The sequence below is a fragment of the Tauraco erythrolophus genome, chromosome 5 (assembly GCF_009769465.1).
Source record: "Tauraco erythrolophus isolate bTauEry1 chromosome 5, bTauEry1.pri, whole genome shotgun sequence".
Lineage (NCBI taxonomy): Eukaryota > Metazoa > Chordata > Aves > Musophagiformes > Musophagidae > Tauraco > Tauraco erythrolophus.
In genome coordinates, this window is record NC_141469.1 from 27,566,677 (window position 1) to 27,855,034 (window position 288,358).

The following is a 288,358-nucleotide window of genomic DNA, read 5'->3' on the forward strand; positions in this document are numbered from 1 at the left end:
CCCGAGCTCCCAGGCACATGTCCCAGCCTTCTATAGCTCTGTGCAAAAAGCCGGAGGCATTTGAGAAGCATCTCTCTTGCACAGTAATTCCATCAGCTTGCAGAGATACCAGGTTTAGTGTTGGTATTGCTCATCTGGGAGGGAAGAGGACACAGGTAGATGGAGATGCCGCTGCCTCACTGCTATGAGCTATTAAAATGCCATAGGAGCAATGCAATCATTGACATCCCTGGAGACTCTAATAACCCCTTCAAATCTGAGGACAGTAACATTGTCTGGGAGATACTGTAGCTCACACTTCCACAAGGAAATTGCCAGCAGTGTACTCCATCCGTTGGGATTATTTATAGACTTGTCCGTGTAAGCACGATTAATATTTTTTTGTGCTTAGTTAACCATGAACTTGTGTACGTCTGAGGAAACACAGCCTGTGTCTACTGCTGGCTTTCGACACACGCCCTTTGAGCACTTCTCTACTCCATGGCTTTTTGTCTCAAGACAAGCTCTTTGCACGTGCTGTGACAGGCTGGCTGGCAGTGTTTTTGCTTTGAAGCTGGTGCTGTTTATAGAGCTGAAGGTCACGGGCCACAGAGATGACAAAAAGACACAAACTAGAAGATCAGGTGCTTTCCACGGCAAAACTAGGCGATTTGCAGAATTTGACTAGTTGAAGTACCACCAGCAGCTGCTTTTGGAGAGTTGCAGCTCTGGGAAGACTTTGTTTTTTGATCCACGCTCCGTCACACGATGTTTATACTGCTGTCACATACACAGAACCCCCCCTGTGATCAGAGTGGTTGCACAGACAACATGAGGGGCTCTGAACAACAAGCCCTGCTGTAAAGCACTTCTGCTGAGCATGGAAAAACTCCTCCAAATTTGGCCAAGTGGTGGCATAATGTGCCAGGTTACCATAAGGCTCCAGATAACCGTAACATAAATCTATATGATGCAGGGCTGAGAAGCTGAAGTGATGTTTTTTTCCTTCATGGTCTTAGGCAAATTAAAAAAGCTGCCTACAAAGCTTGGTGGATCTTGTCTATAAGGCATCAAGGATGATCTTGCATCCTTAAAATGATGGATGAAAGGAAAAGAGTTCATTCCCTTTGCCTCCCCTCCTTCCCAAAATGAGCACTGTAAGACTTAGGTTGGTGAATTAGCAGAGAGGGGAATGAAATCTCTTTTAATCTAATGAAATTCTCCAAATTGGTCATTTTTCCTGCTGCCTTGGGAAATGGTGCTAATTTGCAAACAAGATATCTATTGCTACTTGGGTTCGAATCCCACATTTTTGCCCTGTGTGCTTGTGTGACCTTGTGTGACGATGTTGGGCTGTGGAGGGAGGAGAGCCAGGGCTGTGAGGGAAAAGGGGCTGTCGGTGAAGGAGAAGCAGCAATTACTGCAAATGCTTTTCCTCATGCCAATGTATAGATGGAGAAAACTTCCTTTCCTCCGTCTTTAGCGGTTTGTCAGATCTTGGTGCATCCCAAATTTTTTTTTTTTTATATGGAGCATCACACTGAACTCTTTGAGCCTCTTCTTGGGTCCTGCACAGGGCAGCTGCTCTTGAAGTGGAACAGAGATACCTGCAGAAAGGCAACTGCTGAAGGCTGAGACTCCTCGTGGGGCAGAAAGCTCGCAGCAGGAGCCAGCTCAACATCATTTATAACTGCCCGTTCCTGCTTCCTCTCGATTTAATTTCTTCCTGGCTTAATTCACTGGTGCCCCGTTCATAACCTCGCTTTTCCTCGGTGTCATTTCTCTGTGCTCGATGCTCCGGCTGCATCTCCTCCGTTGTTTTCTGTGGACCCGTGGAACGAGTTTCACAAGTTTGCGGCTGCGTAACGTTGATGTGCCAAAGTGATTCGGTTCCCACGTATCGATATCGGTGTTGCAAGCGGTGGGGTCATGGGGTGTTTTTTTCCTTTGGGACTCTCTTGTACCGGTTCTTTGGCTCTCCTCTTAAATTTCTGCCCTTTGTGAACATTGTTTTAGTAATACCTATCTGTAGCACTTCTTGATGTAATAATATTTGTGTGTCTTTGGTTAAAGTCCTTCTTAGGGCTTAAAAACCAGCACCAAAAAATTCTTCACAGCTGAAATGTTCCTTTTTGAGAAGAGGGTTTATCATGCCTTCCTTTTACTGTGCATTTTCCCCGAGATACGGCAGGTGATTCATATAACCTCTTTTATCCTTTTTTTTTTTTCTCCTTCTTTTCTTAAAAATTGAAAAAAGAGCCAGTATTTCTTCAGCTCAATTGCACAACGGAGGAAGGCGTTACCAGCATCTCGTTTGGCTGCCAGCACTCAGAACATTGTGCAAAGCCCCAGTGGGCTCTGTGTGATGCACATCTTTAACATCTGATTACTGGGGTTTGGTAACAAATGCACCCACATGTCCCTGTTGAATAGCACGTAAATAAGAGCCATTGATATTCTCTAAAGGAATACTTTCCTTAAAGCCTTTTCCTGCCTGTCTGTTCTGGGGCTGAACATCTTTCCAGCAGTGGGAGAAATGGAGCTTGGTATTTCAGCCTGCTGCTCTGAAGAAATCAAACTGTATGGGAATCATATTTGCCCTGAAATACTTCTCTCAGCCTTTGTGAACTTTTCTTTGAGCTGCAGTGCTTGAGAATAGACAACTCTCTGAAATGAGCTTCCTGCCCTCAAAACCCTGCATTTCTGCTGTGAAGATGCAGAATTGAGGATGCTAATGGTGACAAGGAGCACTTCTGCAAATCTGTTTCTATGTATGGTCTGCTGCTCTGCAGCAAATCAGAAAGAAACAATTTTTACCTGATTTGACTGGGAAAATGCAATCACCTTTGCATCTTTGCCGGTAGGTTGAGATGAGGAGCTTGTTGGGGGCCATGCTGGTCTTGAGCTGGTGATGTATGGAGAGGATGAAGGGATCAAGGGAGCTTGGGGAGGAAAGTTTCATAAAGATCTATGGTGCTTGGCAGGCTCATGAGTGTGTTGGCCAGCACAAGGATGGCAATTAACTGCACAGAAGTAATGAGGTTATTTTTAAATATATAGGCTATAGCAAACGTATACGCTTGGAGGAAGATTCTGCAAATGCTCCTAAGCTCTGTAATTCCTTATAATTTTTAGGAACCGGTTATCCTCCCCTTGCAAACAGCCTACAGAATTGGCCACTACCTTTCCTACTGGAAAAATAAGCATTTGGTATAGTAATAAAAGACTTTTTAAACAGGAGAGAGGGAGCTCACCATGCTTCATGAGAAAGTGTGGCCAGACCCTCTTTTCAGAAATCCCTCAAAAATTACGAGCTTGATTTTTCCTTTTTTCCAGATCTCATGTTTAAGCCAAACAATTTCAACATTTGAGCTTTATAGATCACTTGCATCAATCTGTATCTGTCAATATGAGAGTTATCAATCAACAGGCTCTATAATCTGTACATACAATGTATCTATATATGACATCCATCAAGACTATTTCCTGTAGGTGGATGCTTGAAAGCTTGCTTTATTTTATCAAGAAGTGAGTTTGTAGCAAAAGTATCCAACTCCTGGAGTCCTAGAGAGAGCACCAAGTTTATACAGCCTGTGTCTTCATGTTGCAGCGAGCTGTCATGCCTCTGCAATGCTGTAGCCTATAACACTATAGCATACATCACCTTCTGTCCTGTGACTATCTTAACAGCTGCATAATGTGACTATAATTGTTACTTTTCCTATATTTTTTCTTTCTTTGCTGCTCATCTCCCTCGCAGGCTCCTGCTTGCTCTCTCATGCTGGGGGATGTATGTCCAACACTGAAGGTGCTACCAAGGAGTAAGGCATCACATGTTGGAGACCCTGTTTTGCTTGGCTGTCCTTTGGGGGTCTAAGACCTCTCTCTCTCTCGTTGAGTGGGGAAAATGCCATTTCCCTGCTGTGAAGAGTGTTAGAAGAAGTCTTGTCATTGAAGAGTTGTGAGCTAAAGGGCCACGCAGCAGTGCCCAGAGCAGGAGCTCTCCCTTGCTGTCTCAAACCCTTTGCTCGGCTCTTCAGTTTTGAGGAATGCCTCAAGGTTCACAGAAGGTTTCATGGAAAACAGTTTAGAAGAAAACTTTTGCAGTCTTGAAAAATAAATGAGTGCTTTTGTATGAGGCTTTCCATGCCTCATAGATGGGGATTGATATCTTGTTCATGTCTAAGGAAAGCTAGAGAAAAATGTAGCTTCAACCTAGATCAAACCACAATGCTTTTGGCTTGATGGCCAAACTGGCAGATTAATTATTCTCAGTTCTACTTGTGCACTGCAAACAGATTTATTTTTTCCCCTGTAAAATAAACCATGTTACTGAGAGATGTGTGTGTTTTCCAAGAGCCAAATGGCCTGATTGCACATATTCTATGTGCGAGCTGTGGTCAGCTGAATGAGACCCGTGGTTTTTCTCATGATCACAGCTGGTACGTGTTCTTGCATGTAGCAATTTCAAAATTCAGTTCCTACAAAAACTTGTGCAAGACACTGTTCGCAGTATATTACACAGACACAGTTTGCAATAATAATTAAAAAAAAAAAAGCTCACCAGGGAATTAAGCATTATATGCAGATTGTTCACTGGATGTGACTAACTGGCCTGATGATCCCTCTCCTTTGGGCCAGAACCTCACTGTCTGAATAGAGGCATTGCAGGATATGGCAATATTGGGAGCAACAGCTGGAGAAGAGAAGGATACTGATCAGGGAATGTAGTTCAAGTTTTCAAAAGCTTCATGGCAATGGATAAGCTGAATGTGATACTATTTTTCACCAAATCTCCTAACATTAAAACTAGAGGGCAAAACTAGTAGAAAACCAGTTTAAAATAGGCATTAGAAAGAGCTACTTAGGGTTGAGGCAGCAAACGGTGGGACCATGGTGCCACAGGGGGTTGTGGCGACAGTGTCAGCAGGTCCAAGGAGGAGCTGGACAAATTCACTGACAGTAAAAGGATTTGGTCCTTGCTGATGTGCAAGGTGACAAGCACTGGCTGGAAACTTGGAATGTATTTCCTCTAAGTATTTGTACAGCTAAAGCTTGAATGTTTGTGGAGCAGGAATGTCAAACAAAGGTGAGTTTGCCCGAGCTGAATTAATTCACAGATTTCGAGGAAAATGCATATGGAAAACCTGTTGGAGCTGATGCACCCCTCAGCCAACACTCTGCAAATGGGATCTTCATCCTGCCTGTGGCCCCAGTGCAGCCCACTGTGCTGCAGCCACGTCCGTTGGGACTTGCCTGTGTTGGATGCAGCCTCCAAGCTTGCCGCGGTGAAGCATCGTGGTTGCCGGGGTCTTGGCTGGTCAATCCTGTCCCTGCTTGGGGTGGAAAAAGGGGCTTGCAGAGCATGGCATGGGGAAGCGGTATAACGTAACTGGGTGCTGCTGGGGTTTGTTCCTGCTCTTGCTAACCTGCGCTGTAGGGTACGTGCTGTGGAAAGACTGTCCTTCCTCTTGCCTGTCAAACTCCACCACCAGTGCCGTGGGAGAAACTACAGAGCCTATTTTTCATCTGACTGGAGTTATTTTGCTGCGGCACGGTGCTCCATTGTGCTCCCCCGAGCGCTGCCTAGGCATGTGCGAGTGAGCTACGGGGTGAAGCTGGGGTGAATAGACCCGAGCCTGTTCTTGAATAGTTGCAGAAAATTCCTTTGGAGGTGTTATGTGTACACAGAGGCTCTTGCAGGCTTCCTGAGGGCTGTTACACCTTCCCTTCTTGATGAATCCATGGGGTTTCGCACACTGGATTATTACAGGGTGCCCTTTTAGCCCCTTCTAACACGACACCATTTGCATTTGTTCTCCCTCTGGAGAACAGAAGGGAAAGAACAGTAAGATAGTCAGGGACTTAAAACCCCTGCACTTAACAAAAATGAAATGGGATCTCATGCCAACTGTGTGATTCGCACTCTCCTCGCTTTGTGCACAACTTCGGGGCTCTCCCCCTGCTCTCTTTTAGGTGATTAATTCCACCTCCTGCTAAATGGATTCACAATTAAAATGGGCCTATTTGTAGCAGCCACTGAATTTTCACTCTGGTTTTTTTTTTTTTCCACATATATAATTGAAAACACACCCAAACTCAAGCCGCCTGTAAGTATTAATTTTCATTTCCACAGAATGCTCTGTCTCCAGGGCAAGGAAGGAAATTCCAGAGAGTTAGCCAAGACAATCAGGGTTAATGTGCTCTTTGAAAAGTGTGGTGCAAGCAGGACCCTCACTTTCTCATCCAAAGGTCAGGCCTTGCTGCTGGGACAATGGTCTGGGGAGGGAGAGAGCACGGGTCTGGCCCCGTGTGCGTTTTGCCCAGGACGTGGTTTGGGAGACCACAGTCCGTGTGCAGCAACCAGGGGAATGGCGATGTGATTTTTCAGAAAAGCTGCGGGTCACTTGAGGGGAACACTGCTCCTTCGCAGAGGAACAAAGGCCATTTTCAGTTGAGGGGGTGTGACTGACTGCATAGCACGAGTGATGCTGTACAACCATGAGTGTAGTAAAACACTTGTGGGGCTTGTGCTTTTTGGTTGCCCCTGCCTTGACATGTAAAAGAACACGTGTAGACCATTTGAGTGAAAGCTCATTCAGCCCAGCTTGAGCCACTTCAGCATGGGAAACAGAAATGAAGACAGTGATAAATGAGACAGCATGGCCTTACCACCTCGCTCATCTGGACAATGGTCAAGATCACCCAATGGACACGATTACCAGTGACCAAGGGCATTTCTGCAGCCTGAACACTGGCAGGGCTGACTTTATGGTTCTTCATTCTATCATGCACATGGGTTCATCTTGCTTCGGTACCAAGATGTCTAAAAAGCTTATCCATGTACACTACAGACTTCCCTCTGCAAATCTGCTCTTGCAATATCCTGTGTATGATCAATGCCAATTCCCTCCATCCCTATCATGCCAATAAGCTGTGATCTCCTCTCCACCTGCAGACCACACTGCCAAAACTGTTTTGAAGAGCACTAGAGCTTTTTTAAAATAAAATTTCAATAAATATTTTTAATGAAAAGACCACCCCTTTTCCCTCCCACAACTACTTTAGGCTTGGAAGCCTAAACAGAAATATGTTTTTGTGCATTGGTATAAAACCCTCAAAGTGAGACTAACTTACTGTTCTTCCACCTCTTCAGTTAATCAAATTTGGTTTCTGTGGTTTTTAGGTCTCGCTCTGTTTCACGACTGGCTTCCCTCTCCCCCTTTGGAAACAGGCAGGAACATTGAGTTCTTCTTGCATGATAAGTTTCATGGTCGTTCACCCAAATTCCTCTCCTCCTCCTGGTCCCAATAGCTGAACTGCAGAGGAGTGCCAGGGCTTTAAGAACACTTTCAGCTTCACTGCAAGTATTCAAGCCAGCAGGACAAGGTCTGTGCCGGAGCAATAAGGGTCATCTTTGCCTCCCTGCCCTCTGCCTCCTGTTAGCAATGAGGATAAGAAATGGGTTTGGGCAGTATACTAAATATTTTCTCCTGATGAAAAAGCTGAAATAATATTTAGTTTGAGATTCTAATCAAAACTGCTCTTACCCCATAGCCCTCCATGGTATGGGGTAGCAGCATTTTGGAAAGTGCACTCTGCATTGGCAGCAACACACAGGACAGCACCCTCAGCAAGTTTGCTGATGACACCAAGCTGTGTGGTGTTGTGGACACCCTGGAGGGAAGGGATGCCGTCCAGAGGGACCTTGACAGGCTGGAGAGGTGGGCCTGTGAGAACCTCACAAAGTCAACAAGGCCAAGTGCAAGGTCCTACATGTGGGTGGGGGCAATCCCCAGGAGCAGTTCCAGAGAAGGGCCACAAAGATGCTTTGAGGGCTGGAGCACCTCTCCTATGAAGACAGGCTGAGAGAGTTGGAGTTGTTCAGCCTGGAGAAAAGAAGGCTTCCGGGAGACCTTCTAGCAGCCTTCCAGTACCTAAAGGGGCCTACAAAGCTGGAGAGGGACTTTTTACAAGCGCATGTTGTGATAGGATGATGAATAATGGCTCTAAACTGAAAGGGAATAGATTTTGATTAGAGATAAGGAAGAAATTCTTCACTCTGAGGGTGATGAGGCACTGGAAGAAATTGCCCAGAGAATTTCTGGATGCCCCATCCCTGCAAGTGTTCAAGGCCAGGTTGGATGAGGCTTGGATGTCCTCCAATGCTCCTGTGTCCTCTGGACAAAAAGTAGCTTTAGTGAAGGGAGACTTTTTCAGAGACATACTGCTAAGAAAGCCTTCCAAAATATTTTTCTTCTCATTGTAATCTGGCTTTTGGAAAAGACCGTGGACCCAGAAATGCAATGCCTTAGCTAAGCTGTAGCTCATGGGCATGTTGCTCCATTAATCTTAAATGCCATCTTCTGCACAAAGATTAAGTCAGACCCTGCATGTCAGAGTGTTGCACTTAGTCTAGCTGGGCAAACTCTCCTTACATGTGAAATGGGGACAACATGCATGAGGCTGGTCAGAAATAAAAGGGACATCTCCTTTCATTTAAAAGGAGAAGTTGGAGAGGTGAGGTGAAAGCAACAGACTGTTGCTATTCAGCAGACTCGTGCAATATCTGCTTTCCTGTAAGCTTTCTGGAGGTGCTATTGCTATCGATATAACTGGTAAAGCTGGTTTTATGCAGTTGCTGTGAGACTGATCTAGTGGCTTGATAATTAATAATCTAATTTAGAAACATTTCATGTCACTTGGAGAATTGAGAAAGAACAGCAGCGTGGCAGGTTGGGCATCCGTTTATTTCTATGGTCTTCAAAAAGAGAAATTCCTAAGAGATCTAGACACTGGTGTCTTGACCTCAAATATCTTATGCACAAAGATAAAATTAGACTCTGTTTCTATATGGAAATGCAAATGGAAGCATCTAAATCACTAATGTATCTGAAAAAATCTTGTTCCTCAGTGCTTACTTTTCCTTGAAATGCTCCAGGTAGTTTGCACTGATAGCATGTTGTTTGTGTGAGATCTTAAGAACGTGTACATCTTTGACAAAAAAAAAAAAGTATAGAAATTAAGATGACAATGAGTAGGTTTTTTGGTTTTTTTTTGATACTCCAAAACATATAAACACTAGCATGATTTTATTTTTATTTTCTATCTCTAAGGATAGGCAGATTTCATTATTCATTAATGAAATTCAGAGATTCTACTGGTGGCAAAGGAAAGAACAGACCTGCACACAACCATTGAGAAACAGGGGCTAGGGGGATCTGTGGAGATCCAATATCTTGCCCAGAGCTCAAAGCATCAGCATCAAACTTGTCAAGATAAGACTGACTGCTTAACGGGCCTGTTGCTGCTGTTAAGTATCTGAACACTGCTGATACTGAATTTTTCCCAAATTTAGCTGTTGTCCATTTGAGAATGTTTAAATTTGCCATGAGGACCATCAATGTTGATATGTGTGGATATGACATGGCTGCAGTTTTGGGCAGTTTGTGGTTCTCTAATTCTGCATTCCTGCCTTCTCAACCTATCTACCTTGAAATGGTTGTGCTCTTTCTCCGACAACATTGCGATCTAACAAAGGTGCCTGTGCACCTTGTGATGCCCCTTGGGGGAAAATGCTGTGCCATCAAGAAAATTACTTTATGACTTAGGAAAAAATCTATCAATCAAGTCCCTACACAGCACAGAAAAACTCAGTTTCATGGCGTCAGAGCGGTGGCTCCAGGCAAGTTAATCATAGCAGGATTATTGTTTTTTCTACCTTTGCAGCAGCAGATGTGATTAGGAGTCTGGGGTATTGCTTTGACAATGGTGGACAGTAGAACTTTATTCCTTTCAGGTCTTTACACTGACCTAATCAATCTCACAAAATGCATATTTATATAGTGTGCCAAAAAGTGATTATGTCTAATACTGAACTTTTTGTGTCCAAAAGAAAAATCCAGGTTAGAAAAAGAGCAGCTCAACTTTATAATAAAGTTGTTACTTATACAGAGCTATGTCAAGAAACTGTGCTACGGGACAAGCCAAACTATATAGGACTCCAAAAAAAGGAAAAATGCAGTTAGTGTCCTTGTTCTGGTTCCCTTTGTACTAAGCTCAGTTTGAGGGTGCATCTTCTTTTAAACCCTTTATCCTCATGACTGCAGCCAAGTCTTAGTGGACCAGCGTTAACAAATCTGACACAGACCTTTTAAAAGGTCCGTTTGTGTTTGGTCAGTCTGTAGTTTCATTCTGTTCAGATTCCAACTGTGCAAATCTTGCCATGCAAAAAGGCCTCCCTGTGAGAAGTGACATTCACCACCGTGAGAGCCCTCCTGTTCAGAAATCCCCTTCAGCTGACTGGCAAAAAAAAACCCAACCAACTCTTTCCTTCAAAACACTAAAAATTGATGCAAATAACCCAAACCCTTTGCCTGTAATCCTTAGAGAAGAGATTTAACAAACTGCTCTAAGAGCTTCATGACAGCTGAATTTTGCAAAAAGTGTTATCACTGTTCATGTTCTAGGGGTATAGATCAAGAGCAGTGTGTGCTGGAACCATCTCACAGAGCTGGTGTGCTGGTCAAGGAGAAACATATTTACGTGTAATCCTTAAAATACAAATCAAGGTATTGCCCAGTAACCGACCTGGCTTTGCACAGAACATGCGTTTCTATCCTCACACCGTGGCTCTGCTAGTTGAAGGCTGTAAACCGGATAAAGTTCACAAGGAACGGCTGCATCTTTTATTTTCCAAACTGATACGGTCGCAGCAAGAAAAAAGAAGCTTTTTCGAAGTGTCCCAAACAGCTCCCAAGGTTGAGGAGAGGCTGGGGGAGCTGGTCCCAGGGTTGGATTCGTGGGGCCGGATCCAGCGAGCCTCGGCAGGGGTGCGCGACAATCGGTGAGGGACAGCTGTAAGTCTCCACGCTCTGCTGTCCCCCATGGCTGCAGCTGTTGAAGGAGGAAACGATCCGGGGTCGGTGGAGGGGGCTGGGTAGATGAATTAAACCTTCCCTGCCCAGCACAGGGGCTGGGGGCTGCCACCTCCCCCTCGCTTGCTTGGTATAAAATATTTGTGGCCATTTGTTATCCTCCTGTTGCATGCTTGCCTGTCGGTCGTTACAATTGGGACTGTCTGTGGTCCCAGCCCCCTTCACCAAAGGCATCACTCGATGGCATGTGTGATCCAACTGATGGTGACAGCATGGCCAGGATCTGCCCATCCACGTAAGAATGGGGCAATTTTGTCTCTTCAATCTCTTTGCATCATGGCCTCTATTTTTCTGGAAGGTCTTGACATTTGCAGACTCAGAAACTTTCAGTGCGGCTTCAACAGCCTCCTGTACCCAGGAATATTGCAGAAATAATCACCGGGCTTATGTTATTATTTTAAACTGGTCTGAATGAACTGCCCAGGAAAGGTGGAACACTACTCGCTTGAAAAGAGAATAAGGCTAATGGAGAAGGAAGGGAGAACCTTCAACGTCAGCTTTCCCATCTTGCCCTATGCTGTCTGGAGAAGAAATGCAAAGATGTAAACTGAACTAAAATTAAACTGTTGCAGTGGGTTGACCTTGACTGGATGCCAGGTGCCCACCAAGCCTTCTGGTCATAGGGGAATCCTTACTCTGCTGGACAGAGAAGGAGAAAATATGCTGGAAAAAAAGCTCGTGGGTCAAGATAAAGGCGGTTTAATACAGCAAAAGCAAAGGCCGTGCATGGAAGTCAAGGAAAACAAAAGATTTATTCTCTACTTCCCATCAGCCCATAATGTCCAGCCACTTCCCAGAAAGTAGAGCTTCAGTACGGATAGCGATTGCTCCAGAAGACAAATGTCTTAATAATTCATGCCCCCCCCTAACCTCCTTTCTCTTAGTTTTTATTACTGAGCAGACATCATACAGTATGGAATATCCCTTTGATCAGTTTGAGTCAGCTGTCCTGGCTATGTCCCCTCCCAAGATCTTGGAGAAATGTTGGAGAGACAGCCCTGGTGCTGTGTGAGCACTGCTCAGCAGTAGCCAAAGCACTGGTGTGTTATCAACATCTTTCTGGCTTCCAACACATAGCACAGCACTATGGGGGCTGCTACAGGGAAAATTAACTCCATCTCAGCAAGAACCAATACAACTGTATTGGTCTGTTCACTCCTTCATTGCAAAACTGATGCTAAAATTTAGCAAAAGTTTTTCAAGCTTTTTTTTTCTCTTTTTAACAAGAGGGAAATGAGGTCTTGACTAAAAGTAAATGTGCCGTTAAAGACACGATTATTTCCATCTTTCCTAAAAAACACAAATTGCTGTAAAGAAACTATATGGGCTTTGAGACTTGGGGACTTTCTTTATGGAGCAAGGTGATTGGGAAAAACTCACTTTTTCAGTTGACACAGTTGGTAAAACTAATTTTCAGTTGGTAAAACTAATTTTCTTCTTAGATTACGAGTCCTCATAATCTAATAAATAACTAAGATTATTTCCTTCTTAGGTGATGAGTCCTCCAAGCGCTGGGCTGAAGCTGTCACACTCCATCCATCAAAACCAAGCCACAGGCAGACCTTTACGTTGCTGTGGGTCTGGACTCTCCCTCTGTCTGGGTCAAAATAGCGAAAGCCTCATCATCCCTTTAGCAACCCTCCAGCCTTTCCTTCCAAGACAGCTTTCCTCAGGGAGGGCTTCCTACAGGGCTTTTCATACCAGGGAATTTTTTCTTTCCCTGTCCAGTTTGCTGACTTTGCTCTCTGCATGGGCATGGTGCAGCCCATCGGCCGCTGTGTCTTCCCTGCTCTTGTTCACACCACTTCTCCCTCTGTGCTGGATCGAACCATCCTCTTCGCCATCAGAGCTGGTGGGTTTGGCATGGGTTGCATTGAAGGCATGGCCTGTGACTCTGGCCATAGCCTTCCCCTTCTTCACCTTAGGCTGAGACCTCTTCAACTACCTCATTTAGTACCTCATCGTGTCACCTTCGCTGTTTTCCCTGGCCCCTGGCCACATTGCAGCCAATGAGGTATGTGTTGGTTTAACTGCCTTCTCACAGAGATTGCTGTCATTGTGCCTGCTCAGATCCTAGTTGTGCTGGCAAGGGGTGGAGTATAACGCACATGCCAAAACTGTGTCTTTCTAGAAACCAAGCTGTGGACATTGGTCCATAAATTGTCTTCTCTAGAATGCTTCTGTTCCTGTCTTTCATCTCAGCAAAGTCTTCCTTCTCTTTTCATCTCCTCACTTGATTCAGCTTCCTGCTGCTTTGGATCTTTTTAGTGTGCAGATGAAGGTCCACCTTTAGCTTTCCAGGCTTGAAGCCATGGTAGCTTCAGGGAGAATGAAGATGATCAGCTGGAAATTGCTCTGGTGTAGCCAAGCCATTGTGTCACTGTGCATCGATTTGGCTTCATTTACCTCTTGACCACTTTCTGAGCACATTTGTCCAGATGTATGTTAGAAATAATTTCCCCAAAATGTCACTAGTGTAAAACTGATGTCATGATAACATATTTTTGCTCCAGCCTTCAATGTAACCTTGGCTCCTTTGTTATTTTTCCCTGTGGTACTGTAGTAGTTTTGGATTTGGTCTCTCTTTGCTACAGTATATGACTAGTAGATTTTCTGTGGGATCTAAAACTATACACGATCTTCACCTGGTTTTCTGTTGACAGCTCCTTTTAAGATTTGACCAGCTCCAAGCAGTTTGCTGATGGTTTTCTGTAGGAGCAGAATGTGGCTTTCTAGCAAATTAATTCCAAGGGCATGAATCCATAAAAACCCGGAGTCAGACACAGACTTTCTTTTTGAGGTCTATGGAAAATAAAAATATCCTTACACCTCTTACCATGTTTCTGGGTTCAATGTGCCAGCATCACCCCAAGGAAAGTTGTTCGTGTGGCAACCTGGGAAATTTTGAAATCAGTACATATGCAGTCTTGAGAAGGGCTGAAATGCTGAGTTAAGGCTTTATGGTCCTCAAAACTTTCTGGGATTTCTCATCTCCATTCTGGGGCATTCTCATGGCAATCCTACAGTTTTAATGACATCAGCATGTTCTTACTGGAAGATGGCTGGTCTTCGGTTTGGATTCCGTAGATAAAGCCCTCCATAAGGAAAACCCAGAGGTCTGAACAATCATGAGATTTCATCTGAACCAGTCCCAAAGTTATAGGTGAAGTTTCTGATGGGCATATTCCCTTTTCATGATGTAAAGAAGCAGCCACAGACTACAAAGAATCACACCAAAATCTCCTTTCTCTCTGAAACAAAGATCAGATGATTGCATGGGCTGCATCAAATCTCTGGATCAACAATTCCTTCTTTCCTGTTGTCCTTTCCCAGCCCTTCAGACCAGCAGGTGAGTGGATGGCTCCCCCAACGATTGCAAAATGAGCACATCCAAGTCCCTGAGTACACCGTTGTTTTGTGGGTTTTTTTTCGTTTTATTGAGCCCCTGGGGACATCTGGGTAAACAGTTCAGTGTTTGGCTGGGGCTGACAAAGATTTCTGTGTTGCTGATATAGGAGAGAGCAATTTCAATTAAGCTAATAAAATATACATATTACCTGTCATTTGTAAGGAAACTTCCCAGGGTTTCTAAATTTTTAGGCCACGTTTTAAATGGATTCTCAGGGTAAACTGGAGCAAAGAGGGGGAATACAATTAACAGCTGTAGTGTATTTTCCTCTAAAGTGTAATGCAAAATGAAGTGTCCTGGGAATGGGGCAAGACAGAACAACCTCCTCCCTCTCCTCCTTGTCCTGGCTGTGGCTGCTGCATGCTCCACGGCTCTCCTCCTCATTCCTGCAGCCATGCAGAGATCCAGACTCAAGGTGTGGAGGGGGAATGCAGCTGTGTTGCTGCGTTGTAGTTCCCCCACGCTGATGCAGGGGGACATCTTGCACTGCATCAGCAAATGTTGCAGCTGTAGGACCCTGACTCGAGAGGTGGATGCCTTCTCCCATCATTTCTTCCTTGGAAGGAGACTTGAGACTCTCACCTAGGGATGAAAGAGTTGCAATGCTAATTGAGCACCTAAACTTGAGAAAGGGCTGGCAATGCACTGTGTCCCTGTGCATGGTCTTAACTTAAGCTTAGAAACCAGCAGATTCTTACTAGTAGCATATGGCCTATTTATCTCCCCCGACTTTAGGGAGGACACTCCACTTCCAAACCCTGAGCGAGCTGGTTGAGGCAAGTGCATATGTCATAGCTGGAACATCTAGTAGTGATGGTCTGAATTTCACCTGATGTCCATCTAAATCAAAATGCCAATCGCATCGTTTCCCAGATCTCTGAAATCAAATCTCTGAAGGTCTGCAATGCCCAGAAGTTCTTCAGCCTGCAAATGTCTTCACTGGGAGGACTGAGAGGGCTGGGAGGTGGGACTGGGTTTGCGTAGAGCACGCTAGACGTAGTGCGGTGAAACCCAGCTCTTTTAACACCTGATTTGAGCCTGTACTTGGACCTTAGTGGGGCTTGTAGCTCTGAAACTGCTGCACCACAAGCACAGTCCTTACCAGTCTGAGCTTGTGGCGCAAAAATCAATGACGTTGATTCCTTTAGCAAAGGGCAGCAGGGGACGAACGTGTAGGTACACGTATATGAACACGTGCATTTACACTCATGTTCTTTACAACCAGAAAACGAATGAAATGCCAAGGCCATCCCATTGGAAGGAATTGCTATTGGCACCCACAGCTCTGTGCTCTGCAAGTCTTCCCATAGCAGCGTTAGTGTCTGCCAACACGTCAAATCACATGTGGTCCTCCTAAAACCTGCTCTTGGTTGCTTAAAAGTCTGCTCTCAATATTTGAACTCTTATAGTTTCTCTTCCCTTGGCTCTTTGCTCCATGCTCTGACACCCGCTGTGGCTGAAGGATGGCAGCAGAGGTGAAGGTCAGCAGCCCTGAGGAGTGAAACAGGAGGCTGAGTGGGAGGACGAAGCAAAACTTCAAAATTAAGGGGCATTTGGAAACAATTTCCTTAGCACTTTGCTACGTGGCAGAGGGAAGGGGATTCCCCGTCGCTGTACACCACCCGCCGAGCACCTGCTGAGCTCTGCAGAGGTCCCGAGGAGTGGGACTCGCTTTATCACAAAGTCAAACTGAAGGAGCTGCTGTGCTTGGGGCACTGACAAAGAAGGTAGTGTCACCGGCACCCGTAAACTTGCCAGCTTCAGCAGAAAAGCTTATTAGAGCCTTATCTTAAACAAAGCTGCAGTTTAGTGATCTGAAATCATTAATCAGGCTAATTGCAGCTCATATTTATTGGCCCGTAGCTGCTGCGTAGCCACGAACAGCTGAACACACTGAACTTATCAGTTGAGTAATTGTCTCTGATAAATGAATTGCCTTCAAAAGAAAACAAGTGATGCCAGCAATCCATCAGCAAAATGTCTGAGGGAAACCACTGGACGTGCTCAGTTCATACAGGCGCAATCCTGCTCGGCGTTAAATAAAGAGCGAGGGCAAATTCCTACAAGGCCCTAAATCCTGGGCTACGCCCTGAGGTCATGCAGCTTCTGGTGCGTATGATGAATCCCTTCCCAAAACGGGCAAATACATATATATTTTCTGTATATGTACGTATCTCTGACAGTGCCCTTGTCATCTGCTTTCTTTTCTTAATGCTTTTCTCACCGTATCTTCAATGCTGCAGACCAGAGGGGCTACAGGGCTTTGGCCATGGCAAGCAAACTCATAGGATGAGAGCGCTGGATTTAGGGAGGTGATAGCACAGCTTTCCCAGCTCTCTCCCCTTACTTCACAGTGATTTCTCCTGGATGTTGAATTCAGCCCCAGAATTGTCCCAAAAAGCAACGGGAATTTTGCAGCTGTAAATTCTGGCTGTCACTAAGAGCATAAGCAAATTTCTTGAGTAATAAAACATGATACTGCAGGCAAATGTTAGGGAAAGATATGAATAGGACTCAGAAGAATGGAAAAAAAGGTGATGCTGTTGCCTCCCAAAACAGGAGAGTTCAAACCCAAAAAATCCTCCATCCCAGTCCCATAAAACTGCAACAGGACTTGTAGCAACGCTGCTAATAGGAAAGATCGAGGGGGCTGGGCTGTGTTTTCTTTGCAAATGGCCACATGAACCACGTGTTTGAGAAAAGGAATAACTGGAAAAAGAAGGCACGCATACCTGCCTGCAAAGAAAAGGCTGTTTGTGCTGCTAGCACACTGGAGGAAATTGTTGAAGAACAGTTCACCCATGTTAAAATATGACCTGCACGAGGCTGCCAAAGGCTAGTTAGAGCTGAGCGGATTGGTCTTCTAAATGCAGGTCAGACAAATTATTGGTGCCTAGGGGCAGCTTTCAGTTACGCACACCATTTTTCCCCTCCATAATTTATAAAACTTACGGACAGCAGGATACAGGCAAATGGCTCATTGGGGTCCCAGTTGCTCCTTCCCCTTCCAAATTCCTTGGGCTCCTTATGGAAATGCCCTTGCTACGGCTGTGTTTATCTTTAGACTTGGAGCAGTTCCACGTGCATATCCTGGGCTGGGCTGGAGGAAGAGTCCTTTTCTGCAAGAGAAATCACGTTTAAATTCCCTTTTCTGGCTCTTTGGTAATAGAGAGAAGAAACGGTAACTTGTTCTGGTGGTTTAATGCATTTAGCTAGCAGGAAGGCGTCATAGATTTGTCAGACTGTTTTGAACTGATGCTTCAATGATCTGCTCTGACTTCCTAGATAACACAGAGCATACTTCTGCAACAAGCCCGTAACTCATGCGAGCACAATAGGTTCTTTAAATGTGACCGCGATGTAAGAATTTCAAAAGGCAGCAAGCCCCACAAAACTTCCACACAGTCCATTTCAAACCAACATCCCAAGCTCTAAGATGAGGAATCAAAACTTTTCTTGCCGTCCTAATTGTAAGGCAGCTCGAGTGAAAGGAAAAGCTGTGCTGCCACCCTTCTGCTTGCTCAGTTTCTGGTTTATATAGAAAAATAGTTTACAGCCACGGGTTAAGAGTCAGGACTCCTGGGTTCTTTTCCCAACTTAGCTACTGACTCATATTACGTTTGGCAAGTCATTTAACATCTTTGCTTGGCTTTCTCTTCCATACAAGAGATGTAATAATACTTCAGTAGCTTAATTAACTAAACCTTGTAAAGTACTTTGAGATCTTTGGGTGAAATTCTTCTAAATGGTGCTAGAATATTGTAATGGTAGACACAGTGTGATAGTGAAGCGCAGCGTTGACCACGCAGTATGGCAAGAAGAGTCCACCACGCAGGGAAGGTGCTGAGGATGCTGGGGAGGAAGAAGCATGAGATGTCCACCTGTCTCGCCAAGGAATTCTTGCCTTGATGGGTGACGGATGTCACATTTTTGGAGACGGGGGAGAGGTACTTTTTGAATAGAAGACATCTTGGAAGAGCAAGGCTGAGCTGCAAGCCCTTCAACTCAGGTTCAATAGCAAGAAAAATCCACCCCGTAGCGCAAGAGTAGGGCAAATCTGTGTGCTTTGGCTGTTCCTTATCCAATGAAGCCTTTGGGATAAGCTACTGTCCTTCTCCATTTTGCAACTCTCCTGAAGTCAGTGGAGCAGCTCATGCATAACTAACAGCTCCCTGTCTCCGCAGAGAGTCCCAACAGTTTCAGCATCCTCCAAACAAAGATGCTGGATGGAAACAAGGGTGCTGGGGTTCCTGTGCAGTTCAGGACTAGACCATAAACCATCCTCGCCCTGTTTCGTTAGTTGGCAGGATGGAGAAGTTAACAAATGGGCTGTATCTCCTCGGCTCTTTGGCCGGGTCTGTGGGTGATTGATCGCAGATGTAGCAGCTCCTCCCAAGACACTCAAAGACTTACCCTGCGTGCTGCAAGAGACACTCCAAAGTTAACACGATTTCAAGGGAGCAACCCGTGCCATGTTGCTCTCCAGTATTCATATTGCCTTGGACCTTAAAGAAAAAAAAGAATCCATGGAGTCTTTTAGTGCTTATGAGAAGTCCCACCACTTCCAGGCAGGATCAGGGCCCTACCAGATGGGCAGCAGGGGAAGCCGAGTGCGTGCCTCCCATGGCTTAATTTGTAATTTTGACAAGCGATCTGGCTTGCAGCAAGGAGGGAGTGAAACGAGGAGGAGGGAAGAGTGGGGAGAGAGTAGAAACTGGGAGGCATGTGGTTTCATGGGCTCACCGGGTGCACAGCCACGGGGTGTTGAAATGTTTAAAGGGATTCAAGATAAATAAATCTCGCCCAGGCCCTGTCTCAGCAATGCCTGTTAGCATAACAGTGTCTGAGCAGAAAGTAACCTGCTCTTTATAAGGAGAGTGACTCGAAACGGGTTAATCCATCACTCACTTCTCCCCCCTTGCCCTCGCCCTGCTCCGTCTGGGATAATTTCTAATCAGTGCCTGGGTCCAGACATCGTCTCAGCAGCTGGCCCTGACGCAATGGCACAGCAACCCCTCCACCCCCTCCAAATGCAGACCCTGTCCATGCTTTAGTTACATCAGGAGCCAGCCTTGGCCTCTGTGTGCCCACCCTGCACCCGTGTGGGGCTGCGCTCATCCGCTGCCCATCCCTGGGACCACCAGGTAACCTGTCCCTCTTGCTTTTCCTGATGCCCACCAGCAGCAAGGAGCTGCAGCCTGACCCAGTGCCCCGTTGCTGGTGCGCTGATTTCATTTTAGCAGTCAGACACACTCGGTGCTGGCAGTGAGCAGAGGGGTGAGGGGTGTTTTATTCTCCCATTCCATGCTCGTTTTGGCAGTGTCAAGTGTCGCATAAGCACAGGTATGTATTCTATAAAAGTTTCAAGGCAAAACTGTCTCTTTGGGTATGATTTCTCCAGAACTTGCCCATTTTCTCCTAAAATTCACATGGTCTCTCCTGGCTCCCAAGGCACCATTGCCTCCTGCGAGATGGATTGGGTTGGAGGAGAGGATGTATTGCATATATAGGAGGATGGGGCTTTTATGGACAAAGATATGCACAAAAGGAGAGGAGCAGAGATATAACAAGGAGCCACTGGTTTTACAACAGTTTTCCATCTCCCCCTACTTGACTCTGTCCTTTGGACAGAGGACAGGAAACGAGGTACAGCTTGTTCCCATGTGATTTGTTAAGCAGCAAGAAGTGCAAAAGACAAGCCACTTGGGTTCCATCAATGGGAGGTTTGTTATGGCTGAAGTCATGGATATTTGGGGAAACAAAGGGGATGTATTCTTCCCCTTGTGCAGCCCACTTTCAAGGGTTCATTGAGTGCATCTCCCAAAATTATCATTAGAGCAGATCTGGGTGTCTCCAACACAGATATTGCATGGATCACAGTGCATCTCCATGCAATGGGGAGAGAATACAACTCTAACAAATTTTCCTCCTCTGACTGAGGAAGGACTGTCTTGGCCCTTTTCTTGAATTTCCCCATTGATTTCTGCAATTTAGGAAGAAATTCCACAGAAAACTCCAAACTCAATTCAGGTTGCCACCAAACAGCCCTCATCTATTTCCTAATGATCTGGTTCATCTTTGAACCACCCATCTCCTCTGAGTCTCCCAGTCCATGGCAGATCAGATGTCTATCACTTGTCTCTTCATGGCAATGCCGTCTCTGCCTTAGGACAGGGATGCCTCTCTCCACTCTTCACATACCCATTGCTCTGCTCCATCATCCTGATGTGCTGCAAGGCCCTTTTCCTACTGGTCTGTCCTCCCTTGGAAGTAAACCTCTGTGCTTTTGAATCATTAGTCACCTCCCAGTCCTGCCCTCCCCTCACTCCGAATGACACGACATGAGTCATTCCTCAGTTTTCTTGGCAGACAGACCCCCAAGGCCGCGTTACTGCCGAGTGCGTCATATAATTGAAACAGTGTTAAGAGACTCTCTACATGTCAGAAAAGGAGAAACAGCCTTTCCCAGTGGACGTTCTGCTTCATTAGTGCCTTCCCTTCATGGACGGTTTGATGACAGGACTGGACTTCTTCCAGCACCCATACCGGTTGGACATGGGCTTTAGCAGGGGATAACACTGTTAGATCTGGCTCCAGAAGGTAGCCAGACAGGGTGAGCACCCCTGAAGTGTCATTTCTCCTCTGCCCTGCTGGGAAACAGTGTCCCAGGAGAAGAACTTTTCCTCCCTCTGCAGAGTACTTGGCAAAGCCACAGGCTTTTCATGGTCTGAGCTCAGTGATGGACTTGACTCCTGTGGGATTGCATTGGACTGTCAGCACTTTGGGCACATCCATAGCCCTACGTTTACCGTATGGAGATGTCAATTTGTCCACTTCTGGTGACATGTGGAAAGTAACAAAAGTTTGTCTCTCAAACAGTCCAACATTTCTTTCAGGTGTGTCATCATGCACTCACAACATCATTTGCTCAGAGCTAACATCTCTGTAAACCTGGAGTGGAAGAGGATGGTGGGCCAACTAGGGGGCTCACATCTGGCACAGCCCTCCCTGGGATGATACAGGTCAGAGCCTGTGTGAACCACTAGCTGGAAATTTCAGTTTACACCATGTTTATTAGGCAAAAGCCTGGGACGGACCAGTTTGTCACTAACCCGAAGAACAAAAGTCAGGCTGGCTGAAGTGTGGTGGCTCATGGTGGCAACCGGACGACTTCTTACATGCGGAAATCACAGAGGTCCTGGAGGTTTCATGACATGACATCTCTTTCTTCCTTTTTTTTTTTTCTGATCGGTTATGTTAACTAAAAGATGAAGACGGAGCCCGTAACACAAGGCTGATGTGCATGCTTCTAAATATGCATGTGTGTCCCCACCCCGCCCTGGTACGTTTATGTTTTGTGCGTAAAGGAAAGTAATCAGCACAACAGGCAAGCAAAGCAAATCTTGAGTGACAATTCCCAGCAAGGCAGGAGGGAGAAGGGGATGCCCCAACCCAGGGCTAATCTGTGCTGTAGGTGGGGAGAGAGGTTGGGGCAGATTCACCTCTGTCTGACACTGGAGGGGTTTGCACTGTGCAGGGAAGACTCAGCTTAGCCCTCTGGTTGACCTTTATTGGGTTGGATAAGGGGACTAAGGAGGAATGAGTTCAAGGCATGGCATGGGAGATCTCTTCTGCCATACAGTCAGTGACCTTATGGAGACTAAACTGTTGTTTTCTGTGTATTGTTTGTTTGCAGCATCTGAGGGTTTGACTTAGTGACCAAGAGGGATTTATAACCTTTCACAAAGAACATACTCAGGATTTTTTGTTTTTTGTTTCAATCCAACCTCAAGGAATGGTATTAAAAGAGGAAGGTAGGTAAATTTGGCAAAGGAAGGGGAAGGGGAAGACCCAAGAAGTGTCTTGCAAGGCCAGGGCTTGAAATGAAGCCCCATGCTCAGTGCTGTACACTGGGAATCATCCTTCTTGCCTCACTGGAGTTCATGAAATACAGTTTTTAACCAAAAGCCTCTAACTTTACGTGCTGGGAAGAGTCCTGCTGCTTTTAAAGGGAAGTTTGCAGAAAATGAGAGCCACTCAGTGTTTGATGTCCAGCCAAGGTATCTCCCCACAGGATCATTGCCTATGTTTGTAAATTAAACCTGCAAGACATGGAAGGGTTAGTGCTCTGCTCTTTGTCTGACCTCTCATGGGCATAGGGTCAGTGCTAATTGTAAATAACTTTTATCCCACGAGCAGAGTTTACTTTTTGTTGGGTCCTACAGTAATATTATTTTAAGAAATATCTCAGCTTTCTTGCACTTTCTCTTGTTGTTCACACAGATCAGATCCAGGTTGGCTTTAGGAAGCTGAATTTTTATAAGATAAGGAGGTTTGTTTTGGCCTAATCTCTGTCCCCACTTATCACTTCGTTTGAACACAGACTGTTGTTTCTGAAGTGAGAAGCACATTTCAATAACGACATGACCATTGTGTCTTCAGTCGCCTTTTCTTTTTGCACTTGGGTGTTTTTGTTTCTCTACCAAGGCAAATTAACCTTTTCTCACATAAATCAACAGATGAAATGCACCCAGGGGAGGTGAAAAAAGCCAGGGCCCTGTCCTCTAGCCCTTGATCAGCCCAAATTCTCTCTGCTGTCAATGGGAATAGGACAACATGAGAGGATCAGGCATCTAGTGAGAAAACAACCTGCCAGTTGTTTGGAGGTTGTTAATTAAATGAAAATTAATCTCCAGGTCAGAGGTATCTGAACACTGGCAGCAAACAAATATGATACCTGTCCTTAAGAAAACCATGAAATCAGGTCTCGACATCTTCTGTGTTATTAGCTTGCCTGTTTTGGGGAAGTGTCCAGACTTCACACTGTGTTGAGGCAGTTTGTGTAACAACATTTGGCAGAAAAGCATCCAATAGCCAGCAACCAACATGGGTGTATTAAAAATAGATCATGCCAAAGAAATGTATAATTGCCTTCCGGATTTAGTAGATGCAGCGAATCCAGCGCAGCTATAGCGTATTTGGGATTCAGAAGGGTATTCGATATTGTGCTGTGCAAGAAACTGGATAAAAATACTAAGCGGATAAAAATACACTTGCTCAGACTATATATTATCCAGGAGCGGAGTGCCGTTGCTATTGGTGAGCTCCCCAGGGTGAAGCAGGGTGCCAAGGAGGTCAGTAGTGGAGGTGACTCTTATTTCATGCCTTCAAGACCAGCCCAGTTCCCGGTCATTTGGGGACTTGTGCTTTCCCTCAGTCCCAGAGGCCATTAGGAAGATTTGTGGGCTGTGGGCACCATCTGTGATGCTTACAGCAAGAGCCAGCTGCCGGCCTCTCCGGACACAGGAATGCCAAGAGTGGACGGCACTGCCAGGGATGGAGAACGGGAGTCTGGTGGCAGGGACCGCCCTGCGGTGAAATGCTGGAGTGTTGCAGGTGAGAAGCAGCGAAAGAGAAAAGGGAGGGATGGGTCAAAAACTCCTGCCATGACCAAAGCAGGGATAGGAGATGGGATGAGTGAGATTGTCCTCCAGGAAGGGCGAGCGAGGCCACTGGTTATGGGATCCTGAAAAATATACTAAGGGCGGGTGTGTTGATCAGTGCTGATGACTTGACAGAAAACCTTAATTTAACTGTCAGCTTGTGACGCTGAAAGTGGAGGAGGACAGGGCCAAACTGGAGTGGAGAGGAAGAAAACTGTGGCAGCAATGAATGAACAGCAACCCAGATGCAGGTCTTGGGGAAAAAAATGAGTTCAAATAAAATTTGAAAGTTGCAGTAAATAATGAAATAAATACAAGTTCAGATTGCTACTCTTGGAAGCCCACAACCCCACAGCCCTGAAAGACCTCATACTGAACATTTTAAACAGTATTGGCCTGTACAATCTAAGAAATGTAGGCATAGAAATGGCCAAAAGAAAAATGCTGCAAGGTTTAAAAGCTGGTGTATAAGGAGGACTGATATTTGGTATGCTTACAGGCAGGAAAAGCACTTCATATTTTATTACTAACGTGTTCAAGTAATGATGCAACTGTAGGGAGGGACTTACTCATTCTTGGGAGATGACTAGATAACAGCAGTGGTCAGATACTAGCAAAGCTTATGCCTTGCCATGAGATGGTTTTATGCTTCAGTTCTCGTTTCAACCCACTGAGCCTCCAACTTGAGGTCCAAAATCCTTCTTCTGCTGTTGGTGATCCTGATGTAAGTGTAAGGGCAAACTTAGTGTCAGTAAGCGTATTCCCGCTCTCCACGTAATGCACAGAGACACCATAGAATCACAGAATGGTTTGAGTTGGAAGGGACCTTAAAGACCATCTAGTTCCAATCCCTCTGCCATGGGCAGGGACACCTTCCCCTAGATCAGTTTACTTAAAGCCTCATCCAACCTGGCCTTGAATCATGCACCACTGGACTGCAGCATGGTGCAATCCAAGCTCCTGATTTCTCATCTGCCAAATCATCGAGGGTACAGACCTGCCGTATTACTTCAAAACTTGGACATGTTCCCATATGTCCTCCTGATGACAGACTTGAGCAAGGAGATACCCAGCATGTTAGGAAGTGTAGGCAGACTATAAATGGGCAGATGAGGCTGAAGTCATCCAAATCTTGTAAAACTCTCTGTCTCTGCTTCTCCTGCTTTAGTTAAGCTAAGAACGAAATGGTACAACAACAGCGCCAGCTCATACCTGTGTGTAACATCATCAGGCTGCTTTCATAATGATCCTGATTTATGTAAAATTTCAGAGCACTTAAAAAAGACATTTTGAGACTAAACACATTTGCAGAGCTCATTACAGCCCAATAATTAAATATTAGTAGGACAGCAAACACTTGCAGCCACCAGCCTGCCAGGCCCCATACTCCGCAGTGTCCGAAATGCAGTGACTACTTCCCCTTCCTTGGAACAGGAGGTGATTTCACCCTTTCATGCTGTTTCCTGTAGCAACATCGTTACGTGCCAGCTTTTCGGTGGGGACTGCTGTGCACCTAATTCATCCACCTCACACTAGTACTGCTGATGACAACCCCTAGCACGGATCTTCCCTGAAGCTGTGTTTGCTTAACCAGTATTTAGTGAAGTCGTTGTTTCTAATTTGTCTGTCTAATCTGTGCCTAATTAGCTCCTTTTGAACTCATCATCCTCTGCACCTACTTCTGTGAAATGATCCTGGTAGGTGGAGAAATGTTGCTGTCGAAATCGAGTCAGCTATGTTGGTGCAAGCGAGCTCGGAGTTGGGCGTGATGTGGCAGTGCTAGAAACTGCTTTACTTTCAGGGGTCATGTTTTAAAACTTGGATTATAAACTGTACTGCTGAAAAATGAGAGGATTTGTCAGTCAATTTTTTTGCTTCAAGTCTAGACTTGCACATTCAGACCAGTTATTTCTCCACGAAGAGCTCTTTCCAAGATCACATATCCCTTCACAGTTGTGTGTCTTCATTTTGCTACAGCAAAGGGTGGGTTGGGAACATCTAGTTCCCCATATTCATGATCCAGATGAGTAATTGGCAGCTGCTCTGAACATGTGTCCTCATGCATTTATGGATATTTATGATCTTTCTTAGTAGAGAGATGAACATGTTTTGTCTCCAAGGACCCTACTGAGCCTACTTTTTTTCACTTTTCTGTGTCTTTGCTCATCACCCACAGGTGGTTCATAGCTGCACAGCTGGCCAAATGGATGTAGGAGTATCTCAATGTCACGTTGAAGAGATAGGCTGAAGCGTCATTTCTCCTGGAGACAAGAAGAGCAGGCTTGACAGACCAGGGCTGTGTTTGGCAGCTCCTACGTCCCCGTGATCCCCACAAACTCTGCCTTGTGCTTGTGGTTTGTTTCTGCAGGTAATGCTGTTACACTACAACAGCTGAGCTGCCCAGACATCTCCAGAGCTCACTTCTTGGAGGCATAAGAAAAAGGCTTTTCTTCTGTGCCGGAGTTAAGCAGGATTCTCGGAGAGGAAGTCCACAGCCTTTAACCAGAAGATGGCACAATGTAACCGTCGTATGAACCTGGCTATTCTGGCGGCCCATCAGGGACCTCTCCTTAAATAAAAGAGCGGAGAGTTGCTAAGAGGAGAGCTAAAATGCCAGACATTTTCCAAGGAGCATATGGTGGCTCCAAGGTGCTCAGTTCTGGCTTGCAGATGACGCATCTCTCTTCCCGGGGTCTTCTCCTGCTTCTGCAAAGGCATCTGAGCCGGGGTCCGCACTCGCCTCTTCCCTCTCCCCCGTGCGTTTGCGTGCACGCAGAGGTGAGGACGTTGCATATACATCCACACGCCTGCACGATTTCCGTAGGGTTACACCCACTTCCAGCAGGCCTGAATTTGGCAAGCGTGCTGGACGGCCAGCAGCCCACCTGCTTAATTATCCCCTCGGCCCCCGGCAAATCTCAAACCCTCCAACAGATGCACGTGAGACCCGAAGAACTAATGTATTAGGGACCCTGAGCTGTCATCACGGGCTCACGGTCGCGGTCCCCCCGCCTGTGTGGTGCACACCTGGGCTTGCTGGCAGTGTGGGGTCCCAGGTGCTCCCCGTGCTGCATTCCACTGCTCTCCTTCCTCTGAGCTTTGGGGACTTTCTGCCCGCGTTCGCACGACTCCTGTGGACTCTCAGCCTAACTGTGGCCTCTACGCCTTGTAACAAAACTGTCTGTCTTGTGTTTGTACCGAAAGGGTTGGCAAGGAGCTTCAGGAGTCAGGGAATGGCTCGAGAAGGACTCAGAAGGCGATGAAGGGGGCTCAGAAAGCAATGAAGGAGACTCAACCTGTCTCCACTGCTGTAGACAACTCATTTGCTCTAGAGAGGTCCCAAGGCTGGTGTCACCCTGCCCTTGGGAAGACTGAAAGTCTGAAGCTCCTTTTACAAATGGGTAACTGAGGCTCATAACAAAATATGAGACCAGGCTGCAGGGAATGAACGCAGCCAAGAGCTGGACTCCTCCCTCTGTTCCTTAAGCAGCCTTGGCTGTGGCCATAGGCAAGTGTGTAGCTTTCTTGTGACAAACACAGCTACCCCTGTTGTGCCTCTGACCAAATTCTCGGGCACATTGTATTGCTTAAGCAGTTGGGACATGTAAAGCCCTCTGAGAGTCTTGTATGAACAGGCCCGTAGGAGTGCTAAGTGTTGTGGTGCTGAGGATGGATTATTTTAAAGGCAGGGCCCAATTAATGTTGTTGATGATGATGGTATGACAGGCAGTAGCTTAACAACAGATCCTGGAGACATAGCTGCACCGGGGTGGATAAGTAAGCAAAGGCCGGATACTCCTGTAACTTTCTTAATTTTTTAGCTCAGAACTGGCATCAAAGTTGCACCACTGGGTATCACCGTAAGAGACATGTCCCAGAGGTTTTGTGTCTTTCTCCAAGGACAGAACTAATTCCCAAGGTTTCTTTGATTGCCACTGGTATTTTTCATTTCACTTTTGCCCCCTACTCAAGCACAAACCCTTTGCCTATCTAGGAAGACACAAGTCTGAGAAAACTCTGGTGCCAAAGAAAGCTTAAAAAAATAAAATTACTTGCTTGTGTTGTTTCTTGTCTCAGTGAAATTTGCTCTTTGGTGTGCCTGATAATATTTGCATTAAATTATCCTCCTCTGAACAAAAATTGTTGGGACTAATTCAGGTTTCAGGGCATAAATCCAGCCTCAGAAGACTATAATAACATGGCAGCTCTTTGCCATTGAATTACATGTTAAGTATCTTACAGTGAACTGTAATTACATGCTCACTCCAAGCATTGACAAGTAAACAGGATTATAACAATTTCTGGAACCGACGTTTGCATGAATTCTTCAAGAGAAAAGAGAGACTTGAGGACACATATGGGGTTTATTTTCTGGCTGAAAGCATATCATTGTTATTTATTATTTACACACTACTGCTATACATGGCAAAACAGAGGCTGTGCAGCACTTACCAGCTGAGAGGGATACATGGATAAGAAGAGAAGAATTGAAAGCTAATGTTGGCATTTTCAATGTTTCCTTTATCTGTGAAGGAGAGGCGGGGAGATAATCAGATGTTGACAAACATTGAGGTAGCTCTGGAATGCTCTGGGAGTACAATGGAGTTGTGTCTGCACAGCATCTGCACTGAACTATATGGGCCTTCCAGTGACAATCAATACCCATCTTAGCACATCTGGAAGACTATGCAGAGCTTCTTAGCTGTTTTTTCTTTAGCTCCCTAGCACTTGTGGGTCTCAGAGGACTTATCCTCATGTGGGATCTTGCCAATGACTTTTTACCTGGCCCTGGAAATCATAGAATTCCGTTTGTATGGTGTCAGATGTAAGGAGAAAAGTGGTGGCAAGCTGCATCTGCTGGAGCTCAGATGGATGTCTCTGCATCACCAGGAGGGTTTAGCAGCAAAGGGATAAACCACCTATCTGTTATTCACCTATAACTGAGACTTGGCAGCATTTGTTTCTCCCTTTCTCTTTTATCTTAAAGCTGGGATGAGGAAGGGATTAGCAAAGGGTAGTTCCTACAGCCCAGACAAACGTAGCATCTTAGGCTATCTTCAGGACAAGTTGGGATAAGGAGATAAATTCCTGGCAAAGCTGAGTATAAGTATCTGCAAAGCTTCCCTAAACATGATACTAATTCAGGTGAGTTGATGAGAACATGTCAGGACAATGGGAAGGGAAGAGGAAGATGCTGGGAGTGCTGTGCACTCATGTAGGTATTTGGATCAAGCACTAGAAACCAAAGCAGCACGTCTCACAGTGTCTTTATGAGAACTTCTGTCTCCAACAAGCTGAACAACAGTTCCAGACCCAAATGGTCCTGAGCTTTGGAAAAAATCGGACTCAGAGATGAATTCTGTGGCTGCGACTCATCTCTGACCAGTATTTTGTCAACCTGAGCCCACGTGCTCACGTTTGCTTTTTGTACAAACTCCTCTTGTTAGGGGATGACGGTGTCAGCCACTTGCCCTACACCTACTGCATCATTAAGAGACGCTTTCACACCATGTGTCCTGCGCTCTGTGGTGGCATCCAGGGCTTCACACAGGCATTCTCACTTCCAGCTCGCAAGAGTGATGGCATGACTTGCTATAAATCAGGAGTCTGCATGCGATGGACAGTTGAACTGGCAGTGAGAGGAAAAGGGCTGGTATCTGGCTTATGCATGCTCTGTGCCAAAGCTTTGGTGGCAAACCCTCCTCCGGTGCAAGCCCTTCAGCCCTGGGACCGTGAGGTCTCTCCTTCAGTATGCGTGTTGCTGGCAGACTTGTTCTCACACCTTACATATTGCTCTTTTTTGAAATTAGAAATGTCCGTAATGAAGCTCTAAGGTTTATTAGGAAGGACTGGGAGTTTGGGCTCCAGAGCTGCAGCTGACTAGGGGAGCTCAGCCAAGTGACTGAACTTGTCAGTGCATCTTGCTTCTTCATCAAATGGAGGTACTCGCAGATCAGTGGAGCAGGAGGCTTCACTGAGGTTTGATTTGTGAATCCTAGGGAAATGCTTAGAGATGTATGAGTGAACAGACTAGTGTATATCTATGTGGCTTCTTACAGAAGCCTAAGAACTGATGACTGGGTTATTGGCTATACCAGTGTCCTGATGCGTCCAAAGGTGACCCTAGGTCTGCGCAGGAAACACACATGTTAGGCTGGAGACATTACAACATTACACGTGGTATTTCAGCTTGCAGCTCCAAGCATCTCAATTTCCTTGTGTCTTTATAAATTTTCCCAGAATAAGGAGCTGTTGATTTGGATGCCTTTTGCACACCTGAGATTATTTTAAGAACATCTTGATTGGGAAAACAGAGCTAAACTTCCAGAGTATGATGTGGTTTATTCCTAGAAGCTTTTGAGCCATGTCAGCATTCAAGTTTGTGTTTAACTCTGAAGCAATTTGGCATCTAGTTTTGTCAGGGCTATAATATCACATCGTCCAACTTATCCAAGCACATGGTTCACTGTTCTGACGCATGGGACTCCAGTGACACCAGTTAGAAAACCAATTTGAGACTCTGCTGTGCCCTAGATGGATTCCTGCAGAATCACACCTGCAAACTGTTCTCCAGCACAGCCATGATGTGTCTTCCTGCATAATGCAGTGGGGCCTTTTCTTCCAATTAAATTCACAGTGTCAATGTGAAGAGTGTTACCAAAGGGGCCAAAAGTGATGGGAACAACGTAGCACCTCCTTCAAGAATCTGCACTGTCTTTCTCCCAGGGTTGTGACTTACACTCTTATTCTGCTTTCTGAAGGAAACACAAAGACAGAAGCGGCAAACCAACCTGCCAAGAGTTGAATGTTGGAAGGTATCAGTTTCTTTGAGTGCCAATGTCAGACAGATAAAAAGATGTTGCTCACCAGCCTGGGCTGCGGCACCAAGGACGCTGTTGCATCCTCCGCAGCCAGGAGGAAATGGCCTGCCTCTTGTAGGCAGGATAGGTACCTTGAGTTGATTAGTAATTAGTAGTTCATTATCTCAACTCAGTCCAGCTGGGTAAGAATGATTGGTGCCATAAAAAGATGCAAGGTCAATGTACACATTCTCATCCCTGAGTGAAGAAAAGAGCTCAAAAGCCCTTAGTAGATGGCAAAAGTCTTAGCCTAATAATTAAATGCTCATCTCCAGGCCTGTCGAAGGACTGCTCTGTTGGATTTCATTAATATAATAAACTGCACTCTGCCTTCAAAGGGACTTGTCAGAAATGGCACTAGGCTAATCTCCACTCCACCTTGAGTTTTGTGGCACTTCTGAGTGACCCACGAGGCTTTGTTTAGATCCAATAAACATGTTTTGATTATTTAGCCCCAACACACCTCTGAGAGCTGTGCAAAAAGTAACTACTAATAACTAAGATGTTCTTGCACATGCCATATTAGGCTTTTCAGGTTGTATCTTCAGAAGACCATGGATCTATGTTTAACAAAAGTAATTATACAAGGATATAGATGCTAGCAATAATGTTTCTTTACTCAAAAAGAAGGGTCTTCTTATTTTCTTCTTATAGACACCAGCTCAAATGCCATCTTGTTCCACATTCTCTTGACAAGCCATTTTTTCATGGCCAAAGCTTTGTGTTTGTGCTGAAGGATGCTGATCTTTCCTGGCCTCCTACATTTCAAACCATGCAGTCCTACTTCATGTGCTCAAATTTCTACCAGCTCATCTTGACGCACCTTCCAGAGGGCTTCTCATGAGGCATAGCTTGTTGTGTTGCTTGGGGATGTTGTAAATGTCTGCAACTTTGCTGGGAAAACGCACTTTGGGAGTAAATCTTGCCCAGATGTGACCAGTGTGACTTTAGGACTGGTTTCCTGTGAGGAGGCTGTAAGGCTGGTCAGGAACCCTTAGCTGGTGAAAGCAGAGTGCCCTGATTGTCTTCCACTAATGCCCATCTGCCCTGTGCACTGGGACTCATAGAGCTGTGTGCCCTGCCAGAGCCAGCTAATCAGCATGGCTCTCCCCACCCGGAGTCATGATCAGTGATTTGGAAATGTGAACCTGCAGTTTTAATTATCTTTTTGAATCTTTTCTGAAGCAGAGCCCTGGGGAGCTTTTCCTGCAAATGACTTTGGTGTCTGTCACCCAAGTTCCTCACCTTGGTACTGGATCACACAACAGAGTCACACTCCACTTTCATAGAATCACAGAATGGCATAGGCTGGAAGGGACCTCAGAGATCATCTAATCCAACCTCCCTGTCATGGGCAGGGACGCCTCTCAACTAGACCAGGCTACTCAAGGCTCCTTCCAACCTGGCCTTGAACACCTCCAGGGAGGGGGCATCCAGAACCTCTCTGGGCAATTTATTCCAAAGTCTTACCACCCTCATAATGAAGAATTTCTTCCTAAGATCTAATCTAAATCTGTTCTCCTTCAACTTAAACCCATTTCCTCTTGTCCTATCAGTGGACACTCTTGTAAAAAGTCCCTCCCCAGCCTTCCTGTAGGTTCCTTTCAGGTATTGGAAGGCAGCTATTAGGTCCCCCCGAAGTCTTCTCTTTTCAAGGCTGAACAATCCCAGCTCCCACAACCTGTCCTCGTAACAGAGGTGTTCCAGCCCCTGGATCATCTTTGTGGCCCTCCTCTGAACACGCTCCAACAAATCTGTGTCTCTCTTATGGTGTGGACACCAGAACTGGACGCAGTATTCGAGGCGGGGTCTCACAAGAGCAGAGTAGAGGGAGAGAATCCCCTCTCTTGACCTGCTGACCACGCTTCTCTTGATACGTCCCAGGATGTGGTTGGCCTTCTGGGCCGCATGAGCACACTGCCGGCTCATGTTGAGCTTCTCATCTATAAACACCCCCAAATCCTTCTCTTCAGGGCTACTCTCAACCTACTCTGTGCCCAGTTTGTATTTGTGCCTAGGATTGGCCCAACCCAGGTGAAGGACCTTGCATTTTGACTTGTTGAAGCTCATGCAGTTAGCACTGGCCCATTTCTCAAGCCTATCAAGGTCCCTCTGGATGGCATCTCTTCCCTCAAGTGAGTCCATGGCACCACACAACTTGGTGTCATCGGCAAACTTACTGAGGGTGCACTCAATGCCGTCATCCATGTTGCTGACAAAGATGTTGAACAGCACTGGACCCAGAACAGACCCCTGAGGGACACCGCTTGACACTGGTCTCCATGTAGACATTGAGCCATTGACCACAACTCTTTGAGTGTGACTATCCAGCCAGTTCTTTATCCACCAAGTGGGCCATCTGTCAAATCCGTGTCTCTCCGTTTTAGAGACAAGGATGTCATGTAGGACAGTGTCAAACGCCTTGCACAAGTCCAGGAAAACAACATCCGTTGCTTTACCCACGTCAACCAGAGCTGTAGCTTTGTCATAGAAGGCCACTAAATTAGTCAGGCACGACTTGCCCCTAGTGAAGCCATGTTGCCTGTCACCAAGCACTTGGTTATTTTTAATGTGCCTTAGTACAGCTACCAGTAGAATCTGTTCCATGATTTTACCTGGCACAGAGGTAAGGCTGACTGGTCTGTAGTTTCCCGGGTTGTCCTTGGTCCCTTTCTTAAAGATGGGGGTTATGTTTGCCCTTTTCCAATCTGTTGGAACCTCACCAGACTGCCAGGACTTTGTTGGAAAATACAGCTGAGCTTATGCACCATGGATTTTTCAGATTGATCTTCCTCATAATTCTGCCTGGCCTTGAAATGCATTATTTTTTTCCACAATGCCTGGCCTGGATTTCCTTGTCTAAGGCTCAGGATGTGGTATTCCTTGAAGAATTCTTTTGCACCGTATAACTTTACAATATGTATAACTCCTTCCCTCCATTTATTCACTTCAAGTGCTGTGCTCAAGCAGGAGTTGTTGTGTCTGTAATCTGGATATCTCAATTAATGGTCACTTCAGGGCCCCAAAATATTCAAAAACTCTTATCCTTTTCATATCAGCAAATGATTTATGAAGAAGACGTTTGGCGTCTGGTTAGGAAAATGACTGTATAAAATCGCATATATTTCCTCTTTCTGCACTTGTATGTCTGTTTTCAAGTGAAATGACAATCCCTATTCCCTTGTTAGCAGAGAGGAGGTAATACATCCGTAAAGCTGAGCCAACATCTAACAATATGCTATATATTGTCAAAGCTCTTCATTGAAGCCCTGACACTAGAGTCACTGTAGAAGGAAGGAAAAGAAGACAACTTCATATTTGGCTCCCAGACTCCCTGTCCCATTTTCCCATGGGGAGGACACTCACACCTTGCAAGCGCAGATAATTTCCTCTGCAACTGATGGGAAACAAACATCTCTCACTCATTCATGATGCACTTTTCTTCTAATGCCACTGCATGAAAATGAGGATGTCAGCTCTGAAAAGTGACTCCACATACGCTTTACTCCACCTGGGTATTTACTGCTCATATATTCAGATGAGAGTTGATATTAAAGTCTTTTCACCTACTCTCTGTGGGCCGACCCAGCAGTGGGATGGATACAGACCAGGATCCACCTTGGATTACACAGGTATGAACACAACCAGAATCAGACCCTGTCCTTCCTTGCAATAAAACTTTGCTTCCTGCTTTGGTCCCAGAGAGATGAGTGCCCCGTTTCTCTTGCAGGGCTCCTGGGGGTGCAAAGCATTGGTGTGAGCTTTGTATCATCTGCTTCTCAACTTTTTACTGGGAGTACAGCCACCTGTGGAGGAAGACAAATCCATTGACTTTACAGCTGGGCTGATTTATGCCATTAGCTCACCATTCCCAAAGTGGGAATCTGCATGCTGAGGCTGCCAGGGAGCATCAAACCCTCCCAGCCTCTCCTGCCCTGGGACATCGTGCTACTGGCCTGGACAGAAGCTCCTGGCTACTCTTGTAGGATCCCCTGTGCTAGGAAAATCCCATTACTGCCTTCAAACATGCTCTTGACTTCACTGGAGCAGCATAAAAGGAAAAGGGAAGGTGCAGCTGAGGACTTGACCCACCAGTCCAGGTTGAACTGCAGGTCTGGAAGGAAGAAAAATGATATTATTTTTGTTGCTAAACAGATTTGGTCTGGAATCAGAGAGGAACTACCCGGAGCTAACCCGGCTTTCTCTGCGCTCCTCTTAGGAAACGCGCGCAGATCATTCAGAAATTGGGCTTCTTCCCCAGTGCAAACCTGGCTGTTACAGAGATCTTGCCTCTTTTTTTTTTTTTTTTTTTTTTCTTTAATACTTACTTTTTTTTTTTTTTGGTACTGTTTCTAGTGTGGATTTGTGGACACCTCCAGAGCATCCTCTGCTCCCCCCGGGCTTTCAATGGGTTCTCTTTCTTGCAGAGGCAAACATCCGTGCTCAGATTTTAGCAAGGGCATGATATTCTCTTTCATTTAGCACAGTCAGGAGTTATTCCATTATACCCAGACTTGTCTATTTACTCTTTAAAGCATGTTCCTTCTATTTACTCCTCCAGAGCTGCCTGTTTAATCCAATCTCTTTTCCACTGAATTACACTAGCACAATAACACAGGCCAAACAGGTTCAGCCTGGGTCATGGGTGGCAGAGGAAGGGGCTATATTCTCATCAGATAATAACTCTAGCATTAAAAAAAAAGTAGTATTTACTAGGACTGGTGAGTTTTACAGCTAAAAGGGAGTTGCTATGCCCAGTCAGCATTTGCAAAGGTCTTGCAGCACCTATCCTTGCATAAACTAAGCAAATGACCTGAAAATGAGGGTGGAGTCTCGCTCGTTTTTGCAGGTAGTGCCTGGTCAGTCAGACATGGGACCTCTTAGAGGATGGTAGGTCCCAAATTCACAGTCATCGCTCAGTGCCACACCAAAACCCTGGGATGACATTCACCTGTTTGAGCTGCCCGTCGTGCACAAAGTGAACAAAAGAACCCCGGTGAGCAGAGCCAGCGCGGCGGTGGGGGCTGCCCCTTGTATTGCCGGCATCTTTCTTCTCTCTGGCCTTGGGTTACAAACCATGTGGCAGCTGAGGACACCCTCCTGTGTATTTATGGCACATTTCTGCTCTTTCACTATTTTATTACACCTGCCTCACATTGCGAGGTTTTTATATTCCTTGTTATTCTTGTTGAGTAGCAGATTGTTTTGTTCTTCATCACTAACATTATATCTTAATCGTTCTCTTAAGTACACAGACACCTGTGCTTTACAGAAACATGAGAAGATATGTTCTCTGGCCCGCAGAGGTTAAGTTCTTATTTATTTCTATGATACAAGATTTACTCTCCAGCCATTTTTCTAGTGAGATACGTTGTCACCTTCTAGCTGCCCTGTATATATCTGCTGCTCCTCAGGACACCAGCCAGCCCATCTCTGCTCCTGTTATTTTGGAAACCTGGAGCTGTGAGTTTCATAAAGGCTGGGTTAAGTAAGCAACAGATTTATCTCAGTCTAAAGATAAAAGTGTTTGGCAGCAAACGTTGGCAGCTCCTTGCATATTTCCAGGGCTCTTTAATGTGCTCTCTGCTTTTTCCTTCAGTGGGAATGGTTTTGGGTGCAGCTGCCCAACCAAAGGGGCTGTCTTGTAGCACCCTAGCCTAAGTAGACCTGGTGTGCTTAATATTTAACCCTGCCAGTGCCTGAGGAGGGTGGGATGGAGGCTCTGATATGTAGTCTCTGCTGCATCACATCCTGGTGGATTTTGTAGCCCTCTTCCTTGGGTTGTGGGCAAGCAGGCAGAGTTCCTCAGGTCCATCAAGGCTTGTCCTCCTCGGGTAAGTGTCCTCTCCCCTAGCCTTGCCCTGTGCCCATAGCCACCCTGCCAGCACTGCTGGATGAAGCCATGGGCACACCACCTGGACAAGTTAGCAAATGTGACCAGGTAGGTTATGGAGCAGATCATCCTGAGTGCCATCACGTGGCATGTACAGGACAACCAGGGGATCAGTATGGGCCTATGAAAGGCAGGTCCTACTTGACTAACCTGATCTCCTTCTCTGGCAAGGTGGGTGACAGAAAGGCTGTGGATGTTGTCTATGTAGACTTTAGTGAAGCCTTTGACACCATTTCCTACAGCATTCTCCTGGAGAAACTGGCTGCTCATGGCTCAGATGGGTGTACTCTTCACTGGATAAAAAACTGGCTGGATGGTCGGGCCCACAGAGTTGTGGTGAATGGAGTTAAATTCAGTTGGTGGCTGGTCACAAGTGGCCAACAGGCCCACAAGTGATCCCAGGGCTCAATATTGGGGCCAGTTTTGTTTAATATCTTTATCAAAGATCTGGATGAGGGGATCGAGGGCACCTTCAGTAAGTTTCAGACGACACTAAGTTAGGCAGGAGTGTTGATCTGCTTGAGAGTAGAAAGGCTCTACAGAGAGATCTGGACAGGCTGGATCAATGTAGGAGGCCAATGGTATGAGGTTCAACAAGGTGAAGAGCTGAGTCCTCCACTTGGGTCACAACAATCCCATGCAATGCTACAAGCTTGGAGAAGAGTACCTGGAAAGCTGCCCAGTGGAAAAGGACCTGGGGATGTTGGTTGACAGACGTCTGAATATGAGCCAACAGTGTGCCCAGGTGGTCAAGAAAGCCAATAGTATCCTGGCTTGTATCAGAAATGATGTGGCCAGCAGGACTACAGAAGTGATTGTCCTCCTGTACTTGGTACTGATAAGACCGCGCCTTGAATACTGTGATCAGTTTGGGCCTCTCACTACAAGAAAGACATTGAGGTGCTGGAGCATGTCCAAAGAAGGGCAACAAAGCTGGTGAAGGGTCTAGAGCACAAGTCTTATGAGGAGCAGCTGAGGGAACTGGGGTTGTTTAGCCTGGAGAAAAGGAGGCTGAGGGGAAACCTTATTGCTCGCTACAACTACCTGAAAGGAGGTTGTAGCAAGGTGGGTGTTGGTCTCTTCTCCCAAGTAACAAGCGATAAGGCAAGAGGAAACGGCCTCACATTGTGCCCGAGGAGATTTAGATTGGATATTAGGAAAAATATCTTCACCAGAAGGGTTATCAAGCATTGGAACAGGCTGCCCAGGGAAGTAGTGGAGTCACCATCCCTGGAGGTATTTAAAAAGCATGTAGACGTGGTGCTTAGAGACATAGTTTGGTGGTGGACTTGGCGGTGCTACATTAACAGTTGGACTCCATGATGTTAAAGGTCTTTTTCAACCTGAACAATTCTATGATTCTATGACAAGGAAAGTTTGATGAACATTTGAGCAGCTGAAGGTTTGAGAGGTCCCCCCTGAGCTTAAGAGAAACCTCTCCAGAGACGCCTCCCTTGTTGTAGACCCCACGCCCTCTACCCATGGGAACCCATCTCTGGAGCCAGCCAATGTCCCTGGGCAGCTCCTCCCCTGGCACGAGTAACACTAAGGCCGAGCTGGCGTGGCGTGGCGGTTGCAAGGGCTGAGAGCTGTGCATAAGGCAGCACCCTGCCTGTGGGATCTGCTTCAGGAAAAATACGTCTCCAAGAGGAATGTCTTAGAGGGAAAGCATTGAGGAGATGGATACATCTTCCCTGCAAACCTTATTGCTGTACCAGAGCAGCCCGACCTGGCTGGATCTGCACTTGGAGGAGTCAAGGAGAGTTTCTCAGCAAATTCTGGGCAAAATGAAGCTCCTGCCAGTCCAGGCAGGATGGAGCAAGAGCCTCCCCAGCACCCAGAGCTCCTCTGTAAAGGCACAGGGTAGTGCTGAGCAACCTCTGCCACACTCGGGAGATGGATCCTCACCCACAGATGGCTGACTCCATTCTGCTGCTCCATGGGGAGTGGGCAGCAAAGTCCTCCCACTCCATTTCTCAGCGAGCATCCCATTCCAGCCTCTCCTATTATTTTTATTTGCATATAGATAGAGAAAAAGAGAAGAGATTTCCTAGAAGGATTGTTTCCGTATGGTTTTACACAGAAGTAAACAAGGCATAGCTGTCGACTATATATAGTTAACATATTTTTGGTTGTGTTCCCATCAGAACAGAAAATGCAGCTGCATTATATTCCTGATAAAGTGGAACTAACGTTTGGCTTCAGCAAGAATGTTGATAAATGAAAGACATTTCAAACAACACTGATTGAAGCGAAGTGTCATTCCCCCTGCAGCTCCCCCAAAAGACTTTATTTTTCCCCAAAGAGTTGCAAAAACTCTGATGCCTGACCTGGAAATTGGCAAATTTCTGCTCCTGGTTTCACCCCTGTGAATCTGAAACAGCTTTATCAGTTTCAGTGGGTTTTTCTGGACGGGCACCTTGGTCTCCGACAGCAGGGACGATGCTTTTGCTTGCACCCTGCTTGATTACAGGTTCTTCCTTCAGATAATCTGTTGTCTCTTCGTTACGGAGATCCAGCCAGACAAGGGGAGGTTGTGCTCGTGCCACCTCAGCTTCGCCAGTGCCCCTGACATGATGCATGTGGCTATTGCCTAATATCCTATTGCTGACAATTAAAACACAAACATATAGTCATATTTTTGGATGAAACTGTACAAACATTTCAAAACAGTTTATGCATGCAGATTTGTATGTTATCAGAGAGCGCCACACATGCACATGGAATTTATGGAAAACGCTGAGAGATTTGAAAGGAAATAGTTTGGGAAGTTGTCTTATTTTTTTGAACATAAATCCCCAAACAGTTTCTCTTAACATTCCCCACGTCTGTGCAGCAATTAATACTTGACATTTCTGGTTTTCACTCTGTCTGTTGATCTTGGGCTTTTTTTTTTTTTTAATTTTCCCTGGTTATTTTTCGCATCTCTCCTTTCATGTTTCCTACATCTGCTGGCTAAACCCAGCATCAATACGCACAGCCAAATTTCCTTGCACAGGAGGACAATGGGAGGGAGAAGTGAGAGGAGATTTAGGCCTTCAAAACTGGGTCACCTCCCCAAATGAGATATTTAGATTCGGGGATGCATATTAAGAGTCTTCAGCTCAGACTACCTGGAATGAAGAGTTGCTACACAGATGAATCTGTTGGCTTGATAATTTTTTTTTTCTCACTTACAATGATTCCAATGGCTCCAGTGGGATTATTCCAGATGTAGAAGGAAAGCAAAATCAAATCCTTCATACATCAGTGTCAGACTGACTCCAAGAAACCAGTGTTGAGTGATATAAAGGATAAGGGGCCTGAGGAAGGATGTGTTTATGGACAACATTTGGAAATTTTAACTACTTGTAGTTTGAGCAAATGCTGACTAAGGGATCTGCCTGCAAACATTTAAGAGTGGAAGAAAGGACAGAGCATAAGCAAATTGCTTGAGGTGAACGAAGAATGCGATATAATTAAATCAGAGGGAGTATAGCTCTTCCGAACCAACAGCACCCTGGTCTGCCATAGGCATATTCTTCATCCAGGTATCTAAGCACCTTCTGGGAGCGTGGAAATGGTGTGCTGAGCATCAGATGGGGTTTATGCCTGCTCTAGCCATCACGGTGGTGTGGTTGTTGGCTAGAAGGGAAGCAAATTTTGTCGGGAGAGGTAATATCTTTTCTTAGATCTACTAAGAGAAGTCAGAGAAAAAGCAGATGAGGTCTGGGACTTGTGCGTCCAAAACCTCCTCTGTGTCCTTCCACCTGTATTGCTTGATCTAAACCTCTTCCTTCTGCATACTTTTTCTGCAAGAAAGGAGACTTTTGTATGGATTGTAGTGTTTTTTATACTAGGACCTTCTTATATGCACTTTTGGAGCAGGGAAGGCTGTTTGAAGCTGTTAGTCAGGGAACATTGGTCTGTACTTCCCGGGGCTGCCCTGGGATGTTCTGGCTCTCCAGCACAAATGAGCTCTGCCTTCAAGAGGAGAGTTCAGCTTAGCCTGGGGAAAGGTGTTGTCCTCTGCTATAACCTATCTTGGAGATCTGAACTAAGCTGCTGAACAGCATGTCCGAGTCACCAAGACCTTGAACTTTGTTTGGCAGACCCTGGGAAGGCAGCGTGAGGGACTCGCGCTGCCGATGAGATGTGTCCTCCTGGGCTGGGCTGGGCTGGCTGGCATTCCCCGAGTGCTGCCCGCACCCTGCTCAGGGCTGTCACGTTTCCTCGGTGCCAGGGAGCGCTGACACAGCGTGCCTAACCTGGCCAAGAGAGATAGGGTCTCCCGGCCAACTGAGGATGGTGGAAAGCATTTCCTGCAGATGCCGTCATGTGCAAATTTAGCATCAATGAGAAATCCAAGCACATTCTCCAGGCACAGTGAGACTGGGCAGCGTGTGCAACCAGTCCTCAGCAGAAAGGCTGGGAATCCTCTCCTGGTGGTACTTCAGACCAAGATAAAGACCACAAGGAAGCAGAGGGATCATTTATGCCTGCAAAAAGCCTTGACAGCCTCAACGCAAGGGCCATGGGGCAGTGGGACCTCCCAGCATCCTGCACAGGACCAAAGGTTTGGTTAACAGGACATTTAAACCCGTCACCATCTTCTCTTCTCTGCCTGACAATGGCATTCAAGCTTCATGTATAAAAGTTAACCTCATGCGTATAACGAACCATTTGTTTCTTTGCAACACAGCTTAGAGCAAAGCAGAGTCTAAGGGACTAAGTGTATATGTGAGGAGAAGAAATGTCATTTTCTATTAAGGAAAAATACAGATTTCAGGACCTTATCACCCTGCTTCATCTCTTTGTCTGCCCATACCTCCTCTCTGAATATTACCTGGGTTATAGGTCTCATTACGACAGGTAATGAGGTCTAGGTCTCAATTAAGGTCTAGTAATGAGGCCAGGTCTCACCAGAGATAGGGGAGATGGTGATTCAGCTCTCAGAAAACACCGCTTTCTCTGAAAAACACAGTTTCAGTCTTAATTATAAACCCAAACGGATCAGCACAGTGACGCCGGTGGTGTGCGAATGGCAAGATGTGCTTTGGGCTCCATGTCTGCCCACTTCTGACATTTCCTATGCTGTCCTGTCACACCCCAAGTGCTTCTCCAGAGCTGATCCACCCAGGGAAAGCCATCCCATTAATCATGTTACTTACCTTTCCCCACGTCCAGAGCGATGCCCTTGGCCAGGCATCCTGGACAGATGCTGGGGCTGACCCCGTGTGGCTGCTCCCCCTGTAACCTGAGGAGGACTGCCCAAATGGGGTTTCAGGCAGAGGGAATGTGCCTAATCCTGGCCATGCCCTTCCATCACCTTCACGTGCTCCGTCAGCTGCATCCAGCCGCGCCATCCCGCACACCCTCCGCCCCAATGGTATGTCCCTGTGGAGCTGTGCCACGGGGCCTCGTGCTCCTGCAAGGTGTTGTTGCCAGCCCAAGCTGCTTGGATGGCCCCAGGCTCCTGGGGTGCTGGGTGTGATGGGGAAATTGAAGCATGTGGCCACCACCTGCGGTTTGAGAAAATCATTGGAGCAGGTTAGGAATTACAGGCTGGAGGTTTTGTGTCTCCCAAATCATCCGTAGGGGAAATGGAAAGGCAAAGCAATCAAGATGGAAGGGAGAAAATGGGGAAAAATGGAGTTCTGTGATGATGGAGGTGAGCAGCTCCTGGGAGAAAAGAGGTAAGAAAGCTGGAAAAAAGCCAAGCCGTGGTTTCGGAGACACGAGGAAAGTCGTTCTGGGGATGGACGTTCACTAGACCATCACAGCTATGCATAATCTGGAAAGCCACGGTCTGGAAACAGGGCTTTGGGGACAACTGGGATACAAATGGACTGTTAGGCTGCTTCTCAGACCACGCGGAGACACGTACTTCGTTGCTTGGCATTCGGTTTTGTTTGTCAGCTCCAGAAAGCTGTTTTCCCACAGCCTTGTCTCAGGACCGTGGGGTGCAGAAGCAAACTGGGGCTGTTGACTTTCAGACTACTCAATCATCCTGCAAATTACAGTCAGCCCAGAAAAAACACAGCTTGGCATGTTTCCTTATTTAGGTAGAAGTGTTGGGAAAACAGCATGAGATTTTATTCCTGATAAACTAGGAGCTGTTTCAGGAATATTAATTATTTTTGTTGTATCAATGTTTTACATTTATTCATCCTCTGCCGTATTGGGAATGAGATGGATGAAGTCTACAGCATGGTTTCAGGCTGTCTTTCAGGCACTCCCAAGCCCCTGCGAAAAAAACCCAAAACAATTGTGCAGACATTTTGGAGTCTGTAGGGGTTGTTTTCTGATTATTTTAGCCTGGGGTGTGGAAGCTGTGCGCTCTGTTCCCTGCCCCATGTAATCCCTTTGCAACATCACTTGGAGTCAGATTCTCAAAAAGCTTCTCGATGCCTAAAGACAGAGGCTTAAGGGGGATCCGAAGGTGTTTAGGCACCTGGATGCTTTTGAAAATCTTATGTACTGCCTCTGTAATCCTCCATCTCCCACAACTTCCCACTGCTGGAAAGGCTGCAGGAGGGATTTTGCTGCTTTATAGGTGTATTGGGAGGAGGAATATCCACAGCCTGGGAGATGTTGGAGCCGACAAAGGCACATGTGGGATTTTTTTTGTAAGAAAGTGAGGATGGAAGAAGCAGATCCATCAGAGGATTTTTTTCTTCTGTGTCCAGCCTGAGCTGGATGCACATTGCTGGGCTTGGGCACAACCTGGGTTGGAAGAAGGTCCCTTCTTCCAGATTGGAGCTGATTCAGATCCAGACAGAGTTCATCCATGTCTCTAGGCAGGCTGTGATGAGAAGGCCATGGTGCAGCTGTGAACTAAACCTCAGACTCACTGCATGATCCAGAAATACAAGATGATAAGTAGGAGCTCCCACATGGTAGGAAAGTAGGCTTTCCACATGGTAGGAAACCCACCCATGATGGGCAGATGTCCCACGTCTGAGCCAGAACTGAGGCTGCTTTGGACTTCAATCTGAATGGGGATAGAAGGTCACGTAAATAGTTTTGGGCTGGATATTAGATGGTGATGTCCTTGGGACAAAGACCTTGACTCCTTTGTGGTGAAAAGGCAGGGAAATGTTACAAAGAGATGTTTTACACACCATCCCTCCAGATGTAGCCTGTGTTTGAGCTCTCGCTTTGCTGCAAGTTGGAGTGATTTTATCATAATCCATGGCATGAATATGACCATGTAGGTCCAGTCCTGAAGGTTTCCCTCAGTCAACACTGTCTTTGAAGTCAATAAGGCTGAAGTTACTGCCTGATAGGAGGAGTAGTCCATCTGGGATTTCTCAGAAGAATGAACTTTAATAACAAAAATGATGATATAAATATGTAAAATTTAAAAACAATATTGTCAGCTGCTTTGTTTGTTTCTGGTTCAAGGGGTTTATATGTTTAATCTCAAATGTTTTTCACATGATTTTGTATATCAGGATTTAATACTGTCAGGAACCACTGAGAAAAATATTTGGTAATAATAATAATAGTATGATTTCATAATCCTAACAAACTAGATAAGACGGATGTTCAAACTACTTCTTGGCTTGGGTCTAGGGGTTCTCCTGGTGCCTACCACATTGCATTAGTACTGAGACAGCTTCATTTTCCAGGAGGCCTTCATGCTGGAGCATCTCAAACGAGAGATCTAATAAACAATAACATCAAGAGTAACAATGTTTCTCTACGGATATAAAAGTATAGCTATTGAGGCAGCTTTTTTTTTTTCTTGTCATTTGTTTAGTCTATTTGGGGAATTCTGCCAGGTTGATTTTTATTATTTGTGCGGAGAGTAATTTGCTGTAAAGGCAGATGCATCAGCCGAGTCGGCTTTGAAAGTAAATAATAAATAAATGTAACAGTTAATCTGAGGAACAGACATCTCCACAGTTTATTTTCCAGTCGGTTTAGTTCAGTTCGGTCTCTTTCTGACATGATTTACAGCCAAGCCGAGAGATCGAAACGGCATAGCCAGGGTGGGATCTCGCCCACTGGAATGCATCCCCGTGGCATGTCCCCTGCACCGCCCGGCTCTAAGGAGCCCAGCCTTCCCCTCTCTGCCTCCAGGGTGGGTTTTCCACAGATGGGGCTCCCTCCTCGCCTTGGGAAGAGGGGTGGTGTGGCAGCGACGGGTTGTGGGGTGCATGGGGCGGCTGCGGGGTGCACGGAGGAGCTGCGAGGCTGGGGGTCTCCACCGCCGCTGGGCTTACGGGGACTGCGTGGGCTCCAGAGGGTGCACGGGGGGGGATGCTCCGGGGCACAGTGGGGCCCAGGGCCGGCACCGCTGCCCCGGGGGGCTGCGAGGCGCCGGAGGGGTGGCGGGGGGGGACACTCCAGAGCGCTCCGGGGCTCCACCGCCGTGGGGTGCGGAGGGAGCAGGGGGCCGATGGCGGGCTCCGCCGCTCCGAGGCGCACACGCAGCTCGACGGGCGCCCACTCCTTCCCTCCGCCGCCCTCGCAAAGGGTTAAGGGGAGCGACGGCGAGGAGCGGGCCGGCGGGGAGGGCGGGGGCTCCCGGGGATTGGTGCGAAGTTTGGAGCGGGGCGGCCCCGTCCCGCCCTCCTCGGCGGCTCTGCCCCCACAGCCACAAAGCCCTGCAGGGAAAGTTGCTTTATCGCTTGTTTCTCTCGCCCCGGCTCTTCCCCCCCCCTACCCCCCCCCCCCGCCTCCCCTACCCCTCCCCTCCCCTTTCCCCAGCCCCTTTCCCCTCCTCCCCTCGCTCCTTAAACGGGATTCCGGCTGGGCGAGCCGCGGGACGGCATCACCGGGCATCCCGCGGCTGCGGAGCCCCGGCGGATCTGTCAGGTCCCCGCTGTCCCTCCCCGCACACACACCCTCAGCCCGACCCGGAAAGCAGGAAAAATAATTTACGAGGTTTCCCCCCTTTTTCCTTAGCTCCTCGCCCGTGGCTCCCTAGTGGAAAAATCGCCCCCGGGGCGAGGGGGAGGGGTCGGTAAAAAGCCGGTAGTGAAGGGAGAGAGCAGCTCGGTGGGGAGGGTACCCCTCCGAGGCAACCGGCACCCCCACCCGCCCCCGGGGGGGGATGAGGTAGAGGCCGGCGGCGGAGCGCCCCGCCGGGCGCCGTGGCCGCGGAGGGCATGAGGCGGCGAGCGGCGGGGATGGGCGCCAGCGCACGGTGCTAGAGCCCCGGCAGCAGCCAAGGTAAGTGCCCCCACACCACCCACCCCTCCCCCGGCCGGGAGACCCCCGCCTGGGTCAGCGCTGGGTCGGGGAGACACTAAGGCACAGCTGGGAGCCGCCGGGGTTGCCCCGAAGCCGGGGGTAGCACCAGGTGGCATCGCGCCGGGTGTTCCCCGTCCCCCTGTCCCCCCCCACGAAGCCTTCCTCGACCCGGATTCCCTGCTGCGAATATCCCGTTACCGGCCGCAGCCCCGCGGGACCCCGGGTCCTGCCCCGGGGGGAGCCCTCTCCGCCCGCCCGGCCGCCCACCGCCCCCGGCGCCCGCCCGGCCTCCCTCCCTCCCTCCCTCCTTCCCTCCCTCCCAGCTCCCCGCTGCAAATTGGGAAGCTAATGGCAAGGCGTCCGTGTTTGCTTTGCTGGATGCTGTACCCGGGTTGTTGTGTGTCCTGGGGGCACGGAGTGTTTAAAGCAGGGAGTTTACAAGGGTGAGGAATTCAGACAGTGTTTAGAGAGTGAGAGTTTTAGGAGGGAGAACAGGGTGTAATTAATGTAAACCTGATCTATCCCCGGGTTTGCGTACGGCAGCGAAAGCATCTTCAAGAATCTGGATAATTAAGTGCGGTTTTGCTTTGGGAAGCACCTCTGGAGCACACGGGAACAAGTGGGGCTTGGCGAGGGGGGGGAGAGGAAAGGCAAAATCGGTGCAGTTCAGAGGAGTCGCGGAGCCGAGGAAGGCGCGTCCCCAGAGCCGAGCCTGGCTGAGGGGCACTGGAGCAGCAACACAAAAGTTTTTCTGGGCTCCTCGATGGGAGAGGTAGCATTCCTCCTCCCCCTTCCCCAAGTTCCTCCACAAATTGTTAACCTGAAATCTTGGTTTATGGCCACTTGCTAATGTTTTGTTTGCCTTCCAGACTGGTTCTGTACAGGATACCAAAGAATTATGCATTAACTGTAAACTTAGAGGAGCTTGCTGGCCTCAGTGGGTTCTTGATTTATATCAGGCTAAAGGCAGAGAGGAGGGCAAAGTTTTACTTGCCGAGCGCCAAGGAATGAATTACAAGTATGTTGCTCTTTCATTTGCTGCTTCTGCTCTTGTGCCTTCGCAATAGGTTTTAAAACTCAACGAAGTTGCATGGGTTTTTTTTGTTTGTTTGTTTTGTTTTTTTTTCTGCAGTAATTATTTTCCTCTCCTTTTTCCTGCCTGCAGGTTTGAGAGGACGGCAGCCTGTACTGTACGGAGGGATTTGGTTTTCAAAATGGAATTGCAACTTGCCCTCCTTTTCGCTGGGATAATTGCGTTTTCGGACTCGGCGAGAGGTAAGGAGACTGCGCTTTGCTGCAAAGGCTCTGTGACTTGCACCCTTCCCTCTGCTCTGCTGGGTTCGTGCTCCACGAACGCCCACGGTACCCTTGGAGGGACCCCGTAAGGGAGTTGCTGTCGGCTCGGACTTGTCCCCTGCCCGTTGCTTCTTTGCGCAGGGGCGCAGGCTGCTGCACACGTGTGCTGCCTCCTCACCTGCGTGTTTCGGGGCCATCGGTTTGGATGGAGCGTGGTGGCTCCAGGTTTGCTGAGGTCTCTCAGGCGCAGGTGAGCTTCCAGGGGCTTTTCTCGTGCGTGTGTAAAAAATACACAGACAATTTTAAAGAAAAACAACTGCATTCCTCTGTGGATCAAAAATACCTCTCCCCTCCTGTAATCCCTCCAGTCTCTGCCCTGTATATTCCCACTAGTGGACTAAACAAACACATCCATTAACTTCCTCGGTGACAGACAAATGACAGTTCCCAACAGCGAGAGCGTATTTTAACGCTGGGACTCCAGCAGTTGATCAGATTTCAATAAACAGGTTATCCTACTGGAGACTAATTGAAATATGTTGACCTGGGAGTGATGGGAGGGGTGGGCAAAAAAAAAAATTTCTTTATAGGAAGGTGCTTTAAGTGAAATTCTGGGATCAGAGCAGACGGAGTGGTGGTTTTTCCTCTGCTCTCGCCTGTGTTGTACCTTGGTGGGTGCTGTCCCTGGAAAGCCTGAGTGAGAAACCATGCTTTCAGCTCCTCCGTCTCTGGTCACAAAGGAGGGGCTGCATTGTTCCAGGAGAATGGGAGTATGGCTTTAGGATGCAGATCGCTCCAGCTGCAATTCCCAACAGTATCGGAGTTGCATGAATTGTTCAAAGACCTTTAAATCACCCAGTGCCATGGAGTCGTGAATTAAAAGGTTTAAACTTGCCCTTCGCTTGGGCCGTAACTCGACAAAAATAAACCTTGGGGGTGAGGGTGTGAAAAGAGAGGGGGGAGCGTTACTCTAAAAACCCAAGGTTTGGTTAGCGCTGCTTTTTTTCCTTCTTGGCATTGGCTGCTGAGCAAATATTTTATGGAGGCAAAAGCACTATAAAATGATTCGGCTGGAAGCTGAATGAAAAAGAAAACAGTATACAGGCTGTAAGTCCTGTGAGTCTGAATTCCAGGCGAGGTTTACAATGGAGACTCAGTTTAAGTTGTAGGCAATGGGCAGCAGTGTATGAATTAAGATGACCTCATGGATGTATATTATTGCAATGGACCTGAGAAGTTGGTGGAGTTCCGGAAAAGATCTGAAGTGGGCAGGAGAAGACAAAAAGTTTTTTGTCTCTGTTGTGAGCTGAGTGTCGGTTGCTTTACTGACTGACTCTGTTTAAATTTGGTTTGCACTTGTCTTGCTTGTACTCTTTTATTGCCCCTGGAAAATGAAGTGCTGTGGGCTGTTGTAGTGTGAAGAAGCGACAGAAAATTAACAGTGCTAATTTCAGAACATCATTGTTTTTCCCATGAAAAGGTCTTTTTAATGTGACTGTGAGAGGCTCATGTTGGTGATTGGGGTATTTGAACTCTTCGCAGAGCTGGAAAAATCTGTCCTGCAAGTGGATGGAGAGATGGTGGTGGTTATTTAAAATGATGCAGAAATAGAGTTTAAAAACCAGGGCTAAACCCATTAAAAATATTGTTTGTTCATGTGTTGATATCAAGAGACAGGAAGTGAAGAAGAAAAAGGTGTCATCGCTGTAAAAGTATAGACAAAATCTTAACATTTAAATCCTGCTTTGGACCTCCTTAAGGTTGAGAGTATTTTTAATAGCAGAGGACATAGATGGAAGATCAAAATTGCAAGTGAGCAGAGGTGAGACGCTCTCCAGCATGTTGCAACCTTATTTGTGCTGTCGAATATCCCCAGTTATTAGATGTTTACATTTGGATAGCTTCAGATTCTCGGAAAAATGTGCCCGGTTGTTGACATGCCTGCAGAGTTTTTCCAAATGTATCATGTGGTGGGTTTGGCTGCTGGAGATGTATAAATGTTACCTGTTTCAGGCGCTCGGGTTTTATGGACAGTCCATCGGCCGAATCTCAGCCTGAGGTTGCGAGGCTTTAGTCCGGAGGAAGAAGGGCTCTTTGTTTCGGCCAAACAACATTTAATATCTGTATCCTGATCTCAAACTAGACATGTGTGGCCCAAAGTGTGCCGTTGCCTCCTCGCCTGAGGCATCAGAAGCTCAATAGGTGCTCTCTGGTTTACAATCGAGTGAGGAAGGGGGCTGAGAACGTTCTCCATGAAAGTGCTGGTCCTTCTTTTCTACTCGTATTAGGCAAAAGTAGGTTATGCCGGAATTAGAATATTAATTTGGAGCCGTCTGATTGCGGGCCGGTGTTTGGGGAAGGACTGTGCCGTAGAGCATTTGCACAAGGGGGCAGAGCTCAGTTGCCCACGCGCTCCGGCTTCGATATTTCCTGAGCGTTGAGTGCTCAGCTGCAATCTTGAGTTAAATGTTACGTTGTATTATTTTTACATCTTCATTTAGGTGACGCCTTTTAAGGCGAAGGGCCCTGCAGGAATGACTGATTGGGTTAATGTGGCAACTCCCCCCCCCCGGCTAATTTTTCCAGGGCATTTTTCCAGGTCAGAGCTGTGCCTACTAGCTCTCTCCTTTCTTGTGCCCCAATGTGTCACATCATCGATGTACAAAGCAGTGCAAAAAAGGGAATATCTTAGGAAACCAAGATGAAACTCTTAAGAAAGGGGCAATACGTTCAAAGTATCCACATAAAGCAGAGAACAGGTATGATTTTAGAGGTCCAGGTGCAGAACTGTCTGGAGGGATGAAGGGTGCGGTAGGGCTGGCTTAGTTTGAACCAATGCTTTTGGGGCTGAAATTCAAGGACTTTGGCCGTGGGCTTGTCTACACCTGGAAATGCACTGAAATAACCCTTCCGAAAAACTTGATCTGGAATAACTCCCCCAGTCACCAATCTTATTCCAGGCTAAGGATATCCCGGAGGGAGCCTGTACCAAAAGAGTCTTCCTCGGGAGCTATTTTGGTTGATATCCAAGCCCTGTCTTTCCCTTGTGGGTGAAGACAAGAACTTCTGTGTGCACAAAATCCACTATTTGAGAACAAAACCTGTGTGCTGTGGTTTTCTGAGTGGGACTATGCCTTCCGGCTGACAGCCAAGCCGTAGGGTGGTAGCTTCAGCCCTGTTGCCAACTGCACCCGATAGCGTCAGCCCCGAACTCGGGATAATAACGCGGGTCTGGTGGCTCATCCCTCGTGTCACTCCATTCCTGTTCTCTCCAAGCAGCCCTATACTGGGCATAAAAGTCCTCAGAGTCCTGCCCTGGCCCTCCTCCGTGGGGACGAATGCCACCTTGGGTCACTAACTTTAGTGACTACGTCCTGCAGCAATGTAGCTCCTACCACTCCACACCTCCGGTCAGATACAGGTAATACAATCTGGTATTTTCCTGCCTATGTTATCTCAGTGACACACAACGCAATATTTGTTCCAAATCTGTCAAGTTGCCATCGTATTCGCTTTGGTGACCATATACGGTAACGTTGGGATGTGCTCGGCTTGGTCCCGTGGCTTAAACAAGATTTCATATGGTATGTTTAGAAGTTTTTGGTAAGAGCAGTAACGACCCTCCTGTTAGCAAGTAAACTGATATTCTACTGGAAACTAATTAGTTTGGATGTTGATTTCATTTTCGGTGCATTGCGTAGGGAGGGGAAGAACGGGACCTTAATTGCTTTCTGCTCTGGCACTTCTCTGTGCGACACTTGGCTTGCAAGCCTGGTTGATGCCAGCTTTACAGGGAATTTGCTGATGGAGCCACCTCAACATGCAACAGTTTTATGTAGAAATAACACTATGTACTATTTTTGTTTGTCTGAATATTGGAGAAAAGAGAATAAGACACCAGAAGGGTTTTTTTTATTTCTTGGGAGATGAGTTCTTCATTCTGGTGAACGTATTTACCGTTCTGTAAAACTTTGAGTTTTTTAAGAGTGAACAGTAGTAAATGTGGAAAAGATAAATAATGATAGTATAAGAGAGTTGGTTGCTTGCTTCTATTTTACTCCGTTATTCTTGTCAAATGGTTGTTACCAGATATAACAATTAGGTAATTTCTTAATTGGGAAAGAGAAGCATGTTGAGATCAAACAGCCTGACCAGATTTTATGTAAGTCCCCGCGCGTATTCTGGTTAAGTTTGGGGCATTTTTTTTGATCGTGCTCTTGGGGAACTTGCTCATGAATAATCTGTCGGCATGACTTGTACCTAGAGTCAACATGACGATCTGAGAAAATCCTGGTTATTTTTTTAAACCCTGGTTCCTCCCTTCTTCTGAGGCTGTCGGCCGCTTTAAATTGCGGCTGAGTTTAAACATAAAATAGAGTGTGCGTCATACTGGAAAATTAGGGTTGATTTTATTTTATTTTATTAGGAATATTACAAAACTCGGCAAATTGCTCAAATACATTTAGATTTTCCTTAAAGTTTTTATAACTTTGTTTTCCAAGTCCATATGTTTCTTTGACCTTCATTAAAAGACGCAAGCAGCAAATTGAAATACGTCTTTTCTGTGATGAACTTGTACGCAGCAAAGGCTAAACTCCAGAGTATGTTTTTTTTATCCACAGAAGAAACTTGTGCCATGAGGTGGTACTTGAGAAATTACAGGAAAATGGTTCTTTCAGGAAAAAGATGGCATGCAAAAGCAAAAAAGCAAAAATGACACTTGCTAGCAAGTAAGAACCTGCTTTTCAAGGGTTGAGATCATTGGTACTAATTTATTAATTAAAGATGAAGTTCGTTGTCTGGCATGAATTGGCTGACAGAGCTGATCCTTTCCAATGACCCATCTGATAATTCCTTTTTGAGCGTCTGTCTCGCCACGAGAGATGCTGGTACATCTGGGTGGCTGTGTATTTTTGGATTAATTATTAGAAGTGATAAAAATTTCCACTGAAAGGAGAAAATAATAATGCAGAAGTCCTCTGACGCCTAGTTTGAATTAAAAAGAAAACAACAACAACTTTTTTGTCATAGCTTGCTTTATTCAGTGGGAGTAGAACCAGTGCAGCTTTCTGATTTTCCTGAGATGTGAAGCTCTTACTTGTTTCTGCAGTGACTTGTAAAATCATGCTGTTCAAAGGGTCCGTGCAAGTGTATCCCAGCACTACAAGAGTTGGTGGAAATACTCCTTTTTTTTCCCTTTCTTTCATTAACCTGTTCACTTTGTCTTGCTTCAAGGAGCTTGTCTTTCATCTGACCTCTTCGTGTGTTTTCTGGTGGGCTGCTCAAGCTGAAATGCATTTGATCTTGTTTTGAACGTTGAATTTGGATTTCTCTTCCTTTTCTTGGTCTTTGTAATCAGCTTTGATTTGTAGCTTTCTCTAATAATAATGCCTACATACATATTTAGCTACATTGACCTGTCCTAATCTTTTGCACCAAGGTGGAACATTTTGGTCATATAAGGGACTTTTTATAAGAGTAGAGCCAGTGTGAATATAGAATCACCAGGGAGGTGATTCTGTCCGTCTACTCTGCTCTCTTGAGCCCCCACCTGCTGTACTGCCTTCAGCTCTGGGGCCACCAACACAAGAAGGACATGGAGCTGTTGGAGCAGGTCCAGAGGAGGCCACAAAGACGATCTGAGGGCTGGAGCACCTCTCCTATGAGGACAGGCTGAGAAAGTTGAGGTTGTTCAGCCTGGAGAAGAGAAGGCTCCGGGTTGATCTTATGGCAGCCTTCCAGTACCTGAAGGAGGCTTACAAGAAAGCTGGAGAGGGACTTTTTACATGGCCATGTAGTGATAGGACAAGGGGCAATGGCTTTAAACTGAAGGAGGGGAATAGATTTCAATTAGATCTAAGGAAGAAATTTTTTACAATGAGGGTGGTGAAGCACTGGAATAGGTTGCCCAGAGAAGTTGTGGCTGCCCCATCCCTGGAGATGTTCAAGGCCAGGTTGGATGAGGCTTTGAGCAATCTGGTCTAGTGGAGGGTGTCCTTGCCCATGGCAGGGGGGTTGGAACTAGATGATCTTTGAGGTGTCTTCCAAACCAAACCTTTCTATGATTCTAAGTTGCAAAGACCACTGTCTGATGCAAGCCTGTGGAGTATTAATAAGTACTAAAAGAAGAATATTTCCAAAAGTAAGATTGAATAATCTGATCCTGCTGCCCCAATGTTGTATGAGATAGGCAGATACAGCCCATGCCAGTTTTAACAAGTTAGGACCTGATTCTGAGCCTGTGAGTGTTGGTGCCATGACTCCTACTCACTCCCATGGGCTTTGGATCCATCCCTGAAGGATGACTTACACAGATTATCTGTGATATCGACCTTGCATACGACAGCAGAAGAGATGTGGGCTGAGCCTGGTATTTTGGATCATGCCATTCGCCTTCTTAACCAGACAGCTTGGACTCTTTTTTTTTTTTTTTTTTTTTTTTTTTTTTTCATTCTAGAAACACATTGCTTCTGCCTGCTGTGAGCTCTTGGAAGTTAATTGTTTTAACTTTGGGTCGCCGCAGAGCGGTTTATCCCCAAAGAAAGGGTGCCGTTCTACGGACGGTGTTGCTAGCTGTGGAGGGGCTGAAGAGTGGCCCAAGAGTTGTTTAACAAGTTAATATATGCTGTTCGCTGCTGAATCCGTTCACTTCTCTGTTTTATTTATTTATTTTCCCCCTCCCGAGTCAAATAAACATGGGCTGCATGAAGTTTGGTTGGTTGCCCTGATTACACAGTCTCCCCATTGTATCACAGTAGAAACACAATATCCAGCAGTGCTGTGAATAACCTAACATTTTTATTTCATCCCAACTGCTTCAATTTTCAGGAAGAAATTCAGCCAGTAACTCCAGGCTACTTCTTCCATTAAGTGTTCAAACTTAATTTTGAGCTTCACTAAGGGAAGAAAAATGTAAATTGGGAACAGAGGCTTCTCAGAGCAGGTTAATGTTCCTCAGAACTGCTGCACCTCTATTCTCAGCCTCTCTACGAGTGGCTTCTAGCTTGATGGGACCCAAAATCATTTCTCCTTATATCTGATAAATTTATTTCCTGAAAGGTTTACACAATCTTGGGTATCCTGTCAAGTGATAGGAAAGCGAGCAACGCAAGAGATGTCATACCCTAGATGCCACTTGGGTGGTGTTGACTTTGGTGGGTATTTTAGGAGCTGTCAGTATTTGTGCATGTTAGATAAAAACACAGGAACAGCAGACAAATGCAGAAATATGGACTTAATCTGTACAATAGGCATTTAAAAAAAATTCATATTCTCCTTGCTGGGTTTGCTCGTGCTTGCCCAGTGAACTGATGACTAAGTTTGGTACTGGCGTTGTGCAAGCTCTTCGTGGCAATTGTGGGCTTGCTAGTTCTGCCCAGAACAAGAAATTTGGGAGAGGGAAAAAGTGGGAGGAGGACGTGGAGGGAAATGTAAGCATTAGCCAACCTCCAAGAGAAAACTTTATCCAGATTAGTGTACTGCTGCTGTTGAGGCCTGGTGCAGCCAACCTTGGGAGAGGATCTCGAGTGGGCAGTGTGTGTGCTCTGAAGAGGATGTTGGGATGCGGCTTTTCCAAACCTGGGCTGTATTTCTCTTTTCACCTGTGTCCTCCCAGGTGCCCCCACGTCATTAGGTATAGGTGTGATGCTGAATTGGCTTTTGGCCAACGTGTGCCTCTGAGTAGAAGCCTTCTATTGTAAAAGGGGATATTTCATTGTGGTAGCTGGTATTTTGCTACTGCCTTGTATGGCAATAAATCTTCCTTTTTCTAGACAGAAGTGGATGGGCTGAGGCCAAATCAACCCCAAAGGAGGGAGAAGGGACAGTCGCTCAGCCCCATCAGCTTCCCAAAGCCAAACAAGCCAAACTACTGGAGTTAGGCTGCTATAGATGCTGGAGCACTGTGAACTGCTTGCTTTTCGTCCTCCTTCTTCTTGACTAATAGATTTATGTGAGTTGGAGTAATTGAGGAAGCTGTTTTTCTCAGAGGTTTTTCTCACCTAAACAGACTGGTTACCACTGGTTAAGCAATGACAGGTGTCAGACGAGTCACAAATGTACGAACTGCATGTCAAGGATGGAAGGGTTAATGAATAACAGGGTAAACCTCTGGACGTTGTGGACTATCTCCCCAGGGATATTGCAGGCTGTCTGTGGAAGGAAGAACACTTGTTTAGCATCAACCAGCCGAGGTAAAACTGGTGGGTAAAACTCCTTCAGAGTGAGGATACCTCTCTGAAAGAGGATGTTATGAGCCATCTCACTTGTCTTCTGGGTGGATCAAAATCTTTCAAGTTCTTCTGCAGATTAACACAACAGTTTGGTGGCAATCGCAGTGTCTCTAGCCAGTCAAGTAATATTAGGAAGCATTTAATGTATTTTTGGACAGTTTAAATGGGAGAAGAGTTGCCAGTTTACTCCCAAATGAGTAAACTGGGAGAAGAGTTGCCAGCTTTACCAGCATATGGAGATCAGACTCTGTGCTCTGATAAGTCTTTTTATATTTTAATATGCAGGGTCAGATACTGCTCTCCATTATACAGGTGATAGTCTCTTTAGGTTCAGTGAGTTGTGGCTGAGTAGCTGTAAGTAGGATATAGATTTATAATCCTACCCGAGAGCAGAAATTGAGGCCTCGTAAAAACAGATTGTGATTCAGCCCTGTACAGTCTGGCACCAACCACCGAGGTTCATCGTGGTCTGCAACAGTTAATATAAAACCAGATTAACAGATCAGAGTTGATGAGTATCTTTCCTCCTCCTGGTATTCACGACCAATCAGAAATGCAGTATTCCCAGGGTTAATATCGTTAAGGGCTAATGAGAGTGGAGCTTTCAACTTAATCCTGGCCAGGGACAGGTGTTTACTTTTCTGTGACAGGTTTGATGGACAAGGAATCGTAAACCTATTAGGGAGATATTTGCATATGTGGGGGAACTGGCTTTGGACAGTTGATTCTAATTGCTGGATTTGTTATCCGAAAAAGTTTGCCGCTGCTCTCCGCACACAGCTGTTGTTTCTGGGGTACAAACAGAGGCAGAGAAGTGGTAGAGGCTAGTCAGAGTGTTTTGCTCAGGGGCTGGAGAAACCATAAGGTAGGGATGGGTCAGTGTTTTATCTACACCAGAGCGAGGTCCTGCTTGTATCACGGCTATTTCCTGATTCCCTGCTTGCTCTGGCTAGACCAGAGGATTTGAAGGATTTCAAGTAGTGTTTTGTGATAGTGGTGTATACGGGATTATTCCTGTCATTTGAAGTTCATTGGAAACATCAGACTAGTCCTTCTTTGCAATTGGCAATGTAGCCTCGTGACATTTAATTTGAAGTTCAATTCAGGGCTCTTCTGCCCATGAGTATTCCTGTTGGGAGGAGGATTGTAGATTCACATGGATGGGAATCTGTCCGTTTTCCCCAGGTTTTTCTACAAATCCCAAGGAAGAAAACAACAAGGTGCTGCTCAAAAGTAGTCACAGCAATAGAACTGTATATTTATAATAATTATTACTATGTACTCAAAGTTTCTGTGGAAGGAAAAAAAAAAAACCCTCAAAAAGCACTCAGCACAGGCAGCGTTCCCCTTCGAGATAGCATTGGGAGAAAAAGCTTGTCTTTCTGAAGACCACAGACTAGCTAAGTGGAGTTTGAGGCTTATTTTTTCTTTTATCCTAGAAAATCCAATAAATCCAGTAAATTCTTTCAGTGTGGTCTTCCAAGAGTTTTTCAACTTCATCTGACTCACAGATTATTTGAGTGCCATTACAGACTAGGGGTCAAGCAAGTTAATTCCCAGAACAGTACGCTGCCCTGTTTTCAAACTGTGCTAATCAGGGGTTTGAGTCAAAGCATGGTAGTTTGCTTAGTGAAATTATTTTCCTGTTAGAAAATTACAAATAGGGTCTGACTATTCGTATTTGCTTCAGCCACCAGAGCGCTCACATCACATGCGGAGCAAAGCCCCCGGGGATGTACTCGCCGTGGATCGACGCATTGGGGAGGGCTCGTTTCCCACCTCCTAAGATTTGAACTCGTGAAAACAGGCTACAACCTTATCAAAAAAGAAAATAAAGAAATTGTTACGGTCACATTTATACTGCCAGCAGGACGGAGGGAGGGCTGTGTGAAGCCCATCCAAGGAGACCTTTGGTGGAGTTCTTCAGTTACCTCTCCCCCTCACCTTCTTGTAATTGACTCTCGTTTACTTTTTCCTCCTCCTTTCCCGAAGTTTATTACCGCTGTTTAGTCAGAGGAAATGAATTAACATAATTTACTGTGTTTTTTTTAGAGCAAGACACATTCCCTGCATGTACGTATAGGCACGCTTGCAGTCGCCCTCTCGGTGCCGTGCAGAGGAGCGTGTTTGCAGAGTCTGGGTCCGTTTAGGGAGAACAATACCCTGATTATGGAGGGCAGCCTTTTATTCCCAGAAACCAGAAGGAACCATTCGCTTTGAGCAGCTACTGCCCCTTGAAAGGTACAGGCGGGCTGGAAGGGGAGAATAAATCTGTTGTGGACACAAACCAGCAGCATTGTTCTCTGCGGAAGTTGATTTAGGGGTGGGGGTGAGAAACAATCTCAGGATAAACCAAGCGCCAAGTTTAAGATCTCTCAGCATGCGGAGAGATGTTGTGACTTCCAGTTTAATTTCTCATTAATAACTGTGAGACTTCAGGGGAATTATTTGAGCTGGCAAGGTGCTGGGGAGGTTGGGTGGGAAGAAGATGGTAACTGAGCCTCCAAGTGTTCTGTAGATGGGCTGAGTTGAGTTGAAAGGTGCTGTTATGTACGAAATGCCAGTCATTTCTAATTGCGGTCATGCACCTGTGCCTGGTAGATAATGCTGGAGCCATGTCATATGGAGCATTTGCTTCACATGATGTTGGGAAAGGTCAAGCATGTGATTTCTGTCCTGCTAAGTTGGGGCATTGGCGGCACAAATAAGACCCCTCCTTCCTCTGTCTGACCGCAGCCACTCAGGTACTGGCAGTAAATGCTTCTCAGGTGTGATCTCTTGGCAGCTGAAGCTGACTTCACCGCTGTCTTATCCTTGTCCTGCTCCAATTCCAGCCTTGTAACTCCCTTATGCTAATGTGAGAGCTCTTCTGACCTTTCTGTTGGGTGTTTCAGGGGGCTAACCTGGGCAGGAACACAACCTGGAAAAAGTATGAGTTAAATTCTTATAGGAGCATGACCTGAGCTTGTGGGATATCGCAGTGTGACTGCAGGCAGCAAGTCCTTTCCGTTCTCACTTGTGGCAGGAAGGCTCAGTGCTTTGGAAGAATGAGCGTTTATGTGAACATTTATAAAATGCCTCTTTGGGAATGTAAAATGCAGCAGGGTCCACACTGCAAAACGTAGCATTGCCTGGGAGCAGTGAATGTGAAACCCAGAAAAAACAGATTTGGATCCTGGGTCCTCACTTGGTGGATCCCATCAGAAAAAGTGTGTATTACTCTGGTAGAAACTTCTCATCCAGAATGAGATCTGGGCCATTCTAGACAGGCAGTAATTATTTGTTGTCTTTTGCTCTTGGTTCACCTCAGTCAGAGGGTAGTGCATCGCTGACCCTTCTGCATTGGAGATTCCAGCTTTCACGCTCTATTTCATGACAATTTTCTGTTTGTCTCAGTGTTCCCTTGAAATTTGGAGTGTTTTATGGGGAAATGGGAATCTTCTTTCCACTGTCCTCTGCTTTTGGCTCCTGAGGGAGAAGGATGGTTTTGGGGAGCTGGGAAATGACAAGTTAACGCCAGAATTTGCTGGCCCTCCTACGGCATTGCCTGCTGCAAGGACGGAGCTGCTCCATCAGGAGCACAGCCAGCAGCAAACCCATCGAGTTCCCTCTGGTCCAAGCACAGTGTGCATCTACTCTGATACCAAGGTGACATGTCACCCAGGCCTGGGAGGGAGCCAGGTGCCCCCTGCGACCTTGGCTTCGTCTCTATGTGAATTTCTGGCTACTGGCAGGGCTTCAGGGGGTTGCAAAAATAAGGCAGAGAAAACAACTTGTGCAAAATACTCCCCGTGGGTGAAAATATTTTTCCAGGGGAACAGAGCCAGTAGGCAAAACAGGTAAAGCCGCAGGACTGCAATAACAAGGCTTTTAGGGGTTTTCTAGAGGGGGGGTGTTTATGTTGGCCTGCCAGGCACAGTGGGTGAATTCTGGCCAGGGATGATTGACGTGTGTCTAATGTGATGAGCGGTGACCCTGCACCCCGGAGAAACTGTGGCTTTCGCTTGCCCGTTGATCCAATTATTTTGTAGAGAGGGGAAGATGGTGGTGCGTGTCCCAGCACCCATGTGGAGGCTGCTGGGCTTCCTCGATGTTGGAAGGCTAAACTCTGGCACATTCAGGAAGATCAGAACTAGATGCTAAATAATTATAATTATCTCAAGGTAGCAGGGGTGTGGTTTTTAAAATATCCTTTAAAATCTGCCGGACCTTTCTCAGGCCTGGACGATGTGAGAAGGGCAAGTGCTGGTTCCCGTGCCGGCTCACAGACCACAATATGGGCAACAAGAACCAGGGCAATAAGAACCACTCCAGAGTCCATCCCCACATCTGTGTCGCCGCGACGGCTTTCAGCTGCAAGTGAGAGGGTGTGCGGTGATCTGTGGAAAAATGTGAATCTTGGCAGCAGTCCCTGGTTCAAAATATCTGGGAAACGCTGAGCCAGGAGGTTGAAAATACATCTCTGGGGTTTCTCCAAAAAAGAGAACTAATGTCCACCTTCCAATGAGACAAGCGTTTGAAAGAAAAAAATAAAGTGCAATGTTGTATTAAAAGAGAACAGCTTAGTTATCAGCTGCTAATTGAAATAACAGCAGAGAGGAACCAGCCTGAATGAATTTACTAGCCTCTGGATTTGGATCTTTTTGTTCGTGTACTTGTAGGCACTTTCCCTTTTACCTCTGCAAGAGTAACGCAGACGTTATGCTATGTGCTAAAAAAACCCCAACCAGCAATGGGTTTCATCTCAAAGGGAGATGAAAAATGCACCCAAGTAATTGAATGAGCTTTCTGCTGTGAGTAACCCAGCTGTCAAACCGGAGCAGGGCCTTCTTTCCGTGGCATGTGTCGGAGGGTATTTGTGGAGATATTAAGGCAGGTATGGAGGAGGACTGCAAGGTCTGAAATATTGAATATTGCTCTTGGAGAGCAGGTCAGCAGAGGAGCAACAGTTTTGGTTGATGGAATGAACATAGTGTACGGCAAAGTTGTTGTTATAGCTGATGTGATTTTTTTTTTAGTATTGGGGTTAGTGCCTGGAAGTCCTCGTTGTACCAGAGCCTTGTTGTTGTGTTAGGGGCTGTCAAACCCAGAAAGAGAAAGACAGCTACAGTCTTATCTGCAAGGTACTAACAGCTCTTTGTATACAGACTATGCTTTACTCTGACAGAGGCTCCTTGTGAAAACTGGACCCATCGACCAGCCGAGTTTTGTTTTACCCGCGTAAACCTGAGAAAGGTTAGATCCCCTATTTGCCTACGCTGCCCTGTGCAAAGCAAACATTGCCCTGATAAGGATTTCTCGCTGCTGCTATAATACTGCTATAATCTTGTGTCTAAACCCTGGGCAAGAGGCCAAGGTGAAACAGGTGCAAAGGTATCGTTCGTGCATGGGCTGAAGAGCTTGCACCGCACACCCAACGTGGTTTGCATGTGTGAATCACAAGCCCCGTCATCCCCTCTCTGCTGGGTACAAACTTCATCATTGACTTTAGGGAGAGCTAGGCATTACACTGAGTTTATTTTTGATGGAGACAACACTCAAAAGTCCTCGAATGGAGTGGGAAAAAAAAAAGAGATTATTCAAGCATTGTTATTATAGGCAACGCAATAGGTCAAGGCAATCCCAAGCAAAATACATACTGGGCAGAGAAAGGATTGGGAACAGCCTGAGGAGAAGGACTTGGGGGCATTGATTGATGAGAAGCTCAACGTGAGCCAGCAATGTGCGCTTGCAGCCCAGAAAGCCAACCGTATACTGGGCTGCATCCTAAGAAGTGTGGCCAGCAGGTTGCGGGAGGGGATTCTGCCCCTCTACTCTGCTCTTGTGAGACCCCACATGGAATACTGCGTTCAGCTATGGAGTCCTCAACATAAGAAGGACATGGAGCTGTTGGAGTGGGTCCAGAGGAGGGCCACAAAGATGATTCGAGGGCTGGAGCACCTCTCCTATGAAGACAGTTGGGGCTGTTCAGCCTGGAGAAGGCTCTGGGGAAACCTTCTAGTAGCCTTCCGGTACCTAAAGCAGCCCTGCATTAAAGCTGGAGAGGGACTTTTTAGAAGGGCGTTGTCATGGTTTGATATGGAGGGGGGGGTTGGTTCTGGTGGCAGGAGAGGGGTTTTGCTCCTGCGACCTCCCCGGTTTTGGAACCGGGTTAGGCTTAGTTCTGGGCACCAGATCAGACTGCCATCCCCCTCGGGGTTGAGCCAATAGGGCGCCTCTGTGAATTGCCCTATTTAAGTCGGGACAAAGGAACTGGAAAAGGTGCTTTGCTCAGGATCGAGGAGAGAAGGGAGGAGGGCACTGCCCCCGCTCCCTGGCTCCCGGCCGGGCAGCTGCCTGCGTCGGGCCGGCGCCGCCCACGGGGAATGGTGGTGGCGGAGCCAGCTGGGGAACTCGGGGGCACCCCTCTCCCGGGGTGCCCACTGGGCTGAGTTCACCTGGAGAGGACTGAGATCTGAGAGAAACAGCCGCATCGACAGCAGGTCAGTGAGGATGGAGCGGGAGGAGGTGTGCCGGAGCCGAGTTTCCCCTGCGGCTGATGGTGAGATGGCAGGCGGCCCCCCTGCAACCAGGACGGCCTCGGTGGAGCAGAGACCCACTCGCAGCCCGTGGGGAGAAGATGCCTGAGCCTGAGGATGGTCGTGTTGGGGTGCACGACAAGGCAGAGAGGCATCTGGAGTCTGCGTGACGACCCACGCCGGAGCGAGTGGCTACAGCTCCCTAAGTACCCGAGACTGTGGTAAAGCCCACACCGGAGCAATCTGTGGGGAAGGATTGCACCCTGTGGGCTGGACTCACGCTGGAGAAGTTTGTGGATTTTTCCTCGTGGGTAGGGGATCCATTGGAGCAGGGGAAAAGGGTGTAAGGACGCCTCCTCCTTTAAGAAAGAAGCAGCAGTAACAGCACGGAATGAACTGACCTGCACTCCCCCAGTCCCTGCCCCCTGTGCTGCTGGGGGGAGGAGGTAGAGCCGGAAGGAAAAGGAAAGGAGGGGGGAAGGTGTCGGTTTTAAGATCTGGTTTTGTTTCTTTCTGTCCTCTCGAGTAATTGGTTTTTCGTTTCCCTTTGTCCTTCTAAGTAATCATTAATAAACTGTTTAGCTTTGAGAAAGCCCTGTCTGTTTTGCCCAGGACCATGGTTGGTGGGTGCTCCCTCTGTTCTTGTCTCAACCCTCAGTCCCTTTGTTTTTTTTTTTCTCTCCTCTCTACTTTACTGGAGAAGGAGAGACTGTGTGAGTTTTAGTTGCTGGATCAGCCTAAAACCACGACAGGCGTGTAGTGATAGGACAAGGGGCAATGGCTTTAAACTGAAAGAGAGTAGATTTTGATTGGATGTAGGGAAGAAATTCTTTACTGTGAGGGTGGTGAGGCACTGAAAGAGGTCACCCAGAGAAGTTGTGGCTGCCTCATCTCTGGAAGTGTTCAAGGCCAGATTGGATGAGGCTTTGAGGAACCTGGTCTGGTGGACCTTGCCCATGGCAGGGGGGTTGGAACTAGATGGTTAGATGATCTTTAAGGTTCGTTCCAACCCAAACCATTCCATCATTCTATGATTATTATTATCAAACTCTTTTCATATGTGCTAATAACAAGGTCTGCCTTCTCCCAAGCGTTGTTCCACATTTCACTGGACTCCACCATGGGTTTCTGTTCCATCCTGGAAAAGTGCAAAGAAAAGCCAACCTAAAATCTGGGGGAGACGAAGAGAAAGGCAAATTTTCACACAGGCACAGAAACAGAGGTTCTTCCAAAGGAAATCGTTTTGCTTGGAAAGCCTTACAGTGATTGTTGAAAGGGCATTTCAGTGGAAAAGGCCAAGCAGCCCTAGGCAGAACCAACATCCTCAATTGAGAAAGAGTTTTTTTTTCAAACAGCAGTACTGTTAAGAAATAATCAAAGTCAAAACAAGGAAAATAGTGGATGATGCATCTCTTTGAATTCATCCTGGTTTGAATCCACTGAAACCCATGTAGCACGATGCTGGAGACATGCAAAGGGAAGTAGAGACCCAAGGATTTCAATGCCCTTTTGCAACTACAGAAGTTTCTGATCTCAGACACTGTTTTTATCAATTATTAAGCACCTACTTACTTTTAAGCACCTGAGGATTATTGTATTCATAGAAACACTTGCTGAGGACCCATTACACAGTTTGTCACGCTTTCTTGAAATACAGAGGACCTAAGCACAGGCTGAAGTGGTAATGATTCTTTCACGAGGATTGCGACACTGGGGTTTTTCCCTTTAAAATTATTTTTCTGGGCTCATGGAAATTGGGAAATAACTCGGCTTTTGGTTGAAAAAAAAGAGAAACTGTGGGTTTCACAACATTTCAGCCTTGATTTTGAAGGATAGATAGAAAACGTGAGTTACGTGCGCTGACCTTGCTGTCTGACTTAGACACCAGAAGGGAAATAAAGAAAGAACTGAAGCGAGTTTTCCATGACTCCTCTAAACCAGCTCCATCATTCTGGAGCTTGCTTTATGATTTTTGGGACCTTGGGATAGGCAGTGCCCCGGAGCATGCTGTCACTTCAGGGCCAGAGCCTGTTCATGCAAACACCCTCCACGCTTGCAGTTCCCTTTATTTGTCCCTCTGCCTCCCTGCAATGCCATCTTGGGCAAAACTTGAAAATGAAAAAAAGAAAAGGGGAGGAAAAGAAAAAAAGAAAGAAAAAAGGACATTTTGGGAGGCCCAGCTGTGTCACTTCAATTTTTGCTAGCTGTTGAGGAAGATTTGTGAGGACTCTCTGGGGGACAAAGGGTCGGGTCAGAGGTAGAAAGTCACTCACCCTCTACTAGAAGCATTTATAATGCCAGGGCAGCTCCCTGTGGAGCGTCTGTCTCTCCGACCTTCCCTCTGGGGTTGACAAGAGGCAGACAGCCTCCCTCCAGCTGTTCCCTCTGCCATATTACAAATGAGACACTGAAAAGCAGCCCTTGGCCTTGAGACAGCTCTTCTCTCTCTAGCTCGTTCTACCTATCAATTAATGTCAAGCAAAGGTGGTTTATAACTATTTTATAACTTTTCCAAGAGTGGGACCCTCACGCTCTTCCAAAGGGCAAGTCCAGCTCTCATGTGGCGTGGCTGCCAAAATCCGTGTGCGGCAAGTTAACGTGTGGGAGCAAAAAGGACTTTTGGTTTTTTTTGTGAAAAAAAAATGCTCCTTAACATTCAAATTCTTCCATGGAGACTTTATCCCAAAAGAACATCTTTGTCATAAGTGCCAGTGGGGAAAAAAACCCCATCTTTATCCTTCCCCATCAGGGAAGGTGGTACTTAGTGTCAGCGTTGGACGTGATCTTCACTCTTCTTCTGTTTCTGATGTGCTTTTGAACCCGGGACCAAGAGCTGGTGGCTTTTCTTGGACTCCATTAGTCCCTGCGGAGAGCAAGCGACATGTCGAGTAATTGTTCACCCTTGTAGCTCTTGGCTTGTGCAATGGGTGTGAAGTGTAAGGAGTGAATTATGAAAAAAATGAAATTAATTAAAAATCATACGTGGCAGCGTATTTCCTGACAGAGAACAGCGAGATGATGGTGGAGATTTTTCAGGCTGTCTCTCACCCGCTCACCCTCTTCTTTTGTACCGACTTCCAGCAATTCGGCTGCGTGTTTTCTTAGGAAACACCTTCCACTGACAGGCTACTGAATTTTTCTTAAATGCTGATTTCTGTCAGAGCTGATAAGGCAGCAGCCAGCCTGCAAAGATAACGCAGGGCACTGAGGCTTCTTGGTTTCGTCTTTGTTTGGATTTTTTTAGCAAGTGTTTGACATATGCTGAGAGCTGTCTGGAGACTTTGGGTTTAGTGGGTGTCTCCCCCTCCTTTCTCTTTGTCTTTGGTCTCAAAGTGCTTTTAGGGTGGTTTGGGAGAGGAAAAAAAAAAGGGTGCTAATGGAACTGGTGAATTAGCAGTGTTTGCTGAAGGGAGTGGGGAAGACGGGCAGTGGGACTGGATGCCGAGAGTGGCTCTGGGCCCTGCACTTTTGGTGGCTCCACTTGGAAAATATTGCCCCTAACCAGGGCTTAAAGGGGGTGAGCAGCAACACAGAGTCACCCTAAATGCCCGGTCACTGGCAAAAATGCCTCACAGTGTAGGAAAGCTTGTGGTTAACTGTCTTTTCAATCCTCCATCCTGACTCCAGCTCCCCTTTTCTTGCAGTGGTGTCCCTGTTTGGGCTGCTGGCTTCTGTTAACCTGCGAGTGAGTGTTCACGCTTGGCTTATGTCAACCAGAAAGGAAACTTTACCAGCCAAAGATTGATTTACCTGTTGATGCTAAGGGCTTCGTTACAGGGAGCCTGGTGAGCAAGCCAAACGTGGGTAGAAAATGTAGCCCGTGCCCTCACACAAAGATGTCTTCTGTCACCCTTAGAGTATGAATTTAGGATCTGTTTTCAGCCCGAGCAAGCCCTTAGCAATATAAGGTGTCCCCCCCATGCTCACGTCTTTGCTGTGACCCTGTGGCGTCCCCAGCTTGCCCTCTGTCTGATGCAACTCTGTGGACGGTTGCATCGTGGGTCAGATTATGGACAGGACAGAGATCTGGCTGGAAATCCCACAAAAAAAAAAAAAAAAAGTGAAAAAAAAAAGTCATGGCACAGCCGTGTAGCACTGGATTTTATATACCTGGCTGTTGCTTGTGGCACCCCTCAGGTGGCTTGTACAAAGTGTGCTGCTGTTCACTGATACTTAATATTCGGTGTTTTTTCAGTGGTGTTTCACCATGGCTGGAATTACGATGCCAAACAGCACGTCCCGTTTTCAAGTTTCAATGTAATTTGTGGGCATGTCTTAATTAAACTTCACAGCACTGCGTAGAGGAACGTATTTTATGCCTACAGTGTCATGCCATCAACCTCATACAGAGGGTCAGGAGCAGTACAGTGGTTTTGTTACGTGCTTCTGCCCAGCAAATCTTTCTTACTCTTTAACCTGTCACATATGAAATTAATTTCAAAGATACATTTGCTCAGAAAGTAGCGTTCTTTGCACCAGAAATCCATAACAGTAGAAGAAACCACTGCCAGATGTCTGCATTTGTAGAAAACTGGCAGGTTCTGTCTGGCGATGACAGAATATTTCAGTGTATTTATGAAGTGCTCATGTTTTTAGAAATATAGAAATCCAGTTGATATCAGTAGAACTATTCATCAGGCATCCTGCTTTTTCTTATTTTAACCAGCAGAATGTATTTCTTTAGTTCATGCAGTTTCTCTACCCCTCTGCCGCTGCTGCATTTTTTTTTCCAGCTTCACAAACCTCTTCATTTTTGAGGGGCATCTCTGGGTTTAAAACAAACATCACTAGAATCTCATGTAACTTTGGCTCTGCATTTCTACATCAGGCATTTTTACTCAAGGGACAACTGTTCACAGAATTATAGAATTGTTTGGGGTGAAAGGGACCTTCAAGATCGTCTAGTTCCAACCCCTCTGCCATGGGCAGGGACACTTGCCACTAGACCAGGTTGCTCAAAGCCTCATCCAACCTGGCCTTGAGCGCTTCCAGAGATGGGGCATCCACAACTTCTCTGGGCAGCCTCTTCCAGTGTTTCACCATTATTTTTTTTTTCCACATAAAGCTGAAAGGACGATTTTCACTCTAGAAGTGTATCCTGCAACATTTTACAATTTTCAGAATAAGTTTGGTGTTGGTTTTTTTTTTTTTTTTGCTAAGATGCCTCTTGTTTGGGTTGTTACCACGCGAAGAGTCTCACATTTGGATCTTTTCACATTGGAAGTTAAATTTGGATCAAGTCAGGGATGTTGGAGGATGCAGGAGCCGCAGCACTGCTGGTGGTTGAAGTTTGAAGCCCATCAGAAATGGTGTCCTCAAGACAGTTCAGTTCTGTTCCAAAATTTTTTTTTTAAGAGCTAAATTGAGCCTCTTGATGTCTCAGTGCCAATGTTTTTGCTTATATACCTGACACAGACATCAGAGAGTTTTCAGAATTAAAATTTGCAGAGATCTGGGCAGTTCTTTGTCAGAAGATGCAGTTAGAGGCCAGGGATGTGTACCCAGCAGTACGTAAATTTAAGGGATTTAGGTAGGTGCCCGTATGTATTGTGGTAACAAATGAGGAGCTGTACAGAAACATCAACGAAAGGGGCTCCTTGTGGGATTTACTATTGGAACACGATTGCTAATCTGCGCAATCTACAAATCAAGTTAATTGGGTTTGCTCAGGCTGTTGCTCCCAGGATTGCTAAGCACAGTAGCTTGAAGGCAATGGGGGTTTGGCCTCCCAATCTTTGCCGCGTATTTGTTTTTACAGAAAATGCCTTTGATATATGTAAGCTATATTTCTGTGCATTACAAATGATAGATTCCTCCCCCATATCCTGTGACAGCCTTCCCTGGAGACAGACAGTCTGTGTTGTTTTAGCGAGATGAAGAAAGATTAACGGGAAAGGTTTTGCTAGTGTTTGCAAAGACTTTGAGCGAAAGGGAAAGGTTTGGATTGAGGATTTAGTGAGAATGAAAAAGCGCTTCTGAAAACTGCTGCCTGCACATGGAGCTCCCCTCTCAAGCGGGCAGCAGTCTGCAAGGAACACCAGGACAGCCCCAATGAACCCCGAGGCTGCGGGCTTGACATGCCCTTGGCTCCCTCCGTGTGCTGCTGCTCAGGTAGGACTGATCCTCCTTGCATTTGCACATCTGCAATTATTTTCCGAACCAGCTGCGCTGGTGCATTTGAGTCTCTGGGTGAGTAAAGAGCCTCTGCACCACTGGGGAGTGTGAGAAGGTGGGTACATGTGGAGAAGGTGCCCCAGGGGACCCCTTCATCCCTTCCATGGGGGCTCACCCCACCAGGCATGGGAACACTGTCCTGCAGCATGATGCTCAGGCACCACGAGAGGTGTTCAGCTCACAGATTGAGTCATCCATGTGTCGGTGTCTCAGCTGCCCTTGAAGTTGACAGAGATGTTAGTAAGTGGGTCATTGAGCTAGTATTGACCAGATCTAGTTAGACACCTAGATTTAGGTCAATCCAAGAGTTAAGTCTTGGCCATATTTATGTTCCTGAGATAATTAATAGTGATTCTGTATATGCTTACTGCTCATCCATCTACATGCAGTGCCATAAATTAAAGCCTCTGGGTAATTCACTGGCAAGTCCCCATTGAGGTTTTTTTTTTGCTAAGTTTGAGCCTGGATGGGCTCTAGCTCCCTTGTCAGCTACCTAATATCCTCAGCCAAGGTCAGGCCACCCTTACCCAGAGTCCCCAAGTGCTCCCCATCAGGTGCCGGTGCCTGAGGACACATCGCAGTTCACACTGTCTGGACAAACATCCAAGGCCAGACTCGGGGTACATTTTGGTCACTATCAGCAAAATAGCTACATCTGGGAGCTTCACATGCAGGCTAATTGCTCCTGAGTGTGTAATATTATATGTATTTGAGGGAAGGGATGGTTTTCCTCCCTCCTGGTGATCGTTTTATACCCCAGAGTGGGAAGGATTAATAGCCCTTTGGGCTTTCTCTTCACCATGCAAGCAATTAGCATCCTAAGCAGGAGTGGCTCAAAGGTCTGACCTGCAACCTTGCATGGTGTTTTCTTTGTGAAGCACGGACAGGATGTACAGTAAATCAGTAAATCAGGTTCAGGCAGTTCTGTTTGCTGAAAACAACATCATTTCACAGTGACCCTGAACACATTACTTTTTTTTTTTTTTTTTTTTTTTTTTTCCCCAAAAGCGTCCTAGCAGAGGGCTTGTAGTTGCATCCAGGAGGAGTTATAAGTGGTGGATCAAGAGCTGGAAGCAAAACTTTCCTCTCTGAGTTGGTGCTGCAAATCCTGCCCTTGCTGACAAGGCTGGTGATGATTGCAGAGGACTTGGTGGCCTTCACCATGGCTAGATATAGGGTCAATACAGCAGCTCCTGCTTTGGCTGAACAGGAAAAGGTGGATGTGATGGCCTGGAGCCCCACTGCCGTGAAAGTGAGCATCACGCCATGGCAGCAGTTGGAAAAAGCCACCAACAAAAATGCTCTGGGCAGAACCTCGACAGTCCCTCTGACAGTATGAAGGAGAGAAGCTTCTCCAGCCCCTGGTATGCTGCAGAACAGGATTTGTTTGGCCAAATCTGTTTACCTGCATCATGCCCTAAAAGCACTTTTTCCTCCTCAGTGGCTGGAAAGGGAGGTGGGTGAGGGAACCCCTATGTGCCTACACTGTAGATGTCTGAAGTTAGAGGTGAAGGAGTCCTGATGAGGTCTGTTTTAGAGCATGTCCTGGTATAAGTCAAGAATGGCTGCTTTGAAGTGGAAAAGGAAAGGCTAATTTAAAGCCAATAAACGTGAATTCACCCTCAGGCTTCAGTGAGTGTTAGGAGGATTAATATGTGAGTCAGCCCTTTTCCTTACACAGGCAAAACTTTTCCTTATGGCATGAAATCAGCTCAGTGCAGAGGGCTCCGGTACCACCAAACCCGTCTCTTAAAGGGCTTGCATGGGAGGCCAGAGGTTCGTAGACATTATGCTGCCTGTCTGTCTGCACACAGAGAAGTGTCATGGTAAATTAATCCATTACCCAGGACTGTTGATTTAACACCTTGCTTCTACCTCTGGAAGAAGCTTTCTTCCAGGTCTTAAATCTGTGTTATCTTCAGCTGCCCCAGTGTAATTGGGGATTTGCAGATTAGAGGATGGGAGCCAACATCACCGCTGCTTTTCTGCATTTTTGGAATGCGAGGGAAGATGCTGGGGGTGGAAGAGTTCCCGTATGTGCAGTTTATTGGTGTGTCTTTGGTAGAGTTTTATTGCTTTGTTAAAAGACGTTGAGCTGTATGATTTATTAGCACTGCCACGGAGACTGTATTAATGATTAGTTCACATTCCAGGAGATCTTAGTGGGTCCTGCCCATGGTAAGGTCAAAATGAAGGGGCATTTGACATAGTACTGCTTTCCTTACAATAACAACTGATAACGAGCCTAGAAAATAAGTAAGTCTCTGTGACTGCAGGGTGCGTTATCTTGCAGCAGATATCAACACAGCCTTCCAGAGAGAACTGTTGACCCTTTGCTTCATGTTGTCAGATCTCTAAGAAGTGCCCTGGCAAATCTGCATGCACGCACACACTCCAAAGTGCTTTTACTTGCTTAAGGAACGGCCATCCTAACCTTAGTGATTATTCCTGGCAAATGCAGTACTGTCTGCTAACCATGCAGGATCCGTGGGGTTTGGTTGGGAACAACCAGGCCCAGCTGGCATGAAAAAGAGCTTGCAAACATTTGCTTTTCTTTTTCAGAGGTACCCTCTAGTAAAAAGTCAACACGACCCACTTGGTGCCTTCCAGAGCAATGGGTCAAGTCCCCAGGCCAGGGCTGGTTAGTCTCTGATTCATACCTGCAGTGGTTTGTGGTTCTTTGACTATTTCTGCTGCATATTCATGGTTCTCTAAAAAGAGTGTTTTTGACTGCAACATTCACATTGCTGCAATGCTACAGCAGCTGAAGCTTTAAGAAAATCGATGATTATCACAACTCTCTTCATAATTAAAAAAAAGCATCTATTGAGCAAAGATGTCTGTTTTGGGTGGTTGCCATCCAGCCTGGTAGACCAGGTCCCTAAGTCTGCATTTCACCTTGCAGATTTGGTTAGGCCAGCTTGGAGCAACCAGCCATCCGCTGCTCAGCCTTGCCTTTGCAACATCTGTGCTGGTAGAGATAAGACAGCAACCGCGTCCTCTGCTAGCTCTCCCCTCGCTTCCAAAGTGGATTTGACAATGTTTTGTTAATTTTTGACAGGCTACTACTGGCCAAGCGGTGACATTCCTTGTCTGTTATTCATGGAGAGAAATGCTTGATCAGGGCTTCTCTTCCTGGAAACCTCAGCGAAGCCGATGCCTTGGATCCTCTTCTGCAGATAAGATTAAGAGCATTGAAATCGGCACGCTTCTGGCAGTGGTGCAGTGGTTTTGACTGGCTTAGGGTGGTAATTGCAGAGAGGCCGTTTTCCACGATGACGAGATATTTCTCAGAAGTTTTCCCGTACCGTTTGTCAAGCGCTGATCACTGGTGGGTGCTGGGGGCAGAGAACTCACTTAATTGAGATGGATTTTCTTTTTTCCCCCACGTTGTTTCTTTCACTGGCAGTGGTTGTGAGGGTTGCTGCTGTGAAGGGAATGAGTCACTCGTTTGTTTGAAGCCGTGAAGAAAGGTTCTGCGTGTTCCCATTGATATTAAACACGAAGCTGTGATGTTGGTGGTTTCCTTTTCTCTTGCTTTCAGCATATTTGGTTTTCATATCAGGGAGGTCAGGAATTTATGTTTGCTGCCTTCAAGGAGGAAGGAATCATGTAGTCTGTAGCTCTTTTTGGCTGCCCGTCCCAAACTGCTGTCACCGAAGCACTGTGGAGCCTGTCGGCTCAGTTGTCGTTCTCATGGGGAACCTGCCTGAGCTTTCAGCCTCACGGATCTATTTTACTTCACTTACTTTTATTAAAGTTGCCAACCAGTGCAACCCTGGAAGGCAGCCAGGCTTGATTTCATGTCATTACAGCCTGAAGGATGCGAAGATCAGTGGGTACCATCGGAGTGGCTGCTCTGTCCTGCCTGACACAGAGCTGGGAGCTTCGTCTACTTTGTCTCTTATGGGGCACAAACCTGTGTTTGATTAAACCCATTCTAGCAACTCTCTATATGTTTTTTTTTTATTCACTGCAGGCAAGTAAAGGATAGAGGTGAGGCTCCACCATCCCATAGTCTCCTTTCAATAACAAGGAAGCCTAATTTCCCATTTTTTTTTCATATGAAATCCCGCTAGCTTTAGCTCAGTGGCTTTTGCCTCTTTAGTGTCTCTTACATAGCAAAATGCTGAAGTGTAGAACTGGTCCATGAGAAAGCTGCTTTTTCCTGTCTCCCCACTGATGTGACAGACGGCATCCTCCTTTGTTTCACTCCCCGCAGGTAAATTTTCTGCGGAGCAGTCACTTGGGGACTTATGTGTGCATATTTAAGACAAGAGATAAAATCCAGCTAGCATCTTGTAAGCGCTTCTGTTGCCTGCTGGTCCTGCTAAGAGCTGGAAGAGCAGATTTCACTCTCCAAATAAAATCTGACACCCAAGGGGCACATCTCCACCTGACATCAGCCGCTCCCCATGGTTCCCCCATCGTTTTTATTTTCGTTGGATCTGTAATTAAAAAAGCAAAACCATCCCGACCTCACCCCCATGGACACCGTATGCGAAACCGAGTCACTACAGTTGATGCAAACCCAGCTTTTTAGAGCAGAAAACGTGCCTGAAAATACATTGAAAGCGATGTGAAAGCCGCGCTCTTCAAAGAAAAACGTCAGCCCGTTTTGCCCTCATGGGTCTGGAAGGGATTTTATCTTGTACAAAATGTGGTTGCCCCTCGGCCCCCTCCCCTCACCCGGAGCTGTAAGTCCGCTTTTGTTAAGCTGGTGTTGCCGAGCTAAATCCTGGAAACGTAATTTATTCAAAGTGTTCCGCACACATGTAAATGGGCAAAACTTATTGACAGCTGAGTTAAAGTATCTCTTTCTTCTGCGTAACAAGGCACTTCTGCTGAATCTTTCAACCGCTGGCTTTGTTCCTCGGCCGGGTGAAACGAGCTCACGGGGCTGGGGGGGGACGGGACTCAGACGGGCAGGGAAAATGCCTTTAGTCTGTGTTGTATGTCCGCACAGTCGCAAAGTTGCACCCGTCCAGCGCGGCAGCACCTCTCCCCACGCGTACATCCCCGGCCCCGTGGGAAGGTGTACGCGGGGCGCACAAATCTGGGTGTATATTTGGTATAAGAAGAGCTGGTGCAGCTGCACGCGTGGGCACGCTGCCTGGGGACGTGGTCCTTTGACAAGCTCCAAGTGGCCCTGTGTCTGTGCCTACCTTTAACTCTGTAAAATAGCAGTCCCCGAAAGGAGCTTGGAATTCATGTATTAAATTCCAAGCACACAGCACGTTTAGCTGAACTTTCTGCTGCTTAAGCACAACCCTTTCCTCCTCCATACCAGGCCTTGGATTAGCTAATTAAAATCTAGCGGAGAGAGGGAAGGGGCTGCAATGTAGTGAACTCACCAGATTTCTGAGGTCGTTGCTGGTACACAGTTCCCTCACTCTGTCCCATGAAAAGATTTTTAAGTATTCATTGGAAATCTCCCATGGATTTAACTTCTTCCTTTGTTTTGCTTTGCAGTAAAAGCTTGATTGAAAGTGGCTGTGGCAGCAGTAATGCCTGGCTGAGTTTGGAGAAAACACGCTCTAGACCCATTTAGATGTTTCATTTGAAAGCAGCTTCCATTATCTCCTATTAGGGGCTGTGGTTAGTAAGTAGGAGGGTGAATGTGTGTGTGTGTTCATCTATTATGACTTCTTTATCAATTTTATATTTGTTTATATTGTTTTTAGGAAGAGGTGGGATTATTTTTTTTTTGTATAGTGATTACTATCTGATAAACCTGAATTCGATTTTCCAGGGATAAGCTTTGATGGAGGATCCTTGGAGTATTAAGTCAATTGATTCCAGAGTTAAAGTACAATTTATTCTATCCATCCATCTTTTAGTATTTCTTCAGCGTCTCATGAAAGAAAACTGAAGAAAATTTGGCTTTTTTCCCCCCTCTTGCATTTTGAGGGAGACAGAGTTTTTAAAACTAGAACTACATGCTGGAATTTAAAGTATCAATTAGCATAACCTGATGAAAGCTACCTCATGTTTTATTAAAAATGTCTTATTTTCTGAGCCGCAGTTAACACAGATGACACTTTGAGGAAAGGAGCCCTGCTGATTTCGGTGGTACTGGATGAAGATTTGGAGGTTGGCTCAGTAAAAGTAGAATAGCTCGATACATGAAATGGAATACATATTTAAGGACACAACTGGAAATGGTTTTGTCTTAACCTCGGAGCAGATAGGGGATGTGGAGGCAGCACGAGCTTCTGCAGCATCTCTCTGCTGAGCAGGGAATTGCATGAGCCTTCCCATGCTCTCTGTGCTGGGACAAAGAACTATTTGTCAGCAGAGGCTGTTTCATATACAAATCATATTTTCAGGTGAATTTCATTTTGAAGGCCCTTCTTTCCCCACATCCTCTCCTGCTGCTGGCTGCCTGCTGCCTTCTCACCCTTCTCTGGCTGCACTGGGCCGGTCGGTCTGAAAACTAACGCAGCAAAACATTTTCTGCTGGATTAATGACCTGAATCTTCCTTCTTACCGCAACGGTACCGAGGGAGTGACTGCCCTCTGAGGAGAGGAAAGAGTTGGTTCAATTTTTGCTTTAGCATTGCTTCCAACTTAGATCTCTCCAAGTTCCTGGATCCAAACACCTTCCTGGTGCCCGTACTGATGGGGATCACTTGGTTTCGTCTTTGTGATTTGAGCCTAAGTTTAGAAGAACTTAGTTTTAGGTCTTGGAGCTCTCCATGGGAGTGAGAGGTCTGGTTCTGCGGTGCCTGGTGCTTTCTATTTTTGCTGGGCTAATGATAGGAAAATGCCATTTGCTCTTCAGATTGATAGGAGAGAAACAGCTCCTAAAAATACCCTTTTTGTGAGGGTTTTCCCTGGCTGCTGGAGGACTGTCGGGGAGGCTCTGTGCTGGGACAAGGGCTATGCTAGAAGCAAACCAAAGTGTGGGGGGAAATGCAGTCAGTCTGTGTTCCACTTCCAGAGTCTCTCCAAGGTGGTGGGAAGAACTAAGATTAATCCTCTGAACCCCAAGCCAGTTTCAGTCCACCGTTGTAGGTTCTCCTCCTGGGTCATCCATGTCTCAAGCAGAGAGGGGGGAGTTGGAGCTGCAATGGACTTTGTTCATCACTCACACAACGTGTCCTCAAGCTGGAGGCTGCCTTTGAAGTGGGTGGGCTCTCAGGTATGGATTTCAGGATGCTGGATGAAGCAGGGAGCGTTGGGAAGGGGCAAGGAACAGGCAGGAAGGACCTCTGAACTCTATGGGATGGGTGTTAGCCCTGCCCCATGATGAGGAAGAAGATGGCTGACATGTCCCATAAGTCTGTCTTGTGGCCTCTTTCAAGAGTGTGACACCGGGGCTGACCAAGCAACGTGCTCTGAGGATTAATTTTAAATTAGCCCAAACCAAACTACTTAGTGAAGCCCCACTTCTCATGGGGAAGCGTTGGTGCTGTCGGACTCAGACAGGGCCTCCCTGTGCCTGCAGACTCCTGTCGGCTTTATGAGTGTGGCTGTCAAATTAATCATTTAACATGTAATGACTTTTTATTTTATTTAATCTTCTGAAAATGCTATTTATGCAAAAGCATGAGGAGTGCTGGGGTTTCTAAGGCTGCGTTTCTTTGGTCTGTTTCCTGCCCAGCTGTTGTCCTCTCCAGCCCCCTGTCATAGAATCGTAGAATGGTTTGGGTTGGAAGAGACCTCAAAGATCGTCTAGTTCCAACCCCCCTGCCATGGGCAAGGACACCCTCCACTAGACTAGATTGCTCAAAACCTCATTCAACCTGGCCTTGAACACTTCGAGGGATGGGGCAGCCACAACTTCTATGGGCAATCTGTTCCAGTGCCTCACCACCCTCAGAGGGAAGAATTTCTTCCTTATATCTAATCTAAATCTCCCCTCTTTCAGTTTAAAGCCATTACCCCTTGTCCTATCACTATATACCCTTGCAAAAAGTCCCTCCCCAGCTTTCTTGTAGGCCCCTTTAGGTACTGGAAGGCTGCAATCAGATCTCCCCGGAGCCTTCTCTTCTCCAGGCTGAACAGCCCCAACTCTCTCAGCCTGTCTTCATAGGAGAGGTGCTCCAGCCCTCAGATCATCTTTGTGGCCCTCTTCTGGACGCGCTCCAGCAGGTCCATGTCCTTCTTGTGTTGGGGACTCCTGAGCTGTCCCCTGTCTAGGCGGCAATGTGGTCTATGGCTGTGCGGAGGTCACACCTGCGGCTTCACGGTGACCACCTGAGCCCTCTCTGCTCCTCAGGGAACTGGGGCCAACCATAGCCTGTGGCCGTCCAGCCTCTGGCTTGCTTCAGCCGTCATTCCCAGCCTTGGCCCAGCTGCTATCGTGGCCATCAGGAGCTTTATCTCCGGACTTGATGTCTGATGAGGCCATCACGGGACAGGAGCACTTACTGGGAAATGATTTATACTAATTAGATGGTTTGAAGGTTTCTTATGGCACAGTAGGAGGGAAGACACAGAGGTCAGTTGTCTTTATTCTCCAAAAAGCCATCATCACCTGATAAAGATTCAACGGCCGTAGGTTTTGAAGAGGATGTTTCATGCTGCTTCAGCCAAAGCTGGGAGTGAAGACTTCAATCTTGTGACCTTTGTTCTCTAAAGAGCGTGTCGAGTTTTGGCTGTGCTGCTGGCCTTGACTTTTAATTGTTGAAGAGGATGTGAGATCAGCCCCAAGCCTTTGTGCTGTAGCTTACCCGGTGAGAGAGGGGAAGTGCCGTGCTTCTCTGCGCACCGCTGCCACAATTTAATTTGGAAAAAAAAACATAACCAGCCTCCCTAAAAATGAGCTACCTCTTAACAGTGAAAAATTAAAACAAAATAAGAAAAAGAGGACTGTTAGAGATGGGAAACCCGATGATATCGATAGCTGTGTTTTCATGCAGATTGTTACACTGCAAAGCAATAGTGGTTTGCTCTTAATTTGGATTGTTTTCAGTATAAATTTTGTCCCTACTGGATGGGCCAAAACCTGATTGGCTTCCTCAGTGATGGCATGTGCTTGTGAGGTGTCAGAATTTGGCCTGACAAAACTGCCTAATCCCCCTGATGTCTCAGACCCCGTTCTTATCCAAGCTGATGCAGCGGGTGCTGCAGAGGGAGAACACAGCAATGTGGATTTGTGAAGGACGAGCAAGGCTAAGCCTGCCAGGATTTGGGGAAAAGAACCTTGTTCTGTGGGTAGATCAGTACTGAGCTCTGAGCGGCATTTCCCTACCTTGCTGCCTGCCCATCATGTGTTGTTCTGATTGGGGAGCGAGACCCATGGTGGTTTGCAATCTCCTTTAGAAGTATGTCTACTAATGAGATGCCCTGTGGACTATATAAGGCCATAGGCTATTGCTCTGTGCCCCTTACAAGTGCCATGCTCTGATTATCTGGCATCCTCCTCCTGACTCTTGTGCTGGTGTTTGCAAGGAGGTCCTTGGAAGGTAACTACCTGTGCTCTATTGTCTTTTTTAGACAGCATAAATGATTTAGGGACCTTTTATGCCTCTTTGGCCCTTTTGCTTGACATAAAAGTGCTGGAGTATGACTCAAAATTTCTGTGCCTCTCTGCAGAAAAGAGCCGGGTCTAGGAGGTGCTTTCTCCTTCCCCCCCCCTGCATGGCAGCCCTCTCACTCGTGGTGGTGGGCAGTCATTTCTTGGCTGACCTCGCCAAGGATAGTCCCCAAAGTGTTGACTAGTCATTATCTTGGTTTCAGGGCTGGCTATTGAGATATGTCCTACGAGGAATGGCACTCAGGAACTATCTTTTTTCTTGACAAATGTCTCCTTACAACCTTGCTGCTCATGTGGGTTATGTGATTTCCAAGCTGGCCTGGAGCCTAGAAGTGAACTCATGGGCTTCAAGGAGCAATAAGTGCTGCAGTGTTTTAACCAGCCCAGCCAAACTCTATGTGTGTGTGTATGTGTGTGTGAAAGCACTTTCCAGCAGACCAGCTATCTGGAATGATAACCCACCTGGCCTAGCTCTATTCAATAGTGATATCAGCTGCAATTATCTGGTCCTGTCAAAAAACCCAAGCCAAATAAAGATATTTCCTCCCGAAAATAACTTGTTTTAAATGGCACAATTGTCGCCTGTAGGTATGTGTGAGTAGAACAAGTCTGTCTTGAGTTAAGCTTTGTGTAACGAGTGAAGGAACTGCTGGGAGAGATGAGGTCCGAGCTGGTCTCTTTGCATGAGTGAGGTGTGTCACAGGTAATCGATCTGTCTCTGAAATCAGCTCCCCTCATTCCTCTTCCAGGTGCTGTCACCTTTGCGAGGTTCATGGCAAGGGGATTTGGAGACAGCAAATATGCTTGTGATGAATTTGGAGGTTCTCTAAGCAAAGACTCTGTAACCTGTGGGTTGGAAACAGAGTCTGTTTTTTTTATACTTAGAATCATGGAATGGTTTGGGTTGGAAGGGACCTCAAAGATCATCTAGTTCCAATCCCTCTGCCATGGCCAGGGACACCTTCCACTAGACCAGGTTGCTCAAATCCTCATCCAACCTGGCCTTGAACGCCTCCAGTGATGGGGCATCCACAACTTCTCTGGGCAACCTGTTCCTGTGTTTCACCACTCTCATTATAAAAAATTTCCTCCTTATATCTAATCAAAATCTCCTCTCTTTCAGTTTAAAGCCATTGCCCCTTGTCCTATCACTATATCCCCTTATGAAAAGTCCCTCCTCAGCATTCTTGTAGGCCCCCTAAAAATTTTTTTTAAAAAGCCTTGCATTGCGCTTTCCTGTTATCAGCTCTGGAGATGCTGGGCTGGCTCCTTTGAGAAACCAAAGAGCTTGTAAAGGTGTTGAATGGTTCTAGTATGAGCGGAAAGGAGCCATGAGTGCTTCATAAGCCCGTTAGGAGAGGAAAGCCTGTCTTACGGTACCAAAGCAGTTTCGTGTCTGGCTAGAGCCCAAGGACAAGGTGGGAGAGAAAGGCAAGTTTATGCATTTGCATTTCCCAAAGGTCTCTTCAGATCATAGGGTTGATGAAGGCTTTGATTTGGGGCTATCCTTATTTTACAGTCCCTGCGTTCGTTGCTCTATCGCTGTCTGAAGAGCCTGTCAAACCGAGTCTTTGTGGAGAGTATGCTGGGCTATGGGCTAAGAGACCTGCGATGGGAATCATCTGACCTGGTTTAAGTGCCTGCATTATCAGGATATGAACAAAGTCTTTATGCTCATGGTACAGGAAGCTGAAGGGAACTAGCTTGGATGTAGGCAGCTGCATTGTGGAAATCTGGGCTATTATTTGGTTTCTCAAACACAGATAACTGGGACATGGAGGCGCTTACCCAAGGCTCTGCTACCCTTCAAGAATATAGACATCCCATAGGTTCAGTGTCCTACCTGCCAGCTCCATATGGATGACCTGAGGCATCTTGTGCTACTCTGGGCACCTATTTTAGAGTGACTCAAGGCTGTAAAGTCAGGAGAGCTGTCTCTCATCCCTGTGTCTACCCAGGGCTCTGCCACTGGTTTATCCTGGCATGGTGGCAATTCCCTTTGTAATTACTGTGGACCTTAGAATATTTCCTGATTTTATGACTGTTTGAAAAACCAATGAAATTGGATTAGATGAAAATCCCTGATTTCATATTTTTAAGTATTCTTTTTAGTCCTAAACCAAAGAGTTTCTCCGAAAAAGCTTTATAAGCTTGCAAGAGTACATTCAACAACCCCAAAACCTGGCAGAAGACAGTATTGGGAAAAATCATGTGGTTAAAACTGATCTAATGAGTTTTAGACTGTTGTAAAGTAGCAGAACGCAGCTGTGGCTTTAATGCGCTGCTTCTGTAGCCGTGATCCTGGTTTTCTTGGTCACACAATGTGGCAAGGCAGAGCACCTCCAAGTCCTGGGCATCTCTTGCAGAGCTGTCAGAAGCAAAAGCCACTTCTGAAGACCTTTGTGCACAACCTCCCTGAGCCTCTGATTTCTATCCACCTCCTCAATGGGATACAGTTGAAAAATACAGTTAAAAGGTTGGAAAACATTGTTGTTGAATAGACTTCCAGAATTTCCTATTGACCAGGACCGGTCTGCCCTGACAATCCCTTGAGCTGTCGTGACTTTTCTCTCCTGACTTCCTGATGGAGGGTGCATACCGTTTCCCAGAGAGACGTCTGCCAGTGCCAGAAAAGGAGACAGTGTTGCTTTGCTCAGAGTTGTCCTTGTGCTTTTTCCTCCCTGTTGTTACTGAGATAAGGAGTCCGTGAAAGACTGTGCAAAGCACCATGTCAGTTTAATCAGCGTATGAGGGAGAAACCAGATATGCCCTGTTAGTGCAGTCGCAGGCCAAGCATGAAATTACGTGGAGGTGGGGGTGGATGCGACGGAGAGAAAGGCTGTCCATCTCTCAGGCACGTAGCTGAGAGCCTACAGAAAGTGGGGATTGAGTGAGCGCCCTTGCAGAAAGCCTCTTGGAGCCTGGCAGACCAGGGCTGCTGTGTCTTGCAATTATTGCGGGTAAGAACCCAAAGTGGGTCACGCTGCGGTTTTGTGTGACGGTATTAAATGGCACTTTGGGAGAGCGTGCGTGCTGATTACAGCTGGGGAGGAACGCCACCACTTTGAGAGGGGTGGAAAAGAAGAAGTGAGAATGAAAAGATTTTCTTTGTGCCTGAAGGAATGTGAGGATAGCGTTTTCCCTGTCACCCCAGCCATCAGTGGAGACTTACACTTGCTCAATCCAAACATCAGAGCCAGAGGCTGCATGTTGACATGGGATTTAACACAACCTGTCTGCTTAAACGCTCCTCAAAACCATGGGGCTGTGTGGTGATGAATACTTCCTAGCCTGAGTTACTGCAAAACGGTGCTGTGTGCTACCAGGTGGTTTCTGTCCTTCAGCCCAGAGCGGGCAGTGTGATTGCATGTCTAACACTGGTACTTTCAGCCTTCACGAGCTGGTAAAACTGCTGAGAGATGTGGTCCTGTCTGCCTGCCTGACCACCCACCAGCCCTGCTCTCCCCGTCCCTTAGTGCTGCTGTAGACAGTTGTAATAAACTGCCCAACTTGCAACCAACTTCAGCCACGCTGTTGATTTCAGCCAATGTAAGCTGTGCAACATAAGAAGGACATGGAGCTGTTGGAGCGGGTCCAGAGGAGGACCACGAAGATGATCCGAGGTCTGGAGCACCTCTCGTATGAAGACAGGCTGAGAGAGTTGGGGCTGTTCAGCCTGGAGAAGAGAAGGCTCCAGGAAGATCTTCTAGCAGCCTTCCAGTATCTAATGGGGCCTACAAGAAAGTTGGAGAGGGCCTTTTTGTAAGGGCATGTAGAGATAGGACATGGGGTAATGGCTTTAAACTGAAAGAGGGGGGATTTTGATTAGATCTAAGGAAGAAATTCTTCACTCTGACGGTGGTGAGGCACTGGAACAGATTGCCCATAGAAGTTGTGGCTGCCCCATCGCTGGAAGTGCTCAAGGCCAGGCTGGATGAAGCTTTGAGCAACCTGGTCTAGTGGAAGGTGTCCCTGCCCGTGGCAGGGGAGTTGGAACAGATGATCTTTGAGGTTCCTTCCAACGCAAACCAGTCTATGATTTTACGATTCTATTTGATCAAGTCAGAATAAGTGCAGTAGCCACATGATTTCATACAGTTTACAGAAAGCTCCTTCCCACAGCAGCAGTAAGCTGTCCAATCTGAACTGAAGCACTTGGAGAAGTAACAAGAATAATTCCAACTCTCTCAGCCTGTCTTCATAGCAGAGGTGCTCCAGCCCTCAGATCATCTTTGTGGCCCTCCTCTGGACCTGCTCTAACAGCTCCATGTCCTTCTTGCGTTGGGGACCCCAGAGCTGAATGCAGCACTGCAGGTGGGGTCTCATGAGAGCAGAGTAGAGGGGCAGAATCCCCTCCCTCAACCTGCTGGCCACACTTCTTCCGGTTAGACCCTCTGCTTTTCAGTCTGGCTCTAGTTTGAAGCCAGACAGGTTGGAAAGGCTGAGAAAGCAACATATATTTTGGATGTAGCCCTTGCTGCTGCTTTCTCCATTTGGGTACACCGTCTCCTCGCCGTGCAGTAGCTCAGTCCCTAGCAGGGGGGCATCGACCCTGAGCAGCATCACCCAAGTTGCTTTGCTCTGAAGCAACACTCAGATCCCTGCTTTCCATCCAGATGGCTGATCTCCACCCTTCTCCAGCCCGGTTCCCCAAATTCCCCACCACCTCCCCTGCCCAGACCCTTTGCACGTAACGTGGTGGTGAGCCGTGGTGCCCCTGCCAGATGCTCGGGCGCCCTGCCAGCTGCCCCGCTCCCTCGGGCTGACAAAGGCTGGGGCTGCTGCCGGAGGAAGCGCGTGCAGCTCCCAAGGGGAAAAAGGAGAGCGAGCACTTTGTATCACTTGACAGGAAGGCCTCCGCTTGACAAAAGAGCGCTGCTGACAAGTTCCAAAAAGCAGCCCCAGGGGCTTATATTTCCTGAGCCAGCAAGATGTCGTGAGCCTTAGTGCAGAGGGGTTAAACAGATGGGAGGGAGAGCGGGATCCTCAGGTCTTGCAGACCTTGGCAGGTGGATTGATGACCCGTGTAAGGCTTCTGCTTCCCGAAAGGTGAATTTTCCACCCATCCCTTCCAGCCCTTGGGTTCTGTGCAGCAGCTGGGGCATCGGGGATGCCAGCAGCTCGGGAAGCGCTCTCTAGATTTTTCACATCCCCGTCTGCTCCCCCCTCCCAAGGCTCGCACAGCAGTGAAGTAATCTGTGACATTCAGACAGCGGGAAGGGGAAGCCGCTGCAAAATAAAATAACAGCGTCAGGAAGCGGCGCCGTGCTCTTTCCCCGCTCCCAGCTGGGAAATGACAACACTTCATTCAGCTGCTCAAAGCCTGTCGCTGGTTCAGCCCTTGCCGAAGCTGGTGCTGGCTAATAACTTCCCCGGCTGCTCCCGCTCGCCACTGCCTGCCCAGTGGGCTCAGGGCTACTGGGAAGATGAGACAGACGAGGTGCCGGCAAAGAGTCTCTCTAACAGCAGGCGCCGCTCAATAACACCTGGCAAAACAGTTGCTTGGCTTTATAGCTTCTGCGAAGACCCTGGAGGGTGTTTCTTTTACGTTTTAATTCCTGCTAGTTACATTTTGCAGGAAACCCGGCATCTCCCCGCTTCCTTTTATGGTGGCTGTTACTTTTACAGACCTGTTGCAACCCACCGTTTCACAGCCCGAATCCAGCATGTAAGGTGTCGAAGGGAGGCCGCCCGAGGCATGCTGACCACTCGGACAGGTGGGGTGTGTGTTCGGAGAGAGGTTTTTCTCTCCTCTTCCCCTTCTTGTTACGAATCAAGCCCCGGGTGCAAGGCACGGCCTCTCTAGGCGGGTGTCTGGGTGCAGGAGGCTGGTCCTGCATTTCATCCGTGGTTTCTGCTTAACGTGCGTGAAAGTCGATGAGCTCTTCTTTTGTCATCTGCCCGAAGCGACAGCCGCCAACCAGTCGCGCCGTAGCTCCCAAGCAAAGGATGCAGTTTCTTCCTGGGGTAATATAATTCTAGAATGAGAGACGCTTAGTTTTGTGGATGCTCAGGTTTGTTAGCATGGACCTGACAGTGGGAGGACGTGGAAGAGAGCGCGTGAGAAAGCGGGGGGATCATGTGACTGTAGGCACCTAATTTGGGTATCTAAGTGAGGGCTCAGAGTGGTGTCTACTCTGTCCGTTAGCTACACAGGAGGGTAAAGATAGGCAGTGTAAATAGCTTCAGACATTTGAGCTTCCAGGACAGCCTCTGGAGGGAAACAGTGCTGAAAATGCCCTTGCATTAATGGTCAGAACTGGGCTGGACAGTGCACCAGCGAAGAGCTTGTGCGCTGCTGAAACGCAAGGGCTTGTAGCAAAAAATCTCCTCTGTCATTACCCAACCCTGCTAATCTGAACCAGAAATGTTTCCCTGCCTTCCCTAAAAGCAAGCAGTTCTTCAAAAACAACCTCCTTTTTCCTTTCTACCTCCCTTTATAAAACATTAGGGGGGGAGGAAATCAGCCTGGCACATCACACTGGCCAAGCACCTTGACATTGACAGCAAGATCCACAGACTTTAAATCCTCAAAAGCAGATTATATTCTTTGTTGATGTAAGACTGGAATGTAAAAATAAGCAAGGCAAACCCTCCCTTGTTAACTGGAGTCCTAAACCCCAGATCTGCTGTGGGTTTAATGCCTGTTCTCCTCATCTGAATCTGAATGGACACAAAGGAGTCAGCGCCTGGTGATGGGCTTGAGGTTCCGGGAGAATTTCTGTCTGCTCTTTGGGGAGCCCATAGTTTCAGCTCTGGTGGGCCTGGCTGTGACTGTTCACAAACTCTTTGTGAACTTGTGGTTCCTTTCTAACGTGAGCCCCTAAAAAATTCTTTCAGAAATCACCAAGCAGAAATGATCGCAAATAAACGCACGGGCTGCACATGTGTCTGTGCTGCCTGGGGTGGGCGGCCTGGCTGCCACCCTCTGAACCAGCCACCTCGAGACCCTGTGCTGGCCTGAGTTGAAGCTGGCAGAGCTTCCTTATGGTCCTTGTGCAGCTGGGTGGGCAGTGGTGGGAGGTTGGAGGATGCCATGTGAGTGGCTGGTCTGAAGCCTGCTCTTGGAGGATGGTGTGGATGACGTTGCTGTTTGACAGGGTATTTTAAAAAGATAGAGGCTTGATTGGCAGCAAAATGTTGTCCATCAAGTACCCACCAAGTTGGCTTTTTAGCCCAGGATGCACCTTGTCTTCTAGGGATCCTAGATTAGATTTTCTACGGACTTCAACCACACAACTCTCAGAGTTAGAATGCAATTCCTGTTCTTTTCTAATCAGATCTCTTCCATAGCAGCAACTTTTTTTAGCATGCACCAACAGCCTTAGGAGGTAACAAAGTTCATGGAGCCCCACAAGTTGCCCCTCCAGCTTCCAGCCCCTCTCTTTGCATGCCCTGACTTGATGGCATTACCCAAGAGATGATGTCATCTCATCGCTGCGCTACCATTGCTGGACATGTGGAAAGGAGCATACATTCCATGGCGTGTAGGGTACAGCACGGCCGTGTAAAATATCAAGCTGGTCCTACAAATTGCTGAGAGGTTACACCTGCTGTAACTGAGGCTCTTCCCATCACTGGCTTTGGGGATTGTCACTTCAGCCCTTCAGATGGTTACAGCCTGGGCAGTTATCCCATCTGCATGGAGCTGCTTTGTGCTTGTACAAGGATGACATAAATGTCTGTCCATGTTCCTGTGGGGTTTTTTTTGAGTTGCTTCTGAAAGTTAAAGCCAGTTTGTGTTTTGCACCTGGTTTTTATCACTCAGGCTCCACCACTGTCAATCCTCTTGGAGTTGCTTATGTTAATCCTCTCGCTGGCTATTTCTTTTCCTCTGCTCAGCATTGGTCTCCCCAGGCTTCTCACCCTGCAGTGCAGCTAAATCCTGAGAGTGCTGGGCTCTTCACCTGCATCCCAAATCAATGCAAAATGTTGGCATTTTTTCTTGGCCAGGTGCACTAAGCAAGCAAAGGTATATTAAATGATGTCACCGTCTACTGACGATGCTGTTTTGGTCCCAGTTTGCCACAGAAAGCAAGAGTGCAGTTGTGAGCTGTGAAGAGGAGGCCCCTAGCACGTACGTGTGGACTGATTGTGCCTCAAAGCCATGCTTCCATATGCAATGAATCATAGAATGGTTTGGGTTGGAAGGGACCTTAAAGATCATCTAGTTCCAACCCCCCTGCCATGGGCAGGGACACCTTCCACTAGATCAGGTTGTGCAAAGCCTCATTCAACCTGGCCTTGAACACTTCCAGGGATGGGGCATCCGCAAGGAGTCTGATTTTAAAGTGTCTGCTTACTTATGGTTGTGCAAACCTGTGGGGGGGTGGTGTGACCCCTTGAGATGATTCCTGCCTCTGTTATCAACCTGCTGTGGGACCTTGGCCAATTTATTTCATGGCACTGTTCATTCTCCTGCTTTCTATCTGGTCGCTCCATTTAGATGTGCGCTCTCGTTACGCGTTTGCACCGTACCTCATTCGATCAGAGCTTCGATCCTGATTGGGACCTTGGGGAAGTGCTGTAATAGTTGTGAAGTAAAACCCCACTGTGTCGATTTGATAGGGCTTTAACTCATTTTGCATCACTGTAAATGACTGCCCTGAGTGTAGCAGATCGGATAAGTACGCATTCTCCCTTTTCTTTGCATGTAATTACATTAGCTCTGATATATATAGGAAAAAAAAAAACTGGGAAAAGAACTGTTTCCCATCAGAAATTGCAATCCTGTCCCGTTGAAATGAAAACACCTCGCAGAGCGGCATGGGCTTTGCCAAACTTCAGACCTAAACAGTCCTCTTGAAAATAAAGGTTTCCTTCTAAGACAATTTCTACGCTTCAGGTGTTGCTGCTGCTCTACGTCAATCTGGATTTCAAAATATCTGAAATTGTATGTAAAACAAAATACCCACCTTCTGCCTACTGCTGGATCGCAGGAGCCTTTCAAAACACTGTCCTGTGGTCTGGCCAGGACATGGGCTTCAGATGGAGTGGGCTGGGAAGAGGGACACAACACAGGAACCCAAATGATCTCGGTCGTGTTGTCTGCCTCTGTACAGGCTCCACATTCAGCCCCAGTCCATGAGCCGTGTCTGCAGATAAAGAGCTATTCTGGTAAAGTGCGCTGAGAGGGGAAGTGTAAATGCAATAAAACCTTAACTTTACGCAATATATACCCATGACTAAGCCTCCTCTCCCTTGGAATTGGAGCTTCTAATCTGTTTTAGGAAGTGGTCTTCCTTAAATTAAAAAATAAGACAAAGCCACAAGTGAATAAATGGACTGCTCTGACGTGGAGGCAGCAGCAGGTCTGTTGTGGAGGGACCCGGTGCTTTGCAGCTTGCTAATGACTCCAGCTCGTTAATCTGAAACTGCTGTATGCTGGTTTTGGGACAGTTTTTAAATAGCGAGTCAAGAGGGAAGCCACATTTGTCTGGGGGCTCAGGAGGGAGCCAAGCCTGAGATAGTGCTGCTTGCCGGAGCATTTGGACGGCATGGACGGAAAGGGCCCCTCTTCCCATCATCCAGCCCCCACATGGGTTTTGGCTTTAAAGGTGACTTTTTTTCAGATAAATGCCTGCTGGTGTGGAGGTTGGGGGAGGAGAAATTGGCAGCTGAGGCAGAGAAGGGCCTGTGCTTCGTTCTCTCTGCTGAGGTAGTGGTCCGGAACAGCTGCTACGGCTGCCATGGGAGCTGGGTTGGGTGGTGTGGTGGGTCAGGCGTGACATGGCGGGTAGGGCATGACATGGTGGATGTCGCGTGACATGTCAGGTAGGGCATGACAGCAGTAAACTGCTGAGATGGCCAGCAAACCTGGTCTGTGTGGAGAGAGCCGGTGCTGGGATGGTCCACTCTGGCTGCCCCATCCCTGGTCCACTTCCAGGGATGGGGCAGCCACAGCTTCTCTGGGCAACCTGGTCCAGTGCTTCACCACCCTCAGAGTGAAGAAGTTCTTCCTTAGATCTGTTCTAAATCTCCCCTTTTTCAGTTTAAAGCCATCACCCCTTGTCCTATCACTACACGCCCTTGTAAAAAGTCCTTCTCCAGCTTTCTTGCAGGTCTCCTTTAGGTACTAGAAGGCTGCTAGAAGGTCTCCTTGGAGCCTTCTCTTCTCCAAGTCCTTGAAATTGCTTTTCCTTAGCCTACTCAGTGGCCAGTTTCACCCTTTGAAGGTTCCCTCCCTTGTCCTGGGGATTAATTGGGACATGCAGGTAAGGCTAAGGTGGATGCCGGAGCCTGATACCTATCTCAACATGAAGGGATGTGGTGGTGGGTCTGCTGTGTGACTGGGGTGCCTGCACGCCCTGCTCTGGCTGCAGTCTCACTTGCATCCTCTGAGACATGACCTGTATCATTTGAAGTACATATCCACTTCCGTGTACCTATTTGGACGACCAAGCAGATCAGACGAAAACCTTCAGCTAAGAGTGCTCTTCTCATGTATTAGAGCCTTGACAAATTAAATAGAGGTAGATATAAAATATGAATGGAGCTTATGTTGGAAAGATTGACCTTAGAGACATTAAAGAAAAGGGAGTTAAGTCAACAGGAATGTCTCCTGACTAATAGGAGGAAAATCCAAGTTGAGGTTGGTGCTGTTGGTGTCCCAATTCCCTTGCCGAGGAAAGATGCTGGGAGAAGGACACGTGAAAGGTGTCTGGCAGATATGGCATCGCCCTGCTCAGGGGGGAGCTGCAGCCACGGATAAGCAGCATCATTTTAAACTTTCTAACAAGTTTCTCTTTCTGAAAAAACAAACAATAAAAGCTGTCCACTTTTGCAACTTATGTGCAATGCAATTAGTGGATCCTTTCCAAGTGCTGACAGATTTCATCTGTCTGTCTGTCTGTCTGTAGTTATTAATCACTTAGGCTGCTAAACACAAGTTTCTCAGTTGTTATCTTTATTTATCATCAAAACTTGTCTGATGATATGCATAGCTGTCAGATTGAGCTAAGTATTACCAATTCCTGGCAGATTTGTGTGTTATTTGCATGAGAATAGCTTTCTGCTGCCTGTTTAAATTAGAGTGAATGTGCAGTCGTGTTGATGACAAGATCAGGGTGACTTCAGCTTTGTATCAGCATAACAGCAAAATTTGGACTACAAGCTATTTTTTGCCATTGCATAGGAGGGGTGTTTTTTTGAGTAATTGATAGTCTTTTTTGTTGCTTTTTCTAAAGCATTTACTGAAAAAGTGAATGCTGTTCTAAGGCTATTTCTTTAGCAAGGAAGTATGTTCTAAAAAGAAGTCAAAAGTTCTTTGTTCCAAGAAAGCGCTGTAGATCTGGATCACATCTGCTGGCTTCTGCAGAGTCACACCAGGTTGACACAACACACACATTGCAGCTGGACTCGTGTTGTGTACGCTTCAGAGTTAAGTCACCACTAGAGGTAATAGGAATGTTTTTTTGTGAAATGAAGCTTTCCTGAAATTGCTTTTGTATTTTTGTTGAAACCAGCATACTTATGAAGAGGTCGAATTTTCGAAGAAAATATAATCAGGAATATCCTGAGAGAGAGGCCAAGCCAGAGGAAGAGCAAGGCAGTGTGGTGCTCCTCATCTTGAGATCAGGTTGTTGACTCAGGATATGGAGCTCCAAGTTCAAACCCCGGATCTGGATGAAGTGTACCTTTGAAAGGGGGAGGGTGAGAGACACTTCACTCTGCACCTCTGACATTCAGTGTCAAAACAGAACCTCATTCCTGAATAAAAGCTGAAATAAGAGTAAAAGGAAGAGAGAGAAGAAGGAGGCTCCATATTTGGCACTAGCTGGTGTAGTACATACCTGTGCATTGCCTGTTGTGATTGTGGAGCTGTACAGCCTTCCCTCCGGTATCTCTTGTGGCAGTCTTCGTCATTTCGACAGCTTTCATAGTCATCTGTGACTTGAAGGTAGAACAGCTATTAGGCAGTCTTAGTATCTAACGAGTTTATTCATGAGCTGTAAAGCCAGAGTATTTGCATACTCTCCATACACTCTGTGAGAACTTAACAGAATCACAGAATAGCTGAGGTGGGAAGAGACCTCTGGAGACCATCTAGTCCAAATGCCCCGCTCAAAACAGGGGCAGCTGGAGCAGGTTGCTCAGGGCCATGTTCAGTCTAGTTTTTAGTATCTCCAGAATGGACATATCTCCAGCCTGTCCTGATGCATGGTTCCTCCTCAACTGTAGGACTTTGCATATTACCTTGTTGAACTCTATGAGGTTTCGGTTTGCCCATTTCTCCAGCCCCTTGAGATCCCTCTGAATGGCAGCATGACCATCTGAGACAACAACCACTTCTCCCAGTTTTATACGCTCTGCAAACTTGTTGAGAGTGCACTCAGTCACGTTATCCGGGTCATCGATGAACATGTCAAACAGTATCAGCCTCCGTATTCACCCCTGCCTAGTGACTGGCCTCCAGTTGGAGTTCGTGCTGCTGGCACAACCTCTTATGTCCAGCAGTTCAGTGGGTTTTCAGTCCACCTTGCTGTCTATTTGTCTGGAATCATAGAATCATAGAATTCTATGAAGTCCACACTTAATCATTTTTTCAATGAGGATGTCATGGGAGACAATGCCAGAAGCCTTGCTGAGTTCAAGATAGACAACATCCACTAATCTCCCCATCTCCACTGTGGTAGGCTAGAGAGAAGGCTATCCAGTTGGTCTGGCGTGATTTCCCCCTTTGTAAATCCATGCTGACTACTGTGAGTCGCGTTCTTGTCTGTAATGTGTTTGGCTTCCAGGTTTGTTTGCTCTATCAGTTTCCCAGGGATCAAGGTAAGGCTGACTGGCTTTCACATCTTACATACTTCTGTTTTATGACTGAATTCAGCCAGGAGCATCTTGTTCATCCACACAAGCCTCCCTGTTACCTTTACTTTACTTCCTGCTTATGTGGACGGATCATTCTTGAACTTTGAGGAGGTGATCCATGAAAATCAGCCAGCTTTGCTAGACCTGTCCTCTCTCCAGGACCCTCCTCCCAAGGGACTCTTCCAAGCAGATTGCTAAACAGGCTGAATTCTGGTCTCTTGAAGTCCAGAGTTGCAATCCTGTTTTGCCCTGCTCCTTCCTCTCAGGATCCCGAACTCCACCATTCATGGTCACTGCAGCCACGGCTGTCTCTAACCTTCACACCTCTGACCAGTTCTTCCTTGTTCATATGTATCAGGTCCAGCAGGGTGTCTTGCCTTATCATTTCCTTGGTCACCTGTGTCAGGAAGTTATCATCAATGCATTCCAGAAGCCTCCTGGACCGCTTATGCCCTGCTGCCCTTCCAGCAGATATAGGGATGGTGCAAGTACCCCTTGATGACAAGGTCCTGTGAATGTGGGAATTCTTCTAGTTGTCTGAAGGCTTCATCTACTTCTTCCTGAGCAGATGATCTGTTAGAGACACCCATTACAATGTTGATCACAGTGGTCTGTTCTCGAATCCTCACCAATAACCTCTCAGCTGACTTGTCATCCATCCCTAGCCCCTAGCAGAGCCGCATTCGTTCCTTTTGCCTTCTCACATGAAGAGAGACCACCTGCAGTTGTCTTGCAAACCACTGGCCTGTATGACAAATATGGCCCAACAATACATATAGTAAGACTTTTGTTTATGGCATATTATTTCACAAGGAATGGGCACCAGTTGAAGGCTTTGTCTGTTATATCTACATGCTAATTTTTATGTGGAGGAAAGGCTTCTGTTTTAACAGTTTTTGGTTTTGGATTTGGATTGCATGACCAAAGAGGTCTGGTATCTGAATTTGGTCCCATTTAGCATGGGGATGAGGAAAACAGGAATGACGTTACAGCCATATGTGGTGGGGTTTGGGAGCCTTTTTGTGCTTCTCCAGATGGTATGAATCTGATCAGAACACCTGTGATGATTCCAACATCACAGAAATGAGTTCTCCAACCCAATTATGATTAGATCCTCAAATCCTAAAACCTGAGCAAACCATGTCTGGACTGAGATGCAAGCACTTCTGCTTAGATTAGAGAGCTCAGAGTGGTTTTAGGGCTGTAAGATGCTTGCACAGATCTTTGGCAGAATAGCAATCTAATGCATCATGACCATTTCCAACATTGGATAACTGAGATGCTTCCAGACTGATTTCAACACCAAGTAAAGCCATGTCCCTGAGTGCTGTGAGTTACATTTTGCATTGGGTAATACAGTATTCAGAGGCACGTGGCAGCTGTGACAGAGGATGGAGAAGTATGTCACGGTTTTTGGGGGCAGTGAACTTATGTTGTTTCATAACTCTCATGGACATATGTGGTCATCATGGATGTTGCTTTGTTGACGTGCAAGTCACAAAGCGCTTCAATCTAATTCAAAAACCTCTGTCTTGTTCCTGGACATTAGACGTTTTTCATGCATCTGCAGATCATAACCCAAAATCGCCTCGTCACGGGAGAAGACAACATAAAAGACAAACCTTATAGCCAAATATTGTCAGCAGAGCTAGACGTCAGAATTTTCCTTTACTCCTTTTTAAGGATTAAAGATTATTCTCTGTCCAGCATGAACAGCATGAGGTTCCCAAATAACTGATACTTTCCTGTTTGGTTTACAACAAACACTTAAACAACGTCACGTTTATGGTGAACTTAGTGCTGCATTCAGGGGCAGGACGACTTACGTCAGTCCCAGAGCCCACAGGGCTTGGTGTGTAGCTCTTCCATCACCAGAACTGGCTTCTCAGTTACCAAATTATAGAAAGGCAGGAGGATCTCATCCTTCTAGGTTGAAGCACGGCAGAACTGGGCTTTGCCGCAGGTCCCCTGTGTTGCTTTGGGAGATACCAATATCCTTCAGGGTATTTTTTTTAGGCAGTGTCCATCCTCCTATCTTCTCATCCCCAGTCATCTGTTCCTGTGCCACGCTGTGCTGCTCTGCCAACTGTGCTGATCAGGTTGTTCGTGTCTTTGCTTGGCAAACAGGATCAGTCAAATGAACCAGTTTTTTGACTTTCGTTTTTTGATTTTTTAAAAAAAGCAAGCCCAAAAAAGGAGAGCAGCAAGAAACTCCTTGAGAGTTGATAATGCTTCCTCTCCACTGTTGCTTTTTATGTGCAAATTTTAAGCATGGTGAGGCAGGGGCTGTCTCTCTCTGGAGCACAGAGAGCCTCTGATCTCACTGGCATCCTTGAGGAAATGTGTTATAAACAGGAAGGAAAGAGGGAAGAGCCCAGGTCTTGCCGACAGAGAGCATAGCGACTATTTTTGTGGGCAGGAGACTGCCCATCCCCAATAGTTTGGAACCTGGACATGCTCCTGAGAGGTGGCCAACCTTTCCTAGAAGTAACCTTTTGCACTCTTGCGGTTGAAATCCCCATACTGACATCCTAACCCTGCTAGAGTACAGCCTTTTCATTGCTCGGATGTGCCAGCAAGCTTTTTTTTTCTTTCTTCACCCCTCCAGTCAGTCTATTCAGTCCCTCTCAGAATAGGCCGTCCTTCTGGGACGTTGCAGTGCAATTAGATATTAGGTGTCAGGAGCAGATAACGGGCAAAGGCGTATCAGGGGAGATGGCACTTAGCTAATCACTGCTTCTCTTTATCTGACAGGCTATTTTAGGGGGAAACAACAACAACAATGCAAGAAAGCTCCCACTGTAGCAGCTGTGGCTGAGATTGGCTGCTGTTACTTTGGGGTTGTGTCGGCATTTCTGTTCTGGCTTTATGCGATGCTTTCCCAGTGGCCTCGTTTTCATAGTTGTCCCTCGACCGGGCAGGAGCTGAGTGGTGAATGAACGTAGCCAACAACTCTTGCAAGACCTCATTGTTGGCGCATCTGTCTTCTGCTGGATCACTTTGTGTTGTCTTGTTTGTTTCCCCTGGCAAACCAAGAACCTAGGTATGGGGGTGTATGGGAAAAGGAGATGAGCTATTAGGATAATTAACATCATCTGTGAATCTTCCAGATTTTATACGCCTGTTACATCAGAAGCATTTAGGGTTGTTGAAGGTACATCTTCAAGCATCATAGTACATTTAAACACTTGGTTCTCTGAATCTCCAGCATCTGCCTAGTTTAGGTGGCTTACTTAACCTTTCTGGGATCTATTTCAGCAGCAAAGAAAAAAAAAATTCAAACAAAACCTAGGATGGCTGACCTCCAACACCTAGATTCTTTTTCAAGAATTCTTTGCCTTAAACTAATTACTTCATCCTAATTAGCCCTTTCAAAGTGGAGAATTGTTGGGGATGCAGCTGTGGATGTTGTCGGTCAGGCTCCGAAGTCTAGCTCCTGGTGAAAGGAGAGCCCAGTTGAGCCTCTCCAGTTGACATGAGGGTTGTTACTCTGAGGGCTTGCCCCGAGTACCCCAGCTGGTTGAAACTGGAGAAAAAACAGGAGGAGCTGTGTATGTGTGACAGTTTTGGGAAAAAGACTTTAAAGAGAAATGAAAACTCCATCTTCCTGCTTGCTGCTGTCCCATATTAAAAAGAAATCTTGCCATGTAACTCCTGAATTGCAGAAATTCCTGGAGCCACAGCAAACCCTGTCTAATCTCTCCCAGTCCCGTATGTATCGCCTCTGAATGTTTTCAGTGAGTTCCCAGACCTCGTGCTTTCTTGCTCCTGATAACTAGCCATTGCTGGGATGCCAGAACCACTGCATTGCATAGTTCAGCTATCAACAAAAATATAGTGAGATAAAGAGGCTGGTTAATACCAGAGTGTCTGTGGTAATGCAGATGTCGGAGATACTCAACTGGCTTTCCCGGAGAAGTTCTTTAAGTGGGTCAAGTTACTTCGGGAAAATAATATCTAGCCCTTTTGACAGTGTGAACATCCATAAGAACATCATGCAAACGTTTCGTCCTGTTGAAGAGTCAGGCAGCCATCAAATATACCCTTAGTACTTCAGAGTCTTGGCAAAGTAATACCACCTCGTCTGGGACTTTCCGAAGATAGCTGCTTGGGTGCTGAGCGTGTTTGGAAAGCTCAGAGTTGCAATTGAAGATGAAAAGCTGGCCTGACTGCTGGGCAGTGAGTTCTTTTGAGAATTAAGCCCATAAAAAAAATGAAATCTGATAGAGGAGATGAAGTATTTATTGAAATGACTGAACAATTGTAGGATCACAGATGTCAAAGAGGAAGAATAGGACTATTGGGTCTTCCTGCCAGGTCAGGACTGTTCCCTATGGTGTCTAGTCTAGCAACCCGTTCAGTTGTTTTGAATGATAGTTTCCATTGCTTCCCTTCTGAGATCATTGTATTTCCTGATAGGAAAACTTAGTAACAACGAGATCTAACTGCCAGGCTAAACTTTTCCTCTGTCTAATTGCTGGCTAATATTCTTATTCATTTTAATGGGAAATACATACTCAAAACAGAGAGAAGGCATCCCATGGGGTCCCTTAAATGACATGTCGTTGTCCATGTTATTTTGACAAGAGTGTCACTGGAGAGACTACATCTTGGCACTGATGTGTTTGTGTCTGTCCATATGCAGTGGGTGTGATGATCTGGTAGCTCAGACAGTTTATACGGCTTGTTGTGGCGAACTATACAAAGCTCGTTTTGCATTAAGGTCGGTGGCCTGTGAAGTTCAGTAATGCAGGACTGGCAGTCTTGGTGTTGAAACCAGTTTCTGGGAACCAGATTGGGTAGAGTCTCTGCTTTGCTGATAGCTTGGGCAAACATCTTTAAGCCTCGGTGAACTGGTGAGTGAAATGAGGGTTTGTCCCTTCTTCTGATCCTCATCAGGGAGATGCTCTGGCACTTTGTGGCCCAAATAACACTGTGTAAGACACTACTGCATGTGTCAGAGCAAACGTGCTCTTGGCGTGTAGAAAGTGCAGGGCACAGCATGTCCACTTAGTTTCTAATGGAAGACATTTGAGCTAAGGCATTTGCATTTGAGATGGATGCAGAGCGCTATTGCGCTCTAAGCAGTGGTGGCTTGGTCATATTTGGGAGTTTATAGCTGCTATGAACAAGGCCCAGAGAATGATTGGAGATCCTTGTGCTTTTACAAGGGCACATAGTGATAGGACAAGGGACAATGGCTTTAAAATGAAAGAGGGGAGATTTAGATTAGATCTAAGGAAGAAATTCTTCACTCTGAGGGTGGTGAGGCACTGGCACAAGTTGCCCAGAGAAGTTGTGGTTGCCCCATCCCTGGAAATGTTCAAGACCGGGTTGGATGAGGCTTTGAGCAACCTGATCCAGTGGAAGGTGTCCCTGTCTATGGCAGGGAGGTTGGAACTAGATGATCTTTAAGGTCCCTTCCAACCCAAACCATTCTATGATTCTATGAAGAAGCTTTGGAGAAGTGCAAAAGACAATGATTACACTAGTTCAGGATTTTAACTATGGGTTTCTGGCTCAGCGTGGGTCTCATATGCCTTTGTGCTGAGTAGGGGAGGGAGAAGCAGGAAAGAAGAGCCTGCAGTCACCTCCTGCACTTGTGGAGATGCTACGCTTCACCATTTATGGAGGGGGATTGGCCTCAGCTGTGAAGGCAGCTGCCAGTCTGCCCCTCCTGATGGTTATTTAATGCTTGTTAAATGAACACAACCTTTAGTTTAGGTTCAGCGTTTCACTTGATAGCTCTCTGTGCAGTCACCGGGGCTGGGAAAAGGGGGAGAAGAGGAATCCCAAGAGCAGAAGCAAGCCAGAGGAGAATAGTAAGGGAAGGGAAAAAAATATAAAGACATTGTTTCTAACAGCACTTAGTGGCCTAGATTTTCCTTTCACAGCTATTTCAAAAGTCTGCTTTATTGTAGATCCATTCAGCTTTTATTGGTATGTAGTACACTGTGTAGTAGCAGCCACTGTTGTCTGCGCAGCTCTTAACATGATACTCTGCCAGATGGCAAGAACATAAACCTGCGTCTGTACTCTGGGATTGATCAAAGTCGTTTTTATTTTTTTTGCTGTTGTCACCCCTGTAACGTTGTCACAGATGTAAGGTTACTACACCCTGGCTCTCATCCCTGCAACTTCCCCGTGTATAAATTCAGTCCAGTGCCCCTTTTCGTAGCAATATAGTGCCCACATTCCTTAAATCCCAAGAGTAGCCCCGTGCAGGGGAGGACGCACTGCGAGGTTTCGCCAGGAGTTTTTTAGACAAGGCTTGTGCATGGGTGAGCATAGGGAGTAAAGCTGGCTGGGAGGAGGGTAGATCTCTAGTAGATGTAAATCAGCAGCCTGGTTAGTGTAACTAGGCTGATTTACTCCAGAGGAGAACTCAGCTTGAGATCTCAGCAGGAATCTCCCAAAGGAAAGGCATTTGGGAGTGATTAGAAAAATACTGAAGGCGATGATTATTCAGTGGTTTTGGATGAACAACACCTTGCAGAGGAGAGAAGCTGTTTTGGAAGGGGGTGTGGGACTGAGCATCTCCATGGAGTAAAGAGAAATCTCACCCTGTGTGAGGAGGAGATGCAGAGGTATGACATGGGGGTCCTACTCTCTGCAGGTAGTTTACGCAGGACAATTTAATTCATCTTTACTTTCCTATCTGCTTCTTCCCATCCTTCCCTGGCTTTCACTCCCTATCCCAACATCCTTTTTCTTGCCGAGGGCATGTGTGTACCAACATGCTCCTGCAAAGAGCTCTAGTAGTCTTGGATGGCTGCACCATGGGCTGGACTCGGCTCCTTTCCCTGTAGTAGAAGAGCTATGGCGTCATGATCAATCTCTCTGGTTGCCGTGGAGGGACCTTTTACATGACAGCATGAAAATCCTGGAGTATGGTCTTTGCTCCAAGGGAAGGAGGGTGTCCTGTGGCCAAAGAGGTTGCATGTCCCAACCAGACAGAGGAAGCAGAAAAGAAGAGAGAACGTCATAAGCAATTTTCTTTCCCTGCCCTCTGACGAAACAACATGCAATTTGGAGGAGGGGGAACAGGGAAAACGATGTCCAGAAGTTTGTAGGGCTGGGTTCTTAATATGAAATGAAAGAAGTCTGGCGAATTTAAGCAGATGCCAATACCCAGCCTGTGGTGGTAGAGGTTTGGGAACACTGCTCTAGCCTGTTGCTTCAGGTGGTTTTTACAAGACTGCGCTGGTGTAATCCCAACTCATGCTGCTGGACCAGGGCCTGGTTGTGTGGCAAGGGGAGATGATCCCCTTCAAGGTGCCACTGTGTGTGACTCACCTCTGGGAAACCGCTGCTGCTACATGTTGTAAAAAAGGCAAAAACTGCCAGTTTTGCCCTCCTGACATTTCACAAAACTGGTAACTTTCTCTCCTAGGGTTTTTCTCATCTTGATGGGGAGGAGGGGAGAAGCTGCCTGGTTTGGGATGATTTATGGCTCCAGGGATGGCCAACTTTTTGGCGAACCTTGGAGGAAGAGCCCCCGGAGCATGCCAGCTGTAATCGGCCGAGCTTTCGAGAGATACACTGAGAGAGATAACGTTTTATTTATCCTTGCGCAAACAGGTTGTTGGAAAACATGCACGTCCCAGGCAAGGGAATTCTCCCTCCTCCCTCTGCCCCCTCGCCCCAGTTCGGGCTCCCCGGGAGCAGCTGGTCTCTTTTACTCCTGCAATCCCCAACAGCTTCAAATTCACTTCCCTCAGCGCCTTCAAAGGAGGTTTTGATAAATGCGTTACACTTTACAGCCAGCCAGGGCTCTAATTGCCAGGAGGATTACGATAAGCTTTTTTCTTGTTGTTTCAAAACAATCTGGAGGACGACATGCCCTCCCGGTGCACAGCCCTCCCCAGCCCAGCTGCAGCCAGGCAGAGAGGAGGCAGCGAGGTGCCATATTCACCCCGATCATTGCGTTCAACTGGGGGTTATTTGGTTATAATCCAGCTGACGCTGGCTGCAGACCTGATGGTGACCCGCGCTTGACGTGAGGCTTGTGCCAAGGTGGCTTCCATCAGCCACCAAGTGCCCTGGCACCTCCGGGGTCCTGGGAGTCCCAGCACCAGACCTGCCTCGTGGGCCGGCAAAGTGGAAACTCAAGAGGTCTGTCAGCTCTTGGGAGTGATTCCTTTCTCCAGCCATCTAGTTCTTCCGTGTGTATGGTGTTATTTTTTTTATTTAAAGGACGTTCTTGCTCCTTTGCTGCTAAGTTTGATGATCATGGTCTGGTTCAAAAATAAGGCAGGGAGAAAAGCAGAGCTGCCTTGAGTCGTGATCTAAAAATAGGGAAACCTACGCCATTAAATTGAGAGGATTTAGAAGCATAACCATAAAGCTGAGAAGAGTTTGCCAGGAGCTATCGAGTGACACAGTTTTTCCCTGCTTCTAGTTTTCTTCTTTTAAAGGTGAACGGAACAAGCTTAGGTTACTATTTTGCTGCTTTTGTCTACAAAGAGAGCTCAAGGGGTTCCCACTCTGACAGTTATCAGTGGAGTTTCCTTTACAATTTTTATTGATTTTATTTGTAATATATTTCTAACTCTTTACCATCAGCAGAGAAAATGCTTTGTAAGCCCTGCTTAACCCTTAAATACCACAATATGGAATTGTCGTACCTGAGATCTGTTCCAGGAGAGGAAGTCAAGGACTTGTGACCTAGAGGGCAGAAAGACTGGTTTAGTGGTTATGGTTCTTGGCTGGAACTTAATAACTATGGCTTAAATCTTTGTGCATCAGCAGTCTTCCTGACTGACCTGAGAGAATCATAGAATCATAGAATGGTTTGAATTGGAAGGGACCTTAAAGATCACCTAGTTCCAACCCCCATGCAACAGTCAGGGGAACAGTCTTCCACTAGATATGGAGTCAAGGAGGACCTCGTTTGCCTTTTTTTCTAGACAGTGTCTTTGAATCAGCTGGGATCTGTTTCTCGGATGCCTTGGCTATGAAAGAGCTGTCCAGTAAGCCAAAGACAGCATGACGGACAAACAAGGAAATATTCAGGGAACTCTGAAGGTGATGAAAAGCAAAGTTATTCTAGATAAGCTCTGGAACACACTGCCGTGAGATAATACCAAGGCCACGTGCTGGTTGGGATTAAAAAATATGTAGATATGTTGATAATGAGAATATCTGCTCTCATATTACCCAGTTTTTCTTTTTTAAGGGATGTTAATCCTGATGCTTTAAAGGCGTATGCTGAATACTGAGGATACAGTTATTTAAGGAGTGCTTTACTGGTGTACAATGGTATGCTATGCAGTTAGTGGCTTCCTAGTGTGAATATAGCTGCTCCAACAGAGCCATGCTTTGGCCCACACAGCTAAAACATCTCTGAAAACTTCAGAAGCTATGGTTTTCTCATATATATTGTCTACACTGGAGCCTCCTGAGTAAGTCTGGGATCACTCTTACACAGCCTCATCATTACAGTGATAACACCCTTTAGGATGGCCCCTTTCCCCACCTCCCCAGCCCTGTCCAAAACTTACAGTTTACTCCTGGCTTTTTGGAGGCAGAAGTGCATGTTGTCTCATCCAGTCACCGGCTTTCAGAATTAGTGTCTAGATAACAGTCTAGCTGGCAAGATGTTCAAATCAGGAAGGCTGTAGATGTGACACCATACCTGCCTGGCTGGTCCATCAAGGTGCCGAGCTTCTTCAGCAAAGTGCCGAGCATCCTCACACTCACTAAGAGTGAGTGAACTTTACTTAGCATGTCCCTGGCAAATGCCTGGAGGGAGGCATGGCCACAGTATGGTGATGCTGTGCAGGTCACCAGCCTGGAGACCAGCCCTAAAGTCCAAAGTGTGATATAGAATCATAGAATCATTAAGGTTGGAAAGGAGCTCTAAGGTCATCAAGTCCAACTGTCAACTTGATACTGCCATGTCCTCTAAACCATGTCCTGAAGTGCTACATCTACACGTTTTTTGAACACTTCCAGGCATGGTGATTCCACCACTTCCCTGGGCAACCTGTTCCAATGTTTGACCACTCTTTCAGTAAAGAAATTTTTCCTAATATCCAATCCTGGCACAACTTGAGGCCATTTCCTCTTGTCCTATCGCTAGCTACCTGAGAGAAGAGACCAACACTGACCTCGTTATGACTTTCTTTCAGGTAATTGTAAAGAGCAATAAGGTCTCCCCTGAGCCTTCTTTTCTCCAGGCTAAACTACCCCAGTTCCCTCAGCTGCTCCTCATAAGACTTGTGCTCCAGACTCCTCACCAGCTTCATTGCCCTTCTTTGGACACGCTTCAGCACCTCAACGTCTTTCTTGTAGTGAGATAGTCAGGCACCTCCTGTATCAGGGAGGAACTGTGATGGCTTGTGAAATGCTGTGGTTGCTGGTAGTGAGGGGCTGAACCATGATGTGTTGGAATGACCATCAGCTTTGAGAACACCTTTCTAGCCTCCATGCTTGCAGATGGCTGCTGTTGAGTTTAACTTGATTTTAGCTAGCAGGAGAAACAGATACTGCTATCTTAGATATAAGCTGCTGCCTTCCTGAAACACGCTATATGACCAAAGCCACTACAACATTCATGGGTGAAATATATGTGTGACTCAGCTGGGTATTCTGAAAAGTGCTCAGTCTGAGTTGGAAACACTACCTTTGGACAGGTATGTTTTGCATGCTTCGAAACTGGATCAGAGGTGTCAGAAAAAAGGCTTTCTGTTGATTCAAAGGGAATTGCATCCGTGTTCTGACCCACCACAGTGTCCCTAGAGCTCCTTTAGCTGTTCTCTCATTTCAGAACTATCCCATTTGTTTTCAACCCCCTCTCGCTGTCCCCATCACCCTGTCACTCCAGTTTATTTCACAAATGTTGGCCCAAACTTTTGAAGCAAGGGTAAACAGAGCTAAGGTCAATCTGAGAAACTCAGCACCCCAGGAGAGCTGCTGCTTTTCACTGCTGCTGGTGAGCCTGTATCCAACCGGAATCGGAGGGAATCTGAAAAGGCATTGGTAGGATTAGTCTCTGTGAGGATAGCAGGGTTTATATATTAAAAAAAATCACACAGAACAAAGGTGTGCAACCTTAACATGAACTGGGTAAAGCTATACTCTTCTCATGTTTCCTCCCTTTGAAGACCTTTCGTTTTGTATTCACAGCCATTACCATATGAATCAATGATTAAAAAAAACCCCAAACCCAACATCTTGATAAGACTCCAACTACACTTTACCAGCCCATCCTATAAGGTAACCAGAGCGAGTTCCTTTCACTCCAGCCATTGTTGGCAATGCAGATTATGTTCTTCAAAGACTGTCTGTCTCGTTCACACACAAGGTCCATATCTTGGCTGAACATTAATGTTACCTGATAGGCCCTATGTCCAGCTCCACCTTGCCCTTCCCGGCGAATCAGGCTTTATATCAGAGTCACAACATGAGCAAAGTGAATAAAGAGCCTTTGTGCTCTTGCTGGATCCATCCCCTGAAGCTGATCAGGCACCAGGATTGATTACCAGGCAGGTAAAGACCTGATAACCTATGAATCGATATGAAGACCCCTTTCTGACAAACTCTTCCTCTTCTGATTTTGCATTTCAGGTCTCCGTCTCAGTTTAGAAATGATTTTATCTGTCTTTCAGTACAGTGCAAACTGGAGGAGGTTCACATGAGAAGAGGCAGCAGGGAGTGTGTAAGCTTGAAGGCCACTCTTCACGTACCATACAAATAGAAATTAAGGCCACAATCTGTTGTTTAATGTGCAGCAATGATTAGTTTCACTCCCCTGCTTCACGAGTACTAGGAATTAGCATTCACTTGCAACTCATTAAACATATTTACAAATACAGAAAATTTCCTCAAACACATTATTAAGGTTACAAAACAAAGAATTGAAGAAACTGTCCTTTTCTGCCTTAATTTGGCTCATGTGTGCATATGCCAAATCATAGGATTTCTAATTAGATGTTCTCCTACTATTTTTCTTATAAGAATGTAGTTACATGTCCCAAGCACAAGAAAGTCTTAGCCCAAACAATTCTGTTTGGGAAAATTATGAGCAATTGAACTTTTGTCTTCATCAGTTTTAACAACCTGTTGATTCTCACCATAACCACAGAGACTTGTGGTAGCTATTCTGTACGGAAGTCTCATATGTAACTCTTCGGTTTCTTTTATTTGGGATAGCAATAGTTCTCGAAGAAATGTTGTCTTGAAAGAGTGGAGTTTCTTGAAAATTCTGTTTCTTTTTAAAAACACTGCTTAATTTTAAAAATATTGTTTCTTTTATGGAAGTCGTGGCAGATAGCAATGACATTTGTTCAGTGCCTCTTCTCTCTGCTCTGCTGGTGCATGGTAGCTCCTAGAAACGGCTACGGTTTGTGCAAAAGGCTGTGAAAGTGGGACTGTCCTCCACGCTCTTTGTGTCCGTGGCTGCTGGAGGATGCTTGCCGAAATACGTGAAATACTCTATGAAATTTTCTCTTCTCTTCTCTCTTTGGGAAATGACCCACCAGGCCCCAAAGCTCTTCTTGCTGCATTACAGGATCTGTGAGGAGAGGTGAAGCTTCTCTCCCCTAAATCCAGCAATTATAAACAAGCCACTTACTTAGCCAAAACATAAAAGATGGTATAAATGGAAGTATGCCTTCCCTTAGGGTTTTCCATCAGAGGGTCTGTTTCCCTGACATCCAGCCCTGGGGAATAGCCTGCTCTTTTGTGAGCGATTCCTACGGGAGGTCTGAGGAATTTTGAAGCTGTCAGGCTGTAATACCCTGGGTTTAGCTTTTTCGAGAAAGCACACTCTTTTCCAGAGAGCGAAGCCAGATTGCCGGTTTAAAGCTGCTACATATCACCAAAAGAATGCTGATTATTTCACAGTCATGCGAGCGCCTGACCGGTAAAACGTGTGGGCAGTCCGTCCACTTTTTTCTTTTTTTTTTTTCCCCTGTTTTTTCACCGATTTGGCTTCTTACTACAATGCCTGAAGATCTTTTGAAAGAGCCAGAAAAATCTGCTGACGGCTCACGCAGCTGATTTGACCCAGAGCGCCTGCTTGGCTGAGCAGAAAGATGACACTGCAGCAAAAATGTTACTTTAAGGGAAAAGAAAACACACGCAATGCTCCTGCCATTGTTCGGGGCCTCTGTTCTGGTGCCAAGCTCTGCACTTAGGAAAACACAGAGGTACCAGGTTTTAACCTTTCGCCTGCTTCCCGCAGGTGTTATCTTTTGCTCTGAATAGGCAGGATGAGGTCCGCAAATTGCATTCGAGACTCTGGCAGCCCCACCAGCTATGAAGAGACAACTATTTGTGGGTTTCGTAGGGAGGAGCTTAATGAGATTTTCAGCAAAAAGAGTCATTTGCTCAATTTTATTCTTTCTAGCGTTTCAGTGTAATATTGAGTGAAGCCGCTGGCGCCTTGTGTCGGAGGGATGAAAAACAATGGAGGTGGTTGAGTGTTGGGATATCCAGACTATGCTGAATAAGTACTATGGAGCAAGCAGGTCTCTCTGATTTTATGATTTAACTGTATTTTATCATTGACAGAGGATTAAAAAAAAAAACCCAAAAAACCCAAATCTGAAATGACTTTGGTGAAGCTCCCATTTTTAAATAGTTATTGTTTTGAGTGTAAATGGTTTGTGGAAGGAGAGCAAAGGGCTCCGACTTCAAAGCTTGTCATTGTAAAGAAATCTGATGGCGAGTGGTCATGCATACCTGAACATCACTCCTACTACAGCAAAGCCAAAAGTACTGGCAAGGCGCCTGGTCATGTTCCCGTTAAAGTCGGGGTGAGAGCTCCTCAGCTGGTGTAAATCACGATAGCTCTGTTTAAGTTGGAGATTATGTTTTTTTAAATGTATTGTCTGCACTGGGGGCTGGATCGAGCCCCTTGCGAGCTCATGAGAGCTTCTTAAAACCTCCTGATCCTGTTATTTGTTTAAATCTTAGAGAAATCCTTTGAGCCCAAGAAAATTTGGTACAAGTACGAACAAGACTTACTGTATTTTTTCAAGTTTTCCAGGCTGCCTTGCTCTCCTATTGCACTTAACATTGATAATTGCCAGGTGGACTGTGCGTGTCCCTCATATCTGCAGCGAGAAATCGAAACTGCTCCTTTAGCCCTGCTGAAGGGTCATTTTTTTGGAAGACCTACCATGCCACATTTCTATAGCTCAGCTGGGTGCCATCCTGCACCGTTGAGACAGGGTGCTCAGAGTTCGGCAACATGTCTCCCTGTAATATCTGCACAGTCTTGGTGTTCAGCTTGAAATATGCAGGCCATGAACTATTTTTCTCCCCAGTATATACACACGCAAGGTAACAGGCGTGCACTCTCCCACCCTGCAGATCAAGTAGCTCCATCGGGCAAGGATGATGCATTTTGCAAGGATAATGCCGCAGTGATGACAAATGGGTGCCTCTAAGTATTTAGAGGGTGCCTGGAAGGCAGACAGATTATCTCCGAAGCACCTCAAGCTAATCCTGCTCAAGAAAACCAGTTTTACTTAGCCTCTAATCTACCTGCTGAAACTAGGGTGGATTTGGTGCACCTTTTTTTGGAAGAAGAGAAATAGGATGACATGCAAACCAGCAATTCAAGTCTGTAGATTGCTTGTTTGTCTTTGGGTGTGGAAAAATGGAAAGATGTTTAATATTTGTTGACGACTAGTCATTTTTAGTGTATTTGTGAATATCAAGGCCAGGTTGGATGAGGCTTTGAGCAACCTGGTGTAGTGGATGGTGTCCCTGCCCACAGCAGGGGAGCTGGAAGTAGATGATCTTTGAGGTCCCTTCCAACCCAAACCATTCTGTGATTTTATGATCCTCCTGTGCTCTTGGAAGTGATAGGTGTTAATGAAAATCAATTGTCACAATTGCTGCTTAGGGCTTTTGTCAGTGAGGGAACTGTGTATTAATCTCCTCTGGTCATGCTTTCTGAGAAGTTTGAAACAATTCAAATTTTTCTGCTTGGTCTCTGTTTTGAACACAGTGTCGACAGAACTGCTAGAAGCGGTGCACATGCAACTGGGAAGGTGTTACAGGAGGAGACTGTGATTACAGCTGTCCAAAGGATCGCAGATCTGTCTCTCGTTGCTTTTTTTGAGATGAAGAAAACTACTGTTCTGCACTGGAACAAGCCCAAAATGTTTCACTTTTTTTTTTTTTTTTTTGCCCACAAGATGGAATGTCAACAAAATGTCTCTTTTAGACTGAAAATCTTGAGCTTTTCCATTCCTCCTGGCCACTGTACGAGTTCACTGAAACATAAAGTTACTTATCCCTGCTTCTTCAGGAACAATGACACATGGCCATCCTGGCAGTAGAAGGTTCCGCTACACCCGTGCAATGTTGCCTAGACCCCACTAACTGTCCTCTATTGACAGCAATGCTTTCCTGGCTGAAATTGTAGCCCAGCTTTTGCCAGAATTCTCCTCGTTTGTGGATGTATTTATTAACCCTCACTTAAACCCTGAATCTGCAAATCATACTTTAAGTAAACATCAAGTTATTTCCTCTCTGTCCCCTAAAATATATCTTCTAGGCACGCTAGCTGGCTCGTTCAGGGTTGTTGTTTTTGTCGTTGCTGGGTTTGTTGTCAGGTCATGCTAACCTGACCATGGATGTATGTTTTAGTTGAAGGAAACATAGGGCTGATTCTTCAGCTAAGGTTCATGGCTGAGTTACAATTGCTTAGCTACACCAATTTACCTTAAATAAGCATCTGTGACTTTTTAAATCGACCCAATCCCTAAGGAAACGGTTTCATGAAACACGGGTTCTAAGACAAGCCTGGACCAACCTGTTGGGGAGGGGTGAATAGAAAAGAAAAGGAGAAGAGACACAAAGCTGTAACCTGTGCTCTCGCAGGGCTCTCTGGTAATGATGCTACCTAAGACTGTTCTGGTCCTTTCCCTTAGTGACGATCTAACCACTTTATTTAAAAAAAAAAAAAAGACAATTGCACCGTCTCCATTATATAGATGGGGAAATGAGGCAGAGAAAGATGAAAGGACTTTGGCCTATTCATCCCACCAGGAAAATAACAACATCCAGGTCAGCCAAGTCCCAGCCTTTACGCTTTAGTCCTCAGGCCATGGCTTTCTAACTACCTTGCACCTGTGTAAATAGGGAGGCAGGTGCCAAGCCCCGGCGTGCTGAGCCACGGAGAGCAGCCTGCCACGGCAGCCGTCCATCAGGAAGACGTGGAGGCAAAGAGATGTCATCAGAGGGTAGTCGAACGATGTAAGTGTATCCTTCCTTAACTCTGCTGCCTGGCCCAGACGGTATGGTTTGTGTCCTCCCCGGAGAAGGCATTGCTCTTGCAGTGTGAAAGCATGTAGTCAACGCGGGAGATTTCATGCTCTGTCTCTTGAAATCCAATATGAAGCAGTTGCCTTCTCTCCATCCCACAGGCTCATTACACAGCTCCGTGTGTGGCCTCTCCCCGTAATTAACCTGAGGGGGTTACTTTCCTTTTCTAATTTGTAGGAAGTGGCTCATGACATCTGTTGCAGCCCTGAGGCTCCTTCCTGCAAACTTTAGCTGGTTTTTCACTGAAAGAAAAGGCAACACAAAGAGGTGTAACAGTTAACTGACTTCAGTCCTGGCTTTGAAAATAGCATCTTCCAATTGCTCAATAAAAACCTGTTGAGAGCGGAGGAGGGTGAATATACCTTTTTCAAGGGAATCGTGGACTTAAACCTTGTGACTAAATATCTTCATTTCTCTTCTTGTTAACACTTCAGGGAAAAACAAACAAACAACAAAAAGCCAACAACCTAGGAAGAGTTTTAATGTGTTTTGCTTTATTTATTCTCTTTGTTTCATGGTGCAAATTTATATAAGCCTCTTCCTGTCTCATCTCATCTCCTTTGCAGATTTGTGCTTACTTGTTGCATCTTACCTTCACTGAGACTTGACACTGCAGAGAGCTCCCCTCTGAAAACCACTACAGAGTTTGATCCTAAAACTTGAGCCTTTTGGAAGCGAGAAACATCTTTCCTAGACTTGAAAGGCAAAAGGGATCATTTGGATTTCCTTATAATAAATAGACTTTTCAGTTTTTCCGTTATATTTTGGAGTTAGGTGGTGTTCTGGCAAAGAAAAAACCTCAAAGTGCACCAACCTATTCTATGGGAGGGCAATCACTGGAGCAGGTGGGAAGGTAGTTCTTAGAGGATTAGCTAGTTTGAGGTGGTTCTCTCCCAGTCTTACTTCTTGGAACTCTTTATTTTTATAAAGTCAGTATTCCTCAGGCCAGAGACAGAAGAAAGCTTTTAGAGGTGCATCTGTGTGTGCTCTAGAGCTGTGATAGATTATGAAAGTCTCGTTCTCACTGATTTATTACAGGGTTTGAACTGAGATTTTTTGTAATCTAAGCTGTGGCTGTTCTGAGAAACATAAATTTCCATCCTGGACCTAAGAGGTTTTTTACAGTATATCAATTCAGATATACTTTCATCCCAAATCTGCACTTTTCTTCAAATTGTTGTCTTCTGACTGAAATGCAGGCAGCGGAAAATGGTCGTGCTGTAATCTCATCCGACCTCTTGCATAACGCGCTTCACAAAATCTCACAGGGTAATTTCTGCATTGTTTCCGTCGGGCACAGAACGCACGTTGTATATAGATAAAAAAACCCAAACCTTTTAAAAGTTGTCTACTTCGTGTTTGCAGCAGGCGGTTGTAGCGTGAGTCAGGCAGCTTTGACCCCCGCCAAGGCTCGTGATACCTTAACAGCAGTTGTGTGTGTGTGTGTGCGCGCGTACTGCGGTAACGGCAACTGAATGGAAAAGGCTTTGAAGTTCCTTGGCTGGCTGAGGAGCAAAAGTCCCTTCATCTTTCAACACTAGTCGTGCTTGCCAGGCCATCCGGCACTACCGAAAATCCCCCTCCCTGTTCCTGATTGTGAACGTAGTAAAGATGACTGATAATCAAAGTGCTGTTTGCCTCCTGCTCTACACAAACAGTCAATGTAGCCTGGTGGGTCCTGCTGAGATCCGTACCCGCGTAAAGGCTTTTTAGGTTTGTGATTACTACTGGGGACTTTTATGGGAAAGGAATCTCTTCCTTCATGAACTGAACTACTGTCGTGTGAGGGCTTGCAGATGACTAATGGCTGAAATTTTGAGTTTTGTGGAGCACTGTGTGCCAGCTTGGTCAAATTATGGCACTTCCTCCGGAGCAGTTTCACAGCCAATGACAGGGACTCTACAGAGCAGAGTGTGATGTCTCCTGCAAAATCCAAAGACTAGTGTGACAAATCCAGGTCTAAACCCCTGTTGTCTCATGATTGTTGGCTGAACGGAATGGAATGTGTCCTGCCACATCCAGGCCATTGGGTTGTCCTCTCGAGAACAGACCTGTGCCCTCACCTTGCTCCCTGTGCGTTGGGGTAATAGCAGCAATGTCACCGCCTGGCCCTTGGCTCCTCGTCAATTAGGACTGTTGCTGTACAAAGAGTACAATATAGACCAGGGAAGAAACATTCCTCTGCACAACACTGCACAATGACAAGGGCCCTTTTAGTTTTAACGCTATGTATTTGAGAGATTTACTTGGCAAAGTGAACAGCCCCATGATCTGTACAAAGGAGAAACATATTTGGCAGGAAATATGTAGCTCCGTTAATAAATAACAAGGTATATGTGTGTATTGTATAGGGGGCTGCAGGAGGACCAGGCTGTGAGGCCGCAGAGTTGAGGGCTCTGTTCAAAGAGACGGGAGGCTTTTGTGTGGCATGGTGATATGGGGGTGTAACAAAGTGCATAAGGTCCTGGTTAAAAGCTGATGGTCATGGGGGTTGCTGAGCTGACTCTCCTGGAGAGCGATGGTAGTGCTTACATCACTTGGAGCCGTGGGAGCCTGCGGTCTGCAGATACGTGTGTGAAAAGGATCAGGGAGGAAAGTGAATCCCTGCTGTGTCCCTCAGCACGTGTCAAACTTTGCTTCGTGAACATCAGAAAATTGTTCTGTGAGTTCCTCCAGAAGTGCCATTTGCTTATGTTTTGGGAGGAGAGGGTGGGGATGGGATGGTCAGGAGACAGTAAGAAGTACAGTTGACATGTTATCTGCGGGTGACCTGTGACAACTTTAGCCACTGAAGCCCTGACCTGCCCAAGTGCCCGTTTATTGATCTCAGATTCACACTGCAGTGACTGTGTCAGTAGAGTTGGCCTCTTGCTAGAGGAGTTGTACAAGGAGGCCTGCCTAGGAATTGCTGAAGAATATTGGTCAAGCCTCCCCTGCTCTTCTTACATTAACTCGGTGTGTCCCTAATACAAAATACTCCTTCCAGAGCTTGCCCTTGTTGACTGTTAGTTATCACACTGGCATTGCCCATCTCATTCAATCTCAGTTTACTCTACAGGCACTAGAATACCCTCATGATGCTGTGGTGAGACGGAAATGTAGATTTAGACCTACTTCACAGGGAAGAAATAACACTAAGAAGTCAAGGCTCAAGTCTTCAAACTCACATATTTAATGATAGATGCTTAAGTCCACTTTGATGCCTAACTGTTGCCTTGTCCTGATCCATGAAGACTGTTAAGCACTTGTAATTCTATTGATTTAATGCCAATTTAACAGGCAGGGATCCCCTGCTACTTCCTGAGGACCCTTCTCTCCACAGAAGAGACAGAGGCCCAAAATTCTTACAGAAAACCTCTGATTTCATCCTAGTCAAGCCCTGCAGCAGACAATAAAGATGTAATGTTGCCCTTCCCAGAACCATGACTCAGTCTCCAGCAGTCACGAGGATATTGTAAGGTATTTTAAAATTCCCATTTGGGCACTTGTTACTTGTTTCCTGGCTGAGGGTTCAAATTCTCAAGCTTTCCACAAGCTTGTCACCCCAACAGATAAAAATTCCTGAAGTTTCATTCTTTTGTGTTATCCCATGACTCCAGAAGCTGGGACTTCATGAAAACATACTAAATGTAATTAACTCAGGATGAAAAGAGCACAGTTGGCATCTCAGAGAGTTTTACACAAGCAATAACATTTACTAGCCTGGCTCTGCTCTGAGAAACGATGGGCTACAAGTGGCACCTTCTCGTTCAGTTGACTTTTTTCAGGAGTCTTGTAAAGTCAGCACAGCCGAGGGAGGGTGAGGTCACTTCTCACCCGCCTTGTGCCTCATCAACAATAAAAGTGTATAAGCATTGATTGCAGATTTTTCTTTAATTGAGTGAGATGGTTTGAGAGAACCAGCTGTTATTCTCCTCCCCAGGGAAGCTTTTGGGCTGACATAACCCAGCAGCGAGGAAAGTGGAGAGACGTGGGAGGGAGGTGGTAAGGGAGGGCAGGCGTTGGGTCTCACGCCTTCCCAAACCAAATTACACGTCTGTCACTATCAGGTCTTGAAGCGGATGGCTCAGAAGGCAGTTGACATAGGTTAAGCACTACAAGAGCAGCAGAAGCACCGTGGCAGGGCACGTCACAGCTGGGATGCTGTGACAGCTGCCCCGTTTGCGTGAGTTCAATCCGATGTCACCGTGGGAGCTGTTTTCTTGCTCCTCGTTGGACTTGTATCACACTCCTCAAGGCTCGTCTGTGGTAGTGAATGGACCTTTATCATCCTGAAATCAAATCGTGGCTGTGCAATAACCACAGAGCTTGGCCCCGGCTAAGCCCTCGGTGGTTGGTAATGAAATTCAGGGAATTCCAGACAGGAGTGCTTCTTCATCTCCCTCTGCTTTTATCTGAATGACCGAAGTAATTTGTGCAGAGGAATGGAAGATCTTGAAGGCCATGCCAGATAGCTCTCTGTGCAGGGCAGCCTCCCAGATGCTTTCGGAGAGTAGGTCACTTTGCAAGAGTTTCTCTTGCCCTGGCAGGGAATGGAGAAATAGGGACATAGCAGAGGGAAGGGGATGCCATTAACCATGTGTTCATCCCTCATTGCACGTGAACGAAACGATAAGATGCATCTGGCGTGAGGTCTTGGTGCGTTTCTGCCTCGCTCGCTGACGTGGAGAGCTAGTGTGCTGCTCTGTGTTATGGCTCATTGGCTCCGCATGTGAAAGAATTCGATTCATTCCATCTTTCAATGGCATTGCCATGTTACTTTTGCTTTTTAAAGTCCAATGCCCATGAAATGTTACGTATTCTGTGTTTAAGAAGAGGAGCTGGCGGCTGTGCCAATACACAGCTGCAGAAGCACCATGGAATAACATTAACACCCATGAACTGCTGCAAGGCATGGAAATTTAAGATGCTTCTATACCATCATGGGGTCTAGCTGAGAATTTTTGGAGGTAACATTTTTTTGGGGTGAAAAATGCTAGCTCATCATAACTGAAATTCTGAAGAAAAGATTGATTTTGGTCATTCATCATGTTCATTAAAAAAACCAATCCAACACACTGCTGTTATAATCGGTTTCACAACTGTGCCTGGGGGACTTTATCTTGGATCAGGACAGGCTAATTGTTGTACAAATAAAGAATGGTAGGAATGAAATTGTCTCTCACCCAGGGAGGTTGTGATTGCAGTTTACTTTCTTCAAATGAAAACTAACATTTTCTGATTTGGAATGGTTTGGTCTTGATCCGCGAGTTAGGTGACTTTTTACCAAAAAAGCTTGAAAAGATTAAAAATGAAGAGAAACTGCCAGGATTGAAATGAAACACTCCCAAACAGCTGATACAACATCTGACCAGATAAGAAAATGTTCTTAGATTAACATTTTGAGAAAACACTGAGGTTCTTACTTTTCATTATTATTCGTTACCCCCCTGTGGAATAGAATTTTCCTTTTGAAATTTCAGAAAAATCTCCGGGGGCAGGAAAACCATTTCCCCCTTGTTTTCCTTGCAGCCACTGCAATTAGGCTATTGTTAAGAGGGGGATGTCAGGGTGTGGAAGTTTTTCTCAATGTTTTTTCTATGCCCACTCTAAGCGGAGTTGGATGATCCGATAGTAAAAACGGCTGGTCTTGCCTTAGAGCACTGCTGTTGCTGCTGCTGGCTGAACCGCACTTTTTTTTTTTTTAATTATGGGGCCAGTTTTTGCAGTGCAGACAAGGCCGTAATTATTCTCTGAGCGTGGGGCGGGTGATGTCATGCTGTTGGAGAAAGTAGGCTCTGCGTGCGGTCAAATAGCCATGTATTTCAAGATAGAGAGAGTGAGAGCCCTCCTGGCTGTGGAGTAGCATCATACGTTTCATTAATAGAATGCTGTCCCAATTCCACTTTCATCAACTCTATGGCAATATACACACGTGCATTTTTTTGTATGTAGGGTGATGTCATGTCCTGATCTGCAGAGCTGTGTGCTAAAATTCATGTGTTTTCACATGTAGGTCACGTGCTGTTCATGTGTGCATGTGTATATACATATACGAAGAGACCAATTATAAGCTGCTAAGTTTTGCAAAAAATCTTTCTTTTTGATGTAGAAAAATAGGTTTTAAATACTTTTTAATGTCTTCAGTCACTCGTTGCACTCTTTAAACATTCCCTTTCCCCACTGCCCTTTCCATCTTGCCTCCATTCCTCATTTTTTTCTGTACCAGCAATAGCTTGCTGGGCATGTCCCGTGCTCGAGGAGTTTAGCGAGGAGGTCAGCAGGAACACTCAGGCTGTGCAAGGAGCAGCCATGCTGTTGCTGCATGGATGTATCAGCAAAGATGTATCAGCACCAGCAACAGCCAGAGCACAGAGGACCATCCTAAAGATACCAGGAGAGTGGGAGAGAGGGGTTATTCTTTCTGCCAGGCCTGGTTTTTTACTTTGGACACCAGCCAGAGGTCCTCCAAGGCACACATTTTGGTCACTAACCTGTGCAGAAGCCCTCACCACCATGCTTTCCCGGGTGTCTGTCTCACTGCTCAGTTTAAAGCTCGCAGACAGATGGTTTTTTGGGCGATGCGCAGCCTTGCACTGCGATTTGAAGTCTGACGTTGCAAATATTCACCATCCGCAAGGTTTCGAAGCTGGGTGTGTTTAATGTCCCAGGCTTGCAGGATGACACAGGCTTACTCACGATGAACAGCATGTTCACACAGAAGCAGAGGAACGGAGTCATTTCTCTATGAAATCCCGAATCCCATGGGTTATGCAGGCTCCTTCGCCTTAAGGTTGCAGCACAGAGTTGCTTCCAGCTCAGCCTGCTGCCCATTAGTCCCATCTGGCTGTTGCTCAGAAAAAGTGAAAATAGAGGGTTTCTTGTTCCAAAACGGCAGCCGAGGTGGTGGCCCCAGTCCAAGACACCTCCCAAACCGCCCTGGAGGAGTTGGCACAACAAGAACCTACTTTCCTTACCTCTTTTGCCACAATATGTCCCACAGCCTTCCTTTGCGCTACTGCGAGGGTCTGGAGCTCTGCTGTCCTGCAGAGCTGCGTGTCGTGAGACCCTGGCCTGAACAGGGCTCACCTCTCTGCGTCCTCCTCCTATGTCATACCTGAGGACGGTTTCCCCGTCACGACAAGGGAATGCACAATCCCTGTATAGCTGCTTCTTCTTCCCTGCTGTCAGCTATATGAGTTCTGTGAGTACTGAAAAAACCCTCAAACACGTATAAATAAGAGACTAGGCTTAACTCTTGGCAGTTTGTAGAGCCACTGGAAGTTTTACACAGCATGCAACTTACACAGCACGCAACTCCTTCCTTCCTCTTTGCTCATCTCTCAAGACTTGAGTATTTTCCTTTTGCTCTTTCCCATTCCCTTTCCCTCCAGGGAAAATGTAGTGCCGTACCTGGAGGCTGTAGGGCCACAGGGTCAGCCCCTTCCTCCTCCTGGTACATGATTATCTGCCTGAGGGGTTTCATTTAAATCACAGAGGATTAGGTGTGTGAACAACTGCTCCCTAGTGAAAGAAAGGTTCATAGTCCAGTCCTGGGGGGATAAAAAAACACAAAACAAAAAAGCAGCTTCATATTATTTTAAAAGTCACTCCAAAGGAATCCCTTCCACTTGTATAACGATTTCTTCTCCTGGGACATCTCTCTGCGATAGCTGTCCTCTTCTTTTAAGTGGTTACATATTGAGGATGTGATATCCTGCCAGAAGAGCCTTGATTGCTCTGCTTCAGGCTAAATGAACTGAAAAAAGAAAGCAGCTTTATAAGATTGGTGCTTTCTGCTAATTGTTCTGCAAAGAGGCTTCCCCTACCTCTTTAAGTCTTTGTGCCAGGTAAAAAGCTCTCACTGCACAGTTGTATTTCTTCTGTACTGGGGAGATGTTTGCAGTAATGACAAGACTGCTGCTCTTCTCATGTGTGTCTTTGTGAATCAGAAGGATCACTGACATTTTTAGAGGAGAGCAGCTGTAAATCTTGCAAGGCGAAAAAAATAATCATAGAATCATAGAACAGTTTGGGTTGGAAAGGACCTTTAAGATCATTTAGTTGCAACACCCCTGCCATGGGCAGGGACACCTGCCACTAGATAAGATTGCTCAAAGCCCCATCCAACCTGGCCTTGAACACTTCCAGGGATGGGGCAGCCAGGACTTCTCTGGGCAACCTGTTCCAGTGCCTCACCACTCTCAGAGGGAAGAATTTCTTTCCTATATCTAATCAAAATCTCCCCTCGTTCAGTTTAAAACCATTGCCCTGTGTCTTATCACTACACACACTTGTAAAAAGGTGTTTAACTTGTAATTTAACTTAAATGTGGCATTTTGCATTGATCAAACTTACAGATGTGGCTACATAAGCACATCCACAGGCTGAACTCGTCATGCTGAGATAGTCCCACTCCTTGCTGTAACCTGTAGAGTTGAAGCTGGTGCCTCCCCACATGACTTTGTGCTGTGTCACTCTGTCTCTAGCTTCTTAAAATAATGGATTTTCTCTGTTTCACCATGATCTTCCATGCTGCTGCTTCACAAACCAGCGCTTTTGTTTTCCTTCTTCCACAAAAGCTTCTCACTGGCAATTTCTTGGCCACCAATTGACATAAGAATTGAAAACCTCGGGGTTTGCTCAGCTCCTCATGCATGGTCAAGGTTTCAGAGGGTGCAGTGTGTCCTGGAGAGGGAAACCAACACCTGCTCATCGCAGTGGAGCACGGAGGGTCAAAACTGAATACCTGACTCGCAGGGTAAGGGTATCGACTTGGGCAAGTCGATCTCTGTCTCCATACTGAGCTGCATTACATTTCCAATGCATGTAACATGAAATGGGGCAGAGATGCCAGCAGGGATCCTGGCAGCACTTGATGTGATCCCTTGTATGATGTAGATAGACCAAACATCTCCTTCTCTGTGAAGTGCATGAGATTACCAGTCACAGCATTTTGAAGTCTTTAACTCGTAAAGTATCCTGTGTTATCCTTATGTTAACAGGCAACAATGCAAAGTATTATTAGTTCTGATTCTTGTCTTCCTGAAGGAAATAGTAAGCAAGAACATCATCTAGAGAATTTCCCATGCACAAATGAAGTGGACAGAATGAAACTATTCACCTTCAAGATGGCGTATCACTTTCTGCCCTAAATTTTGATTTTTGGATGGTTTAAACCAGCACTTTTTTATTGTTTTGCCTTAACTTTTATATTTAAACCACTGGAGTATTATACCTCCTCTGTGCTGGATGTGCTCCAGTCTAAACAATCTCCATTCTGTATGCCTGAATTCCCTTCTATAGTTTCAGCTGAATGCGAAATTCTTTTCTGCTCCTCCGTCTAAATTGCCGTGTGCCGTTCCTCAGGGCTGTGGGACAGCTCATGTGTTCCTCTCTGGAAGTGGCAGCATCTCGGTAGTGTGTGAAGCAGGGTCTGTGTAATCCTTTGGGATCTTTCAGGATAAAAAGCTACTCTATAAATACTCTATCGTTTTCATTGTCAGTCTGGATTCAGGAGTGAAATGATCCCACTTAGTTAAAGCAGGATGAAGTGTCTATTTTCATATTTGTTTAATTGAACCACTCAGCGTGTCTGATAGTAATGGCTTTATTTGAAGCATGTGGTTCTTATGAGCTGTTAAGATACCAATAGCATTTGGATTAGTCTTTCTGCCAGGAAAGCCAGGTCAATTCTTCAGGAAAATAAAAAAAACGAAGGCAAACTTTATTTTAACAGTGTCTTGAGTTTCACTTTAGGTTCCATAAATATTTGTCAGTGTTCCTTTTGTAAGACCCATGCGAGCCCTTGGCAAGACATGAGGTCTATCTCCAGAACACGGAATATACATAAATTCCCCAAACTGTGCTGGAGAATTGAAGGTAACTTTAGCCTATGCGAGAGACCTGAAGCCAAGCAACGGGTTGATCGTGCCTCTTGAATTACTATTTGTATAGAGGAGAGGGAATGGGGGGGAAAAAAGGAAAAACACAGAGAGAGGAAAATATAAACATTTGTAGAAGGTATGTGGGAGCCCCCACCATCCTGTGCAGAAACGTGGAGGTCATTTACCAAGGCAATGACAGAAACGTGACTTCTGCTTGGCTTCCAGTTGCTGTCTGCTCCTAAGGCTTCTAGAAAAGTTAACAATATTTTCTCATGCCTTAGATGATAAGAGAGGAAATTTCACGTTCTTGATGAGGACTGGTAATGCCATCTACTTCAGAGGATCAGGCCAAAAAAGCACTGTGGAACCATGCTATGTGTCCCCTTCCCCCAATTTCCTCTCAATACCTTTGATATTCCTGATAATTTGGTTTATTTCTGTGGTTTTCAGAGCTATATCTAAGGAAAAAAAAAAAAAAGCCCATGATGATTTCAAAGACTTGCCTATAGTTAAGTACTTAACCAGAGGTTTAGGGTGCAGGGCTTTTGATTTAAGAGCAAGCCCTGTTCTGTGCAGTTGTGGGGGGAAATAGCTGAAATTTTATCCCACCCCTGACCACAGATTGAGATTACCAAAGCGGTACAAAAGCAGGGAGTCCGAATGAAGGAGGTGTATTGAAGGAAGCGGGACCTTGGCTTCTAGCAACGCGCTCTGGTTGCTGGCTCAGCTCCAATAAAAATTTAAATTCAGACAAGCTGAATGCCTTATTTGTCTGGTTAAGGGGGAGGAAAGTGGGGATGAGTGAAGTTTTTCCTTTACCTCTGGATGTTAAAATAATGGTAGTGGGATGTGAAAAGTACATATTCCTGAAGAATGTACTGTTCTAATATCAGATAGTTAGCAACTGTTTTGTGGTTTTTTTTCTTCTTTATGTGCATAAGCTGAAAAATTGCAAAGCGTGGATAAAGAGAGACATGAGAGGGGTTTGCTGGAGGAGAACCCTTTTTACAGTGAGATGGGAGCCTACCTCTCCCTAAATTTAGAATTTCCTACAAAAGGCTGGACTTCTTTGATCTGCCTTTAAATTAATGGGAATTGAGTGCTGCCCACACTTCATAAGATCAGGCTGTCTCTTTGCAGGCAGAATTTCCAGCAGTGATCAATGATCTCCATGCCAGTCCCCAGTTGTCTGCAAGTACTAAAAGAAAAATAGAAAAGAACCATTAACCCCGTGTTTTCTGCTTTCACAGACAGCTGGCTGGGGCCCTGTAGTGGTTGATACTTTATAGCTTTCTATTCCTGCCACGCTCTTCTTCTGTATGGTTTTGGAAACGGTGCCTGAGGTTTGCTAACAGTTCCTTAATCTGGCTACTATGGACATTGAGGAAAAAAAAATCAGGTAACAACCTCCAGCTGCAAAACTACTTCTGGTTTTGTGACTGGACTTAATACACAGTGACCATAGTCAGATCATTTTTAATTTAAAAATACCCTCTCTCCCTCACCAAAACAGGAAGCATCTTTCCAGGAATGCTTGGGAAAGGGTTTGACTTTTATGTCACTGACATAACTGGAGAAAGTTTTAAACAACTTTAAAGCTAGCAAAGGTTTAGCCAGACAGAAATACTTATTGAACTGTACAGACATCAGAGCTGTCTCGACCTTCTTTCTAATGTGGGACTGTTCTCTTCTCAGTGTCTGTGTGTGTATCTGTCCATGGCTACATGAACAATTATAGAAACATAGAATCATAGAACGGTTTGGGTTGGAAAGGACCTTAAAGATCACCTAGTTCCAACCCCCCTGCCACGGGCAGGGACACCTGCCACTAGATCAGGTTGCTCAAAGCCCCGTCCAACCTGGACTTGAACACTTCCAGGGATGGGGCAGCCAGGACTTCTCTGGGCAACCTGTTCCAGTGCCTCACCACCCTCAGAAGGAAGAATTTCTTCCTTATATCTAATCAAAATCTCCCCTCTTTCAGTTTAAAAACATTGCCCCTTGTCCTATCACTACATGCCCTTGTAAAAAGTCCCTCTCCAGCTTTCTTGTAGGCCTCCTTTAGATACTGGAAGGCTGCTAGAAGGTCTCCCCAGAGCCTTCTCTTCTCCAGACTGAACAACTTCAACTCTCTCAGGCTGTTTTCATAGATGAGGTGCTCCAGCCCTCCGATCATCTTTGTGGTCCTCCTCTGGACCTGCTCCAAAGATGATTGGATCATAAATGATGGTTGAAATGCGGAGTATGTCCCTGCTTGGAAGCAAGTACCTGAGAACATGTCCTGATCCCGTTGTGTAGGCACCACAGATTGTCCTGGTCTCTCTGGGGTACCATACCTCATCCCTAATCATGGGTAGCAGTGTACACAAAATTGAGTTGAAGGCTTCTAGAGTGTTGTAAACTCATCACCTACCTTTGCTCATTCTTTCTTATTCTTAAGATATAACGTTTTTCTTTCCAGGAGTTTCAGTTATCCTTTGAAGCTTCATAAAACTTGCTAAAAAAAAATGCTTTGCAGCCCATTTCTTAATCCTGTTCCATTATATAGCTCATGCAAATGGTACCGTTTGGTGACTTGCTGTTTACCTTTCTGCACAATGTCCAAAAAAGTTCAGGAGGGGCAGAGTCCCAGTCAGTGTGCGCTGGTGGGGCGTACACGGGCGTCTCTGCCTGCGGGCCAAGGAGCTGCAGTACTTAAGAGACTGCGCAGCATTTACAGGAGCTGCTGCCGAGCGCAGGCTCCCGGCTAACGAAGGAGGAAGGGAGCGACGCTCGCCTTGCTCCTGCACCAAGGGCTACGGTTTACACAGCTTCTTTGTATTGCACAGGGCTTTCCTGCCCTGCAGCTTGACTTACTCCGTGACAAATTATTCCTTAATTGCTGGATGGCAGAAGAAAAGCTTTACAGCCCTGAGGTTATTCCTAACAAATAGGTTACAGAAGCCTTGAAAATTATATTGAGCAGAAAAGAAGCACCCTGAGGTTTCCTTGGGTGCTTGGGCTGTGTTAAGCTTGACTAAGGCAATGCACTAATGAAGCTTGTTAAAATGCAATTATACTTTAGTGCTGTGGATGCAGAAATGAGGATAATCAGCGGAGAGGTGCTAGTGAAGCTGTTGTGATTAGGGTGATTCGTGTGCATGCCACGGCTGTGCTCAGGGCCTTCACCCACTGTGCAAGGTGTTGTCTGAACACAAGAAGCTGGCTGTGCCCAAAGCGCTGCCTGGGGATGCGAGATGAAGGACGATGGCAGGAAGATGGAGAGATGGATGGAGCAAAGCGGCAGTGAGATCATGTTGACCATGAGGAACAGGAGAGATGTTAGGTTAGCTACTGACCAGCAATGGTGAGTGTCCGGTGCAGGAGAGCTTTAAGGAGGGATGTGTGGGGAGAGAGCTGAGCGCCTCAGCCAATGCTGGTGGGGAGCTGCTCCTAAACAAGGCAGGCAGCTTGGCAGAAAACACCTATGATTTTCATAGAATCATAGAATGGTTTGAGTTGGAAGGGATCTTCAAGATCATCTAGTTCCAACCCCCCTGCCATGGGCAGGGACACCCTTCCCCAGAACAGGTTGCTCAAAGCCTCATCTAACCTGGCCTTGAACACCTCCAGAGATGGGGCAGCTACAACTTCTCTGGACAACCTGTTACAGTGCTTCACCACCCTCAGAGTGAAGAATTTCTTGCTTAGATCTAACAGAAATCTTTCATGGAGTCTTCTCTTCTCCAGGCTGAACAACTCCAACTCTCAGCCCGTTTTCGTAGGAGAGGTGCTCCAGACCCTGGGTTATCTTTGTGGCCCTCCTCCATTGCAACAGGTCTATGCCCTTCTTATCTTGGGGACTCCAGAGCTGAACGCAGTACTGCAGGTGAGGGTCTCACGAGAGCAGAGTAGAGGGGCAGAATCACCTCCCTCGACCTTCTGGCCACACTTCTTTGAATGCAGCCCAGGATACGGTTGGCTTTCTGGGCTGCCAGTGCACATTGCCGGCTCATGTTGAGCTTCTCCTCAACCAACCCCCCGAAGTCCGTCTCCTCAGGGCTGCTCTCAATCCATTCTCTGCCCAGCCTGTATTTGTGTTTGGGATTGCCCTGACCCATGTGCAGGACCTTGCACTTGGCCTTGTTGAACTTCATGATGTTCAACAATTTTCTTTGAAAACTGTAAAAAAGGAGGAGACAGCCTGGACTTCTGGGCCAGTTGGAAGAGAGGGGACTTCTGATAGGGAAGAGGTGATAGCAACAGTGGGGAGAGGCCAGGAGGAGCCTTGACAAGTGAAGAAAAGTAGTGGCCATTTGATGTGGCAGGGAAAGGGAGAGCTAGATATGAAGAGAAGCAGATGTGGCCAGAGCGGTGCCTAGAAAAAAATGAATAAGAGTGAGGCAAGAGTGTATTTTGTCAAGGTTGGAGCAGAGGAGTTGTGATGAAATATGATGGGAGCCTGGATGCAAACTGCAAGTGAGGGGATGGACAGCCAAGGCTGGGGCTTATCGATGAGCTGCAGAAGGACTCTGTGGCTCACGGTCCGAGTAGGGATGTGGAGAGCTAGAGGGAGAGCAAAATGAAAAATAACACTCGTGCTGTGGGCCTGAGCAACAGTCAAGACGGTAGCGGTGTCTGGAGCAATTAAGGAAAGAGATGGGGAGGGGGAGAAAGATTAAGAGCTCTGATCTTGAGCTGACAGCTCGACATCCATGAGATGTCAGGGAGACAGGCAAGGTTTTCGTCTGGACAGAGAGAGACAGGCCCAGATGATTGGATCAGACAACTGGGGGGACTGATTTATGTGAAAAGATTAAAAGAGCTGCTTGTAAATATATGTATAGCTTGGCTAAGTGACACCTGAGGGGACAATAACTGTCTACATGTGTATGAAGGGATTGGATACTGGAGCCAGGAGAAGGGGGAGGGAAGGGTTTAGGAGCATAGATGAGGATTTTGACTAGAGGACTGGAACAATGTGAAGGGAGCTGTATTGCCTGTGAAGGGAAAACATTCCTCTGCAAGACTGGGAAGACCCCTAAGTGAGATTTCTTGCTCATTTAAAAGAAACCTGCTTATCCATCTTGGTACCCATCTGCACCCCCCTTATCACAGGGTGCCTGGCAATCTGATGTTTGTCCTCACAGCACCCCAGGGAGGGACAGTTGTGACCCCTCGGTACCATGGGTGACCCTTGCTGTCTGACTTGAATCCAGGACTTAAGAAAGTATCTTACCCAGTATGTGCTCTTTCTTTTTACTTGTCTCTGTTTTAAAGGGTTGGTCCTGCTGATAGTATGGTGAGATGGTTGGGAAGAAGATCCAACGGGGCTCCTCCAGCCTACAATTTGTGTGATCTTCTCTACATATTCCTTATGATTTTTTACTCCATGTAAAGTTTGACTTCTCTCTGAAGCCAAGGGAAGAAGAAGCAAGTATTACTTTGTTGCTTGTTCCTACATGAGCTCCTCCCATCAGTGCAAGGGAGCACGTTTGGGAGGGAACCACTGGAAGTGGCGTGTTCAGATGCAGAGTTAAGACTGAAGCAACTTTGCCCTAAACTCACCTTGAACTGATCCGCGCCCTGGATAGCAGTGGGAATAAGGTCCATGTACAGTTGAACTACATTGCTAGTTCCTGCCTGGTCGCAGCTATAGTAGCTGTCAGCTGTGTGGTTTATTTTCCTAAGGCAAATGACAGACTGGTCTGATTCAGACCAAACGGCTCCATTTCTTCTCCAAAAGTGCTATTGTGGGAGCCATCAGCTAAGGATCTTAAAACATATATGCAGTGCGTTTCAAAAAATCATAAAATCACAGAACTGTTTGGGTTGTAAGGGACCTTAAAGATCATCTAGTTCCAACCCCCCTGCCATGATCAGTTTGCTCAAAGTCTCATCCAGCCTGGCCTTGAACACTTCCAGGGATGGGACATCCACAACTTCTCTGGGCAACCTGTTCCAGTTTCCTAGCTGGTGAAATAGAGGTGATCTGAGTTCAGAAAGAAAGCATGTGGGAGATGGAGGAGTAGTATATATCATGCATTTTGAATCTCAGCCCGGTGCTTGGCTCATCTGTGAGCTGTGCAGACCATTGCCTTGTCTCTGCCCACAGCATTTTCAGGTATCTCAGAAGGAAATGCGGGGTATTTTGCAGGAGACAGCTCCAGAATGAGCTGTCTGTTGGTGGACTTGTTTTCCTAACACCGCTTACAGACTGCCTCATATTTTGCACAACCTGGGTTTCTATTTCTTCTGAGCAACTCTGTATTCTGGAAAACTTTAACATAAGCCTCAAGAAAAGTGGAAGATATCAGAAAAAAAGTGGAACCACTCCAACTTTTGTGATCTTGATTTTCTGGTGAAGGTTTTGCTGTGATACCAGATGGGGGCTATACCTTCAGATAAAACTTTCAGAGAACTCTACTTCAAAAGTTAAATGAGTAACCAGCTGCCTCTGTCTGAGTGCCCTTCCTGTACCTATCCATGTCTGGCTGGTCTTTAGGTTGGTGTCCTAAGGAGGTGAGATCCATGTGGCAACATTTTTTGAGGGTTGTTGCATCTCCATCCCTTCCAATAGCTTTTGAGCCTATTAGCCAATTTCAGACATATCTGTTTCAAGAGTGTTGTAGCAGATAGTAAGTTCTTAGACACTTCATGAAAATGGGACGGGAGTGATTGTAATAGTGCTTCATCCCACTACCACCATGCTTGAGGTGAAAGCCATTGCATGGCTTCAGCCTTTTCTAAATATTAAAGAGATTAATGCAGCAGCAACGAACAAGCAAATAAATAAATGAAAGTGTCAACAGGTTCGTGCTCATTAATAGGCACTTGGAAATCCAGCTGCAGAATCTAGCCAGACTAAGCGTTGCTAGTCCTGCTGCATTTTTGGTAACTGCAAAACCATCTCTGGTTGGGAGTCCCCAGCAGTGAGTGTGAAAGAGTGACTATGTATGGTGAATAAATGGCCCACCATCGCAGATGGCTGCAGCCCCAGAATGGGGTTGTATGGCCATCAATGGGAGACAGCAAGAAGATGTGAATTGCTGATGGCTTTTGCTCCTCTTTCTGTGTGAGGTGCACGAGGTGCCAACCCTTACCAGTGCCAAACCAAGTACCCCAGTCTCACTGTGCATTAGCAATAAAAACAACAGGTGAGACCCAAATACTGCAGAACCAAAATCATCTTTTGTGGCTCTTCTTGCAGACTTTAGCTGCGTTTTGGTGATGTAGCACTTCAGCAGAGACCATAGGTCTACTTCTTTATTCCTGCAAGGAGTTCGTTTTTGACCTCAGCAGTCGCAGTTAAAAGCAGAGCGCTCTGCTGAGTTTCTCTTCTGTTTCAGCAGGACCAAAATCTGTGGGGCCTTTCCGAATATTTCCCTCCTCACCCAATATTGCTGAAAATGAGCCTGAAGTGCTGACAGACAGCAGCACACTCAGTGTGTAGGAATCCAACATAAACAGACTTGCTGGTTGTGTACTTGGACATGTTAAACGAGGTCCCTGCTTTGATCTTCCTGCACTATCCTAAAGCCCAGCAAGCAAAGGCTAAGTAAACAGACCTTTGATTTCAGGGCTCTTTGGAGCAGAGGTCTTGTAAAACTTTTATCAATGGCAGAGCCGAGCTACTGAAGCCCCTCTTGGACTGTAGGTGCTGCAAGAGTAGCAGCATGGTTTTATTGACCCTAACGTCCTTCTTTTTCGCCCCTGCTTCCCATAATGACAAACATCTGGGGATATGAGCCAGCTTCCAGCTGATTGTAGCATACCAGTTTCTTTAGGAGAGACACCTGCTTATAGTCTCCTCTATGGTGAATGGAGCATAAGCTATATTAGATCCTACAGCTATTGGATCCCCACAGCCAGTGTAGCTTTTTGTTAATGTTAGTCATAAAGATGCTTAAATAAATCACATGGGATACATCCGTGGGAAACACTCACGTACTAATCCTGCGTGTTCAACACGCCTGGGTCAGACTCCAGAAAACCAGTACTCTGGCTTAAAGAGTATGAATGTTACAACAAATTGGATTTTATTTATTTGCTTCCCGTTTTTAGAGCATTTAGTGATTCCTCACGATCATAAAGGTCACAAATTTCCTTTCATGTTCAAATAAACAGGAGGTTCTCCTTCAGGATTATGTCTTCAGAAAAGAGACGTTAAGAAACAAGCACCTAATATCACAAGATTTAAAAAATAAAATTGTGAATGCTGTCAAATTCCCCTCAATGGATGAAACACCGGAGTTAGGTTGGCCTCTGCTTTCTTTTAGTTTAATATTTTTATCTTCTGATGGGTTACATGAAGAAGGCTTTGGCTTCTCTTCTGCCCACTGTAGAAAAGTGATATGAGAACGAGATCCTGCCAAGATACTCTATTTTTATAAGTGTTATCTGTTCCGTTGTTTTCAAAACTAAGAACCACCATGCTTAGCAATGATGGAATGTAGGCTGCTCCCGGTGGGCCAGAGCTGTGGGCCCTACTGCTGGGGCCATTTCAGCCCAAAGCTGATTGAGCTTAGGATCAGAAACTGGGGCATTTTTCTCGGCCCGATCAATGATTATTGCTTCTTATTGTGATAAATACCAAATGAACAAATTCATTGACCAACTGCTCCATGCCAACACTGCTTCTGCTGTACCTTCTGGAGGTAAAGCTGAGATTGTTGGCTGAGTCTAAGCTCCTGACAATCAATTCTGAACCCAGTGCATCTGGTTTGTCTTGTCTTTTGCCCTTGCACTTTTGTAGCATGGCCTTAAATGATGACCTTTCTTATGCTGCCTCTTCTGCCTTAGTCACTAACTAATCCTTTACTGTATGCAAACCAACACCCTGGTTCTGCCTTCAGAAGAGAATTTTGTCTTTTGTCAAATAGTTAAATCCACTATTAGATAAAAAAATGTTTTTAACAGCCCTTTATTTGTTGGTATTCGATGGCGGTTCTTTAATCCCTGAAGTGTTGTGCAGCTCTGTTTGTGATACATAGCAAATTGATTTTACACGTTTCCATCTTTTATCAATGAGTCTTCCAATGGGGTTTCACTGTAATCAGATTGGAGATTACCCCGGCACTGCCTTTGGGAAGGAATTGGAATTTACATGCAATAAAGATTAGGGGATTAGTGACTGATTAGGCAAGTGCTGATTTATCCAGGCACAGGTACAGCAAGCGGTCTGGCGTGTCTGCTTTCTTCTGACCTTGGGTTTTGACCTCTTGACTCCTCACTTGGAAATGCCAGCGTGCAGCACAGAAGTGATTTCTAATGTGGCTTCTCTCAAGAACAAGTTCAAGTCTTTGCAACAGTAAAACCTCCTGTTTCTGTGAAAGGAGAAGCGCAGAAATCTTTCTGCGAGTGGACGCTTGCTCTAACGTGCGTCGGCCGGGACAGACTGAGCAGACAGACTGTGGCAACGCTTTAATCTGCACTCAGGAATTCCCGCTGACAGCTGATGCGATGTGCGTGCGCTGGTACCCACACGTGCACGATGGGGGATAACGCAGCTATGTAATCACGCGGCGAGACAATATTTCTCCATGCACAGCTTTTCCTAGATAGCTCTTACGCTCTCCAGGTTTCTCCTCCCCCTGTGCACACTTGCAGGAGGGGAGCTGGAACCGAACATTACCAGACTGTGAGGTAATAGGAGCGCCCATTAATTGTAATTCCAGCATAGCTCTATCTACCTGATGGATACGACGTTATATACCAGTGCGCAGCCCGCCACTGGAATGACATCATTTGAAATTACAAAGCAATCGATGTCAGCAAAATTCCCATATGCTCTGTAGCTGCTGAAGCTTGGGCAGCTCGAGTAAAGCAACTGCACTGACAGTCGCAGGCTGTGCTAACAACGGCGTTGGTAGCTTACTTGTGTATCAGATAATAATTAGCACCATCTTTCTGCTTATGCAGATTTATAGAGGTAAAAGGCAGACGATATGGAATCTTCAGCAAAGGAGAAGTATTTCCAGATCCTTTGGATAGTTTGTGAAATTTAAATGGATTTATATTTTAAATATTTTATGTTAGTGTTTCAATTAAGGGAGAATATACCCACTGTTAGGTGCTGGTTTGGTAATACGTGCCACACTGGTGTGTGATAGAGGTATCACCTTCCTCCAGATGAAATGAAGCAGCTTTTGAGCAGCTTCGGACATACCAGATTAAATGCACTGGTTTTGTCTGATCTTAGAAGCTGAACAGTCCTGGGAGTGTCCAGACCTGGCAATCCTAGGCACAAACCACGGAGGTGCAATCAGATATAGTGAGCATAACAGAACAAGTCTTTACTGTCTCCTGCTAGGAAAACTAATGAAGACCACTTAAGGGTGCACTATCCCTGTTGTCGTGAGCAACCTGGCATGTAGAGAGGAAGGAGCAGAGGAAGTGGATCTGTCTGGAGCTGTCCCAGCTGCAGGCAGGCTGCAGAAATCTGGTCTAACCTCTGCCCAAGGCACCAACAGAGCCCTCAGACTATGCCAGTGGTAACTCAAGTTTTCACAGCCAGAAGGTCACTTGTGCAGGCGTCGTCACATGTTCTAACACTGTGCTGTGGCACCAGACTAGCGTCGATCCAGTTGAAGAAAACGTTGCCTGCTTTCCTTCGAGTATGGCCTGGAGCTGAGGCTGTTTCCTCTATGAGATCTGACAATACAATATTCTCCAGGTATGAAAGCTTCATGCATTAAGAAGTCCTGGCTTCTGCCAGTGCCATCAAGCATTGTGTGCTTATACATCAGGTAGTGTGTGCTTCTGTGTCTGGGGAGCAGGAACCAGATGTGAATGCTATAGGAATTCATTGATGGTTTCCTTGTTTTCATATGCGGGAGACAGGGCGTCTCCTGAGTTTAAATATGTGTTTCCACTGAATCAACCTATGTGAACACTTTCTTTTAAATTACATTTAAGTATTTTCTCTTCTTGGAAGAGATGTACAAGTGTATCTAAGTTAGCTTGTAGAATGGCATGACAGGAACAAATCTTTAAAGTGAAATATTTGGTGCTGAGGAGGTGATGTTCACACCATAGGCATTTTGGGAGTTTATTCTGGATTAACTCCATTCTGGTCGTGTAGATTGAGCACTCATTACTGGAAATTCAAGAGCATAGCTTCTCCTTTTGTTTCACCAAGGACCCAGCTAGCAATCGCTGGCTGCATTGGCAGCTGGTGGGGATTGATAAGATTGGATATGTAAAGCAAAGCATTTGGTGCTGAGGACCTGACACCCCCATTTCAGAGGGATGTTTCGCTTCAGAATAGCCCTAATCTGGTTTTATGAACTAAATGCCCATCTGAGCTGGAGCACACTGTGCAGCTCCGTTTCATAGAAAAGCAACTTGGTTCACGTGCGCCAAAACTGTTTCCTGATGTGAAGCAAAGTATAATTGGTGAGGATGATCAAAATATTCACCTTAGAGCATGTCCCTGGTCCAAACTAAAACGCTAATGTAGGCACATGTAAGGTAGACCCTTATGATGACAGTTTAATTTGGAGAGAGCTGCACAGAGCACTTCCATCACACCTACCTGAACTGAAGGTTTTGGCAGGGCAATGGGGAATGGTTTCAGGAAGAATTTTAAAATGCTGCTGATTTAGAAAGTCAGCTCTGGTTTGCATTTTTCTTTTGGAGCAAGATGAGTTTGATTTTTTTATTTATTTTTCTTTTAGAGCAAGACAAGTGATTTTTTATGTATATTTAGATATTTGCCCTGGTGATTTTTAAACACATTTTAATTTATTCCTGTCCCAAATCAAAACTGTTTTCATGTTTTAGTGATACAGCAAACCATTAAGAAAAGATTACCATTGCTTAAACAATATACTTTTAAAATCCTGACTTTTTTGCTTGTATGTGTTTCATTTTAAGTTGCCAAAATTGTGATGCAAAAGATTTGTCAAACTGAAAAAGGGAATATTGAATGAGAAAACCGGATGAAGTCTCGGTTCTTGACAAAAATGTCATTTTCTGATAGAAAACCATTTCTACAAAGCATTCTATACCAGGTCCCCTCTGCAGCCATTCAGCTAGAAGTGCTTTCTGTTTTAGAGAAGCCTCTGAAAATATCTTCAGTTCTTAAATACCACGATGTTTATCTCTTTGTGATCATCAACAAACAGTTGTTACCGTGTTTTTGTGGTGACCAAACTTGGAAGCCCCCAGTGACGAGGGCATAGCAAAGAGAGGGCTGAGAGCAGCCTGGCCATGTAGGGCACTGCTGCTGATTTCCCATCAGCAAAAGGCTTATGGATATTTTAGAAGTCTCCTGTTGGAGAGTGAGTGTTCAAAATACTCTTTTTTTTTGAACCCTTAATGGCTTAATCATACCTTTTCCATCTTGAGTATTGGGAAAAGCCAGTAGAAACCGGCATTGGATGGAAGAGTGTAAAGTCTCCAATTTCATCCCTTAGGGTGAAATTTGTTAAAAAAGACTTTAAAGAATATTTTGAGGAAAACCAAATTCTTAGATATGAATGAGGAAGGCCCCTGTGTCGGTGTATGGCCAAAGACTTGCCACTGTGGACTAGCAGGAAGGCAAACCGACTATTTAAAGATCTTTGCTCATGTTGTTCCTCAGTATGGCATGGAGTCAACCATCGTGGTTTCTGTTTCCCTGCAGACATAAACAATGACACTTAAAATTTCCTGCTTGTGCAGCTCACACACAAACGTCTGTCTATAAGGGAAATGGCTAATTACTTATTAAACCTTGTACTGTGCTTAGACTGGGTTAAATATTGACTGTGAAAGTTCAAGGGGAACCCATGTCACTAAACGTGAACTTGGGCATCCTATTTTCTAGGAGCTGTTCAAATAAGACGATTAGGTGACAGGGTGCTGCACGTAGGCAGGGGGACAAAGAAGGGGACAAAAAAGGGAGCAGATTGGCTCAGAAGTAAATGCCTGTCTTTGAAGCCTTGGATTTTGGAACGTGATTGCAACTGGTGGCTTGAAGGGGAGTTTTGTTACAAAATAAGTGAATTAAACTGAGATATGCAGAGTGTCTGGTTTGTTTTGCTGAAAGGCTTGGAGATGGTGGACGATTTGGCTGGGAAACCCACTGGGCTCATGAAGCAGGATTTGCATAGTTGGGAAGCAGTTGGAAGGGCAGAGTACAATAGCATTTATGTTCAAATTGGGGTAGATTAACCCCAGAAGCTATTTCAGGGCTGCCTGACTGGATTGTATCCCTGAGATTACGGGAAGCAAACAGATGCCTTACGTTGGCAGGAATGGTCCCTGTGTGACTTGTGGTGGAGGTGCTGCGGTTTTGGGTTCAGTTTGGTGAGAGCAGGTTAGGACTAGGAGCACGATTTTCAGTTGGGTTCTGGATCCTCTTAAGTCCCTCAAGCCAGAGGATTACTAGCTTTCTGCCAGAATCAGGCAGTTTGACCTTACAGGAAACAGGAGGGGGAAAAAAAAAGCCTTTTAGTTTCAGAACCTTGAAAATATGCTTTAATGCCTTTCCTTTTGAAAAAGCAAATTAGGAATGCCACTATTAAGATGGGCTTGCCTTCTTGAATGGGAAAGAAAAAGGTAGATTATGTGGGTACGTGTGCCAACACACCTTTGTTGTACTTATCTCTTCTCTAAATAAAGTTTTCTGGTTATCCATTGAACTGCATACCTGAACTGCACTGTTGGTATCATTTTAGCCTTAGAGTTGAAATATTAGTCCTCTCTTTTGGCCCACGCTAAGCCCACTGGCAGCACTTAAGAAACAATAAATAGTATCTTTTCTTCCACACTAGAAGAGAAACCTTCTAGCATATGAAGTCTGTTTCTTCAAAAATAACTTGAAGTAATCCTAACTCTCCTCCGCGTTTGCTACCTCAAAACCTAAGGGATAAAGTTACTATTTTTTGCTGCTGAAAAAATATTCAGCAACACTTAAAACTGAATATCACCCATGCACATTTAATTTAATAAGATGGTAATTTCATGTTAAATAAATACCAACCGATTATTGAAAACATATGCTCAAAGGATTTAAAAACCATGTAAGAGATACACATCTCATCTACTGTTGTTGAACTGCAATAAATCTATGCAATAATCAAGTGCCAATTGTTTAACATACAATAACTATTTTATTAAATCTCAGTGAAATGTATATGCGGGGCACTTAATTAAATCGAACATGTTCCGAAATATTCTATTTTTCTTATTTTTGGAACATCTAGAGTAGAAAATTTACTGGCAGCCTTCACCCAAGGGGCTAGTTATTACTCATGTAAAAATATGGCAAGCACTTCTTGTGCTGTCAATAAACATCCATTTCATCAGGAAAGCAGCTCCTACCAGAGAGGTAGGGAAGAAAGAGAAAATATGTCACTTTACTTGCTGTAAAATGAATCCACAAAGCTGTTTTCTCCATCACGTTGTCGGGCTCAGCTGCGCAGTCAAAGCCTAGAACTTGCTCCTGCAAACAAGTCCGCTATTCCCAAAGCTAAGCCTGACCAGTCATCGGGGCTGGTCAGCAAATACTTGTGGTGGTTTTGTGTTCCTCTCTAAGAGTCTTTGTTCTGCAGAGATGCTGTTGTTTTTTTCTTTAATCTTCTGATTGTTTTTGATAAGCATTGTTTTTGTCTGTGGGTGCCTATGTTTTCAAGCCAAGAAGGACCCATTAGCTCATCTAATCTGATCTCCTCATGTCACATACCAAAGCATTTGGCCCAGTTACCCCTACGCTGACCCCTACTTTACTTGGCTAATGCGTACCTTTTGGAAATGCAGACTGTTTTGTTTTGAAAATATGAAAAGATGTTGGAATCACCAGTCCTTTGAACTGCTTCTTCCAATACCTAATGGTATACATGGGCAAGACATTCATCCTTTTATCTCTGTCAAAACCATTTTTATCAGTTCTGCTCTCCATGCAATGGCTTCCCACTGTGCAGAGAGACAAGAGTTCCTGTCTTTGAGGAACACCTACTCACATTAATTGAAACTCTTGCCATCATTGCTTTGTAAGCCCTTCCCTGTGGGAATTGTTCTTTGGTAGGTGTTTGTCCAGCCCTCAGGATAGCAAGGTCTCTATCCATTGATTTGTCATCATTACAGTTTGAATGCCAACACAAATAATGGTAATAATGATGTGCAGAGAGTGTAAGTGTATAATCCTCATGTTAGTCTTGCAGAGAGGGTTAAACTATTGTAGTAAGGGTTAAACTCCTACTGTGAGCAGGAGTTGTCCAGCCCAGCTTTCTGGCAACAGATATCCCAAGTTAACCAACTCTGGCATCAAGTTGGAAACATGGCTTTTAGATGGTCCTTTCCAGCCATCCATGTTCATTCTAAAGCATGGGAGAGGTGAAAGAACTCAACTTTGGTGTGAACCAGCCTTGTACTAAGGACTCTGGAGGATCAGATTTTACAGTGATGAGTATGGTGAAGGCCAAATGTTGCCTCAAGTGTTGGTGTAGGAGATCATGTTCACACGGAATGAGTAGCTTCATTAGCGGCCGTTGTCCAACTCCTTCATCTCCCTGTCATAATGAAAGATTTCTCTGCTTTGCTGTATTCTCCTCGTAGGACACACGCTGTCTGTTATACCCCAGTCCCTGATGTTAATTCCTTGCATGCATTGATGGGTTGTTTGGGTGCTTCATGCTAAATGACTTTGCTAATTTGCTAACACAGCACTTCAAAAGAAATCTTATCTTCATGGACAGTGAATGTGTTTGGTATTAAATAATAAAATATACATAACCCGTGGGGCTCTTAAAACTTATTTAACTTCTTTATAAACTTTACAATACAGTATGTGGATATTATAAATTACTTTCTATTCCAAGAAACTGTCCGGGCTGGTTGACCTTCCTTGGAATTTCCTCTTTGTAATTATGTTTAATGTGTTAATAAAGTTCACTTTGAACTGTATTATGGCAAATGGTCTCACAGGACGTGGGTCAGTGCTGGTGTGTTCACCATATGTGAAGCTTGACGTTAGCGTGCAGTTTAGTTGAAGGAATAACAAAGCTAAGTCCAAACAATTGTAGAAGCAGTATCTCCTCCCCAGGTTAGCAGTAAAAGGGGTTCATGGAAAGTTAGGAATGTGGAGTGGGAAATCATTTAGCTTTCACTGCTAGGTGTTACTAAATTATAGCTCTATGTTCGAGTCACTATCAAAACACCATATATCTAGAGGGTTTTCGCACAGAGCTATAAATCATGTTTACTACATGTGTGAGTTGAACGAGTGCACGAACTTTGCGATGCAGTCCAGGAAAACATAATTACATGTGTGTGTGTTTTTGACTGTGAGAAACAGGGACAGGGAGCTCCAGGCTATTCCACTCTTGTGTCTTAAATACATCACTAGAAATTGTTTTTGCTGTTTCCCGGAAATAGCAATTTGCTATAGCAAAGAGCGTTTCTTGAGCTTTACATAACTCCTTTTGCCAAGAAGTGGCAACCACCAGCCCTTCCGAGGCTCTGGGGGGTAGAACAGGAATGCTTGTAAAGCACAGTCAGCAGCAGAGCAGCAAGTGGGGCTTTTCTGCGGTATAGGATAGTGGACAGCAGTATCGCAGGATATAAATTGAAAATTGCCCAGCTGTTCAGTAAGACAGGTGTAGGATCTGTCTTTTATATAATGGAACAGAATGGAGATTCCAGTTGCTTGTATTCGTAAATGAGGCAAATAAATCTGCACACTTGTCTGCATGTGTATGAGCAGAAATATTTAAAACAAATGAGGTGATCACAGCATTTCCTTGTTAATGTTTGACTGGACTTATATGATCTTCAACAGAAAACTTGGCATCTGGCTGGGGATTGTTGGTTTCTCTCTGGGTGTACTTATATGTATTTGCAGATGAGGAAACTACAAGCAAGAGAATGAGTTGGTGGAAAATGTAGGGTCTGGATTGTTTAAATTATATTTTAAGCCTGATTGCACCCTGGCCCTTGGAACTCCAGGCATGATCCCTTCTAGTAACTAAAATGATTTGAATGTTATGGGGCAAAGTTATATTTAGTTTGTATTTGGAGAAAGAATAACAACCAGGCGCGGGGGAGGCAGCTGCATTCTCGTCACTTCTTCCCGAGTCACATCCATGGATGTCAAACCTCACCCTTCCCCCTCAGCTGAAATATTAAGAAATGATTCTCTCAAATTATTGGGTTGAGGACAAGGGGGCTGAAGAAAACCTGCCCCACTGGGTTTGTGTTGAGGTAGGGCTTAATTGATGGTAACAGCTCCTTCTGTTCCCACAGGCTGTGGGGTCAGCTGCGCCCTCTCCAGCGTGGTGTGGCTTAAATGGCTGCTCCTCAGCAGTGCTCCATGGCCATAGAGAGCTGCCTTTGCCTAATGGAAAATTGCGGAAGTGGAAGCAAGAAATGGTGGTTGTTTTCTCTACCCACCACTTCCCCCTTCTCAACTATAAAAATACGTAAAATTCTTTGTCACCAGTTTTGGTGGAATATCTACCTTGGGCCTTGGTTTTGGCCCTGTCTCCTATATCTGATGGCAAAATGCTGTGGGAATTTGTCTCTGTCTCCAGGAGCATCAGAGGTTGCAGGTTCTCAGCACTTACAAAGGCTGCTTTTTTCAAGAACCACTGCCTAACAGCTAAGAAATCAGGGGGACTATAGTGTAGGGACACCTCCCCCAGGATTTACACCCAGGGCCAGAGAGCACTGCTCCCTCCTGCTGTGTCTTGAGAGGACCCAGTCTGGAGCTTCGGCCCATGGATGCAGGCACATGGCAATTCACGGGAAACTCCCTCCTTAGCCAGAAAGATGGTATACATTGGCATTAAAAAATTTGTGTCGGCAGATATATGAATTCATGATTTTGACAATCTAGTTTAACAAAACGATTTCAGGTTTCCAAACAATCCCTTATGGTGTTGCTATGCAACTCTTGTGGTGTTGCCCTAATATATAACCCACAAACAAGGCAAGAGCAGCACTATGGCGAACAGCTATAGGATATTGCTCTCAAAATACGTTAGATCATTTCTGCTCACATACAATACAAAGCTGAAGTCTAGGATGGCTGAAATGGTGACACTGGCTGCCTGAGGAGTAATTGCATCTGCTTTTTAATGCTGCATTAGACCACAGGGCAGAAGCTGGCAGCGGCAAGGTATGGGAAGCTGGCAGCAGCCAGGGTTTGTAGAATCATAGAATGGTTTGGGTTGGAAAGGACCTTAAAGATCATCTACTTCCAAGCCCCCTGCCATGGGCAGGGACACCTGCCTAGATCAGGTTGCTCAAAGCCTCATCCAACCTGGCCTTGAACACTTCCAGGGATGGGACAGCCACAACTTCTCTGGGCAACCTCTTCCAATGTTTCACCACCCTCACAGTGAAGAATTTCTTCCTTAGATCTAGTCTAAATCTACACTCTTTCAGTTTAAAGCCATTGCCCTTTATCCTATCACTACATACCCTTGTAAAAAGTCCCTCTTCAGCTTTCCTGTAGGCCCCCTTTAGGTACTGGAAGGCTGCTATAAGATCTCCCTGGAGCCTTCTCCAGGCTGAACAGCCCCAACTCTTTCAGCCTGTCTTCATAGGAGAGGTGCTCCAGCCCTCGAATCATCTTCGTGGCCCTCCTCTGGACTTGCTCCAACAGGTCTATGTCCTTCTTATGTTGGAGTTCAGCCTGGTTTTACCTCGCTGGCAGCTGTAGGTGAAGCAGCAGGTGCTTTCCTGAGATTTCGCCTCTCTAAGCAGCTGTGGAAATGTATCCAGCCTGCAGAGCCAGGGGCTGTGCCCTGGGCTCTGCGCCCACCCTGCCGTGCTCAGCTGTGAGCTCACGCGTATCCTGGCCCCGGAGGAGGCAGCCGCCGAGGGACACCCCCATATCAATGCCTTGGGAGAGCGGGCAGCTATTGGGAACTCTGCTTTCATGGCCACTCCTCTGGGATATTATGGGCCGGTTCTGCAAGGTGAGGAGCTCCCTTCAGTACCAGTGGTGCACCTGAGAAATTGGGGTGCTCAGCATCTTTTTACTACATGTTTTTGCTCTGTTCATATAGCAGAAGATAGAACTGCCATAGTGAAGCCCTGGAGATTAAACTTCAGGGGAACCTGAGGGCTTCTGGGCAGCTTAATGTGTGGATTCAGAGGTTTCTGTCTGGGATAGTGTGGGATTTCCGCGGTACGTTGTGCGAGGCAGCTCTGTCAGCAGCACCCACTGCCCAGGGGATGGGCTTTTTTGAAAAAAGAAAACAACCCATGCTTTCCCCTCTCCACCGCCTCCCCTCCAAATACTGACAGCGCAGAGTGGCGAGATGTGCCAAAGTGTATCTTGACTTGAAAAGAATTCATCCATCACCGTTACAGCCCCAAGGCAGGGCTGTACAGATACATAGTGAAATAAGATTCAGTAGATGCCTGTACATTGGGAAGAGAGAAAGAGATCCATGATGATATCAACATTTTATTCTTGCTGTAGCCATCTACAAGAGGTCCAGCTACTGCCAGGGCCTCCGAAGCCTCTGGCATTTGCGAAGGCACTGATTCCAGAGAAAGAGTCCTGCTTCCGCAGAAAGTTATTAACACAAAGATGACAGGTAATAAAATGGGAATATTTACAGCACCACATGAACAGAAGCAAGATTTTAACGTCTCTGTCCTGAGGCTGTACCTCGCTGAGAAGTGCAGCTGTATCCGGCAAAATTCAGAGCAGGAAAAAGAGTGGGGGGAAATTTTTATTCCTCGTCCTGAGAAAGTCACTGGAGGAGTGAATGAAGGGCTGCAGAGGACCGTGCTAGTGTTTTTCTTCTGAGGCAGAAAGGCTTCAAGAAACGCACCCTTTTCTAAATGTCATCAAGGTCTGCGAATAGATCCTGTGACAGAGAGTGATCCAACAATTCCTCAGAACGAAAGGTCAATCAAAGGAAAATGGCATTTAGGAGGACGAAGCTTACTGCTGACCCAAACATGTGACAGATCCAGAAGCAACTCTGGTGCCATCAGGAAAGCCGCTTGTGCAGTCTGCCCCAACGAGGCACATGACGTGATTGGGAAACTATCTGATTCCTCCAGGTCTCAAAATTCATCAGGAGTCAACCTGAATGTCGGAAGGAAAGGGATTTTGAAGGAGCTACAGCAGATATCCAAGTTGGGAGGAGGGCGCTCTCTCTCCACTGTCCCTGCTTGCCCTGCACCGAGCATTTTTTCCCAGCACTAATTATAGAACTGTTTCTGCCATTTGAATATGCATGGAGTAGTATCCTGGCTCACAAGTAGATTGCAATGAAGTTACCCTTAAAGTTTGACTTGGTTTGGTAGAGCTCTAGATCAGTTAGGACCTCTCCAAGGGCCAGTTCAGAATTTCAACACGGCTGTGGACTTATCTGGACATTTCTGCTCTTTTACACTGAGTGAGAGGCTGCACCATGTAGGGAAACGTAGCAGAATTTAGAGCTGGCTCCTCACCCAATGTTGGTGAATTCGGTTTTATCAAAGCCAACACACAGAAGCCCTCCTGATGGGTGGATTTCCTCTTTAAAAGATTCAGAAGGTGGCTTATGTCACATCAGTATTCAAAAGATGTTGAGATTATCTCTCCATCCACAGAGTGGCTGGAGATCTCCCAAGATGATGAGTATTAACAGTGTGGTTTGTAGTGCTTAAAAAGACCTAGACAGACAGGATTTCTCACGGTGTTTTGCAATGGCCATACAACCTTGGAGTATGGGAGGGCATCATCACCTCCGAGATGTTGTCCCACAGGTCTCCACAGAAGGTGTGCAGGGGTGGGTTCTATGTTTGCCAGGGCCTGACTTTTTCATAGTAAGTACTTTCAGGATCCTCACTTTGAGTCTTCATCAGTTCATCAGAATCTGAGTGTTCTTAGTTAAACTAATTAGTGAGTTTCAAGCTAGTTCACGACTCTCCTCAGCTTGAGCAGCGCTTCTGTACACCAGCAAAGCTGCGAAATTTGTGGGTGCGAGTCAAATTGAGTAACTGCACCAGCAGCTCTGTAGTCATTCGTGAGCTGGACTGTATGTACTGCCTTAGTCATGCTGCGGAAAATTCAGGCAGACATTGGAATACTAGGAATTAGTCATGAGGAAGTGCAAATATGAGCTCTGTAGCTTATCCCATGTGGGTGCAATCCTGCAAAAATGCTAAGAACAGGAATAAAATATGAGGGAACAATTCCAAATCCCACAAACATCTTGTGGGTTTTGGGTGCAACTCAGCATCAGCAATCCTTAGCAAAACATTTTGTCCTTATGCAAGAGCAGGGCACTTATTATCACACCCATTAATAGCCTGTTCTGGGAAGAGCATTGCTATTGCAGCTTGTATGGGGAACTTGTGCAATTAATGAAAAGGCAGATGCAGGAAAATACTCTCTGCGTCGACTTTTCAGAGCCTTGGGAAGAAATTCTGGTTTGAATTCAGCTATGGGACTGTTCTCACTGTTGGAGTCTTTATCACTTCTGTTTTTCTGAATGTTGGCCTGTCCAAGTGCATCCTGTTATCATATGGCAAACAGTGTGTTCGCTCTGTGGCATTCCAGGGACTCTCTGTTTCGGATGAAATTATCACCTTTTACAAAGAACACGTATTTGTCAGTCGGGTCAAACCAGCGGGGTTGCCAAGGCAATTTATAAAAATATCCTCTTTTGGACTATCAGCAATGTTCAGATGTCAGGCTATACTGTAGCTTTCGGTGAAGTGCTACCCAACGAATGCTTTATGTCCAACAACTGCAGGCTTACGCATCTCAGATAAAGCCCATCTGGTGACTATTAAAGGGAATTACTGTACATACAACATGAAAGGATTTTAACATTTTGTGGGGGGCAGTGTTTTGTTTTAAGTACCAGTGCTGTTACTGATTTTGCCTTCAGGATAGGTGTTTAGTTTAAAACAACTTTACCAAATACAGCTGAACAGTTTGTGTATTGGACTCCTCCTTGCTATAGGATGGAGGTGCTCTGGAAAAGCGAGAGAGACTCAAAACTGGGCTTCCCTGGTGGGTTATCATGAGTTGCTGATGATGGCAAGGCTTCAGCTTCAGGTCTTACAGAAACCAGTATCTCTGTTGTTGTACCTATCTGTAAATGCCTGCATTTTTTAGCATTGGTGATAAGTGATTTTTGGTAAACACCTTTCGCTACATCTCTGTATAGCAGTCAATGTAATGCCCTGATTGATGACTGGTCTTTAAGTCAGTGTTATATCACTGGCAAAAGCAATAATAGCTCTTCCCCTCTCTGTTCTTTCTTAGGTCCCCCAAGGATCGCCGATAAAGTGATTCACCGACAGTCCGTGAGGCTAGGGAGGACCATCAAGCTTCCATGCCCAGTGGAGGGTGACCCCCCACCTCTCACCATGTGGATGAAAGATGGACGCACTATCCACAGCGGCTGGACGAGGTTTCGAATCCTTCAGCAAGGGCTGAAAATCAAGGAGGTGGAAAGCGAAGACGCGGGAACCTACATTTGCAAAGCCACCAATGGCTTCGGCAGCACCAACGTGAACTACACGCTCATCGTCATTGGTGAGTAGAGCTGGAGAAAAGCCATGCCTCACCTGCTTTGGGGGGAGAGAGCGAGCTGATTTCTGTGTAGCTGTCAGTGATTGCAGATTTGCTTCGCTAATCATTTACTGACCTCCACTCTTAACTGGCCTTTCCAGTGTTTGAGGATTGCCAGAGCTGGCTACGTTGCTGCACATCTTCTGCTGCAGCCGGCTGCAGGCAGATAAGATTACGCAGTGCCAAAGGTTACAAATAAACAGAAATGATGCAATAGTCGCTAGAGTCCAGATCACAATGAATTCCACACAGGAAAGGCTGTGCGATAAGGAGAGGTCACGCCGATCTTTATGTTTGCTGTTGGAACAGGATAGTTCTCAAAACAAACGTTAAGGCACCCATATAAAAATGCACAGCTGGAAGATCCATGGACCGAGCTTTTGCGAAGCATAGTACCTTCAGGAATAATAATATTTAGGTTGACACAAAGCTCAGAGCTGGCATATGACGCAGGGATGCTCGGCTCCTGAGAAATTCCCTTGCTGGAGGCAGGATTAAAAATGCTTCAGAATCTGTCTTGGAGACCATGGCTTCACTGTCTGTGCTTTTGACCAGCTTCAAAGGGCTTACTTGGCCTGACAATGGGATTTTGGGGTCACCTACTAGGCTGAGCATTCCTGAAGATCCCCAAAGACAATTCTCTGGATAATCAGAGATTGCTCTGCGGTGGCTGCCACAAAAGTATGCTCATTGATCCTTGTCTGTGAGGAGGGAAAGAGCTAGATGAAATTTGACATGCTGGAGGATGTTGGGGGAGCAAAGGGGAGGGTTACAAAGCAAGGGATGAGATCAGGTATCTCACTCACCCTATTGCCTTGTCAGCATCCCAAGTATCTGGTCTACAAGGCTCTGTCTCAGACAGTGGAAGTGAGGACAGAGTTTAAGGCCATTTCCAGCTGCCTGCTGGTTGGCACTTGGCCTGTTTTTGTTCTATTTCGTCTTCTTCCCCTTCTCAGTAGGAGGGCTGCTGTGCACTCAGAGCATGTAGCAAACACTTGGTGCTGCTTGGTGGAGGATTATCACCCGATAACAGGGTGATTCTTGGAGAATGCACTTGGCTGCAGAGCCAGTATGGGAGAGAGACCAGATCCTAAACGTCTTATCAGGAAAGAGATGCTTAGGTGAGGGAAACCCTCTTGCTATATGACTCCTGTAGCATCAGTGGGATAAAGCCGCAAAAGCCATCTTATAGTTTACATAGATTGTGGATTTGGTTTTCCTTGTTTCCGTCTTTCCTAGCTGCGTTCATCCATCTTTCTTTGCTACATTGAGTGAAAAAGGGTCAAGTAGAAGTAAACAATCATACCTATACAGACTCTTTTTGGATGTGCTTTCCAGGCTGTTTGGTGTGGAGAAAGGAGTGCTATAGGAGCCTGCTTTAGTCCTGCTTGGACTTTTGCAGTATGTGCAGGTTGCCAAGGTCTTTGATCTTCTGTGTCATCCGGTATCTTCTATAAAGCTCAGGGCCCAAGCCAGCTCCTATTATTCCAAGGCAAAGAGGCATCGAGGCACCTGTGAGTCAAAGAAGGCTCTTGACTTTTCTTGGTAGCACAACAGAAACAAATGAAAGGGAAAAGCCAGGAGGCACAGGATAAAAGTTGGACTAGAATTCAGGAAAGATTGAGGCAAAAACTCCAATTCAGTTGCTCAGGGAAATTGGATTATCAAATTTAATTGTGTTAAGAACAATAGTGTTCATTATATTTGGCACTGAAAAGCCCTGGGCACAAACACTGCTTATTTGGATCCTCATCGGGCAGCTATGGAAGGAAATGGCAAGCTCCCACTGGCCTCTGTGGGTGTGAGATTGAGCCCTATGCAAACAAATATTGATCACCAAGTGCCAAGAAAAGGGTAACCTTAAACTAAATGTGTGGCAGACATACGGGCTGAGTTATCGTTCATCTCCGTGTGTCCTTGTTCTAATGCTGGCTAAACCCAGTATTTTGTAGACTCTTTGCACCTTCCTTCCTCGTCTCACTGTGTACCCTTGTGCGTTGTTGTTGCTCTGACCGTTTTTGACGGATTACTTCTGTCCCTCGTCTCCAGTGGGACAGATATGTTCACATAATGTTTCAAGCCAAATGCTTTTTGCTAGAACAATTTCCCCTGAAAACAAATGTTCCCCTAGTGTCTTTCTTGCCAAGATCTGCAAGTAAACACAAGATACCACTGACTTATTCTTTCAAAGGATCCAAACGTTTAATGCATTGGCCAGATGCTTGTGTTCGTCTTGGTGAAAATGCTTTTGGTTGAGAGCAAATCAATCCTTTGTTGATTTTTGAGAAGGAGGCAGTGTTTTAAGACCATCTGCATGTCAGTTTTGAGGGTGAAGATCAAATTGATGGAGCTGTTTTGTTTGTGCTCCAAACTTTGTGCACAAACTTCATTAGGCATAGTGGCCTTTTGAACCATATGGCCTCTCTATTCTCCCATGCCTTCAAAGGAGAAGCAGCCCTCTTATTCCAGCTTCACTGCTGACACCAAACATGCAAACCCACACAGGTGTCAGACATGGGAAAGGTGGTTAAGATATTAAATCTAGAATAGCATCAAATGATTCATTAAACGCTGGCACTTGAAAAAATAAGATCAATTTTGACATGAAAACATTCAGGGAATTTAATCAGTAATATCTGGAATCTATACAGTAGCTTATTAAAAGATTTTGGAGTTATGCAATTTGCTTTTAGCTGAGCTCTGCCACACCACTGGCAATTGAGCAACTGTCACGCCTGTGTTGTATACGTGTGCACTGCAGCAGGATAAGGTGATGGTTTACCCAAGGTCCTACAGGGAGCTGAGACTAAAATCCAGCTGTCTTGAACCTCTCTGTCTGCACTCAGTGCCATATAACTTTTATTAATCTTAACTCTTATTAGTCTCTATATTCCATGGGAGTATAGAGAACCAACAAAAATCTGTGACATTGTACAAAGGAATAAAAAAAGGCAGCAGGTCCGCCAACACCAGTGGGTGCCGGCACACATGGCAGAGGTGAGCTCCCTGGTCTACGTTGCAGGTTGGTCTCTGTGAGTTGTAATAATTTTGGTATAAACCTGTTTGAATGTCGCTTTGTGGCTTTCATGACAGATCTTGCTTGCAAGCAGCCAGCTCAGTGCGCGAGCAGAGCAAACTTAGGTCTGCCCTACACGTCTGGGAGACATACCTACACATTGCTTGGCTAGAGGACTTCTCAGCCTGTAAGTGCGGATGAGACGGATTACTGTGATTTTACAGATGGTAACCAAGGCAAAGAGAGACCAGGTGATTACTCCAAGACCACATAAAATATGAGCTGTGGCTCAGAATTGAGTCTAAACCTCTTAAATCTCACCCTAAAAGACTAGTCTTCCTTCATAACACTTGGAAAAATCTTTTCTTCCTAATTTAGCATCTTCCTGCTGCTGTGTTGGAAGAGAGTCTTCTCTTGTTCTAGGTTTTTGATCTTGCTTCTCAGACAAAGGTTTTGCCAACCCAGATGGTAGCAATTGGTTTCTGCCCTTTTTATTTCCCCATCTTCTCAGACTGCAGGGCCCAGATCCCAAAGATTCAAGGAATCCTTCCCTAATACACTCCTGCGTGAAACAAAAGCCAGTAAAAGCAGATAACCAATATAAGTCAAAACTACAATTTCCTTTCCTAGCCAGACTTAATAGTTTTTGTGGCTTACCACAAGATTTGGGATGCCAATTACACTGCAGACAGATTTACAAATGCTGAAAGAGCAACTTCTCTTTAATCAGTATTAAATCAGCTTTGCAGTTATTAAGCAGAATAGTTCCTTATTGTGGAGAATTATCTGTAGCTCATCAAAATAAACGTGCTGTACCTTCCCAAAAATTTATTTGTACAATGATGCTCGTGAAAATCTGATCTTTAAGGTTTTTGCCAGCTGAATCAATTCAGAAGAGCTGATTTATAACCTATAGGTGTGAAAAATAACTTTTATTTTGTTTTTAGATGCTTAGTGGAAACCTGCGGTTTCTTTACTGCAGAATAAAACTTCCTTGCCAGTGTGCTCTAAAAGGAAGTCTAAGGCCAAAGAGGAAGGAAAAAATATGTTGAATAGCTGCTCATTATTTGAAAACCATCCACCTTGTGCGCTGAATGGAGGTATGTTCTGCAGAAAAAAAAAAAAAAAAAAAGGCATGTGATGGTGTAACTGAAGTCTGTATCAAGCTGTGGCCAGCCTGGAGAAACTGTGAGGTTGCACACATGGAGCCATCGCATGATCGAGCCGTCAGGCCCTCACTGGGAAGTCTTAGCCCAAATAGGTGAGATTTGCCTGACTTATAAATAATGGAAAAGAAAGTATTCTAACAAGGAAGTGCTGGACAACCTCCATTACCATCTCTTTCTGCAATAATAAACAGTGTCATTTGTTCCAGAAGTCTGGTCATTCTCTGAAGGGAAAATTGTTGGTGAACAGCTGTAGGAAGGACTACTAGTAAATATTTATGCTGTAGCATAATGACCTCTTTCACTAACGCACAACACAGAGGACTTTTCACTTGCAGAAGTGTTATGGGCCAAATCCTACAAGGTGTGCCAGCATTGCAACATGCGGGGCTATTGCTACAGGTGCTGCCGGTAAATACTTCATCTTGCATCAGTTGCTCAACCACGCGATGAAAGATCAAACTGTTTCTATTTTTCGCATCTCTGTGCATGTTTCTTATTACCTTCTGCAGCAAAGAAAAAGGAAGCAGCAGCAAGAGTGGGGTTTAGGATTGTCTCTGCACTGTAGATTTCTTATTTCACTTGGAGTTTGTAGATTGCTGAAGACTTATCTTGCTTGGGTGCATCCCAGCACACCATCAAAAAAGATCAACATTTCACTCCAAGGAACAGCTGCTCCAGTGTTTCTCTTTCTTGTCTCATATCTCTGACTGCTGTGATTGTTTTTTCTCTTCTTTGGGTTTATCTGGAAGAAGATTTTGGTGAAGAATCTATCATCCATCAGTTTGTACACCCCTCTGGTGCCTGGCCCTCTGAGTGACACAGCCACTTGGCCCCATTTGAGCTGTGGAGAATTAAAATCTTGGTGCAGAGAGCAGGAGGAAGAGTGCAGCTTGTTGTCCTAAATGTCTGATGGGCTGTTTGATCTACATCTCATTTTCAAAGAAATCAAATATACTCTTAAATGTCTGCTGTCTGTCTGCTGCAATTGGTTGCTTTGAGAATCTTCCCTGACATCAGAAGATTTATCTTTAAAGTAGCTTTTTCCTGCTGAGCCAGCTGCTATTTTATGCTTTTTTACAGCTTGTCCAAATACAGCTCTCTTTGATAACAGGCATGTGTGAAAAATTTTCATTAAAATAACTTTTTTTTAAGCAGTCAGCATAAGTATCCCGAAAAAAACCATGGCAATGTCTGAATGGATATTTATTCTAATGTGCTTTTTTCTGCTCGTAGTAGTAGAAAATACTGTGTGAAAAAAAAAAATCAAGTACAGTAAAATATGGTTTGCATTACAGTTCTCCAATGAAGTCATCAATCTGTGTCTTAGAACTCATTTATAGTACAAAAGCTGAGAAAACATTTGTAGCCCAGAGTCAGGTGCCACCAGCCATTTTGGGAAAGCATGACAAATTCATTTATGTTTGGGTTTTGGCCTCTTAATAAACTCTGGGGACCAGAGAGAGATGTGCTCAGCAAGAAGATGTGAATCAACATTGAGTCAGCAATGTGTGCACCAAGGGACTGCTAATGCTAAGCAAAAACTGGAATGAGTCAACACTGGAAAAAAAAGAAATAAAAGATGCAGTGTTTGCATTTGAGAACAAGGTGGTGTGGCTTGTGCTGGTCGTGATATGGAGTTAGCCATCTGTCTTTAGCCAATTTACTCCAACACAAAGTGTGAAAGGCAGCTCATCCAGCGTAGGACCGTTAACACAATCACAGGGCATATAATCATGACTAATGAAGATTAGTCAGTTGTTATATGGAAATGAAGAATTCCTTGTGATAGTAAACAGTTACAAAGTTCTCGTGTTTAGTTTGTTAAGACCTCAATCCAGCAGCTGGATCTACGTTGGTGGCCTCCTGTGCATAGGCAGCGTGATTAACACCAGATGAGGATCTGGCCATAGTCACCGATGCTTAGTAATGGTTATGTTGCTAATTAAAGATCAGATTGTTTTTGGCCTTTGGGAGCTGAGCAGCAAAGAGGAACCTTAGTTTACCACTCGAGACCTAGCAGTTCTGATCATTGCACAAGGACTTCTTCTCAGCATATGGCATGGTGTCACTGGGCCACGGTAACCCCTCTGTGGAGATGCAGGTAGGGCTTTGGTTCATAACAAGACCTATCTATCTTATTGGTGCTGCCAAGGGAGGGAGTCCCGCATGTCAGCCTGTGGGAAGAGACTGTCGTGAACTGATCCCATTGACTAGAGGAGTCAATGAAATGCTCGGTACATAAAATGTGAGTATTTTCATGTTTTGGTACAAACTCGTAGCTGAAAGCTGTTCACTTGGAAATGAAGCTCCTTTTCCACTGGAAGTGACTCATCATTGACTAATGATGCCCTCACCCAAGCAAGGGCTCTTCCTTCAGAGTGTTTATTAGCGTAGGCATAAAGACACACCCCTGACCAAACTTGGTGTTGCTCAGGGACAACATAAGCATGTTAGAAGAAATCTAAAAGCAATCAGGTATTCCTATCCACTGAATTTTTGTGGTGCTTCATTGCCTCCTCATTTGAGGAATCCCGCTCGGAGCCCAACAAATTCCCTGTCCCCACAGGCAGCATGTTGAGTCCTCGAAAAGGTTCACTGTCCTGTGAGAGAGGAGGAGGAGAAATACTTCGAAATGAAAAGGTGACTATTCCTGGATTGCTGCAGAAAAACGATGTCACTAGTTGTAGTCATTTTGCTGAGTGCTACACTAGATCGATGTCACAACAGTTCATAATAATTTGTTCTTGAAAAGCTCTGTCTCCATAAAGAGGTGATGATGTGAGTGCCAGTATTAGCTGTGACTGTCCCAAAAATGACTGATCAGAAGTGTAGCACCGAGTGATGTGACTGATGACGCTCAGTGAACGGTTGTAAAAGGCTGGAATTATATCACAACCGGGCAGCAGTCTTTTTTCTCCCCGGTCCAGATCTATAATGTAACTCAGTGCTAATGCTGTATAATGTCCACAGTTTTTACAAGATATTTGTTAGGTTTTATTAGTTTCATTTGATTTTATAACAAACTTTACAGTATGCTTATCAACACATCATGTTCTGGCTAACAAAAGCCTCCCTGTTTCAGCAAGATTTCTTTTTTCCCTTCGTGAAGCTGTAACATAGAAGCCAAGTTAAGAAGGTGACAACACCTGTTCACAATTTAAAGGAAATGAAAAGATTTTTTTCCATGGATGTAAGCATGAAATTCATACATATATGTATGGATATATCATTTCCCCCGTACTCCATCCCGTGGTAGACTGTGGCAAACCAGAGCTGCAGCCAGTGCAAATTTGAGGCATGCAGGACATATGGATGCATTTAGCCCACAATCCTTTGCAGATGCTTTGGAGTGTGTAGCTGCTGCTTCACCCCTGCAAATAGCAAACTGCAGCTCTGTTTGCTGCACAAATATTGTTTGGGAATGAAAGCAATACACAATGCCAGGCAGGCTGACAATAAAAGTGTGTTTGATCCGAGCAATTTATGGCTTCCTTCTGTTAAACGATATTGATAGAATTAGCCTCTGATCCCAACGAGTTTGTGGTGAACATGCTGGGTTTTTCTCGTCAGTATGTCTGAGGCTAAAAACATCTTTTGCCTCTGACTTTGTGAATCAGAGTTGTCGTTGTTACAGTCCTCCGTACAGTTAACGGACAGAATTTCAGCCCGTGTTGACAGGGCGATGCTGATGTGCACAGTCACTGATTCATCCACCTTTAGGGATCTGTAATGCTTAGAAATAGCTGCATTTGTGAGTAAAACCAGGGCAGTCCCTGGTCCAAGCAGGTGCTATGTATGTGTATGGAAAGCAGACATGCAGAAGGTTCTCTAGATTACCAGTCAAGGTCTGCTGTGACTGCAGAATAGTAGTTAAGAGTCTTTTAATTAACTTTGCCTCAAGTAATGAGAAGCCATCACGCTAACTGCAGACGTGATCATTAGCAGTTTTGAGATATCTACCATCTTGCCAACCATCCAAGATGACCATCTTACCCAAGCAGCAGGATCTTCATGTTAACTTTCCTACAACTACTACTGTCCTCCCCTTTTGCTGACAGTGTTTCCTTGGCACCTGTGCTCCACCCCTCTTCTTCTTGCCAAAGGCTGGGAGTGAAGGACTTAGCATGGCCTCATTGGACTCAGAGGATCACTGAAGCTGAGTTGAGCTTCATGGGCACAGTGTCTCCAGCAGGTCTCGGCCAGAGAGCATCGTGCCCCATTCGCTAGTGCCATCATAGAGCTCTGCTGTCCTCAGTTTGCCCAGTAGATACCACTGATAGTTTTTTTTTTAGCCAAATTTTAAACCCTTTGATACCAATTAACTCAGAAATGCCCAAAACACACACTTGTAAATTAAGGCAGTGTATAATATTAGTTACAGAAAGAACAGCACCAAGTTGGGCTAGTTTATAAGGTGTAGCTTGAATGTTGATTTTGGAGACTCTCTCTTTATGTGTAAGTACACATGCACACCATCGATCGCTCACGTGCGGCTTCTTGATCCATACATGTAGGTATGTTGCTTGTTAAAACATACAGTTGTTGAGGAGGTGTATTTTTACATTCCTTTAGGGAATGGTTCTCTACCTTTCCTGTGCTGTCTTTGGCAACCACATTAAGAAAAAGATGAAGAAAAGAAAAAAAAAAAACCCACAAAATAACAAAACTGCGGGCAATTAGTGTATAAACCTATTTTTAAATCCAGTTTATTTTTGTTTGATGAGAGTAAGAACATATTCTGTATTGTGCTTGATGAATAATATCATTGTGCCAGAAAGCTTTGATTCTTCTTACTTTATAATAACGTGAGTTTCATAGTCAGAAGACCTGAGTGTTTACATTGTACACTTTTGGCAATAAATTTGGAAAAGAAGAGAAAAAAAGTGCACTAATCTCGGGAGTTCAGAAACCTACACTCCGTCTTAAATGTACCCTGTTAAAGACATTAAGTCCCTTGCAAACATCCATCTATCAGCAGCTGAGAGTTTGTAAAAGGCGTACTTTGTTCTGAACTCCCTGCCCTACTGATTATGCACAGTTCTTTTATTTGTGAATAGGATGACGACCCCTTAGCCTGGTAATGATGACAGATTTATGTATTTTAACACCCAGCCGCTGCTGTATTTGTTAAGGGCTGCCAGATTCCAGCAGTGCTGCAACCGTAGTTTATTTTCATTGTCAGTTTGTGCTGCTTTCTAAGGTGTTCTGCAGCCCCTGGAAGCGGTGCTGCTGCTGCTCTCCGAGGCTGAGATGTCAGGATGTTAAGAGCATAAGCCACCATCCTTGGACTGTTTCCACTCATAAAATGTCAGTTTTACTCTGGTCGCGCTGACGGGGTGGAACCTGCTCCTCGCCCCGAAGCCAAAGCAAAGAGGGGAGAAATAAAACCCCTCCGAGCAGTCAAAGGAATCAGATAACAGAGAATTTATCCCTTCACTTTCTACTCCCGTGATGTATTTTGCAGCTCTCAAGTTAATGTTTTAAAGAGAACCTTCTCCTAATGTGCAGGAAGAGCGAAGAACATAAACCTACCTTGCAAGCTAAGCTGTTAAAGCACTGTATGGGTCAACACATCTGTCCTCTACTCGACACATCTGTCCGTGATTTCTTCTGGGTTGTTTTAAATTACTGCAAGTGGCAGAACAATAGAGAGACAAACAGTACGAACAATGCTGCTGTTTAATAACAAGTTAAATTATTAACAGGCCTGTGCAGACATTGTTTCATGTGAATTAAAGGGAAGCAAATTATTTTATTTTCCATTGCGATGATCCAGTGCAACAAAGGCAGTTGATGTCTTTCTTTTTTTCTTCTTTTCTTTCATCTTGCTACAGATACGTGTGTCCCTGCGTGCATATGTAATTTTCTTACAGACACACTACAAAGTTTACAGGGCAAAAAATGCAGAACAGGGATGCTTTTCTGATCTCTTCATGCCAACCAAGCCAATAAATCTGAGCTTATCACACAATCCAAATGATGCATAGCACTTTTATTACCTTTTTTTTTATTATTTCCTATTCACTCTTTCCCTGAAAAATGTTGTCACGTCAGTTGAACTATTGAGTTGAGTCAGTTTTCTGCTTGATTGTAAACAAAGGGCTTTGAAATATTTGGGATAGAATCCTCCATCGCAAAACTATTTGATTTGGAAGAAGCATGACCGCCAAATTTTTCATTGAGTTTTCTTTCTCTTCTTAAAGAGAAACCATATGAGTTGGCATGTTGGTTTTGCATTGGGTTTTTTTTCAAGCTAGAATAAATTATGATGACCTTTCTGCTGTAGTACACGAGGATCTTCATCTCACCTTTGTTGAACGTGAAGTCGGCAGGAGGGAGAAGAGCTGGTGACAGTCATCCTTGTTCACTGGCAGGGAATTTGGGAAGGGAGCTGGATCCACTTCAGATGCAGGCTGGGATTCCCAGACCTGCCTGCTGCTCTCTCCAGAGCAATCCCAGGAATCTTGTGGAGGAGAGGGATGGCGCCACCCCAATCACCAGCACAGCCCAGTGTTTGTGCTCTGTTTGCAGCGTCTCCTGACAACTGCAAGCCCACTGAAGTTTCTCCCGGTAGCCCTGGCGTGTGCTTTGGCAGGAGAAACTCCAACTCAGGAGAAAGTTGTGGGAATTTGACATCGAGAGGGTTGTTTCAGCCAAGGTCTCTTGTGAGCTGCTTTGGTTTGAGTGTGGTTTTGTTAATCCCTTTCCTTCAAGGAGGCTTGGAAGATGCAGCAGCCTTTACTTGTGGGAAGTGAGTAATACTGAGGGTGACTTTTGAGAAGCTGGTCTGTGCCTTTGGCTTGAAATGCAAGCAAGGTGCTAGACGTGCTCCTCCTGTCCTGACAGACATGCTCCTGAGATGTGAGCCATTTCCTGCTCACATTGGCAGATCAGTTGGCTTCATCTGTGGGGACTCTATTAGCCCCTTTCCTCTGGGATGGTTTTCAGAGCCTACAGGGAGGTGTCTGAGAAACTGTAATCATGGCCACTGTAAAAACATGTCTATGTGACCTTCAAATAAAAGCAGTTGTTCTCTGGGTGCTCCGTCCTTGGGTAATTATGGAGAATTTTGTGGTGGCCCCTTGAAACCTTGCCACAATAAACAGGCAAAAGGGCAACAGCTTTCAGGGATAGGTGGTGGAATTGCATCAGAAGGGAATTCAGCCACCCAACATCCTCAGTACCGTCACTGCTCGTGTGTATCTCCAATCCCTTTGCCAGGAATGATTTGGATACGTTTTACCCTTGTTCTAGGCAAAACCTGAGTCATGGACATACTCAACTATAAATCAACCTTAAATACTGAAGTTATGCCTTATATGTGGTTATTGCTATTTGTTTGTTTGACCTAGGTTAGCTCTTCTCAGGAATCTTTGTCCCTTCTTCTGTTGGAAGCTCCATGCTTCACAGGAGGACCGGCTGCACACTGGGCTGCTCACAGGTGCCACCATTCAGCCTCTACAGTGAGGGAGGGAATATTGCAGTGTTGTCCTGTGACAATGTCCTCGTTCCTCTAAGGCCACATTGCCATGTCCTGAAGGACAAACTCTTTAGAAGTTTCCTTCCCACCTGGTATTTGGAGAAAGCACTCTTCTGTGTTTGGAGCCAAATCTATTCATCTTCACTTGTGTGCAGAAATAGTTTCAAACATAGGGAATAAAAATTAACAAGTTTCCTGCACGTTGTTCTTCTACATCCTGTTTTTCCAGTATTTTACTGTTTTGCCTATTGACAGTTACCTCCTAGGAGCCCTGTACCAGCTTTTTTGACTCTTAGCTCGGGGATCCTGTTTGCTATGGGCAAATGACCATTGTCCCAAACCCTTACAGAGTTCTGAGCTGCCTTTTTATCTTTCAGATGTGGCATGATACCTGGTGCCACCCCAGCTCTGCAGGATGCACAGTGATAATGATATAACTTATTGGGATGGCGTTGGTTTTGCGCCTTGCTTAGACATGATCCCATGGACTTGGAAGGTATTTTCAAGCCCGCTCACTTCATCCTGCCTATTTTGGGGAATTTGCTATTGTAATGCAGTGAGATTTCTTCTCCAGTCTCAAACCACTGCTAAGCTGAGATGACACAGCCAGTTCTTTTCTGCTACTTTATTCTCTGCTCAGAGTGTGAAGTAATGGGTGGATTTTTAGCCACTGCTTTTCTCAAACTTCTCTTCCAATATGCCATGACTCGGCCATGAGTGACAAGTTTTTCAGGTTCTTAGTGAGCGAAGAAGTGGACGCCACTTAGAGGTCTGTAATTTTAAAGGAGGATGTTGAACTGAACTTACAGCACTATATCTCTGGGGCCATCAAAGATGGAAGATAAAGGGGAGTTTTTCAAAAGCAGTCAGCCGAGGCTGAGTCAACCCATTTTGAGGAATTCCCATGAACTTCCATGGGATGAGTATTGCTGATGCTGAAAGCTTTTGAAACCTTAACCTAACCATCCAGTGACACCTTTTGAAAAATGTGTGTACTAAGCACACATTCCTGGGAAAATGTAAGTAGGGTTCACATGTGTTGAATACTGAGGTGCTTTCTCAGAAGCAGGTGTTTTGAAAGGAAATTGAGAAAACGGATTTCTAAAGCAATTTTAATGAGCTATAGTGTCTGCCCTAGCCAGCAGGGACATAGCACTTAAGCTGAAGCTATTTTTTAACATAGTTATAGTTTTCTCTCCACTAAGCAAGGCTTGACGAAAGAGTTGGCTGTTGCAATCAGCAATCCCTCTAAGTCCAGTCCAACACATTCAGCTGTTGTGTGAAGTCACGCTGAGCACAAAACAATTGCAAGGTTTGCAAGCGTCTAACTCGGAGCTTGTATGATGCTTGGGGATTCAAACCATGAAAGGCATTTCTGTACCACCTCTAGATATGAGCTGTGACTGCTGTAACAGTTAAATATAAATTAATAAAAACATGGGAGCTGAGACCTGAGACAGTCCCAAGGTTGCAGTAATCAATTTTTATTTCTTTTTCCTCTTTAAGAAAACTCCAGGCTCAAATATCAGGAACACTGTTGTTGGATGTAGTCCATGTATGCAATTGCTGTTGGCTGTGATGGGAAATCGGTGGAGTTATTCATAAGGAACGTATGTGAACGATGAGCAGGGTGCTCTACCCATGCTGCAGGGTGGCATCCTGATACCTGCCCTTGTTAGCTTTAGGACTGCTAAAATTCATTGTACTCATCTGAAGGGAGTAGCTTGTCTTGTAGTTCTTAGGGAGGAAATGAAAGAGAGAAGGAGCAAAAGGAGAAAAACATCAGGGGAGGGATTTTTAAAAAATCTTTCCTTCCTTTTGCATTGCAGACACATTAAGTACTTAATATTTTAAGAGCATCTTCTTACTTAGAAAAGCTGGCAAAGATGGGATTCAGTATTACTCTGCCAGATTGATTTACAAATCGGCCTTACAAACTCCTGCTGCTTAAACATACCAGAATGCGACAATTAAAGCCAACATCTGGAATTCATTCGTGGAGCAGATCCTAGATAAACATTAAATGAATGTCCATTTCCTTAGCATTGGATTTCCTCTGGCTACCACAGCTTAAGTAGTGTCATCCTATCAAATAGAGCTGAGGATGAGCAGAGCAAATGTCAAAGTCATGAGCCAGATCTATTTGCTCCATCTTCTAGCACTGAAACTAGGACTAAAGCTGGGCTGAAGAGACACTGGCTATTTTTTTCAACTAGACTGTGGGGACGGGATCCTCATGTAACTAACCTGAGCTAAGCTGGTCGTGCGGCTCCCTCTCTCTCCCATGAAGATGGAATACTTCAGATTAAGTGAGGTTAATCTCACTTGAGGAACTTTGTCTCAATAGAGTTTCTCCTCTCTCTGTTTCCCCCAAACCTGTCAAGGTTACTGCAGTCTCCCTCCATTCTCCCAAGCCAGGGAGGGATTCTCTTTGTTCATTTGTTAGGAACAGAGAAAACTGGCTAATGAATTTGGGACTAACTCCCAAGTTACGTAGGTGGAAGCCAGTCACAACAAATACCCATCTGCCTTCCTTTGCAACAGATCTCTTCCTCGAGGCTTGTCTGAAGTGGAGAATGCTGTCCATGTCCGTGGTGGGTGAGATGGAAAGCCCTGGGGAATGGTTTTTCTCAGGGCCAAGAAGAGCTGGCTTACCCTGGCAAGATTCATATTTCTTTGTGCAATCTAACCTGTCATCATGGAGGAAGTATAAAGCACCTTTTGGCTTTCAGTTGTGCTCATATTATCCTGTAGGCTCTGAGCTCCTTGATCGCTGGAGGAGCAAAAATGTGATGGTGTCTAGGTGGTTCTGTTTGCAAGACCATTGTGTCCCCCCTCTGAAGCTGCTCAGTCCTGGATCACTGAAATGCAGGTGAGGAGAGGTGTTTCCATGTGGGCAGACACTCTGGACCCAAACAACCTGAGGAGAAAAATGTCCCTTTCATGGAAAACCATGACTGCTTTTAGAGATGTAGCCTTCCACTAAGGCCCATGAAAACACATTTGCTCAGGTCTACGCTCAGGACATCATTCTTGCCTCTGATCGCAGAGAAACTGGATGAGGTTTGGGGTCTTTAGGAACTTTCTTAGATGCCAGGGCATATGTAGGAGTGTCTGATTTCACATGTCTAAGGCATGAGGTTTTACTCGCAAGCAAACAGATAATGGATTTTGCATAAAGCTCTTTGAAACAGTCACTTTATGCTCTGTACCATGCGGGAGCTATATTGAAAGAAGTAAACACATTGCTGGTGCGGTGGTCCTCCTTCCAACCTTGAGGTGTCCTCCAAAATCTCTGTTAGTGCCTCTCTGAGTCTCCAGGTCACCTCTGCTGGGTTTCCTTTCTGCAGCTCCCAGCTTCTGCTTGAAGCACGGTCTCTCTCTCCCTTGGGACCGCAGTATGCGGCTTCTTCCCACTCTCACCAATCTGACAATCAGAAAGCCCTCCTTCCCACCTCTTGCCAAGTCATCCAGCTTTATAAAAGCATTAGCTCAGCACCGTGATTTCTTTGGGGAAAATTGCACAAATCTTTTCCTTTCCTGCTTTCACACCCTGCCTCCCCCACACTTTGTGAAGAAGCTGAATACGTATGGATCTTCTCGGCTCGGGACGCAGCTCCTGGGAGGTACCCAGGTGCCTTTTGGGAGGTGTTTGGGTTTCCAATCTCTCATCCCTGATCCAGCAAGGAGCAGCAGAGCCATGAGGGCCGTGTTTGACATACCTCAGAGCGCTCAGTGACACAGTGATATCTCAAGGGCCAGTGCGTTTCAGAAACAGAGCACAGATAGGTTCCCCGAATCATCCTACCGGATCAGCAGGACTTTCCGCGCAGAGCAGGCGCCCTTCTCTCCTCTGAACGCCCCCAACCTGGCTTAGCCGGAGGGAGCCGGCGACCCCGCGTGCAGCGCGGAGCAGGCTCAGCACGGCGAGGCAGAGGAGCGGCAAGCGAGACCCGTACGGCCCTTGTGCTTTGCATTCTGATAGTATAGAGTTGCCTGCTCGGGGTAGGCTCGAAGAGGCAGAAGTGGTTTTCGTGCTGGTTGGCGCTTTTTCCCTCGTGGCTGTACGAGCAAGCTGAAACCGTAAGGTGAAAGAGCTCCACAGAGAGGAAAGATTCAGGTAAGTTTACAGTTAAGTTATTTTGCTTTGCTGGTCACTTCTATCTGGTGGGTTTTCCAAAGCAGCCAAGAAGTATTTTTCTCTCTGTTACGGTGCCGACAGTAACCTCAAGTCCCAATTTCCTCCTATGGAAGATAGACCTTCGAGGTCTATAAAATTTATACAGTATACTTTCTGATTTTTATTAGCCTAGTAAAAAAGATCATATTTTGTGTGCTTCTGTATCTCTGGAAATTATGACTGGGGAATTATTCTGCAATAAGCTGAATGCTGTGGTTGAAAATACTGATTTATCTGAGCTGTGAAAGCAGTAGACTGAGCAGATAACGAAAGTCCTTGAAATGCTTCAGACATGCACAGCCATTTTAGAATGTCCCACAAGGGGGCTATGGGTTACGTTGTCATTTAGCTTTTAATCGTTGCTAATTAGTTCCACCTAAATACTGATTTCCCCAGCCCATTTCTCGTCTCTCAATTGTAACACCCCAAAGAGTGAATTTTCTTTGCTTTTCCTGTGTTTGAAAACAGTTTTGTGGCAACTGGTCTGTTTGTGGATGTGCAGTGAATCTAAATACCTTTAAAAATATAATGATTGTTAATAAACATGTGCTTCTAGGCCCAACTATGAATGAGAAGAGTAGGGCACAGCAGAAAGTAAGTCCCAGACTTTATAGTCTAAACAGAAGCAGTTGATCAAGGACTGGCAGAGTAACAGAGGTAGAAAAAGATACAAGGAGTTTCTAAACCTCGTGCAGAACATTGGTGGCATAAGTGGCCTCTTTATGCTCCTTATTAATTTCTTTTCTGCTTTTTCTTATCTGGGCAGCTAAAAAAAAGAAGCAAAGTATTGGCTAGTAAAGCACATATTGTTTAATAGCCTCTGTTTCTATTCAAATAGAAATTTGTACCAAGACTGGGTAAATAACTCTGCCTGGGACAGAGCAGGGCTGGAATGGAGCCACCGTTTAGGTACATGTAACTTCTCCCTGCGACATCAGCCGTGACTTTCACCTTGATAATAAGGAAAATGGCTTTCTTCCAATGAAGGAGAAAAAAATGGTAGAAATACATAGGGAAGAAGGAATAAGAGGTTTTTTCCATTGTTTGGCTTAGACTGGAATATTTTTAGGCATACATATTTTGCCAAAAATCCTTTGTTTGCTAGTAAGAAAGCCTTCGGAATGACCTTATGTCAACACACCAACAGAAGTGGGAGTGGAAGGGATTGGTAGTATCACTTGGGTGGGATGTTAAGAGGGACAGTCCCCACTGGGGACTCCTCTTCTGCCCTTCAGTAAAACGATGGCTGGTCCACAGCCTAGACACAACCTAGAATTTACCTCTGTTGTTTTGTGCCTCTTACAGCTGAAGGGCAGCTGAGCACAGAGGTGAGGAGGCTTTGGGGCTGCGTTATCCCTGCACAGTCCCGGAGGTGCTGTTGGAGGGAGATGCCACATCCTCCTGGCCTCCTCCTTCCATGCAGAATTCCACTAAATAGCTGGGTCTTTGCCACAAACATAGGTTCCACCACGTGGAAGAAATGACCGAACTCTTTGGCCTTTTGTTCAGTAAAGGGCAGTGGAAGGTAAATCTGAGGTGACTCTGTTGCCTTCTGCATCGTTTTTCTGACTTAAAAATAACACTGCAGCCCCTGCGGTTGCCATTAAGGTTATTTAGTGCTTCAGCCTCCTTTTTTTTCCCCTTCCCTTTCCAGAACACTAGCGCTGCTGAGCAGAAGAACTGCCCCATTGTGCGAGCCCAAAGGAAACACTGTATAGAAAATGCGAGGAATTTTTAGGCCATGATATGTTTGGACTAGGAAGCAGGGGACTCGGAGGAATGCGGAGTACGGTTCCAAAAATATGCCTTGCAATAGCGCTCTTGGTCAGTAACAGTTATTTTTGTTGGCCCGCCAGCCCCCTCGAGCAGAGGTGATGTCATTCCCCGGCACGGTGGAGGTGGAAATACAGAGAGTGCCCTGTGGTTTTGCAAGGCTGAGAGCGGACAGCTGAACTGAATGCCTTCTCCTGTCTCAAATGCTCTTTCTGTTGTCGAAAAAAAAAAGGAAAAAAAATAGCATATCGTGGGGGATGGTGTGGATGGCTTTAAAATAATTAACAGCACCGTAGAAACATTTTCTGTAGTCATAGTCTTTTCCTCCCATGTGAGCTCCCTTACTGATAGCTCTTCTGCTTTTTCTCCTTATAGCAATGTGCATGCTTTGGGGGTGCTTTTTGGGTTGTGTTTATAATTTTATACTTCCTTAGTTATTAAAACTGATCAAATCATAACATGTAGTGGTCTCGGTGTCCTTAGCACCTCTGGCTAGCACATGGGCATGTGTATGTCTTCACAGTGATTAAAATGGCTGTTATGCCCTAGGACACCTCTGAAGAAGAAAGCCAGCACTTTTTCAGTAATAAACGAGATGGAGCGGTAAAATATTGGGACCTTTTTCCATACTGATGACTCTCAATGTTCATTGTGGTCTTGGTGATGCTGATTTGACTTTTAAGTGCATAGGAGAGAGAGATCAAGAGAGGAGCTGTGATTTTTTTAAAAAGTTTAGCTAGACTGATTAGATAATAAGAGATGTGTGCATCCATGTGTGATATGAACCCAGCAAGATCGTAACTTCATCTCAGTCCTCCCAACCCTAAATTACATTTAGCACAGGCAACTAAGCCAAATTTCTACTTCACCATAGAGACAGGTGCCACAGAGTATTGAATGTGAGGCAAAGAGTTAAGAAACCTAGATTTTCTTCCTGGTTCTGATATTAGCTACTGGGTACCACGGGGCATTGCATTCCTACTTGGGTCATATATATGCCACTTGTGTACTCCCAGAGGGACAGTGTTCATCCTTGTGGGGCTCTAATTTTTGCTGTGGCATCTGGATTCAACTGCATGGCAAGTAGTAGCCATGCTGATAATGTTTACCCCTTCACCAGTGCTTGGGAAAGTTGTGTCTTGTGATGTGACATGAAGGGCAATAGATTTGAGATATTTTGGACCATGGGAGTGATTCAAAACTCCCCTGTTCAGATCCTTATTGCATGATGTTTCATGGGGGAAGGAAGAATCTGTAAAAAACACAGCACTGCCCTTCTCAGTATTCCTCAGGCAGGTATTTTGGGGCTGCAAAGGAAAGAAAACTGTATAAAAACAACTCAAAAGGATATGAATGCAAGGTTTCCTAACTTTGAAACTTAACTTTTAGGTTGATAAAATCCATGAAACGCTGACAGTTATACAGTGGCAGGAAATTGTTAAAAGTGTCAGGTTTTCCATTTTAATTTTGGGAACACTCTGGCAGTAGATTTCCTTGAAAATGTTGTTGAAAAGGTCCCACTTTCTAAATTGGAAAGATTTACAATTTGCCTTTTCTGTTAACCTGTTGTTCCTCAAAAGGTTAAGTAAGGGAAATTCCTTTTTAACACTGGTAGCTATATGACAGGGTTTCCTTAGCGCTGGGTAACAATGGATTTTTCAGCAAATGCGCCCATGTAATGGTGAAAGAAACACTTACTTGCAAGTTATCTACAGAGGCCTTAGAAAAATGTTTATGTCACATAATTCATATACCCCATTTAATATTCACTATCGCTTAATATACCCTACTAAAACTTAAACACTTGCACAAGTGTCTGACCTCTTCAAGGTGTTACACAATTTAGAGTGAATTAATCCTCAAATAACCCAGGAGCGAATCAAGTAAGCATGTTTTTGATGGCAAGATGAGCTTGGGATATCAGCACAGCCAATTTATGCAGGAGAAATCTACTTTGTTTGAGGGCAAGCAGGTGCATTTGGAATTGCTGTTGAAATCTGAGTTCCTTTAGGATAACTGTAAAGCAGAGTGAGGTCTGGTAGATTTGGAGTCAACATGTTCAGTTTCACCTATGATGAGTACGTCTTTCCTCAAACTTTGCTAGAGAAAAGATGGAGCTTTGCTAAGAAGACAGGCTGAGAGAGTTGGGGTTGTTCAGCCTGGAGAAGAGAGGGCTCTGAGGAGACTTTCTTGCAGCCTTCCAGTGCCTAAAGAGGCTACAGGAAAGCTGGAGAAGGACTTCTTTCAAGGTTGTGTAATGATAGGACAAGGGGCAATGACTTTAAACTGAAAGAGGGGAGATTTCGATTAGATCTAAGGAAGAAATTCTTCACGCTGAGGACGGTGAAGCACTAGAACAAGTTGCCCATAGAAGTTGTGGCTGCCCCATCCCCGGAAGTGTTCAAGGCCAGATTGGATGAGGCTTTGAGCAACCTGATCTGGGGGAAATTGTCCCTGCCCATGGCAGGGGGTTTGGAACTAGATGATCTTTAAGGTCCTTTCCAACCTAAACCATTCTATGATTCTGTGATTCTAATGTGAGATAGAGGCAATGGAGGCCGCTACTTCAGGTGCAGGGTGGTTGCTGAGTGTCGGAATTGGAGTGCAGGAGAAGGAAAGGATGCTGCAATGTGCTTTGGAGGTGTTATCCCAGTCTATTGGGAGAGGAAGACTGGGGCAGTACTGGGACATGTAGGAGTACTGGGACAAGGAGATGGGAGCTAATTTGGATTAAAACTAGAGCCGCTATGGGGAAAACTGCAAAGGTGGTATCTCTCTGGAAAGAAAAAGTCTATGGAGCTCTTGGAGAGTCTGGAAAGGGCTCAGATAGTCTTAAGGGACAATTCTCCCATGGCTAATCCATGTCTCCGGATTTCAGTCTGTAACAGCAAAATAAGCAGCTGCTGCTTCTCTGTCTGGATCTTAATATGGTTGGGGCAGGTTTGAAAAATTAGTTGCATTTGGGGTTTCATCAGGACTTCTTGGTGTAATGCTGACTGTGGAGAAGGCGTGAAAGGCTACAGGCAGAGTATGGGCTGGGGAATATGTCAGGATTAATAGGCCAGCCAGTCCCTTGATTAGCTCCACTCTGGCAGCTGCCTAGTAGCCAGCTTCCAGTATAAATAGTCTTATAAGTCTGGGGTTGATATTCCAAAGCTGAAAATATGAAGGCCATACTGTGCTCTTTCTCAATACTATGACCTTAATAGATTTCCAGTAAGAGCTGTAAAAATTGTCCCTGCTCCCACTCTGCTTTGTGACTTGAAAACATCTGTGCAACAGTGCATGGCTTGCTGTCTTGGGCAGGACTGAACAAAACCCATTGCTGAATTGGAGAAGAAAGGTCTTTGATGTGCCCCAGATTAAACACATCTAATGGTGTCTCTAATTAATCACTGAAGTAGATTTTGTAGTTCTGAAGTAAATTGTATTAGAAACACTAATGGTCGTGGCTATTTTTGTTTCCATTCTTCAGATAGTCAGGTAAACTTCAATAAGATGACTGGGTGTATTGGCCTGTTGGGATATATACTAAAGGAGACAAACAGGACAAAGGAAACTGCAGCACATTCTACTGCACTAGGAAGAGTGGATAGAGAAGAGGGTTTGTAGAGAGTGATGGTCAAAAGGTCCCCTTGTTTTGAGGAACTCAGTGGGGCAGGTTATGGACACTTTATGCTGAAACCTAAAGCATCAGGTTTTTATTGATGCATACTGCTGTGGTACCCATCGGTTAGTTCCCAAATGCCATCAAAATTGAAGCAAGGTTGTACAGAGGCAGTTTCATGCAGCTGGCAGGAGCATCAAGAGAACATAAGTGACCTTTGGACTTAAGGGGTCCTGGCCCTGGTGAAGAAGATGGTGAAGTGGGGAATGGGGACTGCCAACAATTTCCTGGAGGGAGAATTCCCATTTGTCTCCTAGAGCCTTGCTACGCTATTGATATGGGTTATTGAAACAAGGTGTTTCCATAGTCACTTCCTCACATTGGCATTGCAACACCCTCCGCCAGTGAAATTCCTGCCTTAACCTCAGTTATTAGCAGAGTCCCAGTTTTCACCCAGCTGTTTCCCCATGGGTTGCTCTGCAGGGCAGGTCATTTGCTGCCAGGACCCTCTAAAGAAGATTTCTTTATCTGGATTGTACCGTGTAGCAAAGCCAGCAGCGAACACTGGATTCATTTTCTGTGTTATTGTTAGAGTGAGCTCTTTATAACCATTCAATTTTCTTTTAAATAAATCCCATTTGGAAAAACAAATCCTGCCCGTAAAAGCAGCTCTCTGTGCTGGGTTAGTTTTCAGCATACTGTACACAGCTGTATGTTTGGGTTTATGTCTCCAGGCTAAACTCTCATTCCTGTGTGCAACCAGCGTATTCATGCCAGAGTAATGGCAAAGCTGTTTCTAGGAGCTCTTGGGGTTTCATTTGGCCTAATGGCATTAGAGAAGATGGAAGAGAATAAGGTGGGAAGATGAATAAGCCAGGTGGTTTGTCCCAGGGTCTCTTGTGTGAAAGGGCCCAAGTTCATGCCTGTCAAGTCTAAGGTGGTAGAGATTGCTATGTCAGCTTTTCCTCAGCCTCTTGAGCATCACATGTATCCTGCTAGTCTGGCTCCCAGGTTTGGACTCATTTATCCACACTCCGTCTTCTTCCATCATGCTGTCCCAACTCCCTTGTACACTATGGAGGTAAAGCTTCACCTCTGACCACATGCAGAGGTAGGAGGGACATCTACCAGAGTGGCCTCCATCCAGAGCAGAAGTGGGACTTTTCTGTGCCCACAGAGGATGCTGGGAGGGCTGAGACTGATTATGAATAAATGCAGTTTTGTGGCACCTAGGACTGCATTAGAAACTTCCTGAGAGCATCGTCTAATTTTGGTTTTGATCTCAAATAAAAGTCTGTGACCAGAATATTCATGTTTCCAAGGAGGACAGTCCTACAACATGGCAATAGAGATCCCAGGTCCCTTGCCTTGGGGACCTTAGATATGTTCAACAAGTTGCAAACGCTATGGGAGAAAACATAAAAAGACTATCATTTTTGCCAAATTAAGAAAAATCATTTACTGTTTGAGTTCACTTGTAGCAAACCTCTGTTCCTCAAAGTTTCCAAAGGGTCAACTGCAGGTAAGTGGCTTAGATCACCTTCTGTTCATTAAAAGTAATTTACCGTACTTCACTGCATGATTGTCCATGTTGCAAGTAGCCTAGGTCTACATAGAAAGGCAGTGAAAAGACAGGGGGTTGTTTGTCCCCTTGCCTAGCATGCCAGGAAGAAAATGGAGCTCCCTGTCCAAGCCACTCCAGGGCTGCACACTGTTTTCTCCATGTTTAATAGTTCAACATCAAGGATGCTCTCATCAGGCTCTGAGCTCTACTGGGGGTGGCAACAGATGCCTTATGAGTCTCCTAATTGCCGAGTCAATGATCTTCCAACCTGACCATCTCAGTCCACCAGCCCTTCCTGCACACACCCGTGGGCTAGGGAGGACCGAGGGAAGTTGTGTGAGTGTGTGTGTCACTAAGAACCCTGTGATACAGGTCCGTTGCCCTTGAGTTCTCCTTCAGGTGGCATGGTAAAGAACCTAGGAGATGAGGTGTGCTGCATCTCTCCCATTCCTCAAGCCTTCCACTTCACAGCTTCATGCTCTCTGAAAACGTGCAGCTTATGGTTTAAGCTTCACTGCTTCATGCAGACTGTCTCTTTAAATTCATTTTTTCCTTTTTTTCTCTCCTCTCCAAGAGGGAGATGAGAAGAAGCAATTGTCCCACAATTGTTGCCAATTCTTTGCTGGCTGACTCTTAAATATAAGGAAAAGTCAGCAAAATATAGAATCTGTGAAGGCAGAGAGAGATCTCGAAAGAAACCATGGGAATTGGAGCTTGTTTGAAACAAAAGCACTATTATTCATCGTGGGCTTCATCTTAGCGATTCCAGGGTGTAAGGCACTGGGAACCTCCACTGTTGGGACACCGAGTGGGAAATTTCAGCTACAGCAAAAGGGTCAACCAAAGATATAGTTGTGAAGGAGTGTGAGGCACCCTCTTATTTCCATCCTCATTACATCTGGAATTATTTCACGTTTTTATTTAATAACGCTGTAACAATAATACTTTGCAGTTCTTTGATAAGGTTTCACATAAGGCCTCAGAACATCGTTAGTGGAGCGTCACACTTAAATTACGTAAGACTATTTTAAAGTATTTTTTCTTTTCATTTCTATGTGTAATTCTTGAGACAGAGCAGTTGATTTCTGCTTCTGTCTGTTCTGGATGTGAGAGAATTCAAAAACTTATTTCTGGTTATTGTCTTTGCAGATAGCTTGGGACTTGTTTTTTTTTTCAGTGAGCTTTGAGGAGTGGAAGGATGCCTGGTTTAATGCTTTAGCCAGACCAGAGCACAGGATGAAATATTTTAAAGCAGTTTTTCCTTGCTGTAGGGCCACATTGAGGAGGTGGGGCAGGGTTTTTAGACACTGCAAAGAAACCATATTGTTCTATACAGTGCAGAGTGAATTCCTAGTGAGACTTCCTAGTCCTCAACACACAAAGTTGGCCAAAGGCTCCTGCTCCTGCATTGCTTTTGACCTCCTGTTCATCGTTCCTTGTGTAAAACAATGCAACAGTCACGGGAGAAAAGTTCTTCAGTTCCTGCGGATCTTCACAGCTTGCAAAAGGTTCAGCATTTGCGTAGCTTCTGCTAAAACAATTTCCTTTGCAAAAATAATCGAAGTTGAAAAATAGCCCCTTTCTTTCAAGTGGCAGATCTCGGGCTCAGGAAAAAGCCGCTGAGCTCAGGTTTTCATTATGATTCTCCTATCTTAGGAATTAAATGGAATTTGGGTTCTGATAATTGGAAAGGTTAGCAAGGAGTGGCTGAATCAGAAGACACAGAGAGAGAAGTGATTTTCAGACTCGTCTTGGGTACTGCTGGAAAGCCACAGCTCAAGGTTGCATTTAGGTTGGATGCTCAGCATCATTTCTTCAGCAGTTCGTGCCACACCAGCAACTCTTTGCTTTTCCTCAAGTAGATGTTTTACTAGCTGTGTTCATGTCCTTGGGGAAAAATAACAAATGCATGTGATTAGGAAAGTGATTTGATATGACTGAAAAGGAAAATAGCTCAGGTTTTTAAACTGAGGTAAATATTTAGTGCTTATGTCAGTTGTGCATACAACATTTGATTTCCTTAGTGGGTTAATTCTCCTCCCTGTCTCTCCGCTTTCCTCTCTCTGTCACTTACATTTTTGTATGACATGGAAGTACCCGGTAGAGGTTTATAAAGTGGAGACTATTGCAGACCTTTAATTTGAAGTGTGCTGATGTGATGGCCAGAAGTGCACTGCCAAAAAGCAGGATGCTGCCTGTGCAGTCCCTTGGGCTTCAGTCTAGTCCGAGTTGTCCATTTGCTTGGGAATATGCCAAGCGTGAATTTGATTCTCCAGTTTTGAAATCTGCTTTCTGTCTGAGGGAAAATCTTGCATATATTTTTCAGAATCCAAGATTTATTGTGGCATTATCTTCTCTATGGCATTATCTTCTCTTGAACACTTCCCTGGAAGAGAAGTGTTCAAGGCCAGGTTGGATGAGGCTTCGAGCAACCTGGTCTAGGGGAAGGTGTCCCTGCCCAAGGCAGGGGGGGTTGGAACTAAATGATCTTTAAGGTCCTTTCCAACCTAAACCATTCTATGATTCTATGTCCTTTCATACCTCTCCTGTGGTGGCTAGCAGCAGAGGAAACACCAGCAGATAAATGCATCCATTGGGTGAAGGGGCAGGTGATATGATGGACCCTTGGTGAGGGGTTGTGGAAAGGTTATCAGCCAGACTAGAAGGTGTGGTTGGTGCATCAAAGTCACCTGAGGCGCCATATTCTGGAGGGCAGAGCAGGAGCTGGCGACAGAGACCCCAGCAGCATCTCAGCGTGGTTTAAGGCAGAAACCATAGAAGAGGAGCAGCCCAGCAGGAATCCAGAGCTGCTGTCTGCTCCCACCCTGCTGTCCTGCATATTGAGGCAGTAACATCCGTCTGCCTGTCCTGCTCGTTCCCAGCTATGAACTCTGCCTGTCCCACTCCAGAACCAGTCTCTTCTTTTTTGAACAGTGTCATTGGCTTCCTGATTTACACCATTTTATTACAAGAAACATGTTTTTTTAATTATTATTGTTTTGTCCCTCTCAGCCTATTTTTCTTTTTTTTTTTTGTCCCAAGCAGTTTTAAATACATTGGGGTTACTTCTTATTTGTATGATAGTGCTCAGAGGTGCAAATAGAAAGCAAAGCCGTGTTGTGCTGGGCATTTTTCTAACATGGAGTAAGAAATAGATCTCACCCCTGTGATCTTATGGGCTAAGTCAAATACACAGGCAAATGATGAGTGACAGCCCTTGTCCCATTTTACTGAGTGAGGGAACTTGCCTGAAGTCCCAAAGGAAGTTTGTATAGGAACTGGAAACTGAGCCCATGTGTTACAAGTCCCAGTGCCGTCATCAGATGTTTGTCCTTCTTTTCCAAAACTTATTAATAGATTATTTCTCCGCAAGAGAGGTTTTTTTTTTTTTGATTTCCTGATATAGAACCTAAATATTTTCTTTTTGAATTTCATTCTGCTGGTTTGAGGTGGACACACGATAAAGAATTCAATATGCCCTTTTGATTTGGCTTTTTCTTTCTACTATTAACAAAGCACATACACGACAGAGAACAGAGACTGTTGGGTTTGCTCCTATGCACAAATATAAGATTTGTTGATGCATCAGAAAACTTCTCTAACACATATGGAAGGTATTTTGGGTTAAAGTTTGCCAGTCAGGCACGCTTATAAAGCGTATTAAAGCAAGCTGCAATGTCTCAGTGTGAAGACGAGAAGACGTGGGACAAGGGTACTTCCATGTACACATACCTGGCCCAAATGTGGAGTGTACAGTCTTTTAACAATTTAGAAGGTTCAGCTGTCTTAACCTAAACCTTGACTATGGTGGATATTTTCCACTTTAATTTGTATTTTGATTTGGGTTTTTTTTTGTCCAAATTTAGGTTACATGCATGGGGGTAATTACCCCCTATTACCCAACAATATTTTAGCTGGTAATTAAGGAACTAAAAGGCTCTGTTAAGAGCCTTTTCATTGCACCGTAAATCTCTTTGACTCTCTGGCAGTAGCAGTTTGGTCTTAGAATTTTACAGCATTTATGGCTTTGTTGCAATAAATAAAGTATAACTTGTGTTCCCTAAGAATTTGCCTTTTTGAGGAGTCTTTAAGCTTAGAATCTGTACTGGACACTGTACTATGAAAATCTGTACTATCACTGATAAACATATTATCACCCTATTATCACTGAGTTTATTTCCTCAGAGTTTACATGCTGGCCTTAGGAACAGGATATCAGAACACGGGCATGCCCAGGTTAGACTGAAGCAGAGATCCATCTAGCACAATATTCTCTCTGTAACACCCATGATATTGGACACCCAAGGAAAAGAGAAAGAAAAAACCGAGACAAAGCATACCATGGTATTCCTCTGACATAAGCCCACACTTCAATAGAATCACAGAATCATAGAATGGTTTGAGTTGGAAGGGACCTTAAAGATCATCTAGTTCCAACCTCGCTGCCACAGGCAGGGACACCTGCCACTAGACCAGGTTGCTCAAAGCCCCATCCAATCTGGCCTTGAACACTTCCAGGGATGGGGCATCCACAGCTTCGCTGGGTAACCTCTTCCAGTGTTTCACCACCCTCAGAGTGAAGAATTATTTCTTCCTTAGATCTAATCTAAATCTACCCTCTAGTTTAAAGCCATTGTCCCTTGTCCTATCACTACACAACCTTGCAAGAAGTCCCTCTCCAGCTTTCTTGTAGCCCCTTTACGTACTGGAAGGCTACTCGAAGGTCTCCCTAGAGCCTTCTCTTCTCCAGGCTGAACAACCCCAACTCTCTCAACTTGTCTGCATAGGAGAGGTGCTCCAGCCCTCAGATCATCTTTGTGGCCCTCCTCTGGACCTATTTCAACAGCTCCATGTCCTTCCTTCGTTGTGGACCTCAGAGCTGAATGCAGTACTGCAGGTGGGGTCTCACCAGAGCAGAGAGACAGAATCACCTCCAATAGTTGGCTCCTTGTGAAATTCTTGACACAGAAATGGTGTCTCCGTACAGCAGGCAAAGCACTGGACCCCAACCTGTGGTGGCTCATTTTCAATGCCACGGAGGAAATATTATCATAATTAAAATTGAGTAAATGGCCCTGTTTAGCATATGGGAGACGTGGCTGGATGTTGTGTTGTGGAATACATGGGCTGTGAAAGCAGCAATGGAATTCACTCTTCTGTCAGAGGGAGCTGCAGCAGCTGACTCGTCCTTTCCATGACTGCGAGCAGCGTTAAGGCTGCTGCTGAAGGGTCACCATCTCTTGCAGCTCTGGGTGGCTTATAGCAAAAGTTATATCTTCACCTCATGTCAAGAACAAGCCCTTGAAGGCTTCATCCCAACTCATCCCTTCATCCCAAACTCCTTTTCTTGTGACAGGAGTTCCCTGGGCCTGATCCTTCATGCTGGGAACAGCCAAATTAAATGCATTGCTGAAAAGCTGTTTTCTGGCTCTGCATTAACCACAGGCTGGCATTCACTACTTTAAAGGTTCACAAGGTCCTCTTTTCTTCTCCTTCACAGTTGTCCACAAATCCTTCCAGATTTGCCTTGGTGGTGGCATCCATGCATGCATCCATGCGCTTGGTGGTGGCTTGCAATGGTAGGGAGACATGTACTGTGTGTGGAATACTGGAAATGGCACCCAGAATGTTGGTGGGGGTGCTGTACAATAGTCTTTCCTTCACCTTTGTTTCTTTCCAAATAACACATGGTCATTTATTCAGATTTGCTGCTTTCTAGAAGAGGTTGTTGCAGCTCGTGATGGTGTCTAGAGACACTGTATTCTGAGAGCAGGCCCCAAATTTTCAAGAGTTTGGTAGAACCAGAATTTTCTGTGAGAAGATGGTTTCAGTGCTAAAATCCATTCACATTTCCATAAGAAAACCAGTAAGGGAAGTACCTCCATAGAAAATGTCACCCTGGGCAGAGTGTAACATGGCTGTAAGGCCCTTTTGACCAAATCCAACTCAAAGCAGGGGCAGAAAAGCTGTGACCCGTGAGGGACTTGTCTAGGGAGGTGTCTCCCTGCACTCGTTATGAAGGTTTTCAGCTTTGCAGCAAGAAGGAAGTCATGTCTGAAAGCATGCAAAACATTTTTCTATCCTTATTTCTACACTCCCATGGGTTGCACAACTTAATAATGCTCATTTCTCCTCTGCACAGTATCTGATGTCATGCTTTATCCAGTAAGACTCAAATACAATGTATGTAAATAGCGTTTTATATCCACTTTGGCTAAGTGCAAATCTTCAAGAAATTGAAGAGCGAAGGCTGTTTCCTTTGATTAGAACTTATTACACAAGAATGCCTCTGTGATTCAAGCTGAAGGGAGTTTTTTAGGTAGGCAATGTACAGTAATTACACAAATTGGAATTTTGGCTAGAACAAACACCTCTGCTTTACTGAAAAATGCAGTAAGATTTTTGATGATGGTGAATGATCAGCATGTTGGTTTTATGTTTTGCCTGAAAGAGGGATGAATTATAGATGTAAGAGCTGGAAAAGACTTAGAGAAAGAGATCGTATAATCCATCCCTAAGAAGACAGGATCACATTAATGTTTTGATGCTTAAAGATGCTCAAAGAGCACTTCAGTAGTAGTAACTTAGCTGTTCTGTTCACTTGCTTCTTTCCTCATGCTCTCAGGTTTTCCTTCAGTTCTGTTGCATTCCTGCAAAAGAAGAAAACTCACCCGAAGCTTTTCTCATGCCAGATTCTAAGCAGTGCTTAAATCACATAAGCCAGACACTGCCCAAAAGTTTTTGGTAATTGCCAGCCAGCGAAGAGTTTCATCGTTTTGCAAAGAGAACAACCACTGAATCAGTAATTTGCATAGTGCCAGGAAAATACTACATTGGTTTTTACTAGGCAGAAAGCTGGCATTTTGTCTGCAAGCTTTTTTTGATGGTTTGATTTCAGTTTAGGAGGTAGCCCAGTCATCTCTCTCCTTTAAAAAATGTATGTGCATGGAAATAGATAAAAGTTAAGCAAAGGAGTATAAAATTACATCATTTTCTAGGTAGGACTAAGGAGCCTGATCTAAAGGAAACTTTTTTGACAAGATATCCTAAATATAGCCTTTAAACTAGCTCCTCTGGAAAGTGATGACAACTCAAGCTTTTAAAGTTTTGCCTGAAAATAGATGTCTACAGAAGGCACCCTCGGGATTTTAAGAAATATTTAGAAATCCATCAACTCAACATCATCCTTTATTTTCAGAATTTATATAACTGCTTCCTTTTATACCATTTGGATTAAGAACACTGAAATTGCACCAGACTAGGGGCTGTGTTGACAATTTGCCAGGCTCTTGAGAGCCACGTGTAATTTTCAAAATATGGAGAAAATTGCAGCTGGTGCGTATTTGGAGCATGGCAGGTTGCATCATTTAACCATGCAAGAGGGTTACTATGCCCACAGAGGGACACATATTTTGACAGAGCTGTGGTTATGCCAGCCTGTCCTGGGTCTCCTAAAAACCTTCTTCCTATGTCCTGTTTTTGTAAGTGGGGATTTCTGAGTAATTTCTGAGCAGGAGACGTTGCATCATGGGATGGTGTTAGGAAAGCTGTCTGAACAGCTGCAGCTGGTGGACTTCATCCATGGCAGAGCGTGGAAAACTGTATGCTGGATGCTCATCCAGACCTGTGCTGGACTGCCTCTTCTTGAGGGTCATCAAAAATACCTGCAGTAGCTCAGTGTCTCAGGGTACACGGAACGGAACGGAAAGCAGCAGAGAACTCAGCAACTGACTATTACAAACAACTCTTTAAAAAAAAAGTAAAGATAATTAAGTGATTTGTGGGTAGAGAGATAAGCTCGTCCTTGACTTTCCAGAGGGCCTGTGCCAAGACACAGTTAAACATATTAACAAGTCACTAACTCGGGTTTCTGTGAAATACCTGAGATTGCTTAATATGTTTTTAAAAGCGATAATCATTACTCTGAAGGACAAATTATGTTGAATGTTGTGCTAACAAATATGTTTGCTAACACGACGCTTTTCTCCTGTGCAGATAAGACTGAAGTATGTTCCAGTTAGCCAGAAGAGGAAACTGTGCATGTTCCCTACTAAGAGCAATACCATGGGCTGTGTGGCTTATCACTCTGTGGCTAGGCAGGCGCCAGGAAGGATGACTGATACCATTGCATCTTACGTTTAGCTACCTAACAGGAAAATAACAACTCAAAACCAACATAAACCAGACATAAGGCTTGTTTGCATATCCCTGTCACCTTGCTCTTTGTGCACCTGGTCTGTGTGTCTCATGGCCTGAATGGAGTCCCTGAGCAACAGCTACAGAATAAATAATACCTAATGAAAACGGCAGCCATTGCGGCAACTGTGATCCTATGTTGTTAAAATTCACAGGTTACCCAAAAGTTAGTAAGGAAAGAATAAGGAAGTCAGTTACTGACACAGAATAATGAATATGATCCTGTTTTCTAACCCAATCCAACACCATAATAACAAAATGGAGGCCTTGTGTCTTACTTCTGAGACATCACAGTGGTTTCAATATCTGTCTTCTGTGTCTTTCTCAAATGGCAAGGAACTTTCCTTGCCAGACTAGGAACCAGCAATGTTTTCTTTAGGACTTTTGGCAGGGACTCTCTCAATACTCTTTTTTCAGTCAGGGATATTGCTAGCACTGGGCTCTACCTCAGGCAATCAACCCTCTTCTTCATCAGGACCTGGAAAGTGAGTCAGTGGTTGGGCCTTCACTGTTGTGCTCGATGTAGTTGCTTGAAAATTGGAAACTGTGTTAACAAAAGACTTCTGTGTCTCCAGTGAAGCATATAGGCAAAGTTTCATGCTATGTGATAGGTAGGCTGTCAGTATAGATGTTTATGTGGTCTCTTTTGACCTTCAGCTACAAGATCTAAATGTACAGGTTATGTCGGAAAGGCCAGTCTCATCCCACAGACTTTACTGTGATTGCCTCAAGAGAGGAGCCATTGAGCTTCTGAGGGCAAAGATTTGTATGACCGTAGAGCAGCAGCCTTAGGCCACCACTGTCTGCTGCAAAATGCAGTAGCTACCTTTGCAATTTATAAAGAAACTTGATCAGGAGCAATATTTGTGGCTTAAAAGAGCTTAAGACAAGTTGGAGATCTCACTGAAAGCTGCAGAAGTGGGAGGCTGACTGCCCGCGTTTAATATTCTGTTCTTCACTGAAACAGCCATCTAAGAAAAGTGAGATCAGTCAAGGCTACATCCAGGAAGCCAATGAATGTTACTTTTACTTGGGGATCCCTTTCTTTGTATGAATCTCTGCTGGGACTTTCTTGCAGAGAAAATGAAGCCTAGGACCAGCTGCTCAGCTGGAATAAATAGTTTTTACCAGAAATAGCAGGATTTTGTCCATATGATAATACTCCATGTCTGTTTGAGCAAGGAAGGGTCTGGCAGTAAAGCTATGTGAGTATAATGTTTCTGGTGTAGATGAGGCATGGGTAAAGAGGCCATGCTGAAGACAGGCTGGATTATGTTTGTCAAGTGGATGGAGCACGGCAGGTAGATCACACTTCCCTTTAGAAGCCTATTGCTGTGTGTAGGACTGTCCAGTCTTGCAAATGCTTTTCAGATGTCTTTCAAACATGGACTGTTTTCAAAAGAAAGAAAGATCAAGCATTTCTAATACTGCATTCACCCTCATTGCATGGATCTCAGGGTGAAACTGGATTTTGCTGAGTCGATGTCTCACACCTGGACGCTGACTCTCCCTTCTTACTGTTTCTCCACTCATTTTGTCTTGGACTTTCCCCTTCAGTCCCTTGAGTTTAGCACTTACTGATCAACAAACAGGAACAAAAGTATCACGAGACCTCATCATCAGTTTGCGCTCACTTTTAATTAAATGCTCTCATCAGACACTCCTGGAGTCTTAATGAGGCAGAGGAAATCAGTGAGTGACAGAGCCAAGTGCTAATGCACTTTGCAGGAATTACAGGCAGTGGGAATATCTTTGAGATCCTCTGAACTGTATAGGAGACCCAGAAATGTTGTAGTGTAAAGGAGCTGGATCATACATCCTCTGCTGGGGAAAAAGAAGTTGCCTTCAGATTAATGATAAATGCAGAAGATTTGTGAAAGACCGTTAAGCTATGTACTGTGGTTTAGTGCAGAAACATGCTCTGCCTTGTTTGCTAACCGGGTTTTTGGCGGTTTAGGGTTGTTGGGTTTTTTTGCTTTTCTTTTTTGAGAAGAATACCACTGTGTGCCAGGACTAAGACTGATTCCACCGGCCGTTTGGGAATACACAATGCATAGTTCAGCCTCTTTGGTACAGCGCATACAAAAATACAGGACTAATGCACTGGCTCCCTTCCATGCCACTAGATTTTTGCAGGCAGGGTAAGATGCAGTGTAGCCTAAGATCTTGTTGATGGCATGAATAAGGCTCCTTGCCATTCAGCACAACTTCTCAGAAGGCAGATTAGCCAACCAGCATCTGAACATGTTTTCAGCAGAGGGAGAATGCACCGGGGGGACTGTAAACATTCACATTTGTTCCTTTTCAAAGAGACGGTTCTGCTCTCATTACTTCCCCTCTCTCCTCCACCCGGCTCCAGCCCGACCCTATTTAGACTCATGATTTACTGGGCTTCCTTGAACTCTGACCTCTGTCAATAGGACCATGATGTAAACATCTTCCTGTGGCTACAAAGCCGTGACCTGTAGAAGCAGGTGGGGGATGAGAATGAGGTTGGGGTGAGAGTCGTGTCATGTGTGCAACCCTATTTTTGGTCCAGGGCCTTATTATGAAGACTACAGTTCCTCAATCTCCAGAGCAGCAAGAACCAAAGCCTATAGAAGTCAAGAGGAGCCTTACTGTTCAATTGAACGATCTTTGGATCAGGCCATATGTTTGCTGTGCAAACTGGAAGACAGCCCTCATAAAACCCACCAAGCGAAAGAGAAAGATCTCCCTCCAGGCGCATGGAGGTCCCTCTCTGTGGGTGATCTTTCTTTGTGAATGAAAGCAATTCGTGGTTCCTTGTGTGAGACGTGCTGCACGACAAAAGAGAAGCTGGCATTGTGAAAGCCAAGCAGGAAAATATCTGGCTCCCGACACGTAGGCATAGCTCAGCGCCTAGCGCAGGAGAGCAAGATTTTGTCTGTTTTGTTGTTCTCATTGGTGTGGCTGCCAGTATCAAACTTTCATCCATCTGGGGAGATGCAACGTGCTTCTCTGGGGAGCGGGAGTGGAAGGCAAGTGGGTGCAGAGAGATGTTGGTTTTGTGCAACTCCCGAAGGTTATTTGGAAGGAGTCAAGTGTCAATCAGTTGTTGCAGCATTCCTTCCAACCTACAGTGTGGAAATGCCAGCAGTGCTGCTCACTTTTCCACAGTTTTTAGTTTGAAATCAGGTTTCAGCCTGGCTGCAGCACCTCTGTGACTATCACTGACTATTTTTTATTATTTATTCATGAAGATGAGTATTAAAATTGTTTGGGACACTCTATGTGCTTTCTCTTCTACCTGAGAACAGCTAGTTTTCTGCAGGACTGCATATCTCTGATACGTTTGTATTTGTAACATGGTTTTCTCCAAGACCCAGTTATGGAGCCGATATTACATACATGAAATGAGATCCCCAACTGAAAAACTCGGATAGCATGGTTGCTGTGAGAAGCTCAGATGCTGTGTTATTTTTCCTCAAAAAGTCTTCTCTCTGGTGAAAATAGGACAGTGGAAAACCAATTTTTTTTTTTTTCTTTCTACTGACCTCGACTGCTGCTGAGCTCCTCTACAGTCAAAATTCAGCTCAAAACTGTGTGGATAAATGGGTTTGCTTGAATTTCACTGGAACTGTAAATAATTGACCTTACTTTCTTGTCCTTTCCATCTTCAGCCAAGTAAAATGATTCGGCGTTCAGTAAGGTGAATCCTTTTGGAAGGAGTGCTGCAGGCAGTGGGGACCTGAGAGAGGTTTTTTTGAGACACTATCACAACATAAATGATTCTATGGTTCTATGAAATGTTAACCAACATTTCAGTGAACAGCGTATATCATGAAACTGGGGCATCAGCTTTCTTGGAAAATGCCAAAATACCTCACAGGGTTTTTTTAGAGTAAAGTAAGGACTTCCTACCCCTTTGGATACATTTTTAGTTTGGGTCAGATTGTGGGTGAAGGTTTATGTCAGCAGTTGTGTTTTGTGCTTGTGAACAGCTGGCAATATTTGCTCTCCTACCCAGAAAAAAGCTGAGGTGGAGGGCTGAGTCTGAAAGCACTTGTATTTTCATTCCAGTAAGGTGCTAGGGAATTTACAGCTAAATTCAAGCAACCTAAAATCCCAGGCTTTAGTTGAACACTGCTGGTGTGATCACCATTTAATGGGCTACCCCTCATCAGCTGAGTTGTCATAGCTGAAATGTCATTCTTATGCCATCCCATTTGCAGCCGTTTAGACTTCCATGTTTAATTTGCTGTTGGGGCAAACTGAACGATTATTTACTGTGATAAAGAGGTGGCTGGAATAGACACAACAGCTCCACCATCTTTGGTTGTGAGCCTTTACACTAAAAGGGAGCACAGCCAGAGCTGTCCTCTTGGAGCTTTCAATATCCTAAAGCCATAAGCAAGATGCCATGTGTGGAGAAGGTGGAAAGCAAAGTGTCACTGCCTGTCGGCATCAAGATTACATTTCCCTGTGGATGCTAATGTCAGTGAAACCTCCCAGCAGAAGCGTGTGGAAGGCATTAGAGGACTGGGACTGGAAGGGATTACAGACACGAGCGGTCACGTGGAAGGCAGCAGAAAAGACTCGTGAAAGAGGAATACAAAGAAAGAGGGTAGACAGGCATGTGGTGATTTGGTGTGAAGAGCAGAGGCATTTCAGCTAGGTGCAGAAGTGAGACTTGTTCACCCTTCCTTGGTTAAAGCCTCCGTCGGGGTTCGGCAGTACACAGACGGACGAAGGTTTGCACAGGCTCCTGGGGAAGAGCAACTGTTTTGGACAAAGGACGCTGGAATCTCTAGTGACCTAGAGAGGAGACTGCGAATAGCATTATATTGGCATGCTCAGCATGTAATAACAATTCCTCAGAGTCCTACATCTTGTTTATTGGGTGGGTTTTTTTTCCTCTTTCTGCCTATAGTGTATGTGAACCACAGCTGTTGACAAGGAAAATATGCAGTTGCTCTGCAGCAGCAAGAAGGAAAAATAAATCATCCTCCTCCCCACCCCTTCTGTTACTATTGACTTACCAGCGACTATGCTAAGGTTAAAACCACATAGAGCTGCATGCGTAAATGACGAGGAATTTGCTCTGAACTGGAGCACGCTGCCGTTCACGACAGATAAATTCTCTCTTATTTCAAACTGCTTTCCCCTCGCAAGCAGCTCGGCCATATGGTAGAACAGCTATGATGGTTATTTCAGCAAAGTTGCTCCTGTTTTGTGCCAACACAAAATTCAGAGAGAACAACTCTACCAGGAGTTTCGCTACAAGAGCGGTGGGAACTGGGCATTGGATTGATCGTCTGGAGCAGAGCTCCAGAGGGAGTTTGGAATTTGCTCCTCAAGATACTTAATGATGTAGTGCTTTTTATGCCTCTGCCCCTCCTGGATCTCCCAGCAGACAGAGCTGCACATACTCCCTAAACAGACTTGGACAGATAGTAAAATTTGCCCCAGAAGGCACACATATTTTTGTGAATAGATCAGATGTGACCAAGTGCACAATTTCAGTTTGTCATGGACAGATATTCCTCTGGTTTATACTATAGATGCTCCTTATCATTAGTGGAGTTCCATTCATTTACACTAGCTGACAGTGTAGCCCTTTATTTTAGATTACTTTTGGGATGTGTATTTTTTTCTTTTTTGAAGCCTTCTGCCCTCAGGCTCCTGTTCTGCCTGGCAAATGAATGTTTCAGAAAGGCATCTAAACCAAATCTCTGTGTCCTGCAGTGAAAACAAGACTGACTGTATTCATTCTCACTTGTCACTCTCTAAAATATGTCTTCCTGATTAAGTTAGTGGACAAGAGCTAGTCACACACTACAATAAGAAACAAAGAATATAAAGATGCGTACTCCGCTCCTCATGACCTTTCCTCCTTCATGATGAGATTTTTTAGGGTTTTTTATTGTTGTTGTTAAATACCTTCTGTCTTGAGAACTTCTTTTCCTTTGGCTGATCCTGCTGACTTCTGTATGAACAGATCAGATGTGAGTGAGGACAGAATTCCAGTCCATCTTGCACAGACAGCACATATTTCTGGTTTGCTGTTACTGTTTATATCAGACTAAGCACACAGAGGACACGTATAAAATCTGGACCCAGCGTATGACACATAGTACAGCAAATTGTGTGTCATTGGCCTATGCTGCTTTTTATTTGCGTCTTAAACCTTTAAAATCAAATAGCTTCACAGATTTCAAACCATCCAGTCTCCATTCTTTAGCTGGAAGATTGAAACTGGATTATAGGATACTCTCAAATGTCATCAGTCATCACAAATGCTACCTGTCCTACACTGCTTCCTTTTGTTTGGAAAAATGGTGAAATAATGGGTTTAGTTATTTGGGTTTTCCTTTTTTTTTTTTTTTAAGAAAGTAGGGTTAAATATTGCTACCTGCCAAGATTAAATTTAATGAAAAATTACAGGTTTAGGAATCAATGAAGGATTTGCTTTGAAAAACAGTTGACTTCTGCAGTGCCGTATCAGAGCTCTACATTTATGTATATGTCCAGGAAAAGGTCGGAAAATTGTTTAGTCAAGGGCTTGAAGGTGCTGCTGAATGAACTGTAAAAAATGTTACTGTCGCAAATTCTCCTTTGCCATTTGCTAACTTCCACTGCCAGCCATGGGCTTATATTCTGCCTGGTTCACTGAGATTGCAGAGGCCCCAGTTTTATGTGTTGGTTATGTAGCAGCATCTTTTAAGGGGGCTTATCTCACTTCTAAACCTTCTTTCTATTAGGATATGTTGAGTACTTTAACATTTTGCAAGTTTTTTCTCCTGGTCTCTTGTTTTTGTCTCACTTTTGTACTGTTCTTTTTTTTCTTCTTCATTCTTTCCATTTAATTTTTGAGCCATGACGTCGAGTCTGGGCACAGAATGCTATCTCAGATATTATTGTGTATACAGTCAGATCACCTATCTGCTTCTGTGTAGTATTCTCCTTGTATCCAAACAATGCGTTTGCTGTTTGGCCACAGATTTTACCTGAGAGTTCAATTTGAGCTGGTTGTCCTAAAGTCTCTACTTTCAAAGACTCAGTCTCAAAACCTGAAGCTCTGCACTCTTCCAGCCTCAGATGTATGCGCATTGCATCAACCCGCTGAATGGTTACCTATTCAGTGGATGATGCAGTTTAAACTCTTAGCAGTCGTCTCTCTTTTCAGGATGTATAGTCTCCACAGTTGGCTTTTGCTTTTGTCCTTTCTGTGCTACCACTGATGGTTTTTCCTTTCCCATACAGCAACAGGCTTAACCTGAACTGGAAATGGATTTTTAAATGCTGCTTTATTGATTTTGGCTTGATGAGTCCCTGGTGTTTCACTCCTTTAACTTGAGTTTTTTGCAGACTGTGTTTTTTAAAGACCGATGACATTCTTCATCATCAATCTTCTCTTCTCCCTGTTTTTCAGGGTACCTATATGTATATATATATATATGTGTGTGTGGGTATATATATGCTTTTTCTTAATGTTTTAGTATTACTTTCACACGTTGTTTTAGCCAAGACAGCTTTTTCGCTACTGGGAAGTTCATGCCGCATGGAGTGCCTTGGTAAATACTCCAAGTAATCCCTGGAAAGCATTTTAAAAAAAAAAAAAAAGAAGACAAACCAACAAAACAAAACCCACACATGTTACGACTAGAGGCATAAGGAGCAGTCATTGTCTTTGCTAATGGCAGTGGATGGTCAGCCAATGAAAGCAGATGCTCTGTGAAAAATCCTCATGGTCATTCCATCCTTAGCTCGTTGGACCGAGCTTGCTGTAGGTAGAGGTTATAAATCTCTCTTCCTTCTTCACATGGTCTGGAAATGTTTAGTTTGTCCTGCATTACCCAGTGCCGTGCAGCATAGCCATTATAATCCCCCCACCCTTCCAGACATAGCTTTCTCTTTGGAGGATAGTAGATTTTTAATTCAGCAGATCCTATAGGGAGGATGACTGCAAGCAACTTCCTGATCACCCACAAGTTACCCAACATGTATCTTCTTCTGCACTTTGTGTTTCTGTTGACTCATCAGATATCAAAACTGGGATCTGAAGCTGAAATGTGAAAGCTGCTTTAGGTTCCTCATTTGCAAAGAGTAAGACCTTTAGTTTGTCTATTCTTTACTAGAAAATAAGATGCCATAGGCTAGACCAGTCATGCTGACAAGGCACATTTGTTTTGTTTTCTACAAGAATACAAATGTCAATGTTAATTCACCTCCTCAAGCTTATAAAACGCTTGACTACTATGCCTTCTCCTTTCCTTCCCTAGTCATGCTGTGATGGTAAGTGAGTCGCTATACAGGATAGCAGAGCACTAACGAGTCTCGAAACCATTGTGGTGCACATTCTGTTCTTTACTTTCTCTGAAGTTCAACTCCATGGAAGATACACATCAAAAATTCAGGCTTTTTGCACGTTACAAAGCTGTGGAGATGCAGTTATCTTCCCCTGAGATTTGTTTTCTCATCTGTATCAAAATATACATACACTTTTAGCTTGACTGCACCTGTGCATGGCATCCCTGGTTTTAATGCATTGTAGAAAAATAGGTGCCTAATCTTCTCTAATGAGGAAGCTGACCAAGGTGTGCCTGTGGTTTTATTAAATGCGCCATGCAGAAAGGATAAAAGGGATCCTACAGGAGGAGAGTTTTGCTGGAATCATGGTCCAGTTGTTTGGCCAGTGGGACATGCTATGTTTTCCATTTCTCACATTGCCAGCAGACCTATGAGTAATCGTGTGGTAAGGGAAAGAAAGGAAGGTACTGAAAAGAGTGCAGAGGGTGAATGTGTCGGGCTTTAACAAACACCGCGCTCCACTCCAGGTGCTTGTCCCCAGCAAAGCGTCCGTGTGTCACTTATTATTTAGAGTCGCTAACACTTGCTCAAGGTGCCAGAAAATAAAAACAGACGCTGACACGTAGCAGGCACAGAACGAGATTGCAGCAGCGCAGATGCGAGGTCGGATTTCACGCTCCAGCGTCCGTTAACATGGCGCGAGGGGGATCGGTTTCAGAGAGGCCGACCGGGCGGCTCTCCAAATGAGGCGTTCCACATGATTTCACATCAAACAATCGCTGGAGTGACACATTTGTTGTTTCCACTCGTGTGATAACGCAGTAATCTGCTAGCGCGTTCGTTGAGGATTTATTGATCGGGCTGTTTTCCTAATGCGTTTTAAGCTGCGATAGTACAAATTCTGGATGGGGCGTTACCATGTTTCAGTGACTTGGAGAGGCACACAGCAGCCATTCGTCCTGATCAGTTACTGTCAAATAGTTTCCCCCAGGCCCAGAAAATATCTTCTCTTGCCTGGAGGAGTAGGTGTGTGCCATGAGAGTGAAGCCCAGCATGAAACGTTACCACTTATTCACCCGTCTGTGAATTGCAAGCCAGAGGAGAAGACCTATTCGGTGGTGTGTCAGTGAAGCACAAGAAATCAATGTGAGGCTTCTCTTCTGGGTGTTTTCATAGTAAAACTATGATTCTATGATTCTATAAATCTGGTGTTTGAGCCATGCTCAGTAAAGTTTTGCCAGGGGTAGGAAGCCTTGCCAGCTTCTTTCATGATGCAAGAACAAGTTCTTTATATGGCAATGTAAGAAACTTCATGAATATAAAAATGACTTATGGCTTGGAGGTGAAAGAAGTATACCACGAGAAACCAAAAAAGCTGTTACAAAACAAGACAATAGGAGTGTATTTCTTCTAGTATTTAATGATATTGGTAAGAAGGTAACAACTAAGAGCCCCAACACAAACTGAGACCTTACTGTGCTAGCCGGTGTACAATGAACAGTATGATGATTGCTGCCTCAACTAACAAAGTTTATGAAAGGTATTTGGAAACCTTTCCTGGAGACGTTTTCTAATGGAAAATGGAATTTCCATAAAATTATAAAACCATTAATTCAGAAAACTTCTGATTATGCCAAAAATATCAGTTCTTCTGTTGGGAAAATCCCAAGGAAATTTTATTTGAGTATGCATGATTCAAATTAAAATATTTTGTTTTATTGAATCTGACTCAACTTACTTTGTTTTGACTCAGTTCAATAAGGTATTAAGTTGCTTCTATTAATGCAGCAAGCACCTTCTAGCAGTTATATTTCAGTCTTACATTCTTTCCCATGGGCTATTTTTGAAATACAATACCTGTATCTCTTGTCCAAACTTGCTTGATCCATTATTACAAGAATCAGTCATTCTGCATACCTATTGGAAGATGAAGTATAGCCAGGAACTACAGGTCCCATAAGGCAATGTGCAAGAGGAGAAGGCAGCAGTCTAATGTCGACATAGTGAGAAATTAAAGATTTCGAGCTTTTTAAATACATCACAATAAGGCGTCCAATTTTTGAGAATATTATCATGTTTTGTTTGGATTTGACAACATGGAAGTGAAACAGTTTCATCTTTTGGTCTGTTAGACAAATACTAAAAGGTGTCAACACTTTAGACCCCGGTTATAAATCAAATGTTGAAATGTCAGAATTTTCCATAGAGCAGAAATTCTGCATTTTTCTGTGCGCTTCACCTTGTTCCATTCTCCAAACTATCTGAGAGTTCTATGTTAGTCACTTTTGCATAGTTTTAACGTAGATCTTTGAAAGCTCTCTGGGCTACAGCCATGCAGTTATATATTTTGTATATTTTATTCCTAAATGTTTCCATTTTCCTTTTTTAGTTCAATGAACTGTTAGGTTTGCATAATGCTTGCATCAGAAATGACACACAACTGGTACTGATGTTCAAGAAAGCCATTTATCCTGAAGGAAGGACTCTGATAGAACTGATGTCTGGTTCAGATGGGGAAGGGGTCCCTAATTTCTCTACTGCAGGGTATCCACTTGATATGTTACTGGAAATTTGCCTTAATTCTGTTGAACGCACATGTTTTCACAACCTGATGTTGTTTAGATCCTGGCTTTTGGCTTGTACTAATCTTTAAGTAGAGGTCTAATGCATAGGAAGGAGAGTATAACCTTTTAATGTGTTATGTATATAAATGCCATTCTCATTTTCTGAGTTTAAGTCAAATATCTTTGGTGAAGAGGGAATAGTACGTCTTTAAGACATGGAGCTGAGATTAATTTATTTCTTATATAAATACCTGGGGATTTGAAAATGCCACACATTTATAAGTGATAACACTGCTGTGATCAAACAGTCGTGGTTCTGTGTTTAAACAATCCCCTTTCTTTGTCATCTTGTGCGGTGGGTGTGGCATTGAAAAGAGGGATTTGATGGTAAAATCCATCTCCGAAGGCAGACCTGTGTTCTAAGACAGGGCTTGTGAGCAGAGCAAGTAGGGGCAGTGATTAAACTCTACCCACACTGCTTTGATGGCGGAGAGGGATAGTGTTACACGAGGGGAGAGCGCATGAATTACTTGTGCAACAGATGAGAGAATCCCTACCCTTTCCATCAGCAAAGAAAACAAATATTTAATTTGTGTCTCCTCAGAAATGAATCTTTTCTTATTATTATAGTGGAAGCAACAAAGCTACTAAATCCTCTTTTGACATAAAAAGACCATTATAATTGGGATTTTAGTTTCACAGGTTTCTTTTGCCTTCATTACAAAGAGCATCGACTTTAAAAGAAACTTTGCCAGCTCTGCTATTTTATAGAGAAGTTCTCTGCAGCAGATGGAGCGATCACATTTCTTGCCTTCGTCGGCTGAGCAGCAAGGGGTAGATCCAGCACCCTTGTGCACCACAGGCTTGTCTCTTTTCTGCCTCTGGGATTGGAGCATGGACTCAGAGGTGATAGAAAAGGGAGGCCTTGGGCATTGCCGAGGGGTCACATCCTGCCTGTGGGGCAGCCCTTGTCGGGCGTCAGCCTGTCTGCCGCTAAAGATGATTCCCATCCAGATGAGAGAAGCCAAGCCAAGGTGAAAGTCCTGGCATCACCAATGAAGAGCATCTGCCAGGCCTGGCTGTAGCTGCGTATTGGAAAAGCAGAGCCTCGTCTGCATGTGGAATGGCACGGGTTCAGCAGATGACGGCCAGCACTTGGCTTGGCCCCATCAGCCCTGACCTTTGTGGGAGGTGGGAGGGCAGGCTAGCGTTTGCCTTGACGAGTCTAATCAGGGTTTATTCCTCATGGAAATGACAATGAACCTGATTGCTCCCTTCCCACAGCTCCCAGTGTGCGTTGGTGGGGTACGCTGGCTGGTGTCACTGGCAGGATCTAGCCGTCCCCCATGGCAGCAAGTGGTGACACGTCTCACTACTCATGCACCAGTCTTCTTGGAAAAAGCCTTAGCAGGGCAGTCTGTGTGCTTTATTTATTTCCCAGCAAAGTCTTATTTGGTTGACACATACAATGTGAAAATACCAGCTTTTTGAGGACCTATGCTAAGGGGAAGTGGTTTCTTTTGTGTCGAACGAAAACTTTATAGAATCATAGAATCATAGAATCATAGAATGGTTTGATTTAGAAGGAACCTTCAAGATCATCTAGTTTCAACCCGCCTGCCATGGGCAGGAACACCTTCTACTACACCAGGTTGCTCAAAACCTCATCCAGCCAGGTCTTGAACACTTCCAAGGATAGGGCATCCACAACTTCTCTGGACAACCTGTTCTAGTGTTTCACCACCCTCACAGTGGAGAATTTCTTCCTTAGATCTAATCAAAATCTGCTCTCTTTCAGTTTAAAGCCATTGTCCCTTGTCCTACCACTACATGCTCTTGTAAAAAGTCCCTCTCCAGCTTTCTTGTAGGCCCCTTTAGGTACTGGAAGGCTGCTAGAAGGTCTCCCCAGAGCCTTCTCTTCTCCAGGCTGAACAATGCCAACTCTCTCAGCCTGTCTTCATAAGAGAGGTTCTCCAGCCCTCGGATCATCTTTGTGGCCATCCTCTGGACCTGCTCCAACATCTCCATGTCCTTCTTGTGTTGGGAACTCCAGAGCTAAACGCAGTACTGCAGGTGGGATCTCACAAGAGTGGAGTAGAGGGGCAGAATCCCCTCCCTGGACCTGCTGACCACACTTCTTTGGATGCAGCCCAGGGTATGGTTGGCTATTTTTTATATATATGTATACACACACACCCCTTTATATATATAGATACCATTTTTATTTTTATATATATATGACATTACAGAGTTAATGCTGAACTAGACAGGTACTTCACCTCCTCTATTTGCCCTCTGCAACAGGAGCAACTACCTCGCTGGGGACTGAGCTTCCTTCAAGAGTGTAGGGCAGTATTCATAGGAGGAGATTCTCCTTCTCATTCTTTTTTAAAAATAATTTTTTAAAGATAATTTCTTATAAACTAAATAGGGACATGCTGAGGCAAAGGTGCACTTCTAAAGTATATTTATGTAGGTATTGTATAGTAAAACGCTAAGGCTACTTGGAGCTTTGCATTCTTAAGAGAGACTGGGAATCCTGTGTTGCTTTGGTTGGAAGATGCTGGGACAGAAAGAGATCAACATTTGGTTGTACTGACAACTGGAGCCCCAAATCTGAACTGCTGTAAAATACTTATTTACTTTGATTTAACATTTGGTGCAACTGTTAGGTCCTCTTTGGTCCAGGCTGAAATCTATATCAGTAAACCTTATATATGTTCAAGTGGCAGAATTTTCCCCTCACTCTTGAAAGACAAAGGTCATAAGGGACGTTTTTCTTGTGATCATAAGCCAGGTCCTGATCTGGTTTCCACAGCTAAATATCTGGAATAACATAATGTGTTTAATAGATTTGCTTCAGATCTTTGGCCATGTGAATGATACTGTGAAGGACTCTCCCATCCCATTTAGCACACATTGCACTGACCCACTGAGTCGAATTACAGGCTCATCAAGGAAAACGTGCTTTCAAAAATGCGTGCGCAAACACACACTGGTTCAATACGACGGATGCGGCATGCAGCTCGCTGCAGTTTATTGTCAGAATGTTTCATTAGTTAAAGCCTACGACAGGAGTTGATGCTTGGACATCACCCAGTAAAGAAACTGTATCCCTCTGCAGAAGGAGCTTTGAGTCCTTGGGAGGACTGGGGTGATAAATATATGCATACATGCACATTTGCCCGTCATGGTATAGTAGATCTCCTCCCAAGCTTTCATCTAACTTTTGCTCTGGAAAATACCTCTGGTCATACAAGGGAAAGGCTATATCCAGTAATGTTTAAAGTCAGTTCCTTTGCGCTCTTTGGTTCTTGCTTAGGTGTGGTGTTTACCACCTTGTAGTTACAGATGCACTGATAAACTAGAAGCGGCTGGTAGTTAACAGGAATTAATTGAGAACAATTTAACGTGAGGATGACCTTGTGAATGAAATTCTGAATGAAATTGTTTGTTAGGCAGTTGTTCCACATGAAGGAGGGCTGCAATGCTCTGCGCTTTCAGTAGCTGTGCTGCAGTTACTATTCCAAGCAGCCAACAGTAAACGTGATCATCCTCAAATGTTGTACATCGCTTTTTAGCAGCACTTGAGGAGAAAAGCATTGCTCTGTAATGGCACTTTAATGGGGAAATGCTAATGCATCACTCTAAAATTACACCTGAAAGACAACAGGTACAGAAAGGTAACATAGAATGAGTGATTGATCTCTGTGGAAGGGAGCACTGTGTAAGCACTTTGGTACACTTGAAGCTCTCTCATCATGAGTATGTTTCTGCACTGACAGTCTTAGCACGTTGAGTCCTTGTGGCCAGAACCAGAGAGACATGGAGAATTCAACATGCCGCACACCACGCTCTGTGAAAGGGCAGAGGAAGACTATGAGTCCTGTCAGAGCTGCTCCAGTCCTACCTGGTCAGAGTACGTAAGTGGTTTTTAAAAAAAAAAAACAACAAGCAAACAATCTAGTTTTAGTGTTTCCTTCTAGGACATACATAGACCGCGCTGGGTTTTTTCATTCCTACTCCTTTGTAAGCCCAACACAAGGAATCTCATATGATAGTACATTTCGACTTAGATCTATTGGTGCCAGTGCAGCTGCACTGATTCACAACAGTAACATGATCCAGTTACTTTTTCTAGTAACACATTCACAAAATCTTTCAGTCTGCTTTCTCCAATGCTGTCAGGATAGAGCCCACGTGGGCAGATTAAATCTCTGTGAAGCCTGAACCCTTCCTCTTTCAAAGACCCCTACGTTTTGATGTCTCTCGCTACAGGTTTTTGCTCCATCATCCCAAGCAAAGCTCTTCAGACAGGCAGTTGGTAGCAATTTCTAATCTGCTCCACCACCATCTGCTGCTTTGCTCCTAGTTTGTTGCTGCGTGAGTCCGGAAGCCCAACTATAGTGTGCCCTTGCTGGTACTTAACGTTTGCTAAGAAGGAATAGTTTACTGGTTTGCATTTTCCACTCTATTTCTTCTCCTTCTTGGCTCCATTCTTTTGTCTTGTTTTTGCATTATTGGGCATGGTGTCTGGTTTCTAGTAGCGTATTAGTAATGTAGGAAAAATGAACATAATTGCAAAAATACCACACAAAGGACTCGTATGTCGCTTTCATTGCTTAATCCGCTTGCTGGGAATAATTGAATGGGATTCCTTTTGTTTTGTAGCTGCTTGATTTGCTGGGTAGAAGTCCCCTCCTCCCATGCCTGACCCCGCAAGTACTGATGGGCAGACAAGCTTGAGAGAAATAAGAACCGAATCCAACCCTTTGAAACTGAGCCTGCTCCAGAGAGTCAGAAATGCATGGTTGAAACTACTAATACTTGTCACTTCTCACGTCCTAGGTGCTTTGCAGACGTTGGCAAAGGTTCACCTAGACTGTGGTGTGAACTCTGCTGCAAGTCAGTGATGATTAGCTCTGTGCTACTTTTGCAAAAGCCTGGAATAAGCCAGGTATCGGAGGGATCTCTGCCACTTTGACAAGGAGAGCCTCTCCTAAGAGAGCCATAATTCAGTGGTGTAGTAGTGGGAAATGGCCTTAGAAGAGACCTCTTCTGTCAAAAATGCATTTTCCTGATTCTGTATAGCTGTTACTAGCTCAGTTTAAAGCCTCGGTGCTCCAAATGCATGTCATCACCCTTGTTTTAGATAAAATGTGGTGGTTCAAGGTGGGCTCAAAGCCACAGAGCTCCTGTTCGCACCGGCGGGTTTCAGCTTCTCTCTCCTCTGTGCACACAGTGGTGTGAGATCACTTTGCACAGCTCCGATCGTGTTCCTCCTTGTCATTTTCTCCATTGCCTCTGCCTTTGTTGGACTTACCCAGAGCACAGGCAGACAATTGAGGCAGGAGAGCAGAAGAGGAGCAAGAACTTCTGGGAGTCCTGCAGGCAAAAGCATATCCATGTGTTTGCAGACAGGCAAACCACAGGCTCTGTGGGTTGCTGGAGACGTACCCCAAACTCTAGGTACCTACACAGGGGCCTGTCAGGAAACTGCAGTTACTATTGCTGTGATGGTTTGTAACAGGAAAGGAAACATTGAATGTGTGATGCCCCAAAGACATCCTTCGGGTCTCATTTGACCGGCTCACTGATGTAAACATCCATTGCGAGCATCTGGCCTTAATTGATTAACAGCTGCTCATTTAATCCACACACAGATTATTTTTTTCCCCCTTTTAAAATATAAAATAACTGGATATGAAGTCTACTGAGACATGGATTCAAACTCCAGCATTTCCTTATAATGGGAGTGTGAAAGAAGCCTGTGTGCTGGGATAGGTTTGGGAGTCTTTCCTTCTCCCTTCCCTTCTAGTCAAATCCAGTAACTAAATATTGTCTCGCAAACAAATTGAAATCTGCTTTTTCTCTTACTCCAGCTGCGGAAAATAAGCAGTATCCATTCCTGCAGAAAGCCCAGAAAGGCATTTTTATATGCTAAGTACCACTCTCTCTTGGTTAAATATGATCGTATATCGCTGTAAACGATGCCATTGCAAAAGGGCTGGTGTGGTCTCATTTGGTGGGAGCAGGAGGCTGTTTTGCCATGTGAACAGCATTGGCGAGACAGAGAGATGTTGCACACAGCCATTAAGAAGCACACTGACATATCAGGGTGCTGTAAAAAAGCCTCAAAAATGTTGACGGGATGAAGACAGGGCCTCAAAGAAAGATTTCAAGAACTCCAGCTGTAAATCTTATCAACAGGAAGATTGAGAGGTGACTTAATTGCAGCATGCAAGTAGTTCATGGGCAGAAGATACAGGATGTTAAACAGCTCTTTAATTTAGCAAAAGAAAGGCATAAACCGATATGAGAGCTAAAAGGTGAGTCTGGACAAAAACAAGGTAAAAACAAGGCAGGCAGTGGAGGTGAGAAACCCTTGGGACAAACTGCCGAGGGAAAGGATGGATTTTCCACCTTTTGATGTCTTCAGCTTATTTCTGGAAGCTTTCCTGGAAAATGTTTTCACCAAATACAGTAGCGCTGACTAGATGGGAGTTCAGATTAATGATCAAACAATCCCTACTTGCTTTAAAGTCTATACATCTTCTTGTCACGCAGGGGTGTGAGGCGGAGGACGTCGCTCTGGAGGGAGGCTTTGCAGACCTGGCACATTCCCAGCTCTGATATTGGTGTATTTTATAAACTTGAGGAAATCAACTTTGAATGGTCATCTAAAAAGTAATTCAAGATTAAATATTCATACTGTATTTGGAGGGATAAGCACTAAAATAAATGGCCTGGTTTCATTGTTGCTCAGCAGAAGTGAGAGCTGCAATCATTTTGACTCTTTATTACCCTGAAATAAGGATAATTATTCATGTACTGAAAAAAAAAATTGAACTCTCAACTTTTTTATACTCAATTAGATAGCATATCTTCCTTTTCCTGTGTGGAACTGGCAATATTTGAGCTCATCCTACGCATTGTGTAGTAATAAATTGTGGAAGTCATGCCTACTATTTCATTTTGGAAGCAAACTGGTAACTTGTTCTTGCAGTAAGTTGTTGTCCGTACAAAACTCGGCAGAGGCTACGGATCAATTGTGCAGCCACACAACATTCCTACCAGTAATATATGTGTGTGTGAAGAGAGGGCGGTCAGGCAGGAGGTAATTGTTTCACTGACAGAAAAGATATAGACAGATGCACAGAAGCGTTCTGGAACAGAAATGGGGCTGCATCCACTGAAACAACAGATGCTGCCTTGTGAAAATATTTTTTCCATTATAGCTCCAATGTCATCTCCCACTTATCTCTCCGAAGTGCAGAAGGAGCTCATTTCAAGGGGACCTATTCTTGCCAGTGGCATTCCTCCTGCCTCGCAGCCTCAAAAAAGGGAATGGGTTTTTAACAGGCATCGTGGTGGGGGGACCATTTGTCTGCGATTAGGCCCAAGAAAGGAAAGAAACTTTTGTCCAAGTGAAAGAGAAGCTTGTAGTTCATTAAGCGGTGGAGGGATTAGCCATGTCGAGGGCTCTGTTCTGAAAAAGTGCTGAAGAGGGCCCGGGGAGGGGACGTCTCTCTGTAAGAACTTTCTTCCTTTTCTCTTCTATTCTGTGGGTCTTTAATGGCTTCCCTGTGGTGGGGCATGGCGTAAGTAGGGGATCCTGGTCTTATTAGCGGGCTTTTGCTCCCCCACCTCCCTCCAGCCCAGCATCTCTTTATCATTCTGCCAGTTCATTACAGACCCCGGCCAAGACTTCACCAGCTTGGGACTCAGCTAAAGAGAGAGAAAGAAAAGGAGGTGGGGGGAGGGAAGAGGACGCAAAGCAATTAATTTGGGAGCATTCAGGCCTGAGAATGTAGGCCACTCCAGAAGAAACGGTTCCCCCAGAAGAAAAGAGAAAATACGAACCTTTAACAATGTTTTCTTTCAAGGTTTTGGCTACTGTTGCATAAAACCCTCCTGAGCTTTGATTTTTTCCAGTTCTAATTTGCCTGCACTGAGGAGTTTCTCCATAGAAATGTTTTCCTTCGTTAGGAGCTTTCAGGCTTCCCCTCAATTCCCAAATGCTCCTGCTTTGGATGCGGAGAGGATTTTATTTTTTTTTAGGTATCAATAGTCCCTTGGAGCCAAAATGTGAAGTTTGTCTGCATCTAAATTTCCTCTGTCCTTGCTGGGAACCTCGGTTGAGTTTCAGCCAGTACAAGAGACAAGTCAAGGCTCCAGGATTTGCCTCCTCCTGTTCCTACTGAGCATCTCTTCTGCAACCAAAATAGTTCTTGTTCTTTCAGGGACGTACTATCAAACGTAGAATTACTGCAGGTTTAGCTGGCACACAGCCATCCGGGGAGCCTGCTTTGCTTCCCTTCCACTAACACCTGGAAATTCTGGAAAGGGCATTGTGGCATAAATTTTTTGTTAGACACCAATTTTGGATTGCAAACCTCTCTTTCCGGTGGTCTGAGCTCACTACTCGCTCCTCATCTGGACTGAGAGCTCGGGAATAATGGTATTGCCATGGAGCTGATGGCAAAACAATTATTCCGGAACCAACTCCAAGCACAGATGCTCTCAGAGCTATTTCCTCTGGAGCAGTGGGAGTTTTGGTGGGCCTGGAGGTCCGGTCTCACTGCCTCACCATGCCAGCCTGCAGACATAAAGGCATCCAAATCATTTAGCTTAATGAAAGATCCACAAATGAGTAATAGAAAAATACCTTCAACTAGGAGCAAAAAAAAAAAGCATCAAGTTACAAGTTCCAGTTGCTCATTTTCACCTGTGTGTACCCTCTTGTGATTTCCTGGCCAGTAAAGGCACACTGGTGAGCACACTTCTATGGATAAGACGATATACGGCTGACCATTAGACAGTTCGGGCATTTTTCAAAAATATTTGGATAGACAGAGAAGAGTTGAAGACGAAGGAGTTGGATTGAGATGAGACGGTGTTGCACCTCCTGTAAAACCACCTGTGTGTTTCTCTGGGATTGCATTTCTGTGCTAACTGCATTCGCCACATCATTGAAATACTCAGCATATGCTGCATTTCCACTCGAGATGAGCCACAGCTGAACAACTTACATGTCAGTTTGACTAAAGAAATCCGGGCTAATTTTTTGCTGCGTTGTTGCCTAGTTTTGGGTGCCGGTGTGTTTGCTGTAATCTGTTTGGGTTCTTCAAAATGCAAAATGCTCATTTGCTCATGGTCATACACAGTGTAGAAGAACAGTGTTCACAAATCAATGCGGGAGCTCTCTGTTACTAGGAGAAATCACAACTCAAATATTGATTTTCCAAAAGTCCCACGGTAACACGCTGACCTTTGATTGCAGGCAAATGTAAAGGTGTGTCAAATCAAGGAGGGATGCAAACAGAGCGGGGAAAGGGCATCCACACTGTGTTGGCATAGCTTAAATTTGTGAAACGGGGTGAACCTGGGACGATCATGAGATCATTATACTCCTAATGACAGAGAAGAGAGGAAGCCTGGAAGGGTTGGGACATCAGCCGCACCACTGCCATCTCATTCTGTCCAACACGAGGGGCTTTTAGTCATACCTCGAAGGTTGCAGAAAGACTCAGTTGCCTTGAGGAAGGGATTGAGATGACCTGATTTTGCTGCTGCCTCATGCTGCCTTGCGTGCTCTGCCCCAGCGCTTCTGCGGTCTCCTGGCCCACGTGGAGGACCCCTGGGGCCCTGCATCTCTGGGAAATGACTTTTCGCAGTGCCGCGAAGGGCAGCAAAAATGATTTGCTTTGCAGTGACCTGTGGTTAGAAACGCGGGTGCCAAATTCTTTCCTCAAGCGTTTGTTTAGCAGCCGAGGTGCCCGTTTCTATCTGAGGGCAGGATTTAGGCACATGAACTGAGTGCATTATCAGGAATGCTATCGCCACTCATTTTCTTTATTTCTCTTTTCACTTCCTTTTTGGCCAAGGTTAATACAGAGCTCTCATGGGTTCCCACTGAAATGATAGGAGAATGTTTCTCAATATTTTCCAAACTGTTTTCCAGCAAAGGCTGCCGATACGAGGCACTGTAAACACCAGCACAAGGTTCATACTGGCAATCAGCAGCTCTGACTTCCAGTATCTTACCGCAGGGTAAGCCATAAAACAGGGGGTGGTGGGTAAATTGAGAATAAAATTGTGATGGGTAAGAGCTACAGGCAACATCTGCCTTTCCCATCAATGCAAAGACAGAGCAGCTACCCTTTTTATTTTTAGCAACTTTATTTGCAAACGTGGTATTCTGCTGAATAAGAGGTGGTCAGTTGAATGGATGTTTTGGCAAGTTACATTCCTGCTGGAGTCTAGTCTCGATGGAGTGAGGCTGAGCTGTGCCCTGAACTGGAGCCCATGTCCCATCCCGGGCTGTCCCTCCCTCCCAGTTCTCAGACACGTGTTTTGATTCCTAGCCTGTAGGGAGAAAAGTTGAGTTTTAATTATGGATGGAGCTAATCAGTCTAATCAGTTAGATAAAATGCCAACCCACTTGGGTTTTAGCACATAACTCATACTGCGTTTTTTCAGCGATTACAAAGCCCAAATCTTCCCATGTCTCTCCTCCCCACACCCATATGTGTACTCGTTTGTATTTCTGGGTTTTGGTCTGGTCCAAAAGCAAAAATGCCGATCAGTAATAAAAATCAAAATTAATGTACCATAATATTGAGTCAAGTGACTTGTAAAAATCCTTGCTTTAGTTTCTTTTAGTTCACACACATAACATTCAGAACTTTTTACAGCAAGATTTGCTGTTGCAACATGCTTTTATTATGACAGCTTTTAATTTTAGAAATGTTGAGAATCTCTTCGGAAACTATTTTTAGGTTGTCTGCTCAAGTACGCTGGAGTTTTTTATTTTTAATTATTGCACACATAGCTTTGCTTTACTGTTGTTTTTACTTCATGGCATGGAATGTTTTTTTTTTTAGTGCAACTCAAACATGCAAGCTGTTCGTTTGCTGGTGTGTGTATTGAAAAGGTTTGGAAACAGGAATCCTGGGGCCAGAATGGAGTGCTTCTCAAGTGAATTTAGCTAAGGCATGATTTAATGGTGGTAGTTATTGGATAAATTCACGTGGGTAGACTCTCAGATTAATTTGTTGAATACCCTGAGTGAGTGCTTATTTGTCAAGATTTTATGCAAGCTGTAAAGAAGCAGTTAGTTTAAGGGCTGAAGATGACTCCCTGCAGGGAGGGATGCTTTGCTCCATCCTTTGTCTGATCATCTCTCCCTTTCTGTTGTTTTGGGTAAATCTTCTCCCCGCACCCCAGCTGCTGAATGACAAACCAGGGCAAATCACCTTGCCTATTTTTTGATCACTTATTACCTAGGAAGCAACTTCCATTATTGTTTCAAATTATTTAGTTGCTCTGTTTCTGTTTTTCCTTCATTAAAATCTCAATATTCGCAAGGCTCATTGCCACAGTTTAGAGGCCAGTTTAGGAAAAAATCAGCATGACTGTGATTTTATGAGGACTCCACAGTGGAGAAATTGGATATATTTGTGTCCAAGTCAGAATGACAAGGGCTGAAATGCATGGAAACATTTTAATCTAGTATGTTAATGGTTCTTTTCCTGTCTCAGAAATGTTCGTTCTCTACTCAGGCAAACGAAATAAAATGTGAAAAAAGTTATGAATAGCTTCTAATTGAAAAGCCATCCCTGGTTTTAGATGTTAGAGCAGAAATTAACCATGACAGCTGCTCCTGGAAGGTATTTGTCAATGCTATTATGCAGAATTCTGAAAAATACCATTTTTTCCTGGCAGACTGTTATCAGGAACAGTTATGTGTTTTGCCTAAAGACTATTACTTCCATTGTTTTTGAACTTTACACCAGACATACTCTATCACAAAAATAATCACTCGTCTTGCGACAAAATAAACCGTTCCGTTTCTTTCTTTTTTTCAAGGCACCTCATTATCAACTTTGGAAGGAAGTTGAATTTATAAAAACATAAGTCACGTAAATAAGCTGGAAGAAATCTAATGAAAGTCCTTTGTCTTCTTTGGCAAGAACAGCTCTGTTAAACCATGATTCTCCTTTGAAGCTTCAATTACCTGACTTACCAGAGCTGGAGCAGGGCAGAAATGGCTAACATTTCCAAACAATGTGCATGTGTGTATGTAAGGGGAAGTTATTACCTTTTGGGGGAGCACCTTTGCAGATTGCAGTTTTATTGTTTTGGCCAGCTGCTTAGAATCACGGGATGAAATTTGTCCCTGATGTGTCTCCATGGTGAGCACGCGGAGGAGCAGGGCCAATAAGTGCTGCCTCTTGAATAACTCCAGTGCAACAGCACCAGAGATGCACGTGCCTGATTTCCTTTCTCACGTGCACGTGGGTGCATGTGAGTGCAACTCATGCTTGCACCCACTCGTGTGCACACGTGTTTGGGGCTCCAAATGCTGCTTTGATTGCATGCACGTTAGAAATGCCTTGCATTGCTCCCACTAGAGCGCTCCCTGGACTCTATTGCACAGGGTCCTTTTTGGTGTTATTCTTTGCCACCGTGTTTATGTCACTCCTTCACATTTCAAGGTAAACATTAAGTTCGTCTTGCTGTTTTTTGGGTGTGCCTCCACCACTGTGTTGAGTGCAATGGAGTGATGACAGGTGCAATTAGACTAGATGTCATGGGGAGCAGCATCCACCTAGCCACAGTGGCGTGAAAGTCTGTGCGTCTTATCATACTGTTAGAATAAATCAGAATAACTGAGGAATCCCAAGTATTGGAGTAAAATTGCTCCTGCTGAGCTCTGTACTGCTGCAACTAAATTTCTGCTGCCTGGTGAGCGGCCTCCAAACTCAGCCAGACTGCAGGAATCCAAACCATTCTGTGATTCTCTGATTCTATGAATTGCCACAGAGAGGAATAAAAGGTAGTAAGACCTATCTGCCTTCTCCCAAATGACACAGACCAACACGCTTTTTTATTCTTCAGTCAAGCATTCAGCTGATGCGTCAGTGAGCATGATACACGCAGCTTGCCACGGATTTCTTACAAATGATTTTAATCCTTTTAACCCCCTCCCTCCATCATTTTGGATTGTACAAATAACCTAAAAAAATGAGGACTAAAAACATGGATTTTCTGTTCTTCATTGGAATGCTCCTCTGGTGTAACTGAGAGTAGAATTTGACCTGCTGTATCCGTTTTTGCAGAGTTCAAACGGTAATTCCAGACCAGATTCTAATCTGTGCCTCTTGCTCATATTTCACTGAAGCTCTCAAAAAATACACATGCTGTGGACCGAAGTGCAGCGTTGCAGGCAGCCAGTGACTATTATCTGGCCTGAAGGGTCTTCTGGAAATAAAAAAAAAAAAAACAAAAGATAGCGATCAAGTTGCTGAAACGAAGAACTGATGGGTGTTTTAAATCTTTAATTTGTTTTCATTTGCTTGGAAAAGCAGACCACATTTGTCTTTAGAGCAAAAGGTGGTTATCAATAGCACTACTTAAGTGAGCAAGATAAAATGCTTGCAATGACAGTTATCAAAGGTTAGGTCCCTGGAGATAAAAAGCTTTTTGTGTGCATGTGCACTCCAAACCCAATCTTTCTATGGGCCTACATAAAGTATACAACAATGTGCTTCCCTTCTGAACTTTTTTGGGACGTGGTATGGCAAGACTGTAGCAGTCTTCATGAAGTCAAATCCCAGATGGGTATTGGTTTCAAAGGGAACGATGACTAGCCAGTATGTTAAATATTTTAATTCAGTAAAGCCTCCTGTTCTCCTTGATGTTTGCTAAAGTTACGTTCAGCAGCTGTAGAGGAGAATGTGCACAAGAAACTGAAGGAGAAGCCTGTGTCCTCTCCTCTTGCCTAACCAATAAATTTTAGCACTGAGTAGGCAGGCACAAGCCCTCCTCACCTTGGCCTGAGGGGTTGGGAGATGAGCAGCAAGGGGTTTAGATGGAAGCGGAGCCGCGAGCAGCTGGACCAGGTGCCACTGGTGCTCTGAAATGTCACTTTAAAGGCTATTAACATAGTGAAGGCTTTTGAAGGCTACTGAGCTGTTTGTAGCATAATCCTTCCGCTTTTCTCCTGGAGCACTCCGTGTGTTGTGCTAATAGACACTTGTGCGGATGAAGCCCACCATGCCCATAGCTCTGGAGAGAAAAAATTGCAATAGGTGCCTTAATGGCACACAGTTGTGGATAATTACTGCTTGTGCTGTGAATCTGATATGGACAGGCAGTCGGGTCTGACCTGCCTCACTTTTAGGTAGATTTGAATTTTCCCAGACTCCAGAGTTGTCTGGATCTGGATAGAAATTCTTGAAAGATAACAAATTATTAATGGTAGGGGCAAGGGATTTTTTGAGGGAAGGTTTGTCTTGAACTTCTTCATATTGCCGATACTTTCTGCAGTATTAGAGAACAATCCTTTCGCAATATTAGAAAGTTGTCTGCAAACGATTTTTGGAGAAAGAAACTGATTTTACAGTCAGCCGATACAACAGCCTTTCCTCCAGAGTGTCTGCACTGGCTTTTGGGCTCTTTCACGTTCTTCTGCTATTTTTTTGGCTTCTGTAGAATTTGTCTGATCTTACCTTGCTTGAACTGTGAATCAGAGTCTTTAGACCTGCTAGATTATCCCAGCGGATTTAAGGCAAGTCTTGATACGTAGCTGATTTCTCACAGATGCCCCACTTCTCTCTGAGCACCCGCTTGGTGCTCTGGGCTGTCCTGCTTGGCTAGACTGGAGTGAAGGAGGCAGGTATCTAGTTCTCATGCTGAGAATGCAACAGTTGAGACCTAAGAAAAAGAAACTTCTTCTCTACCCTGAGATTTGTGACCCTGATTTTGCCACCAAGAATGTTCTCAGCTGTGACTTTGCACTACAGGTGTCTCTGCTTTTATGTTCTGTAAGTTTTGAGGTGCTTAGCTAATTTTCCAAGAGCATCTCCTTTGCTTTTCACAGGACGAAGCTCCAATTTGTCATTACGCACTACACTGTGGCTGGTTAAATCAAGTTTCTTCTTAATGACAATTTTTTCAGTGCTGAGCATTTGATCAGCTTGTTTCTTTTCGTTGTAATTTATGGCCAGTTATGCTTTCCTTGCTCAGAAGCCATAATGTATGACATAAAAGCCAGCTCTCCCCTCCCTCCTGGGCTACACTTGTCAACTGTGTTCACTCATAGCCACTGCCATTTTAATAACCTGTTCCTGCTCTTAGATCTTGAGGATGTATAATTAAAAAAATCCAACAGCCCAGACCTGCAGTGAAATGCAGTGATTTTGCTGGGAAAGGCAACCCTTCAACTTATCTTTCACCTTAGGGAAATGGCAAAGGTGAGAGATCGCTAGTTGTCCGCTCCCTCTCCTTGCATGGAGTAAGGCAGTCTAGACAATTATATTCTCACCTTTCTGAGACTAGTGAATGCCTGCTCAGTTCCAATCAAACTGCATTTCATCTCTTCCCACTGGAAACTTGTCTCCTCCTGTCTGTTGTAGGATTGTCACCCTTTTATCAGGTCAATTGCCCATGCTGGAGTGGCTTCACACTGTCCACTGTTCCCACAGGGGATAATTGTTGCCGAAGGGAAAGCATTTGTCATTTCCTCCACTCTGGTAGACAAGAGGGTTGGACAGATTCCTGAGAAATATACTTTGTGGCATGGCAAAGATGAGTGACTTGTTTTAAGAAATCGTAAGCACAAAGGGGCACTTAGGGCCAGGTGGTGGTTTTCTTACATGGAGCAGTCCCTTTCCCAGTAGCTCACGGAAACTCACTTGTCTCCTGTCTGATTTGGTGGATGACGTTGGAAGCTTGTCCTTTACTTGGATGACAGAAGGACAACTCAATGTCTACTTAGCTACTCTGTGCAGACAAGCAATAATATATTTTGAAAAAATAATTTCCTTTTAAAGCGACAGCTGTAATAACCATGTTCCCTAAGAATGAGATCTTTCTGGCACAAATTGCCAATGGGGCCATTGACTGATCCTACAGAGCCGGATTTATCATGAAGCCGACTACTTGTTAAGCTCAAAAAACCCCAAGGTGTGGAACAAACCAGGTATCAAAGAACTCGCACAAATAACTTACATAACATATGTTGTCCTAAGGCAACACGTTACTAAACAGATGGCTTTGCATCTTTCACTGCTGCTCTTTGCATTGCTGCTGCTAACGAGATATTTCACTTTCCCTTCCAGAAATACTCTTGCACAGCTAAGGTGTGATTTAGATTTGGTCTCAGGCAGAAACTTCGAAGGGTAAAGGTGGTAATTTTATCCAGGCTTTTTTCCTAAGTAATTTATATTGTTCCTTTTACTGATACTTTCTACAGCTTGTGCTTTCCATTGTGTTTTTTTTTTTTTCTTTTTGTTTTCCTGTGGTATTGCTTCAGTCTTGTTGATATAATCCCTTAATACATGATGGAGAACACTTCAGCCCTTCAGGGAGATGCCGTTGGAGAACCGTTTCAGGTCTTTCAGTGTTGTTCACATCCATCTTTAGACATTAATGTTCTTCATCCATTCTACTTTGAAGCCAATAAAACATTTTAATTGGCTTTAGTGTGCTTTGATCAGGCCTGTGATAGTTGTATAATGTTGCTGTCATGCTGTACAGGTTGTTACAAAGAGTTTGTATTTAGCCTTTTCTCTAAAGGAATATCAAAGTTGCTCTTAGTTATTACTAACTCCTTATAGTAGGGTCCTGTTGCACAACTGGTTGTGGACAGTTGAGCAACCCTTACCCAAAGAATATGTAATCTTAGTAACAGCAGAAAAGGCAGAATTAATGTTACCATGGGTAAAAATTTGAGGCAGGAACAGGAGTAAATAACTTGCTTGGTTTTACTCAGAGGCATTGGACAGAGCTGAGAAGCGATCAAGTCCTCTGTGCCTTATACTCCTGCCTTATCTTTTCACCAGTTATTCTTGAACACACCAGCTACTCCCATTTCAGACCAGTGGAAACAGTGTACGTCTCTGCAAGCAGTCTGGCCTTTCATATAGCAATCAATTTGCCCATCGCTACATAGCAACCACAGAGAAACTGTTTAACAGTACAAAACCCGCATTGTATATGAGATTAGGACAGGAAATATGGGATTGCAAGTTGAAACTGCATGGTAAATTTAAGTGAGTTATACACACTGACTAAAACAACATGCCTGTCCCTCTGCGTCTATGCTCCTACCAGAGAGGCTCACGATTTGCCTGTATTTATCCTCATATTACTCCCAGTTGGTGGGAACCTATTGCTTCTGCTTTCACAGATGAGGTCCTGGGCCATCAGCAGGGAAGGTCACCTGCTTGGTGGTGGAGGAGAGCCTAAAGCCTGGCTAGTGCCGTGCTGTCTGCTCCGCTTTTCCCTTGTGAAGGTGAGGAAGAGGAAGGGGCTTTGATAGCTTTGAGACAACAGCTCCCTGGAAGTCTCTTCTCAGCGATGTCTCCTGTACAATGATCGTATGCTGTGGACATGGGTACGTGTTCCCCAGCTTTACTATCTCCAAATTACCTTTCTAATATTTATTTTTTTAAAAAACAGTAGCTAAAAATGCTTTTTCACTTTTTTATACTTTTCCTTCTAATGGAAAAAAAAATATCTGCTTTCAGAGGCGATTTGTTTTCTTATGATAAGATTAACCCATTGTTTATAAAGCAGAAAACAATGTAATTTATCCACTGAGCAAGCAAAAGCATAATTATTGTAATGAATAATGGTTAATTAGCCCTTCTTGTCTGGAGGAGAAAACACATAAGACCCACTGCACTACTTTCCCTGTGGAATAAAGTAGCAGTAGTATTAATCCAAGCCAAACATTGAAGTTTTACAATCAGTTGTATTATTATTGCAGTTGTAACATTTTTATAGGGAGAACAGAAGGCTTCTGAAATTAAGGTGATATTTAATCTTCTTAAAACTGCCAGGCACCAACTAACCACTCACACTATAGAAAGGAGATAGCTTCCTTCTGCTCTGCTTTATATGGAATTAATGCCACACCTCAGTTTCTGGAAAGTTTCCAATGCAGTTTTCATTTGGAATATCTGGTCAGTTGAGTAACATGTAGCTTAGAAATAAAATAGGAGCAATTTTCTGCTTCATTTAAAACATAATCCTAGATTTTGCCAACTTCAGCCTGGCAAAGCAACGAAAAGGCTTCAATGTGGGGCTTTGTGATTGAATGTCATGTTATGAAGTCTGTTTTGCATCTCTGGTGTACGGACGGTGTGGTTGCATTAGCTCTTGCTTGTGAAGGGGCAACGTGGTGCTTCACCATCTAGACAGCTTTTCTGGAGAGCTGTCCTAACTGCAGGTCGGGTGGTTGATCTTGGCTGGGCTATCCTTAGAGACCAATGAACCTTATGTATGCTGGGCCAGGACAACGTAAGCAAGTTTAAACGGAGACAGTGGAAATCTGCCTGCTGAGCTGAACAAACTGGGTTGTGCAGAAGGCCCAACTCTCTCTGTTATGAGAAGGTCTTGTGGAAGAGACTTCTTGTAGTCTGAAATGCTGACAAATTATGGTTACACCAGCCAGAAGTCAAATTAAGGAAGTTTCATGTGGAGGCTGATATAGTGTTCCAATGGTATAATTTCAAGCACTCAAAGAGCAAAGCCAGCACAGTCAAACCCTGCTTTCTCACTGTGTTATCTCAAAGGGAACTTGCCAAACCACCCTGACTTGCCTTCCCCCTGCATGGGACTCCAAGGGAGCAAGCAGGAGTCAGCTGGGGCTGCCGCTAATACAGGTTTCAGGGCATATAGGTAGTGGGGTCTCCAGCCCTTGGAAATGCATCAGGCAGCAGATCTTAGTCCAGGAGTTTGCTGTAAAAACAGAGACTAATATCTACCCAGACGTAGTTGGTTTGGAAATACACGGGGATATGTAATCAGATTTCCTTGCAACAGGCTGGTGATTGTTCAGTGAGATATTGGACCAGTTCGTTATACATCATGCTGATATGGGAAAGTCCTGATTGCCTTGAGTGCTCAGAGATCCAGTGACTTCAGCAGGGAGATGTAGTACCTCGAGCCTGTTTTTTCTTATAGAAACCCCAGCCACAGCTATGACCCAAAACCCTACGCCCTTGCTGGGTACTGAGGAGTTTACCTTTTTTTTTTTTTTTTTTGACAGGGGTGGATGTGCTTTTTCATCTTTTTCAGAGTTTCGTAGTTATAAGACTTCTTGCATTGTATTGTTTAGCACAAGGATTTTTTTTTTTCCAGCTTCTGGATCCCCAGCGTTTCCAGCAGAAATATAGACGAAACTATATCAAAAGCATTGCCAAAGCATGGCTACTGTCCTTTGGCTTGTCCTCCTCAGTTATCTTCCCTGGGCCTTCAGAAGCAGTCACAGATAGCAGATCACAGGATGAAAACCTGCGCCACATCACAGGGTTCGTCCCAGAGGCGTGGTTTTATTCGAAATATTCCTCTCCTTGGATGCTTCTTCCTCCTTTCAGCGAGTCTTCGTCAGAGCAACCCCTCTCCAGCATTCCTCCCATCCCACTGCATTGATGCTGCCTTTATTCGTGGTCTAATTCCTGAAGCCTTTCCTCCTCCCCGCAGCATTCATGTGTCCCAGCACAGGGTTTACCCCAGGCTTCCCATTGCGTGGGCCTCTGTACTGCTGCCAGACGATACTTGCAGTATATGCTGCGGGTGATTCTCTCAGCCTCTGGAATGAATTATTTTATTGCTGCCAGCTTGTCAGAGAAATCAGCTTGAAAGCCGAGCCAGAGAGCCAGCCCTGGGAGCGATCAATTCCAAGTGGAAGCAAGTCACCATTGAGCGAAATAAATAGGGGAACGCATCAGCTGGTAATGTGGGTGCTGTTTTATAAGGGAATTTCAAAAGAACTAATTAGGCTTCAATAGGGAGCCAGGTCTTATATTTAAAGCTCGTAAATATACAAATCATGACACTCTAATTAGGTGTGGTTGTTTCCCAGGTTGTTGGGGTGTTTTTTTTTAAGGATATAGTTTTCTGTTTAACTGCTGTTCTTGTAAAGATTTGGCGTGGTCTGGGACATTTTTCTCATCTTGGTTACCTCGCAAAGAATTTACATTCCTGCTCGGTGCCTGTGCTTTGGTGTGCGTGCTGCCACTGAAAAGGCTGTGAGCCATAAATAAAAGAACAATATGACCACAAGCACCCCCTGCAGAGGAAGAAGAAAGACATGAGTAAAATAATATGCCAGAGAAAATCGTAGACCAGATAATTTATCCAGCCCTAATTATTTCTGGGCTGGATTGAGGTATTTCAAATAATAAGAAAACAACTCTCTTATTTTTTTTCTAGTGATTTCAAACCATTGGCCATTTGATTCAATTTTAGTTGGACGTTTGTCAAGAAAAAAATTACCAAAGGTCACTTATGAGCACTGCAGAATCAACTGCGTATACGTTTCTGAAGCAGAGAGGCTATTTTTTCATACATTTCTGACACTTTCAGTCATTCAGACTCCTACGACTTGAAAGAAAACAATCTCAGGTGTCACATTAATCTGGCTGGTATGAGATTATGACTCGCAAATTGTTGATTTTGGATATGAATGCCTGGTCCATTTAAACAACTTCAGCATAAATAGTAATAATAGACTATAGTGGCGCAGTCTTTTCAGAAGACGAGACAAAAAGTTGTGCTTGTTAAAACAAAAAGATACTCCAGAAGCAGGAAATTTAATCTTATTAATGAAAACAGAAGGAATTATTGGGAATGTTTTCACACGCTAAAGGTCCTCATTCAGGACATATTACCGTGGGGACTTTACCAAGGGGTCTTGCTGAATCTTTTTTCCTGAACGCGTCTGCAGCACCGCAAAGGTTCCTCCGCTACAGCCTGTGAGGGGTTTGTAACATTTGCATGTAATCTGTCAGGCAGAGCCTCTGCTGTAGAGCGTGGGAGTTTCGGGCCTGTGGGATTTGTGAGGCTACAGATGCAGGAGTTGAAGTCGGTCAGATTTGTGGCATGCATAGGGGTTTCCCTGGTGTTGGAAGAAGTAAAGAGTAAGCCCTGAGTGTGCTGCAGTCTGACTGTGCACGGGCTGTTCTCACAGGGTTTCCGTTTTCAAGGTTTGGATGCGTTTTGGCATCGGAGTTCTCCTTTTAAGCTGATCCTCTGCAATTTTTCAAGGTTCACCCACAAATCATAATTACCCTGGAGGATAACAACACATGGATGCAATGAAATGCATTCATAAAAGTGCTTGTTTTTGCATTGATGGGGCTCTAACTGCTTGTTATCTCTGAGCGTGATTTAGAGGGACATAAATGTAGCGTCTCAGCCTTACACATTCGTAACTCCTTCCATCAAAAAATCTCGAAGCATTTTACACACAGATGTAACCAGATAATATGTCCTGTTGTCTGTGTGGCATCTCCAACATCAGCTATCATCGTTCTAAACCATATGCCGGGGTCTAGAGTATTCCCTGAAGTATTTTACATGGGAGGAATACATGTAAATAGAATATCTGGCAATCTATGAATGGCTCACAGGATTTTAATCAACTGCACAGTTTTAAAATTGGCATTTAAATCCCTCTCACATCTGTTGTTTAAAATAGCCAACAGCGTGTGGGATACATTCAGTATGCAATATTCATATGAGTATGTTAATAATAGTGCACATTATCGCAGTAAAAAATAAGGTGTGCAACTGCAGTGCTCGTTAGAGTAAGTATTTAGAGGTTTTGGAGAAAGCACTGTTTAATAGTAAAAAAATAAATATTTTCCCCCCACAGCTAACACTGAGATATAGTTTCTGTGTTTTGAATAAAGGAGTTAAACATTCCTATTTGCACCCTTGGTGCACACACACAATGCTCTCCAAGAGCAGTCCTTATGGGATAACTCACATAGAAAGCTAATAAAATGCACCTACTTTAGCTTCTAAATGTCGAAGAAGGTGAAACACTTCTTGGGAAAAGTTGTTTATTGATCATCTAGGCAAGGTCATAGGTGACAGCTAACTCTGGTTAGGTGTTAGCTAGCTCTGGTTCATTGACAAGCACTGAATTCAAACTGCAGCCCTAGACTGTCTTCTCAATGCATTTGTGTGGTCTCCATGGCTCTATTCCCTATCTGAATTCAGAAAATTCTGAAAACAGAATTACTCATGCAGACTCTCCGCCACTCTTTCTTCTTCTCAGTGAAGCCTTTAAAAGAGGTTGAAGGTATGAAGTGCGCTAACATGAGGTGCATTGTGCCTCTGACCATAGAGGGTTCTGAGTGTTGGGGAGAGCTATACCCTCACTCTCCAAAGAATGCAGTAACTCTGCGACCAAGCACCCAAAAGCTTTTGAATTGTACCTAAAATAATCTTGGGTTTCACTTGTTTTCTTAGGTAGCTTCTGTCTCTGGTCCTTTCTGGTCCTATGCTGGTTGTTGTTCTCATATGCTGTCAGTCATGTGCTAGGACAGGCATTTAAAAAAACAAAACAAAACAAAATGCAAAAAACACAAGGGAATTGAATTCCATCCCACAGGAATGACTGTTCTACACTAGTCATTGTTTTGAAGTATGTTTTAGAAATTTGTAATGACAGCATTGAAATGATATAGTTAATTGTGGAGCAACCATTTTTACAATTTGCGTTTTACCCCACATGGAAAGCTATAATTTACTCCACGTAATTAGGTTAGGTTTAATTTTGGCGAGACATAGGCCCATATTATTCCTTGTAATATACTGTAATCCTCACATTAGGTAGGGTGCCAAGTATTCCGTTTGTTTTGGGAGCCAACAAAATTGCCACTTGTCCAGAGTTGTTCTTGGACAGAATTGTGAAAGTGGTAACATTTTGCTGCTTCAACCAGTTTATTATTAGTCTGACAATGACCCAGAGATGTATGTATCTTTCATTGAACATTATGTTGAAGGTGTATGGCACTTAACTAATACTAAATCATGTATTTAATTGCATATGGGGCCAATGTTGAAAGGCTTGACATCATCAGACACCCAGGCTACTTTCTGTGTTTCATAACTGGACCCCAAAATCTCAATTTCTTTAGCTTCTTGTCACGCTATAAAGTGTAATTGTCAGAGAGATTACACAACTGCCATACTGCTATTATGCTAATGCAGTTTGTTAATAAAAGATAAATCTAAGTTAAAAAAAAAAAAAGAAAAAGAAGCTAAAATTTGTTTTTCCTCTACGCTTTCAAATGCCTTTTTTGTACTTCCTGTCTTACTGGTTTATCTGTCCTTTAGAAGTTCGTTTATCGAAAGATATTTGAGTATATAGTCATAGTTTGGTGGCTGTTGAGGGGCTGACAGCTGCAAATGACATGTTTGGTTTTTTTAAATCCATATTTATTACATATATAGACTGTTTATGAAATAGTTCTCTTTCTTCTGAAATCTGAGAGGAAGGACTCTCTAACAACATTTTGTGTCTCACTGAGTATAACTCGCATCTTAGACACTGAGATTTTTTTATATTCTGTAGTGTCCCATTAAAAACTGTCATCTTCTGTTGATTTCTTAGCACTTTTACCACTTATAGGTGCTGATATTTCTTGAAATCAAAGTTAAAACATAATAGGCTAATGATGGATCTTGATGAAGTGTGATTTTTTACCTCAAGCAAACACACATGGGGCTCACTTTTCCCATTAAAGAGGTTAAGCAGCACTCCTCTCTGAGAGTTTGCTTCGTTTGGTAATTGTCATGCTGTATACAGGTTGTTTCATTTTCTTCCATAGGAGATAGTTTTACTTTTCTACCAGAAGACTATGAAATATGTAAGCCTATAAAGTGTGTTTCAATAATTTTTGTACTGGTGTTGAAGAAACAGCTGGATCCACATTCATGTCTGTAAAGTCCAGTATTGCAATTCCCAGTTCATCATGATGGATTGGGTAATTCCAGATTGAAGAATTAACTCAGTGTTTGGAAAGGACAGGATTGTACAATTGATTATTTTTGTTTGATTATAAATGCCATCCAAAAATAATTCCTGTAGTCACTCACTGACATATATGACCTCTCTTTCCTTCCAGCCCCTCTGGAAATTTCTTTGTGCTGGCTATTTTGACCATGTGAATGTTCAGGGAAATAGAACATGTATCAATGATGTTCCTGCATATCTTGGGGAAGGGAATATTAGGCACTGATCAGTGTTACTAGGAAGGGGAGTGATAGTGGTATAACTTTATGGGGAACAGCAGCTGTGTAGTGGTTAAAATAGAAGGCTGAGAGCCAGATCTTACCAGTTTATCCTCTGCTCTGCTGTAATCTTCTTCTTATCATTAACCTCGCATTAGTCCTTTCAGTGGCATGTCTCCCTCCCCCAACCCTAAGCAATTTGGGATTGTTGAAGATGGAATTTTGGCCTATGTTATTGGGTGGAGTATTCATACCACCTCGCTTTTGGCACCCACTGTACATGGCTGAGGTTCCCTCCATCATCTTTTTTGCATTCAGGGAAGAGAGGTAGATGTTGACCTGACCTTCTTTTCATTCTAACTCCTAACTTGGGCACTAGAGTTGAGTTTCGAAAGTAAGAACTATTTCAACATCTTTATTTGTCAGATAACAATTAAAATAATGTAATTCTTCCCAATGTTTATAAATTTACTATAAGTAACTTATGATTTATTATTTTAAATAATAAATGCAATAAAATTGATATAAATTCATATAGGCTGATGAAGCTTTGCTACACAACTCTATAAAAGCACAACACCCCCATTATTCCCCCACCAGGCCAAAATGAGTGGATGCTAAAAAACCTGTTTCTTGAGGAACATGAATACATGTGACATTCACGGCGTGCCTGCATTACCTAGGCAGAAAACTCTTTAAACAGTCTGTCTTTTGTGCCATGTGTGAACAATGTCTAATATACTGGGAACCCGTCTCTAAAAAATCCTTGATACTATAATGCTGCAAATAACCATAAAAAAATACTGGGAAATATTATCAATTTGTTCAAGGTCTGGAACAGTTGACTAGTAATGGCTGTCTTTTTGGTGCTACTGTTTCATGCTCAGAAAGCGCTGGTGACAAGGCAGAAGCCTAACCACTCGTCTTGTTCTCTAATTTCTTCTCCCTTTCATCCTCTCCAGTAGAAGATCAGGAATATAACCGCAGACTGGTGCCTGTGGTGCAGAGTTCTCGGGGCTGCTGTCTGCATGTGCTGGGGCATGCTGATAAAAAAAGTAACCTCAACAACAACAACAAAGAAGGAAGAATTGTTTTCTTGCCCCCTATGGAATGAAGACCTGAAGGCAGGCAGGAGGTCCTGGTGTCTGGAGGAGTCGGCATGGCGGAAGGCCTGTGATTGCCTTTGTAATTGCTATAATGGTAGGCCAGGGAATTGCAGTGGTTCAGCGAAAAGCTCCAGCCATTTCTCCTTGTGGTTCTTTGTGTGGTTACAGCAGGAGCTGGAGCATCCCTATGTGCAGATGTGCTATGACTGAGAATGTGTCTCAATGACCTCGTGAGCTCTGTGGGTAGCAATAGACCACAAGGAGCAAGGGACAAACTAAACCTTCAGGAAGGCTTGTCCCTCTGCAGCTTTATCGAAAGTGGTTGGGAAAGGAGGAGCAGTAGGTGCAGATCTGAAACAGATACAGAGTCATGGGCACAAAGAAGGGGAAGAGAAAGATGAACATGGTATGCAGAGATCTCATCCTGCATGGACTCAGAAGAGCTCCATGCAGGAGCTCAGAAGAGATTCAGAGTTCCTCTGCATAGATATAGCCAATAGAGAATTTTTTTATGGTCTTCAAGGACCCCTTTTTCATGAACATCCTTTTCTGTTGTACTTTTTCATTCTTATCAATCATACTGTATTCACAGTAACAATGAAGGAGATACTAAAGCTCTCTTTGGGAACTAGATGAGCCAACTTTGGCAAATGGATTTATAAAATGTCTAGTTCAGCCCTAGTTAGACCATTATAATTTTTAATGTTTCAAAGATTAAGGCTGGAAAGCTGCCTGGCAGAAAAGGACCTGGAGGTGTCGGTCATCAGCCAGCTGAATGTGAGCCTGCAGTGTGCCCAGGTGGCCAAAAAAGCCAAGAGCGTAGTGGCTTTTACCAGAAATAGTATGGCGAGCAGGACTAGGGAAGCAATCATCTCTCTGTACTTGGCACTGGTGAGGCCCCATGTCAAATACTGTGTTCAGTTTTGGGCCCCTCACTACAAGAAAGACATTGAGGTACTGGAGCACGTCCAAAGAAGGGCTGCACAGCTGGTGAAGGGTCTGGAGCACAAGTCTTATGAGGAGCAGCTGAGGGAACTGGGGTTATTTAGCCTGGAGAAAAGGAGGCTCAGGGAAGACCTTATCACTCTCTGATTAGTTCTCTACAACTACCTGAAAGGAGGTTGTAGCAAGGTGGGTGTTGGTCTCTTCTCCCAAGCAACAAGCGATAGGACAAGAGGAAATGGCCTCAAGTTGTGACAGGTTTGGTTAAGATTGGATATTAGGAAAAATGTCATCATTGAAAGGGTTGTCAAGCATTGGAACAGACTGCCCAGGGAAGTGGTGGAGTCACCATCCCTGGCGGTATTTAATAGATGTGTAGATGTGGCACTTGGAGACATGGTTTAGTGGTGGACTTGGCAGTGTTAGGTTAAAGGTTGGTCTCAATGATCTTCAAGGTCTTTTCCAACCTAAACAATTCTATCATTCGACGAAATTGAACTTCTTTCTCTTCTTCTGGGTGACTATTCCGCAGTCTAGCAGATGCCTTTCTTAGGAAGCTTTCACATATGTTCAATTTAAATACTCTCGTTTTGTATATCATTATTTTTGTACTAATCCCTTTATATGCCTAAAATACACCACTTTACTGAAGTTGCATCTCTCCACCTTACACATTTACCTACCTAAGGAAATATGTGATCTCTTTCCATACCAAAGTTTTTTAATCAAGCCCAAGCCATAAACCACAGCATTCTTTAGTGGTTTGCTAGGGTATGGAGCAGGGATATGTCTATGTTGGACTCCCGGCAGAGATTGCAGTATTAAGAAGGAATTGATGGTAAAAGAGTTAGTTCAGGTGCTGGCAGCAGCTTATGCGCAGCAGTGCTAGATTCTCTGTGGGCTGGTAAAACTCTCCTGAGAAGACTGGTTTGCCTGTACTGTTGGAGCTAGGTTGGTACCAGCCCATAAAACTGGCTCTGATATGTCTATACTACCCCATAGTCCCTGCTTTCATTCTGTGGAAGGGAGTTAAGTCTTTCTTGGTCTTAAAGCAGTTGCTTCTGATACATGTTCACCTGTGTGTTGAGATGTGGGATGCAGCACTAACCACCAATTAAGAGCTTTGTCATCTACAGGTAATAGGATGGGCCTGTACATCATCATAACTTAAAAATGTGACTTACTGATCTAGTTAGGGACAGAAGTCTTGTTTCTTCACTCCCTGGCCAGGACTTTGGTCTATAGACTGTGGAGCTTCTCCAGTGATTCAGGAGGCGAGTGGGCTGCAAATGTTTCTTTTGCAAAGCATCCCACTTACAGAAAGATTCCCAGTGCTGGGGCTGAAGTGAAAGCCATGACATTTTTGGCATGGAAATTCTCATGAAAATGACCAGAGCTGAAAATACAAAAAAAAAAAACACTAACACAAACACTTTTTATTTGTATTTTCAGGAAATTCCAGTATCAGTACCTCTGGTTATTTTTGGCCCAACTGGAGTCCAAGGCAGTAGGCTGTAAAGTCTTCAGTGCCCGTTACAGAGGCAAATTCTCTGCCAGTAACCTTTTAGTTTGTGTTGGTTTTGTTGTGGGTTTTTTTTGAGAAATATAAAGTGTTCCTTGGCTATGCACTCCTCTGAGTGGGTTTCTTCTTTTTCATCTTGAGAGGTTTTGTTTGGCTGCGCCCAAGGAGAGGGGTTTCCTCCATGAGATTTTTTTTCTTTCCTCCAGATATTCCTGATCCCTTTGCTTTCACTGTGCCCTTCTAAAATAAAATTCTAAACACATTTCCTGCCTTTTCATAGCATCAGCACTGTTAATACAGTAGGTAATGCTGTTAATATAGTAGGCAGGTTAAGGAATGGTAAGCATGAGATGAAGCTTTGATGGAGGAACTATGGGAAACATTCAAAATAGTACCTAAGATTTACACCAGGTTTGTGTTAGTGGGATGAGTTCACTGGAGTTTTGTCTTGCCTGCCTCTGGCAGAAAAGAGGGCTCAGAGAGGAGATTTGCTAAATTAGACCTCAATGATGGGAGGAAAATCAGAATTAGTCAAGATGAGGACTTTGTGTCTTAATCTTTTTCGTTATTTCAAATCAGCCTTGGGATTCATCTATGGATCACCAGTCCCAAGGGTCCTGAGGCCAGAATTCAGACCTCACAAAACTACAAAACAAGCTGAGAAATCACAAGATCTCAAAAATGAGGGTCGTTTTTTTTCTTTTCCTCCAAGCTTCTAGGGTGAATTTGTGCAGAATTCTTCTTTACAATCACAGACGTTAAGAATTGTTACTCAATAACAAAAAAAATTAGATTCTCAAGTAGTCACTTGCCAGGATCGAGGTCCTGCAGAAGCACCCCAAATATCACAAGACCAGCAATAAAATCCTGGCGGCTGGCAGTGGTAGCTTTCAGATTGAAATCGTGTGCTAGCCAGTAAGTTGGGATGTGTTTCCCTGGCCATTGGGGGTTAATACCAGCTGAAATTCTAGTGAAACCTGAAGTGTTAATCCACATTAGGGAGATCTGGGGAAAGCAATTGCCTTAATCCCCTCAAACCCAGTGATAAAGTTGTTACTGCCTGCCTATGTATATACCTCGTGGACCATTCATCTGGGCATCAGATGAAACAGTCGGGATAGCAGAAGACTTCTTAAAACAAAGTACAGAATGATCTTTCCCTTGTGTTTCCCCTTAAATTCCAGCAAGTATTACAGGAAATCCTGAATTTATCTGAGATAAACTGCAGAGATCTAGTTTTTAAGATTATGCTTACTTTCGTGTGTGTTTATCTTCTATCTACTGCACCATCAGGACTACTGAAAAACATGTCAAATCACTTCTTGGTCTAAGTTTATGCTGTGTTCCCACCCCTCAGTTTTGCTCATTAGGCTCAGCAGAACAAGTTCTGCTTTAACTCCTAGGAAGGCTCAAGACCCACCCACCACAAGCAATGTGTTTTTTCACTCATTAGACGTCTGCAGCAGTGAAAGACACTGGGGAACAAATATGACGTGAAAATATGATGCATCTGGGTAAATGCGAGACTCAGCTCTTAGAGCTGGAGTTCAGAGAGATCTCTCATTCATCCATGGGAGAAGGCCTCATTATAATTGTTCAAGCCTGACTGGATTACATCACTTTCCCCCTCATTTCACTCCCTCCCTCCTTGCTCGCCTCCCTCCTTTTATTTACACCCCTTGTTCGGCGGCGGTGTTGAGCGGGGGCTGCCTTAATGATGCATGCTGATCGCTTCATTCCCCATTGCCCCCCCATCGCCTCCCCCAATGCTTTGAAGTGTGCTCAGGTCTCAGGCTCCAGTTCAGAGGTCACTTTGTTTATTTATGCAAAGCTGGCTCATCTGTGAAATGGGGCTTTCAAGGCCTCTGACATCAAAGACTCCAAAGCTGGTCCCATCAAGTCAGAGCAGGGATGGGCCTTGCATTATAAGAAATTAAAGCAACTTTGTGAATCATAGAGAAATATTACAGCTAGATTTTTGCTTCAAAAAGCGGGCCGTTGTTTTGACTCGTGGTTGGATGCTCAGCACGTAGTGTTGGCCTGAAAACCAGTCGTACCCATTCGGCTAAAACACGAAGTCTTCATGGAAAGTCCATGGGTAAATAAAATTTGATCCTGGCTCGATAACTGTCTGTGAATATTTCCCATCAGTTTCTCTCTGAGCCAGACCGTTATGCAGAATTTTCCATTTGTTTTAACTTTTAAGTGAAACAATTCTGCTATGGTAATAAACAGTAACTGTACCCTGTTTATGTGGCACTCTTTGTCCCATAGGATCCCCAAAGTGCTTTCCCAATTGATGGAGTTAGAAACAGAAATCCCTTTTCTGCAGAAATCCAGCCTGCTTTGAGACAGGGAGTAGACCAACAAGACACATGGCAGGCAATATACCTACAGCATCGTTCTTTCCGGAGTGAGAAATGGCAATTTGGCCCATGACGTCAGCACTGATAATCAGGATCTCATACATTCAGACATGTCAAGTTTCATGCAAAACCAGTCCCATGACTGCCCCTTCCTGCCCGATCACACGCTTCCCTTACCACAGCACCAGTATCTGTCCTGTGGCATCTCAAACCCACAAGCCAGCTTGGAATGAGATCCTGAAGCAAGAGAGAGGCAATGGCTGGAGAGCAGCTTGGGATCATGCCACTGGGATGACGTTCCTGAACAATCGGCTGGTGTGTCTGGATCCATTCTGGCCCTATCTTGTATGGCCAGATGCAATATTTGCAGGGGAAGGGGCTACATGAGTTTGTCCCATGTCTCAAGTCTATCACCTGACATGATATCAGGGCGTTCCACTTCAGGTTTCTCGACCAGCCAGCATGCTTTGTAACACCGTGGACCCAAATTGCACTGTGAGGACACCTATCATGTATATGTTTTCTTAGCCTCAGATACTCGTGACATAAAATTAGTCAGTGATTATTTTTCAAGGCAGGTTTTCCACTTCGTCTTCCAACTGGCTGCTCTCCTAAGCCTGTGATACTGTCCAAGAAGTCTAGTACAAGATGACCTTCCAATATAGGTCACAGAAAAGGGAGCTTGTAGGAAACTTCAGCAGCTCATCCCTCTTAGCACTGCCTCTCACGGTAATCTGCTGGCAGCAGAGCTGGCACTGCTGCACGGCTGGTCCCTGCTGCCCTTTGGCTGCAGGCTAACTTTTTTATATGTACTTATCACCCTGACCTGCCTGCCTCTGTGGGAGGTGACAAGAGCATGAGTAAGCAATCGGCTTATTAGGTCATTTTTGAATATAGCTAAGACTCATGTGGTTTCTGCTACTAGCTCATCGCTTTGTATGCCAGTCGTATGTACCTGAACGTGGCTCGTTTTTTCAGGTCCACTCTCTGTCTAGCAAGAATATTGCCAGGCCAGTTGTATTTGTAAAGCTTAGGGTGAAATGCAAACAGCAGGTCTTCAGATCTGGCACCGTTAGCCAGGCTTCAGACTGCGGGTTTGGGCTGAACCAGATGACTCTGAACTTTCAGGAAATTTGGCTTTGCTTTCAATGTCATAGATCCCTCCCTAGGAGTGAGCTGGATGACCAAAGGGCATTTGTGGTACAGAAAGATATCCATCCTTGCTAGCACAGGGATTGGAACAACTGCAAAAGTGTTTCCCTACCCTAGGAAACCACTTGATATTAAAATTTAAAAAAAATAAGACAGTTCTTTAAAACTGGGAGAGACAGATTCTTTCCCTGCAGCCACAGTACTAACTCTGGATGGGGCAGGTGGAAGTCAAATCTTGGTGATATTTGAATTAGAGACGGGTCTTCCATTCTAAGGGTGTTCCTGAGATATCTGTCTCCCATAGTACTATTCCACTTTGTAACAAAAAGCTCTTTTCTGGCTCTCTGAGACCATGGTTCAGAGCTTAAGACGCTCACCCAAGGTGCAGGAGAGGAGGTTCAAATCCCTCTCTCAATTCTGCAGAAGAGGAACTTGACCCTAGGTCACTCACATCCCAAGTTAATGCTTTATCGTTACACCACTGGCTATTCCGCTGCCTCACTCACACTTTGAAGTTTGGCTGGAGATTCCTGGGCTTCAGAGAATCTTCCCAAAATGAATTTCATCCAATTTCTGCATCTCATGAATCAGTATTTTTTCCTTTAGTTCTCAAATGTGAGTTCATGCAGATACAAGTCACACTGAAGGTAGGAGCCCAATTCACTGCATTTTGCAGCTGGAACAGAGGCTGCTGTAACATCCCTCACTCAATGTGCAGCTCTAGGGATGGGAAGGAGTAGTTTTGCTCTACATGAGTTTCCACATTTATGACATTTCCCCACCACCACTGAGACTTCTGCCATGTGGTGGTGTTAATGTTACCACGCTCCTAACAAAAGTGAAACCAGTTCTAGTGGATCTAAACCAACATGTCTAAATGGATGCAGTTATTTATTTCAGTATTACCCTTTTGCCAAATTATCTGTTTCACAGGCTCAGCACGGTGGCATTAGTTATCCTGACCTCTTCCCCCAAAAAACTTATTTTTTTCTGGGTTCAGTAGGTTATTCCGCAGGTTTGCAATTTGGCAGAGTAGCAACCGAAGAAGCGTCTTCAAAGGATCAAACAGATCCAGAGCAATTTTACTTACATCAAAAGCTTGGCAGCATGTCAAGAGGTGTTGAGAACGCCAGTCAGTCCTTGTGTGTAGGCAGGAGGAGCAGACATGGGCTGACATACTGTAACATGAGGCAGGAGGTAAGGGAGGATATACTGCTCTTTGTACATCAAGCCGAGCAGGATTTAGATATAATTGACAGCACATCGCCACTTAAACGTCTTAACCACTTTTGAGATATTCAGCAGTTAACAATGGGCAGGAATCCTAAATCTCTGACTACAGTTTCTCTTTCTTCTCTGTTACTCAATAGATTTTTCTAATTGTGCTAAGGGAGTTACTAAGTTCTCTGTCAGAGAACATCCAAGATTTTGTTCGTACCACTACTGATATTTCTGTGAAAAACTGTGCAAGTGCCAGAAGATAATCGGTTCAATATTTTGACCGAAAGGAGACAATCTGTCATATGCAAGCCATCACGTATAATGGGTATATTTGTATTCCCTGCACTCGGTTTGCCAAGGCTGTAAAAAGATATTTGTACAAGGCAGCACACGGGTTACTCGTCTCCTCTGTAAGCCGGGCTGCGGGCCAGCCTCGGCGGAGCCTGGACGGTACGTTTGCGCGAGGGCTGATGTTTCCCGAGCGTGACCGTGTTTCACACTACTTCCCTCTGGTTTGGGCTGGGAGCTGGCCGGAGCCCCCAGGAAAGCCTCTGGGTTTCCAGCAACGGATGGAGGGCAAGAGAGAGGTGGGAAGGGGCAGGCAGCTGGAGTGAGCTGCCAAAGTAAGAGTATGGCGTGCTGCTGCCCTAAAAGTTTTCTTTTCGCCTCGAAGTGACAGCTGCACATACCTCCCAGGGGAAACTGGGCTGAAGGAACCACAAAGAGAAGGGAAAAATCTGTCAAGGGCGAGAGGGAACAAACCCATATGGCATTGCAGCCTCTCTGCTTAAGGGACTGCGGCAAACAAGGTTGGAGCGTGTGTCAGCGTAAAATGCCCTGTGGTGAAGAGATGGGATGATTTTCCGAAATAGAGGAAATTGGGATGAGGATAGGGTTAAACACGTGTTCTTCTCACACAAATACTGAACACAAATTTACATACCAAGCACTGTTTAAGCACAACCCAGCTTCTAAAAGAACTGCTCTGCTATTTGTACGTTGAGGGGGGCATGGTCATGTATAAGCTGAGATAAGTTTTTCCTCTCTGCCACAGAGATTACAGCAAGACATTTCCTCTCTTTTGCTCATGAGACCTTTTACTTATGGGTTTTAGGAGTTAGGCATTTGGAGGGACACATTCCTTAGGTCAGGTGTTTCCACTTCTCTTGGGCTTTTGGGTTTTTTTTTACACGATTGCAGAGCAGTTCCTTATTGAGATGAACTTTTTCCCAGACTTCACCTGACCTATCTCTGAAAATCACACATTTCAGTGCACTTTATCTAGGAGCTGAATAGCTCTTGATCAAGATCTTCACCTCAAATCCAACTACTGTATAGGACAGCTCCAACTGTAGAGCACAGAAGTAGCCTTGGAAGAGCCAGGCTTTGCTGCACCGTCACCCATAGGTGCCCAAAATGCCTCAGGTGGACCTCCCTCCTGGTGTGATCATAGAATCATAGAATCATAGAATGGTTTGAGTTGGAAGAGTCTTTAAAGATCATCTAGTTCCAACTCCCCTGTCACAGGCAGGGACACCTGCCACAGGCAGGGGCACTTGCCACTAGATCAGGTTGCTAAAAGCCTCATCTAACCTGGCCTTGAACACTTCCAGGGATAGGACATCCACAACTTCTCTGGGCAACCTCTTTGAGTTCCTTACCACCCTCACAGTGAAGAATTTCTTCCTTAAATCCCATTTAAGTCTACCCTCTTTCAGTTTAAAGCCATTGCCCCTTGTCCTACCACTACCCGCCCTTGCAAAAAGTCCTTCTCCAGCTTTCTCTTAGGCCCACTTTAGGTACTGGAAGACTGCTAGAAGGTTTCCCTGGAGCCTTCTGTTCTCCAGGCTGAACAACCCCAACTCTCAGCCTGTCTTCATAGGAGAGGTGCTCCAGCCCTCGGATAATCTTCATGGCTCTCCTCTGAACCCACTCCAGCAGGTCCATCTCCTTCTTATGTTAGGAACCCCAGAGCTGAACACAGTACTACAGGTGGGGTTTCACGAGAGCAGAGTAGAGGGGCAGAATCACCTCCCTGGACCTGCTGGCCATGCTTCTTTTGATGCAGCCTGGCTGGCTTTCTGGGCGGCAAGCACACATTGATGCATTGCTATAAGAGGATGCTCTGAGCTGAGTGCTCCTGCAGTAGAGGTCATGTTGTTACTGGAGAAGGAAAAAGCTTCACATCCAGGCACTGCAAAGGTGTAAGGCCACCAGTACCACCTGTGTTGCAGAAGGAGACCCAGAGCACTCCCTGGAGCCCTCATGGAGACCTTGTAGGTGGCCATATCACAGTGGCAATTTGAGGTGGGATCTGCTGGAGAGGTGGGAGTTTCACATTGTGATGAATACTGTTTCTCATAGCACTACAGAGCACAGACTTGAGACCTCACTACTGCTCTGTGGTAGTGGTATAGACAACTGGAGTGGTAAGGGACAAAATGGTGTGTTGTTGATAGAGGTGGGTAAGTGCTCTTAATCTGAAAAAAAAATAAAACCAGCTTTTCAATTCAATAATGCTTTCTCCAGCCATAGCTTTGCATTCAGTGTCCCTTGAGGGCTCACGTGACCCCAGACCTGCTTGCTTTCCTGATTTCATATGGATGCTGAAAGGCAAATTAGTGGCCCTAATTTCACTACTTGTGCTCTGTGTGACTGATCACATAAGTCTTCCCCCACCTCCTAGGTTTAATTAGCTGTAATTTTGATTTATACCATTATTTATGTAGAAGGTACAATGGATCAGCTCCTCCTAGGGAACAACAACCTGTAAACATAAACAAAGAGGCTTTTGTCAGCTATTAATGGAAACATTGATTAATCTCCCATTGCTTTGGTAGCCTGCCGAAAAACTCATAAAGCAGCAAACTAAATTGTTCATTAAACTGGCCAGGCTGTAAGTGCCAGGATGTGGATGCCAAATGTATGTTGAGTGTGTTTCAGCTGCATGGTGCCTCTGGGAGGAAAGGCAAACTCTTGTTATCGTACTGCTGCACTGCAGGAGACCTTCTTAACATCTTCCCTTTCCTTTCCTTTCCTTTGCAGATGATGCCAGCTCAGGAAAGGATAGCCAGGTACCTGAAGGCTCCAATGGGGAATATGAAGATCATTCTGGGAAGCAATGGGGTAAGGAGCAGAGTGTATTATTGATTTTCCTAGGTTCTTGCTGTAGTGCTGTTCACACAGCATATTTATTTCTCAGTTGCTGAAGGAAAGGAAAGGCAGAGCGACCGGAGTGAGTTCTCCCTACAGATGGTCAAATAATAAACAGAGTGTCGGCTGAACATGTCAGTGTGAATGGATCCCATCCAAGGGTTCTTCTGTGAAATGCAGCCCGTGGTCCGCTCTAGGGCCCCCTGCCATATAGCCCAGCATGATTCTCCCTTGCATTTGTTTTTCTGGGCAGTGACTTTCTTTCGCATGTGCAGCTATTACAGCTTTCATAGACTCTCTGTAAAAGGCATGTTGACTTTTACAGCAGTATTTCCAAAAGCCTTCAGTGCCAACGTAGCACTGCTCCCACTGAGGGCAAATGGGAGGTCTGACTTCCCTTCAGGAGAATTAGCATTAGGCCAAAGCTGAGTATTTTTTAATATTACCCTCTCTTGTAGACTTGCATGAACTTCTCTAAGCTCTGGACTGTTCAAGCATAGGATTTTGATGCTGTTGCAGAGCTGTAAGGAACTGCCAAAATCTCACTTGGTACAGGTTCTGAATCGCCGCGAGACTTGCAGGTCCAAAGTTTGATCCAAGCACTCCTTGAAGGACAATAAGCTGTCAGGCTGATGCCAAACAGCTTTTGGCCATTACTGACAGGAGTGAGATGTGAGTTTATGACCTTGAGGGATGAAACACAGCATTTCCATTTTGTTCTTGCAGTACGTCCCTCCTTTTAATTTTGTAATACAGAGGTGGCTTTGTACCACATTCGTGGCTGGGGAGTAACTTCATAGCAATGGTAGGGGTGGAACCTGTCAAGCTTTTGCTGCATGAGCCCCACTACTTGAGCTGAGGCCAGTTTTCTTCAAGAGCTGGCAAACAAGGGATGTGGTGTGCTGTGGGGTAGTCCACACCACACCTGGAGAAGGCAGTGCCATAATAACTTTGAATTACAGATTCATCTGAGACTGAGCTTGCTCTGGAGGAGGAAGGTAACCTCCACTCATGCTGGAAAAGGATGACAACATTTTAGAACTAGAGAAAGGATGGCTTAGATAAACTCCAGGTGAAAAGTCCTTCAAGAGGGATCAGCAGCTAGCAAGAAAAGCTGACATCTCTCTACTCTTCATTACCTTGGTGGAGATAGGAGCAGACATTGAATGCCAGGGCAGATGTGCTCCTGGTAGAGCTGGTGGATGATGAGTCAATACAACAATAATATTATGAAAACAGGTGTAAGCACTACTGAAATTATTGGGCATTGACAATCTCATATCAGATTGTGTTTTATTCTGTGCTGCCCTGGCCCAGTCCTTCTTTGTGTTGCAGAGTGTTCCTTCATCTCTGCTTCTTCCCCTTTCCCTCCCTTCTATCTCCTTTCTCCAAGCAGGAAAATGGCTGGGGCAAGCCACACACCCACCCAAGCCCTTTCCATCCAGCAGTGTTTACCAGCAAAGTGCTGGTGCAAACTGGTGTGCAGGAAGGGTCAGTGTGTGTCTGCAGGTCTCTGGACGATAACGGGTGAAGGAGCAGTTTGTGTTTGCAGAGTCCTGGGCCCTAGAGAAGTGGGAAAGGAGAAGTATGGTAAAAAAAAGATTCACTTTTCTTGCCAGCTACCATCATGGAGTGGTACTGCTGGGGAGAAGTCCTGCCCCCATCAAAAGCAGGGAGCTGAAGTGGGGAAAGATCGATACCCTCCCTCCACATCTTCCCACAATTGACTCAGCTCTTATCCAAAAGACTTGAAAGTATTTCAATACTTAGTCATGATCATGACACTTTTTTGTGTAAGTATCACAAAAGATCGAAGCGGTACTGACCATCACTATGTGGAGGTAGTTGTGGCAGATTGCAGCAGATGACATGTTTCAGCTAACCACCTCGCTTGGTGTGAGCAACGTGACAGGAGCCTCTGGGGCAAATCTAGGTATCTTGAAGTGTCCCGCAGGAAGAGGAGACAGCCCAATTCCTTGTTAGCTTGAATAAACCTTCATGGTAAAGAGCGTTTCAGCAAGGAACCTGTACACAACACTGTCTCTTTGTGCCCATCCACTTGTGTTTTCCCTCGCTCTTGAGCGTGGCGTCAGTTATACCGTACAAATGTGCGGCTGATGTTTATGAAGAGAACGCCGAGTGATGCGGAGGAAAACAAGCATGTGAAGTATAAATAACACAGAGGCACTTTGTAATGGCCTTCACTGGCACTCCAACAAGCAAACTTCTGTAACCAGCACAGATCTGGGGACAGACGTTTCCTAGCACAGACTCAAAAGGCACTTTTTCTGCCTCTCTGTCACACTGCTGCTTCTCCCTCTTTCTCCTTTGTGCTTGCTGGGTCTCTTTTTCTCTCTTATGTGTGTGTCTCTGTCTCTCCTTTTTTGTTAACTGGCTTTTCTAAACTTGTCCGATTCAGGCTTTTGTCAAGGGAACATTCAGGACTCTGTAAATGGGATCTGGTTTCAGCATATTGAACACAGCCTGGAGTAGCTTTTGAGACCACGTAATCACTTAACCTTTTTTAAACAGAAAAAGAAAGACAGAAAGAGCCTAAGAAGTTTAGCTTTACCTGTATGAAGAGTGAATGCAAAACTCCAGATAGATTCTTAGGAGTCACAGTGGGAGGAAAAACAGGAATATAGGCTTGCTTTTTTTGGGGGGAAAGAGATTTTGTGGTTTGCAATGCCCTTACTGAGCAGGGACACCAAATCCTTCTGAAATATTGCTGCAGAAGCTGGGAAGAGGTGAGGGAAGACGAGAGCTTAGCCTCAGTCACTGAACTCTTCACTCTGCATGGGCAGTGTCACTGTCCTGTCTACAACCTGCTCTTTGATACATTAATCCCAGCTCAAGAATACCATCCAGCAAGGATCTACTCCTACCTGGGCCTGTCCTGGTCTCGGATTAAATTACTTTTGTATTAGAGGACAACAGTTTAGACTCATTTTGCAGCTAGTTCCGAACCTCTCCATGCACCTTGCAGACCTTCACTGGGTTTCCACAATGACAGCCCATCTCAGCATGTCTCTCTTGGCTCAGACTTAAACTTTGGCATGTCATTGCTCACAACGTGCAGCTCTGATGGGGTTAATTGTCTCTCTGGGAGGGTGATTGGTTTTGCTGGAAGGGGGCCTCCTCTTGCAGCAGACCCCCAAGGGAATACCCAGCAATTTACCCACCATGACCTGGGGAGTGGGTTAGTATGTCACACTTGCTGCTCAGCTGTCACAGCAAGGACTTTCAGTGCTGGAGTTGCTCTGGTTCATTAGATTACACATGAAAGCCTCTGTACGGAGAGTAAAGCATTTCTGAGCAAGAGTTTGAAATAACATGAAATGGCTGGGACCCAAAATGACAGCCAACGGGGCAAGGGAAGGCTGCAGAGACAGATGGTTTCCCCTACAGAAAAGGACACTGAAGAGTGGGGTGTGCCACAGGGTGTCTTCTTCCGAGAGGGTGGGATGTTGGGCAAGGCTGCAGTGGGGTGAGAACTAAGGGATATGTTTACAGACCTCGAAGGGAAATAGCTGTGGTTCCCCAGTGCTTGGAGAGAAAAAGCTGCAGACCAGCCTTCTCCATGCAACAAAGCTCATAGAGCTGTTGGAGCGGGTCCAGAGGAGGGCCACAAAAATGATCTGAGGGCTGGAGCATATCTCCTATGAAGACAGGCTGAGACAGTTGAGGTTGTTCAGTCTGGAGAAGAGAAGGCTCCGGGGAGATCTTATAGCAGTCTTCCAGTATCTAAAGGGGGCCTACAGGAAAGCTGGAGAGGGACTTTTTACAAGGGCATGTAATGATAGGACAAGGGGCAATGGCTTTAAACTGAAAGAGTGGAGATTTCAATTAGATACAAGGAAGAAGAAATTCTTCCCTCTGAGAGTGGTGAGGCACTGGAACAGGTTGCCCGGAGAAGTTGTGGATGTCCTATCCCTGGAAGTGTTCAAGGCCAGGTTGGATGAGGCTTTGAGCACTCTGATCTAGTGGCAGGTGTCCCTGCCCATGGTAGAGTGGTTGGAACTAGATGATCTTTAAGATCCCTTCCAACCCAAACCATCCTATGATTCTATGATAATGGACATCCCAGAGCTGCTGGCCCCCAGCCCTGGGCAGCAGGACTGGCTCTGTAGTAGGGAGTCCCACTGTGCTACCCTGTAACAAACTTCCCTGATACCCGAAGCACAACCTTCTCCACTTGCTTTGGTGTGTTATGTGCTACTGAGGTTGTGGCTCTCCAGTTGCCAGTGGTGAAGGCCAGTAGCTGATGACTATAATTTACTGCAATATCAGTAAAGCTACGAGGGTGTAAAGGTGCCACCTCTTTTCCTTCTGGAATTCTAACATAATCTGAACTAAAGTTAGGTGCAGTCGAGTGTGTAAGTTTCAGATTTTGCCAGGTTGAGGACCTTGCATTTCTCTAGGGGTCTTGTTATTGCTGTTAGAAATATTGATGATTTCACAAGGTGACTATCTTAACCCATGATTCTGTCCACCAGCAGCTACTGCTTCAGCTTCCCCATTTTTGGGATGTATTGTACCTTCTAATAACAAACTCAAGGGTTTTTGTTTGGTCTTTCCATTTGCTTCCTTGGGCCTTTCAACATGAATGCTTCATAAATTAACATTGAATGAATTGCATACATTTCAGTTCAGATCTATGCACAAAAGTCTGTCACGCTTCTAAGACTTTGCTACACATTGAAGAGATGTTGACTCTTCTAAAGTGCCATTAAAGGCAGTGAGAATCAAGGGGCAAAACATCTTCAGAAATGGAGCTTCAAGTGACCAGCAAAAGATTGAGAAAATGGTCAGCCTGACGGGAATCTTGAGTTTTTTTCCATAGGTCTTGGCTAAGGGCTTGCATTTGTGGCATGGAGTATGGTAACAATTATAGTGTGATTATGGGGCCGCATTTTGCCTTCAGCAACAATAACGTGATTTTTGGTATTATTTTATGAGCTGGTCTGACGCAGTTGCCTTACAGACACTGAGAATTTCCAGGGTTGTGCTGTGCTGAAGGCTAAGGCGGTGGCCATAGCAGTCCAGTAGACATTCAAATGCATCAGGCTGGATAGTGCCTCCTTTTTAAGGAAATCAGTTTGAGCTGATATGAGAGATAGCGACACACTGGTATGTATAGGGCTGCTGGGTGCCTCTCAAACAAATTTGGCCGTAACACTTGACAGCAGTATCTTCCTTTGCGTGTCCTTTGCTCACCACAGTCAATTTTTCATGCCTTTTGCAGCCCGACCCAGGTTCACGCAGCCTGCCAAGATGAGACGGAGAGTGATCGCCCGTCCTGTCGGCAGCTCCATCCGCCTGAAGTGCGTGGCCAGCGGGAACCCGCGGCCTGACATCACGTGGCTGAAGGATAATAAACCCCTCACGCCGCAAGAGATTGGAGAGAACAAGAAGAAGAAGTGGACACTGAACCTGAAGAACCTGAAGCCAGAGGATAGTGGGAAATACACCTGTCGAGTGTTTAACAAAGTTGGAGAAATCAACGCAACATACAAAGTTGAAGTAATCCGTAAGTGCAGCACCTGGGGTGGAAAGAGCTTTGAGAAGGGGGCTGGCTGAGTAGAGAGAGCACGATGGGAAGTACGCAGTGCCGATAGATGGACTCAGAAATCAGCAGAGAGAAAACACTTTTGAAGCTCTAGGATAATCCTAACACCTGGGCAAGACAGAGTAGTGATAGTACAATTTAGTAGCTGAAATGAGGAGAGATAGTTGGGAGACTGTCATCTCTAAGAGTACCTGCATGGTGTAATTTCACCATTGCCCAGTTGAATCTTCTACTACCAAAAGAGTCAATTCAAGGACTGAGAACTGACTTGAGAAAGCCCTTTCATGTACCTTAGAGCAGGGGTGGAAATATTTAAGATGGCCTTGATTACTCTTTCAGATTGGTAATGGGGTGAAACCAATCAATTGAGGATTTAGTCTAGATAACTGTAATAGGAGGCCCACTTCATCAGAGAAGTGTCCTGAGGGAATTAGCAGAAATCTTATGATTAGAGCGATTGGACAGACAAGGCTTTAGGGCCAGATTTTAATAAAACATTTGGACAGCTGAAGGTTCAGGTGGTTACAAATGAGATCCTGAAAAAAAAAGAAAATCTCACTCGGATCCTGTCTGTATCTTTAGACGCTGACATAGCTTTAAAGATTCAGCCCGTAGAAGATGAGCTGTGGGAAGATTACCCTGCGTTGTGGTAGGGTAAATTGCTCTTCTTGCTGTCTAGCTGTTCTGATTCTTGGTCTCTAATCTCCTGTTTCCCCTATTATTACTGAAAACAAGTATACTCAAATCCTACTCAAGTCTACCGGAGAAGAGCTCGTATTCTTAAACCATTGTGCTTTGTCTATGACATCATCATAAGTTGTCACGGAAATGACTGCAGAGCAGCCAACTCAAGAAAGTGGAGAAGCTGAGCTGAGTGGAGGGAAGATTGAATAGCCTTCATTAATGAGGAGCAGGGGCATGGAGGGCTATTTCCAGCCACATGGAAAACGTGTTGTTTGTCAGTCTGTGCATACATTTTAGCATGAGAAAGTTGATCCCAGTGTGAAAGATTGTTCTTAAAGGTAAAGATCTGTTCTCTGATAAGTCCTTTCTCTAGAATCACAGGAATTAAAAGCACATGTGGGGAGCTCTGTTGGGCTCCGAAGGCACAAACCTGCTGGACATCTGGGATTGATAAAGATGCAGCTGTGTGGAGACAGTAAAAACATGTGTTTACACTAAAACAAGGAGCAGAGACAGGGAAATGAATCAAGCCCCATCCTAATGGCAGCTGTGGCATTTTCACTTCATCAAAACCAGACAGCACCAGGAACAAACCCCTTTCTGTGTCCCTGTTTATCTTGGTTTTTATCAACTTAAAGATGTATGTAATCTTTGTTTTCATTAGATTTTGCTGGCTAGGAGTGAAAACAGTAACCAAAGCTGGAACCAGAGTCAAGGAGATAAGGGCATTAAGCAGTTTTCAGACATCTTTCTATTTTTAACATCATTCTGTGGAGCATTACAGGTTTTATTCAATTTCGTCCTTTCTTTCCCCCCCTGAGCCTCCACTCCTAAGTCCTGCTTATCTGAGTCTCAGTCTCCCCAGCTGTGATTCCTGCTCACAGTCCCAAGGCGAAGCCTATAGAGACCACTGTGGTATTTTTGTATCTCAAGCACATCTTTAGAGCCCTCATTATTGACAGTATCCTGAGTTTCTGAAAGAGGGTCCATTGTTCCTTCCTCTCACCCAAAAGCCAGTGCTGGTGGGAGCTGTTTTGTTACATGCTCAATCCAATAGTATTCACCATCAAAAGCAATTGACGATTGCCAGCAGTTACCACCCACTGTGATACCATAATTTCTCACTATGCCTGGGATAGAGGTTTGCAGTGTCTCCTTGTCTGGAAACTGTGACTGATTTCTCTGATGCTAGCACTAAAAAAAATCCTAACACTACTCGGAATGAGGGATATGTTTCTCCTTTGACTTTATGTGGTGTTGACACAACAGCTTACGATCGTGCTGGAAAGGATGGTCTTGTGAACCTCTTGTGTTTGATTTCTTTCCCTACAATCTTCTTTCCTCCATCAGCTGAGACTTGGGGCAAAAAAAACTTTGTGAGAAAGGAAAGATTTTCTTATTGGCTGAAGGAGCAAAAGCCTTCTGAGCTCTTCCTCCACAAAAAATTTGCTCCATAGTGACTGTGGGGACGATTAGACTGAAGAAAGAAATAATAAAAGCAGGGAGTTGAGGGTGAAGTGAAGATATTCCTCACTGGCAGTGCCTGTGGTCTCAGCTCCCCCAGCAGTGAATGACATGGCATGGGATAGCATCAAGTAGAGTTTGGTCCCCATGGGCAGCTGCTGGGCTCAGCAACAGAGATGACAGATATCTCCTGAAGGACTCTCAGACAGAATATAAGACAATATTCCCAGCTTGTCATTATCCATGAAAGAAGGAGCCTTTTCCCATCTGATTTTGTCTGTCCTTAGGGAACGTTTAGGAAGACCAAAAGGAGAAGGAATATGTCTTACCCTGCCCCTCACAGTCCCCAAACTGGGGGTAGCCACAGTGGTCCTGGTGTGGACTCTCAATAGATATGTACTTGTAAATAATCTTGTAAAAAAACCCCAAAGTTGTGTCTGAGAATACACCAGGTTCTGTCATATTCACCTGTAAATCACATGCTACCAGACATGGTGGTAAAAGACCCAGCATCACAGAATCAGAGTGATTGAGGTTGGAAGGGATCTCTGGAAGGTCATCTGGTCCAACCTGCCCTGCTCAAGCAGGGTCACCTAGATGCAGTTGCCCAGGACCATGTCCAGATTGATTTTGAATATCATCAAGGATGGAGAAGCCACAGCCTACCTGTGCAACCTGCACAGTTAGAAAGTGTTTCCTGACATTCAGAGGGACCCTCCTGTGTTTCAGTTTGTGCCCATTGCCTCTGGTCCTGTCACTGGGCACCACAGAAAAGAGCCTGCTTCCATCCTCTTTGCACCCTCCCTTCAAATATTTATAAACATTGATAAGACATCATCAGAGTCAATATCAAGTGAACATTTACAGTTAAATAATCCACTTTCTTTTGTGTTCAGACCTGCACTATTGCCCAAATTTAATCCTGAAATGACTTTTGGCCTTTTTGGCTAGTATCAGGCTGTTTATCTTCACTGGTCAAGACTCAAGAAAGATCACTGCAGCCTCTGACCCTGTAGGTCAAGGTACATCATTAAGACCCCATTATTCTGGGATATGATCCCTGAGACATGGGGATAAATGGGAGTATAAGGAAAGATGGCCCTTTTTGGCATCTCATAGCTGCAGTGTACGACAAGGGAATGGGGAAATTCAGCAATGGAGACTGGACTCACAATACTTGCCAAGGAGCAGAAAGGCCAGGTCTGACTTGTGTGGTGCCGAGTAACACCACCACAAACCAGGTACCCAAATATAAATGCTTCATGAGTGACCTGAGAGAGCAGAAACACAGCAAAGGCAGGAAAACCTTCTATAGGAGATTCTTGAGACCCTGTTTGCTTGGCAGTTTGGAGGCTTGTTCAGTATGCAGAAATGAGAGATGAAGAAAATCTTCCAAAATAGAAGGGCTAAGAGGAAGAGCAAACTTTTCTCCAGGTCTGATGCAGACAGAGTTAAGTAATTCCTTGTTAGAAACAGGAAGATTCACGCTGAGAATGAGAAAAGATTTGCTAAGCCTCTGACAATGGAGGGTTGTCTGGAGAGACTGGAGAGCATCTACCATTAGAGGCTTTGACAAAGGCTGGACAAATTTTTATCTGGAGAGGTTTGCAGAAATTTCAGCCTGCCTTGGGGTAGGGAGTTGGACTAGACATTTTTTTTTGCATCCTTCCTATGCCTTTTTCTTATGTTTCTGCAATCACAAGTTATTGAGATTGGCAAACACCTTTTTCCATGGAGCTCCATGTGTTTTTGTGCAGAGAGAACGAGGTCCAAGCCCATCCTGACAGGAACGCACCCTGTCAACACGACAGTAGACTACGGTGGGACCACGTCCTTCCAGTGCAAAGTCCGCAGCGATGTCAAACCTGTCATCCAGTGGCTGAAGAGAGTGGAGTACGGCACAGAGAGCAAGTACAACTCAACCATCGACGTTGGGGGACAGAAGTTCGTTGTGCTGCCCACAGGGGAGGTCTGGTCCCGTCCTGACGGTTCTTACCTGAACAAACTGATGATTACTCGAGCCAAGGAAGAGGACGCAGGGATGTACATTTGCCTAGGGGCGAACACCATGGGCTACAGCTTTCGCAGTGCTTTCCTCACAGTCCTGCCAGGTGAGTTATACCCTTTTTTCCCCATCTGAACCCACAGTCTGCATCATGGTATTTATTAACACAACTGCTGATGTCCAGCAGGCTCCCTGGCCCTCTGTGATGCTGTGCTGATGTAGTCTAGCTCGGTTCTGATAAGGAGTGAGGGACTAAATCTGCCCTGATTTAAACCAGCCCCAGCCGAATTCTTCTTGATCATGGTTCCTTTTCTCCCTTCATGGGGGATAATGATTTCAGCAAGGTGAAATAAAATGAATGATCTGAAAGAGGAGCAGGGAAATGGTACTGCAGTTGCAGACACTGCCTCACTTCAGCAATAGCCTGTGGGAGGTGAGAGGGGAACTGAATAGCAGCACGGTTTGCAACCCCGTTCCCTTACATTTCTTCTTTCTCTTGCTCTTACTTACATTGCTGTTACTGGCAAAAGGAAACAATGATACAGGCCCATAAAATGAGAGAAGAATAAAAACCGCCCCAGTCACAAGGAAAGGAAAAGAACAAGTGTGAAAGAGAGAATGATTGATTAGTTAAATTCTTACCCAATGATCCCCTGGGGACCCTTGTATCAAACTCACAGCTGTTTGCTTCTCTCCCCAGACCTCAGAGCTGGTGGCCATGTCCAGCTGAGGCTGTCTCGAGTCTGATTCAGGCACACTGTCTTCACTTTGTCTCCTCTCCTTTGCCTCCTGACCATGAAGTTCTGCCCTGATAAATATTTTTTATTGAAAAGGGCATTTCTTTCTGCTTCATCTTCCCATGTGAATCTAGCTTCTAGATCCTCCAGTTTTATGTCAAAAATCAGTCTTACAGCTTTTTCTTCTCTTTACCACCACAAGGCCAACACAGCTAAAAGAATGCAGGAGCTGGAGCCAGTATCAGAATATTTTAGCTGTCAGGTCTAATGGGATGTCTTCAGTCAAGACATTAGTGAGAGACAGAGATCATTAACTCTCCCATGCTGTTAAGACTGCTTTGCTGTGTAGGTAGAGAGGAAAATGCTCATGACTCCTGTAACTACAGTAGCATGGCTTCTTCTGCTCACTGCCAGAGCTGTGCGTCTCAGCAGCCATCAAGAGTCACTAGCTTGGATTTAGACATTGACAGTAGGTTGCCAAGTAAGAGAATGCTCTTGGCATCTTCTTCTGCATCACTTAGATTTAGGACTAAACTCCAACTAGAAAGCCAGTCAATCCCAAGAAGGCTGCGTGGGTGGGATGTAACTCAATGTCTCTGGGAGTTTCTGAACTATGAGAGTCTGATGCAGCTACCACTGAAATCAGTGGGAGACTTTCCATTGATTTAAATGGGACTATAATGAGGCCTCATACCAGAACCAGAGCCTGCAGGCCTGTTGTTATTGGCAATGACGGAGGAGGAGAACCCATCTTGCCCTCAGAGGCAAAGATGTGGTTGCAAGGCCATGAGTTAGAAAAACAACATTTCGCTTGTAAATCTACCAGATTTGACATACACAGCTCCAAAGAACAGCATGGATGAATATCAAAACACTGTCATTTCAGCCCAGCAGAGGATTTCTGCCAACCAACACGAAGATTGTTGGTTTTATGGTCAGCTGATGGGTCAGTTCCCTGATCATGTCTTGCTTTGAGCAGAGGGCTGGACCAGATGACCTCCAGACTCCCTTTCCAGTCTAAATTATTCTGTAATTTCCAGTGTTGGTGAATCAAAGTTTTGTCTATTGAGGTCGACCATATAGATCCTTCCAACTTCAAAGAGACCACATGGCATATATTTAATATTTCAAACTAGCCGTAGAATTATTTGTCAAGGAGAGAAAAAGACATTAGTGTCTTAAAGAAGTTTGGTTTGAAAGTTCAGTGATAGATGCTTGAATATAACATACTGGCCCACTTGGATAGCCTGCGGTTTTCAGAGTTTCTTGAGTGTCTCCCTGCAAGCTGAATTCTGTACCTAGGTATTTTTCAGCAATTTGGAAATCCCAGCTGGTAGCTATCTAGATGAGCATTTTGATAGCTAGGATGCTACCCCAGGAGTCTTTTTGGGTCTATAAATCGAGAGATCAAGCTGAGAAAATGGAGTGGTTACCTAGGGATGTACAAGCTGCCAACAGCAGAGAGGCGAAGGGAGAGGTAGGTGTGAAAGATGCTGTCTGAAGCATCTTATCTCCTCCAGTAACTGAATTGGCTGCCCTTGGGAAAGTCAACAGCAGCTCCAAAGACGCTGGTGGAGTTACAGCCCATTTGGCATAGAGAACTGGGCACACACTTTAATGCCGTGTGAACTTTAAGTTCTCCATGGCTCAGGCACCAAGAAGGGGACACCAGCAGATCTGCATTTTGACATCCTTCAGCCTTCCTGCCAGCTACAGAAGAAATTCAAGGCAACTCCTCCAAAACACCACATTTGTGCTGCCTGCCATGGTGGAACATTGCTGAGTAGCTTCAGTATGACTAGAAAGGGATACTAAAGAGTGTCTAAAGCCCATGCAGACACAACTACACCTGGCAGAGGCAAGTGGGCAACGTGCCGTTGCTCTGCGCAACCCAATCCTGCCTCCTACCTCCTCTGACATGGAGGTGTTACTGACACGTCCCATGTTGTGTCCTCCAATCTGGGCAGCAAAGCCCAGTCTGTTGCAGAGTGAAGGTGTTAGGAAACTCTCGAGCTGGCTCTAGTGCGTCCATTAAAGCTTGGACAAGAAAGTTAAAAAATCCCCCAAAGTCTCTCCTCCCAACCCCTAAACCAGAGAAAATGAGTTGCTTGTCCTTCCAGGAGCACTGAAAAGCAACGCAGTTACCAAACACCGTGTGCTGGCTTGATTTCTCCCGTGTTACTTGGTCTGGCAGGGTTGCCAGACAGCCTGTACAAAAGCCAACCCAAGTGTGACATCTGTTTTAAATTCCCTTTGCCTGCATTTAATTAACTCTTTCTGTCTCTCTCCTGCCACGATGTCCAGATCCCAAGCCTCCGAGCGCACCTGTGCCCCCCTCCTCAGCCAGCAGCCTTCCCTGGCCTGTCATCATCGGCATCCCCGCCGGAGCCGTCTTCATCTTCGGAACGATCCTCTTGTGGCTTTGCCAGACCAAGAAGAAACCCTGCTCCCCACCAGCTGCTGCCCCCGTGCACCGGCCGCAGCCCCGGGACAGAATCTGTGTCTCTCAGGTCCCCGACAAAGACTGCATCTCCTCCATAAACTATGAGGAATATGTCGCCCAGCAGCAGCATTTACTGTCTCAAGGGCCGGCGCTCGCCCCGGCCATGGCATCTAAAATGTACCCAAAGATTTACACGGACATCCACACCCACACCCACTCGCACGTGGAAGGCAAAGTCCATCAGCACCAGCACATTCAGTATCAGTGCTAAGAGGGTGGCCGTGTACAGTGGCTCGTTTGGGCTTTTCCTCGTGGTACCTCAGAAGAGACTGCTCCAAGTCAGCTCACACTGCCAGCAATAGGCAAAGCAGACAGAAAAGATTATATATATATATATAATTTTAAATATATATATACATATATATAATTGTATATGCGTGTGTGTATGTGTGTATATATATGTGTATATATCTATATCTATCTATATAAATATATATATAATAGAGAAAGACAGAGAGAGAAAAGAGGTTTGTTTGTTTTTTTTTTTAATTATTACAATCAGGATGTAGCCAAGGAATAATGAAGGAACTCCAAATCTCAGCAGAGAGGCAGCCATCTCCAGCAGCAGAACCTTCCTGGATTTTTCAATCAAAGTGGCAAGAAGTAAGACAGGACACGGGGACGTGAAACACCACCTCCTTCCTTCTGTTGCTAAAAGGAGCAAGAAGATCAAGAGGCAACTGTGGTGCTTTTCTGGACGGGCACCACTGTTCCTGGGCCTGCTGCGCATCACTTGTTTCGGTGGGAAGCCCCCAAACCTGTCCTGCTCTGAGTGACGCAGGCTCTGAAGTACCTGAGGTTTAGTGCCAAAGCACCAGGAGACATAACCATTCACCTCTTCCAGGGGAAAAAAATAACACGAGAAGGTCTGGAAAAATTAATTTCTATTCACAAAGTGAAATGCTAAATGCTTCCCAAGCACGGTCATTTGGTCTGGAACACTAACGAGGCTGGTTGGTTCGATTTCTGCAAGTCAAAGACATCGTGTTTCCCATGGAGGGTTCTGCAGATCAAACCTCAAGTGCTCCACTCCCTTGGTCCTAGGACTCAGTGCCACTGCCAGGAAAAAGGAAGGAAGGAAAGAGGAACGTTGTACAGAATACCTTTATATTTATATTTAAGAAATAATAATAATTAATAATAATAATAATTGAACTGCTGATGTTGAAGAAAGCAAAACACGCTGTCCGTCTCTGATGGCTCACAGTGACAAGCTACTGGATTTTCTACATCAATGCAAAATACATGAAAACATTTGAAAAAAGAGTAAGAAACACAAAGAATGAAATAATAATCTTGTTGGAAAAAATGCATTTGAGAAATATTTACCTAGGTTGTGTGTGGTTGTCCCCTCCCCTCAGATAACATTTTGGAAGTGACACAACTACAGTGCAGTTCAAACAGCAGTAAGAAGAGAAAATAAATAAGGACCATATTAAATACCTATATGGACTGGAAATGAATCCAATTGCAAATGTAAAACCTTTGTAATTCTATATAGAGTTTAAACAGAAGTCATGTATATTTAATTTATTTTGTTAAACAAGAAAAAAATGTATGATATTTTCCTTGAAACAGGCATTTCTATACATATTTTTGATCAAAGAAAATAAAGATTTTTTTTTCAGGTTCTATAGATGCCATGCTCAGAATACACTCGATGTAGAATGTGGCCAGCTGTACTTCTCCTAACCCTGAGGTCATCTATCTCTAAGCCTTTCTACACTAGCCATGTGTAATCTCCTAACATCATCTCAGGTACTGCTGGTGCCATCCTTTCCATCAGAAACGAGCCTTTTCCACTGCTTATGTTCTGGCTGTGAGGGTCTGCAGGGGCCAGATCAGTTCTCATGGACTCCTTGTCATCTGCAGTAGCAAAGGTCTCTGCTCGCAGGGAAATCTGTTTTATTGTGCTTTTTCTTTTTTGAGGGAAAGGAGGTTCCATTTCTTTTTCAAGCACAAATCTGTAGTAGGTTTTCTTTTTACGAGAAAATTTTGCAAATGAAAACATAATAATTTGTGAGCCTGTAAAATGAACTCTGGCCTCGGGGTGCTTGGGAGGGGAAAATATGAAATGTAGGTGAAACACTTCATTTGTAAACGCGGCTGCTGAAGGAGCCGGCGGAGGGCGAGTTGGGTGCCTTAAGACGAGCACACGGGGAGCTGCTCCCCTCCAAGAGGGCTCACACCTTCGTCCTGCTGCGTGCCAAGGACAGGCACCCAATCCTTCAGCGGCCAAAATTTTCATTAGAGAAGGCAGGTTCAGCAGTGCTGCAACTGTTTGCCGTTAGCTTGGGTTTCACCTAAAGTTTGCTGGGAAAAAAAAAAAAGAAAATTTGAAACATGCCAATTTTTAAGTTTGAAATAACTTCCCTCTCAATCCCGTTCCATGAAAGAGATCCTCAACAAACCAGCTGCTCCGTTTAAAAGTGCAACACTTCAACACTTCATTTAACCTGAAACAAAACAGTGCTTTAGGCTTTGCTTTTCTCTGAACGTTTCTGAAGGTATTTGCTCTGGGTTGACCTGCAGTGTTTTTTCTGTTGCCTCGTTTGAGTCACCAGCAAAACAAACAGTTCCCTGTTTGCTCAGCCGTAGTGCTGTGGGATGAGGCCCCGATTCGGTGAAGCACGTAAGCTCCCGCTTTCCTTCACCAATACATGCTGCTCCAAAAAGTCGCTTTTTTGCCTTATCCACCTGGATCAGTGGCTTCTTCCCTACTCACTGTGCCAGCACTGGCTGGAGCCATCTGATGACTCTGTGGAAGAAGAAGAAGAGGAGGAGGAGGAGGAGGAGAAAGGGGAGGACAAGGTGGAGGAGAAAGTAGAGGAGGGAGACCTTCCTGGTCACATGGAGTTTACCAGCTGGCACTGTTGCAATACAGCACTGCATATTTTCCTGTATGCTGTAGTGGGAAATCCGTATTATAACCTCTACAGGAAGACCATCCCTCATGATGGTCTTCCTGTAAAGGTTATAATAAAGCAGTCCGTTGCTTTTTTTTTTTTCAGCAGGAGGGTTCAGTTACGTTTTGTTAACACAAATTTATGAAGTCAATAAAAGCTGAATTCAGATCATGGGTATCTTTGTGTGCATCCTCTGAGCTTCAGGGAGACTTAAATATGAGCACTGAGGGGTTGGTTTGGATATAAGGCACGATTTAGGCAGGAGTTCTTAACAGCTGTAGTTTATTGAGTGATTTCATTTAAAAAAAAAAAAAAAAACAAACTAAAAAGCCTTTATACACCAAATGCATCACCTTTATTGTAAGAAGGCAGTAAGTGGATGTTTCCATGAGAGGTACATAGGGCTGTATCTCATATCTCATGCCTATGGGAAGCTACTTACTGCACCATAGTGCAGATGGAGCTACCGCACGTCAGGAGCACTGGGGACACGGCAGAGGGCGGGGTGCACCTGTAAACCCATGGAACTTCTCTGCTCTCTGGGCCAGTGGTGCAGTGAGAGGACCCTTCTAACACATGCTGTGATAGCGGTACTGATACCAGCTTCAAACGTGGAGGTGAACGCTGGTTTTTATATGGTTGAGCTCTAAGCAAACCCTAAGAGACTGTCCTATGGCACTTTTTTTTTCAAATGGCAGCTACATTGCTGACTCTCAGAAAGAGGGTTAGTGGGTTAAAAGAATCAATTCCGCATTTCCCATACAGCACAAGCTCCCATGCTGAGCGTAACGCTCTCCACTGGTGCCTTCTATCCTTTGTGATCTAGTGTTGTATCATGCAGTCAAAAACTTTACATATTGCCAGATATGCAGAAGGAGTGGCTTCTTCCTGCCCTGTAAAGCTCCTGCCTTTAGACACAAATATCTACTGATGCTGACAAAGAGATTTGCAAAGGGAAACACCAACCAGCATGGACGATGCAATGGCCAAGCGCAGCTGCAACTCTCAGCCACAGTGCTGAGAAGGCAGCTCTGGTTTTGGATGTGACATGTTAAGATGTTATATGGGTCTTGATTTGCAAAAAGCTTGGGATGTTCATCCTGCCTTGGGTATCAGCTCCCTCTTGAGCATCTCCTGTTGGGCACCCAAATTGATGTGGATTTCCCTCCAGAACAATAGCATCATACACTCTATTTAAGAGGGGCTGTATGTATTGTCTGGGCCTTGCACTGCCTTGCTGTGCCTGGATGGGCTTTGCAGTTTTGAGGAGTTATTTTGCCTCCACGGGGTACCTGTAAGTTCTCTTAAGAGTCACTCCGTCCCATGCTCTACTTCATGCCGTTTATTTTCAGGGCTTGATTGTGCCTTGCATGTACTGCAAAGTCTTCCTTACTCTGAATAAATTCAGCCACGTCCTGCTCGTGTTTAAATTCGTTTTTTATCAGTGGGACAAGATTTGGACTCATCGTCACTCATGAATAGAGGATGTTTGTTTAAAAAAGAAAACCATTGCCTTGCAATTAGCTACTGACCCTATTTTGAACGCAGAAGTTTTTTATGTTAGGTATAAGTGTACATATACATGCAGGCATATCAATGTACGTGCCAGGCTGTGATACAAAAGGCAGTTGTACTTTTAAAGCTGTGAGGCTTCAAAAATCAAGGGAATTTAAGGCTTAAAACTCAGCATCTTTGTTTATTTTCTTTGAATTGCAGATCAATCATGGCCTTACGTGCCAGTTTGTGTGTGCCATTTTTAAACTTTGTATGGTCAATCTCTGTATGGTCGGCCCCTTTCAAACTAAAAAGTTTTATCAGACATTTGAAATAAAAGGTGTCACGTGATTTTCGATCAATGGCAAATACGGTGACTGAACACGTCCAAACGAGACAGCACGGCAGAGCGTGTGCACGGCTGCGGCGGTGTAATAAAAGTCATTGAAGAAAAGACAGGAATAAAAGCCTGAAATTCTGTTGGTAGACGACTGAGTTCTGTATACTGTTTTAAAAGAAAGTATGGCCGTGTGTGTGTGTGTGCATGTGTGTGTGAGGGTGCACACGTGTGTGTGTTTGCACACAGGGATACGTGCTGGCAAGACAAAGCAGACAATATTGCAAAATCACCTTTGCACCACAGCTCGGTCTGATATTTTGTGTAGGTGCTGTGGATCTAGCAGAGGCATTAGATTTTGAATGGTTTGGAAAAGGTTTCTGGGTTTTAGTGAAAAGGGACTTTTTTTTCCTCTCTTCACCTCTAGAGCCAAAAGTCATAGTTACACCAGGAGTCAAACTACCATTAGCAAGATGAAATTTTGGGGTCCTTGGAGCTGATGGCCAAACTCCAGTGCCTGGAGCGGAGCAGAGATTTCAGGGTTAAGCCCAGCACCTCCACCCCTTCGAGGCGAATGTGTGAGTGTCCCACTACTCATTCCAGAGGCAGCAAATGTCAGAGCTATGACACTTTTAAGAAAAGTTGGCCCTAACTCAAAACTTCATTTTGACCTGACCTGGACCTTGGACCCAAAGAGCCCTGTGCAGAAATTGCACACTTGGGGTGGGAAAGAGGAAATATTTCTCTGTCAGTTCCATTTCTGTGGCTGTCTGAAACTCTTCAGAGGTTTGAAATACTGGAGTAAAGCCCCAGGGGAGATGTAGCAGTGAGCAAAAGCTGGGAGGTGTTCAAAGGTTAATGGGGAATTTGTCATGGCTTTGCTATGTGGGCATCACCTCTGCCTACATGGAGTATGCTGGCTGTGGCCAGAACTCCAAATGCCCCAAAACCGATGATCGTTCCACATATATCACCCATTCCAGCTCTTGCAGATGCCGGTGGGAAAAAATCCCTGCAGTGTCCATTGGGAAATCAACTGGACGCATGGAGTCATTGCAAGGCTTTTACGTCTTTGTTCTGGCTGGTCCATTGGCAGAGAAAGATGTGGTGGGAGTTAATGGCCAGAGTTTGAAGCCAAAAGCATTTAAATGGGAAATTCACACATTTTGGAAGGAGCTACCAAAAAGAGGTAGACAATGAATCTCTCAAAAGCTTCAAAACAAGACTAGGTGCTTTGTGAACAGGGTGTTTCTGTTGGATGCAAGATTTTGGGAATGTGATTAGGATAGAGGGGTGCATGTAGTCCAGATGAAGTCATTTGGTGGTCCCTCCTGGCTCTAAAGAAGTGCAGCCAGGCTTCAGAGAACAGGAGATGCGAGCGCAGGTCCCCTGCACCTGGCTGCGCTGCAGCTGCAGACGCGCACCACAGCCCTTTCGGCAACATTTGGCCCATGGCAGCCTGGCTCTGCACACCCAGCTCTGCTGGCCTCCAGGCCCTAAGGATGCGAGCTCAGCACTTTCCAGCTTATTACTACAAGAATGGGGTTATTTATATAAACGGGAGCTGTGCATCGACATTTACGGCATCTGCAAGAAACCCCTGGTGTAAACAGCAGCATGGCCCTGTGCGTACACACCCCCCTGCCCCCGGATCTATGCTATCAGTATTTTAGAAAATCTTCCTGGATTCGCTGCAGGTAGTGTCATGAAGGATTTACATGTAAATTTGAATGTAAACACACGCGGTTAATGGCCTGCTCAGTTGATTAAACTCGTTACTTGTGTAAGTATCTTCAATCCCTTTTTGCCATGCGTGGGAGCCAGCCAGAATCATGCCCTCCCCTTGCCCTGGAGTGAGGGACACAGGTCTCCCTGGCACACTCATTTGGTCACGAGTGGTTGTATGTCGGATTGTGCGGTTTGGCCAAAGTGACCCTATAGGTCTCCTATGCTCATGGCATCCTGATGGACATTAGACCCACAGGGAGGGCATCCGTGTGTGTTCCTCTGCTTGTGGATTGACATTACGAGGGGGAAAGGGGCACAGTCACAAAAACACCTAGCTTTATGGAATGGGTTTCACCTATAGATCGCAGCAAGGATTTCACAGAGGAAGAAACAAGGCATGAAGGTAATGGCCAAATCAAGGCCAGGGTCTGTCATTCAAACGTGCTGAGATGCACTCAGGCCTTCTGCCAGGTCAGTTCTGCATTGTGGACCAGCCGGAAAATACCAATAATTAGGAAACTGTAGGTATTTCAGGCCTTCTCTTGACCTTATCTTACCAGTGAAACATTTCTTGGGCCAAGATTCCAAGCTTTTAAAAGTTTGCTACCAATGCCAAAAAGAACCCCACCACAAATATGGATTACTGCAGTTGAAAATAGGAAGTAAGGGCTGATATAACCATACCTAAAATACAGGTGTTGCATTGACTATTAACTGGCACATACATATTGTCCTTGTGAAGAGCAGAGTCTGAAGGACAGAGGATGCCCATTTTACATTTTGTGTTTAGCTCAGGCACCTTCGTGTGTTTTTTCACCCACTTCAGGTCTCTGAGATTAATACGCGATGCTATGACCTTTATTTGTCCTTATTTTACCTTTTACCCTTTTTCTTTCTTTTCTCCTTTCCCTTCTGCCAATCTATTGTAATTAGGATTTAACATATCCCACAATATACGTGGATATCAGCAAAGCAATAAATATTCTTTTTTTTTTGTCCCATTTTCGCTAACCAAACTCAGTCTGAAGTGCTATTTCTATGCAAGCTGATCTGTGCTTTAGTGAGAGGAGTGAGCAATAAATAATACTTTAGACCAGACTTCAAAATGCCTTTTTTTTCCCTTTGATCTGAGTAATTAAAGAGTCAAGCTGCTGTTCCTGAGCATTTTCCGATGGAATTACATGAGTTACGCAGCTCTTCATTTGTATGTCATTAAGCATTATGTTTTATTGCTGCTGTTCAAACAATTAGTACCTAAATATGCCCCATATTCTCATAAAGAGGCAGTAGCAGCGTTAATGTTAATGCCCCGGTTAAGAGTTTGTTTCCATCCAGAGTCCACCATCGTGCTTGAATGTCATGTAATATCAATCAGATCTTTACTGATGCCCTTCTAAAGTCGTTCTCTTCTGCAATCATTTAGCTGTGCAGCGAAGTGAGGATAAGTCGAACAATAAAGTTAAGTAAAAATGACATTTCCCTTAACACAGGAATTTTTGTTAAGTTCATTGCAAGTTTTGGTTATAAAAAGGCCAGTGCTTCACGGTGATCAGTCATTTTGACATTTTTATGGTGTTTTTATTACCCCTGGCTCATTTCCATACTAAAGGGAACATTTGTAACAATACTTGCTCGCTCTGTTATGATTAGGATTGTGCTTTTGCCGCGCTTTGTTCGGCTGTTACTGCGCTCGGTAATGCTCTTGGCACACCTTCTCCCAGACCCTGCGGTGTGTTTATTCAAAACGAAGGAAAAAGAAGTGTCTACTAAAACAATAAACTACTACTGCTTGCATTAACATGGCCATAACTACCTTATTCTGCAGACAATCAGTTAGCAAAGCTGTTAGGTAAACTTGCTCCTTCACTGTCGAAAAAATAAATATTCATGAAGCTTATAGCCACGTTTTCCTGTGCTTTATTATTGGGTCTAAAATGGTGAAGCATTTTAAAGCTGATTAATTAAGCAGAGAGATAAGGATGGAGGCCCAGATCCTGAAACCAGTGAGAGCTGGGTTCCAAAATGTTGCTGAGGACCTGGGTAAGGGTTTAAGGCAATTTTGCTTAGTTATTTCGATATTAATGCCATCAATACAGAAAACTGAAAATATTAATATTTTCACTGAGGCTGCCTAAGACAGGAGGCCAATGTGAGGAGTCATGAATGATAAGGAGGAGCAATTAAAAAAGAGAGGGAGAGGTGACCTGTCTTGGGAGGTTTCCAGGATAAAGTCACTCGGTGGATAAGGACTTGGGAGTGCTGGTGGATGAGAAGCTCAACATGAGCCAGCAGTGTGCGCTTGCAGCCCAGAAAGCCAACTGTATCCTGGGCTGCATCCAAAGAAGCGTGGCCAGCATGTCGAGGGAGGTGATTCTGCCCCTCTGCTCTGCTCTCGTGAGACCCCACCTGCAGTACTGCCTTCAGCTCTGGAGTCCCCAACACAAGAAGGACATGGAGCTGCTGGAGCAAGTCCGGAGGAGGGCCACTATGGCACCAATCATTCTTACCCAGCTGGACTGAGTTGAGATAATGGAACTAATTAATTACTAATCAACTCAAGGTACCTATCCTGCCTACAAGAGGCAGGCCATTTCCTCCTGGCTGTGGAGGATGCAACAGTGTCCTTGGTGCTGCAGCCCAGGCTGGTGAGTGACAACTGGTGACCCCGACGTGATACATCTGTGAGACCCTGGGAAGCCCCGACTCCCTTGCCGAGCCAGAGGAGCCTGAGCCAAAAGAGCCGGAGCTGGAGCCGGGAGCTCGAGCGAGAGTCCTTTGGAGAAGAAGGTAAAGCTGCAAGCCCCGACGTGGTATTTGCGGGAGGGAAGCGTGCTGGAGTTGGATGAATGGGCTGGGTCTCTGCTCACCATAAAGCCTTTGTGAAAACAAAAAATGGTAAAACAAAAAGGGGGAATTATGGCACCAATCATTCTTACCCAGCTGGACTGAGTTGAGATAATGGAACTAATTAATTACTAATCAACTCAAGGTACCTATCCTGCCTACAAGAGGCAGGCCATTTCCTCCTGGCTGCAGAGGATGCAACAGTGTCCTTGGTGCTGCAGCCCAGGCTGGTGAGCAACAGGCCACAAAGATAATATGAGGGCTGGAGCATCTCTCCTATGAAGACAGGCTGGGAGAGTTGGAGTTGTTCAGCCTGGAGAAGAGAAGGCTCCAGGGACACCTTCTAGCAGCCTTCTAGTACCTAAAGGGGGCCTACAAGAAAGCTGGAGAGGGACTTTTTACAAGGGCGTGTAGTGACAAGACAAGGGGCAATGGATTTAAACTGAAAGAGGGGAGATTTTGATTAAATCTAAAGAAGAAAGTCTTCACTCTGAGGGTGGTGAAGCACTGGAACAGGTTGCCCAGAGAAGTTGTGGTTGCCTCATCCCTGGAAGTGTTCAAGGCCAGATTGGATGAAGCCTTGAGCAACCTGGTCTAGTGGAAAGTGTCCCTGGCCAGGACAGGGGGGTTGGAACTAGATGATCTTGAAGGTCTCTTGCAACCTGAATCATTTTATGATTCTATAAGTTAGCAAAGTTAGGGACAGAGTAACCATGGGCTTCCTTAAATAGGAAAGAGAAACTGCTACTTCCTGAAGGTGGTTTGGTTTCTGGATTGAGAGAAAGGCATCTCAATGGCTTTTACTCTTCCACTGAAGCCAACAGCATAAGGTAAATTTGTCATCCAGGTGCCATGAAACAAAAAGATGAACCTGGCTTTGGCACTGAAAGACAACATTGGAAAGTTACAAAAGTATGTAGCAAATTGGTGAAGTATCCATCTACGTTAAATTTGCCCAAATCCAGTAGAGATCTCAGCAAATAATTGTGACTTTCCTTATGCTGCTGTGTCTCTGCAGCATCCCTCTGATAGTGAGAGGCTGATGTTCTCCTGAGCTCTCCCTGCCCATAGGAATAGGAAACAAAACAAGGGAATGAGAGGGGAGAGACATGCAGGGTGGGATTGCCTGCTGGTACAAGCTCCAGCTTTCATCGCAGGGCTCCAGTTGCTGTTTGCCAGCCCTGGCCCCACGCTGCCCGGGGAACACAAGCTGCCCTCTGTCATGGTTGAATAAGAGCGAAGAGCTCCCCTGCTTGACATCAGAAGAGGTGCATTTTGATGTTTATCTGAAACTCTTTTCCAAACGTGTGAGCACAATAGAGGCTGCGTGTAAGGACAGGTTCAACCCCATCACACAGAGAAGTGATAAAACGCTTTTCTCTCATTTTGGTGTCTGAAGGCCTAATACTCACATATGCCAGAAAAGATTTGTAAAGGGCCATAAAGTCATCACAACTCTGTTTGCACTTGCTTTTTGGTTCCTTGACAGTGCTGCTGGGGCCTCTGTGCAAACACAACTCTGCGGTCAGCATTTAAAGTCCCAGTCCCTGTGGCATTTAATCTGATTTACCATCCTTGCTAGAACCGGCACCTACAAACCAAAAGGCAGAAAACCACATGGGCAAAACTAGATCAAAAGGGCATTTAAAAATGACCTACCTGTCAAATAATTTTAGGAGAAAAGATAATATACATTGTGTAGGTAAATGACTGAGCGTCTCTCCCCATTTCCAGCGTGTTTGCACTCCAGACACCTTTGCCCACTTATTCTCGCTACAGCCCTGTGAATTATAGCAATAATTACTCTCACTGTAAAGAAGAGACATGGAAATACAGAGAAACTTTTTTTTTAAAAAAAGCAGGAAGAGCAGAGATTCGGACTTGTATCCATGCTCCAAATTAATGTGTGTCCAAAGCCATTACCTTCCTCATTGTATCAACAGCGCTTCTTCAGCACAGGGAAATCACAGGATATCTACTGTCTTTCAGAGCATCAGGGGTAGCAAACCAAGACAAAGATCGAGTATTTCCTAAACCTGAGCTGGTGACAGAGTGAAGATACTGGAGGTTGTACTGGGATGGCTGTGTCCCAGTGTTGAGCTCAGTTTCTCAGTCAGTGGAAGACACAGCTGGTTTGTTATTCCATTCAGGGTCTTGACTTACGCTTGTTTTTCCCAAAACATGGTCCAAAAAAATGAAGCTATTTTCCCAGCCACTGGGTGAGGTCGTCAGAGTGGTTTGGGTTGAACTTGGCCTCATGGAAGTCACTAGGAGCCTTATGCTGGACTTCTTGGGAGAATAGCTCATTTCGCTTAAGCTAGCAGCTTTCTGACAACTGCTGTCATCAGCACTGAGCAATGTCTTTTTTTTGCCCTTTTTTTCTGGGCAAGTACATGCAAGAGAAATATGAGAGGAAGCTTTGCTTTGCACCATCCTGGAGGAACTGTGCAAGATGTGTCAAGATCAAACCTTTGTCCTACAGCTACTACAGAAAGTTAGTTGTGTGTGGTTCCAGCTCATGCATGTCCAGCATTCAAAAGGTTTCATCAAAGACCATGTGTTGTCCTTAAGAAAGTTGGGGGCAGGGGAGAAGGGGGGAAGTCATGATAAATAAATCACATTTCAACTAGTATTAAATGAAAACTTTACCAAGCAGATTCAAATTGTTCAATAAACACTGATAAGTCCCGCCAGGAGCATCAGGCAACAAATGATAGACAATATTTTGGCAGTGAAGTGAAGTGGCTACTTCCAACAATTATGGATGACCAGGCTGTCTAGAAAACATGTTTGGGTTGTTAATCTTGATAGATTTTTGTTGTTGAGATTGTAGCTGGAGGCACCAGTACAGGGAACCTATATCAGACGTGGATTTTTTTTGTAACCATGTGGTGTTAAATTTTGGATGTCTGGTTATTCAGAATTAAAAGAAAGTCACAAAAAAAATGAATTTCAGAAACCTTTAGTATTTGTACCATTAAAAAAAAATTAGTATAAAGATATATTCTTGATGCTTCTTGATTTTCCAGAAACCAATGAAGAGAGTTTACAAAGACAAAACATGTTATTGCTGTTTTCAGTCATGAAGTTACAATGATCGTTTTATGATGGTTGCCTTAATACACGTGTCACAAATATTAGGGGATAGGGAAACCCATTTTATTTTTTCCAAGACTGCTGAATATTTGAGCTGTCCCATGGTTGTATTTGTAATACTGTAAGTTGATGTCCCTGGGTTATTCCACAATATTTGGAGCTCTGAAGCTAGATTTTTTTAAAAAATGTAGTGGATGAAATGTTGAGCATTGGAGACACATTCTGGTCTTTGCCTCTGGCAATGCCTGTGCAGTGTGTAAGGAGGACTAGTCAATAATTCCTACTTTTCCAAGGGGAAATATTGGACACTAGAAGCACCCAAACTCCATCGGTCTGTATGGGACCCACAACCTGGAGTGTTCTTCTGTACAACTCTTCTTTCAAAATCCGACTGGTGTTTCCTTTTAAAACATATCCAGAGGATTTGCCACCCTTTAATGTGACAATCCAGTGGTTGTAACTCTCCCTCAAGATGTGGGAGAAAGGCTGCATACACTCCAGTCCCTACAAATTTTCCATCCAAAGCCCTGTAAATTGCCCCAAATCTTGACTTACTGAGCACCTCCAGTTAGGCATCCCAATGCTTGCACTTGTGTGGGAATGAAAACAGGAATTGTGGACTAGACAGGGAAGGGAGGCAAGTGACTTTCTTTGAAAATCCAGGGTGAAGCTACATGAGAGATGACACCCCAGCCCTCCTACCTCCTTGCAGCCACCGTGATTCCCCCTGGGCACTCAGCAGATATGTGCAAGATGGCTTTGGAGATGAGAGGGGCACTATTACCTTGGGGCAGACTATCACACCTCTCAGTTGTGTGTCCTGGAACAGGAACAGGAATGACGGCTGTGCTGAAAGGCTGGAAGAGATGGGCTGAAGATGACTCGATCTAACGTATCTAATGCAGGCAAGCCAGGGAGAGAGCAAGTTGCCAGAACCCATATTTGGAAGTCTTTCATGGCCATCATCTGCCATCATCTCCAGCCAAGAATCATAAGCATTATAACAAGGAGATATACTTGAGCACAGAGGATTACAATTTTCTCAAGGATTGTTGTCATAAACCCCATAGCGGGTAGAGCTTAACATAGTTTATGATAATAACTGAGTATCACATTGCCCATAGCATCAAAAAATGACAGCAAAATTCAGGAGCAGGTGGGCAGCTTTAATTATATAGGCTCCAAAGGGAATAAACACTGGGATGGTTTTTACTGTCTGTCTGGTATGAGTCTGTCCACAATGACCCTACTGGTGCGATTTGATGCGAATAAAGCATCTAGCCTGCATTTAACCATGCAAAGTATCTTTTCTTTTCCCCCCCTCTCTTCCTGTGAGAACAGAGAAAATGGGATTTGTAGGAGGAACTGGGGGGGTGTATTACTGTCAGTGATTTGCACATATCAGGGCTGAAACATCAGACGGAGGAAGTACCCGAACAGCTGGGACTGCAACAGATGTTCTCCAGACAGCTCTGCCTCATGAAGATGTAGTTTAGTAATAGGTCATGTTACAGAAACAGAAAATTAAAAAGAGTGATTTTACATGCATGAGCACTGGCTCCACGGGCCCAGTGGTATGAGTGACACTGACCAGGGAAAGGCAGCTGGGACCCTTCTGAAGAGATCATTGTGTCCCTGGCCACCAGAACATGCTTTTCTAACATATAGATGTCTCTAGCAGGAATAACAAGACTCCTGGTACTGAAACACAGAAGGAGTGAGTGCAAAATCCCCTTGCCATTCCTGCAATTTAAGGGTGCAATTCAAGGCTTCTAGCCTCTTCCACTGCCTCTCTTCTCCCAGGTCATTGATCAAGGAGTTTCCTGTATACTGACCTATAAATGAGAATAGCTGAGCAACTTCTTCTGAACTTTCACTGGATGTTTATCTTTAGTCCTCAGACATAGTCAGAAGAGCCTTTTATGGTAAAACCAGGTGGTGATCTCCCAACTAGAGCTCCATCACAGTCTCAGCCTGTCAGCCATGTCAACCCAACGCCTCCCAGAGAAGGTTCCGGAGCACGGTCAGAACAGTCACCACCTTTGCTCTCAGTAGTGACTGCTCTTTGCACGCTACTGCATTCATCTAGGAAGGAAGAGGTGATTGTGGAGTCCAAGGGTCCCTAAACCTGCCTTTTCTTCAGACTAAGAGACTGTCCCAACCATCAGGTCATAAGGTTTCTTGAGAGTTGTCCTATCTTTTCCTTGAAGCTGAGATGTTTGGCAGCCAAGAATGCAATAGTGATGAGGTCAGATGGCGAACAGGGAGCACAGAGAACAATATCTTGTACTATTATTTTTTTTCCATTCTGGGCATCTATTGCTTCCACAGTGAACAACATTTGAAAAAAGAAACTGGCCTTCTTCTTCCATTCATGGAATAATTTGTTGCTTTCCAGGCTGGTTACTCTGTTTTAGCATGTCCCCACAGTTTTCCTCATTCACTTGTTTTCATTACAAAACTGAAGGTTGCCCTCTTACATCCTGAACATGTGCTCCTCAACACTTTCAAAATGCTATCATTACTGATGTCTTGCACGGGTATCTGATGCAGCCTTGCCACTATGATGCTCTAAAAAAACTCCAGCAGTAAATGGAAACGGACTCCATAGACTATTAAATATATTTAAGTAAACACATTAAGCGAGCATTAAGGAAAGTGAGCACTCTTAACTCGATGAAATGAGACTGCAAGCACACAAGGGCCCCATAATGGCAGTTTCGTTACAAACAGACTCCTGCACACATATTCACATGTTCCAGCTCTCTCTCCTAATATGAGAAAAGTGTGATCTGTCATGTCTTTGAATGATATCACTGGTCTGTAATTTAAATAATTACAGTACATCATGAAGTTCTTGAGACCAAAGACATCGTGGTCCCAAGTGGAAGGGCCTCGTTTTGTTGTGTCTCTCCAAGTTCATCAAGTTCCCATAGCAACCCAGAGCCCATCAAACGATTAAATAACATATTTGCAAAAGCATGGGGCAGCCGCTGGGAGTTTCTTAAAATGTTTGCAACTCCACAACCACTCATTTCTGACAAGAGAATAATCTCATTCAGCCGTTAGCACATCTCACGCTGCAGTACAGTTTGTTTTACAGCAGTACAGATATTGCTGGAAGGTTTACCTGGTCACTCTGACACTGCAAATGGCAGTGTGGCCATCTCTTGCTGGGAAATTATATGGACTAACCTAAGAGAGCAATTCACAGGCATCCTGCTACTCAAAAATTTGAATGAAGGTTTATGAATAGCAAACACTTGTACAAAGTTCAAGGAATGATTTGCGAGAAAATGAAAGAGGAACTGGGTTGGTTTTTTAAACATGTTTTCTGTGTTACATTTATAATTAGTAATTGCTTCCTCACTTGGGATTACAGGCTATTTTTTTAAGCTTCAGAACATCAGTGACATCTAAGAATAGATTGATTGCAATTCCCTGTTTTTCATATTTCTGAATGGAGATGGCTTGGAAAATCTGGATATTATCCTTTCCTGGGAGATTAGGGTAAGGCATCTAGACCTTGTCATTCGATGTTGTCTTGTATTTCTGATTCAGACCAGTTCTGTGTTGCCATCTCTCTCTGTCCCTGATCTCCTCTTAGCCTTTCACACTTCCCTGCCCCTTCGGGATTGTCCATGCAATAGTGCCCAGAAAAATTCCCCTGCGGAGAAGAGAAGGTATAGAGCTGAAAAGGCAAGTCGAATTTCAGAAGGACCTTTTGAAATATTTCCCTACTACTCATAGGAGCTCACTGAAGCCTTACGTGACCTGTCCTGGCCATTGAACATTCTTCATAGTTGTAATTTTGGCTGGTCACAGGATTCTCATGGGAACCCCAGCTTCTCCACTGCCCAGGATTATCGATGTAAATCATGGCTGGTATTTCTGCAAGCGGCATCTGCTGCCAGTGTGCAGAATGGCACTTGACATGGCGTTAAGTCATCCTTTGCCAATATGGCATGACTTTAGGAGCACAGGCTGGAGTTATCCAGTCATATCTGCTACCTGGAGCAATTTCCCTACATTTACCGTCCTGGCAGATGTAGGGACAGTCAGCCTGGGCTCCATTTTGCCTCGGCTGCTGTTCCTGGGCTGGTGAATGGTGTTCTCTCTTGGCAAGGTCTCCTTGGCTCCCAACTAGTAGCTTTCTTCCTTACTGAAAGCTTGGGACAACAAGAAGAAAAAAACGTATTGTAGAAATACGGTGCACAGGAGAGTTCACGAGGGACAAGAAGTAGCCACATGCTTTCGTGGTAACACCTAAAGAGAGGTTGACATTGGTTTTGTAAAAGCTTACGAAGGTGGCAGACAATCTTATCCACACTTCCAAGAACTCATGACCCTTTGGAAACTCATCAGTCATGTCCATAACGAAGCTGAAGTCTTGGATGCCCAGTAGACTGCTAAGCACCTTCCAATGTCAGAGGAGAAGAGAGCCACCAAGGCACTCGGGGCTGGTCTTCTTGCTTTTTTCTGCTGAAACCACTGCTTTCTCCTGACTGCTGCGGTAGAGCATGGCAAAGAAACACAGGAACTCACACGCTGCTGAACATACTTATGCTGAATTCCTGGGTAATTTACTGGCTGCAGAGATGATACAGCCCAGAGTTCAAATCATAAAAAAAAAAGGTGTGAAGAGGAGAGGGGGGAGAGCAGGGGGAAACACTTGAATCTTCCCTCTGGGAGGCTTTTCTGAAAGATATCCAGTTTGACATGGTCTGGGATGCTTCAACTGGAAAATCTGCAGATGAGGGAGACACAAGAGGCTGTTTCAGGATTTGAGAGGCCTTTTTGAGGGTGAAGTTCAAGCAATAGATGGCCAAGGCCAGGGAGAGAGGGAGAAGTCAAAAGCAACCATAAGAGCGTAAAAAGCAGAAGTTTGGGGTCAATTGCTATAATTTAATATAGCTGCATCCTTATCTTCTACCACCACAGAAGCTACAGCTTGCAAGCTAAATACTAAGCAGAAGATGTACAAAGAAACAAGTTAATTAGGAGGAAGAGGAGGAAGCTGAATTGAGAATGAGAGAAAGGTTCAATCTCTTCGGCTTAATCTACCCCTAATTTTCATTATTCCCTCAACGACCGGTTTATATTTGAGAGGGGAGTATTTCCTCTCCATCTGTTGATGGAAAGAAACCTTCATCAGGGCTTGTTTGCTGTCAGAGCAGCTCTGCCTGGAGAACTTGGCCCTCACAAGTGTGCAGAAAACTTGTTCCCCATTCTGTGAGAGGTTTCAGAGCTTTTGTTTCTCCCCTCCTGTAATAAATAAGAACAAGCAAAATTGCATGCCAAACTCTTCCCCTCCAGTTCCAGGTTGGTTCCACTGAAATTTTTAATCTGAAGCATATGAGAACAGTTTATTTCGATTCTGATATCTAAAGATAATTAAAAACTTTATGAAAAGTTCAGTGTGCTGCAATTTCAAAGGTGTTTTAGAATCAAAAGAAAATCTTCATTTAAGGAAAAAAAGGAGAGAGAGAGAGAGAGAGAGACAGCACATTATGGCAAGCTGAAAAGTATATTTTTAAAATGTTTAGTCTAGAGATTCTTCCCTCCCCAAATGTTCCTGCGAGCAGGTTGGCTTCTGACAAATCAGTTTCCAGGAAATGTGGCTTCTCTCATGCCAGTTTCCAGCACTGCCTGGGAGATACTCGTCTCTGTAGCCCCATGCCTCAGACATTGCCCTTAGACCTGTGTTGAAACAACCCATGCTGAGCTGTCTTGGTTCAAAGTCAGTCTACTTACACGGGCTGGACAAGCTGAACTGAGCACCAAGAGGGACTTTTTGCTTTTGCTAGCTGATGAGACAGCACATGTGAGCTGAGGGGCAGCTTTTGCAGTGAGAATTTCGAAGGAGGCTGTTTATGCTCTTTTACCCCCCTGCTTTTTTTTTTTAAAGCAGTGATGAGAACCTGGAATAAGCAGTCTAACACCTAAAGGGAGAAGTATATGAACCAGACACCCTCTGTCACAAGCCGGAGCAACAGGCAGTCCGGTATATCCAAAATATAAAGCCTCAGGTATTCTGGAGACTGGGAGAGGATCCAAAACCAAGTTAACAGGGCATTCAGATTAGAATAAAAGAGACCTTATTTGAGGAGTTATAAAATCATTGAGGTATGTTCCATGTATAGAAGGAACAAGAGGTCACAGAAGTGGCCAGTTTGGCTTACAAAAGGCACCAAGGGCAACGTGCTGGCAGCACACATGCTAGACGATGCCAAAGAAATCAAATGAAGCTTGCCTCAGCTTAGGAAGGCCAAGGGACCAATAACACAAAGAGATTCAATTATAACTTGGTCAGCCCCCTGACGCTAGCATGTTTCTGGAGCTGGAACTGATGCTTTTCCATCCAAAATAGGGTTCATTGTGTATGAGCGCAGTGGCTCACCATGTAAAATTGCCTCTCTCCACTCTGAGCTGGGTTTTAGATTTTCTGTGGGCCACAGATGGGAAAAGCATGCTAGAGACAAAGTGCATATCCTATGGGCTGTTGCAGACAGCCTGTCTTCTTCTACCTGTACTCCCACACACTAAACCCCCACCGCCTCTGCATGAAAAACCCTTAATAATTGCACCAGAAGACCTAATGACTCAACCTCTAAGATGGTCTTCAGTGCAGGGTGTGGACATCGAAGAGGGTCTCTCATGTCAGAGATGTGTAGGCTAATATTCGGGGCAGGAGAGCTCTGCAAAAGATAACCCAACTCTAGTATTTTTTAAGGGAAGGGAGAGGAATGACTGATCTGATTCAGTGCTTAGATTTAAGAAAAAACCTCCAGCTGTTAATCTCACATGAAATTTCTTCCCTTCAGCATCTTGCTCTTTTTTTATAGAGAGTCTGGTACTAGATGGAGCCTTGCTCAGAGTGCTGGCGTTTTTTTAACTACTATCTTTAGGAATTGCCTAATTAGAGTTTAGGAACAGGGTCTAATACTGATCCTTAAATCCTTCCCATGAATCTAGTCCCATATGTACAGGCATTTAGTCTTTGGGAGTAACCAACGCAGCCCCATGCAGTTTGCTTTTCCTATCTCTAAAACGTGCAAGTTGAATAACAGCACAGGGTAAATCCTGTAAGAGTTAGGCTCTGTGTTTTCTTCATCCCTCTGGACCTCTGTTTCTAAATATTTATGTTACCTGAATTTTGTTACAAGCTTAATAATCGGTGCTGCTATAGCCCAGTAAGCAACAAAAACAGTCTTTGGTCCGCACAATGCTTAGAGGAGGGAACAACCTCAAGTGTCTGGAAGGCTCTTCACCCATGGCAATGCTTAAACATGCTAGTGTGGGGTTTTGTGCATGTAGGGGTGAATCACTTTCGTCATCCCTTCTGAAAAGTTAATCTGAAACACAGTTCCCTGTGCAAAAATTAAAGGGAGGTTTATCACCCACATAGCCATAACTCTGTAGGTTATCTGACTATATTTTGTGGTTAAGCTGGAGAGTATTTTCAGAGAAATGTCTAATTTGATACTGTTTTTCTCCTTCTATCTGTCTCTGTTCTTTGCATTTCCCTGATAACAGTCACTATTAATAGATATGTTATTAAGTCAGCACTTGGCAGCTCTAGTTTATGGTTTTAATTGAGAGAGGCGTATCTGAGACTTGTGGAGTGCTTGGTTCAGCTTCAGGCACTACAGCTTAAGTAATACGTACTCCAGACATATGAGATCCAAATCACAGAAGAAAAGATGGATGGAAAAATCGTGGATGAATAAAGGAATCAGATTTGCTGAACACCAGAACGCTTTGAAACTTGATGGATAAGCAAGTGCTGGAATAGTCCGAAACTCGATGGATAAGCAAGTGCTGGAATAGTCTGCATAGGAAGGTTGCTAACAGAAGGTTTTCAAGAGACTTGAGACAGATGAATCAGGCCTTGGACTGAGCTGTCATAGACATTCATCGCTGGACAGCTGTACTTCATTGTCTTAAAGAGCAATTGTCCTCCTGATTTAAACTCGATTCAAATTAGACCTTAAAAGACTATAACTCAATATGGCATTTAAGGATTGAAGGCAAATGAATAAATAAAACATTTTCAGACCACTCCTCCAAGCCTTTTCTTTGACTAAAAGGGTGGGGAAATGAGGATTAACACCTTGGGCTGTAACCTAATCAGATCCAGCTTTGTTCAGAGGGTTGGAAAGCTGGCTTAGTAACAAAAGCTTCATCTGAAACCTCTGACACACAGAGCAGACACAAATCCCTGAATTTATGCAATATTCAGGTGTCCTTAGTGCACCACACACAGACCTGATGAGAATAACTTCTATTTCTTCACAAGACGTTTCTACAATAATTATTGTTAAGTCTTTTTTAGCAAATTAGAGCTAAATACCACCTCTTCTCCTTCAACCTCCCAGACCTCACCCAACCAATACCATCTTTTTCAATCTTTCTCTAGAAGGACCTTGTTATCTGGAGCCACTTATTGCTGCATTTTGTCTTAAATGAAACCCTGGGCTACTGGCAGTGTTTTGTTTTCTATGCTGGTGATTGCCATCGGGCCCTATGGATCTGTCCTGAACCCATGTCAAGAAGGAATTTACACCACCAGAACCCACCTGCTCAATGTCCAGCCCCCTGTCTTGCCGATGAGCTCTGCTGCGAAATGCTCCAGGCCTACCAACATGTGCTTCTCATCAGCAGCAAAGGAAGCTGGAGCTGGTAGGGTCAAACTGGATGAACTAATCATTTTAATCAACAAATCCCTAAACGCAAGTGAGATGCAGCTGCCTGGCCAATACAGTTATCCAGCCAGCTCGAGGGAGGACAGCAATTAGCTTGCTGAAATGCTAATTGCAGAAGCAATACACAGAGCAAGGCCAGGGGCATAAAGAGACCGGAGTGGAGGAGCCAGGGAGAGGTGGAAGAGGAACCTGGCTTCATTGGAGATGTGGCTGAGCAGCTCGGAGTCTGCAAATTTGAATCAGAGCCAGACAGAGGGAGGAGCAGCAGGATTGCCCCAGAACTCCTACATTTAGGTGTAGACTCTGGTGCTGGCCTATCCAGTGCTTCACTATGGGCTATTAACACAGCTCTCACATATTTGAGTGTTTTGGCTTATTAAAGACTACCAAGAGGATGTTTCTTACCACTAATTGATCTCTCCTCACTCCTCATGTCTCATTTCACTCTCTTCTTTATGATTCCTCATGGGCCTCTGGCTCTGGAAATCTCATTACCACAAACACCATTTCTTGCTCACGTCATTATGGATCCCAACTGTTCTTCTAAGAAAAGCAACGGCTCCATTTGAACCTTCTCCTGGGCCTTCTCAGGCATTTTAAACTGTTCAATTATTTGCCCATCAATTACATGAATTAGGCATAGCAGTGAAATCAGGACCCACTGTCCGAGGTGCAAATGAGGCAGATAAACCTCAGCCCTCTCCCCAGCGAATTTACAGTCCACCTGCATGTGCAACATTGGCTCTCCAGGGCTACTTGTCAGAAAAATATCCATAAAGTTGTATAAAAATTAACCACTCATTGAAGGAAAAGTGAGCCTAAGCATCACAGAAAAACATGGGAGGGTATTAGCTTGGAAGTCTGTGAAGAGTTCAGTTTGTTTGTAGGTGTTTTTTTTTATTCCAGCAAGATCTAAGATCTGAGAAGGATGATGTCTATTTGAGAAAACATTACTGAGCATCTGGGTGTTGATGAGAGCACAGTGGTCATCCTGCAGTATCTCCAAAATCCTCTTCTGGGAGATGTGTTGCATTGTCTTAGTACAAGGACTGAGTCAACAAGCCTCTTTATGCTGGCATTATCATTTAACACATTGGGGACCTAGTCTAACTTCTCAAAACTGGAGGTCTAGCCCAAATTGGATTGTCCTCCCTCTATTCCTGGCAAGCTCCTTGGAGCTGGTAGTACCCACCACAGGCAGAGGGGATATTTTAGAGTGCCCCTTGCCCTCTTTCTATCACTAGCGGGGTGCCCATAGCCCACCCTTTTCCCTCCACCAAAGGCATGATAGCTCACTTCTTGATGGCCTTATGGGTGCTGTGCTTCTGTCCCTGTCTAGGTGCTGAACTCGTGAACATTGATCAGGGCTTCATGTATGTAGTTTCAACTTCTAAATTCAAATGATTGTGTACCAACCCCCTGAAAATCCTCTCTCCCAGTCCTCCTCCACAATGTGTCTCAAGGTGTGCGTTCAAAACCAGAACGATCCAGGCTAAGAAGCCTTGGCTGGACTGAATATACCCAAGTTCATCCTTGACAAAACTGCTTAACTTCAGTGGGACTCCAGCAGTGATGAATTCTGACCTTTACACAAAATCCGAGGCAGAGCAAGCAAGGGTGTCTCTGTATTTTAATTTAAATTTTACACTCGAGGGATATGCATACATTTTAAACCCACGTTTTTAATCCCTCCAGCTGAACCATTCAGCTCTTGTGTTGCCACTGAGAATTCAGGCAAACTGTTTGACAGAGGGCGAGGGAGCTGCTCCGTATCATTAGGGAAAGCAGAGGTAGGAGGCGAGAGTCTGTGACCTCTGGAAGAAACAACTTGCACTGAATGCATCAGACAGTAAAATGTTGCCAGAAAAGAAGGGGATTAAAACCCTTAAATCACACTTGAAATCACATATGTCTAGAAGTAGAAAAATTCCTTCCTAGCTTGTTTTCTCCCTATATAATTAGTCTTCAAATATGCTTACTGAAGTGAGTGCATTTGTCCCAATCTAAAGAAACAAGTGGAATGATGTAACTGGTTTCTTTCAGTTCCCACTTCACTGCAACTTCACAATACCCTTGGACTTCAGGGGATTAAGTTCCTGTCTTGGCTGTGGTCCAGTTACTGGTCATTGCTATTTGTTGATTATCCCAGCATTCCAGAAAACATTTTATCCCCTTCATTAACTCACAATTGACCAATCACATAAATCAGGTTAAGGACTAGTGGACATGTCTACAAAGAAAGGAGAGATTCAAAGAAAGACTAGATTGAAGAACAGGTTGAATTTGATTTTTTTATTCTTGAAATTGCAAATAATGACCCCTGGAAAATAATAATAATAATAAAAAGAACAGTAATTAAACCTACCACTCTTTTGTTCATGCTTTCAAAAGATGAAAAAAAAAAAATCATTGTTTCTCCAAGAGAAGCCTCCACCTTCTTAAAGACACACCACTCATTTCCATCATCATGTTTAGGAACAGATTATTTACGCTTAAAACATCTATGAATGCGTGAATACGCAGATGCACAACTGCGTGTCTGTTGTGGGCTGACTGTTACCAGTGCACTGGTGTGCTGCTGTGTAGACAACTGAACACTGGTGGACACACTGGTGCAAGGTTATGCTCAGGTCTGCATGAGCCTTTAATTCAGTAAGAGTCAGGAGAAGTCTTGGCACGGAGAGCCAGTCTTTCACTGAGAGCAAGACTGTGTCTCGTATGAAATCAGCTTGCCATCCTTGTGGGCCATGTGCTGGTAGCTGAGGAGAGTTCTGGTGCAGGGCTGTAACCTCTCACACTTGAACCCAAGGACCTTCAAGACTTCTCCAAGGTAACAATTAGGGTTGCAGTTTTGCATCCTGCCCTTCCTGTGCCTCCTTCTCTGTTTGGCCACGCTGCAACCCTGGAGCCGTAGGAAAGTGATGCAATTCCTTGTGCCTCTTGATGGTATTTTGAATATATATTTTTCTTGGTTTGACTTGGGGGAGAACGTTTCCAAGAATGTAACTGGATGGATTTTAAATTGCACACTTTGCCATGGGCCATTCTCCGAGCTCTTGTGTACGTGTGACCAATACGTCTCTGTCTGTGGGCAGGACCAGTAAATGCTGCTTGATGATGGGCGACTGGTGTGCCCACATCCTCTCCATCCAAGGCCTGGGATGCTGTGGGCTCCTGGAGGAGTGGCAAAATATGTGGTTCCCTTCTTTTGATGTCTGTGGGGTGTGATTTTCTGTAATAAAGTGTGTGTGTTATTTTCATGTACAAAAACTGCTCTACCCAAGGGATTTGGACCCTACAAGAAGACAGACATTCTTGTTGCAATATTTGCTTCTTCAGGGGAAGAAAATTTAAGCTCCCTAATCAGTGCAGGGCCTATTTTCTTTTCTCCTGAGGGAGACAGGGATTATCATGACCTAGAATGTCAACAAAGGCGAAAGCATAGAATTGTAGAATATCTCAAGTTGAAAGAGACCCAATAAGGACCCACTGAGATCAACTCCTTGCTCTTCTTAGGACCAGCTATAGCTGTATCATGACTAAAAGCAGAGATGATATAGACAACTTTTCCTCCTCCACAGCTTCTAGGCATTGGCCTTCATGTAAAACCTCTTCAAAGGCCCAGTTACACTGCCTCTGTGAAGACTTTCTATCACTCAGAAAGCATGGAGCTACTTGACTTAGGTCTTGGAATTGGCAGATGAGAGCTGTGGGCCATCTTCAAGGAGCTGCATGTTTAACCAGAGTTGAGTCTGATGCTGCTATGTCTGTGATTGGTGTGTGTCTCTGCATTTCCATCCAGGATGCAGTTTTTATGGGACCTTGTGTGATGCCGCAGTTAACCAAAGAGAGTCACGTGTGGTCACCTGGCCTTAGGATACCCTCTTTTAAGTTGCCATAAGAAAAGTGGTTCAAAGACTGGGGGCTCCAGCCATTTCCTTCTCGCTCAAAATGGCCCTTGCTGGCCTTGTGTGCTATGTATGTACTGGCAAATCAAGTACGTGTGTGATCTGTGTCTGACATTGAGGTTTTGTGCATCAAATCATCCCAGTCACTGTCTCTGAGTCTCCCAAGTGGTGGCTGTGTGAAAACTGCTCACTGTGAACTGCTGACTCCTGACCTGTGCCCAGAAATTGTCTGCAGCAATGCTAGCTAGACCTGGATAAAACCATGACAGTGGCTGTTCTAGCAATGCACAGTAAAGACAACTGAATTACATTGATCAAGAGTGCTCCTTGGGCCAGTTTATCTGCTGGTATAGATGGAGCCAGAGGCTCTGAGCACTTCTTTCCCATGATCCAATGTCTGTATCCACATAGCACTCACCTGGGTTCTTCCTCACTGACCTCCAGATGTCTTTTACTTTCCTGCTGAAACCACTCTCCCAGAAGAAAACTGGAAGATCACTAGAGGTAGGTCAGTCCTGTCACACAGAGTTGCTCTCAGGGTCTAATCACTGGAGTTAACTAACCATGCAAACAGCTCTCCCTGACAGCACTGTTCAATGTTTCATTGGGTGCCAGTGACACTGGGATATACCTGCAAGCTCTAGTTCTGTCTGTTTCCTCAAAGCTTGCAGAGGAGCAGATAATGGTGATGGAGCTGGCACTGTCACTTTGCCATTGCTGACACCTCCTTCACCTGGACCACCACCCTCACTCCTGTATGGTCCTTAGAGATCATTACTCTGGCTCATCCATCATCTGAAGGGACAGATCCAGTGTTCATATCACCTTCCATTGCTGACTGCAGTGCCAGGGAACCTGACAGATCCTGCTGTGTGAAAGATGCTGAGCAGTGAACCATTTTTTTGACTGGGGCTGAAGTGGAAAATCTATGACCCATAGGGTCATATCCTACTATTGCATTTGCACCAACTTTTCACTGATCTATGTCCATGAAGGCTCCAGAGGGTAGCATGAAGACCATGACTCTGACAGAGTTTTCTTGGAGAAGAATCATCACCCTTGGAGGAATGTGAAACTGGCTGGTGGGACGCAGGAGATGATGGTTTCATCCTTCTTGGTGCAGGAGGGGCCTATTCAAGGTGAAGGCAGAAAACTCTCCAGTACCAGCAGCCCCAAAGTCCCTAGACATCCCACATTGCCTTTAGCAACACTACCAAGCAAACTTGGGTCACCTGCTAGAAGACTTTGGTGGGATCATGACCCTGTTCTCCCTGGACCTATGACCCATGACCCATGGATGAGGAAAGGAGGGAAAACAGAGATCCTCCATGTCCTCATTTTACTACTTTTTTTTTTTTTTTTTTGAGGGCAGAGGCAGACAGGATTTGGGATGTACATGCGTCATTGATTTATACAGTGGCATACAAACATCAGTGTGACAATATTTGTACTGTTAAAGGGTTTTGAGATGCGCCAGGGAAAAATTCAAAATAACATAATGAAGAGGCTGGTCAGGGTCTAAATTTGCAGCAGCTGCCCTGACATCAGTAGGACCTATGTCAATCCCCTCAATATCAGCGGACAAATCCCAGATTTACGCCTTGTAATTTCTCATCATATTGGGACAGGAAAAGATGGAAGTTAGCATGAATTAAGTGTGGAGGGTCTAAGGAATGGACGTGGTCCCTTTCTTGAGATTCGTTAAACTTAGTGCACCAAAATAGACTGATTTAAAATCCCAAATGCCATTTGGCATGCATCTGGTGCCTAGTTGATGCCTAAATAAGAGCAGTGTTTCACCCATTACTGTTCAGCAGTCTTCCTGGCAAAAGGACAATGACATAGTGTGCTGCTATTGCATTTGCACCAACTTTTCACTAAGTACTGATTTATGTTTGTTTAATCACCATTACTGGTTTATATGTTATGCTTCATTTCTTTAAACAGTACGATTTTCCCCCTCTCCCCCAAAAAAAGTCTGAGTAAAGGATTTATGATGGAAAATCCTTAAAAGGTCCCTTTTGTTCCACCTAATTGAATTTCGCCTCCCGTTACCATTACCTTATTCCTGTTCACAGCACAGAGAATGAAAAGCTTTGGCAAGTTTTTGTGTGAGTAGGTCCAAGAAGTTAGAAATCTTGGCCTTTCTTCTGGAAGGTATTGTGTAAGGCAGACATCCTGGACATATCCCTGTGCTTTCTCCCCTTCCCTCTGCATCATTCCTATAGTCACCCTGAAGTTGTAGCATAGCTGCATTCAAGTATTCAGTAAGATAGAGTTTCTCAAACCTACATTAGCTCTAAAAGCTTTGCTAGATCTGTTTAGGATTTAAATCTTTAAGAAATGGTTTGGACAACACTGGCAGTCCTCAGCCCTTGATTCTCCAGGTCTTTGGTTTAGGAGTGACTCCAATCCCAGCAATTACCTGGCAGCATCACATTGCAGCTCTGTATCATGCCTTTCCTGTCCCATGCCACCATAAGGAGCAGCAGTGCAGTGCCTTCACTCAGAGCTGAAGCCCATGCCCCTGATTTCCTGCCCAAAAAGGGCCAGTTTCCTTGGTGTTTTCATTTTTAATGATGCTCAAGTACTGTCTATTCTTAACAAAGAAGTGGTCCGCTGTGTGGTAATGAACTAGCTGGTCTACATGTAAACTTTCTTCTGGAAAGAACATGCTGCTCAGAAAGGTCAAAGACCCTCAGTTGCCTACAGAAACATAAAAGAAGTATCTGTGCTCTTGACCTAGCTCCACAAAATGAACAGGAAACTCCCTGTGGTCCTAAGTGCAAAACTGAGATCCTCCAGCCCTGGCTCAGCTGCTGTCTGTGTGTGCTACTGAAGTCTCAAGACATGATTTGCATGGGGACTTGGACCTTCAGGTGTTCAGATGTGTGAGTGACCTAGCTGTTCACTTCACAGTATGAGTTTCACAGTGGTCCAGACAAGACCGAAGGAAGGTTTTCTAGGATGAAAGCTTATGCCACTAACTACTTAAGAGTTATTAGGTCACTTAGGTGGCTTCCACCCCATATTGTTCATCCAAATAACATGATGATTAAATTCTTTTTCTGGATTAAGTGAATGACTTTGTAAGGTGCAAGTGAGGTTAGCTCCTCTCTGCAGACATTAGTCTTGGCAAAAGTCAGTCTCATCTCAGGAGTAAGGGCATTCTTATGGATCCAATTAGTGAAAAAAAAACTGTCTGGCAAGAAAGAACAAAACCTGTAATAGTTCTGATTATACAATGGCAGCTGGAATAAAATTTTCTCATATGGGAACATGTGAGCTCAATGTGCAATGAGAAACCAGGCTTGTCAGACTTGATTAGAGTGAGAGAAATGGACTATGGTCAGAAACTGCATACATTGTCCACACCTGGCTTCTTGGACTGAGCCAGACTCAGAGGTCGGTGGGACAGCACCCTGCACTGCACTTCCAGAAGCAGGACTTCACACCAAGGGCTTTTCACTAGTGTTGGTGAGAAAACTGTGGACTTTCTCTTTTGTTAAAATGTTATCTCATCCTGGTGACTGAACTATAGAGGTTTCTCCAGAAAGTCTCAAAGCACACTCTAAATATTTGTTAGCGGTGGGATATGGGCCAGTGTGTTCCAGGGAAATGTACACATGCTGGAGGCTGGTTTGGACAGTAAGAAGGCCATCGCGGGTAATACATCAGATCTGTCCACCTGAAGTACATAAATAGCTGTAATTACATCAGTATCTAAGTGCCTCATAGCACTCTTTTAAGCTAGAGATTTCCTGTTATTCCAAATTTATATGGAGGCCCGGGGGACAAGGAGACTATAGGATTTCAGTGGGATCTAGACATTCAGTTACCCTTCCAAGACCTACCCTTGGGGATGTGTGCATCATCATGCAAGAATGGCCTCTGAAGGGCTGCCAACCGCCTGTCCATGAGATGGTGGAGCAGGAGTGCACTTGTGCGGGTGCACTGACCCACTGTGCACGTTTCGGTACCAGAGGTCATACAGGGTTTGGAAGTTGCTTTGCAGACAGCGTAGAAATAGGTGCAGATTTACTGGGAGAGAAGGGTGAGACAATTGTAGTATCGTCACTGGTACCATGCGTTGAATCAAGCATGCTCCTGCTCTCCTGAGTCAAGATCTTGGATCTTGGGGATTGTTCCCCTAACAACATCTTCCAAGGTGACATCAAAACAGTTTTGTTTTCTTTAAGCTTTTACTGAACTAAAAATAAATGAAGTTGAAGCAGAATCATGAGGTGTTTCAGAGAGAAAGACAGCAAAGAGCCATACTGTTACCAATGTGCACTAGTGCAAATGTAGTTGAGTCCATTCTATCATAGGATTACTTTATCTTATAAAGTGTGAGTGAGGGATTTATAGGAGCTTTGCTAAAATAAAACTTCCCATTGTGAGCACAGATAAGTCCTTTTATCCAATTCTTGGTAGTTAGCTACAGGATAATATTATTCTTTTATCTTCTCCTATCTTATATTTTACACTGCTGAGAACAGAAGCTGTACTGAAGAGTGACTAGAGCTTCAGTCTCAGCTGAGGTCTCTAAGTGTTACTGCAAATACAAAAGCAGATCAGTGCACGCTCTCTTCTGCATTAAGCCAAATATTACTTGTCCTATAGACTCAAGATCTTTGTTTCTGGCAAAAAAAAATCTTTGAGGCAAGGGGAAAGAGAAGCCCATAAAATTCTGTCTTCAGTTTAAGGGGGTTCTCCCACTGTATGTAAAGGGAAGTGGACATATCTTAAAGGAACGCTAGAAAATCCCTGCTTTTCACCTCACATAGTTCATGTCATCGTGCTCCCATGTGAAAGGGCATCTTGTACCCTACTAAAGACCAGGAAGGGTTATGTCTCTTGGCTCTCTTCTTGAGGCAAATGTACAAGTGGTGTCTTGGGTTCAGATGTATGTAATCCTTTGAAATTTGATTTGTCCCCTGGTCCTGTTGCTTGTTAAGCAGAGTTGCAGTGGGCGGAACTGTAATGTTGATGTCCCCATTGGTGACCGCATGTATTTCGGGAATGCTCTGTAATACAACCTGGCTCATTGTTGACAGCCAGAACTTTCCATGAAGTCTACAGGCTCCTTTTCTTCTCCTCAGCGTGCTTACTTATTAGGGAGCCAGTAATGAAACAGGTGTGCTGAGAGTGCAAGGATGTACCACCACACCAAACAACAAGGTTCAGGCAGAGCAGGAGAAGGCACTTCCTGGGGAAGAGATCTCTTGCCACCGTATGCAGGCTGTCCTTATATATCCATCATTGCTTGGTATATTATCCAAGGGCAAAGATCTGACCAACTTCTAAGCAGGCAGTGTGCCATCGTAACAGATGGGCATAAATGGGGCAGCCAAGAAGCCATGTATGTGCATCTAGTGTGTATAAGGGTTGGATTCCCAGCCAGGAACGTCGGAGCAGCTGTCCACCCTCAGTTTACGTGCCTATAGTTTAGGGGGATCTGCCATCACTAATCCAGCTTCAGAGCTGGTTTAACTTTCAAAAATTAAAAATAGCATGCAGTGCCCCATATGGAGGGTGAGTCTTGACCCATTTACATCAAGGGGTTGTGTGGGTGAATGGAGGCGGGGCTAGCATCAAAGAACATCAGGGTGGGGAATTGTGGTGACATCCATTTGTCTTTTTATTGGGATTCACTGTGGGATTGTGTTAGGAATGTCACCGCACACCAGTCAGCTCTAGCTAAGGTGCCCAAGGCAGGATTTGGGCTCTGCTGGAAGTTCTCTGTTCCCATACATTGGAGAGGACCAGATTCTACTATCCTATTCATCTCAGTCCTACAGCTCCATGCTATGCCATGTCAGCAGTGGCTGGATCTAGTCATTCAAAATTGATGTTTGAAAGCTTTAAATGCCCTGTACTTAAAATTGAATCCACCTCACAAATGCTTAACATCTGGGTTTCAAATTCCACCACTGACAGACGCCTCACCCAAGCACTTAATCTCTGCAAGAAAGATGTGTTGGTGTTGCAGAGATGTGAATGCGGCTCTTCACAGGGAAGGAATAAGATTTTCCCTGAGTCTAATTATCAGTTTTTTTTGGTCTATTTGGAGGGTCAGAGCTAGAACTAATAAAGCCTTTAGATTGAAAAAGGTCACTGAAGAACCTGCCTCAGATGCTTAGCTGCTAGAGAAGGATCCAGATCTGTGAGTTGGGGCAGTGGTTTATAGACTTCACAGATCACTTGAGAAAGTCTGTGGACCAGTGGACACATGGGGAACCACCCTAATTAACCCCAAGGAAAGGCTAAATATGGGTCTGTGTTTGCAATCTTGCACCTCCTGAAACTTAGAGCAGTGATAGCCCTGTGACTAAAGCATCTCAATTTGATGCTCATGCAAAGCATGGAGATCCTTACATCTCAATCTATATGACATCCATATGAGTAAAACATGACCAGAGACTGGGATTTATCCTTTTCCACCTCTTGTAAAAGGCTATTCTCCAGCCACTGGGATATCAGAAGAAGCTGGCTGCACCTTTACATCCCAACTTTTCTGAGCAGGAGCTTATCAGAGGACCTCTGCTGAGAGCAGTGGTTGTCCCCTACCAAGTTTCAGTCTGAATTAGGTGTCTGGCAGAAAGGCTGTTATTGGAAATGTAGTAGACAGTATAGGTCAAAATGTTTAGAGGGAAGCTTTAGAGTTATAGCTGAAGGACTCAGTGGACCTAAATTTCACGTAGGCACACCTAAGACACCTGGACTCTTTTGGAGTCCAGATGCTCAAACAGGCTGTGATCCTAACAGGATTTCGGCTTTGAAATCTTACTGGGCATCTTTAAGTGACGCAAACATTCCAAAAAAATTGACCATAAATTATGCAAACTCCTATTTTTCAAAGTTACTTGAGCTTTGTGACTTGAGATTTAGGACATGGCTGCACAAACAAGTCATCATAGAGTGAGCCAGGGGACGGCTTTATTTCACCTCATTGACTGTGGGAAAATGCTTGTTCTTACCTGTGATGGCGTGTGAGGTCGACCAAAGCAGTTGAGGCTAGCTGTCACACCAGAGCATTCCCATAGGCAGCCATCGTGATGTGGCCCATGGTCTGTACACCAGGTCTTCTTCTGTTCATAGCCTCACCATGGGAATGTGCTAGTATAGTTGTGGCACCCTCCAAGGTCACACAGATGCAGCTGGAATTTTTTTCCATCATCCGAAACATCTCATCTTTTCCACCTTTCTCCTTTTCTGTGGTATTACTGATTTTTCATTTTTTCAGCATTGTAAAATAAAGTCCCATAAAACCTGTGAATCTGGAGCTCGTATGAGAGGTACACAGCAAAATGTTGAATCGTGTCACAGCATCTTCCCCCCTGCCCCTGTGCGCACCATAGTGTTATGTAGTACTTGCAGCTTCCGCGCAACCTGTTGGGATATGCCCATCACAGTGTCCTTATTGCAGCCGTGAAAACCCACACCCCTAATTGTGGTGTGTGAGATCTTCTGAATTCAGCCTTTCAACCTAGGCTTTCAACCTATAGCCTATAGATAGCATGTGTCTATATGAGTGTTTTCCTCGTTTACTCAGAGGAGAGGGCATTTGGGAGTGTATTACTTCTCTGGAAAACAGTTATACACAACACCTAAGACTTGACGTAACTTCTTTGGGGTGCACTAATGATGATAATTTGCCCTGTTTGTCTCAGTTGGTGACTCTTGTCTAACTCCCCTCTCATAATCTCAGCAAATTTTATTCACCATCTGCACACACTGTGTGCTGCAATGTAAACCAGGGGACTGCACACCTGGAAATGGCATTATCAACACAAAAACAATAAGCAGAATAGGAAGAAAGGAGACATAATATGATTAAATGTTAATTTTGCAGTGTTATTGGAATATATTAAAACAGAACAACTGCTAAAACCTATTGTTACCTGTGATATAACATGTATTCAATGTTTCTCTTCAGATGGTGCCAAGACATCCTGAAGATGGACAAGGGCAACATTTTGGTAGAGAGCTAGTAACCCAGGAATGCAGGAGCTCTTAAAACATAAGATATACCCAGATTCCAGCTTCTGCCGAAATAAATATAATTTGTTATACTCATGAAGAATCTCATGTCATGTGAAATTCTTCTCAAAAACACAACTCATGGAGTTAGGAATGAGGACGGAGTGAAAATGAGTATGACGTAAAAATGAGAGAAATGCATCATACAGGCACGTGATTATTGAGGACAACATACGAACATCCTTGAAGCAAGGATGGATATCTTCCTCTTCCTCATATTCAGCTTCTACCATTAGTCTTGCTTTGCGTCTTGCTGGCTGAGCAGACTTCTACCTCTGTTAACGAGAGCAGATCACCGTCACCAGAAATGACCGTGAATCTGTCACTTTGGCGGGGTGCTGAGGACTATTTTCAGGAGGAATTACGACTACTTAATTTGAGAGCAGCATAGGAAAAGTCACAGTTATTCTCCACCTAGGCTGGAGCAGGGATGTCCACAGCACCAGCCTGTCCAGCATCCTCTGGCTTCTGCTGGTGATGTGGCCATCCCGGTGTCAGTATCCCCGCCGTTCCCCAGCCTTGGCATCTGAAGCGCTCGGGTTTGGTGCATGAAGAAAAGGCCTCTGTTGCAAGAAAGTAGAATAAGACTTTGCCTTCAGGAACCTTCTGGATTTGCCCTATTCCCCAGTCACTATAATGCTCCAGCAAACACTTTGTGAGCCAGCTTTCACACTGCTTCTAGGAACACACAGAATATTCAACCGAAATGTCATGTGTTGTCTGTTTGACCTCTTGGCATTCATTGACACAAGTTTACCTCATAGCTACTATTTTCCTAATAAATTCCATTTAGGGTTTGTTTTTCAAGCTTAAATGGAAAATCCCAAATTGTGTCATGACAAGAGTAAACACTCCTACATGTTGAACATGTTCTGTTTTCCATCGCTCTGCTGCCAACGTCTGGGGGTGAAAAAAGGCCCAAACAGGCTGAGTGTTGAGAGTGTAGTAGAAGTGGGCAGCAGCCAACTTAGAGTCTGGAGCTTGTGTGCTGTTGTAACAGCTGAGTCACTTTACCCTGACCCATCCACAAAGGATCAATAATCAAAGCTTTCTCCTTAACTGACAAATGCAGCTATTCCTGCCCTACGAGATGCTGGAAGGAATGTTCTTCAGTGAAAGAAATATAATGAGCTTGTACAGTGCTGGGCAGACCACAGTTTAAAGAGGTGTGCATCTTGCACATCTGCACACCGGACACCTCTGGACCATGGTGCTTGGAGATGTGGTGGTGCAGCAGAATTCCTTGGGTTTTTTACCATCTGAATCTGAGCTCTGCCTTTTTGCAAGTCGGAACTTAGAGCAGCATTTCAGGGAAATGAAGGGATTAAATTCTGGAAAGGCCTTGGGAACAGGGCTGGGTGATGAGGTGCCTGAATTCAGCACACAGGCTCTGCTGAGATGCTCTGCGCTTTGTGTCAGCTGCCACCTGACACAGCTGGTTCCTAACTTGCTGCCAGAAAGCATAAGCAAACCTGCCAAGCCCTGACAGAGCTAAGGTACATGGAGATGTGCATGAACCTCAAGGGGCTCCCACACCAGCCACTCCTCTCCATCTCCTGCCTATGGACCAAAGTACAAGAGTATTCAGATAATGTAGGAACATGGTCTTTTGAGGTCAGCTGAGTGACTCGTGTCACCATGTGGAGAACTTCCCCTTCAGCTCATCTGAAGTTGGACTATCAGTTCACGGTTTGTTTGCAAGGTCAGATAGCCTTTAAACTATTGGAGCAATGCCACTCTGTTGAAGTTTTCTCACTTTCTGTACATGGTTAAGTATCTATCAGATCAGGGGACACAAGAGAGACAAGACAGAGGAGGAATATTGCTTTCCAATCTTGGATTCAGACTCCTACATTTCAGGTGTGTGTTTTCAGCCCACGGCTATGTAAGAGAGTTGGAGGAAAGGCAGACCAGCATTAAAGACTTCAAAGTAGCAGAGGATTCACACCTCGGTTACGTACCTAACTGCACTGCAATATTTAGTTTGTTTTGTCAACTTTTTCACTTTTAACTGCAATTTTGAACCTGCAGAGTCTTTGTCTAGGTATGCTCCACATCTAAGCTAGTGCATATAAAATTGGAATATAGTCTTAGAAGGCTGATTCTTTGAGACAGACTTTCCCTTCCATTATACAATTTTTACCCCACTGATTTCAGTGGGGAACCCCTCATTTGCTCTACAGGAAAGGGAGAATTTTTTTTTCTGCACAGAGCCAGCTTTGAGGTCTGTCCTATGAACATGAGTTCCAGCATGCTGTGTCCTCCTCATGTTGGTAATTTAGCGAGCCTTTCTGAAGCTGCAAGCTGACATCTAAGCTCTCACTTGTCAGAAATCTCAGTGATGTTGAAATAAATAACCAAAACTTTTACCCATTTTCCACCAGGAACAATTTTCCTGAAAAAAACTAAACCTCAATAACAGATATGCAAAAACATCTCAAACGCTGATGTAGTCCAGAGGTTCATGTTGAAATAAGATTTGTCTTGCAGAGATGTCTTATTGGGAAGAAATGGAGATAGCTTCGAGAAGGATTTGCTCAATGTTTTTGTATATGAGGAGTTACTGGAAGCAGAGGGCTGAGTTATCTCTCTCCAGCCCTGCAAATGGGTCTGATTTCTCACAATGTGAGTTTTCAGGTGACTCTTTCTCAGGCCGGGCACTGCACAGCTGAGTTTTCCAAAACTACTAGTCACTTCAGAAATGTTTGGCTCTGGAGTCTGTCCTGAAAGCTTTTCTTGACACGTCCAAAGATAATCTCAAGTCTGCCAGAAGGACCTGGGAGCCAAAATATTAACCTGTCATTTTTCATTTCTTTCTCCACTGAGTTGAGTCATACTCTTAGGTAAGAAGCAGCTTGCTTCTGCTGGAAGCTGCCTTACTTAAGCCTTGCACCACACATGCCCAAGAGTTTTTGCAAGGAGAGAAAAACCAACTCCCCTGCAGGCTGGCTGCTTAAAGAAAATAGCAAGGTGGATGGCAGCTAAGGAGCTTTTTAACACCCCAAGAGTTTTATCTGTTCTTTCTCTTCACTGAGCAAGCTGATTGACATCCAAGACACATTCGGTCATGCTCTGCAAAAAGGCAATATCTTAACAACTAAATGGCTTGTTCACCTAAAAACTCACATTTTCCAAGAAAATATGCCAAGCTGGATTTGAAAATCTACAATCAAATGGATCATGGGATATGTATGATAATTTCATTACTTTCTATGACACTTATTGTGAGGATAGCAGCATGCTTTTATGTATTAATGCAGTGACTGATCCATTTTCCAGAAATCCTTACCTTATGGTAGATAAGACAAATATAGATGTAAAATACAGAGCTTACTTCATCCACATGCAAGTCCAACTGTTTCTGAATGGAATGCTGCCATAGTTTCACAGTTCATAACAACAGTGTGTAAAATTTTAGAGCTGGTATTGTATTTCTCCCTCATACTGACTGCTGTAGATGTTGTCACAAGCTGCATGAGGTTTACAGCTGTGTGACGAGCTGAGCAAGGCGATGCTGACTTCACCTGTTAGTAGAAGGTGACCAGCCAAATACTGCCTAAAAGCAATCTTGCAAAAGTGGCTTCACTTTCACTTTTCCAGCTCTTCCCATATAAGAAGATCTTTAACAGCTGAGCTTCCGCCAGGCTGAATTTTCCATAAATGTGCTAAGGAAAAGAGCATTTAATAAAGACAATCCTTAGAAAAGCTGCAGAAGAGTTCATCAAACCGGGTAGGTGAGGGTAGTGATTAAATTGGAAAAAAAAAAAAACAAACAACTAGCATAAATATGGGCACATACCAGACCAGTTAAAAATAATAACACAAATAATCAAGCACCAATACTGGCACAGAGTTGAAGAAAACATGGACTGTGGGATCAGGTGAGAACATAGCAACACTTAAGCAAACCTCTGTAAATAACTTGTTTAACTGGACGGAAGGATACCAACTGATGGAAAAGTAACAAGAAAGTAACTGCAAACACTGGGATTAAGGAGATGTGAGCAGGGAGGAGGAGACAAAAAAAGACACTGTTAAGAAAAATGGCAGCAGAGTTATAGAAGAGGAAAGTGGAAAACTGAGACTGTAACAAGAGAAATAGCGAGATCCAGGGCAGAAACCCAACCTATGGGGAAGTTACACCTCATTTCATGGCACAAAAGTCGGTTTGAAAGGGTTGTTTTGCAAATAATATATTCTAAGAGACCTAAAATAGCAACAGTTTAGGATGGCGGTGGGCCATGTGGTCCATCTACCCACTGTATCTGTCCACCATGGGATGTGTTTTCCCTCCAAACGCTGGGCTGACTCATGCTCTAATGTGTTTGCAGTTGCACAACTGCTTTTGGATTTCTGTGAAGCATGCAGACATTTCTTTTAACCTCTAGCCTTTGCCACTATTTATGAGCTTTTGATGGTGTTGTTTTGCGTGTTTGAGTAAGTGAGAGTCAGAACCCATGACCCTGTGGGCTGGAGGGGACCCTTCTCCTGGCTCACCCAGGGACTATCGGCTCCATTTAACAATGTAAATGTCCAAGGGCCAAATTTGATGCCACTGGAGGCACTGGGAGGGTTTAAATGTGTCTAGGACTCAGAGCCAAAAGTTTGTTTGAACCAAGATAGGGAAACACTTGTATTCTGTCCAAGTCATGGAAGCTTGTGTTTTGTGATTCATTTCCCTTTTTCAGTACATCATGGAAGAAGAATGGCCTTTCAATATGAACATCCACAGGGTGTGTATGGTTAGCATGAGACTTATGCTGTTTTAAAATTATATTAAGAATAATAAAATAAATAATTTTTAAATTAAGACAAACAAATTAAGAACTGAAGTCATTTAAAGCCAGGCAGGTCCCTGTAAGAACGACAGCTCCTAAGCAAAGGGCTCTTGAAGTTCAAGATTGAACTTGCTCTTTCTCAAAGAGAAAGAGCCAGAAGCAGAAGTCAGTGGGATCCAGAAGAGTTTTTCCACTTCCAAGAAAAAAGCAATACAGGAAATTGAATGACATTGCTGCACAGTGAAGAGGGGGCAGATTAGAGGTCTTCTGACCCCCGCCCCTGCTGAGGCTCAGCTCAATCAGCCTGCAGCCCACTTGGCCCAGGGGCATCCTCATCAGAGAGCCGAGGGTGCACAGCAGTGGGCCAGGAGAGAGCTGGCAAGGCTATTTATTGGGAGGGGACATAGGAAATGGCAGCTGTTTGGCACAGAGTGGGAAGATCAGATAGTTAGGGAAGTTTGTGACTGCAACAGGTTTGCCTCCCTGAAAGCTCTGAAGAATAATTCCATCAAAGAAAAAGAAAAAAAAAAAAAAAAAAGCAAGAAACATCCAGAGATCAAATAAGAAAACAAGCCAAAAAGTTATTTGCAAGAAGCAATTTTATTTGACTTCCAGTTCCAATGCATTTTTTTGCATTGGCTACTCTTTTCTTTGAGCACCCTAAGCGCCATTAAAAGTTCATTTATTTCACTAGTTTGTGCATCAGGCTAATTATATCCTGTGCAGAGCACGCTTGGACTTGGCAACTCAAAAGGGATAGCTAGCACTGGATTCATTAAAAAGAGTTTTTCATTTTATAGCATTGTAAAAAATAATGATACAATTCAGTCCCAAACTCACAATAACCAAATTTGTATGGCACAAAATCCTTTCCTCCAAATTTGGATTTCCTAGTTGAAGCTTCAAAGATTTTTCTCTCCTGTATTTTCTGTCTCTCCACTAGTCTCAGAGGACATCAGGTCACAGCCTCATCTAAAGGTGTTTGAAATGAATCAGCCAGAAAAATTAAAGTATTGTTTTTTCTATCAACAGTAGGGCCTGGGATTGGCCAAAACTGAATAACAGATTCAGGAACACGTTGATTTAAAAATAGCATTCAATTCTAATATAATACAGCTCTGAGGCCCCTTTCAGTGAGAAACTTTAAAAACATAAATGTAGGCAATGCTGGCCTCAGAAGAATTTATGTGTTGGAGGCTCTGATCCTATCGATATAAATCTGTGACTACATGGAAGACTCTTTATCTTGCAGAAAGTTCAGTACTGCTAACGATTATTGAGCCAGAAATGACCCCATTTAAATTTCAGATCCCTGGCTGAGTTTGTGAGGCTGACAACTCCCCTGATTTGTAAACAGAGCAAACCAAGCTGCTTATGAACCAGATATCCACAATGGCACATTTACAGCCATTTTTTCTGATCGCAGCCGTGCCATAAATAACCCAAGATAGCCCTCTTTAATACTTCTTTAGGAACTGGAAGCATAACTAACAATTTCCAAGTAATGGGACTTTCACTTCTAACAGGATGGAAGAATATAAGAACTCAGGGCGTGACTTGAGAAATGTCATCCCACAACTGCGTACTCTGGTGGTTTTCCAAAAGCGCTCTTCCCTGGCCCAGCATCGCTCCATTTATGTGTGTGCACCACCCATGGGAGCACATTTTGCCTAATACAAGGCTGTTTCATAAATCCTGTCCCTAAATGTGTTCTGCATATGATTTGAACCAATTACTTGAAAACATGAGCAGCGTCCTCTCTTCCGGGTCGCCCTTGAGGACAAGTTGCCCTGAAGTCATCAAACCCTTGACAGGGAAAGATATACCCAAAAAACCCCAGACTCATCTATATTTGCCTGTAAATATCCTTGAAACCTTGTGGAGGAAGGTTCCCTCCGGCAAGAGCAGGCTACCTCTGAGTCCACAGCCATGCAACCACGGAATGGCAAGACCATAACAAAAGTGCCCCAGAGGGAAGGTAGACTGACCGATAGACGCAAACCTGAACCACAGACTTGTTTCAGAAAGGCTAAAGGGGAATCTGCTGGAAACAAAAAGCTTTCATTAGCTTGCTACATAGCTGGATTTGAGGACAAAATTTACAAACAGCAGTCAAAAGGGGATTTATACCAGGTATGTATTAGCATAGCACCAAGAGGTTCCGTTTTAAATTCCAGACATTGGGATTTAAGCCAAAAAGTATTCATGGCACCTTCCCTCTTTGCTTTCCACCAGTTCTTTGACAGAAAGTCTTGATGCTCCTGGAAAGGACTAGCAGCACAATTCCTTTCTGTCCGAAATATTTGTTGGGATGATTTCCTATTTCAGAAACCAAAGAAAAAAAATCATTAAAGATTTTTAATTAATTAATATTAACTTTGATGTTAAGCTCCCCTACAAGCTGCACTCTGTCTTACAAATCACTCACTTAATCTGTGATAAGAAAATAAGTTATTTAATCAATATATTTTCCAGCGTACGTGTTCTTTGGCAGAGACTTTAAGTTGTCTCTTTTGAGCGTGTGTGTGTGTCTCTGCATGGATATGTGTGAATGTGTAAGCGTTCCTGTTTCAGAAAACAGAGTTGTTGGACATGGATAGGAATGTGTCTGGCATCTTTAGAAGAAAGACTCAGAAGGAAATCAGTATTTGATCGAGTTTTGCAAGATATCCAGCTCTGACTGTTTTGCGGTTAACTTTCCATTCCAAAATTTCTAATGGTGAGCTGTCCAGACCGTGTTTCTTACCAAAGAATTTTGGAATTGTGAGAAAACAATGAGTTAGCCGTTAGGAAAGATTAACCTCCCAATCTTAATCCTTCCAACTATCGCTTTACATAAAAAGGGCATTCGTGCCTAAATCACTGCTGAAGACTCTTGGATACATTTCTCTCTAGCCTAATTCCACAGAAACTGTCACTGCTGCATCAAATAGATGGTGATTTAATGTGAGCTGGCTACAGTTGTTATTGTGGCGGTGTTAGAATCGCCATCTAATATTGGAGCCCTGTTAATGCTACTACACACTGTATTTACACAGAGAAAACTTAAAAGCCGAGCAGACAAGACAGACAATGAACTGCAGAGAAAGGAAATATTTTTATACTTTAAAGCAATAAGGACTCAAACTAATAAGATGGTTTACCCACAAACGTATAACAAATTTGGGAATGAATGTGAAGTAAATCCAGCTTTGCTAAAGCCCACACCATCCCTCCCTGTTGCTTTCCAAAGCATATGAGTGTTTAATTTATTGTGGAAAGGGCAAGATTTCCCTTCTTGTTTCATGGGTGCATCCACAGCTAGAACAAAATATAACAATTCAGAAGAATTGAATAAATTGTTTCCCAGAATGAGGCTGCTGGCAATCCCTTGTATCAATAGCATCTTAGGCCTAGGAGCAAAAAGGTGCTTAGTGCCTGTCACTTACTCAGGCATTTTAATCCCTGCTGCTTTCCTGAGCAGGACCTAGAATCCTCAATATATTTGTAGTTCTCAGGCTCCAGCTCTGAAAAGTCAGAAATAGAAATGTTTATCAAGCCGCTTTATTTTTTTGTTGTTCAGGAACCCACCTGGTAAATACATGTCTGATCACTCTATCAGTGCCAAACCACCTCACTGGTGACACAAAGTTGGTAGTTATGACCTCGACATCCTCTATCCACATAGTTGCATAAAAAGCCTGTGCGCTTTAACCCGTGATTGTGCAAACGATGGAGACAGCAGCAGAATCCTCGTGTGATGGCAGCCTCACGCCAGCAGCGCTGCGGTTTGGTGGCTCTAGATCTGGTGGCAAGACAGCAGCCAGCTGTGCTAGTGTACCAGAGAGACATGTCCATCCTGTGAAGTCTGCCTGTTGAACATCTGAATGCAGCTTTCAATTAGCACATTTCGAATAGGAAAAAAATGGCAAAAAAAAAAAAAGTCCGTCTTGCCCAGGTTTGGATTCTAGGCTGCTGTCAGTGGTTTGGATTATGCCCAAGCCAACAGCATGAGGGACTAACACTGCATTAAAACCACCGTGGAAATGCAGATGTGTGCGATAGGATGGATAAGGCAGCATGGAGGGATGCACATCTTATGCCGCTGGCTCTGCAAAGGGAGATTTTTGGCATGAAGGCTCAGCAGCTGCAACTAGTCCAGTTGCAGATTTGCCTCTGGCACAAAGTGCTGTAGTTCCTTAGCCAGCAGAAGTGGTCAGCTCTGTCCTTGACACGAAAAACAAGCTACGAGAGGGGGACTGACAGCTTGCAAGTGTTATGGACAGAGGTGAAGGGAGATGTTTTTGGCATTCTAGAGCCGCTCCTTTATTGCAGTGCACCAAATAAAGTCCTGTATAAAGAAGGAAAAGAAAGGTCCATCTTGTTCTTAAAGGCTGCTGTGCTACCAGGATAGCAAGCTGGTTAAAATCATGTTGATTCTGCTGCTTTTGCCACGTTTTCCCTCCTCAAAGAGCCTTCTCATTGCTATGCTGATGACTATGAGGGTGGGATGCTATGCTGCCAAGAGGGAAATGAGGTCCCTTTCTCTGTACCAAATGCCTCTGGTTGCATGACGTGTCCAGTGCCTTGTCTGCATCGCACAGCAGGGCAAAGCAGAATGACCTTTCAGGCACTTCAGAAGAGGCTATAAAACATCTGCACTCTTCAATTGTCAAATGCAAGGTTTGCAATTTTGAGGGTTATCCTATGCAACTCCTGTATTCTAAGATTTTGAATACTAATGAAGGCAGCTAATGGGTACTGAGAGGACTGAAAGGATTTAAAGGGATGAAAACTGGCTGAAGAATTGAACTCAGAGAGTGGTGATCAGTGGCACCAAGTCTAGTTGGAGGCCATTAACTATCGGTGTACCCAGGGAGGGTCAATACTGAGCCTAATCCTTTTAACATCATCTTTAATGATCTGAGTGATGGGGCAGTGTCTACCCTTAGCAAGTTTCCTGGAGGGTTGTTCTACCATCCAGAGGGACCTCAACAGGCTGGAGAAATGGACCAACAGGAACCTCATGAATTTCAACATGGAGAAGTGCAAAATCCTGCTCCTGGGGAGGAACAATCCCACACATCAGTATATGCTGGGGCCACCCAGCTGGAAAGCAGCTTGGCAGAAAAGGACCTGGGACTGCTGGTGGACACCAAGTTGAACACGAGCCAGCAATGTACCCCTGCTGCAAAGAAGGCTAATGGTATCCCGGGATGCATCAGGATGAGTATTGCCAGCAGGTTGAGGGAGGTCATCCTTCCCCTCTACTCAGCACTGTAAGGCCACACCTGGAGTACTGTGTCTGGTTCTGGGCTTCCCATTACAAGGAAGACATGGACATACTGGAGACAACCCAATGAAGTGCCATGAAGATGATTAAGCAGCTGGAGTACCTCTCCTATGAGGAAAAGCTGAGATAGCTGGGACTGTTCAGCCTGAAGAAAAGAAGGCTCAGGGGGAATTTTATCAATGTAGATAAATACCTGAAGGGAGAGTACAAAGAAGATGGAGACGGACTCTTTTCATTTGTGCTCAGTGACAGGACCAAAGGCAATAGGTGAAAACTGAAACACGGGAGGGTCCCTCTGAACATCAAGAAACAGTTTTTTACTGTGACAGTGACTGAGCACTAGCACAGGTTGCCCAGAGAGGTTGTGGCTTTTCCATCCTTGGTGATATTCAAAAGTTGTCTGGACATGGTCCTAGGCAACCAGATCTAGCTGACCCTGCTTGAGCAGGGGGGATTGGATCAGATGACCTCCAGAGGTCCCTTCCAACCTCAGCCATTCTGTGATTCTGTGATTGGTCAGCTAGTAAAGTGTCGTGTGATTTTAAAGCTGGTAGGTGTGCTGTGTTGGTGCACTGATCCTGCTGGAGATGCCTGGAGTTTCTTTATCTTTGAAGATATTTTGGGAAATGAAGAGCACAACAAGGCTTTCTCCTTTTTCTGAAAAAATAAAAAGCATTTCATGCATTGTACTGCTCCCCATCTTCTGGCTCACACTGATGGAGTGTTTGAACAATGCCCGTTTTGGGTGCAGAAGTCATTTCATGCTTTTGCCTCCCTAGGAGGTAAAGGTGAAACAACGACCTCTTTTTGGGGGATGTGCTATATCTCCCAGTTCCCTCTTGCTGTAGATGTACCTGATTTGGACTGCTACGTTCACTGCAGAGTGTCTCCAGCTGCAGAAAAATCTGTTGTGACAGCAGGATGAAGGACGTGTCAGGAAGCACAGGAGATAAATGGCACAGCAGCCATGCTAATGCTCTGGCTGATGATGTAGCTGGAGAGCTAAGGCCCATTTACCTCACTGCTGGATGAAGCAAATCAAAGGTGGCAGCTTCTCTAGGCGATGTACACTACTGTGTCAATAAAAATTATCCAGATGGGAGTTTATTTTGCCACATCAGTCGATGTTTTTTAAAGGAATTTGAAAAATTGATTAATATCTTGGCTGCTTTGTTGAATTTCTTATTGTATTTGGGTGCAGGGAGCAGCATTGCCTAGCTAAATGATTTCTAAGATGGCTGTCTCTTGAAAAAAAAAAAAAAAGCAAAGCAAAAAAAGAAATGTGTTTAATTTTCTGAAGCTATTACCACCATCTGTGCTTCAATTACACCTGCAAGTGCAATGCTTAGGCATCCTGCAAGCCATCCTCACCCCCAAAAGGGCAAAGGGGCATTAAATAGCTCCAGGAGAATGTGACTGTGCCAAAACCAGGGAAGATGTCTGTTACAAAACCAAAAGCAGATCTAGTCCTAGCTCAATGCCTTAACACCAGTATTACACTTCAGACTGAGGATCTGTTAAATATTACGGACTTCATACATATAGATAAGGAGCTATATGCACATGCAGACTTTAAACGTAGATGACCTGCATTCACAAACTGGAATGACTACCATTTTATCTGCTGGCAGTGGTTGGGTGGAAGTACTATCATCCACCGCAAGACAGATGACCTCAAGTCCACAAGTGCTGCCTGACACGTCCCTTCAAAGCCGCGATGCTGGTGAGGCTGACGCTCATGCCTAGCACTGGGCATAAATGGTTTTCCTGAAAGCATTGAGGCTCCTTATCTGCCCAAAGCCAGCTCTGAAAGCCTGGAGCATTAGTTAGCAGAGATAAACGAGTGTATAAAATTTCCATATGTAGTTGAATAGCTGATTTATTTTTACTACTTCGAATGAACTATGCAGCCAGAGGAGATTAATCAGCTGTCTTGTCAGTCCTCTGGGCACAGCCTGGGCTACCGATTCCCTCCAGCAGTTCCCGCATCAAACCCAGCAACAATAGACAAGGAAGTGTCAGTTATCAAACAGGCTGAAAACACTTTCCATTGTTAAGTAAAGGATTTCCTTATGATTTCCCATGCCGAATAATAAATTGTAAGTTACACAGTGTGTGCCATTACAGCCCAGGACTACTGTGAAGAAGATTCATATTAAAAATGAATGATATCTCTGCCATCTCTTGTCATAGCTGGCTAAGGACAACCCCTGTTAGATGCAAGGCTGAGTGTAACTCTTCTCCTTCTCCTTCACCTTCCTCTTCCATTCTCAACTGGAAAAGATGGAAGGGGAAAGGGGAATAGAGCATTTCGCATCCGGATGCAACAATTGCCATGAGGGGCATCTTCACTCTCCCCAGTGAGGAGGGCTTGTCCTCCAGCTGGCAGAGATGTGGCATAGCCTGGTGGGATCAGACCCTGACCTTTTCCATCTCACTGGAAGCAAAGAATGCAAACTTGTTCACTTCTTCATAAATACAGTAAGTGTTATTGTGTTATTTTTTATGGGATTTTTTTTCCCTTTTTTTTTCCTCCGGTGGCTAGAAATGGCAAATGCTTAGCAAAAGAAGGATTGTAGGGGAACTCAGTTCTCTTGGGTGAGCTGTCGTACACATGTACAGGAAATTGAATGCAGAAATTATTGCATGCAAGGCTGTTAAAGAAGTGACAGGGTTATAAAACAGATCTTTCAACTGCCACCAGTTATGGACATTCCAGTTCTAAAGGGTCACATTTTAATACAAATCTGCTGTCCCAAATTACATTTGTCTTTTTCCATAAACTAGAAGTCAGCAAAGATTTACAGGAAAGTAATTTTCCTCCTTGTTACTTTAACTCATTTATCTCCCCTCTGAATTTCAAAAGAACTAGAAGAAAACTCCATCAGTTTGGTAGAATTTATTGGGTTGCGATGGTATAACGGCTTCTGTTCTTGGTCTGCTGAAATGTCCATGAAAACTCTGAGGGTCTTTTTAAATGCACCCTAGCTTTCATTAAATGGATAATGTGATGTTGCAGAAATAGAACACAAAATCTTATTATGCTCGATGTGACTAATTTCTTACATAAATTCTGCACTCCTGATCTGATATTCCACCATTCACCATGTGAGATCATAACGCACACAGAAAGTGAGATGGCTTGTTTCTAAATAATTGTGACAACGAAGCAGTTTGATATTCAGATCTTTAGTTACTACCAGGAATTTTGATTATGCTTCCCTTTCTCTGCCTCTGCTTTTCTTCCTGTTTTCAAGGCAACAGACAAAAAGATGTCTCAAGGCCATCTGCAGAATTAGATTTGAGATTACAGTGTAAATAGGTAGACATGCTCGCAGTTAATTTAATCAGTTTTGAAATAGGTAAAAGGAAAACAAGCTCAGAGCTCCATCAATGAAATCATATTCCAGAGGCGTTGTAGTTTGTGCTATCCTTTTTTTTCCCAAAATTCATCTGAATTTTGCTATCGGCAAATCAAAAGCTGATCTTCCAACCTTAACACCAATTCTGATCTAAATCCTTTTTTCACTTGAAGCCAGACACAAAACATATTTTTAAGCACTGCTGCTCAATTGATACCCTGCCAATTAATGTTTCATCTGGCTGTTCCAGTTCTATTCATTATTCCTTCAAACTCTGTAAATGCACAGGACGAATCCCCTGAGTTTCGCTTTTAAGTCAGCAAATTCAATTTTGGTGACTCTATGCAAACTTTGAAGCTCCATTGGAGTCAATCGCTAGGAACTGCAGCTCCTACTTTGTAGATGTTTAGTCTTCATTTTGCAAAGTGCTTTCGTGTAATCAGTCAATTAGAGCTGTGACCAGTGATCCATATCAGCAATTGATAGGAAAGTGCAGGATTGGTACGCTTGGAATCCAGGTTTCGGTCTTTCTGGCTAGGTAGCAGTTCTCGAACGGCACCAATGTCAAAGATGTTATGTTGATTTCTTCAATTTCTTGACTACAAACACCCATAGTCAACTCTGTATTAATCACAGAAGTTCAGCATAGTGTTTCTTTTATTATTTCCACCTATACTTGGCACTATTAAGAAATTTTTCCTCAACGGTTTTCTGTAACATCATCTGGAAGCGGACAGAAATGCACTGGCACAATTACAGTCAGCCAACAACAAACAAATCTTGCCACTACAGCTCAAAGTGTATTTGTTTAAACTCTGAAATGGTGTAGTTAGATTGTTTTATCTCTTTGTGCAAGCATAACTTTTAAAATAATATTAAGGCACAGTAAATTTTGAGTTAGTGAGTAGTCATTTAGAAGCTACATATTTAACAAGACACTTTAATAGCTGCAGTTCTACAACAAAGAGTAATGAGAAAAAAACTTCAGACACCAGCATTATCTTATAATTTCCCCTTTCAATGACCTCCATAGATCATGTTTTCTGAGATATTTGTTGGTATAAAATACTTGCACAGTTACTGACAATAAATGTTGCATGCAAATACATTCTCCAATGCTTACAATCCCATTATAGCTTTATTTGCAGTTGATAGTGACTGCCATTGCTTTTAAATACTCAAATGTGCTGAAAGTCAATTGAACTCAATTTGGATCATTAATTCATCTCTGAGTGTAGTTTTGAGTACTCATGAGTTTAATAATGGAGGAACCATCACAGCCTGAGCAGTTGTGAGCATGTCATGGGGAGCCATGTAGAGGGCTGAAGCGACATCCCCCTTGGATGAATCCCTCAGGGTAAGATCAGGAAGGAGAGCAGTGTGGGTACAAACCAGCTGACACTATTTGGTCTGGGGCTCAGGGAACACTCCCTAGAATATCTATGTTCAGCTACATTTGCCCATAGGTAGCGCGACTCAGGCACAGGGATGTTCATGAAGATGCATTGCTGCTACCTGAGGAGGGAAGTCACCAAGCTGCAGTAGATGTCTAACTGGGCTGTTCCCTGCCTAGGCATGAGGGAGACAAACCCTCCTTGAAAGTGTCTGTTCAGAAGGAAAATGGCACCAGGAGGTACAAGGAGGGGAATGTGCCTGAAACTCAACTGTTTACAGAAGCCAAGCACCTGAGTGAGTGCAGCAGGAAAAGGGAGTGCAAAGCTGAAACTGTTTCATGGTTGGAGAAAATAAATTCCTGGGGTTCTGCCACCAGTATTATTTGTGCTGTTTCAGTTGACTACATCAACTGTTCTCCAAGCAGGAAAAAGGTCTTCAGGTCTCCCCCTGAGAGCCAGCTCCTGCCACCTCACCCAGGTACACAGCTCCCCAGTCCGCTGCCAGGCAATAACCATCAGAGTTGCATTTTCAGAACCCACACTGCAATGGAAGTCTCTCTGCGAAAGATATACTCAGGTCTGCAGTGCCCTTCTCCTCTTCCCCACGAGCATCATGTGGTGTTGAACACATTCTGCATCACCTTACGAGGCAGCTGCACCACAGGCCTGCTCTGTCCCTCTGATAACCAGTGTCACATCAGGTTGTCTTGCTCCCTTTGCACCACAACTGGTTTGTGCACAGGTGCCCTGGGCACTTCGTGCACTTTGATGTTTTAAGAGAACAAGTATTTAAGCACCTGAATCCAAAATTATGCTGGAAGCTCAGGTTAAGTGACTGGGCTCCCTGCATGGGAAGAATGGCATTCAGACCACACACAAGTCAATGGGATGTATTTTATCTGGGTGGGTAGGTATCTCATCCTTTCTCCAGACCATGGGTAGCTGGTGCAGGAGGTAGGTAGCTTCAAGAGTCAAATGGGATAGCGTTCACCACTGTTTCTTCAAAGACTAGAGAGAGAGAAAAAGAAAGATTCATTCTTAAAGCATGGCTGGAGAAAAGAAGGGTGCTGGTTTTCCATCGCTATCTCTCTTCCAAAAATGTGATGAAAATCAACCTGGCAGTGAGGACCAGAAGTCCTCTCCAGAAGAAGTGCTTTTACCCATAGGAACTTTTTGATGTTTGCTTGCCTGTCCCCAGGGACCTGGTTTGACTTCGGTAGGAGGGACATGGGCACGTAAGGACATTTCTCCTGGGCCCATATCCATCTTCTCCTGCTCTCCTGGGACATGATGGGTCTTAAGAGGGATTTAAACCCTTGACTCGGTTCTGAGCAAGGAACCTGACCAATTGGGGCTTAAACAGAAAAATGCCACCCTCCCGTGGCAAAGATTTTTAAAAAAGGAAATAGCTGTGAGTGTACTAAGTGCCAGGACTAATCCTGTCACTGTGTGTTCCCCTGCTGCACACCCACCAAAGGAGATTTTGCAAGGGATGAAGGTGCCCCGCTGCTTAGGCAAAAAAAAATGCCACTTGAGTGCTGGGGTGACGCAGGCAGCACACCAAAGACCCTCCAAGGTCAGGCAGGAGTTTGGAGGCGACTGTTCAGCTGCATGGAGCCACTCTGGATCCCACAGTCCACGTCCGGGCAGCTTCGAGAGCCTATGTCCTTTTTTTGGAGTTGGCTCTTTGTCAAAACCATAGAGTACAGTGCCTGCATGGACTTCAAAGGAAGGACACCAAATGTGATTTGGCCCGGACAGTTATGACCATTTATTGCTAGCATCTTTCTCAGATACTGCTGCCAAGGGTTAAAATGTTTACATGCCCCCTGATTTTAAATGGAACCGGTTGCATGTCAAATGCCAACGAGAGAGACAGCTGGAGTATCTAAACCAAGAGCTTTGATCTTGGTATCTGTAAAAAAGAGGTCATTTGGTCTCCCCAGGAAGCACACACATTTAGAAGGTTCCTTGTACAACTCATGCAAGTATTTTATCATCAACAATTTCTATTCACATTTAGGTAGGTTGTATTACTACTTACTAAAAGCATCCTATATATACATGTGTATGCATATATATGTATGAATATCTGTATGTTTGTGTATATATATACACACACGCACGTTCTTATATACGCAAAGTTGTGCGCTTGTGTGATTATCCGTGTGCTTTCTAGTGTCAGATATTTGTATGCAGACATACTAATCTATCTAACTTACTTGCAAAAAATGACAACAATTTAAGCATTATGTTTTATCTGTAAGTCAGTGTTTGCAGCAGTAACCTGAATAATTCGTCCGTATGTGAATCTTTGAGTAACACTGTAATTGTAATAAAAGTACGGAGCGTTTTCAGGAAGATGCAGGCATGAAAACACAGACTTCATTGTGCTGTAATCATGTCTGACATTGATTCAGAAGAGAGGAATTTTAAAATACAAAGTTGCAGAGGGGAAATATTTCTATTCTTTTAGCAGAGGATTTTTTGGTTAGTTCACAATACAATTAAAATAGCCACCAGATGTTTATGACTTCAGGCAGCAGTTAACTTTAGTGTCCCTGATTGCTGTCCTTTGCTTCTTTGTCAGAATAAATATTTTTCTGTGCTGCAGGAAAAAAAAAACTTAATTTTTAAACATACCAGTGGGGAGGGTGGTATATATTTCCATTTGGCAGTGCTCATGTTGTTCTGTGACAGGGTTGGAAAAAATTATAATCTTAAAGTTATTGTAATTTTAAAGTTAAAACAAGATCTCTCTCCAGGATGAAATAAACATATTTACTCAAATGTGAGATGAAGTGTACAGTATCTTGTCATTAAACTGAAGTGATTTGTGAGAAGCAGTATTATAAAAGACAGTGGCTTTTCCAGATTATCTAATAAACATAGAAAAATACTCTTTTTTCCATTGAATAATAGGATTATTAGTATGCAATTTATTTTTAAAGACACATTTAAAGAGAGCCTGCTGTGCTCCTATTCTGGTAATTTTCCTTAGAGTCTATTATTCTTATTTGTTTCAGGGCTATTAATTTTGAGACCACATTATATTCGTATTATCTTTGATTGCCAGGCTCAATAAGTGATAATAGTTTGTGTTTCATCACCCAAAAGGAAGTTGATGAATTTAGTCACACACCAATGTTTTGAGAAAGAAATTATTGGAGCTCTCCGAAGCAGATTAAAAAAATGAGGTGCAAAAAATTATAGTGAATTGCCCAGCACCTTACATAAAGCAATAGGAGAGCTCAAGAGGGAGAAAAAAAAAAAATGCTCAGGTGTCCTAACTTCAAAATGCTGTATTTCAGCTACTCACTCATGTCTGAGAACGTGTGTTGGCAAAGTAATTGATAACTTAAGTGTAATATTATGAAGTATCTCTGACAATGTGGAAACACGTAAGAGAAATTTGTATACATAGGCACGTAGCAGTTGTAAATAGTTAAATGACAGTACGATCTTCAGAAACAAAATCCTGGCATTTAAAAAAAATCACACAGTGGAAAGAAAAGAAGAGAGAGCCAGAGAATTGCTAATATCTGGATGTGTTGATAAAATCTATGAAGATCTATGTTAATGCACAGAAACTGGTAGTTTCTCACCTAAACCTGGCAGTGCCATGAATCCATGCTGACGGGGAGTCCTCCAAGCATTTCAGAAATAAATTAGCGAAAGGATTTGAATTTACTTCAATTTACTCCAAAATTTGATGCTCAGCCCCTTGGGGCACCCAGACCTGATCTCCAGAGCACGGAGCTACATGGCTTACTGCTCCTCTTGAAAAAAAAAAAAAAAACAAACTGAAAAAACGCTTGCAAAATTGTGGTCAGTTGGTTCTGGCCGTTGTGCACAAGCACATTGGTAAGTCTTTGGGGTCAGAAGAGAGGTGGAGTGGTTGAGACCCCCCAGACTTCCCCTGCGCTTTCCCAGGCACTTGTCAAAATCTGAAAGCTGCCGCAAAGCGTTTCAGCTGGGACAAACAGGCATTTTTTTCCCACTGAAAGCCTGCTGCTTTCTATATTCCCATCTAACCACGCTTCTGATTGCGTCCGTTAATGCCAGGAGCGGCAGCAATGGGCTCTTCAACGGAGGACCTGCAAACTGACCTGCAATGGCACATCAAAGGCTCAGTCTCCATCCAAAGCCGCGCTCACCATTAACTCCTCAGTGCCTCTGAGACAGCAACCATTCGGGTTGGTGCAGGGGGTGAGGGAGAAAGTATTTTTTTTTTTCAATTTAAATTCAGCACCTAAACTGCAATTTTAGGATGTGTAAGGAGCAGGAGGGCTTGCGCTGGGTTTGCCGGTGGTGGTGTTTCAGCAAATATACAGTTCATCCCTGCTGCCACACTGTAAGGGGAGGGGGGCGGGGAGTGGAAAGGATTGCAACAGGACAAATAGCTAATCACCCGACAACCAGGAAACTGTATTTTTGTAGGATATTAGCGAGCCACGTTTATTCAAATCAGGGCACGATGCCAAAACCGAGACCAGCAGGTCAAGAGCAAGTCACCCTCGCGTCTCGCAGCGGGCTGTCCGAGTTAATGGAAGGGCTTATTTTGCTGTGTCTCTAATCACAGAAACTCGGTTTAAACCCTGAATGAGCAATGGCAAACCCGTGCGTGTAAGTCTCCAACAGTATAATCTACAAAAAAATACTTATTTTTTTTTAACCAACTTTTTCTGACTTAGTACTGCTTCTTGGTAATGGGATGCAGGGGTACTGTGGAAATACACCACAACTCAAATCCCTGCCCCAAACTGCTTTTCAGCTTAACTTGTACAAAATTCTTTGTCTCAGCTGCCACTCTTCCCCTTCATCCAACAACCAAACTTTGTGATGTTTCATTTTTAATGTTACATGTGTTAGCCAGGGTCTAAAATCAGTGTCAATCAATTTAACATCTTCCAGTCTGTGCTGAGGAATTGTCCCATTATTGTTGCTATATCTTTTTATTTGCATAATCACGCAACGCATGTATCCTTCTTCCATAGCTAGGAAGAAGTATAATAGTTCCCTTGTTGCGTTCTTGATTAATTTCCAGCATGAATTACTTTTCACGATCAAGAGAAAATTATGTGACTTGATTAAGAGCTAGTATTTCCTTCAGTCATTTCTCAGTTCGTTATCCTACCTGTGCTACAAGGAGTTCCTTATTGTTTTGTTAGAAGAAGCTAAATAGTAACACCTGATTTCACAGCCGGAGGTTGTTCACTACTTAGTGTGTTTTTATCATGTCCTTTCTCCTCTCTGACCTCTTTTCACCTACGGTTTTCAGCCTCACTTCAGATTTAAGGTTTGGATCTTGCAGACACTTAGCCACTCAGATATTCCCACTGGGTCAATGGGACTGTTCAGATGTGCAAAGCATCTCAAGTAGTTGAGCGTTTGGAGGACCAGGACACAAAGCAGCAGTGATCTGAGTGTATACCAACCAAGCAGGCTCCAGAAAAGGTTTTCTGAGCCACAATGATTTCAACGTGCTAAAATTCACAAAATGCAAGGCAGATGTGTGCTATTAGGAAATCATGTTGGCTACAAGATAAAAAAGTTCTGATAACTTCTGAACCTCCCTTTGATGTTCTCTGTGCAGAGCTGCACTGGTAACAGGGTCGCCTCACGCAAGATAATAAATAACAGGGAGGCAGAATGCAATTAGGCACCATTCAGAAACGGGTTGAATAAAGTCCACTTTCAGCCCGCTGGGGCTGTAGTGAGGCTGTTTGTACAACAGCCTCCCTGTTGCCCAGGAACAGCACATGAGACTACTGAGCGTCTGCAGGAACTCAGATCTGGTTTGTTTGACTTGGACATGCCATAAAACTGACTTTCAAATGTTACTTCAGCTTTGAGTCAGTGATTACACTTGTACTTTTACAAGCCATGCCTGGAAATGGGATGTTAATTGTTGCTAATGAGTCTGGCCACCTGAGTAAGCTCTGCAGGGCAGAACTCAGAATATAATTGCTCCAGATTCCCCCCTGCTGACTCTGTTGTCTCTTGCATTTAAGAGTAATGCCACCAAATCTGTTCCTTCAGACCTTAGAGCTTTCTTCTCAATCCAGGACAGTAGCCAATTTCTGTTCCTCTCTCAGTCCCAGTCTCATGTGATTTCTGAAGTGGAGTACTGCCAAGGTTCAGCTCTTGCTGATGTCTTTGGCTCGTGGGCAGGACACTGGTGGGTACAGGGTTATGGAATGCTGACTAGGGAAAGGAGAGTTTGTACGCTGAGCTGGAGCTCTGTATACCTGCGTAGTTCAATCTGTGATCTGGCTGCAAGGGATGGTGTACCAGGCTGCTTTATCTTGATGGCATTTTTTGTGCATTAAGAATTTCTGTTCCGTTTGCTCTGATTAAATTTTCATTGACCTTTCTTCTGCCACCATAGCTTAGGACTAGTTGTAATTGCATTTCTTTGCAACCCATTCACCATGCTCACCTATGTAGGGGAGGTTTCACAGTAGCTCCCTGTGGAGCCCACAAGTAAAGACATATAAAAAGAACTATATTCCTATTTGAGGCAGAAAGTTTGAAAGACAGAGAAGCTTTGTGTTTTGCTTTTCTGGATGGCACCTGCCTGAACATGTGCTCTGATGTTATTGATATGGAAAGAAAAAAACAATATAGGGACCTGAGTTCTTTTGATGTCATAGCTGACTACCCAGTCATAGCTCACCAGGATTCTTGTGCAAAGTACAAAGTCATAATTAATACACATGATGTTATTCACCAAATTACTCCAGCTGGCTACCCAAAATCAACACATGGCTATATTATGCCACAAGTTCTTCAAATTCCTCCTTCACTAGGAGACCCATGTAATGGATGGGTCTTTCATCAAGCAGCAAATGTCATTGGGCTTGGCTGCTTCTCGCCAAGAGGGGCTAACGAGTTCAGAGAAAAGAGCCCTCTTGGAAAATTCCCTATGAGCAGCTGCTCAGCCAGGGAGGCTATCGGCTCTGGTGATCAAAGCTGGCAGTACATCACATGAGGAGGTAGGCAGTGGTTCAGCTTATCAGCTTTATGGTCAGCCTCTACAGAGGACCTCTGCCCATACTGCCTGTGCCCTGGGAAACAATTCACCCAGACAATTCTCTGCCCTGAGATATTCTTCTGGTGTTATTTTAGATCAAAGTTTTCAGCCTAGGCACAGTGTCCATACGTCTGTGTGTTTCCAAAATAATTTCTAGAAGAAATCAAAGTTTGTCTGAGAGACAGTCAGGTCTGCCCATGCTCAGGCTCATGAAGCCTCATGTCCTCAGGTCCAACATCTTCTTCTCACTGGTGGGGCAGTTACTTCAGCTCAGTCATCCTCCAGAGCTGGAGACTGAGGTGTCGCTTCACTGACCCTCTGTGTCACCTCCATTGTGCTGCTCCCACCTTTTGGGGTGGTCTTCATCTTCTTCATCTGTAGCCTTTTCTACCAAGATTGAGCTAGTCCTCTAGACTAGGTCCCCTAGACCTCTTTCCAGGCTAAGGGAGATCCGCAGCCGGTCACAGCATCTGGGCTGGAACAGGGGTGTGCTGCTTCTTTTGGCCACGTTCAAACAGTCCTGAAATTAAAAAAATAAAATGGGGGAAAAAACGTCCCAAACCCCCATGATTTACAGTGAAGTAACATCACATTGCAATAGATCACATATTAGTGCTCCTAGTCAAAATCTCTGTTTTATTGTTCTCTATGCAAGTAAGCGTGCTGCTCAGAATTTGTTACCTCAGTGCCCAGAAATAATGACCTCAGACACACAGGCTCATTGTCAACTTGGCACAAAAAAAAAAAAGACAGTTGAAAGGCACCTCTAAGTCACTGTTGCTAAAAAAGGGCACCTTCTGTACAGCGTCCAGCCCATGTTTTAAAGCTTTGAAAATGTTCTTTCTCATTACTGTGCTACCGTTGGGTTCAAAGCAAATTCAGCTGAATTGGAATTTAAGTATCTAATTGACAGTCCCATTTTTGTAAAGGAAACTTGGTAGAGTTAAAAAATTCATGTCACTGCCACAGAAAAGTACATTTTTTATAGAGGAAGGATGGGTACTTATTTGCAAATCATTTGCTGTTGTGGTTACTCATTAGTCATACTGAAATTAATATTTGCATACTAAATCATTCCCGTTTTAAATTGCGACTCAAATGTCTGAATATTTTTTTAAGTTCTGATCAAGATGATCTTTGTTATTAACTTCAAAAAAATAAACCTTATGAATCTTGAATGGCAAGGAGTGTTCTCCAGCACAAAAAAATACAAGAACTATTCTGATGCCTGCTTATGGACAGATTTTAGTCCAACAGTCGTGATGAATCTATTTCTCGTGTCTTCATCAGGACCAAAATTTAGAAGTAGCCTTGGAAGTTAGAATATCTGCTCCTGTGAACAGAAATCTTTTCTCTACAGAAGTTTTGTAGATCAGGCTGGAATTCTTTTCAACTTGCATTTATTTAATTATATTGCAATTAAGGAATAGCTTCTCAAATGTGCTTTTTAATGACATACTGATGTTTTAATGATATATTTAATATTTATATTTAAATCCATATTCATATTTATATTTATTTAGATGTGTAAACAATAAAGGCAATACTTGGAACAAGCAATGGAAAAAATGCTCACAGTAAAGTTCACATCTTGAATTGTTGAATGCAGTAATTATTTCATGCCTGACTTGCTTGCTGACTTTATTCCTTTGGAAGAGAAAAATATTTCAGGATTCTTATAAAATGTAAGCCTGCTCTAAGTTAATAAAAATTAGATGACAATTACAAAATTACAGGTAGAATCAATCAGATACTGGATATCTTTATGCTCGCATGACTTTGAATAGGCAGGAAAGAAAATAAAAACCACGAGAGTTTCATACAGTCTTATGTTAATTGCCAGAAAGGTGGCATTGCAACCTGGGAATTTTATTTATAAATTTATTTAACTATTTATATAGTTAAAATATTATATAATATATAATCATATATATAACTTTATACTTGGTAAAAATATTATAATTAACAGTAATATAAAATATAACAATTAAGTTAAAATTATTTTAATATATTTGTTTCAATAGTTATTTTGAAAAACATATTATTGAAATACTATTATGATTACAATAATAAAATATATGATAATATGTATTATTTATAGATACAATAATGCAACTATATAATTGTAGTTAAATTACATACTATTGTTCAAAATACTTTTTAACATATATTGTTCAATACTGAGGAATAGGTTAAATTTTTTTAATAGTCTATGCTTACTATATGCTTTTATGTCTAGGTCATATAGCATTTTTTTGTTCCATAAAATGCAATAATTCTAGGAAGAAATTCTTTATTTTGTGGCATAATGTTACCTTTACTAAGTATATGCAGTGGTCTACATGGGCTGGTGTATTTTGATTGTATGCCATGTGGACATTTCCTGAAATTTGTATATAAGAAGAATACCTTCTGTACAGCTCAAGCCTTTTTCAGAAAAATTTTTAAAATTTATTTCAGATTATTTCCATATAATGGAAATGCAGACACACACTTTTCTATTCTTCTATACTGTCACAGACAAAAAAATTTTAACAGAATACAAAACAAATCAGAAAAAGTTAATTTAAAAATCAAGAATGTTGTGCTATGTCCATTTTCTTTTCACTGTCTATGTAACTTTAAAAAAGTCAGAAGGTGTTTTTAATAATGTGATAAATGGTATTACCTACCTCTGGACAAATGAAAACAATTATGCACAGGACTTTTACTTTCTTTTTTTTCCCTCTGTTATTTTCTTTTTAAATTTTGGTAGAGGACTTCATCAATAAATTCAGTAATAATACAAGTTTTCCCTTCTGAAAAAGAAAACTCATGCTTCGTTCTTAATACATTATTTAAGATCCACTGCCTTCTGTCCCTCTTTTCTAAGGGGTTTCACAAATACAGTATGTCCAGCTATTAACAAGAATTACAAAATCCTTTGGCTGCTCTATGGTGAGCCCAAAGGCCAGTGATAATCTTAAAAAAAAAATCCTAAAAATTGAAACTTTTGGTAGAAACAAACATCAAAGCTTTTGATTAAATAATGGCTTTGGGTCTATCGAGGAAAAAAAATACTGGCTTCATCCTTCCTCTTGGAGGTCAGTTGCAGTCATGGCAGCATTCCTGGTTCTGTATTATTCCCATTCCCAGTGCTCTGGACCACTCTGCCTGGATTTTGTTCGATGTCATTTTAAGCTTGACGAGTATAAGGTGAAGATCAATGTAAATAAATTCAAGGGCAAAAGTATGGGGTAGTGACATGTCTGCAAAACAAAAAATAAGACTCTACAACAGCTGTGTGGTATCAGTTTTGCTCGATGCTGCAAAGACCTGGGGCATTACGCAAGCTGACAAGAAAAGATTTGATGCATTTGATAGCAGGTGTTTAGTAGGGATCAGTAATGTCAAATGGCATCACTATGTTGGGAACATCGAGTTTCAGGAGAGAACAAGAAAGGAGAAGATTATGGACTTCCTAACAAGGAAGTGACTTTGATGGTCTGACCACCTAGTGAGCATGGTGTGAGGCTGGGTGGTATGAGAAGGTCTTGTGAGCTGGATTTCCTTCTCCTGGCTTCCCAGCCCATCCCAAGACCCATTGAAATGTTGGGGAAGTCAGTAGAAATCTCCTCTAGTTTTTGACTTCTCTGCTAAGGATGGAAAAGCCTGTTGCTTTACTTCTCCAGTGGGGAGAATGTGGTCAGTACTCACTGACCCGACGGGTAGAGATGAGGAGGGAAAGAGATGAATTGGGAAAATAAAAATGAAAGACATCTTTTTGCAAGATGCTCTTCTCCAGCAGGAATATTCACATGAATCAAGGATTTAAAAAACAGGCCTCTAGGGTTTTGTAGTACAAACTTAGACCATGCAGACAAAATGGGATTTAACAGACTGCAGAGCCAAAATCTACACTAGTAGGCTCTACTGACTTCAACGAACCTTGCACAGATGTGAGACTGTAGAAGTCCCCTGTTGTTCACATTTTCTCTCAGAAATAGCCTTTCTGCATGTAGCTGAAGAACATCTATTAGAAAAACATAGTTCAAATAAGATAACTTAAAACAGATGGGAGCAAGAAATAATAAAGCCAGGCCGTATGGGTAGAGTGGACCTGTTTGAAGCAAGTGTAGCCAACTGTATTATGATGTAGTAATGTGTGAAAGAGGCTGCACTAATGTATGGACTATCTGTCAGTGGAATTTTTTCAGGACTGAGTCAAGAAAAGGAAATATACTCTATCCAACTGGTAATAAGAACCATATTTCAAAAAAGATCCATGTTGAGTTCTTTTATCAAGTAATGTCCAAAATAGC

At 44.5% G+C, this 288,358-nt stretch overlaps 1 protein-coding gene across 3 annotated transcripts; it reads left to right on the forward strand.

Annotated features, from left to right (window-relative positions):
- Window positions 1–46,052: 46,052 nt before the first annotated feature.
- Window positions 46,053–229,365, forward strand: FGFRL1 (fibroblast growth factor receptor like 1). Of its 3 annotated transcripts, none has more exons than XM_086612289.1 (7): window positions 46,053–46,147; window positions 46,870–46,979; window positions 138,560–138,832; window positions 216,085–216,165; window positions 221,438–221,722; window positions 225,667–226,020; window positions 228,956–229,365. In XM_086612289.1, exons 1-7 carry the CDS (start codon window positions 46,053–46,055, stop codon window positions 229,363–229,365), a joined length of 1,608 nt encoding a protein of 535 aa, XP_086468415.1. The 3 variants fall into 3 exon arrangements, with proteins under 3 accessions (XP_086468415.1, XP_086468416.1, XP_086468418.1); XM_086612290.1 differs by having other exon boundaries at window positions 46,083–46,147; window positions 216,085–216,177; XM_086612292.1 differs by lacking the exon at window positions 46,053–46,147 and adding an exon at window positions 46,712–46,722.
- Window positions 229,366–288,358: the final 58,993 nt, after the last annotated feature.

Excerpts from the sequence above, each read along its gene's own strand:
- FGFRL1 (XM_086612289.1), top strand. The coding sequence starts at position 46,053 with ATGGCAAGGCGTCCGTGTTTGCTTTGCTGGATGCTGTACCCGGGTTGT. Across the intron at positions 46,980-138,559 it reads GTTTTCGGACTCGGCGAGAG|GTCCCCCAAGGATCGCCGAT; the intron begins GTAAGGAGACTG and ends GTTCTTTCTTAG. Across the intron at positions 221,723-225,666 it reads ATACAAAGTTGAAGTAATCC|AGAGAACGAGGTCCAAGCCC; the intron begins GTAAGTGCAGCA and ends GTTTTTGTGCAG.